A 288,358-nucleotide genomic window follows, 5' to 3' on the forward strand; every position below is an offset into this window, starting at 1 on the left:
TACCTAGACCTATATATGAGACATCAGGAATATGAATAGTGAAAAGCAATTTTATAAGCCGACTTTGGGGGTTGTTCTCCTAGTATATTGTGTGGAGGGGAAAAAGTGAGACTAGGTTAACATGCCCTAATCCTACCTTTTGAAACACATTACAGAATACGAAAGAGCCTAGAGGTATCACACAATTGGCTACTTCTTCTTGTGAAAGAGAGAGCCATGGGCTACCTATTAGGATTTATATTCCTTTGTTGAAATTGGAAGATCAAATGATGCAAGTTCAAACCCTAATCCCAAAATGCAAGTATGAACTAATAACAAGATTGCAGAATTGAGATTAAACAATAAACAGCTGTAAACACAAGGACAAAATGAGAATGCAGATGCGTACCCGAAGTCAAAATCTGATTGAAAATGTTCGGGACGGGGGCGCGGGCGCCACTGTCCTGATTCTGTCCCGAAAACTGCACCTGAAACTGCTGTTTTGCACTCTGGAAAACTGTCAGAAATGTCGAAAAACACTGTCTGTCAGGAGGACCAGGGCGCCCAGCGCCTCTGTCCTGGCAGGACCAGGATGCCTAGCACCCCTATCCTGGCAGGACCAGGGCGCCCAGCACTCCTGTCCAGGTCTTTTTCTCTGCAGTTTGATGTGGAGTGTTGTCTCGACCTGCTCTTCCCGGATCTGTCACCTGCGGCGTCGTCCGAGTCCCGAAACCTGTACTTATATCTAAAAGTGGTATGGGTGGCTATATAGGGTTTTGCCTTAGTCAAACCCCCGCTTCGGTGATTTCCACCTCCATGAATAGCCAAGTTGTTTTGTAAAATGTATTGTGTGTGCAAGGTCCTAAAATGCAAGAAAGCAAACTAGAGCAACCTAGAAAGTAAACCCTAATTGCTTGTAAATGATAATGTAAATGCTCTAAATCAAGATGCAAAGTGATCTAAAGCATGATTAAAGGATATATTGAAGCTTATGCAAAGACATGAAAACAACATGAAATCATACCCAACCCTCAAGGGAGGAGTACAAGCCAATCTTCAGTCGGTAATCTCCTATTGTTCTTCAATGTCTTCCAAGCCCTAAATGGATGAATGAAATTGATGAATGCTTGATAGAAGGATGTTGAATGTTGTTGAAGTCTTCAAAGATCTGCTCTTTCGCTGCATATGAAGTTCCTGAAAACAAAAAATCGGATCCCTTCAAATGAAGAAAGAGAGCTCTTATGTAGGAAACCCTAGATCGTAATTTCATCTTTTGGCAGACCTAGAGATTGAATTTCCCGCCAATTTCTTGGGGTTAAGCTTTATTTTGTGATTGGATTGTGCTCCTAAAATTTCAGGAAAAATGTCTGGGACCATGTGCACTCCGGGCGCCACGGTCCCGACAACTTTTCACCAAATTTTCAGGGCCATCGGATATGATGATTTTAGAGAGAATCCCGAAGTTACAGGTGATTTCGAGATGTTTTGACCCCCGAAACCAAGCCCCCAAGCTCAAAATAGGACTTAATTAGGGTTTTTGATTGAGTGATGTATTGGAGGAATAAAATGAAAAGGGCACGCTTTAACGAAAGGGCCCAACTTTATGATGTAGAGGATGATGAAATAGGACCTTAGACCTAATTAATTTGATTAATTAAGTGCTAAAGGAGCAATGCAATGCAAAATGTAAAATGCACTAAGGCGGGTGCTAAACTAGGTGTGAAATTGTACCACCCTAGCAAGTGCGTACAATTTACGATGCTACATTTAGCCCCCACTTTAGCGGTCATATGAGTACTACGTGCATATGCAAGCTAAAGTACAGAAAAGTAAACATCATTTGAAAAAGGATATATCCATAAGTTGTCAGACGAAGCCCCCAGCGGTATCTGCAGTACACAGTTAGGAACCGCACCCTACAAAACACATCTTAGATCACAAAATCACCTAATGCTTACTAAGGAAAAAGATGAAATTTGTGAGTAGCTATATGCCCCCCCTGTTTCGATTTGCTTATTAGGGAGGTGAAACAGGGTAGCATGTTTACTGACGACAAATTGTGTAAGAGAGTATTGATGAGGGGTGTTCACTGAATAGGCTTCAACAGAGCACTTTTTGGAACATCCTGAGAGTAGGGAATGAAAATACGATTCCTACGCAACAAACGGCTCGAAAATCGCATCTCCCAAACTCAAGTTATGATGAAATGAGTGATAAAGGAAAATTAGGGTTTCGAAAGTAAAGATAAAGAAATGAAAGTATATACTTTGAAAGTGACATCTGCATTTGTCACTTTGTTGATTTCGAAATACTGTTCATTGCAGCGGAGCCCACATAGCCATCATCATGCCTTCACGACGACTGGAGCGTCCCACGAGGATTGAGATCCTGCGCTAGGCCGTGATCGACGATGAGCCACTGGACGAGGTGAGTTGACTGAGTGTTGACTTTTGATTTTTCGCATTTTGACTTTCTATGATCGTTTGCGGGCCCTGAAGTCTAACCCGGGGCCCACCCAGGGCACCATGGTCCCTGTGGGGCGCCCTGGTCCCCTCAGGGCACCATGGTCCCTGTGGGGCGCCCTGGTCCCCTCAGGGCACCATGGTCCCTGACAGGGTGCCATGGTCCTAATCAGGGCACCATGGTCCCTGACAGGGCGCCATGGTCCCTGACAGGGTGCCATGGTCCCAATCAAGGCTTGGCGAGGGGTTTCAGGGTTAGCATACGATGTTCGACAGTTTGCATGAGTAATTTTGATGATTGAGTACTGATTACGGTTATGTTTTTGTGTTGCAGGGTCTCCCATACATGAGAGAGCATACGGCGGGACATATTCTTCGAAGTTTGCGAGATCAGATTCCACGGCTGACTCAGGCAGAGAGAGACACATTGTCAATCGTGGGCTTATGGTATGTGATCCTCATGCCAGCCATTCGATTCCATCCTGCGATGCTGATGGCATTGATGGAGCGATGGAATCCTGACAGATGCACATTTCATCTTCTAGTAGGGGAGTTGACGGTTACACTTGAGGATGTGTACCGTATACTTCATCTTCCTATCAGAGGAGCTACTGTTACATACGCGACTGATTGGTCAGCGGAGGACCATCAGAGAGAGCAGGTATATTGCATAGGGAGAGTCATGCCGAGCGAGATGAGAGGTCGCATCATGGTCAGCTGGCTCTTACATCCTACAGGAGAGGTGCCCCTTGTGAGACGCCTTATGATCGCCATCATAGCACTAGCCGTCTGCCCTAATGGGCGGGGTACGCATATGCATGGGGGTCTCACATGGTGCATCAGAGCGATGGAGAGACACAGGAGAGTGTATGCTTGGGGTCAGAGTATGCTTGCACATCTCTATCATGACCTTGAGGAGTATGTGTTTGGACAGGGTTGCAGCTTGATGACATGCACACTTCTGCAGGTGTGGGTATTTGAGCACTTCACATTCACCAGACCTGTCGGCTTTCCGTTGAGTACGGCGAGTGAGCGACCTAGCTTGTTTGCTTATCCACTTACCAGTGAGTGGAGATTTGGAGATCTGTTATATTGGAGAGTGATTTTTGATAGACTGACAGCCGAGGTGACCATATGGAGACCCTATCTGCGGATGCACAGATGGGATGGGATGGAGAGACAGTTAGCATGCCTACAGAGGAACCGCCTACTGCAGGGACGATATTCACACATCATAGTCCCATTCTACTTCGACCGAGTACGGAGGCAGTTTGGGCTAGAGCAATGTGTTCCAACTGATGTGCCCATCTATACTCGACACTCACAGGTCCTTCCCAGACCTAGAGCAGTAGCGAGACCGACGATAGATGACATCGAGACTATAGATATAGAGGAATCTGATCAGGATGTAGTCACTGATTATTCTGCAGAGCCTGAAGCACAGCGCAGTTATGTTTCATGGTTTATGAGATCATACCCAGGGCCTATCTTTCCACCAGATCACTCGACAGGCCATCCCGGCCCATGGAGACATGGAGACCGAGATGAGGACCAGGGATCCAGGTCAGAGGAGCCAGAGGAGGGAGAGGGTCATGAGGAGGCAGGAGATCCTGATCCACCCATAGGAGATCAGCCTAGTGCCGAGGAGGAGGAGGAGGAGGAGGACACGGATAGAGATGAGGATGAGGAGGATGCAGGTGAGGATACAGACGAGGACGAGGATGAGGATGACGAGGAGGACGAGGAGGATGAGGAGGATAGAGATGATGAGGAGGGGTCAGATGCAGCTCCCCACCATTCAGGAGATGATACCATAGCTCTGGATCCTCCTCTTATTCCCCAAAAGGGGGAACACGAGGCGATACAGAGACCTATTCCTAGTACCACCCAGCCTACACCCATCGTGCACAGATTAGTCGAGCAAGGGGATCCTAGTAGATCTCAGTCACAGATGCCACCGTATCATGATCCCTACTGGCGTGAGGGAGACCCAGGTATAGTAGGTTTATATTGATTGATTAATGTTTTGATGATATAGAATGGTACTAACAAAAATCTATTCTACCACTACAGCTAATGTGCAGGAGTGGCGTTCCCTGATTCAGCAAGCAGTGACAGACATTTCCACGATGGCACAGATCCCTTTGTTCCTCACAGATTGCTTATAGGCCTCAGGGGAACGCGGGTTGGCATGAGGACTTGTTCTCCCCATTCCGAGTACAGGTTGACATATGGAGGGAGAGAGAGAGAGAGTCCTATCAGAGGACCTTCAGCGGGCACGGCGAGATCTAGTAGCTACTCAGACCGAGGCTTCCTCCTATCGCGCTATCCTTATGGATAGGGATCGTAGGAGTTCCTCTCGAAGTCACTCGCGGTCTATATCACACTACACACCTATGGGTCCACCTGCACGGCCGGATCAGGAGGGAGCATCTAGTCGACACTCTCCAGCCACCAGCCCTAGGGATAGGAGATGATTTTATGATGTAGGATAGGTCACATTTTGGATGTATAGTGACCTATATTTGTATACGATCCACATATATATATATATATATACATATATACATGCTTCTCTTTTGTCTCAAATGTGTTATCTTTAATGCTTAAAACAATGTATATTTTGTTTTGATTAAATCTAATACATTTGGTAGATGTACATGTATGTTCAGGATTTAATTTCCATGTGATTGATTTCTCAATGCTCCATGATTAAATTGATACATGTGTGACTTAATTAAAATATTTAATCAAGTACTACATTGATGATAGGGAAGAAATATGCATTAAGTCTAAGAATCATATAACTAGTGTGATTTAATTAAATACAACATGATACAATTCTACTTAACACATAAGACATTGTATAATATGCTAGCATAATGGAAACGTAAATCTTTTACAATTTACATAAATGAATTCAAGACAAACTATAAAGTAAAGAAACATGCTTGTCAAGAATGAAGCAATATAGATTAAACACCATAACATTTAATTCTATTTTGCTCTAATTAGGAGATACTAACATATTACCCAATGTTTGAAGAACTGAAAAGAAGAAAAATAAGGAATGAAGAATTAAGCATAATATCTACGCAAGTGCATAGCATTGATAGGTTCTTTAAGAGGTGTACCGTCTACATCCGCTATTTTGTAAGCACCTGATCCATAATCTTCAATAACGATGTATGGTCCAAGCCAATTAGGACTAAATTTTCCCTTTTCTGCAGGTAAGGCATTCACATTGCGCTGATTCTCATAGAGGACTAAGTCACCTACTGAGAAGGAACGTTGAATAACCTTATCATTATAGCTTCGTTGTAGAGTTTTGTGATACGCTTGAATATGCTCAAGAGTGTTTATACGCTGTTCATCAAGCATCTCAAGCTGTTGAAGTCGTTGTTCTCTATAAGAGTCATCATCTACTATACCCTTGAGAGAAACCCTAAGTGATGGAATCTCTAACTCTAAAGGCATAATAGCATCAGCACCATAAACAAGATTATAAGGAGTAGTTCCTGTAGCAATTCGTACACTCGTTCGGTAGGCCCAAAGAGCATAGATTAGCTGATTACTCCAATCCTTACCATTCTTATTCACGGTTTTGCGAAGGATTTGTTCAATCATCTTATTGGATGATTCGGCTTGACCATTTGATTGAGGATAGTATGGTGTAGAAAATCGATGTTTGATATGATACTTCTCAAGGAATTTCTTCACGTCCTTGTTCTTAAATGATGTCCCATTATCTGAGATTATAGTGGAAGGTATCCCAAATCGAGAAATGATGTTATCTAGAAGAAATTGACAAATTACTTCAGCAGTGGTAGAGCGAAAGGGAATAGCTTCTACCCACTTCGTAAAGTAATTTGTTGCGGTTATAATGAAGGTGTGTCCTTGAGATGAAGGAGGAGAGATTTTACCAATGAGATCCAAACCCCATGCGGAGAAGGGCCAAGAAGCTACTTGAGAATGAAGTTCTTGGGCAAGAGAATGAATCAAATTATTATGTTGTTGACATTGATGACATTTCTTAACAAATGAAAAAGAATCCTTCTGCATAGTTTGCCAATAGTATCCCATACGAAGTAATCTTTGAACCAAGGATTTGCCTCCGAAATGCCCCCCACAAGCACCTGAATGCGCCTCTTCAAGAGCAACGGGGATCTCCAATTTGTTAAGACAGTGAAGGAGAAGGCCATCATAACCCCTTCGGTAAAGGACATTAGAAAGGATGATATACCTAGCAGACAGCTTGCGGATTCTAGCCCTAGTGTTCCTATTAGCGGAATCAGGAAAGGTACCATCAGTCAAATATCTTACGATATGCGAATACCATTCGTCTGAATCTACAAAGTCACAACATGTTACCAAGCTAGAATCGTCTACAATAGCTGGAGAAATAAGGTTGTGAATAACAAATTTAAGATCAACCACAGGGTCCTCTAAAGATACAAGAGAAGCCACACATGCCATTGCATCCGCATGTCGATTATCTTTTCGAGGAACAGGGTCCATGGTATAAGAATCAAATTTTTGTAATAAAGAGATGGCAAGGTCTTTATATTGTGATAATTTGTCTTGTTTTGCTTGATACAGTCCTGTCACTTGTCTTATAATCAATTGAGAATCTCCATAAATATGTATGTGTTTTATGTTCAGAGCTAAGGCTGCTTTTATTCCCGCTATAAGAGCCTCATACTCAGCAATGTTATTGGTACACAGGAAATTTAGACGATAGGATAAGGGAATAGATTTCCTTGTAGGAGAAACCAGGACAACACCTGCCCCCGATCTCGTACGACACTTAGAACCTTCAAAGTATAATTCCCAAGTTTCATCTTTCTCTATAGAAAGAATGAAGTCATCGGGAAAAGACTCAAAATTGGGGAAGGAGAAAGGTGAAGGGGCCTCAACTAAGTGATCGGTAAATGCTTGCCCTTTAACTGCTCTTTGTGAAACAAATTTAAGGTCAAATTCAGTTAACATCATAACCCACTTAGCTAGGCATCCTGATAAATCAGTTTTAGAGAAAAGATGCTTTAAAGGATCAAACTTTACCATGACGTGGACTTCTGAATTTAAAAGATAATGTCTCAATTTCTGAGTCGCAAACACCAAGGCCAAGCATTGTCTTTCTATCGCAGAATAGCGGGTCTCATAATCGAGTAAGGCATGACTTATGTAATAAACCGGACATTCCTTACCATCTTTATCATGTTGTGCCAACAATGCTGCGAGAGCATGAGAGGAAGCAGCTGTATACAGAAGGAAAGGTTTAGAAGGTTCGACGGGTTGAAGAATAGGAGGACTAGCCAAATACACTTTTAAATCTTCAAATGCTTGCTGACAATCTTCGTTCCATTGAAAAGTGATATCCTTTTTAAGAAGTTGGGTAAAAGGAAAGGTACGATCCACAAGTTGAGATACGAACCTACAAATGGCTTGAATCTTTCCTTGTAAGCTTTTAAGTTGAGACACATTTCTAGGAGGTGGCATGTTGACAATAGCATCTATTTTCTTAGTGTCCACCTCAATCCCACGATGCGAAACTATGAATCCTAATAGTTTTCCACTATCCACACCGAAAACACATTTTCGGGGATTCAAGCGCATGTGATATTTACGAACTCTTTTAAAGATTTGACGAAGGATTTTAATATGATATATGCGAAGAATAGATTTGGCTAAAATATCATCAACATAATCCTCTAAAATCTTATGCATATAATCATGAAAGATAAGGGTCATCGCTCATTGATAAGTTGCACCGGCATTTTTAAGTCCAAAAGGCATCATTATCCAACAAAACGTACCCCAAGGAGTGGTGAAAGCGGTTTTAAATTGATCTTGAGGGTTAATGATAATTTGATTGTATCCTGAAAAACCATCTTTCAAGGAAGCCTTATTCAAATCTCGAAAGTCGGTACACATCCTTATTTTGTTGTCTAGTTTAGCCACAGCGACAATATTTGAAATCCATGGGGAATAGTCAACAGGGCGGATAAATCCAGCCTCCAATAACTTTTCAATCTCAGCCTTAACAAGCAGAGCCACCTTAGGATTCATTTTTTGAATCTTTTGTTTCACGGGCTTAGCATCGGGAACTAAGACAATGTTATGAGTGACAATCTTAGGATCTATACCAGGCATATCAGAGTATGTCCAAGCAAAGATCTCAGGGAACTCGTGCAATAAATCTTCATATTGTTTTTGTTCCTCTTCATCCAAACATTTTCCAATTTTAATAACTTTCTCTTTATTGCAAGGGTCCATCTTAACATCAGTGGTGTCACTTATGAAAAGATTACTTTGTTGAGGAGTATCCTTTAACTGAGGGAATTCTTTCACAATCTCATCATTATCGATCTCTTTTCCAAAATAGGCTTCAGTGTTCAAACAATAAGGGAGTCCCCTATTGTGATGATAGCGAGGAAGAGTGTCAAAGGCTCCCAAAAATTCAGCTAAAGCGTCATCAGTAGGGAAGACATCCAAAGCACAGTCACTTGAAGGATCCCCATCAATATACTCAGGGTGTTGCATTGATAGAGATGTAGAAATAGTATTAACACTAATGCATGGTCTTTTAGAAGCTTTAGTACGTTTGCAGGGATTATAGCCAAGTCCAAAGGCATAATTGTGACAATTAGTCTCTAGAGGAACTTTTATCCCTTGTTCATGAGCACCACAACCTTTTCCATGATACCCATGCTTAGCAAAAATGCGAAAACCACGACCATAATGATCAGCCATTTCAGAAAGAGGAGGTGGTTTTTCATAAGACAAAGAATCAAACTCTTCATAATCTGAGGTATGAGGAGAAGAAGTTTGAGAAGCGGCCACAAAATTATTACTCATAGGTTCAGGTAAGATTGATTGATTTTTAGCTTCTTCCTTCTTTTCAACTTTAAGCTCTCTAGAAGGAACCTTATATTCACCCACAAAGGTGGGATTGAAATCAAGAGATCCCCAATCGTCTTCTGCGAGAACCTTCTCAGGATCAAAATCCTTCTTATGTGTAGATTCAAGTTGAGAAGAATCTTCTTCAGGAGCTCCAGACTTATCCAAAGAATTTTGATCATCAAAGAGCGAACACTCATCAATAGGTATCTTGTTTAAAGAGTGATCACTAGATGAGGATGGCTTAGAAGAACCCCCTTTAGAAGTAGATGTTTGTAGACAAGCTTGGAAATTAGTGTCACCTATCAAGGTATATGTCTTATTGTTATAGATAAATTTAACTTGTCTATGCAATGTAGAGGGGACAGCTTGCATACTGTGAATCCAAGGCCTCCCTAATAACAAGTTGTATGTTAAATTTCCCGACATAACATGGATAGGAGTAGGCAAAGTAACAGGTCCCACTGTGAGAGGTAGGGTGATAATACCTAATGAAGTCTTAGCCACATTGTCAAAGCCTCGAATGGGACGAGAATCAGGCTCAATGAGAGATGTATCCACATTCATTTTATGCAATAGATTGATGCTACACACATTAAAGCCAGAGCCATTATCTACTAGTGTTTGTCTTATAGCAGTATCTTTCATGATAACCACAATCATCAAGGGATCATATTGTTGTTGAATTTCACTAGTAGGCAACTCATCTTGGGTAAACACAATTTGAGCTTTAGGATTCATCACAGAGTTAACCAAAGATGCTATATTACTAGATGTATTCGGTGGAGGAACATTCAAATCTTTCAAGGCATCTTGTAACATTCCATGATGAGCGGAAGAAGTTTGAATCAAATCCCAAAGGGATATCTTAGCAGGGGTAGCTTTAAGTTGTTCTATGAGATCATATTCCTTACCCATAATTTGTGAAATACGGGGAGCTTGCGGAAGAATTGGTTGAGGATTAGGAAGAGAAACTGGAATAACAGGAGGAGGATTAGGCTGCCTATTATTTCTGGTGTGATAAGTATGGGCAACCGCATGATAACTCTCTCTAGTTATTTGCTTGGCATAACTATAAGGACTTATAGGTTTTCTTCCTTGCACGGTGATAATTGGTTTATTCGGGGTACGAAAGGAATCATGATCATACCCTCCTTGGACAGTAAGGAGAGGTGATTTAGGAACTTGAAAGGTGGGAGAAGGATAAGCACCTTGGACTTCAAAGAGAGGCTTATTATGCTCATTCAAGTTTATCATGTTAACCAATTTAGAAGTCTTGTTCTTGTTTAAAGATTTCAATAAAGCCACAAAGTCATCAAGAGCATCATCCAACAAAGCATGATCATGTCGACTAAAAGGTTTATCTTTTGATTCAAAAGGAGACATCTCCTCATAGAGGGGATTATTGAACACAACCATGTTACTAGATTCAGTGGAAGAGTTGATAGGAATGTACCCTTGAGAGGAACCATTCGACTTATCTTTCTCATCACATCTAAATGGCATAGTAACAAGGTTTATGAGTTTTTGGTAAAATGAAGGTTTGGCATCTTTAGGGTTTAAGAACTCATCTAAAGCTTCATCTAATTCATCTTGGCTATACTCATAATAATCATCAAAAGCATGAACATTTTGCAAATAAAAATCTGACATTTTGAAATAAAGGTTGCATAAAACTGAAACACACAATGTAAAGAAACACACTTTTTTTTTTTTTTTTAATGAAACATGAAATGAAAACACACTAAATCTAGATCTAGATCTAACAAATGCAATGCAAGAGGAAGCAATGATAGGTTCACGTCGGGTTCACCAAAATGTGGAGGGGAAAAAGTGAGACTAGGTTAACATGCCCTAATCCTACCTTTTGACACACATTACGGAATACGAAAGAGCCTAGAGGTATCACACAATTGGTTACTTCTTCTTGTGAAAGAGAGAGCCACGAGCTACCTATTAGGATTTCTATTCCTTTGTTGAAATTGGAAGATCAAATGATGCAAGTTCAAACCCTAATCCCAAAATGCAAGTATGAACTAATAACAAGATTGCAGAATTGAGATTAAACAATGAACAGCTGTAAACACAAGGACAAAATGAGAATGCAGATGCGTACCCAGAGTCAAAATCTGATTGAAAATGTTCGGGACGGGGGCGCGGGCGCCACTGTCCTGATTCTGTCCCGAAAACTGCACCTAAAACTGCTGTTTTGCACTCTAGAAAACTGTCGGAAATGTCAAAAAACACTGTCTGTCAGGAGGACCAGGGCGCCCAGCGCCCCTGTCCTGGCAGGACCAGGGCGCCCAGCGCTTCTGTCCAGGTCTTTTTCTCTGCAGTTTGATGTGGAGTGCTGTCTCGACCTGCTCTTCCCGGATCTGTCACCTGCAGCGTCGTCTGAGTCCCGAAACCTGCACTTATATCTGAAAATGGTATGGGCGGCTATATAGGGTTTTGCCTTAGTCAAACCCCCGCTTCAGTGATTTCCACCTCCACAAATAGCCAAGTTGTTTTGTAAAATGTATTGTGTGTGCAAGGTCCTAAAATGCAAGAAAGCAAACTAGAGCAACCTAGAAAGTAAACCCTAATTGCTTGTAAATGATAATGTAAATGCTCTAAATCAAGATGCAAAGTGATCTAAAGCATGAATAAAGGATATATTGAAGCTTATGCAAAGACATGAAAAAGACATGAAATCATACCCAACCCTCAAGGGAGGAGTACAAGCCAATCTTCAGTCGGTAATCTCATATTGTTCTTCAATGTCTTCCAAGCCCTAAATGGATGAATGAAATTGATGAATGCTTGATAGAAGGATGTTGAATGTTGTTGAAGTCTTCAAAGATCTGCTCTTTCGCTGCATATGAAGTTTCTGAAAACAAAAAATCGGATCCCTTCAAATGAAGAAAGAGAGCTCTTATGTAGGAAACCCTAGATCGTAATTTTGTCTTTTGGCCGACCTAGAGATTGAATTTCCCGCCAATTTCTTGGGGTTAAGCTTTATTTTGTGATTGGATTGTGCTCCTAAAATTTTGGGAAAAATGTCCGGGACCATGTGCACTTCGGGCGCCACGGTCCCGACAACTTTTCACCAAATTTTCAGGGCCGTCGGATATGATGATTTTAGAGAGAATCCCGAAGTTACAGGTGATTTCGAGATGTTTTGACCCCCGAAACCAAGCCCCCAAGCTCAAAATAGGACTTAATTAGGGTTTTTGATTGAGTGATGTATTGGAGGAATAAAATGAAAAGGGCACGCTTTAACGAAAGGGCCCAACTTTATGATGTAGAGGATGATGAAATAGGACCTTAGACCTAATTAATTTGATTAATTAAGTGCTAAAGGAGCAATGCAATGCAAAATGTAAAATGCACTAAGGCGGGTGCTAAACTAGGTGTGAAATTGTACCACCCTAGCAAGTGTGTACAATTTACGACGCTACATATTGATCAGAAGCAAAATTACAAAAATGCATCAACCCATAAATGAGGGTGCCTCAACTTTGCACATTTCTTCATTTTTCCTATTTTGTTGATGACCTTCAAATTATTTGTTGATTGATTTTTGATAGTGATGGTTTTTTCCTCTTTACTTTTATCCATCCTTGATCTGTCTAAGAGTTTTTAGAGAAAGCAACCTTTAGGGAAACTAGTGGTTCTTTCGACTTCATGATTGATGAAGCAACAGGGTCACCCTCATCTAATTTAGCTCCAGGTGTTTCCCCATAGGTAGAATCCAGAGCACCAATTACTAAAGTGGGTACTGGTTTTGAGTTATTTCTCGAGAAGCACAAGATAAAACTATAACATTATTAGTGTTGGGAGGAATAACATAGTGTTGAGGTTCAACCCTAATCCACCAAGTGGGCTTACCACTTGATTCCAAATTACCGGATTCGTAGATAGACAACTTTTAATGTTTGGGAACAAAATGATTAATTGAGAAGCATTTTCAATACCAATTTTTTTTTTTTCATAATCTACTGACTGCTTTCAACAGTGTTCGCCCACCTTTAGCGTACCTTTAGCAAAATTTCTATAAAGAACCCTTTGGATAGATCCATTTCCAGACATATACACATACAAATGGAACTTTGATAATTAATTATTTATTTTGAACTGCAATGATACGTCCCTATCTTACAAACCCAAAATAGGATAAGCAGACCCAAAATATTGTAGAGAAGAAAGTCTCAATTAATCATGGACAAGAAGTCTTTTTTGGAGAAGACAAAGCAAAATTTTCCAACACTCATTCCTTTCCTGTAGGAGACTCAAATTCAAGAATGAAAAGCCTCTTGGCACAGGGAAATATACAAATTTCTTCCTCCATGAATTCTTTTAAATTTTCTGAAACCCAAGCATGCAAATCAAATCTACAAATTATGGTGTGCTTTTGTAAAAACTCCTCCATATCACTAGCCAGATCATCCCAATATTTTTTTTGGAAAAATGGTGGTGATAGCTTTGAAAATTGATTGCATGAAATTTTTAATTTTGAGCTCAAATATTAATTTTCTGATTTTATTTGTATCCTTTATAAATGATCCAAGGTCTAGGGTTTAGGGTTTATCAAGATTTCTTATGTTTTGTGAAGAAAACCCTAGCAATAATATATTTTGTCGTTACCTTTTTCCCACTTAAAGCCAAGGGTTGTTTACCATGGGCGGGACCATTTTACTCCCTAAGTATTAAGTGGTGGTCAACCGGTTTATGAAATATGATTTTTCCTAAGTCATGCACATAAAATTTTCCCTATGACCGGTCTCCCTTTAAATATTTGTGCCTGTGCTTATATTTTTCTAAGTCTGAAAGTCCTATGAATTTCGATGAGTTGCTAAAGATAGAATGAATCCAACCGTCTGCGCTTCTCCGTGGTCAAAAGTGCAAGGATGATAAAGACCGCGACATTGCAAGATTGTGCCACGTGTTTTTAATGAAAAACAACAAGGTTGGCAGTATAACCAGTTGAAGCATTGTGTTACCGATTCTCAGGTGGTAAAAGTCGGTTTACTAACAGTCCTATCAATTGGCACATGTTCAAAATGAACGACGATCTTATGTCCTGAGGTAAAAGGTGCTCAATTTTTAAATTTGGAGGATTTAATAGGTATTGTGGGAAGCAATAAAGTTCGAACAGAGCTGACGACCCCCGTATCCCCACGATGGAAGTTGCAAAGAAGTTACGAACCGCGACATCACGAGATGATGCCATGTGTCCCAAGCTGACCAAGAAGACCTACGTTGAAGCCGTTGACGGAGTCTGGTCGAAAGATGATGTGGTGTTGATTAGTCATGATTTTGTGGGTCCACGGATACAAATGGAAGGTCAAATGTCGCGTCGACAAGCAATGATCGTTAGATTTGCCAAGCTGGGTAAGGTTTGTGGTTGAGTTTCAAATGTGAAATTAGGAGGGATTATAGAAGGCATTGATCGTAGCTTGTGCGGGAGAGGCAGAATGAATAGGATACAAACTTGTCCACTCGGGATGATTAGTGACTAGTTGGGAGATTTTGATGTCGAACCAGTCTAGGAGGATTATTTTCAAATTTTCTATTGAGCAAAGGACTGATTCGACAAGGCAAGGATGATATCTTTGAGATGTGAAAGGATCAAGATAAGCTTTCAGTTCAAGGGTGATGGATCACGAGTTCATTGATGAATTCAAAGATTTACTTGTTTATAAAGATCCTAAAGCAGAAGAATGTACACCCATGGAAGAATAAAATCAGGATAAAATCACTCGCATCAGATGAACCTTGAAAGAAGAATACAGTGGATGTGATATGCATAAATTCTAGTGTCCATAGCTAGTAGATTTAATTAAGAGCACTAGAGTGATGATGTTTCACAAACATGAACTACTTGATGAAGTATTGTTCAACTATAAATACAACAAGGTGGTGATTAAATTGGTAGGAGAATATGAAGCCTTTTCATTTTCTGAATGCAGATTTTCTTTCTGCAAAGGGAATGATGTTTGATCAAGCTTGTAGATGGACTTTCAATATACTTTGTGATACTGGATGGATTTTTTTCTCTCATGTGTGAGTATGTCTATTGTCAGAGGGGATGTGAAAGTGGGGAGGATTTCCAGAGGGGGCGTGAAAGCCTTTTCTTATGAAGAAAGGCCATGCATGGCACAACCTTTGTGTCTACTCTGGCACTAGATGATAGGGGGTTCTAAGAGAGAACCCATAGAGAAATGAAAAAGGAACATGTATGGGTAGGGAGTGGTAGCAATCTATCCATGTAGCTGCATGGAAGCTGCGACCCCTCCCCAACATATTATGTTTCCCCCCCTAACTCCCCCTCCCACTGCCTCTGATCCTGGGCATGAAGGTTGAAGCTCCTCCTCTAGTTTAGAGGTGACTTTTCTTCTTGTCAGGGCCCCATTTCCTTTCCTAGAGGGGAAATGCTCAATAGGACAAAAACACAACATCTCACGATCCACCTAAAGGTGTCAAGGCGATAACGACATGGCTCAAATGGTTTTGCCCTTACCAATTTTTTTAGTTAAGAACAATGATTCACAGGTGCCAACACATGGACATGTAAACATTTTGTAATAGAATTGCATACGACCTTTTAGGGCTAATTGTTAAGAATGAATTTGTTGTTAACATGTGTCTTCTGGCCGGAAGCTTGTTGCTCCCTTTATTCTATAAAAAGGGAAATCATGGCCAAAAGAAGGGTTCAGATTTGTGGGAAATGTCTTGTAGGTTCAGTTTTCTTGTTCCTTCGGGTTTTCCTATTCTATTTCCAGTAGCGAGTCAAGGTGAAGCAAACAAGCTGTAGAATATTTTACAGAGCAAATAAAGAATATTTTTAGTGTCAAATTTTGTATAGGTTCTTGAAGGAGTTATATGTAAATTTTATCTTGTGACAGAGATAACATTTTGTTTAAAGAAAAACAAAATTCTGACCTTTTTCTCTCCATTGCATGATTCTATCATTTTTAAACGAAATTAATCAAGGGTTTATTTCATTTAGTGCATTGTTATGATGTATGTAGCTTTCTATTTATGCTTCGGCCCAAGGGGTCAATTAAATCGCTTAAATGGAGTTGCAGAATGATAGGGCTTATGCAAGGATTTTAGATAAGTAGTTTTGGGTTAGGGTTACAAATGGGATACATTGTAAGGCAATATCATCTCATATTTTATGTTATTAGATCAAATTCTATCACATTTTCAGGTTTATGTTTTATATCTTTCAGGTGCCCAATGGAGTAAGGCACTAATCAGCACTTGTAACCGATTTTGTTTATCAGCCTTCATTTGCTTTCAACTGATGAATCTCTACAAATCTTCTAAAATATCATAATATCATTTGTTAATTTTTATGCATTTTCTGAAAGTCATCCCACCCTTCTCATACTCTAGCTTAAGGTTGAGGATCAGGGAAGGATTTTCCATCCTTGAGTATTCTCCCTTTCTGTTGAGTCTTTTTATGAGATAATCTACTTTGTTTTCAGTAAATTCTTGAGTATCATTGTAGAGAGCAGGGGATTTACTGAAGGGATCACCCTCTCGGGTCCTGCAGAGCCTGAAGTGTAGAAGGATTTTATGTCCTTGTTAAAGTTGGTCCAAGTCTGATGGATATTGATAGTTGGAGGTGGCTCTCCATAGATATTTGGAGGAATCAGCTTGGTCTCTGCCTAGTGGCAATGTAAACCCATCCATTTTTGGGAACCAACAAAAATGGCGACTCTGCTGGGGAAAATATGAATTGCAAAGAATCTCTGGTAAAAAAGATTTGCCTAAATATATAGTCGAGTTTATCCCATCTGAGTCACCAACAAAAATGACGACTCTGTTGGGGACTGTTGCATAAAGTTGTCGGGGTCTTTTGTGATTTGATGGTTGAGCGTTGCTCCCGCATCATAGGACTAACACTTTTTCCCATAGAGTGGAGTTTCTTAACCTGTCCCTTGTCGGTTTGAGTCAATTCTCATAAATGTTGCTGGAGAATTTGGTGTAGTTCATCTTCTATAAAGAGTTTGGTCCAGATCTGTCTATCTTTCAAGATTATTTGTAATACCTCACAAGTTGAGAGTGGCGACTCTGAGACTCTGAGATCTATGCACCAGTGTGTGTTTTCTTGAAGAAGAACCAAGAAATTTACAGAAAAGATAAAGCAGATTTGAGCTCTTATGATGAAGTACCCTGACAAGTTGAGGATGGAATCTATATAATGTCGTTTTATGATAAGGAAGCATTGCAATGTTGTGTTCAAACAAATCTGACCTGTGAAGGAATTCCTGTTGTTTGAGTATTTATCCTTTGCAAGGAGGTGGCAACTCTATCAAAAGATCAGTGTTAAAGATTTGAAGGATTGAAGGTGATTTTGAAAGCCCTAGGTTAAAGAAGGTAGCAACATCTTTAACATTTCCAGGTATTTATATTTTCATGAGTCAAGTGTATTTTCATGAAAATTGTGCATGAAAAAATATTCCCTAAAGAGTGAAAGAAGCACTAAGGAAGGGAATGGTAGTGATTATTTTACATACTCCTGTGATTCAGTTTTTATTTTCTATATGAGATTAGATGGAGTATGTTTTGAGCCTTTGCAATGTGATAATTAAAGATTTATGGAAAAAGGAAAGAAATAGGGAAATGAATGAAAATATGTATCATGTGCCTGTGCTTCCCTATGAAATGTCAAATATAAATGTGCAACCTCTGTCGAATTACCATAAAGCTTTCTTTATGGAAAGATATAAGCCATTGAACTTTAATGGTATCCAAGGTTTCCTACATCTTGTTCCTATAAGGGTTAGGGAACAATTACCAGGATTTAGTGGGAAAAGGTCACAGTTAACACGCCAACATTTGTAGGAGTTTTCTAAGTTAATGGAGGATTTTGAGATAAATCAAGAAGATGTTTTCATGAAGTTGTTTGTTCAGTCTTTGAAGGAAAATGTCAGAGACTAGTTTTCTTACATGCCAATATGTTCTATCTCATTATGGAATGAGTTGAAGGTAGCATTCATGGAATAGTTTGGTGAAACAATTGATCCAAGCTCAGTTATGAAAACATTCATGGGTATCCAGAAAGAAGAATATGAGTTAGTACCCGCTTTTAATCTTAGGTTTTCTAGGGCATTGGATGACATTCCTAGCAACTATAGACCAAATGATGCAGTGTGCTTAGTTGTTTACTTGGTTGCATTTGACGAGGAAGAGAGTTATTTACTAAGAGATAAGGATCCTAAAACCTTGCATCAGGCTTATAGGATAGCAATGGATATTGAAAATAAATTGAGATATGGAATCCCTAAGGGTTATCTATTTGCAAGGGTATGTTATCCTAAGATATTAGAGATTAAAGAAAGACATGGATCAGAAGATAAAAATTTGTATCAAGCTCTTTACATCCCCATTGATCACATTAGCCTTGTTATTGATTATGATTTGAAAAAAAATATGAGTGAAGAGAACTTGTCCCAGGCAGTGGTTATTCCTCATACTGATGAAGAAAAGGTTAATGAGAAATTATCTAACATATTAGATGTAGAAATGGATATGATGTCAATTATTTTACTAAATGACAACAACAATGGTTCTTCCAAGAATGAGATTCGATGGGAGATTTGTCTACAGCCTTGTGTTTCAGATAAATCCAACAATGAGTATAAAGAATTGGAAAGTGTTATGTCTGATATTGATGCAAGTATGCAAGATTTTGATGATATGAATTCAGTCTCTCAGGAATCAATCATATATGATGATGAAAACTTAGATGATAAGATCCCACCAATTTTAGTTAATAATATTATTGGGATAGAAAGATGCATGATGTGTACAAATGAGGAAGTTGTCTTAATACAAGCCATTTCTAGCATTAAGGACCAGACTGTTCTAAACTGCTCTCATTTCCAAAATGTCCTAGAGTTGACCTCTATGTTTGAGAGGAATCTAGTTCAAAATAATCAGAATGATCATGGCAAATTTGCTTTGTTGGGGCTTATGAATGTCTTAACATGGAACATTCATACTATGGGGATCATATTGTTTGGTGTTGTTCCAGTTTAGGTTATGATTCCTAATGAACTCGAAGATAAGATAAGAAATGATTTTAGTGAAAATATCAATGCATTATTTGATGAAGATGCAGATGAAGATCAGTTGGTGCTTTGTTATAATGTTTTTGAGAAGGGTTTTCATATTGTTCTTAACCCTTTGTATGAAGAAACAATTGAGAATCTGGACACTATTGTATCAACTTTTGAAATGGAATATTATAAAGATAAAGGTGTAATACCTGAATTAATGATAAGTAACAATGATTAGTTTTCTCCTATTGCTGATATTGTCGACATTAAATTAGATACAGAGAAAGGGGGTGAAATATTTGTCCGATTTAATGAATTGCAATTACATGAAGGGGTCATCTATGATCCTTTTCCTTCTCTTGATAACAATTTTCCAGTTATGATCAGTAAGAAGGTGGATATTTCAAAGAGTCCCTATTTCAGTAGGCACGTTGATATTGCAAGTGAGGCATGTTTTCTCAGTTATGTGCCAGAATACGAGATTTTCCTTTTTTCAACAAGATGATGTTTTTACAGAATGGGATATTGGTTGTAGTCAGGATGTGTGTTATTTTCAATACAACGCATATATGTCACAAAATAAAAAATATTCTATATTATTGCACAAAGTTTAGATTTTCAGCAGTAATTGCAGTGATAAATGTAAGCATAGTGGTTCGATGAAAGTATCCAACATGTTTGAGAAATGGTTTTTCATTTATGTTATTAAATTACATTTGATGCTTTCAAAAGAAAATCATGTTTATGACAGAGGAAAGTACTGGTTAACATTTGCATATGGCATTGGGTCATCATATGTGGTTTGACCCTACAGGCCACAAATATTTTGGGGTAGAGTAAGTTCTTCTGACTCTATGCCTAATGGAGTTATTAATAAATCCCTCTTGAATTGCCTGTTCATGGAAATTTTTTGAGGTTCTACTTTTCTTAAAGTAGTTGTTATCCATGAGCATTACTTAGGTTTGCTTTGGTAGTGTAGTATCATTTCTATTGAAGTTACCTTGTCTAGGTAATTTCTTTTTGGTTTGTCCCTGCAATTGGTCTGCTTCACCCAAAGATTCGAGTTTCTCATCTCACTCCTATGAAATGAGCGTCCCCAACTAGAGCCACTAATAGCTCTGAAAATTGATTTCATGAAATTTTCAATTTTGAGCTCAAATATTGATTTTATGCTTTTCTTTGTATCCTCTATAAATGATCCAGGTCTAGGATTAAGGGTTTATCAAGATTTCTTATGTTTTGTGAAGAAAACCCTAGCAATAATATATTTTATCGTTACCTTTTTCCCACTTAAAGCCAAGGGTTGTTTACCATGGGCGGGGCCATTTTACTTCCTAAGTATTAAGTGGTGGTCAACCAGTTTATGAAATATGATTTTTCCTAAGTCATGCACATAAAATTTTCCCTATGATAGGTCTCCCTTTAAATATTTGTGCCCACGCTTATATTTTCCTAAGTCCGAAAGTCCTAAGTATTTCAGGGAGTTGCTAAAGACAGAATGAATCCAACAGTTCGCGCTTCCCCATGGTCAAAAGTGCAAGGATGATAAAGATCGTGACATTGCAAGATTGTGCCACGTGTTTTCAATGAAAACTGACAAGGTTGGCAGTATAATCGATCAAAGCATTGTGTTATCAATTCTCAGGCAGTAAAAGTCGGTTTACTAATAGTCCTATCAATTGGCACATGTTCAAAATGAATGGCGATCTTATGTCCTAAGGTAAAAGGTGCTCCATTTTTAAATCTAGAGGAGTTAACAGGTATTGTGCAAAGCAGTAAAGTTTGAACAAATATGATGACCCCCGTATCCCCGCGATGGAAGTTGCAAGGAAGTTATGGACCGCGACATCACGAGATGATGCCACATGTCCCAGGCTGACCAAGAAGACCTACAGTGAAGCCGCTGACGAAGTCTGGTCAAAAGATGATGTGGTGCTGATCAGTCATGATTTTGTGGGTCCACAGATACAGATGGAAGGTCAAATGTCGTGTCGACAAACAATGATCGTTAGATTTGTCAAGCTGGGTAAGATTTGTGGTTGAGTTTCAAATGTGAAATTAGGAGGGATTATAGAAGGCATTGGGCATAGCTTGCGGGGGAGAGGCAGAATGAATAGGATATAGACTTGTCCACTCAGGATGATTAGTGACCAGTTGGGAGATTTTGATGTCGACCCAGTCTAGGAGGATTATTTTCAAATTTTCTATTGAGCAAAGGACTGATTCAACAAGGCAAGGACGATATCTCTGAGATGTGAAAGGATCAGGATAAGCTTCCAGTTCAAGTGTGATGGAGCACGAGTTCTCTGATGAATTCAGAGATTTTCTTGTTGACAAAGATCCTAAAGTAGAAGAATGTACACCCATGGAAGAATAGCATCAGGATAAAATCACTCGCATCAGATGAACCTTGATATAAGAATACAGTGGATGTGATAAGCATAAATTCTAGTGTCCATAGCTGGCAGATTGAATTAAGAGCACCAGAGTGATGATGTTTCACAAATAGGCACTACTTGATGAAGTATTGTTCAACTATAAATACAACAAGGTGGTGATTAAATTGGTAGGAGAATATGAAGCCTTTTCATTTTCTGAATGCAGTTTTTCTTTTTGCAAAGGGAATGACGTTTGAGCAAGCTTGTAGATGGAGTTGCAATATACTCTGTGATACTGGATGGATTTTTTCTCTCATGTGTGAGTATGTCTATTGCCAGAGGGGATGTGAAAGTGGGGAGGATTCCCAAAGGGGGTGTGAAAGCCTTTTCTTATGAAGAAAGGCCACACATGGCACAACCTTTGTGTCTACTCTGCCACTAGATGGCAGGGGGTTCTAAGAGAGAGCCTGCAGAGAAATGAAAAAGGAACATGTCTGGGTAGGGAGTGGAAGAAATCCATCCATGTAGCTGCATGGAAGCTGTGACCCCTCCCCCACATATTATGTTTCCCCCCTAACTCCCCCTCCCACTGCCTCTGATCCTGGGCATGAAGGTTGAAGCTCCTCCTCTAGTTTAGAGGTGACTTTTCTTCTTGTCGGGACCCCATTTCCTTTCCTAGAGGGGAAATGATCATTAGGACAAAAGTGCAACATCTCACACTCCATCCAAAGGTGTCTAGGTGATAACGACATGGCTCAAATGGGTTTGCCCTTACCAATTTTTCAGTTAAGAAGAATGATTCACAGGTGCTAGCACATGGACATGTAAACATTTTTGTAATAGAATTGCATGCGGCCTTTTAGGGCTAATTGTTAAGAATGAATATACTATTAACATGTGTTTTCTCACTAGAAGCTTACTGCTTCCCTTATTCTATAAAAAGGGAAATCATGGCCAGAAGAAGGGTTCAGATTTGTGGGAAATGTCTTGTAGGTTCAGTTTTCTTGTTCCTTGGATGTTTCCTAGTATGTTTCCAGTAGCGATTCAAGGTGAAGCAAACAAGCTGTAAAATCTTTTACAGAGCAAATAAAGAAATGTTTTAGTGTCAAATTTTGTATAGGTTCTTGAAGGAGTTATATGTAAATTTTATCTTGTGACAAAGATAACATTTTATTTAAAGAAAAATAGAATTCCGACCTTTTTCTCTCCATTGCATGATTCTATCATTTTTAAACGAAATTAATCAAGGGTTTATTTCATTAGTGCATTGTTATAATGTATGTAGCTTTTTGTTTATGCTTCGGCCCAAGGGGTCAATTAAATCTCTTAAATGGAGTTGCAGAATGATAGGGCTTATGCAGGGATTTTAGATAAGTAGTTTTGGGTCAGGGTTACAAATGGGATACATTGTAAGGTAGTATCATCTCAGATTTTATGTTATCAGATCAAATTCTTTCACATTTTTCAGGTTTATGTTTTATATCTTTCAAGTGCCCAATGGAGTAAGGCACTAATCAGTGCTTGTAACCAATTTTGTTTATCAGCCTTGCTTTACTTTCAGCTGATGAATCTCTACAAATCTTCTAAAATATCAGAATATCATTTGTTAAGTTTTATGCATTTTCTGAAAGTCATCCCACCCTTCTCATACTCCAGCTTAAGGTTGAGGATCACTGAAGGATTTTCCATCCTTGAGCATTCTCCCTTTCTGTTGAGTCCTTTTATGAGATAATCGGCCTTGTTTTCAGTAAATTCCTGAGTATCGTTGTAGAGAGCAGGAGATTTACTGAAGGAATCACCCTCCCGGGTTCTACAGAGCCCAAAGTGTTAAATTTGGTCCAAGCTTGAGGGATATTGATAGTTGGAGGTGGCTCTCCATAGATATTTGGAGGAATTAGCTTGGTCTCTACCTAGTGGTAGTGTAAACCTGTCCATTTTTGGGAACCAACAGGTGGAATGACTTACAAGAGTGATAGAACCATGCAACATAGAGTCATTAGTCCCAGTGTAGGGTTTTGTTGGAAAAGAAGATGATGGTCATGCATCCATCTGCCCTTGAATAAATCTCATATATCCATTGTGTAGTGCCTTTCCGTTTGGTGTCACGAGCGAGGGTTTAGTCATGGAGAAGGAGGTGGATGGATGTTGGCATGAGCCCTAGCAATGGAACATAGGACATCCTTAAAGGTAAGCCTGCCACCAAAGACTGGATAAAATGGCAAGTGACTGGAGGCATTAATGCCAAATTCCCCTTCACCATTAGAAAGATTACCCGAGCCAAGGCAACCATCACTCATAGAGAGAGCTGAGTGAGGAGTCTCGAGTACATTTTGTGAAAGGGCTACTTTGTCATGAGGGTTTTAGTTTAGAACTTTTTTTTTCATGTGGGGGAAAGGATATAATAAATGAGTGTGTTTCAATGGTTGTGATAACATTTATTGACTTAATGTCCAATATTTTCCACAACATTGCATCAATGGTTGTGACTTTAAAGTTGTTATTGTGATGATGACTACCCATAATTGAATGAAATGTATCTCTAAGCACTAAAAAGAAATGAATCATATGATACCACACCAATGCACAAGTATTGGTCTCACCTTTGCACAAGTATCAAATTCACTTTTTGGGGGGGCTATTTTGGACACCTTAGCAAAAACATGTTGATGTGACCCTGAAACCTTAGTTATAAGCAATGGAATTTCCATGTAAGCTATTGTAAAAAATTGGGAGTGATTTGAAATTTCCATATAGGATTTTAAGAAGTGCAAAGTTAGGGTGCTTGACTACTGGGTCTTCTCCCCTAGAAGTCTTCAATTCTATAACCTACTTGATGGCTTCTTGTAGGGTAGGTGGTCCAATTAAATTAACTAGCCCCTTGAGAGATTTAATTAATGCTTCGATGAAGAGCATAGTCAATCCTCTCTCAATGATTTCTAACATGATCACTGACAACTTTTAAAACTATGTTGTACATATTTCCCCATTGAACAACACTATTTGAGCTAAGTCAAATATTTGAAATAAAATTCAAGATCCTTTCATGAGATGATGAAAATATTACCTTAAGTGATTAGATTGTGCTACTACCACTTATGTGTGCAATATCCTACAAATACAAGGTGGATAACTCGATTGCTTTATATTTTGCCATTGTTTCAAGGGACATTTATGAGTCTATCTTCTATACCCATGCATGAATTGAACATCTATTAGATCCATCATAGAGAGAGTGTCAACTTCCCTAAAGTTTGATGCACATATCTCTAAGATACTTGAAACCTAGCCTTAATTCTAAATCACTCGTGTGCTTCTTATAGCTCATATAATTAGTGAGAGACATTTCATTTCAAAACTCCTCGAGAAGATCTTTGAATTTTGCATGATAAGCCCTAATATCATCAAATAGTAATTTCTAGGACTTAGGTTCTAGGGCCTCTACCTCCTTATTTAGAAATGTAGGTTGAAATGGTCTTGTAGCTAAAACAAGAATAATATTTTCTATGTGGCTTTGAGTGGCATCTAGATTATCACCCTTAGAAGCAATTGTTTCAGTTGTCAATTGTTTACTCATATTGATATTATTATCTATCTTTTGAAGTAGTCATGTGAAAATATCAATCATCATATCAAATGCTCTTTCATCCCACCATCCAAGTTGGTATTTGTGTTTGTTCTTCTCTCTCATTTTTTCTATATTATTATTCTCTACAATTAATTGTGTAGGAGATAATTGAGTATGCACTCTCTATAGATCAACCTTGCTTCATGATCTCCCTCAAGTGATATTGAATTGCTCTATCACTATACTATATAAACTAAAACATGCAAAGTTAAATTCCAAACACACAAGCTATCAAGATCACTAGCTTTGATACTACTATAGTTACTTCGGCCAAAATAATAGTGCAAATATAAATCTTAACATTTCAAATACACTTATTATTTGAATAACATTATCAACCCTAACACTTAATCATGTCTTAGACAACTCAAATTAAAAGGACTATGTATGCATTAGCAATGCCGTCACATTTCAAAGAAAACAAATGATAAAAATAATTCTCAATCTTCTTATTAAATAATGAACAACAAATTATAAGTGTCTCAATCTCTAACTTAGTAAATTACTAGTTTTATTACATTCAAATAGTTCTATAATTTGTGTCCAATGAAGCTCAAATACTAAATTTGTATAAGACTATCCTAGGAAATTTTCAATGTTTTCATCCTGGAATTCTCTTGCTTGAACACAATTGCTCAAAATGGATTCAAAAGGGATTTTTGATTAATATAGATGATGATCATGGATGAAAACATTTGGCCTATTATATCCTCCACAAATAAAACAAGTTGGCCAATGTCAAGTGCACCTATGACTTCAAATTTAAAATAGTGACCATGGATAGAAGAGATTCCACTTTGAAATAAAATGGTACCAAAGAAAACTATTGAGAACAATACAAAATGTGTTGGAGAGTTAAGAGAGGAACAAAACCATAGAAATAAATTATTGGAGATTGAGGATTGGTCATATCATAAAACTCAAAATAAAGACAAGGCATTGGGGGTTGAGCAATGAGCATGATAGGATGGGAAAGGATGACACATGCAACATTGAGACAAATGACAAAAAAAAAAGAATGGTACAATGAAACAATTGAAAGGCACACAATATACTAAAACGGGGGTGGGGGTGGGGGGGATCAGTACATAGAAATTTGAATTAGATTGAATATTAATTACCATTGATAACTTCTCCATACATCACATCCATATTTATCATTAAGCTCAATTTCTAGCATCATAACAAGTAAAGATCATAAACACGCATTCACACATATGAACACCAGATTTACGTGGAAACCCAAATGAGAAAAACCATGGTGAGAATAGCTACTTGTATCTACTACCCAAATCCAGCCTCACAAAATAATAGATCACTTTCAATATCAAGTAGGCACCAACCTACTAGAGACAACAATCCCCAATTATGTTTGTAGGCACCAACATATAGGAGACACTAATCTCCTAATACAAAATATGAGCACCAACTCAACATCTCACAAGAATAGAAAGAATATGAATTGCACACCTTCAACTCTAAACATGCAACTTGCTATTGTTTTTATCAAACTTTAGAGCTTTCTCCATTATTGCATATAATCTTTTGATGAAACCGCAAAATAATTGGAATGCAACTCATATTGCATTACCCTCAAATTCACATATCAAACACCTATCAAATAATTACATTGAAGCCCAATTGCATAGCTTTTTTCCAACTTTCTAGGACAAATCCTAGAACACTATATATGAATTACAATGACAATTACAATGATATGTTGGCCTAAAAATAAAGATTATTGCATTTACAAGTCAACCACAAACATAACCCTTAATTAAAAGTGTAGTAGGCTAGGTCCAATAACCCACATGGTATTCCATAAAAAAGAACACGCTATGCAGTTCACAATATAACCTTATTTGGTCCCAACAATCATCCACATGCTACCTCCTGTGAACACATGCTACAAACCTTTAGCACATCAATCCAGAATAACAACCTAGTTGGTCAACTCGCACGGTGACCATTATGTCACTTCAAATTTTGCGTCCGTAGAAGATCCACTTTGAAAACTCTACAATATGATGAAACATGTTTAGACATAATCTCCTTCCAAACCACATATCTTAACTCTTAACTATAAATAAATGCATATCATAACAAGTTACCCAAACAAGCTCACTGTTTGGGTAACTTACCTCATACACTTCTAAATCACCTCCACTGACTAGAATAGATGCAAGATGATACTACAAATATACCTCAATTGATTCCACCATCATATCTGGCCACTATACTTTCGCAACTCAAAATGCTTTGATATGATATGACATTATTATGTACTCTTCATTCTTTCAGATGCCTTGACATCAATGACAAGTTGATTAATATCCACAACCTACTAACTCCTAGTTGACACTCCTTTGACATTAATGATAACACATGTTCAACAATAGTATGAATTTATGATATGTAGAAGGGAAAAGTAGAGTTGGAAGAAGAGACATACTCAAGAAAGGAAAACACATAACATACAAAAATAAGAAAGACACAAGTGCAGACCTAATATGTATGGACTTAAAGATTGATTAGAATAGAACTTGATAATATCATTATCCTAACAATTTCCTTGAATAACTTTCAAGTTGGTTGCATATAGAGTAATGGAACAACTAGAAGGTTGATGACGTGTAAACTATAATACATTTTACTTATTTATCATTTAAGTAAATACATAACTTGCTTTCTAATTTTTATTTCTTGTAGAATTGACTACAATACATAAATATATTTAAAAACAACCTCATCTCCATTACTTCTTAAATATTGAGATTTACCAAATAATTTAAATTTTAGTTTTATCAAATAAAATGTTTTTTTCCTTTTAAAAAAGAAGTGTTTGGTAAAAAATTTAGCATGATCGATGACGCGGATTAGATAACCCTGTGATCATAATGACCTAATGAGAGTTTGAACCTTGGTGGTCACAACAACACCACCACTATTGGAAGAACACTATTGAAAGAACACTATTGGAAGAACCCAAATAATTTAAATGTTTAGAAAATAAATAAAAATGACATGTTTTGAGATGAACTTTCTTCAATTAGACAGAAAGTTAAAAAAGTTAATGGTTGATTAAAATCTTTTAAGTGTTATAACTTAAAAGGATAAGATAGACAGACCAGTCAAAGTTATAACACTCTTTCTGGCTTATCACATTGTGATCCTTTCGTCTGGATTGTCCTTTCAGAACTTAAGTGGAAAGCTCTGGGATAAAAGGGATGCTTTCAGTGAAGCCACGCAACCGACAAGACCGTCCATTGAATTTCATGGGGGTTTCCATTTTCAAAGAGAAATCAATTAGTTACTCCCCCGCCAAAGAAAACAGCCAAAACATTTATTCACTCTGCACAAATATGAATTAATTACAAGTTGCTATGATATGACATTTGAAATTTCTCCGCATCTTCCTTGCCTACCCAACCCTGACTTTTCTTCCCATGGAATTTCTGAGAAGTTGCGCAATGCCTTTTGTATAATACCCCTTCTCTTATCAGCTAAAAGTCCATTGCTCTATAAATTTCCACAAGTCTGAAGCAACACAAGCAGCAGGTTGCGAATTATGGATTTCGATTATGCCATCCCTCCAAAGTAAGTGTGAGCTTGTGAATTCTTGTCTGGATTATAAGTTACAGATGTTTCTGTGCTATAAATTTGTTTTTCTTGTTATGTGTGAAGGGTTTAAGAGATCTCATGAAACAGGTTGTGATGGAAATTAGAGATTAGCTGGATAGAAAAGTAATTTAAATTTTTTGTTCAGTGTTAAATCTGAATTTTCTTTCAGAACACATATGTGGGTTCAACCGGAAAATCATTGATTTTTACAATATTCGAACTTCCTTTCAAATTTAGGGATTTTAACCTGAGAAGACTCGATTTTTGTAATGTTCACATGGCCACATGGTGCTGATTTGTAGAATTGTTGTTGCAGATTCACTGCTGGTCATGTGAATGCGGCTTTTCTTACTTCGTCTGGAGTCCTGCACCAGGCATGGAAAGAGATATGTAGTATTTCTACAAATAATATAGATACTTCTATTGTAAATGAGTATGAAAGCGTTGTATATGTGACCTTCCGTTCGCTTTATGGAGAAGATTTCAATGTCAGTGATGGCAGATATGGAGAGTGTAATATCCAGAATGACAACGGAGTGTTCTCTGCCAACCTCAAGGTTGATGATGGCAAGCCTGCCCTTGTTTTCAAGGGGGCTCTCAACCGATTCTTGCATACCATGCAAAGTTCAAATTTAGAAGCCCAGGTAAAATGATCCTACATATTTCATAGTTGCTCTGCCATTTATGCCATTTTTATGGAGATCCAAGTTCTTGAATTTAAATGTAATGAAAGTTATTTGTTTGTTCCAACAGATGCAGAGATTTGCTAATCAAAAAAAGGAACAAGCCATTATATTTGTGGGTCATTCCATGGGAGGTGCAGTAGCAACCCTGGCCACCATCTGGTTTCTGGAAAAGAGATTAAGAAACATCTCCCCTTTTTGCATTACATTTGGTTCTCCTTTGGTAGGAGATGCTAGTCTTGGGGAAGCAATTGGGCGTGAAGATTGGTCTGGCAAATTCTGTCATGTGGTTTCCCAATATGATATTGTTCCCAGGATGCTTCTTGCACCATTTGAATCGATTTCTGAGCCTTTGAATACAATTATGCCCCATTAGGGGAGCATAATTGGTATTGACTCCATTGCTGCCTCAAATCTTTCTATTGAAGAGGCTTGCATGAGTCTTTGTGACAGTGTCTTGAAGTTCACATCTACCATAGCTAAAAATTACCCAGGTGAATCTGTTCTCAGAAGCCCATATAGACCCTTTGGTAGTTATATGTTCTGTTCAACCCAAGGTGCAGCTTGTATTGAGGACCGTGAAGTTGTGTTGAAGATGTTATATTTCATCATGCAAAGCACAGAAGAGAATTGTGTTGATAGAGTTGCAGGCTCCTGCATTTCTTATCACACAGGCTATGGCCAAATGTTGGAAAATATCACTGAATGCTTATTTAATGAAACAAATATTGCAAACCCCATCTCAAACTCATCCTTTGAGATGGGAATAGCATTGCAAATGGAAGCAATTGGCGTTGGGGCTCAGGTAATCTCATTAAATCTACCCTTTCTATAATAAGATGACCATCTGAAACATAGATTCAGAAATTGATTTTTTTTATAGGATTTCTTTTCCAATTTTAGTATTTTTTTTTTTTTGTCAAGATTTAGTTTCGTCCCGGTAAATTATTGTGGTATTTGATTTTGTGTCAATTGAATAGAATAGAAGACTTTTTAAGACTACAATACAAAAAAAATCTCTCATACGACAGCAGACTCTGCTCTTTTTACTTTCTGAAATTATTTTTATATTTAATTTTTTGTCAATTGAATAGAATAGAAGACTTCTAATGTCCACAATATCAAAAATAACTCATAATACAGTAGACCTTGCTCTTTTTACTTTCTGAAATGCTGATCTTCACAAATGAATACTTGAAATTATTTATAGATTCAGTCTTTAGAAATTGAATTTTTCATAGGATTTCTTCCTTTTATCAAAATTTTGTCAAAATTTTGTCAAGTCTTTGTAAATTATTTTCGTATTTGATTTTGTGTCAATTTAATAGAATAAAAGATTTTTAATGTCCATAAATACCAAAAATAGCTCATAAGACAGCAGACCCTGCTCTTTTTATTTTCTGAAATGAATACTTAAAAATATTTATAGACCAACCATTCTATTTAACCAAGAGACTTATTTGCAAGCCATGATTAGAATGTTAGTACTGGTAAGTGTGGGTTGCATTCAAAATCAAAATGATACCTCTATATGCCTCATAGAGATCACCAGATTGAAATTCAGCCTAGCTACAGATCATTTTGGTTGAGTTGCATTCAATACTTTGTTTCCATTTGCCACTTTTTTGACAGATAAAATGGGTTCTTAGCTCCCCTCATCCTTTCTTCTTATTGTCATTTCCTTCGTTTAGATACACAGAATGGTGACTTTTCTCTAATTCTTTTAAGCAGAATGAGCATGCCCTTTTGGCTACCAGAACAGCTGGGGAGGTGAAAAACAAGCAAGACATGAACATTGCTGAACTAAATTACAAATTGAGCAACCACCAAAGTAATATGGCAGAGCTGGAATGGTACAAATTGTGTTGCAAGGACCATGGCTACTATGATTCTTTCAAAGAGCATAACAACAAGAAAGATATTCATGCAGATGGGTGCAGAATAAAGTTGGCAAATTTTTGGGATGAGATAGTTAAGATGGTGGAGAACCATGAATTGCCCGGTGACTTCCAATGCCAAAACAAATGGATTAATTCTGGCAATACATATAGGAAACTTGTGGAGCCTCTGGACATTGCACATCACTACAGACACAAAGGAGATGAAAGCTATCTTTCACCAGGTGTAAGACCCCATCGTCATGTGGTTCTGGAGAAATGGATGAAGGACAAAGAACAAACTCGCATTGGTAGAAGTGACAGAACTAAGAAGCCTCGCACAAAGTTTTCATCCTTAACAGAAGATTCCTGTTTTTGGGCTCATCTGGAAGAGGCTTGTAAAACCCTAGCAAGTCTCCAACAAGAGCAACAGCAACTTCTAGTCATTAACTCTGAACTGAAAGGAGGCCTTGAAAAGTTTGAAGATTATGTGTGGAACAGGATCAAAGTTCGTAGTATTTCTGCTGAGGTTTTCTTGGAGGAGAGTAGCTTCATGAAATGGTGGCATCAGTACAGACAGCTTCAACTTCAATCTCCTCCTTGGCAGTCAAATTCTCCTTTGTTCAATTTCATGGAAGGAGAGAGTTGGAAGTTGGAAATTTAGAGGAAAGAGTTTTTGCCATCAGTGACTAAGATCGTTGGGGTTGATATGTTGTTGCCCATTTCTGCTGTTTCTTTCTGATATTTGTTTCTTTCAGATACATCAAATTTCTATTATGTTTAATGAGTGTAGTTTTTGGATTCAATTGTATGGGATTTTTTTGCATTATCGTTTCGGATCACATTGGTAATCCATCATCAGAATGAAATAAGAGAGCTCCCATTTCTGCTGTTTCTTTCTGATATTTGTTTCTTTCAGATACATCAAATTTTTATTATGTTTAATGAGTGTAGTTTTTGGATTCAATTGTATGGGATCTTGTTGCATTATCATTTCAGATCACATTGGTAATCCATCATCAGAATGAAATAAGAGAGCTGAATGAAATAAGAGAGCTGAAGCTGAAAGAGAAAAAATATATTTATAATATTGATAAAAGGATTCCAATATGTATGTGAAGTTATTTGAGTTCAGATTTGTAATGAATCAAACCATAGCAGCATTAATCTTTTGGGGAAAAAATAGTCTAACCAAAAGTATAAGGTTTTTTAAAAAAATGGAGAAAAAATGGGCAAAAAATTCGGATTTATAAAAAAAGGTAAAAAATTATAGAAACATAATCAAAAACTACTTTTTTTATATATTTAAGGGCATTTCCATAGCATACAGAGTTCAACCCATGAATTGTAGAAAATAGATATTTGTAGTTTATATTCATATCATGATTACATTGCACAAAACATAACACAACAACATAAATAATAACTACATAGTGATAGTTGTCAAAATGTCAATTATAATATAGTTTGTGATTTTATAAGTCAGCCTATAAACTAAGTATGAAGCTTGTGCTTTTTCTCTATGCATGCCCTTTATGTTACGAACATTTGTAGACTAGAATAGATGATTTTAAGAGATGGCATACTATCTAGTTTGAGGTTACATTTATTGATTTAGTGCTATGTCAATCAGTTAATCAACAGAAGTATTATAAAATAGCTAAGTTGCTAGTACAAGTATAGGTATGAGATCCCACTAACTAATTGGTGGATTGGGAGTGGAGACCTTATGGGTTTGAGAAGCGAGAATGATAAGTTCACTAGGTGTTAGATGTGAGAAAAAACCTAACGATAGAAGAAGTGTGGGGAAACATTCCCTTTCCTCGTGGGCTGGAAGCAAGGGTTCGAGGGCTATGCCACCAAATTTTTTTTTAGAGAAAATGAGAAAAGAGAGAGTGAAGAGAGCAAATTGATCTTTGTATTGGGCGAAATGATGCTTTTAGAGGCATTTTAGAGTTACTGGCCCCTCTTGGACCAGTCCATCGTCGGTCCGGGTGTGGCTTATTTCCAACACCAACACCCCCCCTTAAGCTACATCTCTCGTGTGCTAGGACTCGAACCTAGGACCTTCCATACACTGCTGGAGTGCTCTACCACTGAGCTATTGGCCCCTCTTGGACCAGTCCATCGTCGGTCCGGGTGTGGCTTATTTCCAAAACCAACGGTCAAAATGATAAAAAATCGGACAACAAAAGGGAGATGGCAGGTAAAATAATATCTAATATTACAAACTTATGAGTTTTGCTATGAATATTTATGCCGAGAGGCATCTACAATGACATCAAAATGTCCGCAAACAAAAACAATTTTTGAAAATAATTGACATGCAAATGACAGGTAAGTGCATGAAATATGCCATGTTTCAACTTTTGTGGAGGTGTTGTTTTATTACTCCAAATAAAATAGAACCCTCACCACTTGTCTCCAGCTAGATTCACAACTTTTTGCATGCACGACTTTAATGGATTTGTATTATTGATGTTTAGTATTTTAGAAGAACATTTATTTTACAGACGATTCTCTTCTATTATAAGATATCTCTCGAAATATTTTACATATATTTTTTAAATATAGGTATACTATTATCACGTACAAGCATAAAAAAGAATCACATAAGTTGTCGAAACCAATCTCCATTTTCAACTAAAAATGTTCATAATGTCTAGCCCATGTTAGGCTTTAATACGAACACTTGGAATGTTATCGTGTTTTTTGGAGAGAAGAACATGCGGGTATTTGTTGGCCAATTGAAAAATAACAGAGCACAAAATAGAAAAACAAGGGGTCCTTCAACTGAATAACTAAATCATAGTAAAATGCAACAAAGAAACAACATTGATAAAGATGAATACTTAGAGTTTCCACCTATCATGCTGCTGAAAAACCATCTAATTTCTATCGATTCTTTGCCCTTATGCGACCAAGAACGCACTAAAGACATCGTGTGACATCATTATAAGACATTTGCGGGGATTTTCACTATTTTGAGGGTTTTTATGTGGGTTTTGCACTGATTTTAGGGTTTCTTCTATATCACGTTTTTTGCAGCCAATTATACCCACAATTGGCATCTATTGCTTCTTTCGTATTAATTATAAAGCATAATAATATTAATTTTAAAGTGAGTGTACAATATTAACTATATACTTGTTCACAACAAAATCCACGGGCTAGGATATGGAGAGAGCTTAAGTCATATTGAAGCCGCAATTTAAAGTAGATTTGTCAACTACTTCAACACTATCTCATATGTTGTGCACGATTTAGGACGATTGAGGCCCTTTCAAATTTGATTGATGACCACCATTTCTCCTCCCACTCCTTTGTTTAGGGATTTTCAAAGCTCAAAAAGAAAACTAAGGGACAAAATAACAAACAGTTACTATGTTGATTTCACATTGATTCCGATTCCATCTCAAATCGGCCCTATTTCTAAGCAACTCAATAATTTCAAGAGTTTTTCAAGGGTTTTGCGAGTTTCTACAATGATTTTTTTTCACTTTTTTTTTTGTCATTTTGGGGATTTTAAAATAATTTTAACACAATTTAAATGCAAAAAATTGTTGAAAATTAGGTCAACCATTGGTCAACAATTTTTTCATGAATTGGGATTTTTCGGAAGAATAAATTAACTGACACCAAAATTCAAGATTAATCGGATATAATTAGATTTTTTTGTAAACTATTGCTTTTTTGAATCAAACACCCCTTCTATGTTTGTTTTTTTAAAACCCATTTAATGAATGCCTACTTCTTAGAGATTGCACTTCTATTTTGAAAATAATCATACTTTAATGCTATTCAATTCAAAATTTAACTTTTAACTATTTATTTATTTTAATTATTTTTAGTTGAGATGAGGTGTAAAACACTAAAACTATGTTCCACTAGATGAAGAGACCAAGGAATATTATTTATTAAATGGTAATTAGAATATTAATAATAATTATGTTTCAAGAAATGTCAACTCTAATGTATCGTTTTTTAAATATCATTGTAGGGTTGTAGGGACAACTCGTCTTATTTTGTCTTTACATAGAGTTGACAAATCTAATATATTATTGTTTAAGTATTATTGTTGAGGTAGCTCATCCTATTTTGTATATTTATACTTAATAGGAATAAAAAATGAAATATTAAACATTACTTATTTATTCAAAGGTTTTGTTTTTACATAGAGTTGACAAATCTAATATATTGTTATTTAAGTATTATTACTGAGGTAGTTCATCCTATTTTTAATATAAGAATTAAAAATGAAATATTAAACATTAATTATTTATCAAAAGGTCTAGAATAAAGGAATAATATTGAACATTTTCACATTAATGTTGATTGCAAATATAAATAAAGGTATTGCTTTTTTAGATATAATATAATATTTTATTACTTCAAATGAATAGAGATCTTATTTGGATTTTCTTAAGATAGTAATATAAATAATAAAATACAATTAATATAGGTGAATTTGAATGAGTTATAAACTAATAAATTGAATAGTTGTTTTACAAACAAAAAAAAAAAAAAAAAAGGTGAATGGATGTGGTACTTAGTTTAGGATATGATTTGATGAAGAATAATATTTTAGTTGTACATAATTGGTTCACCAATATCTAAAAATTTATGTTCTTGAGATGCATAGTTTTAGAATTCAAACTTTTCAAAATTTTATGTAAGACAAATCCAAACCCCTTGAAGTGATTTTATGCATGGAATTGTCTTATAACCCATTAAAATCATTTTGTCAAACTATAGACTCTTGAAATGAGATTTGCATCGATCTCTAATATATGAATTTGCACAAAGATACACAATATTTAGAAATACCTTAGTGAAAGTCTAATTGCAAAAGTTAAATTTTAATGTTATATTTTAATTGTGTTTGTTGATTTCAATTTATTGTTAAAAGTATTTCTCCATGTTACATTTTATATTTGATGCTTAATCCTATGTTTGTCTTTTAAAATAATTAGATTTGTACACTTTATGCATATATTCTCATTGTAATAATTCACTAGTTTGTCAATATTTGTATCAAAGCAAATGAATTGGTTCGAAGAGGGGTGCATTTCTAGAAGTGTTGCGAGAATTTTAAGTGGGAGTATTTAATTTAATGGGACTTGTAACAACCACTCCTTGGTCACTATTAATTTTATTTATTTATTTAATTTTCAACGAGTACCAACTTAATCAAACTAGCATCTTTGTTCTAGCTTAGCAGTGTTGACTTCATAATTTCTTGAATCACCATGGTGGTGAAAACTCTACACCATCATGTATGCTTACACTTGAAGGTGATAAGCCCCTGATATCAGGGTGATCCATAGACCCAGACCTAAACCTCGAGGGTTCATTCTTGATGACCCTACCTATGTATCCCCTTATGGGAAATAAGAGGTTGTGTAGGTCATGCTCGAATGTTAGAGGGAGTTCATTCTCTCCTATTATATGAAATCTTTGATCTCTCTTTAAACCATGACTATTCATTAAGTGTAATCTATTAACATAATGCAAATATAATAAATAAAAAACTATTTGCCATCAAGTATTGTACAAATATACACAAATACACAAGTGTCATATCATTCCATAATCCCTCAATTTTCATAGAACGTCTCAAGTATACGTCAAATATAAAAAAGGTGACTAGCTCTTACACATCACATATACACAATGACTAGCTCCAACATACATGACAAATACATAGTGACTAGCTCCAACATATTGTTGGCAATATGTGTTGTCATTAATGTCAACTTGATGTCTGGCAATATGTATTGTACTTGATGGTGAGTTGTTGTTGTGTGGTCATTGATGTTGTTGTGTTGTCATGGTTTGTTGAGGGAGATGTTATACACACTAATGTGTTGATGGAAATGATAATAGTATAATGATGATTAGTTGTGGATTTCTAGCATCATGATGATGTGTTTTCTTTGGCCCTGACACTCTTGTCTAGGCTAATGTTGTTTTTGGAATGTTTGTAGTATGATGAGATGTGATATACAGGAAAGAGTATCTAAAGTATAGCTAGAAGAATGCTTTGCATTTATCTGCAGTTGAGGATTTGGTCTTGTGAATTTGAATATGATGTTTATGCTCTGTGGACATTGCACTACTATCTTTTTAGGTTCCTAGTGTTGCAGATGAAGTGGCTAGTGATTGTTATTTATTGACAGTCTAATTGTTTGTTAGAAGTGGATTTGATTGGTTCGAAAAATGCTCTACATTGATGTTTCAGGTGTTGTGACTTGGAGGACATGCTTGTAATGTTTGTGCATTATCTTGGTTTTAGTTTCAGTTTGTGAGGTGTTCTAGAAGAAGATCAATTGATGTTTTGTCCAAGACTATGTTTCTTGGCGTTTTGGCAATGAAGTGTTTTGTATCTATTTGTGTTGCGCTAGCACGTATAGAAGTGATGGTGAGAAATAATTATTTGGGAATACTATTGGATGTTATATGAATGTCCTCATGTTCTCTACATGGTGTTGAATGGTCAATTTGGTATTGCGTTGTCTTTGATGTTGTCTTTTTGGGTAATTGTTGTGGTATAGTCGACAGGGTTTTGTTTTCCAGCTTGTGTTATTATCTGAATGATATGTGCTGATTTTGGAGAGTGTGCTAAGTTGTATTTGGGTCCTACCTTTGGGGTGTGACAATGTGCATTAAGCTAGTTCATTTGGATGATATGTTTTGGGCCAACTAGTTATGTGCTACATTGTTTATCTACATTTTACCTTGTTGCCAACCTTGGATGTTGTGCACCAACATGTATATTGGGTGGAGCCACTTAGAAGAAGTATAATATAATATTTTAGGTCCTCTCTATCTCTTAGATTGGACCATATTCACCACAATTATGTTTGATGGTCAACTTGATAGGACTTATGCTTTTCTCTTGTTCTAGCCGACCTAATTGATGCTTTTAGATGTAAAGGTTCATATATGTAGAAGATCAATTTAGTATGGATCATGTGATGTTGTGACATATAATTGTGAGGTGAGTGTGTGAATTAGAATATGTGCGATTGTTCTTTCATGATCATATCATTTATAGAGTTTTGTGATGCAAAGATAGTGAAAATGTGGTGGTGATTGTTGTTGGAGTTGGTTGCTTATAACAATGGTTCAAATGCAAGTTCATATTTGGAGAAGAATTTATCTTATATCGAATGTTTATCTACCTTGCTCGAAGATAGTGGATATTCTCAACAAGTCCTCATGTATCTTGCCCTAGAGTAGTGAGCTTCAGCCTATAAGTCCTTATGTATCTTGCCCTAGAGTAGTGAGCTTCAGCATACAAGTCCTTATGTATCTTGCCCTAGAGCAATGAGCTTCAGCCTGCAAGTCCTTATGTATATTACCATGGGATAGTGCATCTCAGCCTAGAAGTCATGTTTAGGTGTCAATGTGTTTCTTTGGTAGTGAGCCTAAATTAGATATGTAATTATTTCATATATTGTGAGTTGACTCTCACCGTGGTTTTTCCCTACTTAGATTTTTCATGTAAATCTAGTATTCCCTTGTGCATTGTGACTCATTGTATTTTTAATTTATGTTGATAAGGTTAAAGATAAGTTGACAGTGTTTTGGGAAAATAAAGTTTAACCTTAGTTTTTTGAGTTATGGACTCACCCCCCATTCTCAGTCCTATGGTGTGTTTAGTATCAAAGCCGAGTTCCCCAGAAGAAGCTTAATCACTTGAGGTAGATCTGAAATGGTACATGATATATCTTACAAGATTCCCAATTTTGATGTCACAAACTACTCCTTCTAGAAGATGAGGATGGAATCGTATCTCAATTCTATGGAATATGGAATTTGGAACTCTGTTGTAGATGGTTATACTACTCCATCTACTCCACTTACTACTCCGGATGAGATTAGGGAACATGTGAACATTGGAAAGACAAGGAATGCAATTAAGTGGACTATCTAATACTGAATTCTTGAAGTTGATGAATTGCAAATCCGCTAAGGATGTTTGCAAGAAACTTAGCAACATCTATGAAGGAGATAAGAAGATAAAGCAAGTCAACTTGTAGACTCTCAAAAGCATATTTGAGAGCTTAAAGTTGTAAGAAGATGAAAGTATTGATAGCTACATGCACTAGATAATAGAAAGTTACTGGAATCATAGGTGTTGGTGGAAAATTAGAAAAAGATGAAGTTGCGAGGAAGGTACTTAGGACTATTCCTAAGTCTTTTGTTCCTAAGGTGTCTACCATTGGAGAAATTAGAGATTTAGTTACTTCCACTATGGACCAACTCTATGGAGACCCCTCTGCCTTTGAGATGAGAAAATTTGAACTAGATAAACCAAAGAAGGAAGTTGCATTCAAAGCAAGTAAGAAAGAAGATGATGATGTTGACCTAGATGGCAACCTTAATGAAGCAAAAGAAAACTTTGTGAGAAGACTAAAGAATGGCCATTCATCTAAAGATGAGGATTGTGATGATTCTAGTGATAAAACTCTGTTTATGGCTATGAAAGTTGATGATGATGAGGAAATCAATATTCGACAGTTTAATGAGAAGCATGAAAGATCATTAGTTGTGTGGTTTGCTTTGCATGTAAAAAAGGATCCAAATGTATGGGTGACTGGCAATGGTTGCTCAAACCACATGACAAGTGATAGAAAAAAATTTATCAGCTTTGATAATAAAAATAGTGGATCAATCAAGTTTGGTGGTGTATAATTTGCTCAGGTCTGTGGCAAATGGACAATATCTATTGACGAGAAAATAAAAATAGAGGATTCTATGTATGTTAAGGGTTTGAGGTATAATTTCTTAGTGAGTCAGAAGTGCAATAAAGGATAAAGACCTATGTTTCATGATAAGGGTTGTGAGATTAGAAAAGGTAACTCTGGAAGACTAATTGTAGAAGGAACAAGAACTGATGAAAATATATATTACTTGAAGGAAGTTATAGATGAAAACTATTTAATTGCTCATAGTAGTGAATGTTGGCTTTGGCACAAGAGGATGGAACACACTTGGTGAAGATTAGTTCTAAACATGCAGTTAGAAATTTTTCAAAGATTACCAAGCCTCCAAACACATTATGCAAGGAATCCTAGATGAGAAAACAAACAAAGACAAGATTCAAGAACAAGGAGTTTTCTACTTCAAAACCTTTGAAGCTAATACAAACTGATCTATGTGGACCCACAAGGACAAGGGCACTTAATGGTGAAAGATACTTTATGATGTTTGTTGATGATTATTCTAGAATGACATGGGTTACTTTTCTAAGAGAGAAATCAAATGCTTAAGGTCTATGATTTTGTGAAAAACATGGTATTAGGAGACATTTGTTTGCTCCTAGGACACCACACAAGAATGAGAATATTGAAAGGAAAAATGGAATGTTCAACAAATGGCTAGAACAATGTTGAAAGATGTTAATCTACCATATGTTTATTGGAAGGAAGTTGTGCATACTACGGTATATATTCTTAACAAAGTGAAGGTGAGAGTTAATCATTCTAAGATCCCTTATGAGATTTGGTATGAAAGGCCTGCTGCTAACAAGTATTTAAGATTCTTTGGAAGCAATTGTTATATTAGAAGAGATGAAGATGATCTTGGAAAGTTTTATTCAAGAGTTGATGAAGGAGTCTTTCTTGGCTACTCATCATGAAGCAAGGCCTATAGATATTTTAACAAAAGATACAAGAAGATAGTTGAAAGTGCCAATGTTAGAGTAGATAAACATTGGGATCAGATTGCACCAATACCTAAGAATTGCAAACCTGATACTATTCCTCGCTTTGAAGAGGAAGAAGAAGAAAAGAAAATAGAGGAAAAAGAATCAGAAAAGACCCCCAAGACTCTGACAAAATATGTTCAAAAGAATCACTCTAAATCAGAGAATTCGTTGGATTATCACAAGTACAAACAATGGATCACACTTTTTTTTTTAAAAGAATAAACTATCAAACCATTTTATGGGAATATTAGATTATTGGTATAAAATTAGGGTTTTCACAATTAGATGTAGCAGAAACCACTAATTTTAGGCTTAGGGACCAATACATTAAAGAGGGGTAAACCCAATAGATATAGCTACAAACCAGCAAGGATAGGGTTGAGAGTTCTATCAGATTTACTGGATTTGAATTGACTGCCCTCTTTTAAGTTGAATTGTGAAAATGCTGAAATTAGGGTAAATGTGTTGGAATTGAAGTAAAAACACATGACCAGTAAACTCCAGTCATCGGATCAAGCCACAAACCTGGATCTGAGCAATGAAGCATATTTGGATCTGTTCCCAAGAGGAGCTCTAGAAATGTCAAGACTGGTATGCCCGTCGCACTAGTCCTCTGCACTTTTCATCGTCAAAAGAGGAATCTATTCGTCACTATAAATAAAGTCAATTATGAAGATCGCAACTTCGTACTTGTTCTTGCACACACTAGAGAAGGGAAATAGGTTGGGAATAGGGGCTTGCCTTAGGTCAAACCTTGATTTTGGAATTAATCATGAAATAGAAATGAAATGTAATTGAATTGCAATAATGAGAATGTTCTCCTTTTGAGCGAGATGATAAATAATGACTGAAACACTAAACATATACCTTTTAATGGATTTTTGTTTGTCTCCACAAGGAATTAGGGTTTCATGAAGTCTTCATAAATATAGAACATGAATGTCAACTCCAATGCTTGAAACTTGACCTTACTTCTGCTTCAATGCTTAAAAGAAGACTAATTGCTTGCTCACTTGAATTTGCATGCTTAATTGTTTGATAGATGCGTGATTTCTTTTTTGAATATATCAAAATGAGAGGGTTGGACCTCCTTTTATACTCGTCCATTGAAAAACAACTTAATTTTCCAACATGAGCCAACACAGGTTCTAGGTCCCAACTAAAATGATGTGACCATTAAGGGGCCCAAAATGGGTCCTTATTGGGAGGACTAGGGCATTGGGCACTCTGGTCCCTAAGGGCCAAGGCCCCAGCACCATGGTCCTGACAAATCAAGAACCCAGAAACAAAGGGCAAATGAAATTCAAGTTGAGAATAATGGAGAATTTGCATGGTGTGAGTAGAATCAAGGCTCCAAGAAAGCCCGAGGACACGAACGCCAAGGTGAGGGCCCAAATGAGGACAAAATTGTAAGGGAGTACAATTTAGGAAGCTACATTTAGCCCCCTCTTTAGTGGGAGTATGAGACTATGCATACTCTCGGTAAAGTACAAAGGTTCACATTGAAAAGCTTTCATCAAGATGTTAAAGAGGCATGACACACCAAGCCCCTAGTGGACTTTAGGCATCTTACAACTTCAAAATCAAGATAAAAGGGACATCATAAGAAAGAGAGAGAAAGAGAACCATGACTACTATCCTAGTAAGGTCCACTTACCATGAATCATGAAAACAAAAATACCAATATTACAAAGCAAAAGACTAAGTTTACAAAGTAAATTGAGTATCACGATATGCAAAAAAGTGAAGCATTGATTGAAGTGTATGCCCCCACGTTAAAGCAATTGTATATGCCTCAACGGGAGCAATGGCTTTAAGGTAGTATACATGCATCCAAAAGACAAAAAACGTTATCACAATGGCATGCCCCCAAGAAGGACAATTCAAAAGATAATGATCACAAAACACAAAACACATAAGGGTTCTATTTAACTCTGAGGTCAGTATGCTATTATGATAAATAATGTATATTATGTATATATATTTGTATTGAATTGTCCTCATCCCCCAAAGAAAGCGGAACCACAATGGAAGAAGGGCACATGTGTCTTTTGAGCCAACATGGGAGAAACGAAAAGAGATCTCAACGCTTTGCATCGTCCTCAAGTAGACAACACTAAGGACAACAAATAGAAGAATCGAGAAATAAATAGAGGAAATTTATGAACAAGCAAGAGCGGAGAGAGAGAGAGAGAGAGTATGGCATGAATGAAGCTAATCAAGCAAATCATTTGTCTCCCAATCTTGCTTAACATTGTTTTGGGAAGGTGGGCAAGATGCAAGAGGAGCAACTTCAAGCGTGTTAGATGGAGCTACCACAATTTCCAAACAAGGACCATGCTCTAACGATGGATCAATTTGTCTGTTACTAGGAGCTAGAATTAATGCTTATGAAAATTGTTTAGAGATAAATCATTGTCAACATCAACATATTCATATCCATCACTTGAATCAACATTGTTAGCATGAACATCATTTTCATCCATCTCTTCATCAAGATTAATAGAAATAGGATCTTTAATAGGAATAACACATGAATCATCATTTTTCTTAAGCATTTTTAATCTTGGAGATTTAGGTTGAACTTCCTCCCTAGGGTTAGGTGAAAGCTAGACAAATGGGATCATATCAACATTTGGAGTCTTCGGGGAGGACATGGGTTGAGAAGCAAGTTCATGAGCCTTAGCACGACATCTCCTTCGGCGATCTCTCGCACAATGATTACTTTTAGTTTTAGCCGACAATTGTGAAGGTTTAGAATCAATAGACATAGGATTCTTCTCTTCCTTTAAGGAAGTCCTTTAAGGAAGGAGGAATGGGAGAGAGCCTACCAGGTTGAAAGATAGGAGATGGTAGGCAATTTCCTTTGTAAAATGTAGGAGGTAGAACCGCAACATATAAAGGAGGAATAGAAGGTGTAGGAAGGAGAATGGGTCCATCATGAGGAGGAGGAATAGGTCTAGGATCTCTAAGCTTACTCAAGGATAGGATCATATCATTCTTCCATTTTTTATAAGATTGAAAAAGAGCATCACTTCTAGGTTTAAGAGGTTCAAATTGTTTAGACCAAAAGTAATCAAAATTAACATCTCCACGTCTCACCATGGGTTGGTAGATGCTATGATTAATTGTTATGATTTTGTCATTATGAGGACATTTAAGACATTTATGAATAGTAGAAGGAATTGCTTTCATGGAAGAGAGAAAAGGATATCCCAACTTCACATGAAATTGATCTGATGTAGGAATGATAGCAAAAATGACATCTAAGCACTTAGTACCAACCTCAATGGGAAGAGTAATAGAACCAATAGCGGGACAAGAGAAACCATCAAAGATCTTAATCACAACATCAAATCTATCATATGATACTTGATGTAATTGTAAAGTATAAAGATATTATTCAGTTATCACATTCACCATACATGTTGGATCAATGAGCACCTCTTGTGAGAGTGTATCTTTGATCTTCACAATGATATATAGTGGGTCATTAGGTGCTTCAATAGTCTCACTAGGATCAAAGGTAATGCATAGGTCCTTAGAAGGTATAGGTTTATCAATAAGATTCACCAGATTATTAGACTCAAGGCCAAGGTCATCAAGAGAAAATGCAAGATGCTCACACTCAACCACATTAGTAGAATGGGAAGGCAAAAGATTAGTAAAGATTTGGAGGTTTTGATTAGGAAGAGCTACGGATTTATTTCCCTTGTTATTCACACTAGCTACAAATATGGTATTGTTATCAATAATGCCTTGAATTCTACTCGTTAAGGAATAACACTTTTTAGTGTCATGACCGGGTTGACAATGATATTGGCAAAAAGATTTGGAATCATGATAAGGTGGAAAAGGTTTGGACGAGTCAATTGGTTTGATGGGAGGAAGTTTCAACACATTTTTATTCAACAATTGTGTCATAATGCTATGCAAAGATTCAGAAAGTGGAGTAAATTCTTTTTTTAAATACTTGGATAAAGAAGGCACACCTGTTGTTGCAATTGCTACCTAGGTATTGTTGTTGTTATTGAACTTGATGAATCCCTTGTTCGGTTTAAACATAGCAAAAGGTTGTTGAGAACTTTCATTCTTATCAACCGGAGCCATTGAAGGAGATTGTTCAAATTGACTCACTTGAAGCTGATAGTTATGAAGTACTGCGTAAAGGAAGTAAACTCAGAAAAAAGAAGCTTATCCCTAATGTTTTTTTCCAAATTAGAAATAAAAATTCTTTGAACATCATGATCAAGCATAGGATAAGAAATTTGAGAATATATCACTTTCCCACCTTTACCACAGAGAATTGTAGGGGCCACCCACCCTTAAATAATAGCGGCGGGAAGGTGGCCTTCAACCTTCTAGTTGGTGGGTGGGAGGTCTAACTGCCTGATTGTTTTTCTCGAGCAGCTCGTACTGCTCAAGAAACATTTTGAGTTTCTTGAACCCCCGGTGCCAAACTCTAGAAGGTAACTATCCTAATCGTAGATAATCGGAGCTATAAGGTAACATGAACCCCAGCTATAAGGTCACTGAGCTGCTAATCCGAGCTATTAATTGAACTGCTATTTCCGGTAAGCACATCACACAGGTGTGATGTATTGAGAATACAAATGTTTATATCTACCAATAAAATTAGTCACTTTTTCTTTAACACCTTGCTTACAATGAATCAAATTCGTCAGAGTAATCTTAGGACCAATATTATTGTGAAATTGTTGAATGAAAGCATTAACCAATTGTTGAAATGATGTAATAGAATAAGGAGACAAAGAACAATACCATTGCAAAGCTTTATTCCTAAATGTTCTAGTAAACAATTTAGCCAAAAGTCTTTGATCATGAGCAAAATCACTACACAAAGTTTGAAATGTTTTCACATGAGTCAAGGGATCACCTGTTCCATTATAAAGCTCCAATTGAGAGACTTCCACATGTTTAGGGGGGACAACACAGACAATATCATTAGGTAATGGGCTCGCTACATCAAATGTGGGCACATTAAACTTTCACTGGTTCATGGAAGCTATTTGTTGTTGCAAGGATGACACAGTTTGAGCTAGGCTAATAATGGTTGTTTCAATTGATGGGTTTATGGGATGACACAGTTTGAGTACAATTTAGTACGCTATAATTGGCAACAAGAACGAAGGAGTGTAGACTAGGATGAGACTTGCCAAGGAAAGTGAACAGGTAAATATTTTTCTTCTAGTGAAAGTTGAGCTTAATTTTTTTTTTGATGCATGCAAGGATGAACGATGGATGAAAACTATGTAAGAAGAACTTGATCAAATTGAGAAGAATCGGATATGGGAACTTGTTTCCAGATATGCTAACAAGAATGTTATTGGAACCAAGTGGGTGTTCTGGAACAAATTGAATGGAGAAGGAAAAGTGACAAGGATAAGGTTAGATCGATGTGTAAGGGATATTTTCAAGTAAAAGGCATTAATTTTGAGGAGACTTTCTTTGGTGGCTAGAATGGAGGCAATCAAAATGTTCTTAGATTTTGTTACTCACAAAAGCCTCAAGATATATTAGATGGATGTCAAGTCATATTTTCTGAATGGAGTTCTAGAAGAAGTCTACATAGAACAATTTGTTGGATTTTAGTTGGCAAAAGATCCAAACACGATATGCAAATTGAAAAAGGCACTATATGATCTCAAGCAAACCCCTCGGACTTGGTATGTTAGGTTGGACAGGTTTCTACTATGGCAAGGCTTCAAGAAAGGTATAACTGATAACAATCTTATTTCAAAATTGAGGATGGAAAATTGTTGATAGTAGTTTTATATGTTGATGATATCACTTTGGAGGAGAAGATAAGGCATGCAAAATATTTGCAAAGGAAATGTAGAAGGAATTTGATATGTCAACGATTGGTGAGTTATCCTTCTTTCTTGGTCTTCAAGTTGCTCAATTAGATAATTTTATTTCTTAAGAAAAGTATGTTAAAGAGATATTAAAGAAGTTTCGTATGGAGAATGCTAAACCAATGAGTACCCCCATGGCTATTGGTTGTCACTTGAGTAAGGATGATGCATCTCCGAAAGTTGATTGGACTTAATATAGATCTATGATTGGTGGTTTGTCGTACTTAATTGCTTCTAGACTTGATATTATACATGTAGTATGTATCGTTGCTAGATATCAAGTAAATCCTAAGAAATCTCATGATGTGACAGTCAAAAGGAGATTCAAATATTTGAAAGGGACTCCAAATTATGGTTTATGGTATGAGGACAGTGATTTCTCTCTCATGGCTTACATAGATGCTAATTGGATTGGTTGTGTTGATGACAAAATAAGCACCAATGGTAGTGCATTTTTCTTAGGAGGCAGATTGGTATTCTAGTTCATCGAGAAGCGAGATTTAGTCTCCTTCTCCACTATAGAAGCATAATACATTGTTGCAACATCCTGTTGCACTCAAGTGATGTGGACAAAACAAACTTTGAAAGATGTCAAAGTGATTAATGATGAGCTCATTCATATTATGTGTGATAATACTAGTGCAATAAATATTTCAAATTTCAAGAATACAAGGGTTACACCTATCTATATCATGATGATTTTATAATCATGGTAATGGTGATGTTTTATTTTGTTGATTTAAGTTGAACAAAGTGGTGAAATTGATTCTTTGATGTGCTTACCTAGGGTTTTGTCTCAAATTTGTGCATGTTTTGGCATTGTGTTGATTTGATTTGATAAACTTGAGAAAATCATATGTTCATGTTTCCCTTTGTGATTGCAGCAATGTCATGTTTGATTGTGGGCTGATTAATGTGATATAGGTTTATAATATTTTTCCCAACTGATAAATTGAAATCTTTCATATTTCCCCATCCATTTGCTATAGATACATTATCATATTTTATGGATTGCATTTATTATATAATATACCCTTGATAAAAAAAGGAATAACCATTAATTACAATAAACTATCTAGTCTTGTAGAACATAAAAGCAATCTCATGTAATCTATTTTTGCATCCCAGAAATTGTATTACTTATTGTCCTTGTTATTCAGAGTCATTTTTTATATACTGTATACCACCATATAAGTGACCAAATCAAATTATGTGCATCTTATAGTTTTTCATGTTTCTCTTCATGCAAAGGGTGGAATATTGTCACCCGGATCTGTCTTTGCAATAAACAAATGATAAATCTTTGCTTTATACTGATGCAATCTTGCTTCTGTTGCTTTGATTATAACCCTTAATCCCAAAATATGCAGATCTACAAATTTTTATAAGCATTTGCTCCGAGATATGGAGGTCTGCAGATGTTCACACACATCTACTAAGTCGTAATAAATTTCAAATACTGTCACATCCATAAAGTCATCTTGGGGCAAAAATGTTTCAAAAATGATTATATGATGTCCTTTCTTACCAAGAAAATCCCTTACCGATAGACTCTGTTACAAAACATTAATGAGTTTTTTATGGGCAAAGTTAATTTACAGCTCTAACAATAAGAGGGCACGCAATCAAATTAAAAACAAATAGTTTGTACAAGTCAATTCCTAACAATGATTAGAACAGATGGATAACTGAAGAGGGAAAATTTTGGTAACTCTACTTAGTGAATGTTTTCTCTAGTCTATCAATAGTATCAGCAACTCCTCCTTTCTTGACTTCTGTCTCCTCCAAACTTGTTTGTTGCATGGATGCGATCCTCTCTTTTGCACTCTCAACAAGTGAAATCTGAATCCAACCTGATCAGCATAATTCGCAGGCAGACACAGAATAAGGGTAGAGATCAGAAAAACAAATCAAATTTAAATATGAAAACATAAGAAAGAAGGGAATTGCAACTAATAAGCTTATTTCCCCTATTAGAACTGTATTTAAGGTTACAGTTTTTGAACATCATCATCATCATGACAACTAATTTTAACATCCTTTATAAAAAAATGATCTGTGTGAACTTTGAAATACAATATTCAGTTATGCAGTTGAACATGTCTTTTGAATTCATTGTAGGAAGTATCATTGTCATCCCTCCAATCATCGATGTCCTAAAACTGCCTAAGTCAATGTCATTTGCAGAATATAAATTATTTACCAAGTGGCAAGCCCACTGCTGCACCTAGAACTGAACCCACCACTACATTTCTCGCACGCCAACGGAAGGATCCTGGTACTGTCCAATAAATATTTGTCGTAGTTAATATAACTTACCCAGACAAAAAACAAAAGAGATCATTTGCTCGAATGAAAAATTGTGAATGGCAGGCATGAAGCTTCTTAAAACAAGTAATTCTCTATTTTAAAAATTATAAAATTACAAATTGACAAATTCTTTCTAAACAGAGCAAAATATTTTACACAAGAGTCCAAATATTGCAGCAGTTGCAGATCCTGCTCCAGCAACATTATAAGCATCATAAACACCGCGATGTTGTGCAAGAAGTTGTTGTAAGCCACTAAAACATGCTGTAAATAAACCAAGTTTTGCTCCACCCAAAATTGAGCCACGTGCCACTCTTATGAATCGCTTCTCCATTGCATCTCTCATTACTCTATACTGCTCTCTCTTGTCAGCTGTGCTTCCAAGTTTTAACATTACCTCTGCATCCTTACTCTGCCACACAAATCAGCCAGATGACAGAAATTACCATGACTGAATAATACGTTTCCCATAGTTTTCTCAAGAATTAGATGGAATAAAGATTCAAATAAGTGATTTTCCAAAAAATTCTTTTAGCAAGGCTAGGAATGTCAACTGGACAAGACAGAAAGCAATAGAAGATTGATGTCCCAACAGCATTCATTACATATCGAACCCATCTAGCACCAACTTGACAACAAGGGCTCATTCTAAACCCAACTATTATTTTTACTTTTAGAGATTAAAATAGCATAACCCATTATCCGTTTGCCATATCTAATATAGATTGTGTTTTCTACCCTGTTGGTAACACAACTTGCAGCAAACGGCTAGCAGACCCAATACCAATGACATTACATGAATGATACACTACATTGCTCCTCTACGATCTTAGGATGTATATTATAATATTGAGTCGAGGTGGATGTGCTAACTACTTTAAAGAAGAACACCTAATATTAGAGAAATATGAGAGCATTTCAACCAGCATGTTATCTCTGTATTTAAATAATGATTCACTACCATAATCATCCATATCCACAATACCATCTAAAAAAGATATAGATGGCTACGACTACCAAACCAGTACCATAAAAATATGAAACAATAGGTACATAAATTTTCTTAACCTCCACTGCTAAAGAACACAAGTAGAAATTACAATCACAAACAGCACTAGCACCACCTCGTCATATTTTTGTCATGAAATGAGAAAGAGTATACCAGCTTACAACAGATGTTTCCCACATCTACAGGATATCAAGAGGATCTACATGTTCCAGTTATATGCAACAGCATTGAAACCTAGGTTATATTAATCCACTATCTAAGGCTAGAAAAGCTTCCTATAATCAGCATCTCCCTATTCAATATTACAGTACCTACCATTTCGGAGATTGAAGCATTCAAGGATGAAAAACCTTGTTGCTAGAAATCTGGAGAATGAAAAGCCTTGGTGTTAGAGATCTAGAGGATACAAACTCTCTTGGCTTTCCATGGTTGAACTTGGGGACAAAAAGCCTCATCTCCATTTCAGGCAATTCTATTCAAGGATCGCAGTTGGGCTTATAGATTGAAGTCAATTTCAGCTTTTTCAGCATTGCTACAAGCCTAAAATGATATATTGAAGATTTCAACTTGTGGAGGTTTAGATTGATTCATATTTGCAAACAAATCAGTTAAATATATTTTATTTTCTGATTGAGAAGCATTTCAGATCATTTGCAAACCTAGTATGGGTAATTTATGAAGGTTTGTTGCTATTGTTGCATACATTATTTTTTATTGTGTTGGCCATCATAAATAAAAATCAGATCTAGGATTTCTATATTGGTGTTTCCATGTTTATTGCTGCTGTCATAATTTTTCCAGCAACTCAGTATCCAATTCTAATTTCATATTTGGTTAATTTCAATGTATAGGGGTTTCATATAAACATAAGAAATCATCATAGTCAACAATGATATTTGATAAATTTGACATATACAATTCAAATCTTGTGTTTATGTTGCTTTTGAGGATGTATACCAGCATTATGAGGGTTTGAATTTGTTGTTTGGAAGTGTAAGTTTAATTTACAAGGGCTTGCAATATTGCATTATTAGTAATCGGCCAGTGTTTGGCATCTACATTGGTCATTTGATTATTGATAAATTTTCCATTTCCTACAGCTGTATGGTTAGGGACATCACAAATGATTACAACTGGCAAAATCAAAAAAGACTCAAACAAATCAATGATTCCAAGTCATGCGAATTTTCTCTTGCGAAAAGTGATGACTAATGTGATAGGCCTAAAAAAATAGTTTCAATAGAATGGTTCAACTCAATAGTACCAATGTCATCCACAAAAATGCTGGTCCTTTCAAACACTAGATTACCTCCACGTGAAATGCTTGCCTTAGAGGCACCTGGTAGAGACAACTTGAATAACCTGTATTCCTTCCATGCAATGGGAGATCGTAGTGCTAGGATTTGTCATAACATGCTTCGTATCTCCTTTCAATCAAACCATCAAAGGTTTTCAGGTAACATTCTACATCTTCAAGATGAGCCCAATGGCAACTTTATGATGGGATATTTTTAATATGACCCATTGTCTTGATCAAGTAAATGCATTCAATGACTATGCATGCTTGAGAAGTCAAAAAATTGTGTAAGGACATGTGGTCAAAAAGTATCTTGAAAAAAATCCATGGAAGGACCTACCATGGGTGTCTTGTTTTCAAGAATCCATCTTTGTCTCCACAGTGAAAAATCATGATGATGAGTTGCAAAAAAGCACATGACCTAAGTACATGACTTAAAGAAATACAAAAAAGCACATGACCTAAGTAAAGTAGCTAAAGTGAAAAGGGACCTAAGTAATTAAACAGGTAATGGTAAATACCCCTTAGGGAGTGGCTAAAACCTCTAAATGACAAATGCATAAAATGCAAAAGACGGGTCTCGGCAATTAATGCCTAATAAGGTACCAATGGACAAATGAAAATGTCCTATAATTAGAAAAAAGGAGAAAAACTCGTGAGAAAAAATTCCTCTCCAAAAGAGAGAAACACGTGAAGAACTAAGATGTCTTCAAGAGAATGTCCCAAAAAGAATAGGAACATGAAGAACACCATTGAAGCACAAATAAGTTGTGGACAGCTATCAAAAGATGACTGCTATAGTGCTAGAACTAAAAACCTCCTCTGAAATCAAGATATGGTCAAGACCAAGAAGGCACAAAACTGCATGAGTGCCTGCAACAACACTATTCGAACAATGATCAAATGGAAAACAAAGGCAACAATATGATAGTCAAAGATACAGATAGTACATGAATCTACACAAGTGGCCCCAACAACACTAGTCAACCAATGTAAGAGTAAACTACAAGTCAAATATGCATAAGCCGATAGTCTCAAGAAATTGATCATCTAAGAATGGAAGGTTGCTTTCACAAAATAGGAATGCAAGAGTGTCTATATGGTAAGTGATCCATCTAATTGAAATGCATTGGTAACCAGCCGCTGCATCCACCTAGTACATAGAAACAAAAACTAGATACATACCTCACTCCAAATTGAAACCAAGGAAGCATTAGTACCAATAGTATGACCCCCCCATAATGCTAACAAAGGAGAGGGATGATAGGTCCATTGAAACTATGTGCTACCATGTCATGCATGAAGGAGACGAAACAACATCTGAATGTGCACAAGAAAGTACCTATGATTGGAAAAAGGTGTGCAAACCAAGGCACACACGCATGAAGGTAGACAAGGTCATGATTACAAACAAAAAGGGGCACACAACAAACCTCCCATAGCATTTTATAATACAATACAAAGTATATATGGTACAACATGATGTGTGAAATCCCCAAAATGCATGCACAATAGTGACACTTTATCTCAACGTGTCTGCAAATGAAAAAGTGTATTCAAAAGATGCCTAATATTGGTTCCCAAATCAACAAATTATTGAATCCTAAAGGTATGCCAGTTCTTATACTCAAGTTTAGCAAAGGATGTGGCCAACAAACAGGAGATGGATATCAAATACATCTCCCCTACACTTCAAGCTCTGCAAGACCTAGGTGGGTACCCCTTATTTCAAATCATTTCAAGTATTCAAAACACTAAACAATGATGCAACAAAAGATAAAACTCCACCCAAAGAACAAAGGTTTGTATGACTAGTTCTTGATTGACTTATCCCTTTTTTTCAATTTCACCTTTGGCTTGAAGTAAAACAGAAAACAAAAGCCTAAACTACAAACAGGAAATAGAAATGACTTTCAAAATTAGATTTGATGATTCCTTCCAGGGCTTGCACAAAGGAAACCCACTAGGCCAGTGCCTTGTCCATAACAGAGTCAACATGAAACAACCTATTTGGTAACAACATAAACACAAAACTAGTTACCATTAAACCATTATTGCCTGACAATAACAACGCCTCTCATACACATACATATAATCTCCTTTGAAATCTTGAACATAACACAATATCCCTAACATTTGATTGAAAGCAAATTTAACCTGCTCCTTGAACAGTAGCTATCAACCAAACATTTATTGCAGCAAATGTGCAACGAACACCACAAAATTCCTTGATTTATCTGATTGAAAAGAAACTGCACACATCGAAGAGACATTATAGTATGATTTTGCTTTTCCCAAATTGCAAACTGACTTGTTTGCCATCACCAAAAATCTAATTACAACTTTGAAACTGAAATTTAAAGAACAGCCTGAAACCTAGAGAGTGCCCAGTACAAAAATTACACAAAATCAAAACCTGGAATCTGGAACCCCCACAATAGAGAAGAAGAAGAAAATAAAGAAGCAGAAGCCCTAAAAATTGATCTGCACTTGACAACTGGCATCTTCCTCTCCCTTTGATCAGCAACACCTGGCAAAAAGAATATTCTCTCTTTACATTATTCAGCTCTTTTGATTTGCACTCACTTTGCAACTGTATATTTGTCTTCATCCCATTTGCCTTACTCTTTCTGTGAACATTTTCACTTGGGTGAAAAACTAAATTCATAATGCTGCACTATGCCTCTTTGAGTGAAAATAATCACCTATTAAACCCACTGGTAATTTAAAATGTCCCTTTGCTTGCACATTTATCACATATTTAGATTCTTTGGGCATTTGAAATTTTCAGATCTGCATACTTGTATTTTGCAGCTGAAACAACTATTCCCTGTCCAAACTCAACCATAGACAACTTAAAATCACAACTAAAACTGCAGATGAAGACAAAACTTTGATCAACTGGGAAAAAAAATACTTTGTAATGTTTTTCCTCTGGCATTCTTACCCTTAAGCATTAATCATCATCCCGACATTTTTGGCATTTTACCAAACATTTGGCATGCATTCAATTTTAATGTACACCATATGCTGATCTTCCATATTTTGCAATTTTTCTGTCAAGTCTACTTTCATTGCTTTTCTTGTCATTCCTTTCAATATCTATGTCCATGCTTATGGTGAGATCCTCTGTTTCTTTCACAGCATCTCCCAAACCCCACATGAATGGATCATTATTCTGCCTTCTTTGCTTTTTACAAAACATCCCTATAAATGTTTTTCATTTTCTGCTCTTGAAGTATTTAGAACAGCTTGATACAAACCTGTAAGAAATATATTCAAGCTTCTTCATGATGTCACACCAGAATTTTCTGTTCCTTTGTAAAATTTGTGAAAACTGCTCTTAACAAGAAGCCCATCCTTGAAAGCACTTAATACTAATACTAATACATAAATTGGCAATATCGCATTCCAACAAAGCAGAATTAAAGTGAAACCCGATTTGAACTTACTATTTCAAGCTCTTGCTTGTTTATCAATATCTTCCATACTAAGATTCTCCTTAATTCCAACACAGTGAACGTGTTGGTTTCTCACAGGACCCTTTTCTCAGCATTAAAGTTTTGAGCTCGGGCTCCTACCCATATAAGCATAGGCATTTGTAGCTTCCATACTGTGAATTTTTATTTCAGCATTCACCCTATTGCAATCCCTCTCTCCACCATGCTGGCTGCTCACAGCTATGTGAAGTCTACTTGCACTTGATTCAACTTTCTTCGTTTAAATCCATTCAGCAAAAATGTTTCCCAACTATCACCACACATATCGCAATATTTTGAGCCTTCCATATAAAGTTTGTGAGTAGGTCATTGGCGGCAGTTTTGCTGATAAGAAAAATAATGTTTTGTTTAAATAAATGGCAATGTAATGGTTTGCAGTTCTTGGGTAGTTGTTAGTTGCCAACAATTGGCACTCTTAACCAGCCGCTGAGTGCTATATAGTTCTGGCTTGTACTGGGAACTGGGACTCTATTATTGTACCCATTACATGTTGACAATAAAGTTATACCTTTCGGCCATCTTGATGTGTTGTTTCTGAATTATTGTGTTGAATATGATAATTGTTATATTTCTATTTACTCTGTAAGTTAAAGCATTCACCGAAGGGAGCAAACATTTTGGCGCCATTGCTGATTCGAACCTGGAGATCAAGGGGCAACGGGCATGGCAGAGTGATGGGCCAACAACAAGTAGTAACGGAAAGTGACAACAAGGAAGAAACACCGAAAGATCGGTTGACACAAGACTTGGTTAACCTATGGGAAGTTTCGGTCGTTTAGTACGTGCAAAGGAAAGCTCGGGAGAGAGCGGTCCCTAAGAGCGTGATAAGCAACAAACTCTCAGTAAACACACCAATCTTCAATCTTATTGGGAGAATTCCTAGGTTGTTGGCACAAAATTTGATTGAATTGCAAGACCAATAGGAGGAAAGCAACCGGGAGCAGCATCGGTAGCAAATACTGCAACGATACAAAGAAAGGACTGGTAGGGAGTAAGAAGAGCAGGATACTGGCAGACGTCGTAACCCCAGCAATTAATGCCCCTATAACCAAATAAGGACCGATGTACCAGAGACACTTGAAAGGAGGGGGAGGGATTGGTAAGGAGATCTCTCTGCTTGAGAGATCAAAGTGAGAGGAGATGACAATTACGAGGAATCGTCGAAGGTGTAGGAGTCAGAGTGCCAGCCGAAGTCGTAGTCGAGAGAGAGACACCGTGTACACAAAGTGAGTTGGAAAAGGTTGCCAGAAACCTGCCACTCCCAAACAACGAAGTGAAGATCTTGCTGACTGGGCAAGTAACCAAACCATACACTCTGCTTCAAGCGAAGACTCCAAATCTATAGATGGTACCTGTACCAGTACCAACAGCCTGTCCATACAATCGGGACATGATGAAGGGGAAGAAAGGAACCTCCAAACGAAGTTGCCAAACTTTTTGAAACAAACTTGCACTGTATTGAGAATCAGTCACTCACAAAGGAACTGAGAATAGGGGGGTTTGAGCCAAAGACTCCGGGGAGGAGAGAGTATAGAGACGAAGAAGGTGACCAAGGTGTAGAAGATGCTAAGAGATGACAATGAAATTGTTGCGGAAATTTACAACACCAGACAAGGGAAGAACGAGAACGTACGAGCATACAATCATAGGCTCAAAGAACTATTAAACAAGATGGACAACGAACCAACTGACAGGTTGAAAGGATGGTGATTCATCAAGGGGTTGATCGTCTCCCTTAGAGGAAGATGAAGGTGGTACCCCCGTCTTTGTACGCTGATGCCTACAATCAAGTGATGGACATCGAAAGCAAGAGTAAGACATAGAGGGGAAAAAAGAAGGCCAATGATGGAGAATCCAAGACTGTGCAGGCCCTACAGAGGGACAAGTTGCGGATGATGGGTGTTGAAGGCGGAAAAGGAAAGTGCCAAGGAGGGTAAAGAGTTGTGGTGCACAACTGCAAGGTGGAAGGACACACAAAGGCCACGTATCCAAAAAAGTCATTTTGCGACATCTGTCAAACACTGGGAGATTCCATCAAGGAATGCCCATACAACTTGAAGACGAGGAGCACGCAAGTGCTCTTCACCCAAGGGGAACAAGCTACCCCGCCAACAACACCGTCAAAACCACTTGCGAACTCCAATGCCTCATCGGGCAGGTGCCGTAACAACCGGCGAGGGAACAACATCAATATGAACAACAGTACACCCAGGAGAAAGATCCAGTACAATGTGAAGGGTAGGTCCATGATTCAGTGCCGAAGGTGCAACGAGTGGGCAGAACAATGAGAGTTTGTTGTGAAAGTGGTGTGGTCCTGGGAACCATGAAGACACTGATTGCCCAAAATAGAAGGGAGTGAACATGTTGAACGTAAAGGAGCCAGATGAGGAAGTACTGGAAATCACCAAACTCCAAACTAAGAAGGCAGTATTTCGGGAAACAAAGGCTGATGTTGAATGGGTTATGGAAGAGGAGAGAAGGGCTTGAAATGAGGCTGCCAATACTCCAATGCAGTCAGAATCGAAGAAAACCATCATGAGATAGATGTTGCAAGCCACCGTACCTATACGAGTATCCAATCTTCTGCAAACCATACCACAACTGAAGATGGCCATTATCAACGTAGTTGACCAGGACCATGGCAAGCCAACAAAGAAGTTAACAGGCAGCCTGGCCACTGATCTGATGTTGCTAATGGTGGGCATTGGAAGGAAGTTGCCATCGTCGAGATGGAGATAATGGGATGTAAGTTGACAAACACCATCGTTGATGGAGGCTTGAGCATGAACGTGCTACTAGAGGAGACATGGAAAGGGCTTGGAAAGCCAACATTTTGGCCACTAACCTTCCATCTAGTAGGTTCCAACCAGCACGGCATCAAACCACTAGAGACACTAATGGCACAGGTCACCATTGGCACTCAACATTTCTTTCTAGACTTTGTTGTCATTCCGCTGGAGAAGAAGGCATATGATGCCCTCCTCAGAAGGGGTTGGCTGATCACAGCAAAGGCAAACCACAATTGGACAAACTACAAAGAATACACCGTCCATCAAGAGTGACAGGAGGAAGTACGTCATCAACCTGCGAATTCAGGTAGTAAGCCAGGAGTTGGCATTGGACTCAGAGTACGAGTATGGAGAGTTTGGGATAGTGGAAGGAAGGACAATGGAACCAAATGATGAAGGGGTGTTGGAATTTGGAAGTTGCTCGAAGGATGGGACAAGCTTTGTCAACAAGTTGTTCCACTGGTAGAGGAGAACTAAAAAGTCTTCCACCCTGAGTGCAACATGTTGCAGATCGGGGAGATTGAAGAAGCTGGTACGAAGAATGCCACCTTTCCCCTGGAATACGGAGAGTACAAGGAAGGAGTAGCGAGAGTAGATGATACGCTTACTCACCGGTTTGAGGGAGATAAAATGATAAAGTATGAGGAATAAAACATATAGAAGGTCAACCTAGGGGAACAAGACAACCCGAAGGTGATACTGATAAGGGATGACTAGAACCCCATACTCAAGGCAACAACATTCAAAATCTTCATGGAATACAAGGATGTCTTCGCATGGATGTACAAGGACCTTAAAGGGGTAACTCTGAAGCTGTGTGTACATAGGATCCCTCTCCTACCAAGTGCACAACCCGTGCAGAATGAACAAAAACTACGCTGCGAAAGTATAGGAAGAGATTGAGAAGATGTTGAAAGCTGGTATCATTTTCAAAGTAGAAACAAGTGAGTGGGTCTCACCGATTGTGATAACCTTGAAAAAGGAAGCAAATCAAATCCGGATCTGTGTGGACTTTTGGTGTCTTAACGTGGTCACAATCAAAGACCCCTTTCGAAACCCGTTTACCGATAGCATACTGGATGAGGTGGCAGGCCATGAGATGTACTTGTTCATGGATGGTTTTTTTAGGTACAACCAGATCAGCATTGCTAAGGAAGACAAACTGAAGACCACGTTTGTGGTGGATGATGGAGTGTACGTGTACAATCGAATGTCGTTCGGTCTATGCAATGCCCCAACCATCTTCCAAAGGATAACATTGCATTTCTTCGACAAAAATGTTTGTGGGCAACTTCAAGGCTTTTTTGGATGACTGGTCTATTTATAGTGGACAGGAGCTCACTGCACTGAGGGAATGTACGGAGAAGTTGTGGAGGGCACGGTTGGCTCTCAACCCGAAGAAATGTCAGTTCATGGTATCGCAAGGCAAGTTGCTTGGTAACATAGTGTAATGTTCCCAGTTGGGGATTGGATTATTTGGCGTTCAAGTCCTGCAAACAAACATTAGTATACAAACAATATGAAAGATAATTAAACATATATATTTATTTGTGCAATTATACAAGAAAGAATGCTAAACGTTATTCTACACATTTAACAAATAATGTTAACTAATTTATTGTTATCTATAAAAAAGGATACAATACTCAGTTGGACCTTTACCTGGATTGACCCAACCCTCTATTGAGAAATATTTCTCAGTTAGGAGCAACCCAGGATGTCGTCCTCCTAAGGTCTCTATTTGGGATCTCTATTAATGAGTGGAATCATTAATGTTCTCAAAGCTTGGCAAAGATCCCACCCCTGCTCAAGCTTCTCTATTTCTAACATATGCATATGGTTAACCTCTACAATATATATATATATATATATATATATATATATATATATATATATATATATATATATATATATATATATATATATTGTCTCTAAGAGATTCCCTATGAATCTCTCTCTGGATTCCTCTTGGATTCTTGGCATTCAATTTTGCCCTCTGGTCTCTCTGGCTCCTTTAAAGGGAGCAATCATCGTAGACATATATATATCAAATGTACCCTACCATTGTTAACATATGCATTACATCTTCTTTAGTCACATCTATATTCCTCAATCATTCTTTAGTGTGTAGATTAGTATGTTAATTAATTGTATCCATTAATGCATACAATAAATAGCCTTAACATATTCCTTACCTATGTTCAATGAGCAATATATATATTAATTAACATTAACATATTAATTAATTATAATACTTAATACTTTACCTCTTACTTGTTGGTTCGTAGTAGAAGTCTCTCTCCCTGAATATTACTCATGCGCTACCTCCCGTTTTCCTCCTCTTTTCAGTCAGCATATACATCAACATATATATCTGAATTATATATTTCTTTATTACTTATCACTTATTCTTTTATTTCACTCACCCTCCTTATTGCACACAACTCACACATATTACGTTCTTCACTCATACTCACCACATACACCAAAGATTACCCTTTTACTGAATTATTATTCCAGCATTGTATTCTGCACTACACTTCTTAAATATATATTTCTTTTTCATGGCATGCACCACCCACGTCTGAGAACTACTTTATTTTCTGAGTTGTAATCTCAGAATTATTCTCACACACTCCATCCCCTTCTCCATCCCCTTTCTAAATCTGTCTTTGAATTATTTATTCTCTTTATAATTTATATACCCATTGGCTGGTGTATGTACGTTAGATCCTCCTCTCCCATACCATAATTATTATATCACTCCTTAACTGATCTTGATGTATACGTAATTGACTGACTGTGTCTGATTCACAATAATGTCTAACACTGAAGAAAATGTTCGATGCCCCTTGCTTGAGAGATTGCGAATGGCTTCTTATATCTTGGAATAGGAATGATAAGTCATGTTACCAAAGGACATGTCTTATGACCATTCATTATCACTGCACCTTTCCATGATTATCGATTAGACTTAATCTGATCTTTTCAATATGAACGATCTTCAACTAGTAATCGCTGTTTGTTTATCATGCCTCTTTAATCATTTTTTCATAACAATTCAGTTCTTTCAATTTAATCGAACCCTTCCTCTAATTAGAGTTTGCTAATAACTAATTAATCTTCTTTATTAAATCTATAGTCAGTGCTAACGTACTTAGTCAATACTCCTTTGCTTTGACTTAGTCATTAACATATCGTTCCTTAATATACAAATCGGTACTGAACACATTGATAATGATTATTTTAATCGCTGTCTCCATTTGCTGCCACTTAATCACGATAATCTTTATTATCGTTATCCACAATTTCTCCAAGTCGCTGTCTAGGGATCGATTCTTGCCAACAATTGGTCTGAGCAATACTAACCTTTCTGTAGGATGCACTGAGCTTATGTCTGGCCTTTGGCAGCGGCGTCAATGAAGAAACTATTCCTTGTCGACTTAATAAGTTTACTATCACTTATCACCAGTTATCGTGGATGTTGTCCATGTCTTATGTCTTAATTATTATGTGTGTCTTATTCGAATTACTAATTTATTAATCTTAATTAATATCATTAATGATTATTTCTTTGATGACCGCTGCCTTATTGCATTATAATTGTTTGGTAGTTATTATATAAATAATAATCATATATAACAATAATAATAAATAATAATCATAACAAATAATAATAAACATTAATAATTATATATTAGAGGAAAATCGGGAAGTCTCATAAATGAGACGATTTTCCAATATTATTAAATGTTAATTAATAAATGTTTTAATTATCGTATTTATTTAATCCAATGTTCAAGGAGAGGTTATGACACATAGTTTGTAAGGAGGGATTGAAGACAAACCTTGACAAAGTAGGGGTCATCATTAAGATGGAGAGTCTAGAGGATGTGACAGGAGTAAAATCCTTCCTCGAACACGTGGGCTATTACCGTAGGTTCATTAAGAGCTTCACACATATTTCATATCCATTGGACACACTAAAAAGGAAGGGTGAACCATTCGTGTGGGGAGCGAAGCAAGAGGAGGCGTTCAAGGAACTTAAGTCTAGGTTGGTAAGTGCACCTATCCTGGCATACCCCAACTGGGACAAGGAGTTTCATGTACATGTAGATGCTTCCTACAACACCACATCGACACAATTAGGCACAAAAGGGCTAGACTACCCCATTTTTTTCGCAAACTACCTACTCTCCAAGGTCGAACAAAACTATAGCACAATAGAGAGGGAGGCATTGGGCATGGTATACTCTATGCAAAAGCTTCAGCACTACCTGTTGGCGACACCGTTCACCTTCTACGTAGACCACTAGGCATTAATGTACCTAGTGAACAAACCAATCATCCAAGGGAGGGTGAGTAGGTGGTTACTCCTGCCGCAGGAGTTCACCTTCACCATCGTGGTATGGCCTAGAAAGAGCCACGTCATAGCAAACCGACTCTTACGGATCAGGTCTGGAGAGCCTTCAAAAGGGGTGAATGAAGACTTTCCTGACATCCACCTATTCCAAATCACTGCATTGCCACCTTGGTATGAAAGCATCGACGAGTGCTTGTCTACCTACACATTTCTAAGGGACATGCCGCCAAGCAAATGAAGGAAGTTGGCCCTCAAAAGCAAGACCTTTCAACTCATCAATGGGTTGTTGTATAAGATGGGGCCCAATTATGTCCTATGGAGATGTGTGATGCAGGAGGAAATCCCGAGAGTGTTAAAGGAATCACACGAAGGGTTAGCTGGAGGCCACATGGGACCGGACAATTAGTGCACTTCCAAAGTTATGGGTACACAAGCCATCCCCCTATATATGGCACTTGAGTTATGGGCACACAGATAGCTCGATAGCTAGATGGAAGCCATCCCCCACACTATGTCGAGTTATGGCCATCAATGGCGCTTCATTATGGGTACAATGCTGCTTGGGGGGAAATAATGTCCCATTCTATGCCTATGTGCCCACCTGGGTATAGTTGGCTATCCTCCTAAGTTCTACCCCTTAAAATAGTAGGGCCCTTAGAACCATAGAATTTTAGGGGGGGGCGGGGAGGGGGGGCGGCAACCCAACTATAGCCACCGCACAAAAGGTACTACTAGTAGGAGTGTAGTAGCCGACCCTACACACAAACACTCGAGAGTGGGTACTCAAATGTGACACATGTCAGAGGACCGGTAAGCCACTGAAAAGGGATTTCATGCCCCTGTTCCCTTTGCAGTCGTAGGAACTCTTCGAGATGGGGTCTCAACTTCATTGGGCCATTGAAAGTGAGTAGTATGCATCAGTGTCGGTACATCATAGTAGTGACATAATACCTTACGAAGTGGGCAGAGGCAAGGGCACAGTCGAACAACACTATAGTCGGCACAACAAGATTCCTCTATGAACAAATTGTTACATGGTTTACATCCCCATCTAGATCACAAGTGATCAAGAGGTACACTTTGTGAATCATGTCATTCGAACAATGATGGCAGACTTCAAGATATTCCATAATCTGTCGAGCTCATATTACCCTCGAGCCAACGAATAGGCGGAGTCTACAAATAAGGTGTTGATGTCAATCATATACAAGTCATGCAGAGTGGAGCAGGAGGATTGGGAAGGGAGACTCCCGACTGTATTGTGGGCATACTGCACCACATACAAGGTGACAATGGGACATACCCTGTTCCAGCTAATGTACGGGCAGGAAGCAGTGGTGCTAGCGGAGTACACTGTACTAAGCCTAAGGATTGTCGTGGAGAACCATTTGGGTGACACAAAGAGCTTGAACGAACGTCTTTTAAACCTCAATAAGCTGGACGAATAGAGGATGACGATGCAATGGGCGACGAAAGTTTTGGCACAACAAACATCTCTGGCAAATGAACTTCCGATCAAGACAATTGGTGCTAAAATATAACGATTGTAACGAACTCTAACCTAGGAAGTTCAGAGTTCGTTGGTTGGGGTTGTATAAAGTTAGGGAAGTTGGCTTGAATGGCGCAATTAAATTATCAACTCTAGATGCCAACCCCATTCGAGATCCTATAAACATATTGAAGTTGACAATCTACAAAGAGAGGGAGAGGCCGACAGTGGCAATAACTATGTTGGGGTATGCAACCCGTGGAGATTGGACAATTGGACGAAGTGACGAGCTTGAAGAAGACCCTGTAATAACCGAAGAGCCGTATAGGCCAAACCTAGACTCGTCCAAACCAATGATGGCGCCAGAGGAAAGACTGGCAAGGAAGAATGTGGATGGTGTCGCAATCCCGAGATTCCACAAACACCTTACCAACACGTTGTTTGGCACACCCACACTATGGAGCGGATGAACAACTACTACAACTGGAAGCCACCATATGAGGGCAGGCGCAAAGGATATATGGCATATGACATTGATGAGGAAGCCGAGAGGAAATGCAAGGAAGAGCAAGTTGAGAAGGGGGAAGTCCAAGAAGAGGAATTGGAAGAGGAGATAGACCTAGATAAGATAAGATAAGATAATTTTATTAATGTCCAACAAGTGACCACAAACAGGTCAAAGGGACTAGAGGTTACAAACAAGGAGGGAAGCCACCAGTAAGGGCACCAAACGGTGCCTGCAAGAAACAAAACAAAAACAAAACAACCACAACACCGAGGCCAAAGACCAACCAAGCAAACCCTAGGGGGCCGTAGCAAAGGAGAAAAACCTCAAGACCGAGGGATAAGCCGTAGGGCGATGCCTCTGAGTGATCCGAGTCTGACTAGAGGAAGGGGACCGATGTATGGTCGCACAGCGGGGCTTCACCGATCTGGAGTGATTGGGGGAGGTAACCAACTGTCGTTTGGTGCCGCGTGGATGGTGAAGCCCGGAGAAGGCCGTGATGAGCTGGCAAGATGGAGGACACGAGGGGCGCTGCAGCGAATGCTCTTGGATTCTAAGAGTCTTCAGCAAGTAGAGAGAAAGGCATCTCTGGTCAGTGAACTTGAAGAAAGTGGAGAGTCCAAGTCTCTCTAAAAAGGCAATAGAACCTCCCTCTGATCTCGTAGTAAATAGGACATCGAAAGATAAAGTGCTCCTTTGTTTCGATCTCACCGATGTCGCAAAGCTGGCAAACTCTCTCAATCCTGTCCAACTGGTGATCGGCCTCGACCCGGAGCCAATGGGACCCCGCTCTGAAACCAAGGGGGATCCGAGGGGAATGAGACCAATAGCGTGAAATGTAAGAGGGACGAACAATGAGTCCGTCCTGCATCACGAGAAAGTGCTCCGCATAGAATGCCATCTTGGGGCAAGGACCCCCATGGGGATTGACCCAAGTGGTAAGAATGTACTATCTGTAAATGTCGTCCCTAATGGATCTGTTCAGTTTTTGTCTGGAAGGGAGGATATGGAGAGGAGCATCAAGAGAATACTGGAAGGGGGGGAGACGATCAATCTCGATCCCGATCCCGATAGAGCCAAGGAGGGCTGAAGCCCCAGCGAACCAACAACGAGCCCTCCCAGAAGGGGCCAAAGAGGCAATAGCCTTTGAGGAGCAGTAGGCGAGGTAGGGATATCTGTGACATCCAGTGCTAGAGTCTGCAAAACCAGAGAGATAGTGAAGAAACCAGATAAGACCGAAGATGGCCTCAAGTTTGAAGGGGCGGACACCGAACTCCACCAAAATGATATTATGGGGGGGAGACTGCTTACACCTGATGATGCACCGAAGGAGGAGGATTTGGACCCCCTCGATACTAACCCAATCAGACTCCAAGAGGGAAGGCCCCCAAACCCTAGAGCCATAAAGGACAGTAGGTCGGATGAGAGTATCCAAAAGAGTCATCTTGGACGAGGCGTCCTAGAAGTGATGGCGGAAGCATTGTCTCTCAAGAAGGGCCAAAGAACCATACCCCTTGTTGATGCGCGGCTGGATGGCAGGTCTCATGCTGAAACAAGGGCCTGAGAGCTTAACCCCCAGGTAGACATATGAGGAGACAATCTCGATCTCAGAACCACCAAAGGAGAAGTGAAGATGAGAGGTCTTGAGACTATTAAAGACCATCACCTTAGTTTTCTCCAAATTAACTGTCAGCTGTCTCAGGTCACAAAAAGAGGCCAAACAATCTAGCTACCTCTGAAGACCCTCAGGAGAGGGGACCAAGAGAACAATGTCATCAGCAAAAAGAAGGATAGAGATCAAAACCTGATGAAGATGGCACCCATCACCCTCCAACAAATGCCCATGAAGGAAATCTCTAGCTCATCAATGTAGATACCAAACAAGGTAGGGGACAGGGGGCAGCCCTAAAAAAACACCGATGGTGCTACTGATAAAGTTGGAAAACCCAGCAGGAGTTTTGAGCCTGCCCAATACCCTCTCATAAAGTCTCATAATAGCAATCAGGAGTGTCTCGGAAACACCAATATCACGCAGTCTCTAAAAGAGGGTCCACCTCAGAACAATATCAAAAGCTTTACGGAAGTCTAGAGGAGTACAAAGCTACTCTCGGGCCTTGTCTCCAAATGGTGGTTAAAACAGAATTTATTTGTAGCAGAAAGAAACAGACACAACGAGCATATCATTCGAAGATAAGTGGACGAAGGGAGAGAGCCCCCAACCTTGCCCACTTCCAATTCATTGTGGAAAATCATTCCAAACCCAGCAAGACCACCAACGATTGACGGGGAAGAAGCAACATGGTACCAAACAGATGGCGGGAGGTACATAGATGGTAGTTACAAAGGGGTGGGGCTAGGAAGGTGCTGCAAGGACGAATGCTATAACTTATAAGACACCACCGAGAATCTGTTTGTGGCGGTATGCGTCAGAGGTCAGGTCCGACCGAATGTCGATCTGAGGGGGCCAAAATAGAAGGTTGTCAAGGAAGATGAACCATAGAAAAAGCAAAAAAGCGATATGGAGAATTTCAAAGCTAGCAAGATCAAAAAAATTATAAGGAAGAATTGTTGTCAAGTGATGAAAAAAAGACAATTCAAAGGGAAATGAACAAAAAAACAAGGAAACATGGAAGTAAGCGCAAGTCACTCAAAAGTGAAAAAATTAAAGGTACGAATTTTTTTAGAGTATTGAAGTTCAAAAAGTTAAAATGAAAAGGACACGAGAAATATTTTTAAGAAAAATTAAAAAATTGGTGGAAAAGAAAATAGAAACCATGAAGTGGAAGGAAAATATGGAGACAGAAAAGATAAAAGATTCTCAAAAAGAAACAATAAATAAAATAAAAAAAGAGTTATTTTATAAACAGTTAATCACATATTTAATTCTAACCCTAACCCTGAAGCAAGGAGACCATTATAAATTAGCACAAACAAGTCACTCAATCATTCAAACCAAGCAAGCAAGAGGAATTTTCAGAAGAGTAGTATTCATCAGAGAAAATAGAGGACGGAATCCATACGGGCTCCAGAGAGGACGAACATATCCATACGTTGTATGGACAAGGAAGAATCTGTCGTACGAACTCGCATACAGACGAAACCACATCGGAACAAGTCTGTACGAGTAGAGAGAAGTCATGCATGAGGTCGCAGTACGAACTTCAATCTGTACATTCGAAACAAGGAGTAATCCCGTATGAAGCTAAGAAAGGAAGTAACTCGTACGAAGCTGAGTAGAAAGGAAGTGGCAACATACAAATTCACTAGTGCGCAGAGGAGGTGTCATACAGAGAAGAGTCGTACCATATGAAGAAGAGGTGCCACCGTACGAACTTGCTTGTACGAAGAAGAGTTGTACATAGGTTATCCACACAAATGGAAGAAACCAATCAAGGTGCATTTTGAGTCCGTATGCTGCCACACAAAATCAGAAATTGCAAACTGTACGACGTTTGTAGAGGAGCCAAAGGTGGACCATATAGCAGAAGGCGAAGTTAACTATACAACATTTGCAGGGAAGATAGAAGTGGACTGTACGGCCGAAGGTGAAATTGGTACACCTAGAGGTGACATCTGTGCAGCCAAAGAAAGAGATCAAGTAGGTGAAGTCACCGTCTTCAAATTCGAATTCGAGTTTGGCAAACATAAATATCGGATGAAATTCGGCGAAGCCAAAAAATTTTTAAAAAAAATCGACATTAAATTCACCTTATATAATTATTTTTTTAAAATATAAGCAATATATCTACTAAATTATCAAAATAGTTTAAGATTGTAAAATAAATTTGAAATCATTATAAACAAATTAAAAATAAATTAAAATAACAATAAATTAAATAGACTAAATATTAAATTTTTAATAAAAATTTAATATAAATTAAAATTACAAAACAATAAATATATCTAAATAAATTAAAATAGTAATAAATTAAATATACTAAATACTAAATTTTTTAATGAAAATTTAATATAAATTAAAATTATAAAACAATAAATAAATCTAAATCTATTTAATATCTATGTTACCCGAGGACGCGTCCCCGGTATTTTTTTCAGCCGTCCCCGTCCCGAGGACGTCTCAGGGACAGGGGACTCCTAGGGGACGTCCCCATAAATTCTGCATATAGACAATGAATTCTATAAGCAATTTGACTTTGACTCTCAATTTAACACAAATTTGCCATAAGAACTCTACTAGTTCTTATATGTTAAAGTTCTATAATGGATATGTGCATGTTTTATCCATGTTTTCATATAATATTTTAAATTTCCCTATTTATTTTAATTTTCCCTACTTTTATATAGCCGCCCCCTAGCCGTCCCCAAAATTGGCAAAAAAAATCACCGTCCCGAAAACGGGTACCCCTGTCCCTTGCCGTCCCCGTCCCGGAAACTTGGGGTAACATAGTTTAATATTAATAACTAAAAGTCATAGTTACCTGGAGACCCGTCTCCTACCCCTGGAGACGCGTACCGAAGACGGAGACGCGTCTCCGGAAACTTCTTGACGCATAGAGTGCTTTTGGCTGTCGTCTCCAAAGTCTCTTGACCAAACATTGACGTCTCCTGCTAAAAAACTTAGGGCAAAATGCAGTAAAAAGGCAAAAAAAAAAAAGTAAATAAATAAGATAAGCTTACAGCAAAGCAAAGTCGTAGGGAAATGACTAATAAGGAAACTATTTCACAAGAAGACAAAAATTCATGCAAGTTATAATGATCGGATCTATTGACAGTGTAGACTTTTTGAGAGGACTGATTTCTTATCATTGTAATAGTCTAAAGAGAAATTGCCTTTTCTATTTAGCCAACAATATTGAGTGTGCTCAACATCTATATTACCTTACTTTCACGAAACAATTTAGACTGGTATGGTATTAGTAGTATAAGCAATTATAATTTCAATTTTTGTTCAATTTTGAAGTTAATGTTAAACTTTACCACTGTTCTTGTTTTCAAAGTTCTCTGTCATGATATTTTTTGGAAATTATTAAATTATATTTTTAAAAAATTGGCGTCTCCAAGTACCCCCGTCTCCTGGTAACCTTGCTAAAAGTATATTAAAAGAACATTAATCTTAACGCAAGGAAACAAAAATCCTAATAACTAAAAGTATATTAAAAGAACATTGATCTTAATGCAAGGAAACAAAAGTCCTAAACGAAAAACAAAAATCCGACAGCTTACTTGGGTGACCCATGGCGGCAGGAAACTGCGAGGGGGAGGGAATACTCGCAACTGGGCACAACAAACAAAAGAGCTTCAATGGTTGACTCAAGCACACGACCACAAAACAACAAACCGTGCCATACGAATTTTCGGCGAATTTTTCCGAATTTAATTTTTTATAGATTAGTCGAATTCCAAACCTGAAGCCGAAAATTCGGCGAATGCGGTGACACAACAAGCAAGTACCTATCACGAGAGTTCCCCACAAAAGGAAATGGTCAAAGTTAGTTACGGGAATCCTAGTAAAGGCAATTATTTGACAAAGGATAAAACTAGAAAAGCCAAAGGAAAGATGTCACATCATGCAACCATGGCAACAAGCAATAGTGGAAAGAAGAAAATAAGGCCGAAGGTGCAGAAGGACGAGAGGGTGATAGCGGACACCTTGGCATTTGAGAGTGTCATTGGCAACGATTGTTGCACATGGTGGGATGGCATTGCAAATGACCGCCCAATGAAAACCTATCTCAGAAAGGCAAGAGTAGACAAAGCCATTTTGATGCTTATGTTTAACATATGGGATTTTGAGCCGGTATTGCGGATGATGGTGGCAGGATACGACTCATGCTTGCACAAGTCCATCATGCAGTTCCAAGGGAATTCAATCGTGATATTGTTCGCACCGAAAGAGTTCACAAGGGTTCTCCGTATCCAATCCAGTGGTGTCAAAGTGGTCAAGCCCTCAACCAGGATGCCCACCAAAGAGAAAGACAGGTTGCTCAGACTAATATGCCGAAGCGACCTCTCGCCGAAACTATGGGATAGTTTATGGAGTAGTAGCAACAATCGAGGGGTGGAAAAAACTTTCATCACAAACCCAAAATGGATGTGCATTCTTGACCTGGTAAAGAGCCGACTCATAGGAGCCAACTGGGGTTCAGATATAGCTATATGGATGTTGAAACTCATGAATGGCATCATGACGGGAAAAGTCTATAACTAGGCGGAGCTGTTATCAGAACACATTGGGGAGTTTCTAACTCTCATACATAAGACTTTTTACATGTGCCACCATGCCACAACACTTTTTCTTGAGGCACTAATAACCCAACTACCAGCTAACCAGTGGGGAAGGTTTCCACCGGCCAATTGAGTGGATCCCAGCAAACCGGCCATGTCCTATTGGACCTATTTTGACACACTTATGGCCAAAGGGGAGCAGGATAGTAAAGGCTGAGCTTAAAGGAATAGCACTAAGGAAGAGGAAATAGTGGAGGAGTCATCTTTTGAGGGTGAGAGCGGTGACGAGTTCAGGATGGAACTCCACGGAGAGCAGGGTGGCAAGGAAGAAGTTGAGGAGGCACGGGTTGCCGAAGGTGAAGGGGAGGAGCCAGCCGCGGAAGTGACGGTAGCCAAGGGGATCATACCATGACTACGGAGTGTAGTGGCCGAGTGGGGAGCGAGGAGAGCTACAAGAGTTGCATTTGCACCACCACAATTGTCCCCTACGACACACCTGGTGACACCACACGGAGTATGGGAGTTGTCCCCTTCAACACACATGCGGGCACCCAGCACACTGCGCATCCCCACATCATAAGGAGTTCAAGAGGAGACCCTGATCGCTATGTTAATAGTCGGTACACCTATGACTGAGGGTACCACACTTGTGGCCGACGATACCACACCCACATTTTGAAAGCCACACCTGCCACAGGGGGGTTCTGCAACTACGAGTGTTGCACCTCCGCTTGGGAGTGTTAGAGGGATGGCAACAGCAGATGATGCAGATAAGAGACTTGACAGTTTCTCGAACAAGTTTGATATGGGTATTGTTGAGACTCCACCACCTTCACCCAACCTACGAGTGGGCACCCACTTCCAGCAAGAAGTAGACACACAACAAGGGCTTGTACTAGCAAAGCCACTAGGAGAGAAAGAGGCGAGGCTTACCAGGAGGGAGGAGATACCACCTGTAGCCATAGAGGTGATTGAGGATGAGGAAGAGAGTGCACATCAGGGAGATGCCTCCCTAGTGATGTTGAAGGATGAGTCGAGCAGGAGAGAGGTACACGACAACCACATTTGAGTCTCAAAACCTGACCCATAGGATGCTCTCGAATCCATACAGAGATTCTTGGAAGAGTTGGAGGGCATGGTTGCAGTCGCACGAGGGGTGGTCGATCTCGCTAGACAGGTGGATATGGGATCTGCCTCAGTAGAAGCGGAGAGACTCCTCGCCTTCATGAGGAATGGCTGCGAGCAGGAGTTCACCCAACACTTTATAGCCCATGGGTGACTGACCACGGAGACACTTGAGATGATGGAGGCATGGTGCAGGCCACACTCACAAGAGAGGCAGGGTAATATGATAGATACCCTCCACAATATGGAGAACTTGTTTCGGAATACATTTTTCCGATTGCAGAAGGCAACCCACTCCATCGATGAGGCCGAGTTAGAGAGAGTGGCTGCAATAGAGCAGGCGACAATCACTCAAGAAGAGTTGGTGTAGCATCAGAGACTGACCACTGCCGAGAGGGAGGAGAGTGGCCTTCGAGGGGCAGCTAGAGCAGGAGAGGGCATTCAGAGCAGGGAAGGAGGTACAACTCAAAGAGATGGAGGAAGGTTTGGCAGCAGTGATGGGAGAGCTCAAGAGTACCAAGGAGGACTTGATGGAGGCCGTACAGACGGTAAGGGTAGCACAGGAGAGGCAGAAGGTAGCAGAGCGGGATCTATGGCTCCTTTGTGGTGCACCCAGGCTAACATCCTCAGCCACTCCAAGGACATCCTCTCACCCTGCTTCTCAATCGTAGATGTTATAGTTCATCAGCTCCATTTTTGTTTTGCCATCTAGAAGATGACTTCTTTTTGGGGGGGGTTGATGTTGGCGATAGTTTTGCTGATAAGAATAAATAATGTTTTGTTTAAATAAATGGCAATGTAATGGTTTGTAGTTCTCGGGTAGTTGTTAGTTGCTTGCGGTTGGCACTCTTAACCAACCACCAAGTGTTATATAATTTTGGCTTGTACTAGGAACTAGGACTCTCTATTATTGTACCCAATATATGTTGATAGTAAAGTTATATCTTTCGGCCATATAGATGTGTTGTTTCTGAATTACTATGTTGAATATGATCATTGTTATATTTCTATCTACTCTGTAAGTAAAAGCATTCACCAAAGGGAGTAAACATAGGTTATATCATGAAGAGACTATCTTTGGTATCTATCTAAATTTGTACATCACAAGAACTCTTACGACCTCCCTTCTCAAGTGATATTATAATAGGTGTGGCCCTCCTTGCAAATCAGTTTCATCCATGATGAGCTCTAGTGTAGCATTTATTTTCTATAATGTCATCTCTCTTTTCATCATGTAAAGCTAATTTCAAATCTGATTTTCATTCACTCACGACTCATGTAAATCAACTGTGGTACCTGGATCAGTTAAACAATGGTCATTGCAAATTGTGAAAACCCAAGGAGCTGAAGCGAAGAAAACACATAAAGCATATTGCATTTGCGCAACAAGGATTAGGGTTTTCCTTTGCGATATGCGCAAACACGCATTATGAGCACGTGAAACTTAAACCAGTGAAATAAAAACTTTATGATAATAAAGTTTATTTTGTAGCTAAAAATATTTAAAACCATAAAAAATATTTTCCAATGTTTAAAACATTACAAATATTTTAAATAAATGCATTTTGGACTTAAGTAATTTGTTAATTTCTCATGCTGGCCAATTGGTGTAATTTCACTGTGGTCAAATAGGGCCCCCTGGAGTTATGAAAACTTGTGTGGGATCATGATTAATTAAATAAAACATGGGTTTGTGGTTGGAATTTGCACAACAATTAATTTCAGGACCTTTGTAAATAGGCCCTACGAAGGGTGGGGCCCAACTAAAAAAAATTAGTTTTTAAACCATTTGAGCTCAGAATGCAAGAAAATTGAAACTGAAGGCTTTGAAGACAAACCAACAACTGGGTCACCCTTAGATTTGCAAAATTTAAGACTTTTTTGAAACACCTTTTGGGCCATGTTGGAGCCGCAAACACATTAGCAAGCATATCAAAACTTATCTTGAGACCACGAAACTTGGTGACCTTACTACCATGTGTCCCAAAATACTTTTTGCCAAACGGATTTGCATGACAACATCTAAGATGCAAACTTTTAATTGTCAAAGTCAGGCACTTAGGTAGATTCAGCAAAGTGCAAACATTGACTTGCTTTGTGTTCTTGGCAACCTCAAGCATTGCAAACATGTCAATTTTGCAGATGCCAACACCTACAATGCCCAAAAAGGACAAAATGCTAGAAATACATTAGAAAACTGCTCCAAATAAGTCATCTCATGAAACAAAACTTTTCCAAGTGCCAAAACATCCAAGTAAACAACCGAAAAGTGAAAACACAACAAATTGAATAAAAAATACCTAGCGAAAAAATTGGAAAAAGTGCATGGACCGCTATGTAGAGCTTTAAAAGACCTTTCCAATACCACAAGAATCATGAAAAAATAGATATAGTCAAAAGTTATGAGTTCAATAGCCAAAAGTTAAAGTTCAACAACCAAAAGTTATGAGCTCAGGAGCCAAAAAAAGACATCGGAATTCAACAGGCAATGAAATAATCCAACTACAAAATCTAAGAAAAATACTCACACCACAAGAAAGTGCTTTAGAACCAACTTTCCAACAATATCTGGTTTGCCAAATTTGGTATTATATGCCCAAGTTATGCTAAAAAGAAAATAACAACTCCTTTAGGGAAAGACTAAGGTTTGGGGTAGGGTGTGGGTCATCCATACAACTGACATCATATTAGCATGTTGATGACATCCGTAGACAAAATATTTTGACATGAACTAAATATTCTCATGTGGATGGAAAATGACCAGGTTGTTGAAAAATTGCAAATAGATAGGAATATTCCCCCAAGAACAAAAATATTATGTCCATTTGATGGTAAAATACACAACGCCAATATATTCCTAAATGGGATGGAATATACTCAACCTATCTCAAAATTGCCAAAAACCACTGGAAAAAAAGTGCCATCGAACAAGGAAAATCAAGCCACCAAGCAAGGAAAAGTCAACACCGATAGGGTTTTTGCAGTAGCCGTGAGGGAAAAGGCTGATGAAAAATGCCAAAAACACTGTCGGCATTGGAAATCAACCAAAGTTGTGAGAAATTACATGGTTATATAAAAATGGCTGCCACTAGGAGTATAAATGTTGTCTAAGATGGCAAATAAAAACCTTGACACCAAAAAGTATTCCAAGGAGCCAGAATCACCAACACCGCTGAAAGGGAAGCCAAGAAACCAACGATGGGAGACCGCAAAAAATAAAGATCACTATCAATGATTAAAATCTACATTAAAACAAAAGCAACCACTGGAAAATGAAAAAGCAATCACCTTAAAAAGATTATTAAAAAAAGACAAAAACCAAATGAACACCTAAAAACCCAATAACACACACAACATGTCAATTGTTTCTTGCACCCAAGAGTACGACTATATGGATCCATACAGATCCATAAATTTGATTGTAGGTCCTCGACAAAGGAGACATTTCGCCCAAGTCCCTACATCCTCCAAACATGTGGCATATCCCCCAAGAACAAGGCTTTGGAACAAAGTTCCCAAACTCGAACTCGACTCGGACTCGGCAAGGCCGACTCAACTCGTGACTCAGTTATGACTCGGCAACAACTCGGCAATGACTCGGCAAAATAAAAAAACCCTTGAAATTTAGAGATTTTTAACGATTTAAAACTTGTTTCATGCACCCATTATTAAATAAAGCTTAAAGACATTATAACATCATCAAATAGAAGCTAATTTGATCACATATATAAACATACATCCATCACATGCGTAGAAATGTAAATTGTAGCTGAAGGAAATAGAAAACATAGATATATAGAGTTATAAATGTTGTCAAATGTATATAAAATTCATGACATCAAATGTTCCCAAACATATATGTAACTGTAAACAAAAACAAGTCTATGGCTTAGGCTCTATCTCATCCTCAGCCTCAGCCTCAGCCTCAGAGTAGTTTGTTTGCCTCCTACAAAGGCGTCTAAGGTAGGTCCTGGATGACTGAGTAGCCATAGTCTCCACCGGTGAGGTGCCACAATGATCAACATCAGTTGTGCCTGTGCCGGATCATGCTCTATCCTCCTCCTCTGCCATAGCCACAACCTCAGCCTCTCTATCTGCCATGTCTGACATGCCGCGGTGTGAGTCCTGGAGCTCAGACTCGGTGAGTTTTACCATAACTTGCCTGACTCGCCCATGTCAGGCGAGTTATGAGCAAAACTCGCAGAGTCCAAGTCACGAGTTGTCAAAACTCGCCGAGCTTGGCTCGACTCGCCAACTCAGCAAACTCCCCTGACTTGCAGCGAGTTTTGATACTCTGCTTTGGAATGACAAGTATTTTAATAGGCATTTGGAAACAAGGAACAACAAAGAAGTTAATGGTGCACCAGCAATTGAGAATCAAACTAGAAAGCAATTCAATAAGAAAGATTACAAATGACACTTAAACCTACTAGTTTAATAAATAATTAGCTTGAGAACCAAACTGGCAACCAATCTAATCTTGGCCCTTTGTGGATTTTCAAATTTTCATATTGCAGCCACATAGTTTTACTTTAGGCCCTTAAATGAAGAGGAGATTTCATTTTGTCATCTTTGATTTTTCAACTGCTTTCTTAAGATGTTGTATGTACAATATAATAGTAGATTTGTGGATTGCTTGATTACAAGCTGCATACACTATCTGGACTAGGTTTACGTGGGGCATGGTACCACCCTGTTCTTTTTGCAAAATGCATCTGAGCACTACAATGTTTTATTAATAGAAAATAAAACCAAATAAATTTATATTGAATGGTACACACATGTCAACCTAATCTTCAGATAGACATGAAAATTCACATTTAAGGTAAATAATATGCTTTCTGGTCATCCCTGCACTTCTACGCATTTCAGAAAATGATCAAAAAGTAATAGAGGAGAATATAGCAATGGCTGTAATTGAATGGTTGGTGCTGCACATGAAGACAGCAAGCAGAATAAAAGAAGAATGTGTATATGGGACAAACACGGATAATTTTGAGGCAAAAGGAAAACATCCCATCTATTGAGCCACTTGAGATTTGAGCACTACATCTGTAACCATACCTTTTTGATGAAATAAACTATAACCTTTAAAAACTATGAGTATTAGAAATAAACTGAATACAAGTTCAAATGTTTACTAAGCTAATGGTGACTGGCAAAGAAAACATATAATCATAACCAATTTGACAAAACAGCTTCTAACTTACAGCTGATGCAACTGCTTCTCTGCTGCCACCATATAGCAACCCAGCAAGAACGCCTATTACTGTTGTGGCACCAAAGTCTATTTTTGCCCTTTTCCGTTCTGCTTCCTGTTTACACAGAGATGGTAATATTTAGTTGTGCCCTTAATTGTAAAACAGAATACAAAACATCCTAAGATGAGTACCAGCATGTCTAATAACAAGATTGTCATGAAAATGATGCCTAAATAGACAAGCCAGCTTAAAAGCATTCTGATGCATATTGAAATTATCATATCACAGTTAAATGCCCAAGAGAAAATCAAACTAGAACTTGATAGAGAATGAAAAATTAATGTGTACAAACTACAAACACAAAAAAGGAAGCCCTGGAGAATAATTAGCTTCAGATTTGAAAGCATCAATTCCAAATTATTTGTTGAGCATCTTAGCAATTGAACCTTTCAGATGTACCTTGCGCAGTACAGGTATAGCTTGCTTCCACAAAATTTGGTACTGGAATTATAGACGGTAAATATCATCTATTTGATTTTGATCAATAACACACTTGAAATATTGACTCTCATATCCCTACTAACAAATGTGAGGATTTATCCACATTGGTTAGAATTATGAAATTAATCCCATATTGGTTAGAATTATGAGAGCAGGATGACAGGAGGCATTACATGCTCCAAAAGCTTTGGTGATGTAGAAAGCTTGAGGATGTAAGCCCAATGAAATGGATTATTTTCATTGTTCCTTCCTCACTAATAAAATGACTACTCATGGAGTTCATCTTGTAATGACTTAAAAATTCCCAGGCCTAATACACAGACATGCATATAGATATCTATATCACTGATTCATAGCTCTGCAAGTCCAGATCCAGGTCAAATTTTGTAAAGTCCTCTGCTAAGTTTCACCTTTCCTATTCTGTTTTAGTTCAAGTTTCCTGTCTAAATGATTGATAATCAGCACCAGTGATTTATTCTGAACTTGGTTCTGACTGATTACTTAATATGACAATTCATTGTGTTTGTTGTTGTGTAGCTAGGTCGGATCCCTTCTAGGCCTGACCTAGTGCACAAAATGCCAAGTGGCCTGTCGGCCTTGGCATTTGGATATCTCAGTTGTATGAGTCTAACTGGGTCAGGCCCTATTTGGGTGAACCATTTGTGTGTAACTTGTGATTAAGTTAAATGTAACTTGCAACTAAGGGAGACTCGTATGTAACTTGTAATATATAGGTTTGACCCTATCCTTGGCGCCAAAAGTATATGGCCGACTTGAGATCTATTAGGAGGTATTGATTCATATATATGCAAGGTTATGATTGCATCAATAGCAATGAATTCAATAACATGAAGGACATGTAGTGTGGTCGGGGGTGACGATAAGAGCTTATCGTCTATGGTTGGGAAGGCAACAAACCTGATGTTTGCCTGTAGTTAACGAGCACCACCATAAAATCAACATGGTATCAGAGTGGATTCCTTCTATAGAGTCTAACCGCTTGAAGGTAGATCCTATTCTTTTGAGGGAGTTCAATCAAAGTAATTTGCAGACTGAGAAATCTAAGTGCAGGCAAAAGTCGATTACCGAGCCTCTCAACTCAGACGTGAGCATCGCATATGTTCTGCATCGAATAATGATTGTTGAGGTGCCGATGATCGCCATAGATCTGTCATTAGTACTCAATGACATATTCAATCCGATGCCTTGGCGTTGAAAGTCACAAAGCCTAGTATCGAAATGCCGACGGTAAGTGGAGTCGCTATGGACATCTTTGTCCGTTTTAACATTCTATATTCGAATTCTTCATTCAGGGAGGAGAACATGTTGTGGAGGGTTCTCTTCGGCGATCGTAACTTTTACTAGCAAATGAAAGTGACGGAGATCGCTCGCTTCACAACGCTCGTGGCTAGAGACATCGACAAGGTGGCAGCAAGCATTCTGAGGATTCAACGAAGCGATGCGAGTCGGTACACATGCTATCGACTGCTCAGTGTAATGGAAGGTTGAGATCAAGCAGCAGCATAGTGGCGAGTTTTGTGATGATCACATTAAGCCGTACACAAATGTGAAATGTGTGCGTATGGGGACGAAAGCGAATGGAGGCACCTAACGATCAAGAATGGTAGAGAAGGCCTCCATGCAATAACGCCTTGCAACAACTCACATCATCCTAGAAGCTTCGAGAGTCACATGAAGCATTCGTTTCACTGAAGCCTGCATAGGCATAATTAGATGGGGTTGCGAATCGGATGATATTGCAACTGAAGGACCAGTTATTTGAGTTCTTACTTATGTCGCTCTTGAAGATCATCTGACGTTTGTCCTAGGATGGGCACTGCAGATTAGCATTCTGGCACACCCTGCTACAGGTGGATTTCTATTGCATTTATGTGGTTGGTCCATCACTTTGTTGTGGATGGTATTAAAGGCAGCTCCTCAGATGATGCTTAAGCTATGCACAGAGCAGATATTGTGGACAGATGATGAGTGATGGTGAGGGCCAAAGGCCACGCAGCCATTAGATCATCACTAGGTGCTTCGGTGTGATCAATCCAAGTAAATGGAAATTCCATTGCTGAGCAAAATTATAAAAGATAAGTTCTCTTTATGTTTGAATGATGTTCATGAATTTTTCATTAAGTCATGCTACATCATTGAACAGTGAATCATGTATTGATATTTCCCCCGACTATCATTATCTCTCTCTGAAATGCTTCTAGGACGAATCAGAGATTGCATTCAAGGAAGGAAGATTGTGTTGCCAGGAATAATCATTATGTTATGTTGTTATATTATGTTTATGTTGTCATCGGTAATAATGAGTTACGACGGTCAGTTAGTTAGCCGACGGGTAGGTAGTTGGAGTCGCGATGGTTGTGTCGCACCCCTTTGGGTATTATATATTGTGTACCTGTTCTTCGAAGTATGATCATGTTAGTCGTGTCAGATGTAATGTTATAAGCACTTATTGTACATGGACTGTGGAATTAATACAGAGGCTGGTTATTTAATATATTTCCATTATGTTCTGTGCATTTACTTTCTGCATTTAACCGTTTACCCGAGAGGGCAAACATTTGGCGCCGTTGCCTAGACGTACTCGGGAACGGAAGACACGGATGGCGCACAGACACAATGGGCCTACCCGTTGGTGAAATAAACCCAGAGGCCGACGACGCGCGAACAGAACTTTACACAGGAGAAGACACGGCAACGTGAGAATTTTCAATTTTGCTCCAGGTAGCCATTCAGACCTACGTCCGACGAGAGGCGGCGGAGGCAGAAATCCCACCAAGTGCCGTGTGGACAGCGCTGGAGGTTAGCCCGGCAGTAAACCGGTTGATGAACCACCTCCCCCGATTGCTTGCACAGGCATCGCTGGCACAACAGGCCCGCTTGGAGGAGATTGCCCAGGAAGAGCGACGACAACAAATCCTACAACGCTACGAAGAGAACAGCCGACGGGAAACGGAACGAGATGGCACCAGGCCAGGAGGGAATTGAACCTTGAACATCTTATTTTCAAATAAAAGTGTCATTGACACGAGTTGTACTTGAGCAAATGAATTAATAAAAGACATATTTTGATTTATGAATTGTGAGTTATGGGAATGTGTGACAATTAATGCCAAACATATTGAATAAAGATAGGAATAAAAAATCAGAAACGAACGAGTGGGAGGCCACGCAGAGGGCCTTGATTCTGGAGCAGCAAGTAGAACGTAGACGGAGGCTGAGGCAACTTGCCGAAGGACGACCTGCCAAAGGGGGGCCTGAGGGGAACCAAGGAGGTGTCACGGAGGGTGCAGAGGCCGACGGAAATTTCTACGCGTCGCTAGATCATCGTAGGATGAGGAGCCACGAAGAATTTTTAGAAGAAACAAGGTTACGGCGAAATCTAGTCGAGGAGACTCGGGATCAGTTTAGAAACTTATCCCTTATGCCACAGAGTGAAGATCACCAACGGGAAGCAGGAGTGGGCACGTGTGAGAGCGAAGGGGAGGGCAACAGTACAAGTGTAGGTGCCACACAGGACAGGCAAAACACCATACCTCCAGTCGTCCACGCAGGACACACCACCCACGCCACCGGAGGAAGCAGCACAGGGCCATAGACACAGACACAACCGCCCCCAGGAAGACGACCAGGGATGGCAAGTAAACAAAAATTGCCAAAGTTCACAGGGGACGGCAAGGAAGACCCCTTACGGCACTGTCGTACATGTGAAACCATTTGGTCTGCCAACGGGGTGACAGACCAGAATGATTGGGTATAGCAGTTCCCAGCCACGTTACGTGGAGTTGCCATAGATTGGTACTCCGATATAGATAAGCAAAAAGTGGCCACGTGGGCCAACCTACAGAAGGAATTCACGAAGGAGTTTCGGTTGCTCCGTGATGACAACGAAATTGTAACAGAGATATATAGTACCAAACAAGGTACCAAGGAGACAATACGGGCATACAGTCGGAGGCTGAAAGAACTCTTGGGTAAAATGGAAAGCCAATCCGCAGATGGATTGAAGAAACGATGGTTCGTTGAAGGGTTGAAATCCTCCCTACGGAGGAAGATGAAAATTGTACCCCCGACGTCATATGACGACGCTTATAATAGGGCGATGGACCTGGAGAGCGAACACAAAACATCAAAGAAGAAGAAAAGTTATAAATCCTCATCCGAGGACGACGACTCTTCACAGGAAAGCAGCAACGACGACGAGGCTGGCAAACGGGTGCAAGCGCTCCAGAAAGACATGGAGCGAATGAGAAAGGAATTCAAAATAATGAGAAGCACTGGTCGGAACGAAGGGGACATATGGTGCACTGAGTGCAAAGAGGAAGGGCACACAAAGGGTACTTGCCAAAAGAAGGCATTCTGCGAGATTTGCCAAGTGATGGGACACTCCACCAAGGAGTGCCCATACAACATGAAAACCCGAAGTACGCAAATGAACCAAGTGCTATTCACGGAGCAAGCCACAACATCCGCACCAGTGGGTACCGGCCAACATATTAACACAACGGCATCATCTGGAGGATACTGGGACAATAGACGCGGCGGCGGAAGGAATAGCAACAATAACAATTACAGAAGCCGTATCTAGTATGACGCCAAGGGCCGGCCAATTATCCAATGTAGGGCCTGTAATCAATGGGGGCACTTCGCCCATGATTGCACGAAGGAAGTCACCCCTCAGCACCTCTGTCGTTGGTGTGGGCCAGGTGACCATGAGGACGCAAATTGCCCGCAGGCAGGGGTTAATCTCCTCAACATTGAGAAGGCTGAGAAGACTCGTGAGAAAGAAGTACTGGCGATCACCCACGCCCAGACGTAAAAAGCCACTTATCCCGACCCCCGTACGGAGAAGGAGAGATTACGGGAGGCAAAGGCCAATATTGAACGTGAGATGATGACCGAACGACGGGACAACGAGGTGGTGAGTACATCATCCCGTACGGAAGCGGAAAATAACATCATTGGGCAAATCTTGCAGATAGAGGTGCCGATAAAGGTAAAAGACCTTCTAGACTCTATGCCACAATTGAGGATTGCTATCCTCACCAATGTGCAAAGCACCGCATTGTCGAGTGCACCACAGGTAGGGGTTCCCGCCACCGCATTATCAAGTGCACCACAAGTAGGGGTTCCCGCCACCGCATCGTCGAGTGCACCACAAGTAGGGGTCCCCACCACCGCTTCGAAGAGTACACCATAAGTGGAGGTTTCCGTCAGCCCTTCGACTGACCCGATGTTACTAGCCTTGAGCAGTGGTAGACACCCAACTGTGGTAGAAATGGGTATCCGTGGGACCATTCTGAAGGACACCATTGTGGACGGGGGATCTGGGGTGAATGTACTACCAGAAGAAACATGGAAGCGGCTGGGGAAGCCCACCCTGTGGCCACCCACATTCAACCTGGTGGGAGCGGACCAACACGACATTAAGCCACTCGGCCTGTTGATGGCCTAGCAAGTGACAATTAGTACGCAACCATTCTTGTTAGATTTTGTGGTTATTCCCTCGAAGAAGAAAGGCTATGATGCCATCCTGGGGAGAGCGTGGTTGATCAACGCGAGGGTAAACCACAACTGGAAGAAAAATACACTTTCCATGGAGAAGGGAGGGCGGAAATATACCATTGACCTACACACCCAAGATGTCGGTGAAGAGCTCGCCTCTTCCGACTCGGACTCAGAGGACTCTAATAAAGGGGAAGGGGGTCCCGATGAAAGCAAGGGCAAGAACGCGATGGAGCCGAACAGTGAAGGGGTGCTCGAATTGGAGGGATGTTCTGAAGATGAGGTATGCTCACTTAACAGGCTATTCCACTGGCAAATGGAGGATTACGAAATGTTCCAAAGCTACAGGCTCGAAGTAGAGGAACCAAAGCAACCAACAGAGGTGTACCTACCGGAATACAAAGAATATTGGAAGGGAGACGCCCCAAACCCTGGCGACGTAGATAATTTGAAGAGTGTTGGCAACGATTGGAACCCTGTGTGGAAGACCGCAATCTTCAAAATCTTTATTATTCTTCTTCTTCTTATGTACAGGAAGGAGACCGTGGTCCCTATAGAATTTGTGGTTCCAGGTCTTCGGATGGACATTGAAAATAGATTGGCCACCAACGGGTACAAATTGAAACCCTACCACGCGAAGCGCGCAGGGGACTCGAGAGGTCGGACGGACACCCGAGAGCCCGAAGGGGGACTCGAGAGGATGGAAGGGGACCTGAGAGGCCGAGTAGGCGACTCAAGAGGCACGAGAGAAAAGCAGGAGACTTTTGGGCGAGGAAAACCGAGAAGGATGAAGGGCGATCCCAGAGACAGGGGACCCGAGCCGAAGACTCTCTAGACAACATAAATAAATTTAAAAAAAAAAAAAAAAACCGTATGGTCGTACAAGACAATTAACTGTACGGCAGGAAAAAATTGTGAAAAAAAACACCACTGCACAGGGCCGTACGGCAGATGACCATACGGCTAGAAGAAAAAAAAAAAGAAGAAGAAGAAAGACGTGAGGCCACCGGCTTCACCAAAGGTGGAACCACCGTAGGTGGGACCACTGTGCGGTGGAACCACCGAAGGTGGTCACACCGGCGGTGGGACCACCGACGGTGGATGCCATCGTGCGGTGGTCAACCGCACACCCAGCATAAACCCCCTCACAACCGCACACAAAGCCGCACAACCGCTCCGTCGTAATGGTCCGCTGTACGGTGGAGGGGTATAGGCCGCACGATTGGGAAGGTGGCCGCACGATCGAAGGTGCCAGTGCTGTTGTTGACCATACAGGGAGGTTGTATGGCCGGGGTGCCATCGGGGACATTACAGTGCCGAAAAGGAAAAAAAAAGATGACCAGATTTAAAATGATTCGCTGGAGTTTGAAGCCAGGACACTGGAAATTCAGAGTGGAAAAGAAGGGTTTTTGGCATCTTAAAATATCACAGAAATATTGTGCGCCATGGACTTTTGTATGGTTTTGAGGGTTGTAAATTGGTGTTGGCGGCAGGGGCGCTGCCCCTCGACCCCGCTGGGGCACTGCCCCAAACCCCGCGAGGGGCGCTGCCCCTCGACCCCACTGGGGGCATTGCCCCCAGACCGCCAGTTTATTTTTGAGCTACAGAATACCACAAGAAGTGTTGTGCTTGTCCATACTGTGAGAAAGAAGCCTGCAGCCAAGCATTGGCAGGGAAGCCATAAGCCGTCGAGGGAGACGGATTTGGAGGTTGCGAACAAACAGAGTTTGAGGGAAGGCATTGCAGGTCCGCACAATTGTATGACACCAGGGAGTTATTCAGTTCAGTTTTTAGCCTTTGGGGAGTGTGATGGAGGATTTGAGGTGTCTCCTAGCATTTGTGCCAGCGGATTGTGGCAACCTCCAGGCATGACTGGTACACTTTGAGGAACTCGGAGTATGTCTCGGCTGGACGTGAGGTTGCCTTGGTGGATGCACAGAGGGCTCGGGAGGAGCTGACCACCAGGTTGGAGGCAATAGTTGCGTGAGACTTAGTTCAACGTACCCAGGAGTTGGATGCTGGGAGAGCACCACAGGTGGCTATCAAGGACAAATTGGCTAGGGAGACAGTATCATTTGAGTAGCAGTTGGTGGAAGCTGAGACTGAAAAACGTGTTTTGCAGACAAGTTTGGGTTAGGCACAAGAGGACTGTGATGGCAAAGGAAGCAATATTGGTGAAATCCGCATTTGAGCATCGGATGGTAGCAGAAAAGGGTTTTCAGGCGAGGACGCAGCAAGTGTATAAGATCCAGGCCTGACTAGAGTCAGTAGTTCTTGCCGTTCATCTCTATTTTGTATTTAGTCGTCAGAGTCTGTAACGTCCCCTACCTGATCTATTTAAATATACTAAAATTAATAGATTTTCTTCAATAAGTTATTAAGAAGTGCTTGTCTATTTTCCGCATTAGCTGATTAATTTCATTATTCATAGTTCTTAATATAGATATCAAACCCTACTACTACTTCAGTTTTAAGGGAGAAGGGTTTACATATGCTACCAAAGCGCTTAGAGACCAAATACAATAGGTTCCCTCAAAGTTTATAGATCCAAGCCCTTACCTATCTTGGGTCTATACCCTCAAGGCTTACGGGTCGTTGATCCCCACCCTATCTTGGGACTTAACCTATTGCTTGGATTTAGACTGCCCCTCTTTGGAACATCTCAATCCCATCTTCTTAAATACGGAAAGTAATAACATGATTTAGACTTTAAGTATATATATTTCTTATGTATTATGAATATATATATGAAATTAAGTATGACTGTCATACATATTGTAGTCCATATTAGTATTACTATTAATTCTGCATAAGAATATTGTTGGGCTTCATATATTAAGCATACTTATTAAACACATCCCCATGCATACCACCAAGAACAAGGATGTTACTACCTGTAACTTAATAACAGTTCTGATCTGATCTGATTCATGGTGATCTTACTAGATGTTTTTAATTCCTTTCCTTTATATCTCTCAATGTGAGGGAGAGGTCACACCTCTTCATCATGTATGCCCTTTAGCAAGAGACACACCCTTTCACCATTAGCACCCTTTGAAAGAGTGCAACTCTTCATTATTTCTGCCCTTTGAAAGGGACACAACCTCTCATAATCAGATCTGCACTTATTATTTAAATCAGATCTGCACTTCTTACTTCCAAATTCTTCCCCCCTCAAATGAGTTTCTCTTCTCCCTTTTATATCTCACGTTTGAGGGAGTCACATCTTATCAATTCATGCCTTTTGACCTTTCATTAGCTTTAATCAAATTTTAATTACATTTAATTATATTTTTTTATATTTTTATTTTTATTTTTATATTTATTCTTTTGTATTTAATTTTTTATTATTTTTTATTATTAGATTATATTTCAAAGTAGGGACATTACAGAGTCGACTTCTTTTCTTGGAGGGGATGATGTTGCCGGGAATAATCATTATGTTATGTTGTTATATTATGTTTATGTTGTCGTCGGTAATAATGAGTTACGGCGGTCAGTTAGTTAGCCGACGGGTAGGTAGTTGGAGTCGCGACGGTTGTGTCGCACCCCTTCGGGTATTATATATTGTGTACCTGTTCTTCGAAGTATGATCATGTTAGTCGTGTCAGATGTAATGTTATAAGCACTTATTGTACATGGACTGTGGAATTAATACAGAGGCTGGTTATTTAATATATTTCCATTATGTTTTGTGCATTTACTTTCTGCATTTAACCGTTTACCCAAGAGGGCAAACAAATTGCTTGCATTTCTTCGCAGAGGAAGAATCAGCATTCAGTGGGAGTTTGACATATCGTCAAAAGTAACCTTGGACGAAGAGATCAGAAGGTTGATATTTGCTTCAGAGGGAGCTTGACATTTCAGCTTCAGAGGAAGCATGACATTTCAGCTTCAAAGGGAGCCTGACATTTCAGCTTCAGAGGAAGCCTGACATTCCAGCTTCAAAGGGAGCCACGTCATCATGAAGATTTGGTTAATGCATTTTTCTCTGTGATGGAGAAATTTGAGGTGAAAGCCCTTGTTAATGAGTTCTTCTCTATGAGGGAGAAGTTCGAGGTGCAGTCCCTTGTTAATGAGTTCTTCTCTGTGAGGGAAAAGTTCGAGGTGCAATCCCTTGTTAATGCATTCTTCTCTGGGAGAAGTTTGAGGTTAAAGCCCTCGTTCCACCCTCTGCGAGTAGGCATGGTGGAGATGCATTCTTCTCTTGGAGAAGTCTGAGGTTAGAGCCCTCGTTCCACCCTTTGCGAGTAGGCATAGTGGTAATGTACCCTTCTCTGGGAGAAGGTTGAGGTGAAAGCCCTCTTTCCACCCTCTGTGAATAGGCATGGTGAGCCCACCCTCTGCGAGTAGGTATGGTGGGTATCATGGAAGAAATTCCATGATGTGCTTGTTCACCCTCTGGGAGTAGCTATGGTGAACGTATTATTCATGGGAGTAGCCATGGTGGTAGTCACTATGTGACTTGGTTATTCAGAAGGAATCCTCCCTAGCTAAGAGGGAGTGTTGTTGTGTAGCTAGATCGGATCCCTTCTAGGGCCGACCTAGTGCCCAAAATGCCAAGTGGCATGTCAGCCTTGGCATTTGGATATCTCAGTTGTATGAGTCTAATTTGGGGCAAACCCTATTTGGGTGAACCATTTGTGTGTAACTTGTGATTAAGTTACATGTAACTTGCAACTAAGGGAGACTCATATGTAGCTTGTAATATATAGGTCTGACCCTATCCTTGGCGCCAAAAGTATATGGCCGACTTGAGATCTATTAGGAGGTATTGATTCATATATATGCAAGGTCATGATTACATCAATAGCAATGAATTCAATAACATGAAGGACATGTAGTGTGCTCAGGGGTGATGATAAGAGCTTATCGTCTATGGTTGGGAAGGCAACAGATCTGATGTTTGCCTGTTGTTAATGAGCACCACCATAAAATCAACAGTGTTCTATGTTTCAGCAGTACTTTTTACTGCTTTTGAACCATTACTTATGCACATAGAAGAAGTGTACAATCTTAAGGACAGATTCATTCTAAATGGCAATGTTTAAACAAGACTTCGAAGATACTGTATGCACCTGATATATATTGAACTCCTCTAGCAAGATTTCCTAGCCTCCGTGTCTGAAGCAACCCGATATCAGGTGTAATTGCAGAAGATTATATAATGAGCATGTTTGCCAAAATTCCAGTCATCAAACAGACTTAACTATCGTTGGGTAGATTGTCTACTGTCAGACCCCCAATAACAGTGCAGGAATGAATCAATCACTAATCCATGTTTTCAGAATCCTGTCAGCATGTTACTCCTGGTTGATCCGTTCACAAATTCTCCACTACCAAGGATGTATCAAACTGGCAATATTTCCATTCCACTATAGGTATTAAAGATGCACTCCCGATACGGGTGTTTCCAACACCATAGATGAGAACAAAATTCCCAGTTCGTGTCAACAAAGCCCAACAATTATACCATACTGAGAGAAATATACTTCTAGTATAAATATGAAGAACTACACACTATTCTCATGCCAAAATATTGAGAAATGTCGTGATTGCTACAATAATTATCTCAGACAACATACAAAATTCTACTAAGCACTTCCTAAAATATTAATCAATAGAGGAAGGCCTTAACCAATAAGAGAGCTCCAATATTCGGTATTATGCCCTAGGACTATAGTTTTGCATCAAAATATTCCAATATATAACTTTATAATTTAAACTTCAACCCAGGTTCCATAGATATTTGTAATGCCCAATGAAAAAAAGTTCTAGCTCATACCTTACAAGTTGTCCACTCTGATAAAATTGTATTCTTTGTAACTTGTAACCTGAATTGTCAATTGACTTCCCAAACTCCAAAGTTCCTCATAAATGCCATTGCTCAGCTCATTGAAGAATCTATCTGATTCTTTCAAAACAAATTAGGACAGGTCTTGCACTGTCAAAACCGGTGTTCCCAGGTTCCAGTTCCCAAGAATGCAATTTGAGAAATATTCCTCAAATCAATGCAAAAGGTTAAAATATTCACTGATGATTATTATAGTGTTGCTTTTCCCGTACAAACAGTTCCGCTCGTCATGAATTAAACTAACTTTATTAATTAAAGCTTAAGTAACTTCATTAACTAATTATTTAATATTTCTTATAATTTTCATTTTAAGAAAAATATTAAATAATTAATATAATATCACCTTTTAAAGTTTAGCTTGGGATAGGGGACATTATAGTCTCCCCTTCCCCAAATTGCTTGCCCACAAGCAATTTCAGATTAGGACGCTGAAGGATTTGCTCACTCTCCCATGTGGCATCTTTGGCAAGTAAATCCTTCCATCTAATGAGATACTCTTTGATTGTTTGGCTTCTCAACTTCCTCTCTTTAATATCCAAAACCTAATCTAGAACCAAAAGCAGCTTACCCTCTTCATCAAGAGGTGGGAGCTCCGCTAAAACTGTAACCTGCTGCCCTAGTGCCTTTTTGAGGCACGATGCATAGAATACATTGTGTATCTTGCTGCCCTCTGGTAGCTCCAACTCATACACTCATCTATTCTAGTAATCACCCTGTAAAGACTATAGAATGTCATGTCCCCTCCCTGATCATTATATATATATAAAACCTAAATAAAATAATTATTAATATAATGTTTATTAATGAAAGATTAATTGAAATTATTGAATACTTGTTTATTTATTAATATTATTCTTTAATATTAATAACAGACAAGGAGTTGATTACAAGAGGTCAACTATCAAAGAAGGAGTTGATTACAAAAGTCAATTAATTAATTGAATTATCAGTAGACAGCAATTGCTAAGCAACCTGAAGTGATCAGCAGGAAATATTTTAGACAAACAATTCCCATACAATTATAATTAATATGATCAAGGGAAAGGAGTCGACCTTATTGTAATGTATAGAAAATTACTTGCAAGGGTGCGACTCACTTGAGATGAGTCAGCATTTGGAGATTGTTTACGCTAAGCTTAAGCAAAGAGGCAGCTAACTAGCAAGTGAGAGGGTGCGAATTATATGCTGGTCAACAATCATAAAAAGGAAGAAAGATTAATTAAATCTGATCTGCAAAGGATATGCGATTCACTTACTCTCAGTATCACGGGTTAAGGAGGATCCGATTGTGGTTTAAGAAATCTACTATCCTTAGTTAATACCAATTAGTAGTTTATAGTCATGCAAAGGATGTAATTAAACATTCATGAAGAGCCGTGATGAACGAAGGGTCATGACTGTCCCAAATCGGAAGGTGCAACCAGTCAATATTACAAGATACTTATCAAGGATCGAATCCATCCTGGGAGGGGGGGAACCTTATTAGGAGGAAAAAATGGAAATAGGAAAAAAGCTGAGATAAGGGGATATTCGGCAGAGAATAGGAGAGATGATTGGTTCAGATCAGAACTGTTATTAAGTTACAGGCAGAACATCCTTATTCCTGGTGGTATGCATGGTGATGTGCTTAATATGTATGCTTAGTATATGAAGCCCGATAATGTCTTTATGCAGAATTTTAATAGTAATATTAACATAGTCTGAAATATGTATTATAGTAATACATAATTGCATGACAGTGGCAGACCAGATCTGTCTGCCATTACCAGCCACTGAATATATTCATAACTAATAATGTTTTAAGCAATGGTAGTATTAAGAATAGGTTATTAGCAAATATATAAATAATTGATAATATTATTTAACTTATTTATTTATAATGTTTTAAACAGACAAATAACAACATTAGATTGTAAATCAAAAAGAGTTCATAAGATAATAAACAGTAAGAAGAATATGTTTATATTTAAATAATTCTTGTTATTACTGTCAGTGCTTAAGAAGTTGGGTGTTGAGATGTTTCCAAAGAGGGGTAGTCCAAATCCAAGCAAGAGGTTAAGTCCCAAGATAGGGTGGGAATCAGCAATCCGAAAACCTTGAGGGAACCTATTGTATGCTGGTATTCAAGCGCTTTATTAACAAAGACCATCCTCTTCGTCTTTAGAGCTGAAGCAATAATAAAGGTTGACATTCGCATTTAGAATTATGAATGATAAAATTAATTACCTAGTATAGTGAATGAGCAATTTAATAATCGATAAATCAATTGAACTATGGAATATCACTGATTTGATTCATGTCAAGATGGAATTGTTACTTAATCATTCTAGTTTAAGTCATAAGTATATTGAAATAGATTAATTGTGGTTAAAATTGGCCTAAACCTAGTAGGGGACATTACATAGAATCATGGCCTCAACTTTTCTGCACCACTCTTCTTAAGAGAAGAGTGAAGGTATGGCTGAAGGTGAAGATAAACCAAGTCTCCAATCTCAAAACTACGCTCAATCCTATGCTTATCCGCATAGGTTTTTTTGTTGATTTTGAGCATGCTACAAATTATCCTTAAGAGACCTAAGGATATCCTAACACTCTTGTATCCAATCCGTACCCTTAAGTGCCCTACTATCCCCAAAAGCCATGTCTAAATATGAAGTGACATCATAACCATACAATGCTCTAAAGGGTGACATTCCAATCGACATATGGTAGATGATATTGTAACATACTCACCCAAGTCAAGCTATCTAATCCATGATTTTTGTTGTCCTGCTACATGATTATGCAAGTAACCCTCAATCCACTTATTTACAATCTCCATATGCCCATCTATCTAAGAGTGGTAACTGGTACTTGAGGTCAACTATGTACCAGCCAATTTAAAATAACTCCATCTAAAACGCACTGAGGAACTGATGTCACTATCACTAACAATGTTCTTTAGTAACCCATGGAGCTTGAACATCTCCCTAAAAAAAATCTACAATCTAAGGTGCCTTGTACCCTATAGAGATGGTGAAAAAGTGTGCAAACTTGATTAACCGGTCAACGACCACAAAGATGCAATCCCTACCCTATACCTTAGGAAGACCAGTGATAAAATCCATCGAGATGCTTTTCTATTTTTGCTTTGGAATGGGTAAAGGCTCTAACAAACCAGCAGGGGTGTGCTCTACCTTATTCTACTGACAGATCATACACTCCTTAACATGTCTCAACACATCACCCTCAAGGCCCTTCCATGAGAACCTCTCTCTAAGCTGCCTATAAGTTTTGAAAATAACCAGGAAGATCTGCTAATGGAGTATCATGGATAGCATTTAGAATTTTCTCCTTCAATTTTGATCCAGGAACTAGATAAATTCTATCGTTGTAGTAGATGATATCATCCACTACCTTAAATCTATCATCTGTAATTTTTTCATCCAGCACATCGCATGCAAAATATTCTTGCCACAAGTCATGAGAATTGTCTAGTATAATCATTGCAACCGTGGCTACACCTAAACCCTTAATAAAAGTGGAAGGTGACACAAATGTAACAATCTAAAGCACATTAGCCTAATGCTCAGTAAGAGTTTGCCAATATGCAACTTTGTTAGCCTACACCTAAATCTATAGAAGAATATTAAAACAAACCATTAATTTAGTATTCGAGGAAAAATGTGAGCCAACAAAAGCCCTCAAAAAAAGAGTTGTTTCTATATTTCCACAGATTAAATAGAATATCCACTCTAAAAAGCATGTCAAAATTGGATTAATAAACTATTAGATGAGTCTTCCAATCAACTGAGACTTTAGTCAAAGAACATATAATGGGCCTCTGAGAAAGGGAGTTAGTAACAACATTTTTCTTACCCTTAACATATTCGATATCAAAGTCATAAGCCTGAATTTTACTAACCCACTTCTATTGTCTCTTGTTAAGATCCTTCTGTTCCAAAAAGTACTTAAGATTTTTCGGGTGCAAGGTGTTTTACAAGGACAGCAAGTGATTGTGATGCTTGACAGTGGGGCTAGCACAATTTTATATATGTTGCTTTGGTTGCTAAGAGGGGATTGCAAATTGTAGAGCATGAGGGTTTTGATGTTAAGGTGGCTAGTGGCCATCAACTACCTTGCCTGCATAAAAGCAGAAATTTCTATGATACATATGTTATATTGGGCATTCAGTGGATGGGATCTCTTGATAAGTTTTCTGAGAGTTTCAAGAGGTTGAAGTATTCATTTAAGGTTGATGACAAGAAGGTGGTATGAGGGGCATGTCCAAAGGTCCACCCAAAGTTGTTTCAACCAAGCAAATGGAGGCTATCTTCAGACACAGAGATGTCGCTTGGGCAGCATAATGTTTGATGACTTCACAATCCTCTAATAGCAGTTCTAAGTATTACCATGATGATATTCAGCGAGTGTTGGATAAGCATAGTGTGGTATTTAGTGACATTCCACCAAGCAGACCTTCACACAGAGGATTTGAGCACACTATTAAATTGGACGAAGGGTCCAAACCAATCATCATAACTCTGTACAAACATCCAAATAAATTCAAAGATGAAATTGAGAAAGCAATCAAGAAGTTGTTGGACATGGGACACATCAGATCTAGTTTGAGTCCTTTCGCTTCATTTGTAGTTTTGGTGAAAAGAAAGATAGGATGATGCGGATGTGTATCGACTACAAAGATCTCAACAAGAAAACTATCAAAAACAAGTATCCTATCCCTATGATTGATGAGCTACTGGATGAGTTACATGGTGCCATATATTTTTCTAAGATTGATCTTCGATTTGGTTATCATCAAATCAGATTGAGATAGCATGACATACACAAGACAACTTTTAGGTGTCACTATGGGCATTACGAGTTCTTAATTATGCCTTTTGGACTTACTAATGCACCCAAAACTTTTCAGTCATGTATGAATCATATTTGTAATAAATAGTTGCAATAGTTTTTGCTGGTATTTTTTGATGATATTCTCATATATAGAAAAACATTAGAAGATCACTTGAAGCATTTGGATGAGGTATTAGGGATTATGGAGGCTCAATCACTATATGCTAAGGCATCTAAATGTGAGTTCGAGATGACATAAATACTTTATTTGGGCCACATGATCAGTGCACAAGGGATTCAGGTTCACAAAGAGAAAATTCAGGCAATTCTCAATTGGCCACCATTGAATAGTCTCACTGAGTTACAAGGTTTCTTTGGTCTGTGCAGTTACTACATAGGGTTTGTTAAAGGGTTTTCATAGCTTGGGGCACCCTTAACAGATCTCACAAAGAGAGGAGCATTCAGATGGACAAATGAGGCTCGACGAATTTTTGATAAAATCAAGGTGATGGTGAGCTCTTGTCCAGTCTTGGCATTACCAGATTTTACCTAACCATTTGTGTTGGAATGTGATTCTTCAAGTGAGTATTCTTTACCTGTAGCAGCATCTTCTTCATGGACGTTCCATGACCCGTGTGCTTCATGACTATCAACTTGTTAAAGGTGCTTCATAGTAGGTTCAACGATCTCATGTAGCTATTTCTCAAAATCAATTCCCAGCAATATTAGATCAGATTTGTTTTGAAACCCTTCATCTGAAAATATGCTTTCGCCATGCTCTTCTTCTCTAGGAACATTATTGAACCCAACATAAGGAATGTCACCTAATAGATCTTAAGTTGTTTCCCAGGCTACCGCCTTGTCCTCTTCATCCTGCACAACCTTAACCACTAATTTTTCTTCTTCTTTTTGAAGGACAAGATCACTCATGATAGGAGCATGCGTGTCATAGGGATCATCATCAAAATCAGCATTGTCATTTGTAGATACTGCATATACTGAATCATCATTTTCCTCTAACTCTTCAAGAAGACTTTCACGGACCTCACTAGAAGTTTTTCTTTCCCCTTCTTGAGCGAATAGACTCAAAGCTATCATATGATATTGATTCTTTGCACACTCAGTTTTGTAGCATTGCCTTGGATGTACGTTTATGAAACTGATGAAAGATAGTTCATTCTTAACAGGTTGAGGAAGTGTATCATATTCCTCAAACATACTGAGAATTTCTTCCCTCGTCTTCTGCTCATATGAACCCATTATTAAATTCTAAAATTTTGCTGAAAGCACAGGTTGGTGGGAAACCGCTCTGATACCACTGTAATGTCCCACCCTAGTGTGGGCCACTGAGCTGCAACTTGCTTGTTTATTTTAGATTATAAATATTATATTTCTTTTGAAGGTGGTCTTTCAGAACTAGACAGAAGTTGCAGAAGATGTGTTTGACTTGTGTTTGTAGTTTTAGAAGAGATATAACAATTATATTCTTTTTGCAATTAATGAAGCAAACTGAAACTTAGTAATTACAGTCAAGCTTGTTATTTCAATCAGACTTCTACTGTAAACAAATACACTAGTTTTCTTATGATAATTGTGCTATTACAAACAAGCAATGTCTTTCAAATCACTTTCTAACATACCCGATGGCTCCTTTGCATAAAGTAGTTAATGAGTTGATCTTTAGGCAAGCAAACAACCAAGGTGCTCACTCAGAAAATGATTCACAGTGATTTAGAAATCTTCTCTTCCCTTCTCCAAACTGCTGTCATACGGAGGTCTAATGTAGGCACTCATATTGGCAGATATATGCTATGATTAACCCTTTAGTTTGGAGATTTTTAGAGACTCCACATCCTACAGCTGGTACGGCCTGTTATAGGTCTGATTTATGTTTATTAAATCTCTTTTGTCTGCTGCAACCCATGTAGACTGAATTATTGTGTTGGAGATGTGATCCTGATGATGGACAGCTACGTAAATGAATTTTGAGGCTGGAATGACCTTCAAATGAGCTGCAAAGCAGGTCAGCCTAGCAAGCAGCCACCTCTCTACAGCCACTACTAGAAGACTCCTTAATCTGGTCCAAAAACTAATACAAATACCATCAAACTGCTGGAAATGGAGTTTCATACAAACCCCAATTTAAAAATGCATCAAAAGACTCTTGTTCACTTCCAACAAGCCAAATACGGGGTAGCTAAACAAGCAAGCTCCTCTTTCAGATTTCTATCAGCAAATACCTCTTCCAAAACTGGTTTCTTTGTAACCCAACTGAGATCCCTGAAGTAGAATCTCCTCGCACACTCTTGGCTGGTCTCTCACAACTGCAAGTGTGTTTACTTATGGAGGTTTTTGTTTCCAATAAGCAGCTCAAACCTGGGCCAGCAAGCTCCTCTAAGGAGGCATGGTAACATAGCAACAATAACATGGCAAATGATTTCCAAATAGCCTTTTTAATAGCCTCCAAGTCATGCACCCTAATTAGGGTTTCTTCCCAACACCCACTTTATGTTTTTAAAATGAGGTTTGTTTTTCTCTTTCATACTCCTTTTAATTTGAGATTATTTAAAACTTTCAATATCTCACTCAATTCCTTTTAATAATCTTTTCTCTCCTCAAGGGCGTCCAAGATAAGTCACTTAATTTCACCCTTTTATCATTTTTAATTACTTTACAATAACTTAATAATTTGGCTTTCCAAAACACCTTTAATATCTTTCATAATATTACAAATAACCATAAAATGAGTGAACTCTATTTTCTCTCTACTGGGACGTCTAGCAAGGAAGCACCTCACTTTCTATCTAGACTCATGTATGCCTTTGAAGGATATATTCTAGGGTTTAATGCAGTTTTAGACTAGCAACTTGGAGATAACAAGCCATGTGTCCACGAGGGGGCTGGCTTAACACTCTAGTGGGACGAAAACCCTACATTTAATGCTATTGGGCACCATTCACCATCACTTTGGGCTTTTGGTATAGTGGTTTCCTTGCTTGGTATTAGAGTTGAGGTCTTGAGGTTGATCCTTGCAGAGCATGGTGGGTTGTGATGTCCCAGCCTAAATGCTACAATTGTGCGGATTCCCAATGGTCGTGTACCGAGAGTTGGGACCCACCCACAATCGGGCAGCCACATGTCCATGTGGGGGTTGGCCTACGCTAGCACTCTAGTGGGATGAAAACCCCACTCTTAACACCAATGGGAGACCTCAACTCTAATACCAAGCAACACAACCATTGTGCCAAAAGCCTGAACTAATGATGAATGGCTCCCACTAGCGTTAAGAGTGAGGTTTTTGTCCCTCTAGAGTGCCATCGTAGGCTAGCCCCCTCGTGGACAAGTGGTCACCCAATTAGGGGTGGGTTCTAGCTCTAGATACATGCCCAATAGGAATCCACACCATTGCAACATTTAGGTTGGGACGTCACAATCTGACTTTTGGATCAAAAGTTATGAATTTTTTTTAAAAAGGGCTGACTTTGGCCTGCAATGACAACCCACTTGGGATAATAAAAATTTGCCAAAAATCAAATTCGTCCAAAATAGACAAATTAATAAGAAATTAGAGATTTTTGGGCCTCCTGAATGCAATGGCAGCATTCATTTAGGCTAAAAGTGCTCCAAAGAAAAGTTGTTCACTAGATTTGAGCTTCAAACTCTAATTTGCAACTATATCATACAATGGCCAAACTGAGTGAAATAAAAGCTAGATCTGACTTACTTGGACACTCTAAACTCAATGGTGAGCTTATATTTCTACTAATATGCTCCAAAATGAACTTGCAATACAAAGCCACGAAAAAACACCCTATGTTGAGGTCCAATTTGCACCAACGTGCACCCAACAAAAGCTCAAGCTTGATTATCTCTCAAATAGAGAAGGGACTTGTAGATTTGAAGCTTTGATGCCATGTTAGAGTCACCAACGGATTCAGTCATCTAGGATAACCTACAAAACCAAAGATGCCTTCCACAAAAGAGCATGAAGAGTAAAATAATGCTTGATTATGGGCACAATGGATTACATTGATATTGGATACTACATCACAAAATATATATATGATGCCTTGCTTATAAAGGCAATGTTGATAGGTAGAATTAGACAAGATTGTGACATGTGTCTTAATCCTATACAATGAGACAACTAACATGATAATTATTAAATGACCTATAAATCAAGAATTAAATGCCAAAAGATTAGATTTATCTAACATCTAAGACATCGACAAAGATTCCTATGACCTAAGTATACATGTGAATAGGACCTACTAGTGAACTAGTTAGGTAAAATACCTTATTCATACCAACATTATTGTCATATTGAGGCTTACCATGATTTATCTATCCATCTTCATAAGAACTTTCTTTTTCTCTCTTTCTAGAAAACTTATTTTCTACCCATTTCTTAAATAATTTTAATGGCTTAAGAAAAATAGTTTAGGCTGAAGTGTGTAATGTCCCCTTCTTAGCTAGAGTCAACAAATCAGGATCAGTCTATTAACAAAGTCCTTGTATATTGATAAGGACGAGCAAAGGACACTGAACTAGTGATTTTCTCCTATTTTAGAGGCTACTTTAGAGTAAACATGGGTGGAATCACATCATAGCCCACCACCCTCAACAGAGCTTGACCTCGACACCTTGGCTCTGATACCAAGCAGGACATCATACAAATTTTACAAATAAGATATCATTGGAGAGCTAATTTTGTCTACTTTCTAGTGGTGCAAGTTTCATTATTAGATCTAACTATTGGTTAAAGTTGTTTCTATTTGAAGTTAGATCTTGCTTTTTAGCTCTCAAGCTCACAACTATTTGCCACAGTCTCCAATTTTCACAATTCTTGCATTGTTGGAAAGGTATTGAGAAGCTCTTTCAAGCCATCCATATACTTTTTCCAGATTTAGCCCCAAGTACATTTTATTTAATTTTTTCTATGTTTGCATTCTAGAGGATGACTTGGACATGTTGGCACTTGGGAAGGTGTTTCTTTGATCAAATCACTTCATTTCAAACAAGTATCACGCATCGATCTCTGATTTAATCATTTAATGAGCATATCATTGTTGTAATCATGGGTTACACAACGCATCCTTCTATAATCATTTTGACTAACAACAATTATGATTCTTGGAAAAAAAGGCATCTTGACACATTGTAGGTGGCTCAATATTTTTCATCATCTTTATGGACTCATTCTTGAGCTAGAGACAAAATGGAAGAAATCAGTTTGGGGTAATAAAAATGATCATATCATAGGATTGATTGCTACAAGTATCAGTCCAAGCATCTTCTGGGAGACCTACAATCGTATCTTAGGAATCAAGTGCCTTCACACAATTTGGACCTACAATTGTATTCCACTTGATGATGTTGATAATATACCCTTTGATGATGATACCTTAGAGGAGCTTGAATATGATGCACAACTTGAGTGTCTTGATGATCAAGAGACCTCTCTTGCATCTCTCATTTCTCCAATTGAGATCACACATCAATCTTTTGTTGCTGATTCATTGAGAGCTTCCAATGATTCCTTGCAGTAGGTAAATCACTATCTTTTAGATACAATCTTGTGGGATGACCACTTGAAACATATTTTAGACTTGTTCATGAAGTCTCACATTTTAGATTTGGAGAACCAAATTGAGGGGTTATCTCTCCTATTTGATGAAAATCATGGCACAATTGTTGTCACATCAAATTTGTCTTTGAATCTACTTCAACATCAGTTAGTACTTGATACTTGTTTGTCACCTATTTTGATTTGGCATGTACCTGATTTGATTGTAGAATCATTGTCTACCAAGGACTTGGTAACAATGAGCAGATTTTAAAGACACAATCTTCATACATATGGATTCTTCTTCCTACCAATTCCTTTCTAGAATGGGAAGCATTCCTACGTTTGTACTTGGTCTATCTTCTTCCCAAAGGAAGAAATGTTGTTTGTAGACATTAGATAATGTTTTTTTCTTCAAGCATTCACCATTTTTGCAGGACATTATACATTATGGGGGGCTACATAGTCTCTATCTTTCCTTCCTATGGATATGGAAGGATAATTGATTGTATATTTGTGATGGTTGTATTTTCTCTATTTTGGAGAGGATTTTTCCCATGTGGATTTTCTCTTTCTCACCGTTTGTGAGAAATTGCAATTGTAAATGGTAACTAGCATGGCCTAGTAGTCAAGATCCATAATCATTTTCATGTTTTGTTTCACTTGCATATGTCTACTACTCTCTAAGTCGCACTTAAGGAGGGGAGTTGGTGTGAATAAAGCATTTTACCCAGCTAGTTCACTAGTAGGTCCTATTCATGTTGTAAGTTTACTTAGGTCCTAGTAATCTTTCTAGAAGTCTTAGGATCTTATCTTATCTTTTGGCATTTAATTCTTGAATCTTAAGTCATTTAATAATAATCATGTTAGTTGTGTCATTGTATAGGATTAAGACATGTCACAATCTTGTCTAATCTTATCTATCAACCTTGCCTTATAAGCAAGGCATCATAGATACATTTTGTGATGTAGTATCCAATATCAATCTAATGCATTGTGCCCATTATCGAGCTTTATTTTGCTCTTGCTGCTCTCTTGACAAAGGCATCTTTTGGTTTTGCAAGTGATCCTAGACGATTGAATTCATTGGTGACTCTAACAAACAATGGCCCCTCTCAAGGACCTTCTATTATCTTGAATAAATATACTATGAAGTTTGATGACAAACATCCATCTGAATCTCCTAAGAGTACTATGAAGATGGAAGCTTCTTTTAAGAACCATTTAATAAAAATTAAAAAACAACAAAAGAAGTTGATGATTTCCCCCTTACAAGAAAGAATTCTACACACAAAACCCTTCACAATGTCTATTGGTCCTATCATCCTTGTCACCTCCATCAACAAATCCAAAGCATGAATAGATTGCAATATTGGTAAACAAAAGGTACACATAATTCATCTCAATGAAAGATAAATGGAAAATATTATGATGCACGTGTTGATACAAGAGCATCTGTATCCTTTTAAGTGTCCTATCTTACTGTTGTGCGAATCGCACACCCATCCCCGTCTTGGACAAGGACCCCCCGGTTTGTACCTTTCTATCTTTGCAGAAGAGGAAGGGGATATGAAAGGTCAAGTTGGTGAGTGATGGAGTCTGGAATGTCATCTTGATCTCCAAATGCCCTGAAATTTGGCTAAGTCTGGAATGTCCTAATCCTGAAATTTGGTGCTGTCTGGAATGTCCTGATCCTGAAATTTGACTAACTCTGAAAAACTGAGTAATCCTCCAAAAACTAGAATTTGCAATATAACTCCTGGAGGTCCGAAACCACTCTCAAACATCCTGAAAGTATATATGGAATATAACTTAAAGTATAAGTGAAAGGAAATGTCACTTATACTTAAATGTTATATTCCATAAAATGATCCTTCGGTGAGATCTTGACAAACTCGCCCAAGTGCCCAAGCTCGCACTTCTTGAGGAAAAAGCTTAAAATGCCCAATTTCGGACCCTGGGGCGAAAACTGAAAAACGTGAAATGTTGGAAAAGGACCCTTTAGGTCCGAATTTCACTTAAGTCCTCCAATTTCGAACCCTGGGGCTAAAATGTGAAAAGGTTCAAAAGTTGCAAAAAGCCCCCAGAGGTCCGAATTTCACTTAAAGTCCCCAATTTCGGACCCTGGGGCCAAATTCAAAATTTCCCAAAAGGTGCTTTAGGTCCGAAAATGCTTGGAAAGTTGCAAAAAGCCCCCAGAGGTCCGAATTTCACTTAAGTCCTCCAATTTCGGACCCTGGGGCTGAAATTCAAAGTTGTGCAAATTTGCAAAAGGTAGGTTTAGGTCCGAAAATGCCTCCAGTTCGCCAAAAGTTCAAAAACTCCGAAATTTACCTTGAGTTTGCGAAAAGGTGGGTAAGGTCCGAAGTTTTTAAATGAATTTGCAACGCATGTTTAATGGTCCGAAGTTTTCTTTAAGTTGCGAAAGGTGTTAAATGGTCCAAAAATTTCCCTTCGACTTGCAAAACTCCCCAGGCTCCGAAATATCTCCAATCGCAAAAGGCGTTCATGGTCCGAAGTTTGTTTTAAATTGGCAAAAATCGTGAGAACTCCAAAGTTCTAGTAAAAACGCCAAAATCGCAAAGGGCGCCCAATGGTCCGAAGTTCGCCCTCAAGATTAGAAAACGCAGTTTAAAGTTTGCAAAACAGCGCCATGGCTCCGAAATCCAGAAAGGGCATGAGTGTTAGGATTTTAAAATTTGCAGAAGCTCTTCAAACCTCCAGAATCGCGCTTAAGAAGTTTTCAAAACGCCATAAACCCATTCAAAACGCCCAAGACTCCAAAGGTAAAATCACGCAGAAGTAAATCGCCCAAACACTATCAAGACCAAGGATCAGATTTCACATTCGAAGAGAAAGGAGAAGCATTTTCAAGATACATCTCACAAAGAGCTTCTCAAGCCAGACGTTGTAATTAAATTTAATGTTTGTTAAATTAAATTATTTAATTTTTCAAATTGATTTAATGAAATGAAATTGGTTGATTGATCACAGGACGTCATTGGAGAACCAGGAGAAAAACCTGAATCGCAAATCGAAGAAGGATGGCAATCAAGGCCAAGCGTTGAAGACTGGAAAAGAAAAGATGCAAGAGCGCGAGAACAACTGAGCATGGGGAACCGTGTCGCTGAACAAAGATGAAGTCCACCGGCGAGATTGAAGGCAAAAAGCAAAAGAACACTCAGTCTATGCATTCTCAAGAAAGTGCACAGCTGGATTTAAGTCCAAAAATTCAGTTTTAAAACTGAAACTGCTTTATTGTAAACTGCCTGTGGGTCCCGTGCAAGATATTTTTGTGGATAACTATTCCCAACCACCAAGAAGATTGGATAGACCTGAATTAAAGCCAAATAGTGGCAGGTAGTTGAGATAGTTGTTGGTTGGATAACTGAGAATTAATTCGGCATGGGTTAAAGCTGCCAGCTTTTGGATGGCAAGTTGCAGCCCTTGGACGCAGTCCATCCTAGCCTTCGATTCAAAATTGTAATATCTATAAAAGGCAGAGGCCTTTCTTTTGTAAAGTTAGATAGTTAGATGGTTAGATAGTAAGAGATTGTTAAATAGTTAGACTCTGGTGAGAGAGTTAGATTTTAGAGTTAGAATAAGTTAGATTTTAAGCAGTAGCATAGAGATGCTGCAGAAATTGTTGTAATAGGCAGCTGAAATCAATATATAGACATTGAATTGGTGTTTATTGTCTTGTTTTCATCCTGTTTGCATGGTTTCTCTCCGCATTTTAGATAGATCTTTCTATTTTGGGTGTGCAGGTATTTGATAGATTCAGGCTCATACCACTGAGGATATACTGATTGTGTATCCTTTTGTGTGGTTAACCTGAGCCTTTGATTGTGCTTAGTTCAATTGCAGGTGTCCGTCTAAGTTGCGCCAGAATTGGGTGCTTAGCCGTGCGTCTCCAGTCTGAAAATCTTCCAAGTCCCTTTGAAGATTGCACCGTTCCTACAAGGTTGTGAGCTATTCTAGCCAAGCAAGAATTGGTTATGTTGAATCCGTCTACCCGCATACCCGTGTTGTTAGTTTTAGATCTCCTAACCCTTTCCTTTTGCTCTTTATTGCGTAATTCGAGAATCACAGCAGACTAGTTTGTTGCAAATCGTAAGTTCCTCTTGTGTTTCCAGCAGAAACACATCAAACCACTGAGTAGTCCCGCAGTCAAGACCTGACGAAAGGAACCTTGAGGTTGTCCCCTTTGATCAAATATAAAAAATAGCATTAGGCACTTCCTTATCTCAAGAGAGGATAGGATACTCAGCTGGTTATTCTATTCTATGTTGGCCGTATGGAGTTTGCAGCGATGCAATTTCAGACACGTCAACACTCACAAGATTGGGAAAATTTAGATTAAAAAAAATGTATATAAGAGTATTGATTTACAAGGTAACCTTTTTGTTTGTAATAAATATAAGCACCAAGAAGTTATGATCATAGAAGGTTAAAATAGCAAAGTGTGATTTCTTTGAAACGAATAAGATGCATGTAGACATACTATTAGAATGAAATTTTATTGATTCTTACTGCCCTTATTGTGATACTCTATAAATTATCCAGCAACCTACAAATAATCCAACACCACTAAGTAGTCCCCTAGGTTAGCCTACACTACTAAGTAGTTCCCTTCTTCAACTATCCAACAACTTATAAATAATCTTAAGATAAAAAAATGCTAGTCTTGGTGGCAGGATATGAAATGAAATTTTCTCTAATGACCCACAAAAATTCTAGGATAAGAAGATGCCAGAGATGGAGATTAAAATAACATAGGTAAAAACCATAAATATTGGGAAGAAAACTCCAATCCTTGTAATTATCCTAACATGGAAAAGGCTATCAAAGAACTTGAAGATGGAGGATTAATAAAGTCCTCTACATCTCCATCTTGTTGTTATAACTTATACCTTTATAGTTAACAAGTGCTCTAAATAAAGAAGGGGCAAAAAGAGAATGGCAATAAATTATAAGCCCCTAAAGACCATAACTGAGTTGTATCCTTATCCTATCTCAGACAAGTCTTATTCATTGCAAAAAATCGCCACTTGTAAGTATTTTTCTCAATTTGATTGTAATTTTAGGTTTTATAAGATCCCTGTTTAAACTGGAAACCAACATAAAACGGCTTTCAGCTATCCATTTGGCCTTATGAACACACTTGTATACTTTTAAGCCCATTTGGACAATATATTTAAAGGTACTTCAAATTTTCTCTCTCTATATATATTGATGCCATTCTTGAAGAGCACATCTCACATCTTTGGAAGTTTTACAAAACCACCAAACTCTTTGCAGATCACACTTTGCAGAACTCTTGAAGAGCACATCTCACATCTTTGGAAGTTTTACAAAACCACCAAAGAAGTGAGTATTGTCCTTTCAGTCTCCAAAACAAAGTTGTGCCAACAAAATTGTGACTGTCTTGTCAGGAAAGTTAACAATGGAATTCTTGAGGCTCTGCCTCATATAAAAGAAAAAATTTATGGTTCCCTGAAACTCTAGATAAAAAGCAACTTATAGCTTTTCTTGGCATACTAAATTATGTAAAGAACTGGAAGAGCTGTTTCTGGTATGTTCAATTGTGTAAAGAACTTTTATCCAAATTCATGCAATGAGCAAGCTCCTTTACAAGATTTATTGAAGAAAAAAGTTTAAATGGGAGCTGAGTCATACAGATACAAGTTAAAAAAAACCAAAAACTTAGTTGTCTTCATGTCCTTTATATTCCTTCGAATAACAAATTTATATGTAAATGCTTCAGATTATGCATGGCAAGGAATTCTATACTTTGAAAAAAATAGTAAGGAATTTGTTTCTGAATATGCCAACAGAATCTTTGCAAAAGATTTTAAGAAATTGATTTCTTCTGATAAAGAAATTTATGGTGGTAAACAATGGCTTGAAAATATTGCTCTTGAAAATATTGCTCTTAAAAATATGCATTTTTTGTATTTTATAATTAGAATTGACTATAGTCAATTCCTTCCAAAAATAAGGACCATGCCAAGAAAGATAGAAGAGGAAATATGTCCCATGGCAAGATTATTTCAACAGATACAATTACATAGTTGACCATATTGCTAAAAAGAATAAACCAGTTGCAAATTAGTTAAACACATATCTTCCTAAAATTCTGATGCATCAACCTGCTCCAAACAAATGGAACTGCTTCAAGATAAAAAATCAAAGTTTCCAAAGACTGAGTTAACATGTACAATTCAAGGTACTAAGAGAACTTCTTGTTCCCAGATATATACTTTTTACAAGAAGCATCATGAGGCTTGCAGAATACAGGAGAAACTGAAACCTCTGCAATAAATTTTCAAAACTGATGTGAAATCATCATCAATCAGCTAAATAATAATTTGCAACTTTATAAGTTTTTTTATTTGGTTAGAAGACCTACTTGGACTTACACCATCAAGATCAAATGTATACAGAATGAATTTTTGTATTGGTCTGTAAAGGAAATGGGTCCTTCCATCATTCATGAGGACAATAACTCTATTAAATTAGTAATAAACATTCTAATAAAGAGTCTATCTTCAGAATCCTTTTTCCATATTGATCTCCAATGTAAGGATAGCAATACCAACAGGAATGTACGGAATAACTATTAGATCACATGTCTGAATTAACCCATAAGTGGAGACGGATCTTTGGAATGAAGCAAAATGCATGTTGGACCCACCTGTACACTACTCTCCATCATCCACTAACAGGAATAATATCTCTTTGTAAAAAAGTAGCTTTTGTAAGGGTATATGTGACTGTCAATGTCAGCATAGATTTCAATACACCTCACATCCCATTTTACCACTTATCTAGTAGAATAGATAATATTCTCTTTTGCTTGTTCTCTTAGTCATTTTGTTATTATAAATAAGACACCCTAAGAGTCACGGTTGATTGAGAGCCTTGGTATCTTGAGTCATTTGAAGCAAGTGTATGCTCTTTCTCTACACTCGCATGATTTAAGAAACCAAAAAATTGTTTTAGAAGTTGTAAAGAAGCCTCGTAATATTAGAAGTTATAACCATTCGGCCTCAAGCCTTCATCATTGTTTGTCTCCACTTCTACCTAGCTGTGTGAACCTCTAAATTATATGGTATCAAAGCCTTGCTTTCTAAGTCAAGTAATTTGAATACTTTTGTCTTGGAAAGGAATAATTATCGTTTTGAGAAAGTTTTAATATATCTTTGTTTTAAGTCATTTCAATCACAAATTTGTCTAGTTCTCTTAGGCATCCCTAGTTTTCCCTCACTCTCCCAATTTCAAAAAAGCATCAACAGAAAATGGTCAAGTTCAAAAATATTCCTCAATCAATATACAGAGGTTTTGTACCCTATGACCAATACCAATCACCCCAAGATTTTTAAAAACTTCCGTATGCCAAAAGATTGAGTGGAATTGCCCAACTACAAAAAGATCTGATAAATTCTATAGAAATTCCAAATGAATGGAAGTTGGATTGGATTTAGCATGTAGCCTCGCAAATGTGAGAAACAAGAGGACCAGTTCAAAGAATTATCATTTCATCTATGCATATTTTGTACAAAAGTTTATCTCGGAATGATGCCTCTACTTCCTGTCCTTTCAAAAGGCCTAGTTCAATGTCTAGCAACACATGTAGGCATAAAGTTTTTGTTGAATTTGACAATCAACAAGTAAATCAAGGTAATCCTAATGCAAATAGCCAAGAAGAAAATCTTCCTATTAGTGTATGTCTATGACATTGCTTGGGGGTTCATCCCTAAAATTTTATTAGGAAAATGATATTTTGTGCTACAAAGGAGGTAGAGGGTCGCCCTTCAAAGGATATTACAAGTTAGGAGAAGGCTGGATCCATACTTTCAGTATGTAATCCACCCTTCCATGTCTGAAGAAAAGGAACCATCCTTTGTGCTTTGAACGATCTTAGAAACCAAAAACTTGTTTCAAAAGTTGTAAAGAAGCCTTGTAATTCATTTTTGTTATAATATTAGAATTTTGTAAAGTCTGAAACTAGAAATTTCTGCTTTTTGCAAATGCACAATGGGCAATGCGTGGAACCTTAACACCTTTTGGTCATCAGTATCTCGATGTGGGCAAAGTGAGAGCATGCAGTGAAAGAGGTTAAACTGATTATTACAAAAAAATGCTTGTTGGTGGCAAGCCACACAACTCAAAATATAGCAACTGATACAGGAATCAAGAAGTAATGAAATACTTTTCTGGCAGCAAGCCTTCCAAATTAAATACAACTAATAACTGGAAATAATTGAAGCTAATTCTAGTGGCATGCCCTCCAAAACAAATTACAAATTCTCAATCTAGTAGTGAACTCACAGATTAAAATTAGAGATATAAATATGGGAAATGAAACTGATTTTTTCATGTTGTGGTGGCATAGTGTTGACGTGTATTTTGTACACAGCCTAACACAGAATAAAATACCCAAGGGTACCTTATCCTCTCTTGAATAAAGTTTCCGAATGCTGAAGATATCGCGAAAAGGATCAATCGGAGAAACTTCAAGGTTCTTATATGTATGTGTGGATAAGCTCTCTGTGGTATGATGTGATTTGCTGGAATCACAAGGGGACTTACATTTGATGATTGAACTTCTAATTTGCCTTTGAATATTGCTGGAACACAGGATCTTACTGCCTTAGATTTGAAAAAATGGAAAAAAGATGAGGGCGAAGAGAGGATCTAATCCTAATACTAAGAATGTAGGAGCAATGATTGATCTTTGATGAAACTCTAACTAGGTCTTGTTTTGACATCGCAGGACCATCTCCACAAGGCTAGTGCGATCTTCGAAGGGAAGCTTTATGATGTTCAAATCATCACTGCAGGCATAGACACCATCAGGTTGATGCATATCAATGAAGAAGCGACAATTGAAGTTAAGCTTAAGCTGAACGATTCCAGTTGACTACACAAGGCAAGTCTGCAATCAACAAACTGCTAGTAGTATGGATATGCGAATTTCGCCATCAATCAAGCATATTTCTTCCACTCATCTAATAACATGAAATCAAATACGAGAAGTATAAAGACCATGCAAATTGTCGAATCGACCCATAAATTTCACCATTTCTTCAATGAAGTTTTACAAGTCTCTTACAACAACATCTTGGCAACAATCTTTGCCTTCTCTCTCTACTCTACTCTAATTGCTATTCTATCAACTTCTAGCTACTCTCTATCTACTAACTGCTTCCAACTATTTCCAACTCTCTAATTGCCTCCAACTATTTCCAACTCTCTAACTGCCTTTACAAAATGAAATGCCAGGGCTTATATAGTGCCCACAATACAATTTGATGGCTTAGATCAATTCGAGATCAATGGCCAAGATTTTACAATGAAAACCCTAATTAGGGTTTGCTACAACCATTACATAACATTTAATGCTCGACCAATGAAATAACTATATTGCTTGGACACATGTCCTCTCTAGAAAATTCCACCAATGGATAGCTGGGGTAGGTACGTCGGAGTTTGTGCCACCTTCCATGAGTTAGGTACATTGAATCTGGACGTGTTGAGGTGGACCACACTGACTGGAGAAGTGATGACTAGGATGCCACCTCGTCCGACACTTGTAACTTGGTAAATATTCAACTTGATGTTGTTGAGAAGCTAGCTTTAATTAATTCATCTGGAACTATTTGCTTCTTCAACGAACCCTTGTTCTAACTCCTTGTGTCCTTCATGTGCAGGATGATTGATGTACCTGGCCTTGGAATACTGGATTGGAAGAGGTCGCCCTTATCTTGATGATGCTGGATCGAAGAAGGTCGTCCTTGTCGATGCTAGGCTGGAGGAGGTCGCCCTTGTCCTTGCTTGATCGTCCTTGATCTGGCTTGATTTTCCTTGAGAAGAGTCCTCCGACTTGTAGATCTTTCGAGCTTGGAGTTGCCATCTTGATACCTACACAACATTTCAAAATTAGTAATATATCTTGAAATCTAAAAAAAAATTAAACTTTAAAAGGAAGATTCAAGATTTTAATTAGGAAATTTCATGATAAATCTTGAGTTATCATTTCCTAATTAACCACGCAACTTGAAATTCAAAATTCAAAATTCAAAATTGAGACAAGGAAAATCTCGCAATACCTCCACTTGAGAACTAAATCTAAGAAAAGATGCAAAATTAAGCAAGTTTGCTAAGCAAAATGTAGATCGAAGTCTTCAAAATGTGCTTCTTCTATCAACTTCACCACCTCTAGCCTTCAACGCCTTGAGGAAAATTCGCTCCACCTCTAGCCTTCAACAAAGATCGCTCCTTCCTAGACCAAATTTCGCACCTTGTTGCTCTTCTCCAAATCGCACTTGAGTGAATGAGTGATTTGCATTTGTGAAAAAAAAAAACACCTCCAATATATAGAGAGCTTACCTTCCACAACCATGAGGCCGACTTAGCAAATAAAAGGTGAAATAATAAATAAAACCTCAAAAGGAGTAGGCCGACCTAGCAAATAAAGGCAAAATAATGCCTTGTGCACTCAACTTTTAATTTTTTATTTCACAAAAATTAATTTTAAATGCCTTTATAATAGAAATTCGATTTTTTGAGGCCCAAAATTAATTTATTAAATGCCAATTTAATTAATTTTTTCAAATATTCCAAAGTTAGCAAATTTTGTTGAATTTCAAGGAATGTCAACGTTCAATTAATGCAAAAAATGAAGGATATCATCAATTTCGCCCCGGACCCTTGGTGAAGGCCAGGAGCGATTTTTCAATCTAGACCTTGCATATCTCCTTTTTTCGTCCAAAACTTCATTTAGGCATTTAAATGGTACTTTTAACTGGAGCTTCGAGTTTAATTTTATTTGATCTCTAGAAGGGAAGTGCCTTAGGACATTTTCGCCCTGGTCCCTTGGTGAGGGACAGGAGCGATTTCATCTTTTGCCCTTGGTTTTTGTCTTTTCCAATCGCCAATTCAAGTTGTGAGGTAGGCAATGGTCATTATTGTTTGTTCTATGCATTCTCAACTTGCTTTCCAAGACAAAAATGTTCCTTCCAAAGATTATCGCCCTGGTCCTCCAGTGAAGGACAGGAGCGATTTTTACATTTGAGCCTAAAATTGTTTGAGTCTTGGGGTCAATTCCTTGTTTATCGTCTTCAAAAAGCATTTCTCACTTTGTACAACCCTTGCCTAGACATGGTTTCGGAAGGAAATGATTGATTTTATAGAAATCGCCCTGGTCCTCCAGTGAAGGACAGGAGCGATTTTTAGTTTATTGCACAATCCTCTAACCACATCGACATCTAATTTCCTTCAAGGCGTAAAACATCATTCTCTATTCCATCTTGAGCCTTGGAAACGAAAGTAGCCTTCCAAAATGTTAGGCAATTAGGCAATTTTGAAGATTTCGCTCTGGTCCCTTGGTGAGGGACAGGAGCAATCTCACCCATTTTCATCAACTTGGTGGTCTTTGTTACTTCATTCCTCCATGAAACCCTTTAAAATATCATTTTAACCTTGCGTCTTGGCTTAGATTTGTCCAAACTTGGCGAGAAGGACTGGATATTAAGTTTTTCGCCTTGGTCCCTTGGAGAGGGACAGGAGCTATTTTGCAAATCCAAGCTTATCCGTCCTTTGTTAGCCTTCCAAATTATATTCAATGGATAAATCATGTTTTCCTTGGTCTCTTCAAATCATAAAATTGTCTTGATCCTGCAAGAACAGTGCAAATTTGAAATTCAAGCTCCGGTCCTTCAGTGAGGGACGGGAGCACTTTTGCAATTACAAGCCAATTCGTCCTTTGCTAGCTTCGAAAATTATCTTCAACGGATCGATTGTGTCTTCCTCCACCCACCTCAAACGCGAAACTTGCTTTCCTTTTGCCAAAAACTTGCCTTGAGGGAAAATCGCTCTGGTCCCTTGGAGAGGGACAGGAGCGCCCTTTGAAAATAGCCCTGGTCCCTTAGTGAGGGACAGGAGCGAACTTGTTACTTAGGCCGATTTTCTTCATTGTGGCATTCTTAAGTTATATTCAACGGGCAAAACATACTTCCCTTGACCTCCTCAAATCGCGAAACCACTTAAATCTTGCAAGGATAATGCGAAATTGGAATTCAAGCTCCGGTCCTTCAGTGAGGGACAGGAGCGAATTTTGCTCTCTAGGCCAAATCGTTACAATTTTCATTAAAAAATGTCTTGGCTAAGGAAGATATCATCTTACTTCATGCTATGAATAAAAGTTAATGTCCAAAAAAGGTCTAAAATTGTGCATATAAAGAAAAGCGCTCTGGTCCTTCAGTGAGGGACAGGAGCGAATTTAACCTTCTAGGCAAAAACTTCATCATTTCATTGTTTTTGATCAAGTATGGATGCTCTATCATGCTCATTTCGTCCTTCACCATGCTTTTGATGTCTCAATTTGTCCAAACAAGGTCAGGAATGACTCCACTAAGCTTTTTCGCTCTGGACCCTTGGTGAGGGACAGGAGCGCTTCGCGTTGGACCCTTGGAGAGGGACAGGAGCGAAATTCGCTCTGGATCCTCAGTGAAGGACATGAGCGAAATTTGACTTTTTGAACTCTCTATCAGGATAATTTTTATGGAATATAACATTTAAGTATAAGAAAGAAGATTCTTATACTTTAAGTTATATTCCATATATACTTTCAGGATGTTTGAGAGTGGTTTCAGACCTCCAGGAGTTATATTGCAAAATCTAGTTTTTGGAGGTTTTTTCAGTTTCCAGACTTAGTCAAATTCAGGATCAGGGCATTCCAGACTTAGCCAAATTTCAGGATCAGGACTTCAGACTTAGCCAAATTTCAAGACATTCCAAACTTAGCCAAATTTCAAGATCAGGACCTCACTCAAGCCAGACTTGCTTATCCATGTGATCCCCCGGGCGACACTCAAAATGCAAAGGCTAACTAACAAAACCCTAGAAAACAAACCCTAAAAAGCAAAAAAGCAAGGGTCCCATTTGCAATGGGGCGATGTGTGAAAACGTCACAACACATAGCCATTCAGACTTACAATATTTAATCCACTTCCAAAACATATTTCTAGTGCTAATCCACACAAAAATTTACAATGTAAAACTATTATATCAATGATCTGAAATACTTATTATTGTAAGCAAAATATTATATCAACTTCTAAAATAAATCATAACAAAATTCATGTAGCTTCCCTAATTGAACAACTACCTGTTGAAATGAATGAGAAGCTGAAGCAAATATTATAACAGCTACCTTTTTAAGGCTGTGATTTCCTTCACCCATACAACAGCTATATTCCAAACCTTCGACATATATTAAATAGGATCCCTAATAGGAATCAAACCAAAAGAAATTGGCGTGGTAGCCTTAATACAAATAAATGCGGCCAAGAAGTTATAAGGCTATGGCCCCTTTGAAACTGGTCAAAGCTGCGGTCGGATATTTGGATGATACAGAAGTCCCCATAACAAGCCTTTCATAATAAAAATTAGAACCTTTATGATAATTAACAGCAAAAAAAGGTATGGCCAGCCAAAGAAATGGCCCACATTGTTGATGAATGATAGCATCGGTCAGACGTTGGAATGACAATTAAAATTAATCCTACATAAACATGTATGTATGTATGTATGTCAGTCCACCATGTGAACTGACATACATACACACATACTTCATTCTTGTGTAAATAAAACATAATCATATTTCATGCCGTCTTTCTATGCCTGAACGAATCTCCATTCTGATCTGTATGTGATCAGATCCTTGTCTTTTCTCCTGCCTTGAATCATGGAAGGATATCCAAGGCTTAATACATCCAACGAGTTCAAGGTTGCATGATCGTATTGATTGATCAAACATTCATTTTCGCATTTATTAATATCGAACTTATAAATAAATCGGCGGTTGTGTTTGTGAATTAGTTAAATGATAGTTAACAAATCTTTAGGCAAACGCATCCCTTAGGACACGTTGTGTGTGGACATGCCTCCACGTTGTGGAGACATGCCCCCACATAACGTGCCCCTATTGAAGATATAAATACAAACCGATTTCAAAGGAGAAAATAATAGAAATCGAAAAATTATGCTCTCTCCATTGAATCAGCAAATACAGTGTTAGAAATTAAACTCCAGCACCATTAACATATTGTTGACTTTCATCTTGAAGGATTAGAATTCTCGATATTAAATCTGCACATTGAACAAATAATATTAGTCTGATATAAATTTAATCCTATTTTAACACACATTAGCATTAAAGATTTATCATTTAAATCTCAATAAATAAACACCTAAAATCTTCTCAAGATATCGACAACTCCACACACATATCACTGAAACTAAAAATCTTCACATCAAACTGAAATAAATTTTGAAATCCCATGCAACCAAATAGATCAAACAAGAAGAATTCTGGATCTCGTTAGCACAATAACAAGTCTTTGGAGAAATTATTCAAATGAATAGGAGGTTTTCATCCTTGAATCCATTCTTTTACTAAAGGGTTTTCATACTTGTGCAGAAAAGAAGAACAATATTCAATCTCAAGAGAAATGAATTTGAAATATGAAATTGGTAACCCTCTCCATTCCTCAACTTCCTCATAAGTAGGCTTTTCAAGGAAATCGAAATATTCCTTTTCTCTCCAAACTTTTTTTTTTAAATTTGGACTCCATTCCTATAAGAAAATTTGGGCAGAGATAAAATAGAAGCTGAAAAATTTCATACACATTTTAATACTATGCTTCTATTCATATTTTCATTCAATACAAATTACATACGTATAGGATTTGTATATCGGATATCCTATATTATAGGAGACCTCCTATAACTCCCTAAATATACAAGTTGTTTAATTTTTAAGTTATAGTGCACCTATGTGATTTTTGTTTCAAAACTATGCCTCTCCATAGCAAGGTATGTTCCTTAAAATGCTGTTCTTTTTTTAGTTTTGACAAATTCTGTTTTCCCATATGAGGGCACATGCCAAATCATATACATGCATATTCTCTTTGTAAAATTGGTGTGTCCACTCTATAGCATGCACCCTAAAGATGTCTTGGACATTTTTCGTCATTTAAAATCTACTCCTGCCTCATATGGCACACGTCCAACTGTGCCTTAGCTGTTTATAATCTTTAAAAGTGTGTATCCATGCAGTATGGAATGTGCCTCTGTTATGGACTTGCCTCTTTAGGTTTTTAAAAAAACATGTTTCTTCTTCAAACAGTGCATGTCCTAACTGAGCATCATAGTCTTTCATTTTTTGAAAACTTGAACCTGTGTATACTGGTGCACACCATCATGTGTAGAGTCAGATTTGTTTGAAACTTGAACATGTTTACCATTTTTGGGCATGCAACTTTATCTCTGTGGGAAAAAAATTTGACTCCTTGGAGCAGCAGTCCAAGTACCCGTGTTCTCATCATCTCTCTTTTCTTAATTTTGACAAATCCCACACCGTAGTGATATAGATAGGGGTGGTGTCCACCATCTAGTCAGCACTATCCCTCAGCTCATCTTCAGGAAAATCTTTCTTAAGGATGTTCTCTATTCGCCCTCTAATGCACTTGGGGATAAAAATTTTAGGGCTCCCTTACCTACACCTCCCCCAGATCAGTGTTAGCAAAGGCTTCACAAACTTCCCTCAACTCCTACAAGACCCATCCAAGACAATGAATGATTTAAGGCTCTTGGGTCTCAATGACAATACCGCAAAACACCTAAGCGTGATCTCCTAGAATGGAACATGAGAAAATCCTTCTTTCTTGCTGTTGTGAACAGGAAGAAGATCCCATTGATCAGATGGACTACGTGATTAGCCAGGGAAGAGTATACATGGTGGTGCTGATCATGATACTGGTGTTGGTCATGGTTATTCAGCAGGATGTGGCCGCAAGGGAAGAGGCTGTGCTAGGGTCATGGATATGGTGGCAGCTAAGGATGTGGCAACAATTGTGGTTGAGGTGGCTTCTACTGATGATGATATGGACAACATGGTGATGAATGTGATCAATGACATGGGGGAACCATCTACAATTGTCTAGGACCATTGCCGGCCTTTGTGGCAGGGTTGGATCTCATAGCCCCCCCTCTCAAGTGCTGATCCATGTTTTCTGCAGTGATTATTCATAAACTTTTGTTTTCAAGAACCTTTTTCTGGTAGTAGCTGAAATAATGCCAAAAAATTCAGCTATGTAAGGATTTTTACTATGAATTTTTTTTGTCTTTTTGACTACATTTAAGTTTTATTTTTTGACTCTTAAGCAAGGGTCCCTAATAAAATTCTCTTACCTATCAAAATAATAAAAAAAAATCAATCCTCATCCTCAAGATTTGGGATTTAGAAGAAGCCACTCTGATTTAAAACTAGACATCAAAAGTGTGCTTAAGATGATTAAAAATCTTGCATTTTGTGTATGTTCAAAAAATCAAAACATGTCCAAATACACTCTCATACATTAAAATCCTAATTGAAAGAGAAGAAGTTGAGTTACAATATTGTGCAACTCAAGAAAACAACTGACATCCTGACAAAACCTTTTTCATCTGATAAAACTCAACATGTTTGGTGATAAGCTTAGTGTAGCCCCTTAGACGACCCTTAAGGGAAGGTATTAGAATATAAGAAAAAATTCATCTATATCTGTTAATTTTGTAACGTCAGTCGTACTATTTCATGCTTCCGATATATATATATATATATATATATATATATATATATATATATATATATATATATATATATATATATATATATATATATATATTTGATTACATATACTAATATGTTAACGTTAACTAATGATAAATAAAACCAAAGTTAACTTATCGCATTTGACCAACGGTTACACCGTTCATGGTATCGGGTGGTAAAGCGATTCTCAAACAAGTCGCACTCATTCCGATCAGGTAAGTAAATGGTGACTAGTTTATATACTGTGGTAAGAGGTATGTAGGGAAGAGATGTGTCTTCCCACATGGGAAGACATATCTCTTCACTACATAACCCCTCATCCACTTATATAGCATGCTTACATTGAGGAGGATGCATACACCGAAATTGATAAGTATGGTGCATCTTTAAAACACGCTATAGCAGATAAAATACAACTTTCAGATCATATCTCCATCTCTTCTATTTTGATCATAGAATTTTGAAAGAACTTAACAATATCATACATAGTTGTGACTAAGCAGTTGACAATTAGGAGCTAATTTGCAATTATCAGTTACAAGTTAATATACTGATGAAGGAGAATATAAGAAATTTAGAAGCATGCCTAAGTGAGAAAATTAGAAAGATGAATGTAATGAATGAATTGTGTACATATTTTTTATGAGCACATTAACAATCAAACTGTGATGAAGATTATGAGTGAAAATATTGAATACAAATCGGGTTGAAATAAAGTAGAGCCAACATATAGCAAGCTTTTGATTTGTAATTAGACAAAGAATAGTTCACATGGCTGGGCAGTTATTATGATTTAACAAAACCGTGCATCATTTTTATTAATAGAAAGAACAGTGGTTATCAACTGTGGGTAAATTGAAAATCACATTAAAACTAAAAAGCAACCAATTAATAACTCCATTTGTAAACCTGCTAATCTTGAGATCTCTTCCTTGTTTTGATATTTAGTAATGGAAAAAAAACATCATTATTGTACCTTCTGAGCAGTATCCCCGGAATCATCTGTTCCTGCCATACTTGATTATTACCTTTGTCAAATACAAACTTCTTCAGAAACTGTACAAAGTAAATACACAATATGAGAAAGTTGCTTTGGCAAAGTAAAAGTCAACAAAATAAATTTATAAGCATAAATATTTCCCAAAAATTTATCTCAATCAAGAATTTTCCATTACTAATTAGCAGTAATTTCATTTCCATTGATAAATGATAACAAGAAACTCAACTTGCTGCATTTCTACATGTCAATGCATTAGCATCCTGCAATGGCTGACCAAAAGGGTTTTGCTTGCAGCTAAGATTGTTGATTACTCCATAGGTTTACTACACTTCAAGAACCTTGTGACAATGCTCTGTCTACTAAATTGAATACCCATCTAAATAACAGGGTTCTTTATCAACAGGAGTCTTGTCTTGGTCAATTACTATAAAATTAAATCCTAAATTTCACATTCATAATTCGCAATGAAATTGAAGTGTAGTTCTTGAACTATCATCTCAAGCAACACATCCAGCCCCTTGCCAATATTAGAATCACTAGATTTTGGTAGAATTCCAAATAATTAGTTTAAGATTCCTTGCAATAAAGGCCTTAAAAAGTGACAAAAAATACAATTTCAAACTAAACAAGTGTAATTAAAGAAAACACTTTTAGCAGAGTATTCAAAGGAGAGTGGCACTTGAAACCAACTCAGCAATTGGTTTGGAGATTAGTTCTGGGAAATTGTTGAGAATCAAAGGCAAACCACATAAAAGAGAAAATATATGCATAAAACCATATTCAAAAAAAGTCATAGAAGTCATCTGAACTTTATACTGAAATGGGCAAAAAAACCAATTTTCTTAATACATGCAAGTGGGATATAATTGCCAAAGTGACAAAATGAAATACAGAAAATATTCTTACAGATTTCAGCACCCAGAATGCACTGATTGAAGTATACAGTAGAATAGAAGGCTGGAAAAGCAGCACTGATATCCCCAAATAGGGACTAAACCCTTACAACCCTCTAGTAGGAATGGGCTACCAACCCTGCTGGGAAAAGGGGAAAATTTTGATTTAAATGAATACAGTGACAACCGAGTTTTTAGTTTAATTTTGCCCTCAAATAGGACATAGATGTCTAGACTGTAGGGAATATAAGTTTGTTGTCCTTAGGTCACTTGAGATTCCTGGAAAAGATGCCTAAAAATGCTCTTCCTCCAATCAATAAACATATCTCTCAAAGGCTAAAGCTCATGTCGTAAGTGTAAATGAACTCTTTGAAGGTTCTTGCAGACCCCCAAATGCTCTTTTCAAGCCCATCTAATTCTGAAATTGGATGAGGTCCTTAAGCCTCTTCAACTCCCAACATTTTTCATGTCCTTTTGGTCCTTTAAAATCACCCAAGGTAGGTGTTGTGACCTAATCACACATCACCCCATTCCAAATGGGGACCCCTTGCATTTTCGGTCCTCTTGGTCTTTTGGTTGTGGTCCTTTGGGTCTTTTGGCAGCAGTCACTTCAGTCTCCCCAGGTCTGCAAATGTTTTGGCAAATTCTGATCAAATCTGCAAGTGTTTTGAGTGAATTTGACTAAGTCTGAAGCTTGTTTTGTCTATTTTAGGGTTTTTGCCCTTCAGACTTAGATTTGAGGTCATTTTATTAGGGTTTTGGAAAATCTAAACATAGCAATTAAGTCAAAACCCTTCAAGGAAGCTACTAGTGAAATTTGAGCGAATTATGAGAACTTACTATTTTTAGTAAGTCTATTTCTAGTAAGTTTTGCTACATCCCGGATTGGCCTAATTTTGCATTTAAACAAACTATTTTTAGCAATGTCTATTTTTAGTGTGGCCTAATTTTGCATTTAAATGACATGGAAATCTATTCTAAGGCAGGAAAGTGTTCCTTCAATGAGAAATCCCCCTCAATCCAAAATTGGCATCCAAGTCCAGATGATGAACGAAAAATGCATAAGGCAAAGAAGAATTTTCAAACTTAGCAAAATTCCTTCACCATTGTCAAAGTAGCACTCAGAGATATGGAGGGCACAGAATCAAGATCATGGAGGAAAAGTTCAAAACTCCAAATTTCCTCCTCCATATGAGAAATGAGCTCCAAGCTAGACTTGGGCGCCAAAATGAAGTCAAGAAGGAAAACTCACTTTTTTCAAAAATTCCTCCATCTTAGTGAAATTGCGCCCAAGGATGAGTTAGAGTGCTAAATGCATGATGAGGAGGAATTTTCCTCCAAGTAGAAATTCCTCCATGGAAATGTGCTCAAGGAAGGGATAGAGCGCCAAAATGAGGTGGGGGAGGATTTTCTTCCTCCAAGCTAAATTCCTTCACACCCTTCAAAATGCGCTCCAGGAAGTGATAGGGCGCCAAAACCAATGCAAGCAAGAATTTTCCTCCCATGCCCAAGTTCCTCCATCAGTGTCAAAATGCGCTTCAGGAAGTGACAAGGCGCCAAAAGCTAGACAAGGAGGAATTTCCTCCCAAACAACAAAATCCTCCTCCACAAGGAAAGTGTGCCCAAGACCAGGATTGGGCACCAAAATGGGGTCAAGAAGGAATTCTCCTCCAAGTCAAAAATCCTTACCTTCATGAAAATATGCCCAAGGAAGATGGAAAACGTGAAATTTGTCTAAGGCATGAATAAATTCCTTCCTTGGGAGAAGAAAGTTCAAAATTCAAAAAATTCCTTCCTCAAGGTGGAATTGTGCCCAAGGCAAAGAATTTCAAGGCACGGAAAAATTTGGCTAAGTGAGAATTTTCTCTCTCCAAGTTTCAGGTTGACAAAATTCTCCAAACATGGAAAAATAGTCAGTTGACAAAAAATCTTCCTTCAGGACAAAGTGTGCAAGAACATCAAGAAAATTTCATTCAAGACAAAAATCTCTCTAGAAGGATTTTCTCTCTCCTAGAATTCCAAACGTATAGGTTTCTTTAGAAGTGGACAAAATTGTTAAAATTCAAGCAGGAAAAATCTTTCAAAAATATCTTTATGCGCTCATAATGGAAAGATTTGCGTAATAAATGAGTTGGCGACATGCAAAGAGAATATTTCGTACTTATGACACAACCCAAAAATTTATAGAAGTTTCCATTTTTGAACTCAAAATGATGGCGGGGTCCACTTGCATGGCGAGTTGTCAAAGGAAATATGACACATTATTAAAACTGCCAATTTTATCCCCTCGCCAACTTAACAACTTAGTGGGAGACTTCTATTTAAACGGTGAATTGGAATTCATTTCTCACAACAGTTATTGGAGAAATTCGAAGCCAGAGAGAAGTGGAGAAAAGTTAGAAGCGAAGTTTTATTATTTTTCAGAAGTTCTCATTCTTGGAGGAATGGCGGAATCTAGCAAGGCTACAAACACCTCCCGGCAGGTGTAGATAAAGAATGAGCAAAGAGGATTTCTTCTGAAATCCGAGATTATTTTGAAGTGGAAAGAGGTCAGCAACACCAACCTAGAAACTTTTAGGTTGGGAGAATTCAAAAGACGAGTTTATGGAACAACTGGACATCCTCCATCAGCCATTGCTTCAAAGTTTGTCAAAAGTGGAATTGTTGCAGTTGTCGACTTCCCTCTAGCCATCCAGTGGCTAGAGCTGATTATGGAGTGTGCAAGACATTACAATGCAGAAAGAAGGGCAATTTTGGCACTGGATAGCAAACTCCTGGCCAAGCTTTCAACTAAAGCAATTGGAGAAACTTTTGGTATTCCAGCATACCAATCCATGACATACAAGAGCAAAGAGAGAGTAATGATGATATACGATGTTGGCTTTGAGAGATGTGCTGGAATAATTAACAAAGTATGGATGCAGAAGCCAAAACCACATATTTTCAAGCTACCTAAGCAAATCACCAACATGGATTTTAAACAAGAGTATGTTGAGCTTGTGTTGATGTTGAGTAGAGTTATGGGATGTCCATAGGCCTTCATGTTTGAACCTTGGATGTTTTACTTCGTGGGTGAAGTGATGGAAGGTGATGGAATGATAAATTGGGCAAAGATGATCAGCCACAATTTGGACCAGAAGCTGAAGAATTTATCCCAATTTTTTTATATGAGTTTGTATATTATTTATCTACTAGCAAGAATGGGCAAGTTCAATGGATTGCCAAGAAAACGACCCATGGGATGTGGACCAAGGCAGCTAAAAGTTCATGAGTGCTATCCACAGTTGCACTTGTATGAAACTACTTTCAAGATGGTACATGATACCTTCACAATGTACATCACCAGATTATTGCAAGGAGAACTTCATACGAGGTTGTCGCAAGAAGCTAGAAAGTTAGCAAAGAAGTATGGAGCTTGGTATATCCAATTTCCGAAATTCACTTATATACGGGTCCAAGGATTCCCCGACCAGCCATATAAGCTGCCAAGATACCCAACAGACAAGATGGTGCTGCTGGAGGTTACCAAACAGTTGACTGCCTATGATAATATTCAGAAGAAGAAGAGGAAGTTGTCACTTGAATTCCCAATTGTCATAGGAGACTACAAGGAGATGTGTCCAACATTGACGGCAGCAAAAAGGTCAGTTGATGAATTATTGTTCTATCACTTAGCACCTCATACTGCAAGGACATTCTTTGATCCATACAATAAAATCAAGATGGTTGTTGGAGTGAAACACAAACACAAGATTCAACTGGAAGATTACTAGGCTAACGCCAGAGATGACTTTGAAGTCAAGAAGAGGATGTTTTCAGATTGCCTCTCAATTTGATAAGAATTTGTGAAGTTATACAGGTGTCGGACCAGGTTGAAGAAGATGAAAATATGGTTCAACTAGAATATGAAAAGGAGAAGGATAGGCCTATTCAGTCTCCAGATTGGTCAGAGCTGGAAGTTGATGATTTAAATATCCTAAGTAGGCCAGTCCTGAAATTCACTAGGCATTGGGTTGAGCGGCACACCACAAAGTTAAAAGCAAAGAATGCTCGCCTAACTTACCAATTGATTGGAGACTTGGACTCTCATAGCGAGGTAATGGAAGGGTCATCAGGAGCGTAGGCCAAGGAAGAGGAAATTTCGCAGGAAAGATCAAAGTGTAAGAAAGAGAAAAGCATTCCTGGGAATTCAAAAGCAAAGAAGAGAGAAATTCAGCAAGAAGAGCCGCAGCGGAAGAGGCCAAGGATAGAGGAAACACAATCAACTACTAGCTCTTCCAGCGTGCACAAGGTAGACATGTTCCCGGAAGGAGTTTCAAGAAACCAACCACGGGAGGATGATCTTGACATGGCGCAAGCACAAGATATTCTCAGCGTTAGTGCCTCCCATAGACCTATTCAGCAGAAAAGTCAAAGGTAGCAACTTCCTCCAATCCCAGAACAATAGGAACAGAATTGTTTCATGGAAACAAATCTTGGAGAATTAGGAACTTTTGAGGAAGTTTCACAGCAACAGGTACAATTGGAAGTTCATGATCAGCCAGCAGTCGTTCCAGATTAGCTGAAGGAAAGAATGAGGAAGGAGCCAGAAGAAGAAGAGATAGATCCTACACAAGAATTGAAAGAACTTCTTAGTAGGATAGACAAGCCAGCGGAGAAGAAAGCAGCTAGGAAGTTTTCAAAGATCACAAGGGATGAGTTAGGATCTAGGACTTTGCACCTAGTTGTGCCCAGAGTTGACAAAGATAGGAATGAGATTTCACCTGATGAATATGAAATCACAAAAGTCAACATAGGGCGTGCGTGCAAGGCACAAGTGGCGGAAGACTTTGATGAATCTTCCTTAGCACTGAAGGAGCAGATGAAAAGAATGGAAGAGAAGAATAAGAAGTTAAAGAGCGAGAACAAAGCCTTGTTCAAATATCTATGGCGCTTGAAACATCTATTGAGAGAAGAAGATCCATCCTTTGTTCCTCCCTCTTCTCTTCCCAAGGAATCAAATGATGGTATTGAAGAAAAAAGGAGAAGGGCTCAGTGCTCTAAGGAGTGGATAGACGATGTCTTCATTTCAACTGGCAAATTCATCGAAGACTTGGCTCACTCCCACTGGAGAATTCTGGCTATCCTGAACAGGCTTGAGACTGTGGATAGCTCATGGGAGGATGTGCATATCTATCAGGACTTAACAATTCCACGCTTGAAGGCACTAATGGGAATTCCCAGGCTGACTTTGATTGATGGGAAGGTTGTCCAAGAAAATGAAATATATGATTTCCCTCGGTGGTTTTATGCAATCTATATAGGGAAGGAGTCATTTTTCTCCTTGTGCTCTCTATCATCCTGATGATGGATCAAGGAGTGTGATCCGAAACGTTGATGCAAAAATTCTCACACAATCGAATCCAAAAGCATATGCCATTAATTGAAAGAATTGTGGAAATCTACTGATGTTGATTCAGTAAGGAGTCAGCATCATTGAAAGAATCAGTCAGAAAGGTTCAAGAAGAAATCTTCAATGCAGTTGAAGCATTGTTTGCAAGAAGGTTGTCTGAGGAGGAGCTAGCGATTGACCATCTGAAGGATAGGTTGCACGAATTCTTCTTCGTGGAATCCTTCTCAAAGGACATTTGGAAAATGTTTCCTTATTTTCTAGCACAATGCGCAGGACTCAAGAAGAGGCATCAAGTTGGGAGAAGTTCTTCTCCAAGTGTGAAGAGGGCATTTCATTGCTTGAATTCAAACCGGAGACTATGCCAAGTGTCTCCGTTGGAGAGTTGGAAGCCGTCATTGCTAGGTTCAACGCATTCGCCATAAATGAACGCGATAATGGTCGTTCGATTTTGGACGAGAATATTTTGATTGCATGATGGCGCATTTATTGCTGGTGGACGTTTTGACCGGATGATGGCTGATTTATTGCATGGCGGCTGCCATATTCAAGTAAGTAGTGGCTCATTGAATGCATGATGAAGTGATGGGCATTCATTGTATTGTTTTTTTTGGAAGCAAAGAGCAATTAATGTGTAGTGGGCGAGATTCCTCATTAATGGCCCTCCCCACTACCTGACGTCATATTTGGGAATCTTTGGTCAAACCCTAATTAGGGTTTTGCATGTTAGATCTTGGCCATTGATTTGATTGTAATCTGGGCCATCCATTTTCCACTTGGAGACCTATAAATGGGGTCACCCCTTCATTTGTAAAGGAGAGAGAATTGTATGAGATTGTTGCGACAAGTTTCTGATGTAATAATAGTGATACATTGGCTTTTGGTGTTCACTTGTGTTGTTTCAAAACTTGCATGGTTTCATCTTCCTCACTTAGAATAGATTTTCTTTGAGTATTTAGATGAATGAGATAGATTACATTGCTTTGTTGTGAGATCATACACTCAAACCTTTTGCCAATAGATGATTTCTATCTGCAGTGTAAGGTTGGACTGAGCTTTTGCATGTGCATTCTTAACTTAGATTATTGGATGAACATTGTTTTCTGATGGTGTCCATTGATGGTCTAAAATCTTATAAACACAACCTCTGAAGATTGCACCTCCTTTATGTAGTTGTCTGATAGTGGCAAAGTAAAGTGTGGTTGATCTCGCCTAAGCTTTGTTGTCTATTAAGTTCTTAGATCTAGATTAGAATTTCTCAACCCTTTCCCATTTTACTTTCTGCATTACCATATTGAAAAGTCCCAAAAAAGAGCTATCCATCACCAAATCATTTGCCAAATCTCCTTGAAGTCTTAAATTTAAGTCTTCTTCAAGTGTGCGTAAGTCCCCTTGGATTACCAGCAACATCAGCCAAACGAGTCTATATCCATCGTAAAGTCGCTAGTATGTAGTTGGAACCTTGGAATCATTGTATGATCTTCCTGCAATCTTAGCATACACATGATTTTGATCAAGAGAGGATAGAGTGACCATTGGAAACTTTATTTTGTGTTGGTGTGGTCACAAAACACCCGTCAACAGTAGGCACCCTCCTATCTGTTTTATTATGTAATTTCTGATCCATATTTGATCATAGTAAATATCATCTAAGTTTTTTGTGGCTCCATTGCTCATTTGCCTTTATTGAAGCACCTTTTTAACTTCTTTTTTAATAGAACCTCGGTCCTCTTTTTGTTCCTTAAATTTTGAGCAATAAGTTTAAATAAACACCATATTAAGTGAGAGTTTAATGCAATAGTCCACAGGTCTGCATCTCTAGGAGTATCAAACATGTCTCTAAGTGTGACAACACTTCCTTTATGTTTTTTGCCTCTTGTGGATGTGAGGGTAAATCTTAGATATCCCAAAGGAAAAAAGGAGAAATTTCACAGGCATCCCCAAAACAAGGGACACATCCCAGACGTTCCAAAGACATCACCCAAATAGTAATCTTATCTTCATGTATAACAGGTATGTTGCTTTACCCATCTATTGCAGACTTTGGCAACACCATGTTTGTTCACTCCAATATCACGCTGTACAAATTAGCAGGTAGAATCTAAAAGGCATCACTAAAGGAACCAATGCCTCACCATTTATCTACAACAAGATGCTTTAAATTAGTCTGAAGTCAGCTTCTTCCATAGTTTTTATTACAATTAGTATTCACTTTTAATAACTATCTTTATATAGGCTTAAATTGACAGGTTTTAATATACAACAACAAACCATAAGTTTTGATTAATTCATATGAATTTCTTGGCACAACTCTTGCTTGACCCATTAAAGAAAATACTAAGCCTAACTTGGCTCAAAAAATATTTACATTGGCTCCATGTTTGTATTTTTATTCGTTCTCTAAAAAACAGTTTACAACATTCTCTCGGTCAGTTCAATCCCCATTACATAATCACCTGTATCCTTGAAATTTATGTCAACTGTGACATGACTGTTACCACATCTCACACAAACAACGATATTCAGTGACATCAAATATCCCACAGCATTGTATGGCAAACCTATGACAGCAATCCAGGTGGCAGCTCTCATTGCTCAGGTTCTGTGTACCATTGTGGTTCAGTGCACACTGGTCCCAAGCAAAGAATTCTTTGTTTCAACTTTTTCTTGTTCTACTTTGAAGGTTAAAGGATTGGAAGCAATAAAGAAATTGATTTCAGCACTACCAAAAAACATCCTACAGCATCTGCCCACTCAATGGTGACCTCCAGCAGAAATTCAGCTTCAGTGCCAAGTCAGTGTGGCACTGATTGTCATGACAACTATTTGGCAGCAATACCGCAACTTTGCGCCATATTTTTTATTATTTCCAGAAGATAAACTGTTCCTTTTACCCCCATCATCTATTGAGTCAGTTCTAACTCATGTATTCATTATGTATTGAATGTCAACAACCCAATAGATATAATTTGCTATGTATCCACAGAGATTTGACATGCAGAAAACTTTCAGATTAATGCAATTCCCTTTTCAGTTCTCATTGCCAACATTGTTTTACATTTTGGCTTTACAAATTCTCTTTTTAATCTCTGATTGTTTTTAATAGTTAATGGTATAGTTTTGCCCCCATCATCTATTGAGTCAATTCTAAGTTTCTAACTCATGTATTCATTATGTATTGAATGTCAACAACCCAATAGATATAATTTGCTATATATCCGCAGAGATTTGGCATGTACAAAACTTTCAGATTAATGCAATTCCCATTTCAGTTCTCATTACCAACATTGTTCTACATTTTGGATTTACAAATTCTCTTTTTAATCTCTGATTGTTGTTTACAGTTAACAGTATAATTTTGCTTCCACCATAACACACCAAATCTCACAATTTTTATGGGCTGTACCCCAGATTAACCTATTGAATAAGAAAATTTGGGGCAATGTACTATTAACTACTAAGTGCTTCGTGTTATTAATAGCATTTCTAACCAGTGGCATGTATTGTTACAGTGTACTGCCGATATGTGGATTGCTGCCAAAACCTTGATTATCATGCTTACATGACCATATTGAGGATCTGTTACAAGTTTTGTTGTAGGGCTGTCTATATGACTATATCTCAAGGCTTTTCACCAGCTTTTATGCCATCCTTTGCCATATTAGCACTATTTTTCTCATGGCACCAGGAAAACAAGTATCATTTATGGACCTGATGTGATGTTGAACATCAAACAAGAATTTATCAGGTGCTATAGGAAGCAAGAGTTAAGGTTTCAGATAAATCCCATTTTCAACCCCATATTGCTAAGTGAGGAAAAGAAATCCCATATAAGCTACTATGAAGAATCAGTGTCCTACTCCAAAGATTGCTGAGTTAATGAATGAGTTAAAACGAGTATCTCTAATCTCTGATATCGATCTTCATTCTATCTACTTCCAAAACAACATAAGGGAGATACATATAAAACAATTTCTGGTAGACTAAGGATCATCATAAATCTGCAGTAAACTTTTTTGTGTAATCAAGTGCCTTTGAGATAATCCAAGAAATGATGAATAAAGAACTCCATTTGTTGATGATTTATAGCTTCAGTCGGATAAAATTAAATGTTAAATTGGCCTTAAGGCCTTCAACATTTAATAATATATATATCATTCTAATCACCAATATGCACATTGCTTTCATTAATTATTTATGTTTAGTTAGCACGTATTATGTCTTGTTTGCCTATCGGTGATTACACATCGCACCCCCTCATTTGGTATGCCACCCCGATTGAGGTCACAACCCCTCACCGAAATTGAATGAGTATTTATCTTCTATCGGAGGCAATTGCTAGGCGTGTGGTTGTGAGAGACCAATACTGATCGGACATATACGTCATAGGAGAGGCTGATGTAAATTTAGTGTATACGATATAGAGGGTTATGCTGTTCTCTTCTAACACATATATATCTATTTGTGGTCTTCAGAAAATATACGTGTGAAGTCAGGATATTACAATTGCTGTGTAATTTATAAAGATCATTTGCTGTGCATCTTCACCCAGCAATTTATATATAAGCAAATTGATTATACTAGAAGGATCGAGTGACTAAAGGAGGAACTAATAACCTCAACACCATTATTTGCCCGAGATGCTTTGTGCTTGGTTTTATTAATGAGTTTTAGCATGTCATTGCAACTGGTAGAAACTCAAGGACCACGTCCAAAAGCTCTAACAGAATTAGAGAGGCTGACAATTGTATGCAAAAATGTTCAAGTGTACTTTTGCAGTCCTATGAAGGACCCATATCCTCCCCATTTGATTTCTTTGGAAATTCTTAACCTGAGGAAATTAAGGAAATCAAACATCTGCCTTTGCCATGGATATTAAAGAAGTAAAAGCATTAATAGAATTCTTTAGTCATTACTGAAAAATTCCCGGTTTATTCAGAAAAACTACTCACACAGCTTTTGAAGAGAGTGTCTCTTTTGGCAGAAATAATGCCTATATTTAGGATATAAAGCACTCTTGATATTTCAAGATATTTTGTGTTAGCATGTGATTCATGTGTTGTGGCACTATGACTCTTGGAGGAGTTGGCTAACATTGGTTGTGTTGGAAAGGCTTCTTCCATGCCTCCATATCATCCTAGTGCGAGTGCTACTCCTACTGCTACTTCTTCTGTTGTTGGTAGTGTCAGTGGTAGTGCAAGTGCAAGCATTGGTCCTAGAATTCGTAAATAGAGGATGGATTCATATTTTGAGCCACGCACTACTCCTGGTGCCCAACCTTCGCTTGAGAGCATGAGTTGGAACAAGGAGGCACACGATAAGGCTAAAGGTGCAATTGGGAGATTTTGGTACTATTGCAATATTCCATTCTTCGCAGCCAGGTAATTCCTTTCAGTTTTTATTTGATTGTTTTAAGTTTTTAACTTTTTAATATTTACAGTTTGTTTTGTCTAATGATTTTTTATTGGGCATAGAGTTAGACATACTTATCTTATTTAATTTATTTGTGATAGGTCTCCTTATTGGCAAAGCATGGTTGATGCCATCGCTATTTGTGGGGTGGGGTTCAAAGGCCCTTCTGATTTTGAGTTAAGTGGCCAAACTTTGACATACGGTGGCTGATGTGAAAGCCACATTAAAGGACCAGCAAGAGGTATGGAAAAAGGGTTGCACCATCATGACCGATGGTTGGACCGATAGGAGAAACCAAATGCTCCTAAATTTTCTTGTTTCTTCTGCAGGTGATTGAATAGCTTGAATTTGATTTAATGACTAGTATTTTATTTTTAATTTAAGATTTATTGAATGATCATTCATCATTGATTTTTCTTTGTTTTCAAATTTCAGGTGGCACCATGTTCCTGAAGTCCATTGTGTTGAAATAGTAGCTAGCTCGGATACCGGTCTATTGTATTTTAATGTTGTCAATGACAATTAAAATACACATGTATTGCCTCTCATGCAGTTCGAACTATTTTGGGCTGGGCCTAAACACATGTAACGTGAAGGCAAATGATGTAACTCAGGGCTGGGATCAAATACATGTAACTTGTAATTATATCTTGCTATGGATAGGACAAGACCTATGTATAATGTAACTTGTAGATAGGGTAGGCCCAATTTGGGCGGTAAAATCAAATATGTATTTTGAGTGATTATGTAATGGGCTGGGCCCAAACTCATGTAGCATGTGGTAAAGGAAATCAAGCAATAACGTCTTAATAGGTCAAGACCTATTTAAACGATATACATAATATTATTATTAAATTAACAAGGCAGGCCGACTTGAGACTTGACCCACAAGTCAAGTATATAAGCAAGTCATTTGCATGACATAATCAATCAACATATACACTTAGCGAATACACTCTTCATTCAGCAGCAACCTTCTCCTAAGGTGAGCAAACATCATTTCAAGGTCAGCAAAGATTATATTCCTATCAGCAGCAACCTTCTCCTAAGGTCAGCAAACACCATCCCAAGGTCAGCGAAGATTATATTCCTATCAGCAGCAACCTTCTCCTAAGGTCAGCAAACACCACCCCAAGGTCAGCGAAGATATACTTAAGGGCAGCAAAGATACTATCAAGAACAGCGAAGTCATTCCTAATGACAGCGACTTCATTCTAGAGTCAGCAAACTTGAAAGACAACGAATATTCTCCTTGATCTGCAAGTTGTGTTCCAGATAAGTTCTTATTGTGTTATGCTACTGTGCTTACCCTGCTGTTCTAAATACTTCAAGTGTTGAACTACAGTTGTAAAGTCTCATACTGATTTGTCTAATAAAGATCAAGATTTAGTTGGCTGTGTTTTTCATCTCCAAGAGGGAGGTTTTCCCAGGGTATTTTGGTGTTCTTTGTGTTCAATGATTTGACTCTCTGATTTTGCTATCTATATTTATCAGTCTGATCCTAAAATTAACACATTGATGCTTCTACGCATTGCAAAAATGCCACTTACCTATGTGAGGCTATAGAGGAGGTCATTTATGAAGTGGGTGAGGAGAATGTAGTACAAGTGGTGACCAATAAATGATAATGCAGCAAATTATGTTGCTACAGGTAAACTTTTAATGGAGAGGCACCCATCCATATTTTGGTCTCCATGTGCTACCCATTGCACTGACCTCATGTTGGAGGACATTGGTAAGATTGCATGGATCAAGACATGTGTAGAAAAGGCAACAAAAATTTGCAAATTTGTATACAATCATGCATGGGTCCTTAACCTAATGAGGCAATACATGGGGTAGAAGGAGTTGGCTCGTCCTAGAATCACTAGATTTGCCACCAACTTCATCTCATTGCAATCCTTGATTCGGAATAAGGCAGCTTTGAGACGTATGTTTGTTGGTGAGGAGTGGACTTCCTCATCCTATGCTACGACTATTGTAGGGGTTGATGTGGTAGATTGCTTTTTTTATGAGCCAGGCTTTTGGACCCCGTGTGTTGAGATTGTAAAGGTAAAATTTTTAAGTATTCTACGTTATGTTAATTTGTATTCGTATTTTTCTTTTATTTGATTTTTTTCATTCAAAATTTCACACTTAAGTTAATTGATATTAGATAACGTTTCACAATATTTGCAGTTCATTGAGCCCTTGGTAGTTATCCTACGAGTTGCTGATGGGGAGAAGCCCGCAATGGGCTACATATACGAGGGCATTGATAGGGCCAAGGAGGGCATCAGAACTGCCTATGGAGTGGATGAGAGTAAGTATCGTCCCACTTAGGATATCATTGATAGGAGATGTCAGGTCCAGCTTCACAAGCCCCTCCATGCAACTGCTTATTACCTCAATCCGGCATTCCTTTTCCGCCCTAATTTCAAGGCGAATGAGGAGGTTCTTAGTGGGCTCTACTCAGTGATAGAGCGAATGTCGCCTGATCATAGCAGCACTATAATCCAAGAGCTAGAGGCCTTTTCTAATGCAGAAGGGGAGGTCTTCTCTCGTCAGCTATGCAAAGAAAATAGGACAAAAATGCAGCTAGGTAAAAATATATATTTTAACTTTTACAAGCATAATTTTAATTATATATTATTCAATTTATTATTAATTATTAAATGAGGCTGATTTTTTTTCCTTTTTCTCATCTCTGATAGTTGATGGCAGATGTTTGGTCCTAAAACACCAAATCTTCAATGGATAGCCATTCATATTTTGAGCCAACCATGCAGTGCTTCTAGTTGTGAGCACAATTGGAGTATGTTTGAGCATATACACTCCAAGAGGTGCAATAGACTGTCTGTAGAGAGGTTGAATGATCTAGTCTTTGTTCATTACAACCTCCGTCTTAGACAGAGACAGGTTATGGAACATGACACCTCCCCGATCACGTTAAAGGAGGTCGATCCAGAATCTGAGTGGATCAGTGAGGCTACAGATCTTGTCTTTAGTGATGAGGACTTAGATTGGATCGACCAGGAAAATAGAGAGGCTAAGGTTGTAGCCATGGTAAAGGAGGAGGTTGGAGCACGAGCAGAGTCAAAGTCAAGCCAAAGTCGAACACAAACACAGTTGATGTTGGTGAGGGTGGAATAGAGTCACGAGCAGAGAGTATGGCTATTGAATCATCCAGGACCTACCTTAGACGCCTTCGTAGGAAGGATCCGGGCTCCTCTAAATCATAGACTTGTAGTTGTTTTGATATTTGTGTGGATCATTTGATGTCATGGATTTCATATTCCATGAGTTTTGTAATATTTTTACATTTGACACTATTTATATATCTATGTTTGCTATTTCCTTTAGCTACAATTTGCGTTTATACTAATGTGATCGATGTATACTTGTGTATGTGATCAAATTAGCTTCTATTTGATGATGTTATTGTGTATTTAAGGTTTATATAATAAAGGGTGCATGATACAAGTTCTAAATCCTTAAAAATCTCTAAATTTCTTGGGTTTTTCACTTTGCCAAGTCTTGCTGAGTCCTGGCCGAGTTTTTCTGCCAAGTCCAGAGTTCCAAGTCGGGTCACTCTTGCCGAGTCTGCGCCGAGTCCGAGTCTCGTTTCTATGGTTTGACCGCTTTATTTATTTGTCCATTCTATTTTGGTGTGGTGATGTTAAATGCTTCTATCGTATGAAAGTGGGACGGCTTCATTAATTTGTAACGTTTTCCTTTTCTAAGCAAGGCGACTTCTGATGTTATAACCATTTTCTATTCGATTGTCAATCCCACGTCTTTCTTAGCAGACTTCGTGGAGTCTAACTTTGGGAACTAACTGAGTGGTGCGTAATATTTTTTTCACGTCTCATGCTTTTGACTATTCTTAGAGCTCTTTGTTTGAAATCGATTGATAGAAGGGAGGTTGTTGTTGAAGAGTGACTTGACCGTGTAGAAGTTATAATCTGTATTCTTCATTGAACTGGTCAATTTGTTTTCACTTCTCATAAGTATGATTATTGCTCAGTAACTGTCGATTCTGTAAAAGCAATATGTGGACTCCCCAAAGTCCGAAATATATGATGGGTGCATAGAGAGATTATGATATATGCATGAAACTGCTGGCAATCCCGAAGCAACTATTACTGTTTGAAGGAATTGTTTTCTGGTTAAATATGAACTTCTACGGCTGGGTCATTGTGTTAGAAGCAACAACATGGTGGACAATTTGATATCAAATTGTATTTGTTGGGCTTATGGTGAAGACTGTTATCCTATCTACTATATTTTTGTTGTAAGCAAAGAGAGTTTTGTAATTGAAGAATATTGGAACTAGAGCATTTTATTTGCCTAAATCAGAACTGAAATCGTGTATGCAACAGATGAGTCTGATAAAAAAGTTTGGGCAAGTAACAATTAAAAATTGAAATGGAAAAACATTGACTGAAGTATTAAAGCCTCATGTGATCAATCAAGTTGGGTCGCTGGAAATTCTATGCATTTTGAATATTATCAGATTGGCAACAGAAGGCATATGAAAATATCATTTTGGAATTCATTGGCAGATTTGTAAAGATGTGATGTCCCTTACTAAATATATACACAGAGATATGTATCCTGAATTAACAAACAAAAAGGTAAATCAGAAAACAGAGAGATATCTTACTAAAGGAAACTTTTCTGTCAATTCCTATAAGACACCTGTAATCATAAATCACTTCTCACACTGCGGAATATTTGAAGTTCACAATTAAATGTTAAAAGATTGTAGGGATGATTCATTTATTATATGATTTGGAAACAAATGTATGCACAGGTTTGCCCAACCGTCCCATTCTGAGCCCAAAACCGGTCATTCAGCCCTTTTGGCCCTGGCAGCAGATTAATCACCCACCAGGGTGGCCTACCCATTATGGCATGGGTCTTATCCCCTTGATTATACCTTATTTCACAAATAATTAATTACCTTATGCCAGGGGGGCAGTGGATGGTAGTGGTGGCTTAATTATGTCAAACCCAAGCCCAACAGCTGTCACCTGCCCTCCTGGCCTACTAATTTATTAAGATTTAGTAGGTGGCCTACCTGGGTGGACAATATTCCCCTCTACAAATCCCTTTACCTCCCTGGGATTAAGTGTAGATTAATAAATTTATTGTAAATGTAGATTTATTATTACTATTTACTGTTATTGAAATAGAACTGTACAATATGTTTCAGTCCAGATTTATATAAAGTATCTGTTAGTCTTTCATCAGTTCACATTATCCTTTATATATAACTTTATGATTATTATGCCAGAAAGACAGAATAGGAAACCATTAGAAAGCTTGTTGTTCTGTCATGTGATTTATTTCGTTATTAATCTATATACATACCACCGAGTTTTAGACATACTGTATATTACATAGCAGAACATTATCAGATTTATTAACTGTGTATCATATTGTGACTGTTTCTAGTCACTGATACACGTATTACTCTTCATGTACTGTTATACAATATTTACCATACATTCTTTGGAATGGTAGAGACATACCTGAAACGGCTCCTTTCTCTAGAAAATCCGAAATTCTTTGTGGCAATTCCCCCTTCTTCCTCTAACCGATCTCCCTTCTTATGGATGCCAAGGGTGGCGTCTTTGAAGGAAGAGTCGCCTTGCTCCCTCTCTAAGGAAACGATTCCCTCAAACAATAATCAACACATTATGCCACGAATTATTTAACTTGTGATAATTAAACAATAAATAGCTATTATGGTTAATGTTGGTATGAACGATATCGTTTGTGCATTAGTAATCCACATCGTATCTCTAATTCCAATCGCCTCCTTAACAATGATAATCATGGTTCTTGCTAATTGCATCATATAGAACATTTCGCTGTAATTCCTTTCAACGACTATGATATTATTTAGTGGCTCAATGCTACGATCGCTAGTATTGATTACTTGTTGTTGGATCGGCAGCATTATGATATTAATTCATGATGCTTGTAATCGATTCCATCGAAAGTGTGTAGCCTCCACGTGGATTATCCTTGCCAGTGGTGACCTCAATCATTACCTCCTACGTGCTTACGTTCGAACAAGATCACGTATGAATGCTTGCTCACTTCCTTTGTTTATCAAGGGAATAACGTATTCATCCTTGGTCATTGCTGATAATTATAAATCTTGTCACCTTCAACTATATCGAGTTTGGCTACTTAACATATCCAAGTTCTTCATGTTCTTCTAGTTCATAATTGCGATACTATATCGATTGTATCTTATTTCCAAATTCGTCTCCATAAGAGACTTCTGAATTTGAGTGGTCTCCCCAAGCTAACCTTTGGATGGGAATTTCAATTTCAATTGGGGGTCATGACAAAAGAAGAGTATTTTTGAGTTGGTGGTCAAATTGAGGTTGGTGTCTTTGCTGATCAAAGTTGGTGCTCACTTATGTAATCTAGGTTGGTGTTTTTGTGACGTTTTCACACATCGCACCATTGCAAATGAAGACCCCCACTTTTTCTACCTTCTAGCTTAGTTGAGGAGTCTTTAGCTATTAGCCTTTCATTTGTAAGAGGTGTAGGTGACAAGGGGTAATTAAGTCAAGTCTCTTTTTTTGAGTTGGAGCGAGGTCGGTTAGTTCTCAAGGCTTAGGAAATGAATGACTCGCATCTTTTGTTTCCAAAATTGGAAATGAAATGCAAATTTGGCTAAGGCAAGTTGGTTTTAGAGGTCAATATTCTAAGGGTAAGAAAGCTGAAGTTCAAATTGTCATGAGGCTGGAAGCAAAGTGATCAAGACAGCGAGAATTAGCATAGTGAGATGACTTCCTTTGCCCCCTCCAATCAGCGACCTAAGTTTAATTAATTTCCTTTGACCCCTTTGAATCAGCGAACTAAGGCATTGCATTGCTTTGAATGAGGTCATTGTTTTTATTGCCAAGAACGTTGCTAAGAGGCTCAAACAATAACAAGCATGAATGACATCAATCACTTACAATAGAAGGTCAGGTCCACGAACTAGCATTTTGGTCATTTCCTTTGATTTCTTGGAAGGGCAACTTAAGACATTTTCATTACTTCCTTCCATTGCTTAGGACACCTCTGCAGGACGGTTCATTGCCTTTGATGGTCAACATCAACGAATTAACAGATTTTAATTTTTAATCAGATTTCAAGCAAGTCTGATTTCATTTCCTTGGAATGTGGAGGTGCGATTTAATCATCTTGAGTGATCTCCTTTCATTCAGCAACATAAGGCATTTACATCCTTTGATTGCGGACCTTCCTTGGCAATGACCGATTGCATCCCTTGACAAGGCATCCTTAGGTAAACAACATTAGCGACATAAGGATTTCAAGGCATCCTTAGGCAAAGGACAAGTGCGACTTAAGAAATGAATCCATCCCTAGGCAAAGGACAAGTGCGCCTTAAGAAATGAATCCGTCCCTAGGCAAAGGACATGTGCGACTTAGGAAATGAAGCCGTCCCTAGGAAATGACAAAGTGCGACTTAGGGAATTGCTTCCTTCCTTTGCCAATGACAATCAGCGAACTTTTATCTCATGTTTCCCTTGCTTGGTGATGATCATGACCATGCTAGAGCACTTCCAAGGGAAAGTCTGATCCACGACAAGAGAATGGAATGCCAAGTCAATCAGCAAGTGATGAATCACTTCCTTTGACCCTTGCAAACCAATGCAAATCAGGCCTGAGACACAAAATCAGACTTAAAATCAGATGTTTCCATGATCAGAAAATTCACTTCCAGATTTGGAGAAAATAGTAGGAAGTTTGATTAAGTACTTTTGCAATGTTTTGATTCAAGTTATGTTTGTTTCCAGGTTTGATGCAAGTATAATGAACACGTAAAGCAAGTGATGAAAATCAGCTCCAAGATGAAGGCTTATCAGCTCACATACAACCTCAAGATTTCACCACATGAGCAAAGACAAGGGCCCAAGGGAGACATTGCACTTCAAGTCTCAAGCACTACAAAGCAAAGAACATGATCAGCATGATGATACGTTAGCACACTTCAATTGCAATAGATGACTAGACATAAATGGAAGGCTTTACTAGCAGGTAGAAGGATACAACGAAGCTGCTCGAAGGAAAGGATTTCACAAAAGGAAAAATGGAAGTCAAGCACTACAAGGCAAAGAGTGGAGATCAACATCAATCACTCAAGGAAGAAATTTACACAATCTTGAATTTCCTCCGGAAATCCAAGAAGCATTGCTAGTACAAAGGATTGATCAAGAATTGCAAAGAAGATCAAAGACAATCAAGATAAAAGAGTTTTCAAACAAGACAAGGAGAATGCAAGTGACCAAGATGGAAGTTAGTTTCAGAAGAGTTAATCAAACTTAGAAGATGTTGCAATCTGGGAACATCTCCTACCTTTGTCTCATTCATCGATTGAGGTTGGAAATGTTTTGTATCAAGAGATATGCCTCATTCATTCACACACCTGTGATGAGTTACAAAGATCAATCAAGTTGAGGTGGCACCCAGTCATCACTTATCCAATCACTTCTAATCAAGATAAGGCATCCAAATTCAATATTCCTGACTCATCCAACAGGAGATAACTACCACATGGGCACAAAGTTCGATGCACCTACCGTCGGCATCTATTGATCAATTATTCAAGGAAGGACATGTGTCCCATCAAATGTAATTTTATCATTGGTAAAACATTAAATTCTTTGTAATAGGTGCAACAAACCCTAATTAGGGTTTTATCTTTCAATCTTGGCCATTGATTGTGAATCAATCTGGACCACTCAATTGTAATGAGAGCACTATATAAGGCTCCATTCTTTCATTTCTAAAGGTTAATAGAAAATAGATAGATAGAAAATAGTTAGATAGCAAGCAAATAGTTAGAGTAGGAAGAGAACGGAAAGATTGTTTCCAAGACATTGTTGCAAAAGGCATGTAAACTTCATTGAAGATATGGTGAACTCTATGTGTTGATTCAACAACCTGCATGGTCTCTACTTGTTTATTTTCATGTTGTTTAGATGAATAGAAGAACTTTGTGTATGATCAATGGTGAAATTCGTAAATCCATACTACTAACACCCCGCTGATTGTAAAGTGTCTTGCGTAGTCAACTGGATCCATCTTAGCCAAGCTTAACTTCAATTGCTACTTCCTCATTGATATGCATCAACTTGATGGTATGTATGCTTGTGGTGGTGATTTGAAAAATCACAAGCTATCCCCAGAAGATCGCACTAGCCTTGTGGAGATGTTCGCTACATGTCAAAGCAAAGCTTAGTTGAATTTCATCAAAGAATGTCCATCGCTCTTACATTCCTACGATTAGATTAGCTTTTTCAACCCTCATCCATTTTCCTTTTTTCAATCAAGTTAATTTCCTCATTCCAGCGATATTCAAAGCATTCAAGCATTCAACGTAAGTCCACCTTATGATTCCAACAATATCACATCAAACAACTGAGTCTATCCAAGAGCACGTCAAGACCTGACATTCGAGAACCTTGGAGTCATCCCATTTGATCACGCAAATTAGCATTTGGAGAGTCTCGGTTCAAGAGAGGATAGAACACTTAGTATTTTATTCTATGTTGCATAGTGCGTAAAAACACCATCAACAGAATTGACAATAGAAGGAGGGCATGATCATTGTGAATGCCTGAACAGCTGAACTCCAAATCTTATCAATTCATATTTGTGGAAGTTATCTCAAGCCTTTTACTCTCTTCCGCGCTCCACAGAATTAGCTAACAGCAAATGCATGAATGCGAACTCTTGAATAGGTGAATTTAGTAGAAGAAAAGAACGTTGGACTATAAAATGAACTTGCAAAACAAAAACGAAACAATTCACGCTACTGGAATCAGTTGAGGTTTCCAAGCTACAATTGAGATTTGCAAGATCTCTTTTATTCTGAAAAAATCAAAAAAAGTAGAAAAAATTCAAAATTCAAAAAAGTGAAAAATTCAAAAAATCAAAAAATCTGAAAATTCCAAAAAGAAAGATTTCTCAATGGAGCGGCTGCATCGCCAAGATGAGCAGGAAGTTGATATCCTTCAATTTTGGTGGAGATTGAATGTGCAGCTACACTCACGGAGTTTGTCAGATTTTGCATCGCCAAGACAATGTAGAATTGATGAAACTAATGAACATGATGAAATGCATTGCTTGACATTCTTGTCCAGGATGGAATCGACAATACAAGGAAAGATCTTCTTTTGGGATGTCCCCAAGCCAGAGGAAGAATCAAGCAATTTCAGTGCCCTGATGATCAATGATCCTCTTTCACGATTCATAGGAATGATCAAGAGTCGGCTAGCTCTCAAAGGTAGACTGCGCTTAGAGAAAATATTGCTATTGTCATGGTGTAGAATTCACAATGCACCCCCCACCCCGAATTCACATGACTCCTATGCCAAGAGGTTATCCATGCAATTAGATTTCAGTTTGAATTGCCGATCCTATTTGGGACGAGTATATCAAGGATAGGGCTTGGAATGCCTACCATGCAGCGGTTGATTGTAGATTAGACAAGAACAAGGTGTTGCGACATCACCTGACAGTGAAGGAAGCCAGTTGCAAGTCGATGGCATATGTCTACCTAATGATCAATGTATTGCAGACCCTGCACCTAAAGAGGAGTACAAAACTTCATCCCAAGAGGAAGAATCACAAGAAGATAGTGTAGTTGACCTGGTTGAAATAAAAGCAATGATAGGTGATGATCAAGATGTCAGTCCAGCAGTTAAAGAAGAAAATGATTCACATCTATTGCAAGAGGAAGAATTCCTTGATAATTCCTCACTCATGTTACAAAAGGAAATCCTTGAGAATGAATTACAAGAAGTTTCAAGTAGCAGCCTTGAAGGAGAGGAAGACAATCAAATGGAGATGTTGAATGAAGAAGTACAAGTTATCACAGGTGAGCCCAAGGATGACCAAGAAGTTGAGGGGGTGTTGAAGGACCTCATGGAAGAAGCACAAGAAGAGTCATTGTTGATGTTGTTCCAAGACAAGCGAGTCATTGCGAATGGCATGATTCATCATCAACTTCGACCTCCTGAAGCATTATTGGAAGAGTGGTCAGTTGACAACATGGTTCGACTTGATGATCAATGTGTTAAAATGAGTAATAGCTTTGCATCCAAGAAAGTGGAAGAGACAGTTGAAGACGTTCAAGCCACCAAGATGATAGTAAGTGAAGATCGATGTGTGGAGACACTAAGGCATGGCGTTCTACAAACCATAGATACTTTTGAAGATCACCAGGAGATTGAAAACGAAAAAATATAACAGAAGGCACAAATGACTTGGAGGATCATCATGATCTACTACCGCTTGATACTTCACCATTCAAAGAAGAAAAAGAGCATTCACTACCCATTCAAGAGGAAATTGTCCTTGGTGAACATCCATCCTTGCTACAAGGAGGAGAATCAAATGAGGAGTTTCAAGCCCTCATAAAGGAAGAACTGTTGAACACCCTTTAAGATGAACAAATGGAACTACAGAGTGAAGAACACTTGGAGGTGGTGTTACTATCAATGTCAGCATTTGAGCAACCACTAGAAGAAATCTTTGAAGATCAATCACTCAAGGAGACTCTAATTTTTGAAGATATGCTTATGGAATTTCACAAGGATGCTTGGTTTATGCAAGATATTCAACCTGTTGCCACCACAAAAGCAAAGGATAAAGAGCAATTTGAGGTTGCGCTAGCTCCAGTCCAAAGGATACAAGAAGACCTTACAAGTGGGAATTTGAATATCAAAGATGCGAGTGGGATGATTCATCACCAATGGCGACCTCCAGAGGCAGTTGATGATCTCTCTTTCGACAATGCGCTGGTGGACGGCGAGCAAGCATTTTCATTCGAGCAAGAGTTTCTATTTGAACACGAACAACGTCAGGTTGTCTCTTTCCTTAATCCCGACTTTAAAAGTTATTATAATTTTGACTATGGAGGTTTTGGGAAAACAACTTGCATTTGGATTGATCATGGACTTGATGAATTGCCCCAATTGATCGTTTTGAGTGAATTTTTTATTGAATATGAGAAATGCATTGAGAGATCCAACCTTCCCGAGTTTAAGGATGAGTTTGCCTATCTTCGAACCATCATTGTTGCCATACTCCTACTACATATATTGCAAAATTTTGCGAGATCGTGTATATATTTTGCCTTTTTGAATCATGTCCGTCTTAAGAGAGTTGTATATGTTTAGACTAGGTTTTCTTTCTGCATGCTTTAGTTTAGTGATTTTGGTTGAGCAAGGTTGTTAGTTTGCCATGGGTCATTTGACTCATGATTCCAAGGTGGCTCAAGTAGTTTAGTTATTTGCTTTCTTTAGCTTAGTTTGTTTTAGTTTTAGTTTGCTTTAGAGACAGTCGTTTTGCTTAGTTTAAGTGTCCTAAGTGGGAGCCTTCAGTTGTGAAGTCAGGCGTTTGTGTTGTTTTCCCACACGCTAGCACATTTTGAATCTTGTGTTCGGTCCATTTCGTAGATATCTATTCATGAAGTACTTTTGAATCCGAGGTTGTTCCTCTCCAGCTTTATCATTTGGTTAGGACTTGTACTTGACTCGGAAGAAAATCACTTATTGTGTCTTGATACCGACATCTTTCAATTACCATATTTTACACGCTTAATCTATTGCTCTAAGTCATTGTGGTTTCTTAGGTGAAGTCATGGCTAGTGAAAAATCTAAAATCCTGCTTCAGCAACACCGTAATTCTTGAACCCAGGTGAGCTTCATTGCTTACGAGCCAAAGTGTAAAAATATGTGAAAAGAAAGGCAGTATCAAAAGAAAGAAAAATCAAGAGAAAAAAATAAATGAAGTAAAAAATGAAATATCAAAGTGTTTGGCTTTGGGAACATGCAAGTAACTCCATCGGGGCAATGGACGCCCGGCAGGCAATGGAGCAATATTCATGAGATTACAGCGATAACCTCATCGAGGCTATAGACGCTCGCTGGCAACGAGGCTCAATCCAGGATGCTTATGAAGTTTGGATAATTGTGTAGCTATTCACAGTGGATCCTAGTAGTTACATTGTTCTTGTGAGCCGGAATAAACACATTTGCACGCACATGGGTAGTCAAAGACTAAGTGCCTGGATCCGGTGTGGGATTCTTCTTCCATCTTGAGTATGTTTCCTAGTCTCTTGATAGGTTGGGTTGAATTTTCTGGAGAATCAAAGTGTAGATTAAGTCTGTCTTCGAAATGTTCATGAACATTTATTCGAGGTGACGCTAGATGTTGTGACATTTTCACACATCACCCCATTACAAATGGGGACCCCCACTTTTTCTGCTTTCTAGGTTAGTTGTGGAGTCTTTAGCTATTAGCCTTTCATTTGTAAGAGGTGTAGGTGGCAAGGGGTAATTAAGTCAAGTCTCTTTCTTTGAGTTGGAGTGAGATCAATTAGATCTCAAGGCTTAGGAAATGAATGACTCGCATCTTTTGCTTGCAAAATTGGAAATGAAATGCAAATTTGGCTAAGGCAAGTTGGTTTTAGAGGTCAATATTCTAAAGGTAAGAGAGCTGAAGTTCAAATTATCAGGAGGCTGGAAGCAAATTGATCAACATGGTGAGAATTGCCATAGTGAGATGACTTCCTTTGACCCCTTTGAATCAGCGAACTAAGGCATGGCATTGCTTTGAATGAGCTCGTTGTTTTTTTTGCCAAGAACGTTGCTAAGAGGCTCAAACAATAACAAGCGTGAATGAGATCAATCACTTCCAATAGAAGGTCAGGTCCAACAACTAGCATTTTGGTTTTTTCCTTCGATTGCTTGGAAGGGCGATTTAAGACATTTTCATCACTTCCTTCCATTGCTTGGCACACCTCTTTGGGATGGTTTATTGCCTTTGATAGTCAAGATAAATAAATTAAGGGATTTGAATTTTCAATCAAATTTCAAGAAAGTCTGATTTCATTTCCTTGGAATGTGGAGGTGCAATTTAATCATCTTGAGCGATCTCCTTTCATTCAGTAACATAAGGCATTTACATCCTTTGACAGAGGATATCAACAACATTACCCTTGGCGGACCTTCCTTGGCAATGACCGATCGCATCCCTTGACAAGGCGTACTTAGGAAAAGGACATTGGCGACATAAGGATTTCAAGGCATTCTTAGGCAAAGGACATTGGCAACATAAGGATTTCAAGGCGTCCTTAGGCAAAGGACAAGTGCGACTTAAGAAATGAATCCGTCCCTAGGCAAAGGACAAGTGCAACTGAAGAAGTGAATCCATCCCTAGGCAAAGGACATGTGCGACTTAAGAAATGAAGTCGTCCCTAGCCAATGACAATGTGCGACTTAAGGAATTGCTTCCTTCCTTTGCCAACGACAATCAGCGAACTTTTACCTCACATTTCCCTTGCTTGGTGATGATCATGACCATGCTAGAGCACTTTCAAGGTAAAGTCTAATCCACGACAAGAGAATGGAATGCCAAGTCAATCAGCAAGTGACAAATGACATCTTTTGACCCTTGCAAACCAATGCAAATCAGGCCTAAGACACAAAATCAGACTTAAAATCAGATGTTTCCATGCTCAGAAAATTCATTTTCAAATTTTGAGAAAATAATAGGAAGTTTGATTACGTACTTTTGCAATGTTTTGATTCAAGTTATGTTTGTTTCCAAGTTTGATGCAAGTATGATGAACACATAAAGCAAGTGATGAAAATCAGCTCCAAGATGAAGGCTTATCAGCTCACATACAACCTCAAGATTTCACCACATGAGCAAAGACAAGGGCCCAAGGGAGACATTGCACTTCAAGGCTCAAGCACTACAAGGCAAAGAACATGATCAGCATGATGATACGTTAGCACACTTCAATTGCAATAGATGACTAGACATAAATGGAATGCTTTACTAGCAGGTAGAAGGATACAAGGAAGCTACTCGAAGGAAAGGATTTCACATAAGGAATAATGGAAGTCGAGCACTACAAGGCAAAGAGTGGCGATCAACATCAATCACTCAAGGAAGAAATTTACACAATCTTGAATTTCCTCTAGAAATCCAAGAATCATTGCTAGTACAAAGGAGTGATCAAGAATTGCAAAGAAGATCAAAGACAATCAAGACGAAAGAGTTTCCACACAAGACAAGGAGAATGCAAGTGATCAAGATGGAAGTTAGTTTCAAAAGAGTTAATCAAAGTTAGAAGATGATGCAATTTGGGAAGATCTCCTACCTTTGTCTCATTCATTGATTGAGCTTGGAAATGTTGAGTATCAAGAGATATGCCTCATTCATTCACACACCTGTGATGAATTACAAAGATCAATCAAGCTGAGGTGGCACCTAGTCATCACATATCCAATCACATCTAATCAAGATAAGGTGTAATTCATCCAATAAGAGATAAGTATCACATGGGCACAAAGTTCGAGGTACCTGCTGTCGTCATCTATTGATCAATTATTCAAGGAAGGACATGTGTCCCATCAAATGTAATTTTATCATTGGTCAAACATTAAATGCTTTGTAATAGGTGTAACAAACCCAAATTAGGGTTTTATCTTTCAATTTTGGCCATTGATTGTGAATCAATCTGGGCCACTCAATTGTAATGAGAGCGCTATATAAGGCTCCATTCTTTCATTTGTAAAGGTTAATAGAAAATAGATAGATAGAAAATATTTAGATAGAAAGCAAATAGTTAGAGTAGGAAGAGAAGGCAAAGATTGTTGTCAAGACATTGTTGCAGAAGGCATGTAAACTTCATTGAAGATATGGTGAACTCTATGTGTTGATTCAACAACCTGCATGGTCTCTACTTACTTCTCGTTTATTTTCATGTTGTTTAGATGAATGGAAGAACTTTGTGTATGATCAATGGTGAATTCGCACATCCATACTACTAACACCTTGCTGATTGTAAAGTGTCTTGCGTAGTCAACTAGATCCATCTTAGTCAAGCTTAACTTCAATTTCTACTTCCTCATTGGTATGCATCAACTTGAAGGTATCTATGCGTGTGGTAGTGATTTGAAAAATCACAAGCTATCCCTAGAAGATCGCACTAACCTTGTGGAGATGTTAGTTGCATGTCAAAGCAAAGCTTAGTTGAATTTCATCAAAGATTGTCCATCACTCTTACATTCCTAGGATTAGATTAGCTCTCTCAACCCTCATCTTTTTTCCTTTTTTTTCAATCAAGTTAATTTCCTCATTCCAGCAATATTCAAAGCATTCAAGCATTCAATGTAAGTCCACCTTGTGATTCCAGCAATATCACATCACACAACTGAGTCTATCCAAGAGCACATCAAGACCTAACATTCGAGAACCTTGGAGTCATCCCATTTCATCACGCGGCTTAGCATTTGGGGAGTCTTTGTTCAAGAGAGTATAGAATACTTAGTATTGTATTCTATGTTGCATAATGCATAAAAACACCATCAACGGGTGCCCATTTTGTTGATAAAACTTTTAGTCTGCTGTGGTTTTTTACCCGAAAGGGTTTCCCACGAGAAATTTGGATATTGTATCTTGATGTTTGCTCTCTCTATGTTTTATTTGGTTTCATATTTATAAAAGTTTAAAATACTAATTCACCCCCCCCCCTTCTCAGTATTTTCTATGTGCTTTTCAATTGGTATCAGAGCAAGTTACCTTCTGAAATAGAGCTTAAAATCTTGTTGGAGATTGATCTTGCTAGCACACATTAGTGCTCTTGAAGGTCTTGCTACAAATAGAGCACCCTTATTTTGATAAACTTATAAGGCACTGAGAGGGGGGGGTGAATCAATGCAAACAAAACCAATATAAATCTGATCACCACTTTAATCAACATGAAGCTTATCAAACATGCAAGGAAAATAAACACATAAGCTAACACCCAATAACATATGCACCACATAACACAATGTTTTTCACGTGGAAACCCAAATGGGAAAAACCACGGTGGAAATTGGTACCCACAAGATCAACTGCCTACAGAATAGGGATCTGACCGGTTAAAGTCTTACAACTGCTATGTTAGGAGCACACCCGGTTAAGAGTGTCTTACCCTGGTTAAGAGCTATTACAATAAGGCCCGTTAGGACCAGCCCTGTTAGGAGCTACCCAGCTATGGGATTTACACAACACAAGTTAATGTGTGACCTGGCTAGAGGATTTAAACCTTCGGACCTGTTAGGATCCTACCGCACCCTGTTAGGAGTGACCTTGTTAGAGGATTTTATCTTGCTGCAACTATTAGGGAACAAGAAGTGACTGATCTACTGTTAGCACCTTGTTAATGCATGATAGCTTCGATAAGATAAATGATTGAATGAGAGATAAATGAAGTCTCTCATTCAATCATTTATCATATCGATAATTATGATGAAAACCTTCAAGCAATTAATTCTTCATTTGATAGCCATTCTACATTTGCATATAATTAACCTATTCAATTCGATCAAATCCTTAACATCGATAATCATACTATATCATTGTTTATGTTTATCGATTACTAAATCATGCTAATGCATTCCGATTTGTATCGATTAACATAATTGATAATAAACAAATGATTAATCGAACACCGATTGATATCGGGTTATATGTGCACCGATTAATATCGGGTGGCATGATAAAGTTACACCGATAGTTATCGGTTGTTAAGCATACGCCGATAGTTATCGGCTGTTAAGGTTAAGCATGCGCCGATAGTTATCGGCTGTTAAGATTATGCATACACCGATAGTCATCGGGTGTTAAAGTATAAACATATACCGGTTGGCATTGGTAATTAATATGCATTGTTTGTTATTAACAAAGAGGCACGATCAAGTAATGTCTTGATCGATCATGACCAATCAAGGCATTGCTTGATCGTACCCCTCTTGTTATATATATATATATATATCAAATGGCATTCGTGAGAAAGGACATAGAAAATAACAAATGCTCCTCTCACCTGCCACACAAAAGAAGATAGTCAGATTCATATGTTAATTCAGTAATATATAGAACAAGATAATATTAAATAGAATATAACTTGCATATTGAATGTAAATTGAACATCATTTACACACCTTTGTGCCTGATTAGATCCGCTTCAGATCTGCTTCTAACATCGACTAAACATCAATACAAAGCTTCTTCTTTCACCGCACGATCAAATTCGCACTACTGATCTCATGTCTAATACATCATCACACAATATACTCCTTTTTATAAACAACTCTGCTAAGTCGGCTAAGATTGGAACAATTTCCTAGGTTCAATGAATCTAGTCAATCTTGCTCATCACGCTTTCTTTATGTCGGCAAAACATAACACAACACAAAAAAATAACATTATGTCTACCGGTTTACCGATCTAAGTAACTCTGCTCTACCGGTTCTGTGTTCTTCATGACTGACTGCTCAGAACATCATAACTCACTCATTCCATCGAATCTGTTGGTGTGGTTTCGGTCATAGACTCCTGCCAATGTCATGAATATACATTCCAAACCGCAACACTTAACTCTTCACCGATCTTCCGTACCGATCGCATGAACATAGCATTGTTCCTGTTTGCCGGTTTGTTGTCCTGTTTACCGGTTCATTGTTTAACTGCTTCCACTACCGGTTAGGCTTTACCGGTTGGACTAAAAGACTTAGATGACTGACAAAACATGGTTGCCATCAATGACAACACAATACAAGTCATCAATCAACCTATTACAACAAAATCATCATCAAGCCAACAATCTCCCCCTTTGGCATTGATGGCAACACTTAGGAAAAATTGTCAACTAAGTGTCACATTACAAAAATTATGACTCATTACTCAAATACAAACAAAACTCCCCCTTATTAATTACAAGCTATTACAAAATTTTAACTGACCAATATACTACTCCCCCTATGACAGCAATGACAAAGATAAGCAAATACATGTGAAACAAAATGAATACAATAGACCAAAATTTGTATTACCAGTGCAAAGTGTATAAGAGTCAACAGGTTACATATTACATTTTGAAAAAAAGTCATCAAAATTAATCTTCAAAGCCTGCAAGTCATTATCCCATGTTGCCAAAAGAGTGGATGTGATCTCAATGTGTGTCCAGATCTGGTATGCAAGATCTTCCATGGCATCTAGAGTGCTCATCTCCGGTGTCAGCAATATTGCCTCTATTTCCTTGTAGCCTCTCTGCAAAATTTGTAACTTGGGAACTATATGTGTCTGTAACTCCTGTAGAGTTGCAGTCCTCTTGACCTTTTCTGCCTCATATGACTTCAACTTATGTTGTACACTTACAATAGAACGGCCAAAAATTGTAGCTGAATCACTAATAACCTTTATTGCCTGTTGTTCTACCTTGATCTTCTTCTCTATATCATCAAGAAATAATGAAAAATTACAAATTGTAGACAGTATTTTTCCTCCGATCTTTAGTGCATCTTTTATATGTTCCATATTATCACTAAGACCTACCCTATCTTTGTCAATTTCCTTGATCAAAATTGCAATCCTTCTCTTCTCATATTCCTTCTCAGCATTCTTGGTAGCAGCTTCTTCCAGGCTCTTCATCTGCTCTCCTGTTGATGTAACCAAATGTTCCAGTTTGTCAATAGGTGTAGGAAGACTATCAATATCAGTCTCTGGTAGTATACTGGAAAGTATATCTATTGCACTTTGAATAGTTTGAGCTTCTTTTCTCTGTGCTTTCATAATCTTTTTATGTGCCCTGGATTGCATAGCAAATGCAATCTCCATCAGCTCAGTAGGACTCTAACATATCCATATTGATTGGTCCTTGAATACTCACAATGTCATCTTCCTCATGATCATCAATTATCTTCTTTGATGTAAGTGACAGGGAGGTCACTTTCTGCTCATGCTCTTCTTCTTGCTTCTCTTCATCTTTTTGCTTCTCATCTGTCTTTACCGGTGGCTCTTTAGTTTGCTCAGCATTTGTATTCACTGGTTGCTCAACATTAATCTGTTCACTTTCCTTCTGCATTTCTTCTGTATTCACCGAGGGGCTCAGTAATTTGTACATCATATGTTTGTACATTTTCTTTAGTCTCAATCTCTTCTACATCTTTGTCTTTATCTTCTTCACCTTTATCTTTATCCTTACCGGTAGAGATGTCTTCCAATAACACTGTCTCTTCATCAGTGATAATGATTGTTTCTTGCTCAGTGTGTGTATCAACTATTGTGTCATCAAACACAATTTCATCTGGTATGATATCATCAATATTCAAATTGTCAAGGAGATCTTCTCCCTTAGTTCTCTTTGGTTCCTCTTCTTCTTCTTCAGGTACTAATCCTAAAAACTTCTTCAAAATCTCCTCAGTCTCATCTTGTACTGACTGAGATTCTCCAACAAGTAATCTTGTAAGCCTTTTCTTTGATCTAAAGAATTGTTTTGAATTCAAAAAGATATTTTGCAATTCCTCCTTGGAGGCTTCTGGTTGTAAACTTATAAGAACAAATTCAATAATTTCCTTGTCTTGTTTTATTGCAGCTTGCCATCTTGCATCTAATTTACTGTACAAAGAATTTGGTATTTGCCCTTGCAATTCAATCAAAGCTTTACTAAACTTATTCATTAACAAAACTACTGCATCTTCAATTTGCCTTTGCTCTTCTTCACTAAATTTGTCATAAAGTTTATTCAAACCAGCTAATATACCATACTCCTTAATGTGTAACAATAATTTTTCAAAGGGAGTAAATTTAGTTACCAGTTTCTTAACTGATTTTACGGTAGATGCTCCAACAACCTTTGATTTCTTACCACTGGCTCTCATCTCTTTCTTCTCTCCTTCAGACTCTGTTTCTTCTTCATCTACAGCTCTCTTTGCTTGCTCCTTCTTAATTGACTCAAGGTTCAATATCAACTAGGTTCTCAAGGCTTCTGAAAGATCATAGTCTGCATTCTCCTTCAACATCCGGTAGGCTGTGTGGATTGCAGCTCCAGGAATGCTATTTGTTTTGCTAGAATGATAGACCATGTAACCGATGACCATAGAAGCATACTTTACCTCAAGGTCCTTGGTTTCATTTATAGTCATAGCGCGACCATCCCATTTAGATTTTGTCAATCAGTTGACTTCATCCTTCGAGATTGTCCTCAGCACAGGAACTTTACCGGTTGCCCACAATTCGGTGACCGCATGAATAGCTTCCTTTGTTATCTTATGCGAGCAATCTAACCACATGAACTGATCATGTATCCTGCTCAAAACATATCTGATATGATCTCCTTCGAATTCATCAAGAAAGTTCACGGCATGGTGAAAACCCTTGTCGGTAACCCTTCTGAATTGATCCTTTATAACTCCTTGCTTATCATACAAAGTCTGATACTGATTAAAGATAGCAAAGGTTCCCAAATCTAGTTTGCAATGAATATAGGATCTAACGTCTTCAACATGCAACACACCATAAGGTACGCTGGATAGGGCTCCAGCAGGATCGGTTTCAATCAACTTATGTGGATGCCTCTTGAATTCCAGTCAAGGCCTTTTAGTAACATCTACAAAATGTGGCGTATCCATTGCAAAGTATCAAACACAAAATCAGATCACAAAAGAATACCTTTCAACTCCTTTGCAGCTAGGGTTTTTAAACCAAATGCACTTTCACCGATTCACTTATCCACAGATCTCTTCAATTCGCCAAAGCAATAATCAACAGCTCTTCTCTGCTTCAGTCAATCTCCAATGTGCTCTCGAGAATGCAAGGTAACAAATGAAACTCTAAAACACCTTTTATTTACCTTTTACAAACTGCATTAAATGCAAAACCGGTTGAACTTACCCTAATCGCCATTCAACCCTAAAACTTGTTACCGGTTCTCATAACACATCCAATATACCGGTTAGATCGCAAAAACTCTTCATAACATCATAATGCATCAAGATATGCCGATTTGACTTACCGCACACCATATAGGGGGTCTGGAAATGGATCTGACAATAAGTTCCCCCTAAGCTTTATACATAGCTTAGTTTACCGGTGAGGGATTCTCCACACTGGGTGAAGAATTAGAATCTTTCGATGATTTCTCCTCACTCTCCTTTCTCTAGATCTTGTTCATCTCTTCTATGGTTTCCTCCACATCAACCTTCTTCTTACCTTTTCAGTCAGCAGACTAATTTACCGGTTGATTCATTCTTGCTCTACAAAACTTTGCACGGTGTCCCGGTTTGTGACAATGAAAACAAGCCATTCCAAATGCTCTCCAGGGTCCAGCATTGCCTCTACCAGATCTTCTTCTGCAATTCATAGCTACATGTCCATAGTTATGACAAATAGAACAAATCACATTCTGTCTATACTCCATTTCATAAGGACTAGACCGGTTTACATAAGGTCTCTGCCACTTAGGGTTTCTCCAATCATTAAAAGATCTCTACCATTCACCATTAGGTCTCTGATTCATGTAAGATCTCTGATTGTTCATTCCAAACCTGCACTCAACAGCTCTATGCCCATACTTGTTGCAATTGTAGCAATAACCATTAAAAGTGCTAGGCATATATCCATCATATGTATTAGGTCTATAACCATTAACAGCACTGGATCTACTCCTACAAACATTAGCAGTATGACCTACCTTATAACAGTTAAAGCATACTAGTTTGTAGGATTTCTTACCGGTGATCTTCTTTGTCTTAGATGCAGATTTGTCTTCATGCATGATGTCCTTGGTACCAGAAGGCTCTCCTTGCTCAAAGAATGTGTATCCCAAGCCATGTGTATCTCCATTCTGCCTCTGTGACTGGATCTACTCATCAAGCATAGTAGAGCTCTTGTTGTATTTAGCTAGTATCTCATTAGCATCAACCAGCTCCTTAGTAAGATCTTCATTCTTTTTCATAAGACTTTCTCTAAGAGACATAACCATGTCTGGATCAGCCTGTATTTCTTCCTTTTCTTCTTTTTCCTCATGAAGATGTGCATGCAGAGTACCAATCTCTCGGTTCAGCTTTAAGATCTCATCATCCTTCTCTCTGATTTTGTCTTCAACAGCCTTCCTAGCTTCCAGCTCTTGACTCATCCTGATGGTAAGCGCTTCCAGCTCTCTCCTCAGATTTGACTTATCATCATTCAGCTTTTCCACCTCATTCGCCAATGCATCAATGTTAGCTTCTTCAAATGAACTATTTTCACTAATTTCATACAACTATTCAGCCAGCTCTCTCCTCTTAGCCAATGAAGCTTTATACTTGACCCTTAATTCACCCAGGGCTTCTTCAAATTCTGCAAGCCAGTTAGAAAACTCTCTATAACTCATATCCCCCATGATAGCCTTAAGGATCCTTCCCAAGCGGTTAAACCTTAAAGGAATTAGGCTCTGATACCAATTGATAAACTTATAAGGCACTGAGAGGGGGGGGGGTGAATCAGTGCAAGCAAAAACAATATAAATATGATCACCACTTTAATCAACATGAAGCTTATCAAACATGCAAGGAAAATAAACACATAAGCTAACACCCAATAACATGTGCACCACATAACACAATGTATTTCACGTGGAAACCCAAATGGGAAAAACCACGATGGGAATTGGTACCCACAAGATCAACCATCTGCAAAATAGAGATCTGACCGGTTAAGGTCTTACAACTACTCTGTTAGGAGCACACCCGGTTAAGAGTGTCTTAGCTTGGTTAAGAGCTATTACAATAAGGCCTATTAGGACCAATCCTGTTAAGAGCTACCCAGCTATGGGATTTACACAACACAAGTTAATGTGTGACCTGGTTAGAGGATTTAGACCTTCGGACCTGTTAGGATCCTACCGCACCCTGTTAGGAGTGACCTTGTTAGAGGATTTTATCTTGCTGCAACTGTTAGGGAACAACAAGTGACTGATCTATTGTTAGCACCTTTGTGCCTGATTAGATCCGCTTCAGATCTGCTTCTAACATCGACTAAACATCAATACAGAGCTTCTTCTTTCACAACATAATCAAATTCGCACTACTAATCTCATGTCTAATACATCATCACACAATAAACTCCTTTTTATAAACAACTCTGCTAAGTCGGCTAAGAACCTTTGGAACAATTTCCTAGGATCAATGAATCTAGTCAATCTTGCTCATCACGTTTTTCTTATGTTGGCAAAACATAACACAACATAAAAACATAACATTATGTCTACCGGTTTACCAATCTAAGTAACTCTGCTCTACCGGTTTTGTGTTCTTCATGACTGACTACTCAGAACATCATAACTCGCTCATTCCATCGAATCTGTTGATGTGGTTCCGGTCATAGACTCCTGTCAATGTCATGAACATACATTCCAAACCGCAACACAACTCTTCAATGATCTTCCGTACTAGTCGCATGATCATAGCATTGTCCCTGTTTGCCGGTTTGCTGTCATGTTTACCGGTTCACTGTTTAACTGCTTCCACTACCGGTTAGGCTTTACCAGTTGGACTAAAAGACTTAGATGACTAACAAAACATGGTTGCCATCAATGACAACACAATACAAGTCATCAATCAACCTATTACAACAAAATCATCATCAAGCCAACATATTTGATGGCTCCAACTATGCATTTTGGAGTGTGTGAATGCAAGCTTATTGGATGTCTCTTGGTTTTGATGTTTGGAATAGTGTGGTGACTAGTTGCATAATTCTTTCAAATACTCCAATGGATATTGATGGGAAGAAGGCTTTTGAAAACAATGCAAAAGCCATGAATGCAATCTTATGTGGTTTGTTTGAGACAAAATTTGTAAAAGTTATGCATTGTCATACAGCTTATGACATTTGGGAGAAACTTCAAAAAACATAGGAAGGAGATGACAAGGTTTAGAAAGCAAAACTTCAGACTCAGAAAAGATTTTTTTAAAGTCTCAAGATGCAAGAAGAAGAAAACGTTGCTTCTTATTTTCTGCGAATAGATGAAGTTGCTAACTCTATTAAGGGTTTAGGAGAAAAGGTTGAGAAGTCCATTGTAGTCCAGAAAATTTTAAGGTCTCTCCGACTCTCTCCATTTGCAATTTGATGCAAAGGTTTCAGCGATTGAAGAGATGAGAGAACTTGATAAGTTGGCTGTTGATAAGCTTCGTGGTATTCTAACAGCCTATGAGATGAGAACAAAATCTAATTCTTCATTCAAAGGGGAGGCAGCCACCAAAGCTTCGAAGAAAGGAAAAGACAAAGAATATGTATCAAGTGAAAGTTTTGATGAAGAATTTGATTCTGATGAAGCACATTTTATGAGAAACTTGAAGAAAGGGTTTGATAAATATAAAGGCAAGTTGCCTTTCAAGTGTTTTAACTATGGCAAGGTAGGACATTTTGCAGCTAAATGTCCACATGCAAAAAGTGAGGACAGCAACTATGAAAAGAAGCCCAAATTCAACAATAAGAAATATAAGGGAAAATAGGATAAGTCTCAAAAATACAAAAAGAGTCTCTATTCAAAAGAAGAAAGTTGTTCATCCAATGTTAGTGATGAAGAGTCTTCAAATGAAGAAATATTGTTTGTGGCCATAGAAGAAGCACGTGCTGAAAACCAAGAAGATGAAGATCATATTGATGAAGAAGAAGGAGAAGTGGATCTTAAACAAGAGCTAATAAGCGCTCTAAGTGAAATCAAGAAACTTAGAAAGAAAAATCAAAAGCACTTGAGAATTTTAAAGCATTCAAAGCCTTAGTGGAGAATGAGAAGGGTCTTGTTGTGAGGTATTCACACATCGCCCCATTGCAAATGGGGACCCCCACTTTTTTCCTGCTTTCTAGGATAGCATTGAGGTCCTTAGCTATTAGCCTTTGCATTAGAAGGAGATAGGTGGTCAAAAGTCAAGAGTCAGGTGAAGAGCCTTGTCTGAGCATGAAGTAAGTGAGTTTGTTAGCCTTTAGTAATGTCTTGATACCATGGAAGTGAATCCCATCAGGAGTTCAATCATGAGTGAAGAAGGATTGATAATTAGAGGGACACTTCAAATGCTTCTCTTGAGGAGCGAGCTTCATTTCATGTACATGCCTTATGTAGAGAACTTCTTGCACTTCTCCCACAAGAGCAAAACCTCATCCTAAGACCTCAAGTTGAGCATGTCATCATGTTGGGAGTGAAGAGAGCGAATTTCCCTTGAGTGCCTTGTTTGAGTATGAGCGTTTGAGTGAGATAGTCTAAGGATTGAATTCATATGCAACGAAATGATTGACAAGCTCGTTTGTAATCTACTTCATCTTCAAGTCTTCGATAGGTTTGAACTTCATGACTTGAGGAAGTGGAGCAAACTTCATGACTTAAGGCACGGGAGCGAACTTCACCTTCAAGCCTACATGAGCGAAATTGGAAGTAGAGGAGCGAAGAGTACTTGATAGCATTTAACTTGAATGGATTCGATTTGAAACGAATTCACAAACTCACCTAGTGGAGCGAACTTCATGAGTTGGGCAAATGGAGCGAACTTCATGAGTTTGGCAAATGGAGCGAACTTCATGACTTAAGGTGGGTGAGCAAAATTCAAGATGGAACAACAAAGGAGATTTGCCTTGAGTCGATTCAATCTAAAACAAACTTCACAAACTCAGTGATATCAGCAAACTTCAAGAAATGATACACATGAGCGAACTTCATGTCTTGGCATACATGAGCGAATCTCATGACGGACTTCATAAAATGAGCGAACTTCATGAGTCGTAGGAAAAGAGCAAAGTTGTCTTATTTATCCACAATAAGATACAAAACTACCAATAGATCATTTCCTAGAGCTTATTTGATGCCTTAACATGCCTAAGAGAAAATAATTTTGAATGAAAGGCATGTAAGAGGTTAACTTCATGTTGAGAGCAAGATGAGCGAATTTCACAGATCAAGCTACATAATCGAACTTCAAGAATCAACTTAGATGAGCGAACTTCAAAATTTGAAGGATATAAGCGAATTTCACAAATTGAGCTTCAAGAACGAATTTCAAGTGAGTGAACTCTACTCCATGTATTCTTAATAGAAGGCAAAGTTGCAAGATTGATTTGATGTTTGGAAGAGTCATTTTGAGTAGAAGTTCAAAGATCACTTCATGTGAAGCAAAGTCAAGGCAAACTTCATGAGCAGCACTCCTAGAGCGAAATTCCTATAGAGGCCTATCCTAAAGGTAGTTCGTCATGTTGTCATCAATTAATGACTAAAAACTTTAAAGTTGAGCTCATATAATGAAAGAAAATGAAGAAGAGCAAGTTCAAAGACAAGGGTAACTTCATAAACATCAAGGGTGGAGTTAACTTCAGGAGCTCCTCTCTAGGAGCGAAAATCAACTTTAAGTGCTCCTTCATGAAGGCGAATTCCTCTAAATCATCTTATCAAGTCTGCAAAACACAAAATCAAGGGATATATCAAGTTAGAAGAACTATCAAGGTTATATATTATGTATTTGATATCATGTTTGTTTTGTTTTGCAGATGAGAGAGGATGGTGATTGTAAAGCAAAAGGGGAGAGATTGTAAGATCTACATCACCATGCAAGGAAGAAAACTTCATCTACAAGCATAGAATGCCCAAGAGGAATCTCAATTCTCACAACACCAGGGAGTCACAGAGAAGGAATTTCAAAGCAGAGAAGTAGTTGTGCTATCAAGAGTTCATTCAAGGGCACATCAATACTTCAAAACCAAAATCTATACCTTGCACTTTCATGATTGAAGCATTCACGAGGATACTTTCAGAAGAGTTAATCAAAGTTAGAAGATCATCATCATCATCACAGAAGCTGGACAATGTTGGGTATCAAAAAATCAAGCCTACAAAGTGCAAGTTAAAGGTGGCATCCTAATCATCTTCCCAGTCACTATCTCTACCAATTAGAGAAGTTCCACATCAGTGCGTCCTGATTCAATGTACCTAACTCACCCGTGATGGCACAAACTTCGAGGCACCTACCCTTATCAGCTATTGGTTATGTTAAAATGTTGTTATTATTTCATTGGCCAAGTTGAGTTTGTTGTAACAAACCCTAATAAGGGTTTTCATTGTAAAATCTCGGCCATTGATCTCAAATTTGTTGTTTGTAACTAGGTAAGATGGGTTCGGATTGCCTTAAGGCAACATCCGAACCCATATAGGACCGGGTCCTATCCTAAAGGGGTAACGTGCCCCCAAGTTAAGCTCAGCCCCATACCCTCACGCCACCCTAAAATACACCACGCCTCAATAAATAAATTGGCGCCAAAAGGAGGATGGCCGACTTGGATTTAATAAAGGTTAAAGACTCATATAAATAAAGATCAAATGCAAACTCAAATAAATCAATCATTTCCTCATGCAATCAGCAAATTAGCTCTGCTAATAAAAGTGCGAATTTATCCAAGGATTGTGCGAATTTGTCAAGGATTGTGCGAACTTGTCCAAGAGAATATAGGCCTCTTTTGGTGCAGACTTGAAGTGCTTAGAAGTGCAGATCTGACATACAAAAGGGATCAGATCTGGAGAAGCAAGCTAAGTATTGTATTTATGGTTTACTTGTTTCATTTCTGAGTTTACTGAATTATGGTTTACTAAAATATTACAAATCTGATTAACAAACTAGGGCATAATTAAAAGACATAAATCTAATTACTGATCTAGGGCACAAAATTAACAAAATTAATCTAAGCCATTGAATTGTATTGAGAGCACTATAAAAGACTCAAATCTCTCATTTGTAAAGGTTAAGAGTTAAGAGTGCTAAAATAGTGAATAGAGTAGTGAATAAAGAAGAATCGAATAGCAATTAGCTCAGTTACCGATTCTTGCCAAAAATGGCCGGGTCCTGGTCCTAGTCCGTGCCCGGTCTTGGTCCGAGTCTGGTTCGACCTGGGTCCCACCCGGGTCTTGCCCAAGAGGACCCGGGTGAACCCAAGCCCATGGGTTCCCAAAAACGGGGCCCACGGGTTAGAAAACAAATAAAAACAATTAAAAAACAAATTTTTTAATCTTATTTTAACATCTAAACCCTAATCCGCCCCTTTATGATGCATTTCATGCATCAAAACATGCATTCAACCCGTTCTACTTGCATTTTTGAAGATTTTTTCTCTACAATCGGGTTTCTTAGTTTTTGTATTTTTCTTCGAAGGTGACGACTACGAAGGTGTGAGACACGCATCAAAGGCATAGGAATCACTGGAGAAGGAAGATTTAGCCATTAAAGGTAAGTGAATCTGAATTTTTTTCAAGTTTTTTTCAAATTTTTAAATTCTTTTTTAAAGTTTTTTTAAGTTTTTTAAAGAAGTCTTGGATTTTTTTTTACACTTTGTTGTATATTTTTTTACACTTTGTATGCATAGTATGGGGTTATAATGCCGAAATTTTAATTAGTTTTTTCAATGAAGTTGTGCTTTCTCTTTTCATTTTAGGTGCATTATTCATATAATCATACATAATGGCTGGAACTAGAAGTGCAAGTGCAAGCTCTAGTTCAGTTGCAAATGTCCGAACTGGAAATAACCCCCTTTAAAATTGATCAAGATTCACCACTTTGGCATTATACAACAATGATCAAGCCAGTGTCTGGTGGTGGGGGTTTTGTTTGGCAGTGCAACCATTGTGGCACTGAGTATACCAGCTCATACTTTCGAGTGAAAGGCCACCTTTGTTTCATCCCTAGGCGTGGAATAAAATTTTGTAAGGGATCAGATGGCAGGGGGCTGTCAAAAGCTCTAGTTTTGGGATATATTAGAGAACAAGAGGAAGCTGATAGGAGAAATAGCAAAGCAAAGACTGATCATCCTCTTGTCCATCCAAGCTCAATGTCTAAGACGCCTTCTATTAGCATTGGCTCCACAAGACCAACTGGTTCCCATCCTTTCATACAAAACCCACCAGTTGATGCAATAGAGAATCAGAATGTTACGGCTTCACAGAAAAGAGGCCCATTGGATTTTGCCTTCAAAAATGAATTGAGAGAGATTGCAGATTCCAAAATTGGACGTTGCCTTTATGGCAATGGGCTTCCTTTCAACCTTGTTAGATCACCTTACTTTCGGGACATGGTGCATACTCTTTGCAATACACCTTCTGATTATGTTTGTCCAGGGTATGAAAAGGTGAGAACCACCTTATTGGCAAAGGAGAAAGCATTCGTAGAGTCACAGTTGAAGGTCATCAAAGATACATGGCAGGAAACAGGTGTGACCATTGTTTCTGATGGATGGAAAGATTGTAAAAATAGGCCATTGATCAATGTTATAGCAGTGTGTCCTAAAGGGGCAATGTTTTTGAAAGCAGTGGATTGTGAGGGGCAAGTGAAAGATGCAAGTTTCATTGCCAATATCTTGATAGAATGCATTGACATGGTGAGGCCTCAAAATGTTGTCCAAGTTGTAACTGACAATGCTAAAAATTGTAGGGCAGCAGGGACTATAGTGGAGGCTACATATGGTCACATCTTTTGGACACCATGCGCAGTACACTCACTCAATTTAATCATGCAAAAGCTTGGCACACAAATTGATTGGATGAAAAAACTATATGCGGAGGGCGAGGAGATTCAAATGTTTGTGACTAATCATCATATGTCACAAGCCATTTTCAGGAGCTTCTCCAAGTTGGAGTTGTTGAAGGTAATTTATAATTACTAATTTTAAATTTTATTTTTTAATTTTTTAGTTTTAAATTTGTATTTTTTTTAGACTTACATTTGATATATGTTGTGTATTTTGTTATGTCATGTTAGGTTGCTGAAACACAATTTGCATCTCACACACTCGTCTTAAGACGACTTCTGAAGGTGCAAGACGCCTTGAGTTCTATGGTCATCAACAGCTTGTGGAGTGTATGGAAGCAGTCCCACACAGAAAGAGCTCTAAAAGTAAGAGCATTGATCCTTAGTGAGAAATGGTGGGATGATGTGGAATATGTTTTGAATTTCACTGAACCCATCATGAGCATGATCAGGTATGCTGATACCGATCGCCCATGTTTGGGTGAGATTTATGATGGCATGGATTGCATGGTGGAAAAAATAAAAGAAGTAATAAATAGAAAAGAAAATGAGCCAACGGAAACATTTTTCAAAGTTGTGCAGAAAATTGTTGTTGACCGTTGGAACAAGATTACCACCCCATTACATCTCTTAGCATTTGCTTTGACGCCAAAATTTTATAGTGCAGAGATGCTTGCAACACCAAGGAGGGTGCCACCATATAGAGATGCAGAGGTTGCTTCTGGCTATAGGGCTGCCTTTAAAAAGATATATCAAGATGAGGAGACAAGAAATATTGTCTTGAGGGAGTTTGGCCAATTTGTATCTGCAAAAAATCATGATGTTGTAGCTCTTAATGCTAGATATGGGATGGATGCTGATGAGTGGTGGTATGTACATGGTCAAGGCTCCGTCTACTTGCAGCCTCTTGCAATTAAAATTAACTCCCAAGTATGTATCTTTTTATTTTTTATTTTTATAGTTTTCCAATTCCATTTGATGCTATCATATTTTTATTTTATAATTTTAATTTATAAATTTCGAGTTATGTTTTAACTTTTAACAGGTTGCAAGTTGTTCTTCAGCTGAGCGAAATTGGAGTACATACTCCTTCATCCACTCAGTCAAACATAATCGTTTGGGTGCAAAGAAAGCTGAGGATTTGGTCTACGTACACTCCAACCTTCGTTTGTTGTCACATAAGGACCCTGGATATAGTGAGGGTGTAACAAGGAATTGGGATCTAGCCCTTGAGTGTGCTGATTTAGATGCTGCAGTTGCACAACTTTGCCAAGTCTCTATAGACGAGGCAGTTATGGAATTTGAGAGAGACATAGCTAGTGGGAGTGGCATTCCATTTGATATTGGTTCAATTGATGTTGAATTTGAACCACTTGATGACCTTGGGCTTGGGTTGGATGCTTCAAATGAAGATGAATATGGAATTTAAATCCCATAGATGGCTTGTAATTTGAATGTTTAACTTTATACTTTATTGTGTCATGACATTTTCACATTTTGAAACTTGAATCAATTGAAACTTGAAACTTGAATATTATCTTTTTTGCAAATTATGAATATGATATTACATTTATGATTTACGATATATCAATATCAAAATATTTATTGGCATTGGCAATTATGGATTTATGATTTATGATTTATCTGTTATCATTTATGTATCATTGTATGGGAAAGTTACATTGTATGTTTCATATTTGTATGTTTGAACTGTGAACATATATAATTTTGATGTTTGAAGTTTGAACATACATATGTGTGTGTGTGTGTGTGTGTGTGTACGGACGAACCTGTACCCGTACCCAAAAAAAAAAAAAAATTGCCGAATCCGAACTTGAATCCGAACCGGAACCGGTAACTTAGGCAATTAGAGTAGAAGTTAGATTAGGAGAAGGCAAAGATTGTTGCCAAAGCCTTGTTGTAAAGAACAATTGATTTCATTGAAGTTATGGTAAATTTGATTTGTTGCTTCAACAACTTGCATGATCTTTACTTCTCAATTAATTTTTTTATGTTGATTAGATTGAATGGAGGAATTTGTTGAATATATTTTTGTGGAATCCATTTAGTCCATACCACTAGCCTCTTGTTGATTGTAAGTGTGCCTTGTGTGGTCAACTCGAATGATATGAGCTTAACTAAGAATTGTTATGTGTCCATTGTTTATGCGTTAACTTGAATGGTGAGCAATGTTTGATGATAATGATTTGAACATCTTTGGATTATCCCTTAGAAGATTGCACTGAGCTTGTGTCAAATTGTTCTGTTTGATGGTGAGACCTCGCCCAGTAGGATTCTATCTAATCATTCACCTATTTTCTTACATTCTAGGTCTTAAAATAGACTCTCTCAACCCTTTCCTTTTGCCCTTTTTTCAATTCAAGTTAATCTAGGATCAAAAAGCATCACAAGATTGCAACATCAAATGATCAAGTTCCAGCAATTCAAGCATTCGACAATTCAACATAAGTCCTCTTGTGATACCAGCAATCACATCAACCAACTATGCATATCCACACGTCGTGACCCAACATACCAAAACCTTGGAGTTGTTTCAAATGATCCTTAAGCCAATCTTCAGCACTTGAGTAACTTTGTTCAAGAGAGGATAAGATACTTTTGGGCATTTTATTCTATGTTCGCATGTGCATAAAAAACACATCAACGGGTCTAAAAATTAAATGCTTACGTTAAGACAATGGAGAGTTCACATCAAATGAGTTTGTAAATTTCTGTGAAAAACATGGTATAAAAAGGCAGTACTCAGCTACTAGGACACCACAACAAAATGGTGTTGTTGAGAGAAAGAACATATCAGTTCAAGAAATGGCTCAAAGTATGATGAATAAGTCTAAGGTGGATGATTCTTTTTGGAAAGAAACAATTCATACTACTGTTTACATTCAAAATAGAGGACTGATTAGAGAAAAGCACAACAAAACTCCATATAAACTGTGAAAAGGTAAGGCTACTTCTGTTAACTAATTTTAAAAATTTGGTAATACTTGTTATATTAAGAGGGATGAAGACAATCTTGGAAGTTTGATTCCAACGCTAATGAAGGGATTTTCTTAGGATACTCTTCTAAGAGTAAGGCTTATAGATGTTTTAACAAAAGATTACGCAAGATTGTTAAAAGTTCTAATGTGAAGGTTCATGAAGATGCTAAGATGGTAGCCGTCAAGTAGATGAAGAAGAAAGTGTAGTTCAACTAATACCCTCAAATGTTCAACATGGAACAGTAGATGCAAATTCTGGGACAGCAAATTTAAATTCTGAAAATGCATCTTCAAGTGCTCAACATAACATGAGGCAGCAGAAGTAACTACTGAAAATACACCTATAAATGATCAAAGTAAGAGCACATTCACAACCTCCTTAAAGACTTCACCAAAGTTTGTTCAAAGAAATCATCCTATTGATCAGATTTTGCTAGAGGATAGACCAAGAGCCACAAGAAGAAATGTCAACTACTCTAAAGATGAAGATATCTCCTTGCCCTCCATGATTGAGCCAAAAAGTTTTGAGGAGGCAACAAAAGATATACATTGGGTGGCAGCCATGAAAGAAGAACTTGATCAGATTCAAAAAAGTGAGATTTGGAAACTTGTCCCAAGGCCCAAAGACAAGAACGTGATTGGTACAAAGTGGGTTTACAGAAATAAGTTGAATGAAGATGGTAAGGTGGTGAGGAACAAGGCAAGACTTGTGTGCAAAGGCTATGCACAGGTTGAAGGTATTGACTTCAAAGAAACTTTTGCTTTTGTTGCACGTTTAGAGGCTATTAGAATGTTCTTAGCCTTTGCTTCTTTCAAAGGTTTTAAAGTGTTTCAAATGGATGTTAAATTTGTTTCTTAAATGGTAATCTTAATGATGAAGTTTATGTAGAGCAGCCATATGGGTTTATTTTATTAAAAAAAACAGAACTATGTATGCAAGTTAAAAAAGGCTCTCTATGGTCTTAAACAAGCCCCACGTACTTGGTGTGCTAGACTTGACAATTATTGCAGCAGCATGGTTTCTGAAAAGGGATAGCAAACAGCAATCGATATGTTAAAGAAGGTAATCATATGCTGATTATTGTAGTTTATGTTAAAGATCTGATTTTTGGTAGTGATTGTGAAGAGATGTGTCAAACTTTTTCCACTAATATGAAGGAGTTTAAAATGTCCATGTACGGTGAGTTGTCTTTCTTCCTTGGTTTGCAAATTCATCAATCAGTTAAAAGGCATTTTCATTTCTCAAACAAAGTATATAAGAGAGATGTTGAAAAGATTTAGAATGGAGGATTGCAATCCTGTAAGCACTCCAATGGTAGGATGCAAGTTAAGTAAAGATGATGCTAATCAAACTTTGTACAGGTCTATGATAGGAAGTTCATTATATGTTGCAGCTACTAAACCTAACATTATGCAAGTTGTTGGTTATGTTGTTAATTTTCAGGCTACTCCTAAGGATACTCATGTTCATGCAGTTAAAAGGATCAAGTATCTTAAGTGTACTGTGGATTATGAGTTATGGTATCCTAAAGGTAATGATTTTACACACACAGCTTATATAGATGTAGATTGGGGTGGTTCATTGATGATACAAAGAGCACAAGTGGAGGTGCATTCTTTCTAGGTGACTGTCTTGTTTCATGGTTGAGTAAAAAGCAGGCTTCTACTTCATTTTCTACAACTGAAGCGGAATGCATTGCAACAGTGTCTTGTTGTACACAAGTTCTATGGATGAAGCAAACACTCAAGGATATTAAGGTAGAGGATGATCATCCTATATCTATCTTTTGTGACAACATGAGTGTTATTAATATTTCTAAGAATCCAGTTATGTGCTCAAGGACTAAACACATTCCTATTAAGTATCATTTTTTGAGAGAACAAGCTAGTAATCAGCAAGTTAAGCTGGAATATGCTTCTACTACAGAGCAGATTGCAAATTTATTTATTAAGCCTCTACCAAAAGAAACTTTTGAATGCTTGAGGAAGAAGTTAGGAGTGATTTCACTCCAATTGTTGTTTTGACTCGGGGGGAGTTTTCATTGTCACATTCTTTCAGCCCCATTTCAATTTTGCAAGTTGGTTTCAGTCATTGATGTCAAAGGGGAAGCAATCTTTTTTTAGAGCTTCTTTGTTTCAGATTGGTTGCAGATGGAGTTACCATCAATGACAAAGGGGGAGATTATTGGATATTTTGTCATTGATGTCAAAGAATGATGATCAAGGTTGTGTAAATTTTGGAGGATTACTCAAAGTAATAGGGAACTATGTTTGGCATTCTTGAAACGAATTGGAATGAGATGTTTCTCAAGCTATTGATTATTCATTAGATCTTCTTCAATTTTGTGTTTGAGCTACTTGGTTGCTTGGTTGAGCTGCCTGGTTGTCTGTTTGAGCTACTTGGGTGTCAGCTTGAGCTAGGTGCTTGTCCACATCACCTACTAGCATGTCTACTTCAGATTGATTATTATTGGTTTCATGGTTTCAAACAAAGACACCATGTTAGAAACATTGGTCCTGGGCCTTTATGCAATACTTATTATGGTTTCAGAGATTTAAGTTTGACTGCTTTATCTATTTGTCCATTCTATTTTGGTGCGGTGATCTCAGATGCTTCTATCGTATGAAAGTAGGATGGCTTCTTTAATTTGTAACATTTTCTTTTTCTAAACAAGGCAACTGTCATGTCCCAAAATTTCTAAAATTGCAACTTACTGAAAATCGTAAGTGAGCAATCCCAAAATAGCAAATCAAGATTAATTGACAGTTTGAGAAATAATGATAAATTTGGTAATTTGGTTGAGATTTGAATATTATTCAAATACCAAATACATTTAAACTTAAATATTTCCCTCATTTTGGCAATGAGCATTTGGGAAACTTCACTTGACTTATCTTTTTGGAAACTAATGGTTTTTTTTTTGGCAGTTTTGAGAAATGGAAAATTTCTTGGAAGTTGTAGAGGTTTTGGGAGATGGAAGTTTCTTTGGAATTTGTGCAAATTTGGAGAATAGAAGGAAAGTTTCCTTGGGAGTGGAATTTTGGTGCCAAAACATGGATTTTGAAAGTGCTTTAATTTATATAGGATATTGGCTTCATTTCTCATGATTCATATAGGAGATTTTATCAAAGCTTATGCTTGTTTCTTTAGTGATTGATAAACCAGTGGAGAAGGAGACTGTAGAACAGGATGTTTGAAGGTTTCCAGGTGATCTAAGGACGGGAGTCAGAGGATTACCAGGTGGTCTAAGATGGGAGTCATGGATTACCATAGAATAATCTCACTCAAAGATTATCATTGTGCATATTTGATATCAGCTTCATAGTTTATTTCAGTTTTTGTAGGGGTTCTGGTTGAGGGTTTGTATGATTTGTATTTCTGAGTGTGTTTAAACCTTTTGTAGCATTGAGGTTGTGGGTATTACTGTAATTTGAGCATTTTCATGTGTTTTGTTGTTAAGAACATTTATTAAGAAATTGGGGAGTTTATCTGGTAATTGCAGTGATTTATCTCAATGTTTGAGCTCCAGATTTGGGGTTCTATTTGATGTAATTTGCAGCAAAAATATATTATTGATATTTGATGTATTTAGCAGAAAATGTGATGTTAAAACCATGGAAAAAACAGTAATATGCATTCTACATTGGTTTCATTGAGTTATAGTTTTGTTTGGTTGTATTATGGAGGGGTTTCCAGTATACCCTATTGCACCATTTATGTGTATTTTGCAAATCTGAGTTGTAAAGAAGTTTTAGCTTTAAATCTGATATAAAATTGCAGCAAGGGGCATTACAGCAACTTCAGATGTTGTGACCATTTTCTATTCAATTGTCAGCTCCACGTCTTTCTTAGCAAACCTCGTGGAGTATAACTTTGGGAACTAACTGAGTGGTGCGTAATATTTTTTTTCACGTCTCATGCTTTTGACTATTCTTAGAGCTCTTTGTTTGGAATCGATCGATAGAAGGGAGGTCGTGGTTGAAGAGTGACTTGACCGTGTAGAAGTTATAATCTGTATTCTTCATTGAACTGGTCGATTTGTTTTCACTTCTCATATGTATGATTATTGTTGAGTAACTGCCAATTCTGTAAAAGCAATATGTGGACTCCCCAAAGTCCAAAATATATGATGGGTGCGTAAAGAGATTATGATAAATGTGTGAAACAACAGGCAATCCCCAAGCAGCTCATATTGTTCGAAGGAATTTTTTTCTGGTTAAATATGAACTTCTACAGCTAGGTCATTGTGTTATAAGCAACAGCATGGTGGACAATTTGATATCAAATTGTATTTGGTGGGCTTATGGTGAAGACTGTTATCCTATCTACTATATTTTTGTTGTGAGCAAAGAGAGTTTTGTAATTGAAGAATATTGGAACAAGAGCATTTTGATTGTGTCTAAATTGGAACTAAAATCGTGTGTATGCAACAAATGAGTCAGATATAAAAGTTTGGGGAAATAGCAATTAAAAATTGAAATGGAAAAACATTGAGTGAAGTTTTAAAGCCTCATGTGATCAATCAAGTTGAGTCGTTGGAAATTGTATGCATTTTGAATATTATCACATTGACAGTAGAAGGTATATGAAAATATCATGTCAAAATTCATTGGTAGATTTGTAAAGAAGAGTATTTCTGAGTTGGTGCTCAAATTGAGGTTGGTGCCATAGCTGATCGGAGTTGGTGCTTCAAGGAGAGTTGGTGCTCTCTGGGAGTTGATGCTATCTGTGAGTTGGTGCTCACTTATGTAATCTAGTTTGGTGCCCATTTTGTAAATAAAACTTTTGGTGTGCCGTGGTTTTTAAACCAAAAGGGTTTTCCACGAGAAATCTGGAGTTTGTGTCTTGATGTTTTCTCTCTCTATGTTGTATTTGGTTTCATGTTTATAAAAGTTTAAAATATTAATTCACCCCCCCCTCCCCCCAAAGTATTTTCTGTGTGCTTCTCACTTATTAACTGGAAAGAGAGGTAAAAGAGAAGTTAATGCATGGATTTCAAATGCAAATTTATGGAAAGCTTGAGGACGAACAAATGAAGATTTAATCATGTGAAAGATCAACTTTAGTTGTCTTTTCAAAATTCTTTACAGCTAGACAGGAAAAAATGAACTTGATTGCTCAAGTCAAGGCTCCCATCATAATGAAACTCCAAGTAATTTTAGATGTCCATATTGAAGTAGTCAATCTGACTAAAGAGACGTGAAATTTCCACTATCCATTGTAAATAAATCAAGTAAAAATTGTGTACGATTTTTTGAATCAACATTTCAGATCAATCTAAACAACCAATCATGAATATGACGCAAGCATCTCAGATCAAATCCCATGATCCCTCATCAGGATTAATGGATAACATAAATTTCCCTCACCTGATATGATACAAAACATTGATTCAAAAAATCTTACACAGTTTTACCAAAAGCATATTAGTTCAGTCAATATGACTATTAAAGGAATAATGATTGACGTCAAGCAAATGCAAACAGAGATAACCAAGGACATCAAATCTCTAGAAAAGTACATGGAGAAAGTCAACACTGTAGTCATTCAGGCCAGATTTACTCAAGTTACCAATATACAGGGCAATTTATTAACACAAGTTGAGTTTGACAACTTAGCGCTAATCTTCATAGCTCTGTTATCTAAGGAGATGAAGGAGGTGAAGCAGAAGACTTCTTCTACATGGAACTTTATCATTATTTCTGCCCAAAGGGTAGAGAGGATCACCATGTCATTATAGTGAGTACATATAAAGGTCCAGGAAATTAAAAATAGTTTAAAACATGCTAAGGAGAAAATGAAAAGGAACCTGATCATTTACTGGATGCAAATCGATTTAAATTATCAGCAGTACAAAGACAGTGAGAAAAGTACCATGATTTCAATTATTCTCTTGTTTATCATTATTTCAAGTCATATGTGGTCTTTTTCACTCCATTTCCCAGTAGTTATATAGCTGATGGTGAGGCTCTTTTGCCCATTAAAAGAGTGTCTATATGGCTCTTCTGCTCAATAAAGGGTTGGAACTAGGTTACTAGTTCTTCCCTACAAAACTCCAAAACAGGATAAAACATGCTCTAGGGTCAAATATTGGACTGGTGCGAGTGGGGATATGTCTAGGAACTAGTTTGCAGCCTTTGGATTTGTCCAGGATGAACCCACATCAAACCTAACTGCATTTTTGAGAACCCGCAGCAAACCTGACTTCAGTTTTACATTTTTAATATTTTTTTTGTTTTTTCAAATTGTTTTAGCCATTTGACACTGACTTGGATGCATAAAAACCTAAGTTACCGGTTCGGGCATGTGAACCCGGTTCGTGGGTTTGGGTAAATTTTTTTTGGCCCTTTGGGTTCGTGGATCGGGTTCGTCCGTACATGTATATATATATATATACAAAAATTTAAAGAAATATACAAAATTAAAAAACTAAATACATTCGATAGCATGATACTTCATTATTGATCAATGCCGAATGCCAATTGATAGTTCAAAATTGAACTAGAAGATGGAACAATGCAAAATGGTAGAAGAAAAACATTTAATAGTATGCTACTCCATCATTGATCAATGCATGAGGAAAACCCAATAATAGAAGGGGTGCTTTTAGGGACATTTTAGAGTTTTTGGATGCTAAAAAGGGTCAAAAATGTCTGTTTTGGTTATGTTTTGGTGCTCAGTGCCTTTGGATACGCCTGGGTTCATACATGGCGAACCCAAACCCTTGGGTACGTACCCAGGGCAAACCCAAACAAACCCCTAGGCAAACCCGAACCCAAGTGAACCCAGTTTGGGTGCATGGACCAAAACAGGCGAACCCGGTAACTTAGATAAAAACAAATCCCTAACCCTAAAAACTGCATTCTAAATGCATTTAAAAGACTAAACAAACTAGTTTACCTCATAGTGAATGCAAAACAGAAACCATTAATTTTTGCACGACTTTCATTCTTGCTTCCCATCACATGAATAAAGTATAAAATTGATCAATGAAGGTTCCAAAGTGGTTGGTTTGTTATTCCTACACATATGCAAGAGCCCATTCACTACCAAGGAGATTGTATAGGAAGATTTTCGCAAAAGAGGTAGGATTTTTTGGTTTTTTTCTACAATATTGTTTACAAACAAACTCACTTGTTTTGTTTTGAAATTGTTCTTCTGTTTTCATTCTTATATGAATCTATGACATGTCCTTAGAATTTTTAAATTAGTTAGGTTCTATATTTTTTTATTTTTTTTTCATTTGTTAATTGTTCCAAATGTGTTGTTTTTTGAACTTGTTGCCACAGGGATCATAATGGCAGCCAATTGCAGCTCTAGAAACTTCAAAACAGACCCAAACTCTCCCTTTGGAAATATTATGAAAAGGTACAATCGGCTCCAAGTGGTGGGAAATATATTTGGATTTGAAGTGTCTATGGTATCAAAGATTCATCTCATACACTCAAGTGAAACCTTTGAAAATATTATGAAAAGGTACAATCGGCTCCCAGTGGTGGGAATTATATTTGGATTTGAAGTGTCTGTGTTATCGAATACTCATCTCATACACTCAAGTGAAAGCCCATTTGCATCTCCTTGACCAGGCATCAAAGCTTGTCCAAGAAAGAATGGTGTATCCATTCCATCAAAGCAAGCCACAGCATATATTAGTGAGCAAGAGAAAACATATTAAGTAGCAAGTCATAGATCTAATCATCATTTGGTAAAGAAAGGATCTCAAACAATGAGGCCTCCTCCTCTCCCATCTAATCCTCAACCTATAAAGAGCCACCCATTTTTGGCCACTCCTGAAGAACAACATGTGGCCATTACACATAAGAAATCAGAGGGACAGCTGGGAATGACATTTCACAATGAGTCTGTATTGACTCATTATATGCTTGGGAATAAACAAACAACATATGCTTTTTCTGTGTCGATTCAATATATTGGTATTAGTGCATTATATGCAGTATTGTGATTTGAAATAGATAGGTTAACATATGTCAATAAAAGTTGCAGATAGTATATTGAGAATCAATATTATGTTCATTGTTTGAATACATTAGCTGTCTAATAGGGTTGATTTAGTATCATACTAATTTGTATCATCATTAACATATCTAGGCTGTGCCACATATGATAATGGTGATTGTGTCGAATCTGAAAATGAAATTTGTTGTTTGGAATGGGTTTAATCTGTTAATCTAGATTGAAATCTTTTTATCTCTTTTACTCTTTATCTCCTTTCATTTTTTATTAATAAAATCAAGAACTACTATGCAAGATATCAGTGTAATAGTGTTTGGTGTTTCGTTGCTGTTAGTTTGTTTCTTTTTCTTCTTTTTGTGTTTTATAATAAGTTCTCGGCGAGTGCCTGGGAACTCGTGCATTGGCTACCTAAACAAGAGGAACTATGTTCTTTTAACTGTCATGTACATAGTGACACACAAACAATTTTATATATAAGTTGATATGCGAATATACATGGAAACAGAAAGTGACGCATAATTTAGAATTGGATGAAGTTATAAAACAAATCTGTTTCACACTTGTGGATGTCTGATTTGCCGGAGTAGATGATTTTGTTTTATTAGTTATTAGCAATTGAAAAGTGTGAAATGTGGATGCTGCTTCTTTCATTGCGGATATCCATGTCCTTCACAATCCTTCTGTTTTTCTCTTTAGATGATCTGAATTATGCCTCATTAATCCCAGGCCCCTCACTGTCTTTCTCTCGGTGCCATGGTGAATATATATGATTTAGGTTTTGCAGTACACAAACGAAGCAAAAAGTACCATCCCAAACAAACATGACTTCGGGTCTATCTTATATGAAAATAACCAGGTGAATAATTTTATAAAGTTAACTCTTATAATCTTGACAACAGAAAATTCCCATTCTTCAACTACCATATCTTATTAGGTATAACAAATTAGCTGAAAACAAATGGCAAATATCGATCCCAATTTTTTTAGTAAATGAGGTACTAAATAACCTGGAATAATGCTCAACGGTAGAATAAAGTGAGTCTGGTTCTGTGAAATTGTGTTATCGATTCTGAAAACTTGTAAATGGGCGGTATTTATTAATAAAACAAATATTCCTGATAGTTGAGTGCCTGGTAGAAACCACCCATCTGCCATATGAAAAAAATAGATAAATAAATATACGGAAGCTCCAAAGATATACAAGATCCCCAACAACATAAAATACAGATTGAAAAACCATTGCATTAATGTTGGTAATTTGAATTTTCAAAAAACTACAATGATTACCTCTCTCTTTGAAGACTGCGCTCTATTCTCTTAAGCTTGTCCTCCAGAACTGATGAACTAGAAGAAAGAAGTCACACGACATTGGAACCAATTTGTTTTTCTTCTGTTTCAGTACCTAGCATTTGCACGCTAAAGTGGAAAGGGTGCGCCCATAAGAGATTGCTTTAATGGCAGCAATATGTGTAATGGGCATGTTGATTATGGTTTATAAGTGAAAAGTAATTTTCAATTAGTTTGATATATACAAGTCAATTTTGTAAGAAAAGTAGTTATTTTAAATTAATAGAAAAATCAATTTAGTGAGGAGTGTAAATATAGTTTGAAGGAAAGGGTCTTGAAGTCATTTAGTACAATGGTAAAGATTGTAATGCCCACCAAAATACCTTAGAGAAATATAACTACTAACATGCAAATAGAGATAATTAAATTTTTTTTTAAATATTTTAATTCAACACATAAGAATAACTTAGATAACACATAACATTATTCTAACATCATAAGAACATAATACGCAAGAGGAAGTAAATATCATCTCATCTACTACTTTTCCTAGGGTATCTCAACGTCATCACTTAACTAAAGTAACAACATCATAACTAATCTACATTTATCCTATAATCATTCCATCTAAGATCATAGTAAGATACTCATTTACATTGCCTTAGCACAACCCCATTCATTCCTTATTCTAGGTTCATTTTTAAATGCACCAAATCCAAATGTTCCTAATTCTCATTTCCTTAATCATCTAACTATGATCATTATCCCATTACCAACATCATTCACATTAGAAAATACATCATCCATTTCCTTTATTAAGAAATAATCTTTACACATCATCATAATTCCATTCATATGATCTCAAGAGACAAGTACAATAAGGGAAATAACATTATCTACAAAATGACCATTCTTTTTCTCTAAATTGAAGATCCATACAACCCAATATATCACCATATACATATGTTATAACAAAAAATGAGTATGATTAAGATTAACTTCTTTCCAAGTAAGAACATGCATTCTAACCCATTCAACCAATCCCATAACATAACCTCGTTAACCAAGAATCCAATCCCTTACTTTTACAATGAACAATATCCCAATGTACGGCATACAAACAACAATAATTACAGCCATATGTTCAATTACATTAACCATGATTACAACTACATCATCTCCCGTTACATGAAAATACAATATCAAGGTACATAGTATTCAATCTATGAATACAGCTATCTCATGAAACTTCCTAAATAAATAGTACATAAATCATATTTCATCATTCTGCTCCAAGAATCCATTCACGAACTGAAGAGCTAGAGAATCCACATCCACGCGCAAGAGCATCCAATGGAAGAAAGCATCAAACCACCCGACCATGTGGAACCAATAAGGAACCACCCCCCGTTCTAGGAGATGGCACAAGCTCCCACACACACTTTAGACCTAGGCTAACACCTAACAACCAAAGGAACTCAACAAGATAACCATAACTGAAAAACAACCAAAAAGAATTCCATCTATATGAAAGGAACACACAATGGTCTACAATCTTGCATGTTAAACCTTTATAAAACTAAGTTAACATACTTACTCTAGTGAAGCCATGGTTTTTTATTCATTCTATCTCATCTAATTTTCATCCCAAGAATGTCTTTAGTTGCACCAAGATCTTTCATTTCAATTTTAGCTACAAGTTGAGACTTTAGTTCTAACATCATGCATTAACCTATACCAATAACTAACATATAATTAACACGTAGCACAATAAATAGGAAATGGTCACCATCCATTTTATAATAAACACAGTGATTTGATTTGGAACACTCAAATCTTAAAATCAAAACATATGTATCATTTTTTTGGTACCACACCCTAAGACTTTGTTTGAGGCCATACAAAGATTTTTTCAATTTATAAAGCAAATTGTTTTTACCTTTCACCAATTATTGCTCTAGTTGTGTCACATAAATATAATCCTTTAAATCATCATGAAGGAAATTCATTTTGACATCTATTTTCTCAACCTCTAAATCATAAACAATAGTAATAGAAAGCAAGAATCTAATGGATGTCGTTTTTGCAATAGGAGAAATATCTTACTATAATCAACACCCTAAACTTGAGAGTTAGCTTTCACAACCAAACTTGCTTCACGCTTCTCAATACCTCTATCTAAATCAATCTTTATTTTGAACACCCATTTGTGGTCAATAGGCTTTTGTCCTTCAAGAAATGGTACTAGATCTTATGTATCATCTTTTTCAAATCTATCAGTTCTTCATCCATAGCAATCTTTTAGGATTCTACATAATTCATACATAGTGCCTCTTCTACAAACCTAGGTTCATCCATGTGAGTATTCAAACCAAATATACATATTCAATCATCGAGTGAATACATTTCAAGTGGTTGTTTATGCCTTGTAGACCTTTGAACAAGTTGAGTTGGAGGTTCTCCCTCCTCTTTTGAAGGTCTAGAGCTAAATGAGCTCTCTTCGACTTCCTGTCTATCTAGGTGCCTCAAATAAAGTCTCTCAGGAATAGAAGGAATTTGAATCACATCTTATTATTCATTTTTCTTTAGTTGCAATATAATAGAAGAATTCTTAGTTTCTTTAAATATTTAATATTGTTGGTATAAATTATTTCTCATAATTTCACCTTACTTAAGTTGACTTAGTGTAGTGTATTTCATAGTAGTTTGGATATGAGACAATTGGGGAAGTATGCACATAGGGATGATGTGTGTAGGAGAAATTTCACCTTTTGTGGTCTTATCTTGTTGTTACATTCCACCTTCGGTGGGTGATCCACCTCAAGTGGAATATTATATTATTTCTCCTACCTATCTCTACCTATTCTTACCTACCTCCACATGTCATGGTTGTGTGCTCACATATCCATATGGCCTTGCCTTTCTAAGCAGGCTCATCTACATTGTATAAAACAACTTTTGATGATCTAGTTGATCAATATTTTGCATCTTGATAGGAATACAATTTATTCTTGTCATATTTTATTCTCTCTTGTTTGTGCTTTCCATTGCCTCTAGATCTTGGCAAATTATCACATGGTATCAGAGCCATTTGAGTGCCATTGGTTTGCCAATTGAGAGAAATTTGATGATATTAGGGGTTTTGCATTTTGGAGCTTTCTATTGCAAGTTATTTTTGGAGCTTCTTGGGTCAGATCTGAGGTCACCATTTGATTGAGGAGGTTCAAGAAAGTTAGAATCACCTTTTGTTTCGTCCAAATCCAACATCCAAGGCCAAATCTAGTGTCGTTTGAAGATGAAGGGTGGTGACTTGTCCTATAAGCGATCTGCAATTTTGGAGCATTTTTGGCAAATTTCATCATCGCCGTCGTGTTAAGAACGCCCAAAAACCTTAAGATCATCTGTCCATTCATCGAAATCGGCCATCAACACCTCAAGCTGAAAAAATCTCCTCCCTGACTATCATATGAACATGAAAGTATAGGTCTGAAAAAAATTTAAATAATTTTTTATTTTCTTTTTTCTAATATTTTTTCAAAAAAGTTATTAAAATCCGAATTTAATTATGGGGGGGGGGGGGGGGGCGTTCTTTTTTAAAGTTTTCTTGATATTTTTTTTGGGTGGTTTGTTTGCCCGCATGCATTGTGGGTACTGTTGTGTACTTGCAGGTACACCGCAGGCCCTACAGTGACCGCAAGTGGTCCCTGTGGCCCGCAAGCCATCTGCGATGGCAGGGGTACCTGCAAGTATGCAAGCCACCTACACCCATAAGTGGTCCCTGTGGAACCCCCGCAGGGGTTTAATTTTTTTTTTAATATTTTTAGATAAAAATTATTTTTTTTAAATAAAGTTTTTTAATCAAATTTTTTTTAAAATATGGGGTTTTTTCTTTGTTATTATTTTAATAAAGTCGTCTTTGGACATGTAGTGTTGCAGTTAAAGCACTTCGTTGGTGAAGCGGCCACCAAGGTTCAAATCCCTGTTGGGCTATTGTGCTCGCAAGGCCTTGTGCCTTCACTGGGTCATTGTGCTCACGGGTTTGAACGAGTGAAGTGTGGGGATGAGGTCCCCCATTTGTGGCCTCATTGGTTCATAGCTCCAGGTCAAAAGTGTTCACGTGGACTCGGAGGGCGTGTCGTGCCAGCATCACCGGTCACGTTAAAAAGTTTACAAAGCATAGTAAAAAAAAAAAATTAATAAAGTTTTTTTTAAATGTCAAAAAAAAAATTAAAAATCACTTACGTCCTTTTAATAAATTTTTTATTAAAGTCTTTTTTTAAATTGAAAAATTCAAAAAAAAACATGTTGTTTTTTTCTTTTTAATAAAGTTTTTTGTCATGGGTATTTAATAAATGTTTTTCTTAAACTTTTGATAAGTTTTTTATAAAAACAACATTGTTAATAATTAAGCAAAATTGGGAACAAAATTTTTTCATCCACCTTTCATACATGTCATGCAGTGCTTCCAATCGACAGTCAGGGGGGGGGGGGGGGGGGGGGGTCAGTTTGCTCTTTTACATCACTAGACACTAAACCAATCAGAGGCATCTTCATCTGTGTATTCTACAGGGCATCTTTTTGGTGGCATCATCTTCATGTTTCCAGATTTGCACTATATCATGATGTATGCTCTTGCATAAGCGATGTTGTACTCGCACTATCACAAAGTACCACACCTCATTGTACTTTCTCATTGATGACATATTTGATGTAATCCTCTTGCATTGTAGATTAGGAAATATCTTGTGAGACATGGTGCATGGCTCCAGTTGAGACTTAGATTGTACACATTTGTGCATAGCTCCTATGAGACTTTGATTGTACTAGTATTTCTGCCATTTACAAATATCCAGTTGATGCTCAAAGCAGGTTGTCTCCATGCCTAATCTTTATCATGTTGCAGTCAGTGATTCATCGTCATCGATATTGGTACCCGGTTTTGTCAAACTTTGACATTATTGGTCCAACATTGGCTCTCTTTCTTCCTATTGGGGAGGTATTTTGGTCAACATTTTTTGACCATCTTTGCAAGAGATTCTACATTGAGGGCAGCCTTCATGGTTGTTACCCTTGTCTTCTACATTTGATACCCCTTTGTAAATTTTATTTTTGTGGGCTTTATATCGCTCTGAAAATCTCTCGCGATCGTAGTCAAAATTATCTTAGTCTTTTGGCCCCATTTTGGTAAGTCATGAAAATTGATAGTTGAATCTTTCCTTCGTCGAACCAATCTGTTAAGTTCAAAGGTTCATAGGTACATTGGTTTAGTGAGGTCATCAGTCGACCAAGTCTGTTTTGGGTCTGCTTGCCTTCGTCCCTTGTTTTGTCCAATTGAACCTTGAACTAGTGAACCTTTATGGTTCAACGGTTGCATGGTTCAATGTTTTCATCCGATAAGCTTAAAGATCAAAGCAGGCATGATGTAAGAAGGCAAGCATAATTGGTCAGCAAAGGAATATTCTGGGCAATTGAAGCACTTTTTCGGGCAGGTTGTAATTTTTAAAATAGAAACTAATCATTACTTTGATAGGTAATATTACAATGTGATGTGTAACTAATGCATGTGTTGGGGATTGTCTTTTCAAAAGTTATCTCACACGCATGAGAAGTATGGAGATTGTGTCACCAAATTTCATGCTAATCATATCAAAGTATTTAAAATCTTGATTGAGATTCCAAATTAGTAAAGAAATAGCTCAGCGAAAGAAAGGTAATTCTTTGCTTCTCAAGCTCGGAAGCGGCGCAATGTATGGCAGGTGATTCGCAGGTTAAGCTAGAGGCTGGTAGTGTCAAGATCTCATCGGAAGAGCAACTGTCACCAAGGGTTACAAGATCCAAAACCAAGGGAAAAATCAAGAAGGATCCTGAGGTGATTGTGGACTTGGACTCGTCTCCTGAACCTGAGAGCATTATAGAAGAAAAGGAGCCCGTAAGAATTGACATGGAAACAGGTGATATTGAGGGCCTTGGAATAGGGGAAGTTGGCATGTCTGGCTACATGATGATATCCACTTCTGATACAACAAGAGATCGGATTGAAAAAGATACTAGTAATGAACATCCTCATTGGTTAGATACCACTTTGACTAGCAAAAAGAGAAACATAGCTCCTGTTTCAGTGACAATAGATGATATGGTCAACAAGATTCTGGGGAGGACTCCAAAGGTTAAAATATTGAAGACGGTGTCTAAAATAGACTTTGATGAAGATACAGGGAATTGGACAGTAGAAATTGCTCATCCTAATGTAGATGCAGTTGCAGCAAGTCCTTCATCAAAGGACTTTTCTATTGAAAAAGTGAACCTTGAAGCTAGTACGAGGGCATCAGATGTCTACCATCTTGAGGCATCAACTAAAATAATTGTCACTCAAACTTGAAAGGATGAGAAGGATAAGCAAAAGCTAAAGAAGACACTGAGATATATGACAGACTACATAGAGGCAATCAATAATTCAAACCCACAACCTCTTTCCCAAATACCATCTTGATTCAACCCTAAGTCACTGGAAAACCAGAGAGTCCTTGAACAGATTCAGAAATGCAGGATGGTTGCTGAAGTTTTCATGGATTGGTTTGAGGGAATTCGAAAGTCAGGAACAAATTATTTCATCAACCTAAGCAAGGTGTATGAAAATGCTCGGTCAGTTATGAATGAACTAGAAACATAAATCAGAAATTGGAAGATGGAAGAAGCTAAGTGGGTAGCAGTAGCGGTGCAGATGCAGGAGGTACAGACATATGGAGTAGTGAAATTCTTAAGTGAGAAGCCTGTGCCAGATCTTGATGATAACATTCTTTATGTCTGTAAAAAGAATATACAATGGAGGAATTTAGTGGTGCGACAGGCATATGGTGAATTGGCAAAATTAATGAACCAGCTTGCTAAATTGATCACATCGATGCAAAATGATCTTAAATACATAGGGATTAAGTGTATAAAAGAAGATGGAAAAACTGTCAAAAGCCTTGAAGTCATAACAGAGTCATTCGAGGGTAAGATAAATTATATGAAGGAGGCTAAGGCATTAGTTTCAAATGATCTGTCAACTACTGCTAAAACAGAATCCCTATTATTCCTCTACATAGAAATCTTACACAACCATGTTGATCAAGTGGAGTAGGTCCACAAAGAGAAAGAGGTGTGGAAGCAAACAATTATTCACATCGGTCTCCCACATTTCGTGCTTATCCAGAATTTCTCCGCGACTCAAGTGGATTGGAAGAATGCTATTGCCGCCATGTATTCTGAAACTGATAAATATGCATCTTAGCTCGACCACATGTCTTCTTAGTATTAGTTCTTGGCTATTTCGTTGGGAAGGTTATGTTTTACTTTTTCTGTTTTAAAACTACTCTGAAATTGTGGGGCGAAAAAGTTAAAATTTTGTGTTTCCCATGTTAACTGTTGGCCAGGTTGTGGCTATATATACATTTTTCATTAGACTTTGGAAAGGCCCATGAAATTTTGGTTTTTGATCCTAGTACTTTGGATGCATGTTGTTTGAAAAGACTTTATTTTCATCTATGAATGAAAGGAGTTATTTGCCAGACTGTGATTTGTGTACTTAGTCTTTGAAAATCAACCTTTGTGTGGATTATTTTTATGCATTTTCTTTTAGATAGTCTTGAAATTCCTTATGCATCTTTTAGTTCATTGGTTTGAAAATCATTTATTAATTTTGATCTAAAGCAAAGACAAAGTCTATGTGCTTTGTTGATTCATAAATTTAAAAAAAAAAAAAAAAAAATAGCAATGTTTGTGGCATAGTGATGTACAAATGTTGAAAATTCCTTTAAGCACCTTCAGGTTAATTTATTTTCCTACATTCATTGAAAAACAAGTGGGGAGTTGTACCTGATACAATTCAGAGTGAAACTTAATTAAAGTTTACCCAGCTGATTGGCTATAGATTAAGTCCTTTAAAAGGGGCCAGAGAATTTTTTTTTTACTAATTTCATCCAAAGGACAAATATGTTAACCAATAGATTTTTGGCGACTCTGTTGGGGAAAGATGAGTCAAGACTAGTTGCCTAATCATAGGGTAAATAGGGCTGCCCTATGAGATTCTTATTCTTGTGTGATTTATTTTGTTTTATTTATGTGAAGTAGCACAAGAACATTTTGTATTGTCAATTGAGAGCATGCTGGAGTCAAGGCATTATACCAGATCTTTGAGACAAGAAAGACTGGTAGATCATGTTTTTCAAAATTTACTAGATACCATTTTTCTTATAATCATACTCATCCAAGACAAGCAAGAAGTAGACCCCCTTCTCCTCCTTCTCCTGCTTCTTCCCCATCTCCTACCTGCCAAGCCCTCATCTTACACAGGACTACCTTGCCTATTGTCGTTAATCTTGTACCTTTCACTGTTGTAATGGCTCAACCATGGGGAGTTGCTATAGGTCCCTTGAACTTAGGAGCAAATTTAAATGCCCTGTCTAAAGGAGTGAAAGATAATTTACCCAAGTTCAACGGAGATGGCAAAACACTAATTTATGAACATTTAAATGTTTTTAATGCAGCATGTGGTGTATTGAGAGTTCAACATGAAGATGTGGCTGTGAGACTTTTTGTACAAACTTTAACTGATGTTGCAACATAATGGTTTTACCATTTACCCAATGGTTTGATCACTACTTGGGATGATATGAAAACAAGAATAGAAGCTAGATTCAAAAGTGCAGAGGATGAGAATTCTCTTCTTACTTAGCTGACGTAGCTGAAGAAGGAAATTCTTGAACCTATGAGAGAGTTTGTAGTGAAGTTTAATAAGATTGTGAATAAAATTCCTCCAAATAAAAGGCCTTTTGCTGATATTAAAAAATGCTTCTTTCTTAATTCAATGCCCCTTGATATAGGCTTCCACCTCATGAGAACAAGGGTAGCTGATCTGAAAGCAACCCAAACACTAGCTATTGAGTTAGAGGATGATTTAATCACTGCTGGTAAATGGAAGAAAGAGGTTTGGACACCAAACGCCCATCCTTCAACCTCTTTCGATCCAATGATACAAAGATTGGTTAATGATGTTATTGCATTAAAGAGACAATTTACAAAAGATAGTACTTCTCCTCAACAACCTTAACAAGATATTCCTACAAGGAATTATAATCAACCAACAAATTCTAGCAATAAGGCATTACAACTCCCACCTACACAACAGAAGCTTGCTATTGAAACTCCTCCTGGTAAAAGTAATATGTGTATCTTCCATCTGATAGATGAACATGATGGGGGTTCTTGATTGGAAATGGTACGTTATATGCAAATGACTAATACGAGGGAACCTATAGAAGAGCTTACAGATGAAGGAAGGAATTCTAAGCAGCCTGGCGACTCTGGGATCCACTCCCTAGAATATGAATCAGATTTAGAAAGAGGAGGTGATATATTGGTTACTCTAGAAGATCCTTCATGTGGTGTATTGGCTAGGAACTAGCGTAATTTCAAATCCACAAGTGAAGTGGCCTCTCCGGAAACATCAACCAAGGGTAACGAACTCCAAACTCGAACCCCTACTAGTAGTTCAAAGGTTCAAGAAGTTCAATTGTTGAAGAGACCCAATACCAAATATTTGTTTGATATTGTCGAGTTTTGTAAATCCTCAAAAATTCAAATTTCCCCTGCTGAATATGTTAGATTGAATCCGAAGGAGCTTGAAAAATTAATAAAGTATGTCAAAGGTGAAGATTTACGGTATGAGCCTGTCATTCAGTTTTCTATTAATGTCGAGTCTTTTGATGTTGACTTGATTACAAATGAACCTAATGACTCTTCTCCTTCATTTGACCCAAAGCCTGATCCTTTTTATGTATCTTTGTTTATCAATGGTCATAAGCTTAGTAATTGTATTATAGACTCTGGTGCATCAGATAATATCATGCCCTCCACAGTAGCTAGAGCTCTACGTTTATCCCTTACAAAGACATTTGGTAGGTGCTATTCCATGGATTCAAAGAAAATTCCCCTGCTCGGGTAGATTAAAGACGCACAAGTAGCTATAGCAGCTCATCCTAGTAAAAGAGTAAAATTGACTATTCTTATTGTTGATATCCCTACTAGTTATGGCATGTTCTTGAGCATAACTTTTTGTAAAGATTTAGGTGGGGAGATTAAAATAGATTGGTCGTAGGCAACTATTCTAATAGGAAAACAAAAGGTGGTGTTACAGCCTGAAACAAAGGTGAAATTTACTATCTTCCCTTTTGATGATCCTAAGTCCTAGATATTGTACCAAGAATGTGATTTCGGTAATTATATAATTTTTTCTAGCAGTCAAGATAAAAACTCTACACTAGAACCAGATTGTTCTAATGATATTTGGGTGTTGTTCTACTAATAGCTCTAAAGTAGGAGTCGTTCTAATATCTCCTAGTGATGAGAAATTCCCTTTTGCTTTCAAATTGGAGTTCAAAAACATAAATAATATAGCAGAGTACGAATCTTTATTATTGGGTTTAGAGGAGCCTAAAAGGAAAGGAATAAAGATGCTTCGGGTCAAAGGAGATGTCGAGTTAATTGTTAAACAAGTGAGGAGTATCTTTACTGTGAAGAATGAAAGGTCGAAACATTATAGAAACATGGTTTGGGACCAAATTGAAGGTTTTGATGCATTTCAATTGAGGCTAGTCCTAGAGAACATAATACCCGAGTTGATTCGCTTGTTGTATTAGCTTCTCTTATGCTCCCTCATCTTGATTTTAAAGAGGAAACATATATAATTGAAGTAGTTTATCACCCTAATGTGCCTGATAATTCTGAATCTTGGCAGGTGTTTGAGAGTGATAAGCAGATTCATAATTTTCTATAGAGCACAAGTATGTTCATGACAACTTTCTTTGAGGGTTCTAGATAATTTTGTCCTGATCCAGGAGATAATTTGGATGGAAATATAATTCAGCTCAAAGGAAACAAGATTCCTAAGGGGTTAGTCTCTCTTGAAAAAATATTTGATAGGCATGACGGATATAAAGGAAATAAAAATGTATCTAGTTTTGATGAATTGGGAGATTATGAAAAGGTGAACATAGGAGATGAAGTTGATACAAAAAAATTTAATTTGGGAAAGTGTTGCACACCTAAGGACAAGCATAGGTTTGTTAATCTCTTGTTGATCCATGAATATGTTTTTGCCTGGTCATATGATGATTTGAAGAATTTATGGGATGGCCAATTTCAGCATCATATTCCTTTGAAACCAAGAGCAACACCATTTAGACAGAAGCTGAGAAATTTTAATCCCAAGGTTGTTGATGTCATTTTTAGAGAGGTGGACAAAATGTTAAAAGGTAGGATTATATACCCAATTCATCATTCGACTCGGGTTGCTAATATTGTTCCAATACGCAAGAAAAATGGGGAGATCAGAATTTGTGTAGACTTCATAAATTTAAATCAGGCCAGCCTCAAAGATAATTATCCTTTACCAGTTATAGATCATATCCTGCAGACAGTCGCTAATCTTGAAATGATGTCAATGTTAGACAAGTTCTCTGGCTATAATCAGATAAGTGTTGCAAAAGAAGACCAACACAAGACCACCTTTACCACCACATGGGGAACATTCCCATACAACCGCATGCCCTTTGGTTTGATAAATGTTGGGGCGACCTTTCAAAGGGAAATGAACCTCTCTTTTGGTCACTTAATTAATAAGATAATTGTTATCTATTTCGACGACCTCACTATCTTTTCCAGGTGGAGGAAGAATCACTTAAGGGATTTACAAACTGTCATACAAAGGTGTAGGGATCATGGTGTTTCCTTGAACCCGAAAAAGTTTGTCTTATGTGCTACAGAAGGAAAGTTGTTAGGACATATTGTCTCGAAGGAGGGTATAAATATTGACCCAGATAAGGTCATCCAACAATTGACTCTTCAATCCAATAGAAGCAGTGTTAAATCTTTCTTTGGTCAAGTTAACTTTCTCAGGAGATTCGTACTGGATTTTGCAGAGATCACTAAACATATCGTGGGAATGATGGGAGAAAAACTGGCGTTCAAGTGGAATGAAGAAGCCAAAAAAGCTTTTGAAATTGTAAAAGAGGCTATTGCTCAAGCACCTACTTTAATAAATCCAGACTTACAAAAGGAATTTATTATTTACTGTTATGCTTCTGAACATACTACGTCTAACATTTTGCTACAAAAGAATGAACAAAATGAGGAAGTTCCTATAGCCTTTATGAGCGTCCCACTTTAAAAACACGAGCTTAAATATTCATTAATTGAAAAACAGGCATTTCCAATGGTTAAAGTTGTTAAACACTTCATATATTATATCATACATTCTCATGCAACTGTGTTTGTACCTCATTCTGACATAAAGAGTATCCTAACTAAACAAGAGGTAAGTCTGAATAATCATGCTACCTGGGTCTTTAAAATACAGGAGTTTGATCTAGATATTAAACCAAAAAATCTTGTTTGGGGACAAGGCTTGGGTCCTTTAACTGCTAAAAATAAGGAGGACAAGGAAGAGGGATCTCCTAGAGTCCTATTTGTTGTACTACGAGATCTGTGGTTTATTGATGTAGCACATTATTTGACATATGGAGAATGCCCAGAACACTTATCCCCTAGGGAGATAAAGAATTAGAGGTTGAAGGCAACAAAGTATGTGATTTTTTATTATATTCTATATAAGAAAGGCTTGGATGGAACATTTTTAAGGTGTGTAGATGTTGATCAACAGGAGAAAATTTTAAAGGCTTTTCATGATGAGGCATGTGGCGATCATTTCTCATCTACAATAACAACTTTCAAAATCCTTAGGAATTGTTATTATTGGCCCAGAATGTTCAAAGATGCATATAAGTGGGTAGCCAATTGTGAAAAGTCTAAGTTGTTTTATGGAAAACCATAGTTAGCAGCACTCCCACTGAGGCCTATTGTCATTGAGAAACTGTTTAAGCAATGGGGTTTAATCTTCATTGGTCCCCTTTCCCCCCTTCAAGTGCAAGGAATACTCATATACTGACTGCAACTGATTATTTTACTAAGTGGGTAGAGACCATTCCTGTTTAAAAAACTACTTCTGAGATTTTGTGTAATTTTCTGAAGGAAAACATATTAATACACTTTGGTGTTTCCCATAAAATTGTGATTGATAATTCTCCCAATTTCTCCTCAACTAAATTGCCTATGTTTTGCTATGATCATAGTATCTCACTTTCTCATTCATCGGATTATTATCCGCAAGGAAACAGACAAGATGAGTCCAATAATAAAAACCTAATTGCCATTAAGAGAAAGCTAGTGAACAACAACCCTAAAGATTGGCACAAAAAGTTGTATGAAGCATTGTGGGCTGATCGAAATTCACCTAAGTGCATAATAGGGATGGCACCTTTTGAACTAGTGTACAAATTGAGGGCACAGTCATTAGTTCCATTGGAGTTAGCAGCAGCTAAGTTACAAATAGTGATTGAGGAAAAATATTTTCAGAACTCATTGGAGAAAACAATAATGTACCTAACCAAAATACAGGAGGAAAGAAACGAGTTGGTTGATCGTATCACAAATCATCAGGCTAGAGTTAAAAGGATATTTGATTAGAAAGCCATACCCATGAAATTTATGCAAGGTGATCAAGTTCTGCTATGGGATAAGAGAAGAGAACCAAAAGGAGCTCATGGAAAGCTCGATCCTCTTTGAAAAGGACCATTCAAAATCCATTGGGTATTGAGTCCTAACTCTTTCAAGTTAGCATATCAAGATGGAACCATCTTGCCTCTGTCCTATAATGGGCAGGATCTAAAACTCTATCAATTGTAAAACATGAGTCCCCTGTCTTTGTACATAGCTTAGTTTAGTTGTTTTGTTTTGGTGTGTCAGTGTGTGTGTTCTATTTCTTTTTGGTCTTCTGTTTCATGTTTGTTGTTTGTGCATAACCAAAGATTCTAGGTTCATATACTAGTCCCTCACGGTCATGGTCCCCAGTCAGAGCCAATCATTACCCTCGTATTTTACATTTGATTCCCCTTTGTAAACTTTATTTTTGTGGGCTTTATATCACTTTGAAAATCTCTCGTGGTCATAGTCAAAATCATCTTACTCTTCTGGCCCCTTTTTGGTAAGTCATGAAAATTGATAGTTGAACATTTCCTTCATCTAACTAATCTGCTAAGTTCACAGGTTCATAGGTACATTGGTTCAGTGAGGTCATCAATCAATCAAGTCTGTTTTGGGTCTGATTGCCTTAGTCCTTTGTGTTGTCCAATTGAACCCTGAACTAGTGAACCTTTATGGTTCAACGGTTCAACAGTTCCATGGTTCGATGTTTTCAGTCAATAAGATCAAATATCAAGGAAGGCGTGATCTAAGAAGGCAGACATAATTGGTCAGCAAAGGAATATTCTGAGCAATTGAAGCACTTTTCTGGGTAGGTTGTAATTTTTAAAATAGAAAGTAATCATTACTCTAATAGGTAATATTATGAGGTGATGTGTAATAAATGCATGTGTCAGGGATTATCTTTTCAAAAGTTATCTCACACGCATGAGAAGTATGGAGATTGTGTCACAGAATTTCATGCTAATCATATCAAAGTAATTTAAATCTTTATTGAGAAGCCAAATTAGTAAACAAATAGCTCAATGAAAGAAAGGTAATTCTCTGCTTCTCAAGCTCGGAAACGGTGCAGTCTATGGCAGGTGATTCGCAAGTTAAGCTAGAGGTTGGTATTGTCAAGATCTCATCAGAAGAGAAACCGTCACCAAGGGTTACAAGATCGAGAACCAAGGGAAAAAGAAAGAAGGAGCTTGAGGTGATTGTGAAATTGGATTCATCTCCTGAACCTGAGAGCATTATGGCAGAAAAGGAGCCCATAAGAATTGACATGGAAAGAGGTGATATTGAGGGCCTTGGAACAGGGAAAGTTGATATGTCTGGTTACGTGATGATATCCACTTCTGATAAAACAAGAGATAAGGTTGAAAAAGATGCTAGTAATGATAATCCTCATTGGTTAGATACCACTTTGACTAGAAAAAAGAGAATCATAGTTTCTATTTCAATGCCAATAGACGATATGATAAGCAAGATTCTAGGGAGAACTCCAAAGGCTAAAAGATTGAAGACCATGTCTAAAATACAATTTGATGAAGATACAGAGAATTGGACAGGAAAAATTGCTCATCCTAATCTAGATGCAGTTGGGGCAAGTCCTTCATCAAAGGACTTTTCTATTGAAAAAGTGAACTTTGGAGTTGGTACGAGGGCAGTAGATGTCTACCATCTGGAGGCATCAACTAAAAGAATTGCCACTCGACCCTAGAAGGATGACAAGGATAAGAAAGAGCTAAAGGAGACACTGAGACATATGGCAGAATACATAGAGGCAATCAATAATTCAAACCCACAACCTCTTTCCCAAATACCATCTTCCTTTGACCCTAAGTCACCGGCAAACCAGAGAATCCTTGAATAGATTCATAAATGCAGGATGGTTGCCGAAGTTTTCATGGATTGTCTTGAGGGAATCCAAAAGTCAGGAACAAATTATTTCATCAACCTAAGCAAGGTGTGTGAAAATGCTCAGTCAGTTATGAATGAACTAGAAACATAAATCATAAATTGCAAGAAGGAAGAAGCTAAGTGCGCAGCATTAGCGATGCAGATGCAGGAGGTACATAGATATGGAGTAATGAAATTCTTAAGTGAGAAGCTTGTGCCAGATCTTGATGATAACGTTCTTTATGTCCTCAAAAAGAATATAGAATGGAGGAATTTGGTGGTGCAACAGGCATATGGTGAATTGGCGAAATTAATGAACCATCTTGTTGAATTGATCACACCGATGCAAAATGATCTTAAATGCATAGAGATTAAGTGTATAAAGAAGATAGAAAAACCACCAAAAGCCTTGAAGTCATAACAGAGTCATTCGAGGGTAAGATAAATTATATGAAGGAGGCTAAGGCATTAGTTTCAAATGATCTGTCGACTACTGCTAAAATTGAATCCCTATTATTCCTCTACATTGAAAGCTTGGACAACCATGTTGATCAGGTGGAGCAGGTCCATAGAGAGAAAGAGGTATGGAAGCAGAGAATTGTTCACGTCGACCTCCCACATTTTGCGCTTATCAAGAATTTCTCCGCAACTCACTTGGAGTGGAAGAATGCTACTGTCATCATGTGTTCTGAAACTGACAAAGATGCATCTTAGCTCGACCAGATGTATTCTTAGTATTAGTTCTTGGCTATTTCATTGGGAAGGTTATGTTTTAGTTTTTTTGTTTTAAAACTACTTTGAAGCTACGGTGTAGAAAATCTAAAATTTCCTGTTTCCCATGTTAACTGTTGGCTAGGTTGTGGCTATATATACATTTTTCATTAGACTTTGGAAAGGCGGGCATGAAATTTTGGTTTTTGAACTTAGTACTTTGGATGCATGCTGTTTGAAAACACTTTATTTTCATTTGTGAATGAAAGGAGTTATTCCCCACACTGTGATCTGTGTACTTAGTCTTTGAAAATCAACCTTTGTGTGGATTATTTTTATGCATTTTCTCTGTGATAGTCTTGAAATTGCTTATGCATCTTTTAGTTCATTGGTTTGAAAATCATTTGTTAAATTTGATCTAGAGCAATGTTGATTCATAAAAAAAATTAAAAATAAAAATTCAGCAATGTTTGTGGCATAGTAATGTACAAATTTTGAAAATGCCTTTAAGCACTTTCAGTTTAAAAGTGTACATTGTTAATTCATTTTCCTACATTCATTGAAAATCAAGTGTGGAGCTGTAATTGATACAATTCAGAGGGAAACTTAATTAAAGTTTACCCAACTGATTGGTTACAGATTAAGTCCTTTAAAAGGGGGCCAGAGTTAAAAAAAATTATTGAATTCATCCAAAGGACAAATCTGTTAACCAACAGAATTTTGGCGACTCTACTAGGGAAAGACGAGTCAAGACTAGTTGTCTGATCATAGGGTAAATAGGACTACCCTATGAGATTCTTATTCTTGTGTGATCTATTCTATTTTCTATATGTGATGTAGCACAAGAACATTTTTTATTGTTAATTAAGAGTAGGCTGAAGTCAAGGCATTAAACCAGATCTTTGAGAAGAGAAGGAATGTGATGCAAAGGTTCTTGGAGTAGATCCAAATCACCTAGTTGTCTTTGTTGCTTTCAGTAACCCTCTAACTCCTCAAGCCCATCCAATGGTACTTGGTAAGGGTTCTACTAGTTAGACCTTCAAGGAATAATCCACTTTGGCTTTCCTCCAAGGTATAGCCACTGATCTTTAACAATCAAACTTCCTATTGAGGATTCCCCCTCAATATCTACACCACTTCTAAGGGCTCCAACAACCTCTGCAAAGGATCTTAATTATCCAACTTGTTCTATGTGTGTAAAATGAAATTAAATAGTTTCTTTGATGTCTTTTAGGGATTTTTTCACCTTCAATCCCATCACCAATCTTTATCAACCTCACTTTGTCTCTACCGGGCTCCAAATAGGCCTAATACAATTAGCCCTCCTATTACGGTTTTCAGGGCTTAGTTTCAAATCTTCCCACACAAGGCCACAAATAAATTTCATATTTGAGTACCCTTTTCAGAGTTACAAACAATATTGCAAAATGGCATTTGGGTTCTCCGTACACATGGGATATCCAAAACTGTCCTATTTTCAAGGGTTTTAGGCCTACCCGAGTGACTTGCAAAGATGGATTTGGAAAGATTCACCAGTCCAAGTCTCTGCAAAAACCAATCAAGGATTATTTAAGGGAATTCAAACAGGTCTCCAAATATGTTCCAACTTTGGCTCTATCAATCCATATGTGCTCTGAAAACGCACATCTTCTGCTGACCTAGTCTCACCAACTCCTAGTTGTGAGCCTAAGGTATCATTGTATATTCACCTCAAAGGTCTACAAAGCCACAAAACCTACTCTAAACATATTTAAAGATCCTAACCTAGCATTCCACTTGATTTCAACTGGTTCCATCAGTGGATGCTCAGGTTAGAGCCATTTTTGCTTAAACCCTAGTTTACAAGGGTTTTGCACCTAGTCACAGAGAATGGTTCTAATCTATGCAACCAGACACAACCAAACCTGGAAATCTACCTTTTTGGAAAGTAGATTAAACAATCCTTCATCCCCTACAAGTAAATTCCTTTTACAAGTCCGTACTGGACCGTACAGTACAACAAAACAAAAGAAAAATAGTCAAAACGGTGTAAAAACAAGATTTTTCTCTTATATCCAAAACTTGCTTTGCATTCCAAATCCTCCAACCTGTACAATGATGTTGTCTTAGGCTTATATCATCATGATTCAGTTGGTTAGAACCAACTTCTTCACCGCCAACAACAAAAAGTGCAACTTTTGCAATATTACAAATGTTGCTTCGCACTTTTTACATCTTTTGGTTCTTAGGATACAAAATTCCACTCAAGTGCACTCCAAGGCTCAAAAAGGCCCTCAATGCATCCTAGGAGACCTAAGACAATACATTACACCCTATCACATGATGACTCTATTCTTAGAGTAGTGCACCTGGGAACAACATCAACATTACATCTTCTAGGATATCAACATCCTAAACACAACAAAAGCTTGGACAACTCAACCATGGCTTCATGGAGTCCCAAATGGTTGGTCCATTTATTACAACATAAAAAGACAACATAAAAGACTTAGAAAAAACCAAAAATTGCATGGAGTGTTAGGTGCCCTGCACCAGAGTGGTAGATCTTGTTTTTCAATATTTACTAGATACCAATTTTTCTTATAATCTTACTCGTGCAAGATGGGCAAGAAGTAGATCCCATTCTCCTCCTTCTCCCACTTCTTCCCCATATCCTACCTGCCAAGCTCTCATCTTACACAAGACTACCTTGCCTATTGTCATTAATCTTATACCTTTCATCGTTGTAATGGATCAACCATGGGTAGCCGCTATAGGTCCCTTGAACTTAGGAGCAAATTTAAATACTCTACCCAAAGGAGCGAAAGATAATTTACCCAAGTTCAATGGAGATGTCAAAACAATAATTGATGAACATTTGAATGCTTTTAATGTAACATGTGGTGTATTGGAAGTTCAATCCGTTCGATCACTACTTGGGATCATATGAAAACAAGATTTGAAGCTAGATTTAAAAGTGCAAAGGGTGTGAATTCTCTTCTTGCTTAGTTGACATAGCTGAAGAAGGAACTTCATAAACCTATGAGAAAGTTTGTAGCCAAGTTTAATAAGATTGTGAATAAAATTCCTGCAAATAAAAGGCCTTCTACTGATAATAAAAAATGTTTATTTCTTAATTCAATGCCCCCTGATATAGGCTTCCATCTCAGGAGACAAAGGGTAGCTGATCTGGCAGCAACCCAAACACTAGATATTGAGTTAGAGGATGATTTAATCACTACTAGTAAATGGAAGAAAGAGGTTCAGACACCAAACAACCATCCTTCAACCTCTTTTGATCCAATGATACAAAGATTGGTTAATGATGTTATTGCATTAAAGAGACAGTTGCCAAAAGATAGTACTTCTCCTCAACAACCTTATCCAGATATTCCTAAAAGGAATTAAAGTCAGCCAACAAATGCTAGTAATAAGACATTACAATTCCCACCTACACAACAAAGGCTTGCTATTGAAGCTCCTCATGGTAAAAGTAATATGTGTATCTTCCATTTGACATATGAACATGATGGGGGTTCTTGCCTGAAAATGGTACGTTATATGCAAATGACTAATATGAGGGAGACTATGGAAGAGGTTATAGATGAGGGAAGGAATTCTGAGCAGTCTGGCGACTCTGGGATCCACTCCCAGGAATATGAATCAGATTCAGAAAGAGGAGGTGATATACTGGTTACTCTATAATATCCTTTATGTGTTGTAATGAATAGGAACTAGTGTAATTTCAGATCCACAAGTGAAGCGACCACTCCGGAAATGTCAACCAAGGGTAAGGAACTCTGAACTCGAACCCCTACTAGTAGTTTAAAGGTTCAAGAGGTTCAATTGTTGAAGAGATCCAATACCAAATCTTTGTTTCTTATTGTTGAGTTTTGTAAATCCTCAAAAATTCAAATTTCCCCTGCTGAATACCTTAGATTGAATTCTAAGGAGTTTGAAAAATTAATAAAGTATGTCAAAGGTGAAGATTTATAGTATGAGTCTGTCAATCAATTTTCTATTAATGTCGAGTCTTCTGATGTTGACCTAATTGTAAATGAACCTAATGACTCTTCTCCTTCATTTGACCCAAAGCCTGATCCTTTTTATGTGTCTTTGTTTATCAATGGTTATAAGTTTAGTAATTGTATTATAGACTCTAGTGCATCAAATAATATCATGCCCTCCGTAGTAGCCAGAGCTCTAGGTTTATCCCTTTTAAAGACATTTGGTAGGTGTTATTCCATGGATTCAAAGAAAATTCCCCTGCTCGAGTAGATTAAAGATGCATAGGTAGCTCTAGCGGCTCATCTTAGTAAAAGGGTAAAATTGACTATTCTTGTTGATGATATCCCTGCTAGTTATGGCATGTTGTTGAGAAGAACCTTTTGTAAAGATTTAGGTGGGGAGATTAAATTGGATTTGTCATGGATAACTATTCCAATTTACAGCCTGAAACAAAGGCAAAATTTATTATCTTCCCTTCTGATGATCCTAAGTCCAAGATATTGTACCAAGAATGTGATTTTGGTAATTATATGTTTTTTTCTAACAGTCAAGATAAAAAATCTACACTAGAACCAGAATGTTCTGATGATATTTGGGTCATGGAATTCGATGGTAGTTGTTCTACTACTAGCTCTAGAGCAGTAGTCGTTCTAATATCTCCTAGTGATGAGAAATTCCCTTTTTCATTCAAATTGGAGTTCAAAAACACAAATAATACAACAGAGTGTGAAGCTTTATTACTAAGTTTAGAGGAGGCTAAAAGGAAAGGAATAAAGATACTATGGGTCAAAGGAGATGCCGAGTTAATTGTTAAACGGGTGAGGAGTATCTTTACTGTGAAGAATAAAAGTTTGAAACATTATAGTAACATGGCCTGGGACCAAATTTAAGGTTTTGATACATTTTCAATTGAGGCTATTTCTAGAAAACATAATGCCTGAGCTGATTCGCTTGTTGTATAAGCTTCTATTATGCTCCCTCATCCTGATTTTAAAGAGGAAACATACAAAATTGTAGTTTATCGCCCTAATGTGCCTGATAAATATGAATCTTGGCAGGTGTTTGAGAGTGATAAGTAGATTGATAATTTTCTGCAGAGCGCAGGTATGTTCATGACAACTTTCTTTGAGGGTTTTGGATCCAAATGTAGATAATTTGGATGGAAATATAATTCAGCTCAAAGGAAACAAGATTCCTAAGGGGTCAGTCTCTCTTGAAAAAATATTTGATAGGCATGACGGATATAAAGAAATAAAAATGTATCCAGTTTTGATGAATCGAGAGATTATGAAAAGGTGACATAGGAGATGAAGTTGATCCTAAATTTGTTAATTTGGGAAAGTGTTGCACACCTGAGGAGAAGCATAGATTTGTTAATCTCTTGCTGAGAAATGAATATGTTTTTGCCTGGTCATATGATGGTTTGAAGAATTTCTGGGATGCCCAAATTCAGCATCATATTCCTTTGAAACCAGGAGCAACATCATTAAGATAGAAGCTGAGAAATTTCAATCCCAAGGTTGTTGATGCCATTTTTAGAGAGGTGGACAAAATGTTAAAAGCTAGGATTATATAGCCAATTCATCATTCGACTTGGGTTGCTAATAATTTTCCAATGCGCAAGAAAAATGGGGAGATCAGAATTTGTGTGGACTTTAGAAATTTAAATAAGGCTAGCCTCAAAGATAATTATCCTTTACCAACTATGGATCATATCCTGCAGACAATCGTTGGTTCTGAAATGATGTCAAAGTTAGATAGGTTCTCTGGCTATAATCAGATAAGTTTTACAGAAGCAGACCAACACAAAACCGCCTTTACCACCCCATGGGGAACCTTCACATACAACCGCATGCCCTTCGGTTTGATAAATTTTGGGGTGACCTTTCAAAGGGTAATGAACCTCTCTTTTGGTCACTTAATTAATAAGATAGTTTTTATCTATTTGGATGACCTCACTTTTGGTCACTTAATTAATAAGATAATTGTTATCTATTTGGATGACCTCACTGTCTTTTCCAGGTGAAGGAAGAATCACTTAAGGGATTTACAGACAATTTGGAAAATGTGGAGGGATCATGGTGTTTCCTTGAACCTGAAAAAGTCTATCTTTTGTGTTACAAAAGGAAAGTTGTTAGGACATATTGTCTCGAAGGAGGGTATAAAGATTGACCCAAATAGGGTCAAAGCCATCCAGCAGTTGACTCTTCCATCCAATAGAAGCGGTGTTAAATCTTTCTTCGGACAAGTTAACTTTCTCAGGAGATTCATACTGGATTTTGTAGAGATCACTAAACATATCGTGGGAATGATGGGAGAAAAACTGGCGTTCAAGTGGAATGAAGAAGCCAAAAAAGCTTTTGAAAAGGTAAAAGAGGCTATTGCTCAAGCACCTACTTTAATAAATCCAAACTTTCAAAAGGAGTTTATTATTTATTGTTATGCTTCTAAACATACTATGTTCGACATTTTGCTACAAAAGAATGAATAGAATGAGGAAGTTCCTATAGCCTTTATGAGTGTCCCACTTAGAAAACATGAGCTCAAATATTCATTAATTGAAAAACAGGCATTTGGAGTGGTTAAAGTTGTTAACACTTCAGATATTATATCTTGCTTTCTCATGCAACTGTGTTTGTACCTCATTCTGTCGTAAAGAGTATCCTAACTCAACAAGAGGTAATTCTGAATAATTGTGCTACTTGGGTCTCTAAAATATAGGAGTTTCATATAGATATTAAACCAATAAATCTTGTTCAGGGACAAGGCTTGTGTCATTTAATTGCTGAAAATAAGGAGGACAAGGAAGAAGGATATCCCATAGTCCTATTTGTTGGACTACGATATCATTGGTTTATTGATGTAGCTCATTATTTGACATATGGAGAATGCCCAGAACACTTATCCCCTAGGGGGAGAAGGAATTTGAGGTTGAAGGTGGCAAAGTATCTGATTTTTAATGATATTCTATATAAGAAAGGCTTCAATGGAACATTTTTAAGGTGTGTAGATGTTGATCAGCAGGAGAAAATTTTAAAGGTTTTTCATGATCAGGCATGTGGCGGTCATTTCTCATCTACAATAACAACTTTCAAAATCCTTAGGAATTGTTATTACTAGCCTGGAATGTTCAAAGATGCATATAAGTGGGTAGCCAATTGTGAAAAGTGAAAGTTGTTTTCTGGAAAACCATAGTTAGCAGCACTCCCATTGAGGTCTATTGTCATTGAGAAATCGTTTAAGCAATGGGGTTTAGATTTCATTGGTCCCCTTTCCCCCCTTCAAGTGCAAGGCATACTCATATCCTGACTACAACTGATTATTTTACTAAGTGGGTAGAGGCTATTCTTGTTAAAAAAACTACTTCTGAGATTGTGTGTAATTTTTTGAAGGAAAACATACTAGTACGCTTTGGTGTGCCCCAGAAAATTGTGATTGATAATGCTCCCAATTTCACCTCCATTGAATTGGATATGTTTTTCTATGATCATAGTATCTCACTTTCTCATTCATCGAATTATTATCTGTAAGGAAACGGACAGGCAGAGTCTTGCAATAAAAACCCGATTACCATTATGAGAAAGCTAGTGAATGACAACCCTAAAGATTGGCACAAAAAGTTATACGAAGCATTGTGGGCTGATCGAACTTCACCTAAGCAATCAATAGGGATGATGCCTTTTGATTTGGTGTATGGAATGGGGGCACAATTATCACTTCCATTGGAGTTAGCAGCAACTAAGTTACAAACAGTGATTGAGGACCAATATTTCTAGAACTCATTGGAGAAAAGAATAATGTACCTAACCAAAATAGAGGAGGAAAGGAATGATCTGGTTGATCGTATCACAAATCATTGGGCTAGAGTTAAAAGGATATTTGATCAGAAAGCCAAACCTAGGAAATTTATGCAAGGTGATCAAGTTCTGTTATGGGATAAGAGAAGATAACCAAAAGGAACTCATTGAAAGTTCGATTCTCTTTGGAAAGGACCATTCAAGATCCATCAGGTATTGAGTCCTAACTCTTTCAAGTTAGCATATCAAGATGGAACAATCTTGCCTCTGTCCTACAATGGGTAGGATTTGAAACTATCAATTGTAAAACAGGAGTCCCCTGTCTTTGTACATAGATTAGTTTAGTTGTTTTGTTCTGGTGTGTTGGTGTGTGTGTTTCGTTTCTTTTCGGTCTTCCTTTCTGTGTTTGTTGTTTGTGCGTAACCAAAGATTATAGGTTCATATACTAGTCCCTCATGGTCCTAGACCCCAGTCAGAGCCAATTGTTACCCTCGTATTCTACATTCGATTCCCCTTTGTAAATTTTATTTTTGTGGGCTTTATATCACTTTGAAAATCTCTCGCGGTCGTAGTCAAAATCATCTTAGTCTTTTGGCCCCATTTTGGTAAGTCATGAAAATTGATAGTTGAATCTTTCCTTCGTCGAACCAATCTGTTAAGTTCAAAGGTTCATAGGTACATTGGTTTAGTGAGGTCATCAGTCGACCAAGTCTGTTTTGGGTCTGCTTGCCTTCGTCCCTTGTTTTGTCCAATTGAACCTTGAACTAGTGAACCTTTATGGTTCAACGGTTGCATGGTTCAATGTTTTCATCCGATAAGCTTAAAGATCAAAGCAGGCATGATGTAAGAAGGCAAGCATAATTGGTCAGCAAAGGAATATTTTGGGCAATTGAAGCACTTTTTCGGGCAGGTTGTAATTTTTAAAATAGAAACTAATCATTACTTTGATAGGTAATATTACAATGTGATGTGTAATTAATGCATGCGTCAAGGATTGTCTTTTCAAAAGTTATCTCACACGCATGAGAAGTATGGAGATTGTGTCACCGAATTTCATACTAATCATATCAAATTACTTTAAATCTTCATTGAGAAGACAAATTAGTAAACAAACAACTCAATGAAAGAAAGGTAATTCTTTGCTTCACAAGCTCGAAAACGACATAGTGTATGACAGGTGATTCGCAGGTTAAGCTAGAGGTTGGTAGTTTCAAGATCTCATCGGAAGAGTAACCATCACCAAGGGTTACAAGATCCATAACCAAGGGAAAAAGAAAGAAGGAGCCTAAGGTGATTGTGGACTTGGACTCGTCTCCTGAACCTGAGAGTGTTATGGCAAAAAAGGAGCCCGTAAGAATTAACATGGAAATAGGTGATATGGAAGGCCTTGGAATAGGGGAATTTGACATGTCTGGCTACATGATGATATCCACTTCTAATACAACAAGAGATCAGATTGAAAAAGATGCTAGTAATGAACATCCTCATTGGTTAGATACCACTTTGACTAGCAAAAAGAGAAACATAGTTCCTATTTCAGTGCCAATAGATGATATGGTCAACAAGATTCTGGGGAGGACTCCAAAGGATAAAATATTGAAGACCATGTCTAAAATAGACTTTGATGAAGATACAGTGAATTGGACAGCAGAAATTACTCATCCTAATGTAGATGCAGCTGCGACAAGTCCTTCATCAAATGACTTTTTTAGTGAAAAATTGAACCTTGGAGCTGGTACAAGGGCAACATATGTCTACCATCTGGAGGGATCAACTAAAAGAATTCTCACTCGAACCTAGAAGGATGAGAAGGATAAGAAATCTCTAAAGGAGACACAGAGACATATGACAGAATACATAGAGGCAATCAATAATTCAAACCCACCGCCTCTTTCCCAAATACCATCTTCCTTCGACCCTAAGTCACCGACAAACTAGAGAGTCCTTGAACAAATTCAGAAATGCAGGATGGTTGCCAAAGTTTTCATGGATTGGCTCGAGGGAATCCGGAAGTCAGGAACTAAGTATTTCATCAACCTAAGCAAGGTGTATGAAAAAGCTCAATCAGTAATGAATGAATTAGAAACCGAAATCATAAATTGGAAGAAGGAAGAAGCTAAGTGGGCAGTAGTAGCGGTGCAGATGCAGGAGGTACAAACATATGGAGTAACGAAATTCTTAAGTGAGAAGTGTAGACACCTAAAATTGTCCAGTCTAATTAAATAAATATTTTATTTATTTAATTATCTAAGCCTAATTCTTCTATTAATTAAATAAATCTTTATTTATTTAATTAATTCATTTATCCTCTTCTAGCCTTATTTCTCATTTAAATAAATACATTTATTTATTTAAATTATCCTTTTCCTAAATTAAATAAATATTTTATTTATTTAAATATCCTACTTCTTCTATTAATTAAATAAATCTTTATTTATTTAATTAATTCATTATCTTTTTCTACACATGACACATGTCATTCATCTCTTAATTCCTACACTACCTACCTCTTTCATTATTTTGGTATTTCTTTTACCTACCCTCTAATCCTAGCCGACCTCTCTTTTTACACCTCTCAATCTTATCCCTCCATTTCATATTGTGTCTTCTATTTAAGGAGATGCTTTCTTCATTATCAAACCCTAATGACTAATCTTGAAGACTTGGCTACACTACGATTCTACTTGCAACCACATTCTGTTCTTTGTTGAGCTCTTGCACGCATATAAAAATCTGAGAGCAAATATATCAAGCAAGATCAATGGAGATAGGAAGGATGGAGATCAAAACCCTATTGGACATGTGATGGTATAATCTTTGTGATTTCATGTGATTTGCATTGTCTTAGGTAATCTTCATATGTTATGGTGGATCTTTGTTGATTCTTAGGCTAGGGTTTTGTGGTTGGATTCATTTAGCCTTTCAATATTGTTATTATTGTTATCCATTTTCACCATATACATTTTGGCACGCCCGGTGGGACTCTTGTCCCTTTGCATTTAACCTTTTTATTGCAGATCTTGTGTTTTTGAAGTTGCAGATCGGACATTTTTCGATGACATTTTAGGTTTTTCCGCGTCTGTGAACTTTCGAATCGCGTCTCTGAGCTTCAGGAGCATCTGCGAAATCTGGAATCGCGTCTGTGTTTTCAACAAATTTTTTTTTGCAGGTCTCAGACAGGGGCGTCTGTGTTACATAACCGCGTCTGCGTTGTTTCTGCCCGCGTCTGTGTCCGATAAAGGCATCTGTGATTTTTGGCCATGTCTGTGAATCACAGAATCGCGTCTGTGTCATACAGACGCGTCTGTGTCTGGGGTAACAACGTCTATGTTTTTAACTATTTCAAAATTTTCAAATTTTCTTTGATTCGATTTTCGGATTTCGCACCTAGGGTTTCAGATCTGGTTTATTTTTGGACTAACCCTTTCAGATCTAGCTAACTAAGTTTGTGTAGCTTGTTTTGGAAGCAAAAACATTTTTGTTGAAGGCCCCTTTTTCACAAAGTCTTTTGGGTTTCTAAAATTTACCTAACTTGTGTGCTTGCAGGAAGGGGTGATCATTTGAAACAACCCAAACTACTAACAAATTTTGTTGCAGGGCCTTGTATAGGGTTTTTGAAATTTTGTTGTGTGCCTTATTTTCATAGATTAGCAAACACTTCCATTGGTGCACTAAAATTGAATCATTGTCTTTTGTGTCTTGAGCGATAGGCTCTTTTTGTTTAATCTTTAGAGGGCCTGTCTTCCCGTGTGGTCATTAGGACTACTAGTGAGAAGAGAACGACCCAAGTGGTAGCGAGGAAAACCCACCTCTTCTGAACCACTATAATCAAATGTATTCATGGTGAAAACTATGAATAACGTGTGCTGATTAGTTCATACTGACACTGTGTCTCCCCATAAACCCGTTTGATCAAATTTATTTGATCATTTGTAGGGCGTAACCCCTACCGGCTGGGAGCCTTCTGTATTTACAGAGCTGAAAGTGCCGCATGTATGGCCACACGAGCGGATGCCCTTACTAGCACCTTTTTGTTTTAGAAGCCCAAATCCTTCTAGTTGTTGAGGCAGGAGGTCGGACCTTTGGTAGCGGCCCACACACATACGGTTCTTAGTAGAGATACAAAGTTCGCCATGGGGAGTTTTCATGGGGACTGATGCTTGGCTGACCCGAGAAGTGAGTGCCGAGGGTGGAGCCAATGAGGTCAAGCATCTAAGTATCCGCTCTGAATAGCGTAGCCTCGGGGGTAAAACCCTATGTGGGATCAACAACTATTGTCTTGGCTAGCCATAAGAATTGTGCTTGTCTTATGTTAAACATTCAAACATTCAAGACCAAACAACAAAACATTGTGTCTTTTGTGTCTTCAAGTGTATGCAAAACATTTTACATCAAACAACACACTTTTGGAGTCTAAACATTTGCAAACATTGAGTCCTCATCAACATTGTGTCCTCTTGTCACGAAAAACAGTCAAATAGTCAGATTTGGTCACAACAAAACAACTCCACAGACTGGAAAAATTGCACAAAATTTACAGAAACGCGTCTGTGTCTGTTTTAACCGCGTCTGAGTCATCTAAGCGCGTCTGTGAAGGGCATAATAGCGTTTGTGTGTCTAGCAGCGTCTGTGTCGAACAGAGACACGTCTGTGTCTGGGAATCGCGTCTGTGAAGTATACAGAAGCGTCTGTGTCCAGAATTGAAAATCTTTACAGTCCAGCAAACAAAGGAAATCAGTTTCGGAATACTTGAGCTTCCTAGGTCGTTTCTTCAGGTTTCATCTAGCATTCAACCTGTCCTTGGGTCTCATACAGTCCATCATTGCTTCACATCTCATTTTACATTCATACTTGTCTAAACTTGGGTCAAAAGGTCACTTGCTTGTCCTCATCATACTTTTTACATACTACATACAACTACACTTTGCTAAGTGGTCCCTCATCAAGGTTTCTTACCTTTGGGTCTCATTTGGTCTTACTTAGAGTCAAGGTCAGCTTACCTCATCAAGAGAAACAATCATCTCTTTGGAAGTCACACCTACTCTACTACATACATACTTGGTCTTACACTTTGGACATTGCAAGTACACCTCAAGATTCATTTACACTCCATACAACTCTTGGTCTTCCATACTCTTGCCATTTTTTTCATCTAGTCTCTCACATCTTGGTCAAACACCTAGTTCATGGTTGAAACCCGCCTTCAAAAATCTAGGAGAAAAGCTAAAGAAGCTCAAGAATCCGCAAACATGAGTTCTTATGAGTATGACAATGATTTATTTTTCAATCCTGAGCACACTACATTGCCTGACATGGATGTTTATAGACACAATCCCAATGTGGAAAACGCAGACACTACAAACAACAATGCTACACACAATGACAATGTGGACAACTTTTCAATACAATCAGTAGATATAGAAGAATCCATAATGAATCCTCATTTCAATAGATTGGTTGAGAGATAATGAAGAGGGATAGACAGTACTTTTTACACATGATGGCACAAAGTGGAGCTAAAATACCCCATGACTTTGACATGTCTCAACTTATGGAAAACCGACCCTTGCAACAAACTCACCCCAACATGGATCAAAGGAGACCCAATAGTGGAGGAAATAAAGGACCGCATATGGTACCTGAATCACCATCAGCTTTGCTTCAAAAACCAGAAATCCCACATACACAGGATCAAACATATGATACTTACCTTCGAAGACCATTATGGAAGCCTTATGCAGATAGATATGCTCAATCACATGCTCAAGCTATGGATCAATCAAAACAAGTGGACATTAAAAGGCATGCTCCAAATTTGGACATAAGGAAACCTCATGTCAAATTTGGGGGCAACACAATAGAAAATGAAATGCCTATAGAATATGGTATACATGCACAAAATAGATATGGGGTTCCTCAACATGAAGCTATGCCAAGTGCTCCCTATATGCCACATCAATATAGACCTCCTCCATATGAACATGTCTATGATCAGTATCATCCATACATGCAACAAGCTCCTCCTCAAATTGGTGTCTCAAACACGGGGTATGCTACAAGAAATCGCTCTCCACCTAAGAACAATTTGGAGCAACAAATTAGAGATTTACAAAAGAAAATGGAGGACATGAGTACACCAAAACCAACATACACTATGAGAGACATATGTCCTTATCCCTTTGATAAGAGCATTCCAATGCCTCCATTTCCTGCACACTTTGTGACGCCAAAATTTGACAAGTATAGAGGAAAAGGAGACCCCAAGGCACACATACGACAATTTTTCATAGCCTGCATTGAGGTAGCGGCAGAAGAAACATATTTGATGAGGTTGTTCCCGCAAAGCTTAGGCGATCAAGCTATGGAATGGTTTTCTCAATTACCTCCTAGTATTAAGTCATGGGGTGACTTAACAGAGGCATTTATTCAGCATTTCTCCTACAATATAGAAACAGATATCTCAGTCACTACTTTATGCAATACTAAGCAAAAGGAGGGAGAATCTTTTGCGTCATTTTTACAAAGATGGAGAAATCTAGCTAGCAGATGGTCTTGTGAAATCCCACAGAAACAAATGGTAGAAATGTTCACTCAAAACATTAACAAGGACATTGGCTATGATCTAAGGAAAGCTTGTTTGTCCACCTTCAAGGATGTTATTGAAAAAGGCTTAGCTACAAAAAAGGTCTTAATTGAACAAGGAGTCATTAAGATATTCAAGGAAAACAAAGATGATTTCAAAGGAAAAGACAAGCCAAAATTTTGGAATAAGAACAAGAACACAGTCAATGATGGTGTTGTTGATGCCAATACAGTGAGACCCAAATTCATCTTTTCGGGATCAAGTTCTACAAACAATCAAGTGAATACTCAAACAACTTCTAGACCACGAAGGAAGTATACCCCATTGGGAGAACCACTTGAGTTAGTCTTTAAAAATCTTGTGGCAAGCAAAGTGATCACAGTTCCAGATTTTCCTCCATATGAACCAAAAGTCAAACCAAATTGGTGGAATGATGATGAATATTGTGAATTTCATAAGAGCAAGGGTCATAAGACAGGTAATTGTCATCGACTGAAGAATATTGACATTGAGATTGAGGGACACTCATCCAATCAAGAACATGAGATGTTTAAGGAACCATTCCCAAAGCATGACAAGGGAAAAGCCAAAGTCACAGATGATCAGGCCAACTATACTAGAGCACCTTACAACTATGACTCAACTATCAATCACATCTCAATGGACAATCATATCTCTACTATTACCATCAAGAACAAAAATCTTGAGAATCCTCCTCAGAGACCCAAGATTGTCCTAAGAGGTGTTGGATCTTCTTCCGAACATACCTCTGAATGTCATGTTACAACCCGTCGAGGTAAGATTACGTTGCCAGGTGCCTCTACTAAAAATGCCAATCCTTCATCAACCAAACCTGAGTATGACCTTGTAGAACAGTTAGGGAAGACACCCGCGCTCATCTCCATCCTTGAGCTCTTACGTATATCCCTTGCTCATAAAGCTATTCTAGACAAAATCTTGAGAGACACTGCCGTTCCTATTGATCTGAACATGGACCAGTTTCAAGCTATGGTGGGATACCTTTCCATTCCACACTCCCTCACATTCACAGAAGCCGATGACGCCTCTATAAGTTAGCCACATAATGCACCTTTACATGTTGAAGCCTTCATACACAAACATCGAATAAAGCGAGTCCTGATAGATGGAGGAGCTGGTCTAAACATTTGTACATTGAGCACCATTAAACAATTGGGATATTCTGATAAAGCTGTGAATTCTACAAATCAAATCACCATCAAGGCATATGATGATGAAGAGCGCTCATCCAAGGGCACAGTCACCTTACCTCTAAGAATTGGGCCAGTCACAAAGGATGTGGTTTGTCAGGTCCTAGATCTAGATCTTACATACAACATATTGCTAGGGCGTCCTTGGATTCATGAAATGAGGGCAGTCCCATCAACATATCATCAATGCATCAAGTTTCCTCATAATGGAGTCGAGGTAACAGTTAACGGTGATCCTAATCCGTTCGTATATTGCAATAACCTGAGATCACATACTGAGACCATCATTCCCAGTAATCATGAGGCTGCTCCTTCTTCGGCATACATTGACCCTGAGTCACTGAAACCTTCAACATCAAAACAAGGTGAACTTAAAGGCAAATTTCAGGACAAAGGCATGGGAGAATACACTTTAAATCAGACAATGTATTTACGACAAGTCATGAGCTCTCCAAAAGAATATGGAAGACCACATCCCAACAAGCAAATATCCATTATGATACTCAAATGGGATCCTACTACCTTTCAAAGATGGGGTGAACTAGAAGAGGAAAATTTATACAAAATGCTTTATAAAGACATTGAAGAGGACACACAAGATCAAATCAATATACCCTGTGAGAAATATGGCAAAGGCTTCAAGATTCTACAAAAATTTGGGTATGATGGAAAAACCCCTCTTGGGTTACGCAAAGAAGGCGTCATGGAGCCCTTACAACCTGAATTGACTGTAAAAAGGGAACGCTCAAAGGGACTTGGTTTTCTGACTTCCAAGATCCACACTAAAAGGACAGAAGAGGCATCACAAATCAAAATTGCCAAAGTTCAACAAGAAGATTACTATTCCACAGATTCCAACGAATGGGAATGGGGTTCAGACAAATCCTCCAGTGACTATGAGCTCACCGAGACATTCAGAGAGCCAGATGAACCCACAGAAGAAGAGGAATTTTATAAAAAGTTCAAAGTTGGTCAAGAAACAACCCATAAGGAGTGCACACAGTCTTCGTCTCAAGGTTCTAGGTCGAAATCACATAGGATGAGGACACCTGTCCCGGAAGGCGCTACTAGTGATGACAATTTAGATTCGCTTGCGATCGAAACTGATGAGGAGAGTGCCATCGATGACCTCGATGATTGCCTCGATATACCCGAATATAACCACATCTTCACTCTTAGCCCTGCAAACTCCGAAAACATTAAAGGCCTTCCCCTTGTTCACCACCAACTCATTGACTGGGGTTATGAAGGACCAGCACAATTTGACACATTTCAAAATGATGAAGCTATTATTGACTATCTTGGCATACGAGATGATCTTCCCCCTGGGGACCACAAAGCAGGATACATCATAGAACTCAACAACATGGCATATTTTGGTGAGGGTGTCGGACCTTCCAGTCGCAAAAATGTGAAAATAAGAACAAATCAAGGGTCTTATGGCGAAAACCACGCTGTGGCTCTATCTGACTCTAAAAAAGTAAAAAGAAAGGACGTATCTGAGGGCGAAAACCTCTTTGAGGCACCCGAAGATGGAAGGCTCGACATTCTCCCAGCATCATATGAGGAAAAGTCATCCATGTTGGTAGAGGAGACTATCAAGACAAACATTGGTACAGAAGAGGTTCCACACAACATATTCCTGGCTCAATCATTAACAGAGTTCGAAAGGTCAAATTTCATAAGCTTCTTCAAAGAACGACAAATCAACTTTGCATGGTCATACGCTGATATGCCTGGACTAGATCCGGATTTGGTAATGCATCATTTGACAGTCAAACCAGGGGCAAAGCCAGTGAAACAGAAATTAAGGAAAATGCATCCACAAGTGGCATTACTAGTCAAAGCAGAGCTAGAGAAATTATTGGATATCGGATTCATACGCCCAATTGATTATCCCGAATGGATCTCCAATTTAGTACCTGTCAGTAAACCAGATCGCAGCATCAGAATATGTACAGATTTCAGAGATATCAACAAAGCTTGTCCAAAAGATGACTTCCCATTACCAAATATCGACTTGATCGTTGATCTCACAGTAGGTCATGAAATGTTATCTTTAATGGATGGATTTTCTGGTTATAATCAAATCAGGATTGCACCCGAGGATCAACACAAAACATCATTCACTTGTCCGTGGGGAACTTTCTGTTGGAATGTCATGCCCTTTGGGCTGAAAAATGCAGGCGCTACATATCAAAGAGCAATGACCACTATCTTTCATGATCTCATGCACATAACCGTGGAAGATTATGTTGATGATCTCTTGGGTAAATCAATAGACAGAGATACACATTTGGACATACTTTCAGTCGTCTTTGATCGGTTGGAAAAATACAAAGTAAGATTAAACCCCAAGAAATGTGTCTTTGGAGTAACCTCCGGGAAGCTCCTAGGATTCATTGTGTCCAAAAGAGAAATCGAAGCCGATCCAGCAAAAGTCAAGGCTATCTTGGACATGCCGCCACCCAGAAATATCAGTCAACTTCGATCCTTACAAGGGAGACTCCAGTCTATACGAAGATTCATAGCACAACTTGCAGATAAGTGTAATCCTTTTCAGCACCTGCTACATAAAAATATCAAGTTCAAATGGGACGATAACTGTCAACAAGCCTTTTAGATGCTCAAAGATTATCTTTTGAATCCGCCAGTTTTGATGCCACCAATTTCAGATCAGCCTTTGTTACTATACATATCAGCTACTCCAACAGCACTGGGGGCACTCCTAGCACAACAAATTGCTGACAGCAAAGAAAAAGCAGTATACTATATCAGTCGCACATTGGTGGGATATGAGCTAAACTACACACCAATCGAGCGTGCATGCCTCGCTGTGGTCTTTGCTTCACAGAAATTACGACATTATATGCTCACTCACAAGACTAAGTTGATTGCAAGAATTGATCCATTAAAATATCTTCTCAACAAAGCTACACTTACTGGGCGACTGGCCAAGTGGGTAATGATCCTGAGTGAATTCGACATCGAGTATGTAGACAGAAAAGCAATAAAAGGACAAGCAATCGTAGATCAATTAGCAGATGCTCCCATGATAGATGATGTTCCTCTAAATTCAGAATTTCCATATGAATCCATTTTAACAATATCACAGGCAAAGCCATGGCAAGTATACTTTGACGGTTCATACACACAGCATGGGGCAGGAGCTGGTATTCTCTTTATAACTCCTCAAGGCGATTCTATACCAAAATCATACCACTTATCATTTCCTTGCACTAACAATATAGCGGAATATGAGGCATTAACAACTGGATTACGAATTGCAGTTTAGTGGAAGATCCAAGAACTTCGTGTTTTTGAGGATTCTCAACTTGTCATCCGTCAAGCAACTGATGATTACCAAACAAAAGATGAAAAATTAATGCCTTACAAGCAACTGGTAGATGATTTGAAACAACACTTCACAAAGATAGATTTTGAGCAGATACCAAGAGAGCAGAATCGTGCTGCAGATGCCATGGCTACAATTGCTTCACTAATTGATCTACCTCAAAATGAAACCTGCTATGAGTTCCTGGTAGACAACCTGTTGGTTCCTTCATATGAGATCACTCCTACTGAAATGATATGCGTTGTTGGTCCCGAATCCCAGTTATATGGTTCCATATTCACATATCTTCGTGACAATATCCTACCTCCTGATCTATCAAATAACCAACACCGCACTTTCATTTGACAATCCTCTCGATATGTCATTCTAGCTGATATCCTATACCGACAAGGTCTAGATGGCACTCTTCTTAGATGTTTAGAAAGCGATGAAGCTCAGATTGCGTTACGTGAAGTGCATGAAGGGGTATGTGGTCCGCATACTAGTGGTCCTACCTTGGCCAAGAAACTCATCAGGACTGGATACTACTGGCCCAATATGGAAAAAGACTCATATCAGTTTGTCAAGAAATGTAAGCAATGTCAAATTCATGGAGATCTCATACATGCACCAGCACAAGAACTAGAACCACTTGCGTCTCCTTGGCCCTTTTGTCAGTGGGGACTTGATCTCATAGGCAAGATTCACCCTCCTTCTTCCAATGGTCATAAATTCATTATCACAGCCACAAAGTATTTCACAAAGTGGATTGAAGCCGTGCCTCTCACACAAGTCACTGGAAAACAAATTGCTATTTTCATTCTTAACTACATCATTTGCTGATATGGTATTCCTAATACCATTATTACTGATAACGGGCGTCCCTTCAAAAATCAGGATGTTCGTGAACTCTATGACCGCTTCCATATTTCCCATCGTTTCTCCACACCATATTATCCCCAGGGTAATGACCAAGCTGAGGCGTCTAATAAAACAATTCTTAAAATCCTCAAAAAGACAATCGACGATGCTGGCCGTAACTGGCATATCCAACTCAATCCTGCACTTTGGGCCTACCGCACAAGTGTCCGCACACCTACAGGAGCTACACCCTACTCACTTGTCTACGGCGTTGAAGTCATCTTGCCTATTGAGGTCGAGTTACCTTCTTTACGGGTCTCTTTGTAAAACATCATCAACGATGAAGATTACAGGGTCTCTCGCTTACAAGAACTAGAACTGCTGGATGAACGAAGACAAACTGCTTATAATCATCTCAAAGATTACCAACAACGAATGAGTCGCAGCTACAATCACAAAGTCAAGCCTCGCACATTTGAGGTAGGTGACTTGGTTCTCAGAGAAAATCCTAAAAATCAACAAGACAGAGAGAAGAAGGGCAAGTTCGAACCAAACTGGCTTGGTCCTTACATTATCACAACAGCCTATGGATCTGGGGGATATCAGCTCTCAACTACAGAAGGTGAACCTTTGGAGGATCCTATCAACAACATGCATCTTCGCAGGTTTTACACATAGCTCTTTGGAATATCCTAATTCAAAAATACAAAAAAAAAAAAAAATACAAAAAAATACAAAAAAATTATAAAACAAAAAAAATCGTTACTTGGTGAAAACCTGGCAAACAGGCGCCTTGTGACACAAAAAAAAATCAAAAAATCAAAAAAAGTAAAGAGAAATAATTTCGTCCAACGGTGAAAACCACTTCGATGGCGCCCTGGGCAAGTACCATGGTGAAAACTGGGTCACCAGCGCCATGCGTAGAGACTTTGCTCCTCCCTCCTTCAGGATTCTCTTTCATCCTTTCACATTGCACACACTTACGACCTATTCGCTCACAATAAACTTACCCATTCCCATCATGGCTTGTTATTGATCTACCCAAGATTGGTTAGCCATTCATAATAAACCCCCCTTTTTCACTCCTTTTCTGTCCATAATAAATCAGATCCTATCTGTGGCTAAGGCAAATCCTATGTCTAGTGATGGGTGTGGAACTGAGAACATCACATGTTTCGAAGAGTACAGTTTCTTCCAGCTTTCTTCAGTCTATTCGCGCACAATCTGCAATAAAGCAACATTTGCATCACAGATCAGCAATAAAATTTCATCTTCTTCGCAATAAAGTATCAGCTTCATGGATTCAGTCAGTTTCAGATGAGACACAGCAGCAACAATGGGCTTCAACAAATCAAATCTTTCAATAGACTCAGACAACATATGGTTCAATGCTATCTATCCTTTTTGTGAAAGTAAACATTGTGACCACAATCAAAATTCGACTTATACAAGTGACAAGAGACACTAAACTTGAGGACTACAGTGGATGTTGGTGTCGAGTCTTGGTTTTCTTTTGATTTCATCTTTTTGGTGACATGTCTTTTAGCTTTTCCAGGATGTCTTTGACTAGAGATTCTATCTCCAGGATGCCTTTGACTAGAAAGGCGAGGATGGGGTATCGTCACCTATTTGCATTTGCTGTCTGTGGATTGTCTTTTAGTAATGCTATGACTTGTCCAAGGATATGAGGACACTGTGAGTCTAGTATGAACTGGGGCATTCCTTGTTTGTGACTGTCTTATCTCCATGCAAACAGGTACAATGACTTTCTGGGTCAAACATATGCCTCGATTGTCATAACCTACTTGCCATAATAAAGCTCAATGATGATAACGCACAAGAAGCTCTTTCACTTTCATATCTTCTGTCTTCCATCCCCCTTTCTTGATTGACTTCCATCGTCCTTCTTGAGTCCGCGTAGCATGCTATCACATGACTGAGTATAGTGACACACCAAAAACATTTGCATTTCATGTAGTTGCACCTACATTACCACATATAAGCATTTCATACATACATATAGATATCACAACTGCATCACATCCTGCACACAACACCTATTAGCACAATTTACATTTGCATTATCATATTCATCTGCATCACATACAGTCACATTTACATCATGCATCACATATACAACATAAAAGAACAAAAAAATATATTGCATTGCATCATATACATATTTGCATCGATATCATAAGCATCACATAAAACATGCATCATAAGAACATCTCATCACATAGGTACACATGCATATAGCTGCCGCAAAAATGAATCATCTCATATATAATCATAAGGTGTCATGATACAATGATGTCAAAAAAAATAAAATCACATGGCTACAATCACCTGCAGGTGTCTACAATACAAAAAAATGGTACAAATACTGATAAAAGGGAGCCCTCTATGGCTATGATGAACTCCCTCCCTCAGAGCCGCCTGGCCTCGACGGAGTCTGAGCTCTAGAAGGACCCGCTCCAGGATCACCCTGCCTATCTGGTGGTGGTGGAGGACCCATGACCCCACCACTCGATGCCTGTCTCCTCCGGCTCCCTCCCGTAGCTGTCGCTGTCCGCGATGGTTTATTGAAGCTCCTCGCCCACTGATCTGCTGGCACGGCACCATAATACAGGTCCCTCCAGTAGGCAATATCCTCTCCGGCTCGCAAGACATATGCGTAGCCTGCTCCTGCATCCTCCACCACCTGCCTCCCTGCCCTCAGCGCTGTCTCAACCTTAGTATAACGCTGAATTGCTTGATCCCTCTCCCGCTCAATATCCCTGAGCCTGGTCCTGAGTCGGTCCCTCTCCCTCTCCAGATCCTGGATCTCATCTGCCTGGCCCTGGCAGATCTCCCTGAGCTCAATCAGCTCATCCTCCTCTGGATCCCCACCCTCTGCCTCTGCCTGTGGCTCTCCCTCTGCGGGTGCCTGCCCCTGTACCTCTCCCTGTACCTGTACCGGTGCCTGAATGGGTACCTGTCTCTGTGCATGCCTAGGTACCTGTACCTGTCTCTGTCCCTGCACCTGTGCCTGTACTGACACATGTCCCTGTACCTGTCCTTATCTCTGTCCCTGTGCTCTAGGACCCTGTGCTGCTGGTACCTGCAGGGGCAATCCATCGCGACCCCTCACCACCTGGGCCTGTCCCTCCTGTCCACCCTCCCTCTGAGGTGCCACCCTCCTCTCCCCGACTACTCCCCTCCACCTCTGTCGGCCTCGGCCTCCATCACCCCCACCATCATCATCATCATCTCCTCCTCCATCTCCCTCCAGCAACTCTCCTGAATCTGTCAATCGCGGGAATGGATGCTCGGCCCAATATGCTGAATACTCTGCATCCATCCCGGCGTCCTCAATCTCTGGCCACATATCCCAGGGTAGGGGCACCATCTCTGCCAGCTGTGTAAGCACCTGATCATATGACAGTAGCGGTCCAAACTGCGCCTGATCCCTCATTGTATGGGCATACATACCCGAGCCTCGTGGCATCCTCTGGATCCTGCCATACTGTCTGCATACCCTGTCCACCAGCTGTCTCTCCAGTATATAGGGCGTCTGCCCAATCAGATACCTGCTCCGGAAGGTGTAAGGCAGCTCCACTGCGTCATCCTCCCACTCCTCACATCCCAGGTACGGCCTCCAGATGACTACATCAATGTCATCTATCACTCACCGCCAATGCTCTAGCCTGCCAATCCGAGGCTGTGAAGTGATCATATCATACAGATGAACAAAGCTCCGTCCATGACCTCTCCCTCTGAAATGTATCGACCGTGTGATAGGCAGATGCTCATATGCCCAAACCTGCAGTAGTGTCACTCCACAGCGCAATCCCACTGATCCATGATAGACAAACTGGTGCAGCTCATAATATAGGTGGGCCAACACACATGGACCCCACGCATATCTGGTGTGATGCGTCACCAATGTCTCCAGTGCTCCTCCCCAGCCCACTGCCAACCCCAGCGTCGCTCTGTCCGGACGTAGGAACCCACTGATAGCTCCTCCGATCACAGCTGGCAAAGCTAACCCTGTCGCAGTCATGGTATCCCATGCCACATGTCCTGCTCTCATCTCTAGCCCGGGATCCTGAAACACCCGTCTCAAAGCCTCTTTATCTCCGTCATGATCGTATGGAATCAGATCTCCATCAATCGGTATCCTCAATATCCTGTAGACATCCTCAAGGGTGACTGTCATCTCACCCATCGGGAAATGAAATGTGCATGTCTCTGAATGCCATCTCTCGGCCAGCGCAGTCAGCAAACCCATGTTTGCCCGAAACTCAGGCACATATAGCACGTGTCTCAATCCCACTCCTCAATGGCAGCTCTATCCTGAAAAGACAACTCCGGTCGCAACCTCTGTGTCGACGGAAATCTCTCCCGTGACTATAGCATAGGCAAATACTCCTGCAGTCAAACAAATCAATCATGTCAAGTCATTGTGGCATTCACTGTTCATCACAAAATGCTACTTTTTTATCTAAATGCATATGGTTATCTATTCTAGTGACACTCACTGTTCATCACAAAGTGTTGCTATTTATCCTAGTAGTGCTCCCTGTTCATCACTAAGTACTACGTGTGTGACATTTCCTGTTCATCACAAAATGTTACTCACATCTTGCACTCCCTGTTCATCACAAAGTGCTGCTCATACTTTGGGTACTCCCTGTTCATCACAAAGTACTCTATCTTGGTGCTCCCTGTTCATCACAAAGTGCCTTGACCTATCCTAGTCTTCCCTAGAGGACCTGCTTGAGTGTATCCTCTCAGCAGCTTATCCAATCGACAGCGTATGTTCATCACAGAACTGCCGATTTGACCTAGAAGACAAAACCTTGCATTTTTTGAACATAAACACGTTTCTAACTCACAAACGTGCCTATTGACTGCACAAACGCGCCTAAACAACATAGACGCGCCTGTTTGACATAAACGTGCCTACATTATCCACAAACGCGACTTTGCAACATAAACGCGCCTGAAAGGCACAGACGCGGCCGCATTCGACACAAACGCGGTTCCAGACACAGACGCGCCTGTTCGACAAAGACGTGCCTGGCACTGACACAGACGCGATTTCCCGGTTTTTGCATTTTTTGCATCCTACTACTAAGCGCATTTATTGCCCTATCTACCATGCATTAATGACAAAATTGAATGCGTCAAAGTACGAGGAGGTTTGGTGGTACTTACCGGCTCTCCTACCTCTGCTGGTCTCTGAAATCGGCGAACACGGTCGAATCTATGCATGAAAGCCATCGCTGCTGACTGCTGCTGCTTTTTTCTCGCTCTGCACTGTGATCTCGTGAAGGTGTAGATGACAATGAGGATGTCTTTTGCCCGTGGTCTATCTTATAGCCTACCCTAGCCTTGGCCTTCATTTCCCGAGTCAGTCTTCTTTGTCCCGTGACTTTGTCACTTCATCCGGTCAATCCATTCTAGCCTTTCTTTCTTATCGAGAGATTGTCTGCAATCTTTTCAGACTTTTTCATCCAATCTCTTGAGGGGGCATATTATTCCTATTTTGGGGCAACTCTGTATCAGTTCATCTTATCTTCTTTGAAACAACGCGACAGGCCGCATTGTCTCAAAGAGGGGCAAAATGTAGACACCTAAAATTGTCCAGTCTAAATAAATAAATATTTTATTTATTTAATTATCTAAGCCTAATTCTTCTATTAATTAAATAAATCTTTATTTATTTAATTAATTCATTTATCCTCTTCTAGCCTTATTTCTCATTTAAATAAATACATTTATTTATTTAAATTATCCTTTTCCTAAATTAAATAAATATTTTATTTATTTAATTATCCTACTTCTTCTATTAATTAAATAAATCTTTATTTATTTAATTAATTCATTATCTTTTTCTACACATGACACATGTCATTCATCTCTTAATTCCTACGCTACCTACCTCTTTCATTATTTTGGTATTTCTTTTACCTACCCTCTAATCCTAGCTGACCTCTCTTTTTACACCTCTCAATCTTATCCCTCCATTTCATATTGTGTCTTCTATTTAAGGAGATGCTTTCTTCATTATCAAACCCTAATGACTAATCTTGAAGACTTGGCTACACTACGATCCTACTTGCAACCACATTCCGTTCTTTGTTGAGCTCTTGTGCATATAAAAATCTGAGAGCAAATATATCAAGCAAGATCAATGGAGATAGGAAGGATGGAGATCAAAACCCTATTGGACATGTGATGGTATAATCTTTGTGATTTCATGTGATTTGCATTGTCTTAGGTAATCTTCATATGTTATGGTGGATCTTTGTTGATTGTTAGGCTAAGGTTTTGTGGTTGGATTCATTTAGCCTTTCAATATTGTTATTATTGTTATCCATTTTCACCATATACAAGAAGCTTGTGCTAGATCTTGATGATAACGTTCTTTATGTCTAGAAAAAGAATATAGAATGAAGGAATTCGATGGTGCAATTGGCATATGGTGAATTGGCAAAATTAATGAACCATCTTGCTGAATTGATCACATCAATGCAAAATGATCTTAAATGCATAGGGATTAAGTGTATAAAATAAGATGGAAAAACCAGCAAAAGCCTTGAAGTCGCAACTGAGTCATTCAAGGGTAAGATAAATTATATGAAGGAGGCTAAGGTGTTAGTTTCAAATGATCTATCAACTACAGCTAAAATTGAATCCCTATTATTCCTCTGCATCGAAATCTCAGACAACCACGCTGATTAGGTGGAGAAGGTCTGTAAAGAGAAAGAGGTGTGGAAGCAAAGAATTCTTCACATTGGCCTCCCACATTCCGCGCTTATCCAGAATTTCTCCGCGACTCACGTGGATTGGAAGAATGCTACTGCCGCCATGTGTTATGAAACCGATAAAGATGAAACTTAGCTCGGGTGGATGTCTTCTTAGTATGAGTTCTTGGCTATTTCATTGGGAAGGTTATGTTTTAGTTTTTCTATTTTAAAACTATTATGAAACTGTGGGGCGGAAAAGTTAAAATTTTGTGTTTCCCATGTTAATTGTTGGCTAGGTTGTGGCTATATATACATTTTTCATTAGACTTTGGAAAGGCCCGTGAAATTTTAGTTTTGAACCTAGTACATTGGATGCATGCTATTTGAAAAGACTTTATTTTCATATGTGGATGAAAGGATTTATTTGCTAGAATGTGATCTGTGTACTTAGTCTTTGAAAATCAACCTCTGTGTGGATTATTTTTATGTGTTCACTCTGTGATAGTCTTGAAATTCATTATTCATCTTTTAGTTCATTGGTTTGAAAATCAATTGTTAAATTTTATCTCAAGCAAAGACAAAGTCTGTGTGCTTTGTTGATTCATTGTTTTTTAAAAAAAAAAATTCAACAATGTTTGTGGCATAGTGATGTACAAATGTTGAAAATGCCTTTAAGCACTTTTAGGTTAAAAGTGTACATTGTTAATTAATTTTCCTACATTCATTGAAATTGAAGTGGGGAGTTGTACCTGATACATTTAAGAGGGAAACTTAATTAAAGTTGACCCAACTGATTGGTTGCAAATTAAGTCCTTTAAAAGGGGGCCAAAGTTAAAAACAATTACTAATTTCATCCAAAGGACAAATCTGTTAACCAACAGCGGTCTCTTCTTCTCTCTTATGGGGGGGAATTTTTCCTCACATGAGGTTTTGATCTTCTCATTCATCATTGAGAGCATTGTGTGCTTTCATCTCTCTTTTGGGGGGGAGTTTTTTCCCATTGGGTTTTTTCTCTCTTTCTTCATTTGTGAGAGATTGTATTTGTACATGGGTACCTAACATGGCCTAGTAGCTGGGACCCATCTTGCATTGTTAGTTTAAGTGCATTCCCCTAAGTTGCACTTAAGGGGGGTATTGGTGTAAATTATTTCTCATAATTTCACCTTACTTAAGTTGCCTTAATGTAATGCATTTCATATTAATTTGGATATGAGACAATTGGGGAAGTGTGCACATAGGGATGATGTATGTAGGAGAAATTCCACCTTTTGTGGTCTTATCTTGTGTTACATTCCACCTTCGGTGGGTGATCCACCTCATGTAGAATATTATATTATTTCTCCTACCTACCACTACCTATCCTTACCTACCCCCACATGTCATGATTGTGTGCTCACATATCCATATGGCCTTTCCTTTTTAAGCGAGCTCATCTACATTGTATAATTTAACTTTGGATGATCTAGTTGATCAGTATTTTGCATATTGGTAGGAGTACAATTTATTCTTGTAATATTTTAGTCTCTCTTGTTTGTGCTTTCCATTTCCCCTAGATCTTGGCAAATTATCACAAATACTTATACTATGCATTACCTTTTTGTGCAACTAGACCCCAAAGTTTGTATCCTTTCACATCATAATTGTATCCAATGAAGATATGTTAAATATAGCCTTTTTCTCTGAATACATTCACTTATCCTTTTGTGTATGTACATATACCTTGCAACAAAAAAATTGAAAATGTCTTGGTGAAGGCTTGTGACTTGACCACACCTCCATGGTCATTTTATCAACAAGAGTTGATGTAAGGGAATTGCTAATCAGGTAGCAAGCAATAGTAATATCTTCAACCCAAAACATTTTTTCTTGATGAGAATTGCTCAACATACTCCTAGCCCTTTCTATAAGTGTCTTGTTCATTCTTTTTACAACTCCATTCTATTGTGGAGATTTACAAAGCTGTCTTTTGACTTAGAATATTGTAATCTTTATAGAATCTATCAAAATTGTTAAAGAAAAATTTACCACCATTTTTAGTCCTTACACATTTTATTTTCTTTCCAATCTACAACTCAACCATTGTTTTAAATCATGTAAATTGATTAAAGTCTAGAAAATATAATAATGCCTTTCTACTATAATCACCAATAAATGAAACATAATATGTATGTTTTACAATCGAAGGAACATCTACAATATCAAACACATGAAAAGGAATAAGATCCATCACGCCACAAGATTTATGAGAATTCAAGTAAAATTGAACTCAATATTATTTTTATAAATGCAATGCTTGCAAAAATCAAAATCAAGATTACAATTAGTCAAGACTTAAAAAAGTTTTTTTTAAAATTTTTCAAGGTCCTTAGACCCTTTTCTCCATTGTGGTCAACTTTCTTGTGTTAGAGTGAATAATATCTTGTACCTAGTAAAATGTATGCAAGATTTAGTGTAATCATTCAATCAATTTGAAAACTAGAAACTAACATACCAATGCAACTTTTGGATATAAAGACTAACTAAGCTAAACTAGTTGAACAAGCTAATCTTCCAAAGTGTGTCTCATTGTTCTCTGGCTCATAGGATTCCTCAAGTCAATGGTTGCTCTCAGATCATCGAGCAACTTACCTTTGGAATGACAACTCCAAGAACGAGTGATAATGGATGAAAATGATCTATATGCAAGATGCACCTAAGATCTATATGAAAATGGTAAGCTTATTAAGATTAAGATTAGTTATGATGAAAATGATGCTATGATAAAGAAACTAACAAGATATGGTAACATGATATATGCTAAACATGATAAAATGCTATACTAATATGCTTCTAAATGATTAAGATGATGATTAACAAAGAGAGACAATGCTTGATAAACTAAACTATAATCTGGATGCATGAAACTTGGATATGAATAGCAAGAGAAATGAGGCCCATTTATAGAAGAAATGAGCAATTGGATGGTTAAGATTGAGTAATCTTAACAAGGGTTAGGATTTAAGGATACTCAATCCATGTTTATAATTTTCACCAATGAAATGGTGATAATTGTCAACATGAGATGTCTTGAGAGGAGAGAGGAGAGGCATTAAATGATTGAGAAGACATGGTAGTCGCGATAGGGGGTAAGGTTAAGGTTGAGTTATTGGATAATCCTTTTGTCCAAAGGATAAACTCTTGTGCGAGAGTTAATGGATAACCATGGTCAAAGAAATGAATGCTTGAAGAGACCCATGGGTTAAAGAAGGGTTAAGTTAGAGAGACAGTCTCTAACCCAGGGTTGAGCTTGAGTTAACCATTAATGGTTATGTAAGAGCCTTTAATGGTTTTGAAGACGTTGGAGGTTAACCATTTGAAGACATAAAGCCTTTAATGGTTATTGAAGACTTTGGAGGCTTTTGAGAAGTGACCTTTTTCTTAAGGATTGTGCAAATGCTTAGGAGGGGATTGTGCTTTAATTAGAAAGGATTAGAAGAATCTAGAAGGGGGATGAGACGTGCAAGTGGATTTATTAGGAGAATGCAAGTGGGAGGATTTTTAAATAAATATTGATTTATTTAAATGGGAGAGAGATTTTAATTAAATATAAATTTAATTAAATGGAAAGAGGGGATTTTAATTAAATAAATGCGATTTATTTAATAAAAGGTTAGAATGTGTTCAAATCAAATAAATTGAATAATCTATTTATTTTATAAAGAAATTGGGGTGAATTAATTAAACATGATTTAAATAATATAAGAATTATTTTAATGGATTCAATAATCAATAAATATTTATTTAATTAGATGGTCAGATTCATACGTCTACAAAAGTGAATAATATCTTGTACCTAGTAAAGGTTTGTTAGGAAAAATTTATCTCAAACTTGCAATTACATAAGGTTACTAGTTATAGTAAGTTTAAGTTTGAGCACGAATTGGTCCAAATTTTTGGCTAAAGCTATAGATTGGCTAAATAAGCATGTTGGTAAATTTTTCGTTGCAAGATCATTTTTGAAAGTTTCAAAGTCAATTTTGAAGGCCTTAGAGGCATTTTTAGACCTAAAGTGGTCATAAATAGTGAACATAGTTATAACTTGATAGAGCACTTCACGATCTTTTTGATGCTTCAAACGATTTGTTAATCATACTCCTAGATTAAAAGTTATGGGCTCTAGAAGATGGCTCTCCTAAAATAGAAAATATAAAAATGTGTTGGACACATAAATGAGCTGTAAAGAGGAGTTATATATGTGTTGGTGTGTGTTTTGACACATCATAGGACATCTTTGATTAGAGATAAGTTGGGAACCACTTTTATGGTGGTTTTAACTCATGGTATTATAATATTGTTTGACAATTTCATGTATTGCATCTCCTAAATATAAGGTGTGTGAAATAGAGTTTGTGTGTAAGAGTCTTATATCTATTGAGTTACCTTTGGATCTATGGTTGGTGATACTTATGTGAGAAGCTTTCTTTGCAAGTATATTACATAATTTTGTTGTTGAATTTTGAATAATATGTTGGAAGACTTTTGGAGTGTGGGGTTTTTCTCCCGAAAAGGTTTTTTGCATGTAAATCACTATTTTATGGTATGAATATTATTTTTGTTTAATTTTTTGTAACTATTGTAAAGATAAAAAAAAATTGCATAACCATCCTCTCAATATTAGTGTAAGAAGTTGTTTTGCTACCTTATCTTCCTTTTAAGTGGTATTAGAGTTTTATAACCTTTGGTTTCAGTTGTGGATTGTTGGATTTTTTAAACTAATCCATATTTGAGTGGGAGCTTGTGCAAAAGATAATTTGTGATCTTGTTGCAAATTTTTTTTAGATGTCAAGTTCATCAGGGAGAATAGAGGCAGATAAAATTTTTAATATAATTTTGAGACATGGAAGTTGAAGATAGAGGATATGTTAATGTAATGAGATCTATGGGATGCTATTGATGAGAATGTCTTCAAACCTACAAATCCTCCTTTGGCTTCTTAATGTGATGTTATGGACTGTAAATCCAAGGGTCTAATCAAATTATGCTTGGAAGACTCTATGTTAATTAATTTCCATGAAGAGTCCTCTACAAAGAAGTTATGGAGGAAACTTGGTGAGATGTATCAAGCCAAACCTTTAGTGAGCAATATTGTCTTGAGGAAGAAATTGTATTCCTTGAGAATGGAGGAGGATGGATGAATTGCAAATTACCTAGAAGCATTCAATGTGTTGGTGGCTCAATTCACATCTATTGGTGTCAAGATGGATGAGGAGGAGAAATGTCAGATCTTGCTTTGTTCTTTGCCTAATTCGATGGATTCTCTTGTTATGGTTATCGGTAGTACCTCTGTTAATTTGAAGAGTGAAGATGTGGTGGATTGTTTTCTTTTTGAAGAGATGAGGAGGAAGGTATCCATCAATGCTAAAGAGGCCCTAAACGTTCATGGAAGACCCAAGGAAAAGGACAAGAATAATGAGAAGAATAATAAATCCAAGTCCAAGGGGAGATCCAAATCTCATGAAAAGTCCAAAGTTAATTGTTGGAACTCTAGTAAGCCTGGACACTTCCATAAGTAGTGCAAATAAGAAAAGAATAAGAAAAAGAAGAAATTTGATTTTGATTATGAGTTCAAGAAGGAAGATAGTGACGTGTTCATTGTAGCTTTGGTCACTCATGTAGATAATGATGCATGGTTAATTGAATCAGGCACATCCTTTTATATGACCTCTAATAGAGATTGGTTTTATGAGTATTAAAAATTTAATGGAGGTAAGGTTTATTTGGGTGATGATTCTCATTTAAATATTATTGGTTGCGATAAATTTAAAATTAGGTTTCCTGATGGTAGAATAAAAAGAATTAATAGAGTGTTCCATATCCCAAGACTAGCACAAAATTTGTTATCTGTGAGCAAACTAATAGATGTGGGTGTGCAGTTAGTCTTTTTTGATGCAATATGCAAAATGGTTTGAGGTTCTATGGTGATTGCTAAAGGTGTCAGATTTGACACATTGTATAAGCTTGATGCATACACTGTTGAGTGTAATATTATTTTTGTGAAAATTAAATCTATGAATACTTCGTTGGAAGAGGTGATGGTTTCACCTTCAAAAGATGGTAATTGCTTTTGGGTACCTAAGGATGTTTTTTCTTTTGAATCAAAGTTACTTGCAGATAAGACTGTTTTATGACACCAAAGACTTGGCCAGATTGGACAAAAAGGTTTGAGGACCTTGAAACATAAAAACCTTGTTGAAGGTTTGAATGATAGTCATCTTGATTTTGATTTATGGAAAATAAAACTGTATTTAGTTTACGTGAGTTCTCATAAATCTTATGGTGTGCTGGATCTTATTCATTCTAACATGTTTGATCATATAGATGTTCTTTCCATTGGAAAATCCACATATTACGTTTCACTTATTAATGATTATATCAAAAGGACATAAGTATATATTTTTTAAAGAGTAAATCTAAGTCAATTCAAAAAATTAAAAGCAATGGTTGAATTGTAGAATAGAATGAAAATAATATAATTTACAAATTCATTATTCACAAGTTATTTCTCTTTGTCTATTTTTTTTGTAAGGACTTATTCAATGCTTGCATGAAACTCTACCTAAGAGTTTAGGTGAATTAAAGTACTCCTAGATGCCTTTATGGATATCATCAATTCTAAACAATCCAAAAATTCACTTTACACATGATCTTTAAGATAGGTTAACCTTAGGTTTCAACACACGTACAATTCCAATTTCCACTTATGTAATTTTATTTCACTTACTATATTCTATTCTATAAAAGAAAACACATACACGAATATTCAAATTTGAAATTTAAAATTGTCATTTAAAAAAAAACTATGTAATGACTAGAACTACTATTAACAAGCCTTCAATTTCTTTAAAAAGAAAAAATCAATTCAAAATTTAAAGATACCTTTTGCAAGGGTTACACTTTTCCACTAATATAATTTTTTTAAAAATTTTGTAGGGTATTGAGTACCGATTTGTGTTTTTATCAAACATCATTTCTCAATCAAAAGAAATAACACAAACCCTCTTCTTTTGAAATGTAATTTTATAATTAAATTCTCTTCATTGCACCCAACACACATAGTAATCTTTTCTCATGTACCAAGTATATAAGAATTCTATTTTTTCCATGATAAAATGCATGCTAATTTGAAAAATATAAAAAATTGCCTCTATTTATAAGATTTAAATGCACCCAAAAGAAGATCCTCTTTCAACAACAAGCTGAAATTTAATCCTTCAATTCAATTTGAAAGCTTTTCGATTTAAATCATCTCAATTCTTTAAATCAAAAGTATGATTTTAAGAAAGCACACATTTCTTCTTTTACTCTCTAATATTCCAATATAAAATTGCTTAGAATGCATATCATTAAGCTCTAAAATAAATCTCTTATTTTCTTTTTTCATTCAAATGAATTTTTTTTTATTATATATCGAAAGAATGTGATTACATAGAGCACGATTAGATTCTTTCAACATAGAGATTTTTACAACTTAAAATACAATATTTCCTCAAAGCTAATATATATATATATATATAATATTTCTACTACCCAAAAAACTATAAATAAAATAAAATAAAATATTTCACTACTTTTCCTAAAGCATAACATAATTAAAAACTTATTTAATATTTTCACATATCAAACAAATATGTAAAAATTGAATTAATTAAAAAAAAACACACATTTTTAATTTAGCACCTCCGCATGATGAATTTAATCAAATAAAAATAGATGTGAATCTTTCCAAGGTTAATGAAGATGAATATATTGTTCATATAACTTTCAAAGGATTCTCTTACATCGATGTTACACATTTCTAATTGATTTCACACAAGCCACGTCGTGTACTCCAATGAGTAAGACATATTAAAATTATTAGACAAACAATGTGTTCACTTTTGAATTAATTAATTTTGGTTTTAACCATATACTTACACACTTAATTCATACATTAGACCATCTACATAATATAAATAGTAGAAAAATCAAATGAAATGTAAATCAAATAATACATGTCCATCTTGAAATCATGTCATATACATTTTATAATTAATCTTTTAATTTATCATGTAATGTAAGGACACATAATTAAATATAATTTAATCATAATCAAGATGGGTAAAAGTTATCATAGGCACATCATACTTTTAAAAGACCTTCATTTAATTATACTAATGGATATATGATGTTGTGAATATGACACTTTTTTTTTTTGGCAATTAAAGAGAGATTTTCATCTAATTGGGTATATTGAAGTCTAAGATATATCAATATAGACCATAATAAAAGTGTATTTTTTTGTTATGCCAAGGGTATCCTTGTGGCCTAGCCCAATGCCCAACCCACCTTGCTGTAGTACTACTTATTGACAAGTTAGGGTCAGGAAGGGGCGAGTCTAATCCCCGAGGGTACACACAATTGCCTGCAAACCATGTACATCGAGTAAGTTTGAGCCTCAGAGTCAAACTAAAGATTAGTGGGGAGCAAACCCACAATCCTAACAAACTTTGCTACTCATGTGGGCTAGTAAAATCATATTTATAAAAAAAAAACATTATTGTGAAGATCTCAATCTTGTACTTCAATGAGAAACTAGACATTGATCTCATTATTATCATATTGAAATAATTTATCTATAATTGAAAGCCATTATATGTTGTGGTAGAGAGTAAGGGAGACTTTGCAACATGCTACCAAATTGAAAGCCATTATATGTTGTGGTGATCAACAAAATTAGTAAAATGGACCACAATTGTGATTATATTATTCCCATATTAATCCAAGATGCATTTAATCTATAAGTTTATAATTTTTATAATCGAACACGAATTTATTAGATTTCTATAAATTAGTTCAATTTGTAATTGTCGCCTAAACAAATATAGCTATGCATAAAACCAAGCTATTAATTTTTAAAAAATATTTTAATAATTTTTATTGCAATATTACTATGACAAGCATATTTATTACAACAAAATGAAATGTTTGAATAAGATTAACATATGTTGAGTTACTCATCAAACTTGATTTGACGTTAGATCTAGTGAAATTATATTTCTTAATTAAAAAAGATAATCATTTTTTTACTAAAAAGAGAAGGGAAGGAAAGATGTACTTGTTAAACATTAATTTGATCAAACAATTAAAAAGATTGAGTGAGCTCATTTTTTTTTTTAGTTTCTCTTGGCAAAATTAACCTTGTAAGTGAACCATGACAAACTCATCGAGAGTATATATATTATTGAAATGAATTCCAGGTGATAAATCCTACTAAATTTTATAAGGGTGGATATAAATGTCAATCAATTATGACTACACTTCAAAAGAAGAGTTATAATTTCAAGACAAATATGCTCCAACAAGAAGTGTGGATTTGATAGTAATGGTGATTATGACCTAGGACTATAATATGTATTACAATTTTTAGGTAATTAAAGCACTAATTATACATAGTTTATTGCAATATAATGGTTAATGTGAGACTTAAATTAAATCATATTGGAACAATTTAATTAGTATTTAATTAAATTTTAATGAAATTATGATAATATAGTGTCCCTTATGGTCTACCCTTCACTACAAGTTGAGGTTTAAATAAAAAATATTTATCGACTGGTGAAGATTCACCACTATAATAATCTCTAATATATAAATATACATTTGACTTAATGTTATAATGCAATTCACAAAGTATGTTACCATTAACTACAATTTTTTGTATATTTAATTGGTCTAAGTTGAACTTAAGAATGGCTAAACAACAATTATGGTTTCAAACAATCTTCCCTCCCATGAAGGGTATCAATTAGAGAGATTAGATTTCTATAGTCTATTGTGATTCATTTCATTCACTTCTGGTTACAACTATGTTGAACTTTTTTGCATCAAAGTTCAACACAATTGAAGCCAAAAGCAAATGACATGAATAACAATTATGGTGTCAAATTTAATGCTACAACTAAATTCAAATATAACATAAAATTTTGGTAAAAAATAAAGTTGTTATTAAATTCAAATCTCAATATTCCAAGTAAAACCAAACATTATTGGAGAACATATGAAAGTGGAAAATAGGCCAACACAAAAAATTGAGGAATGCAACATCCATTTAACAAATGTAGGTATAATAATTATAACGAGTAAGGGCATGAAATAAACAATCTCTTGAAAATCCACTCACAAAATTCTTTGAGGGGAGAGCATCCATAGTTAGCACCCTAACATTGCGCCTCTCAAAATCATACATACGATTTCAAATTGCTCCCAATTCTTTTCAATGGCTTATTTGGTAGGGCACATTTATAACTAAGGTTTCAAGTCTACATCATCAAATATGATGCCACATCAACACACATTTTGTTGTGATATTCAAAAAGGCCATCGATATAGAAAGATCAATAGTTATGCATCAAGTTGCGTTTTTATTGAAATGTCCAAATGTCATCACATGATTTATTACTTTTTTTAAAATTATTTATTGAAACAATGCAAATACAAGAATGAAGCTACTACTTAGCTCAAGGATAAATAAAGCTAAACAATATATAATATAGCCAAACATAGGTTAGAGGAAGATACAATCCATTTCATAACTTGTCAAATTCCTTAGTTCTGATCCAAATCATACACATTTTGAAACTGGATAACTTGCTCTTTGATTTATTGAAACTTTGCTTTACTACTTTTTAGATCTAATGAATACATTTCATTCAATTATTATTATCGACTATCAATAAAAACAACTTTGAAATCACAACTAATAATACTATAGTATTAAAAAAATTGAACAAACTAATAATTACTTTCAGGTCATGATAAACAGCGTCTGGATTTTATTGTGTGCAAGTTTTTGATCATCAACGTTTGAGATCACACTCCCTAATCCATCATCATAATGAATGAGTGAGAGATCAAGATGATGTAAAATGACGATTTCGAACCAATAATGACTATCGTGACTATTTCAAGCCAATGAATACTATCACAACTATTGAAATATCTGCCATTATAGAGGCTCCACAACTATTCCAACTAGGGACTGACATATAGGTATATAAAATAGATGTAGTTAAACATAATTTACAGTGGAGCAGGGGCTGTATCCACAAATGACAGCTAATGCCATATGAAATTCCCTGTGCATATATGACAATTTGAATCCGTTTCCCAAAAATTTACCGGCACTCTTACTGGGTAAGAACGGAGGAAGATGAAAGCTAATTCAGGAAGGAGCAGGGGCTGGTGGGCTGCTGAGGTAACTAGAAATGGGTGGAGGAGGTGGTGAAGGGTCTAATGGGGGATTGATAGGGACGTCAGGAAGAGGAGGCCAAAACGGAATGGGGGGCAGATCCCCAAATGGAGGAAGCAGGGGCGGAAAGCTTATGGGTGGTAGAAATGGAATGGGAGGGAGATCCCCAAATGGAGGAATCAGGGGCGGAAAGCCTATGGGTGGTAGAAATGGAATGGGAGGGAGATCCCCAAATGGAGGAATCAGGGGCGGGAACGGAAAATCAAATTTAGAAGATGTAGGGTTGGTCTGAGAAGACAGGATTCTGCTGGGCTTCTTGCAAAATGGGGGACGGAAGCTGAGAGGAGCTGCTCTGTAAACGAAATGGCCATTCAGCCTGGATTTGATGGACAGTCTTGAACTGGAATTGAGAAAGGGCACGTTGCACGACTGGAGGGAGCTGCCCAGCAAATGCACAGTGCAATTGTCGATTTTGAAGTCTGAGGGAAGCCCGATTCGAAACATTCCGCGGCTATCAGTTTCCCCTGTTTTCCGTCCGAGACTGCATGCCACACCCACCTGTGCTCCTGCAATGGTTTGTATGTTAATGGCTTGAAGCAGAAATAGTGGGTGTGTGGAGAAATTGATTGTAGTTTATATGTTAATTGCTTGAAACAGAAATAATGGTTTATATGTAAATTGCTGGGAACAGAATGGTGGGTGTGGGGAGAAATTGATTGTAGTTTACATGTAAATTGCTTGAAACTGAATGGTGGGTGTGTGCAGAAATGGAAACAGAAATGGTGGGTGTGTGCAGAAATTGATTGTATTTTATATGTAAATTGCTTGAAACAGAATGGTGGGTGTGTGCAGAAATGGGAGAAATTGATTGTATTTTATATGTAAATTGCATGAAACAGAATGGTGGGTGTGTGCAGAAATGGAAACAGAAATGATGGGTGTGCAGAAATTGAAACAGAAGTGGTGGGTGTGTGGAGAAATTGATTGTAGTTTTTATTTAAATCGTTTGAAACAGAAATACTAATTTGTATGCAAATTGCTTGAAACAGAAATGGTGGTTTTTAGGTAAATTGCTTGAAACAGAAATAGTGATTGATTGTAATTTGTTTATATGTAATTTGCTTGAAACAGAAATACTGGTTTATATACAAACTGTTGGAAACAGAAATATTGGTTTATATTTAAATTGCTTAAAACAGAAATGGTAGTTTATGTATAGATTGTTTGAAACAAAACACTGTAAGGAGTTATGTTGTTCAATCATACAAGTTCATAAATCATCTTGAAGCAAACATCTTATATATGAACATAAAAGATCATTTTTTATCATGATTAATGTTATACAATCTTAAGAGAGATTGATTCATGACCAGTTGAGTTGAACAAATAACTTCAATAAATAATAAGTGCGTGAAGAAATTGACTGTAACTCAAACCTGGAATGAAGTAGCTCTGTGGGGCAGAACATGTTTTACAGAAAACTCTTCCAACCACTGTAATGGATGAGGACGGGCTCTTCTTCTGCTGCGGTGCACCATTGATCTGAGGCTTCAACAATGCAAGAGAAAATAATAATATCAAGGTACTTTCAAGCCAGAGCTTTTTTGGATTCATGGAGCTCAGTGGATTCTTTCTGTAGAGTATCGTTGTTAGAGATTATGAAAGGATTTGTCGTTACTAATATAGACAGGTGAGAGAAGGAATGCCATGCTGGTCACGGGTGCGGTTTCAAGAACAGCATTTTTTAGATTAGATTAGTTTTTTAGTGGGACATGGGCGTCCTTTCTGAGGAATCTGTGACAGGAAGGTTCACGGATGGAAAAGGAATGCTTCCATCTACTATATACTTTTATCCTGGTCAGTCATGTTCAATGAGTAAATTGAAATCCCTTGCCAATGGCTTTAATCACATCATCACATATAGTAAACATTATTTCTTTTAGATTAAGTCATTTGTATCATAAAATGATTCATATCTATTTTTATTTTTAAACGACTTTAATCACATTATTACATATATATAGATAGTAAACATTAATCACATCATCACATAACCTTCTAGATAGTATACATTATTACTTCTTTTCATATGATTTTAATCACAAAATTTTGCAAGAGTAAATATTTTAAAATTTGATGTTAGTTAAAATAATATTGATCAAAAGTTGTTAATAATCACGTGTGTGAATTAAAGGAGAGGTAAAGTTGATGTAATTGAAAAATTGAGGTCACAAGATCAAATTCTTTTGGACAATCGACATGAAACCACATTGGTTCTTTATGTGAGAGCATAATAAACACACTATTAGCCCATGCTTAGATATGGGCTGGCTTAAAGAGCACACACTAAGCTTTGACCGCTTAGGTGTCGCATGTGGGCCTTCTTAACATTCCGTTTGTCTTTCTGTTTACTGTAACACTCCCTCGACTGTCCTCCGACTCTCCACCATGACAGTTATTGCGATAGTTAGGTTTCAAATGCAATTTTGAAACTGCACTCCCGCCCAATCAAATAAAATGTGGGAATAAGTGCCCAACGCTTCCGCTCATGCATTTCTTATCTGCCTCCAACTATAAACACACGCTTCTACTGATCTTCATTGAAATATCATCACCGTTTGACACAGAAAAGCTTCACATCCAGAATCAGATAATTTGGAGATGTCGATGCCATCTCAACTATGAATACTGTCTCGATTTATTTCTTCGCCACATAGTACACTATATTTTTATTGCGGATGACATTAATAGTTGTAGAGTATGGGCAAGAGCACATATATTTTTGTGACGTTCTTATTCATTACATCTCCTTCTAAATTTGGTTCAGGTAATATTTATTATTCTTTTCTATAAACCAATAGGTGGGTTTTTATTTGTTTCAATGAAAATAGAAGTATTGTTTATTGTAGTAAGTTTAAAAGGAAATTCACTAATAATTAATTTTCTTTTATAACTTATTTGCTAGAGTGTCCATCGATGAGGGAATGCGTGAAAGAAGGAGCACTAGATTTAAAGGGCAATACTTGAATGAACATTCATGTACCACAACTTTCCATTGGAGTATAAGGGGATTGTTTTGTTTATGCCCACAAGAAGCCATCCCAATGAATGAATGCGGTTGTGAGATTCTTCTTTGATTGATCCATGATCATAACTCACCAAACTAATCCAATATTTTTATATTTTTTTTAATAAATAACTAGTTATATAGGTTTATGACACATTTATATTCTTGGTTATGTAAGATTTAAAAAAAATAAAATCATTTGAATATTATGAAAGCATTTCCATTATTTTATTTTTCCTGTTAGAAAGTGTTAGTCCTCATAATCAAATAGAAAACAAGTATAGTAGTGATAAATATTTAATATAAATGTTATTTTTTAATTTTTTATATTCAAATGAAATTGTAATATTTTTTTTATATAATTTTTTCTTTTACAAAAGTAAATAATAGTATTATTGGATGGTTGATAAGAATGAACAAATAGTTGTCCCTTCTTATTATTTGTGTTGAAGTTTCGATTATACACATTAAAAATATATTAAGAGTTTAAAAAACAAGATTATCACAATAATATTAAACAATTAGGGGAAAGGACCCAATAGTTGAGCGCGTTCCAATTCTTGTGATAGGAGTTGTTGATTTATAACCCCCATACTTGTTGATTTAATGTCCAACTTTTATACAACATTGCACCAATAGTTGTATGACAAGTACCAATAATTTAATGAAATATACCATTTGTTGTGAAAAGTAACCAATCATGTCATCCACATCAGCTGCACAAGTATTGGGGCCCTTTTGCACACCTATTGCTCTCACTTTTTTTTAGGGTTGTTTTGGACACCTTGACAAAAGGCATGCTGATGTGGCCCTGAAACCTTAGTTATAAGCAGGGGACTTGCCAAGTAAGTTACTGTAAAAAATTCGAAGTGATTTGAAATTTCCACGTAGGATTTTGAGAAGCGCGAAGTTAGGGTGCACAACTATTGGGTCCTCTACCCTATGTTTCATATGAAATAAGACAATATGTGGTGACTGTATATTCCTATTTAAAAATATTTAGATGAACTTGTAAAAGTTCTCATATTTTTCATATTATATATTAACATTTTTCTAAAATATATTAATAACATTTTCTTATGAAAACATTTGAATCACACAAATATTTCATTTTAATGAAACAATTGCAATATTTTAATGCATCATATAGTATTAAGTTATTTAAAAAAATGAAATAGTCTTGATGATAACATTTTCTATATTAAAAATACATTTTATAATTGCATGCCCTTGGTGTCCTTTTCATTGATCTTGATCTCTTATATAATATCCCTCTTGCATAAGCACGGATCTATGTTATGGATGGTGTTGACCTACCTTTCGTTGATGCATCAAGTTCCTTCATTCAGGCATAGAAGTAACCATTCCTAATGATCCTCAACCTTTCCAATATTGCAAAATGTTGAAGGAACAATAATACCATAAATGTGATTGTTGTTCCATCACTATATGTACCTTTGAAGTTGACAAGTCTACAAAATTTATAATTACAAAAATATTCAACCAACATAAATGTATGATCTTCCATCCACATCTAAAAAATGACTTTCTAGATATCATTTCAAAATCCTTGAATTTTTTTGGAGGTGAGTATGAAATTTGATATACATTATGTATGGGTAAAATCCTCCTTTCACCTCAAATACATGGCATGCTTATAATGGACAAGAAGAACCAAGTATCTCATTAGTGTGGCACAATTTCTTTTGTCAGATCAAGTTTTCCTACTAACAAAAGCATGAAAATATCAAATTATCATAGATGTATGAGGATGATCTTCTATTGTGTTTCAAAAATAATAAATATCCCATCACACATAGGATGTGTTGATTTATGAACAATAAAGGATGGGGATTAGGTGTTCATGAACTTGCAAAATTTATATAAACTATTATAAAATTTACCAACCTAAGCATTTATAGTCTTGAATCATATCCTTAATCAAATAGTTTATCATCATATAGAATTCAAATATATACCCTTTATTTTCTATTTTAAAATGGAGAATAAATTTATTTCTAATTTTGGATCCAAACTTAAAATATTTATAAACATTCTATTTTTAACTTTAGTGTCTCTAATTCCTTTTACTTGTAGAACCTGATTATCACCCAAATGACATATTTTTGGATCAACTTGAGTTTCTAAATAAACTTATATGTAGCCTTATTCTGGTTTTTTACTCTATGTGGTTTTTCTTGCTCTACTTCTAAATGGCTTAGCGCCCACTAAACTAGCAGATTAAAATCCCTATTAGGAAATTGGAATTTCTAAATTTAGGCCCCTTTTAAGAAGTGCATATATGCACAAAGTTTTTAAATGGGATTGCGACAAAGTGGAAAGATCCATTAAGGTGATCGTTGGGGTGGAGCTACTGGATGTCACTGCACCTCAAAGTCTCTATCCCTTTCACGTGGTCTCCATTCCCCTTTCAAGCTACTATTATCTTCTATAGAGATATGGTTATTTAAGTCAAATTGTATTTCAATTTGTTAACCCATAGTATATTAGTGGGGACATTTTAGACAAGGCAATCTAGAACTATAATTTGCATGAAGGGAAGGCTTGTGTTTGTGGGTTGTTCCAACATAAATATCTAGAGAAGAAGGTCTAATTTACAAGAATGTGCATGAAGCTATAAAGAAAGGGCCTAACTCAAATGATTGAGATTTATTGAGCATGAATCAGTTGTTTATGGTAATATGTTAACCCAACCAATGTCATCACATTTTATAGAAGTATTTAGTACCCTTCACTATCTTAGGGTTCGCAAGTTGCATAGGTTGTTGCTAGAACTGATACAACCAAAACCTCAAGCCTAGTTAGTTGTCATAGCTAAGGCTCCAAATCGTGGACAAGTAGTAGGAGAAGGTGGTTCCTCTAAATACAATTTGCTAACATGGAGGTTGATGGAGTTGGGAAAAGAAAACCCATGATATGATATGGTCCCTCTAGGATTATAATTTTTTGGCTATACTATATTTTTTGTCGCATAATGTCCATGCTTATGCTATATAGGATTCCTTCTAGTTGGGACATGGTGGCATTTTGCTATGTTTGCATATTTCTAGTTTTATCTTTAAGAAACTTTGTCCTTATTTTATATATTAAGGCCCTACAACTTTTACCAACAAATCAAAGAATACCTTTCTATGCCACCTCTATTGGTGGAACCCATGACAAACAAGTCAAATTATTATTTTACATCTCCACTAGACTCTAGTTGTCTTGGGAGCACTTATACCACATCAATGAATAGGGTTATAAATGAGAAAATAACTATATTAATCAAATATTAGTCATTTATTGATTCCACTACATAGTTATAAAAAAATAATGGTTCAACGTTATCTTCACCTCACAAAATCTCTAATATTCCATGCTTAGACACCACATGCAACTTATTTCCCAGATTGGACTCACTTTAGTTTCTTATAGGAAGGAATTCCCAACAAGGTCCATGACCAAATGACTCATGATGTTTAGTGATTTTGGCATTGACTGTGTAGATTGTAAATGAATTAAAGACTATATTTTAACTAATTAACTAACCGGAGTATGATTACAACACTCATCCATTGATCCTAGACTTTCCTAATGAGCCCATATTAACTCTTAACAATTCTTCACCTAAATTCTATACTTTTTTTTTACATTCCCCTTATCCACTATTTTCCCCTTTCTTTGCCCTTCATTCCTTTTGTCTCATAGCATACTTCTACTCCCTTGACGTAACCATCTTCCACATCCCATTCTTTATCTGAACCCAAACATAGAGTGTCATCCTATTCATGCTAACCTTTTATGTAATACTAATATCGTCCCATTTTCCTAGCTTCCTCTACTCTCTCAACTTTATTACTTACCCATAAACTTCAATCTCTATCCCACCATCTATTTTTCTTGCTATCATAGAAATCCCATCCATTATTCTTAGCACACCTTTTGAGGATTACTTCCTACATTGCATGGATTCAATCTATCATGAAAATAGAAAATAGAGAACAAAAGGGAGGATAAAACCAAATGAAATAAGTAATAGAAATAACAAGAATAGCTCAATTGCCAAAAGGAAAATAATTAATAATGATATAAAAGGGAAACAAAAATTGTATATATTATCATTATGCAAGGCTCAAGAGAAAAATAGATACAATAGCCCATAGGATCAAAACTTTAAAATATAAGGGCTTCACACTTAAATCTTCTCACACCAACTCATATGAGCTCAATACATTTATATGTAGATTAGAAGAAGGAAGTGTAAAGAAAAGAAAGAAAGAAAATGTCATTCTCAACATCACGAGTTGCACCAAATGGGCATTCATTCCAATGAAAAAAAATCCTCATACCAAGATGCCATCTATCACAATCTTGGTCGCCCTTCATGGCACTTGATTCTCTTTTGAAAGTTGTTGCATGCTACTATATTTTATTGTTATGTTGGTGTGGTAAAATCATATTTAAATTTAATTTGGGAAGTTCCATCTTGACTTATGTTGACTATCACGTACAACAACTACCTTTTTCAACTCGGAAGGGTTAGAGACTTAATGGTGGCATGACCACTTGTGTCATTAAGGTTAGATTTAGCTTTATTGTTGTCCCTACTTCATTAGGCACTCAACTATGAGTAGTAAAAATTACCTACAAATCCCCTATCAAGATATTTACCTTCCATTGATTGTAAATAAAATACTTGATTGAGCTTACTTATACTTTAGAGCTTGTTGGCATTTGTAGTCCTTGCTTAGTATTTATTTTAGAAAATTAAGGCTAGTTTGAATGCATGTCTACCAAACCATTTCCAACGCTCTCATTTTTGCAAAGGTTGTGATTACGCTAGCAAAAATGCAAATTGATTAGCTTGGGAAGCTATGAAACAGTGTGACTACCTCATGAGGACAATTTACGACACCCACTAAACTTCTGGGGTAGCGCGGGAACAACGTTTGAATATGAGTTTGATTTTCTCACGCGTGGGAACTACTGACTGCTGACTGCTACTACTGACTGTGAAGGGAACCAACGACCTAAACGGTCAAAGCTTAGTGTGTGCTGGTTAAGGCTGGCCCTTAGATATAACAACCAAGGTTCTAAGAGTCTTCTAGAATTAAATATATTGTTAATTTAAAGTTTTGAGATGGATAACATTCAAGGTTTTAAGTAGAATTAAATGTATCGTTAATTTAAAGTATTGAGATGGATAATGTTTAAGGTTTCAAGTGTCTTTCGATGTTTGATGTAGTAGTACAAGCTATTGTGAGTCTAAGAGTATATACTCAATTCAAGTCATGCCTAACTTTATATTTAAGAAATAACACATTCCTAAAATTAATAAGAATTTTAAAATTTGAGTCATATTTCTACAAATAATTGAAATATATATTAAAAATAAAATCAATAAGTACCAATTCAAAAGATATAATTGTAGGTGTCTAAAAATGGTCAACGCTTGCGGTGTCATACTTTAACATGTTCGTGTGATCTTCTTTTAGGGTTTTTGCATCTTATTAACATTTCTTCTATGTCGCATTCGATCTTTATTGTTTGTCGGCATTGTGTTTTTCCTCTGCATTTCTTTCCTATTTGATTCTAATCTCTCGCATTTTGAATTAGGTCTTGTCAATGTCATTTTTGAATTGCAATTAGTGGTCGTGATCAACTTGTCATGTTAATTGGACATCGCCAATCCTAATCGGTGTTGAATTAGGGTTTTGTCCTTGATCTCTATCATTTTTAATCAATTTTCAATCATCTTTGGTCAATTATCAATCAATTTCCATCAATTTGGATCTCTTTTCAATCGTTAATTATCAATTTGTGATCGATTTGTCATCGATCTTTTGTCATTCAACCTTCATCAAGTTGACCTTTTATCAATATTTGATCGATTCATCATTGATCTCAATCAATCATTAATTCTTCGTCAATTTTGGGTCAATTAGTCATTGATCCTTTATCAATTATCGTCTATCAAGTCAATCCCTTTTGTCAATTTTGATCAATTTGTCATTGATCTTCGTCAATCATTATTGGCTTCGTATCAATTATCAAATCACTGTCATTTATCCCTTTTCATCATGATCAATATCATACATTTATTGCTTCAATTGTGTCTTGGCCTAATTCATTTTCTAAGTCTCCTAGGGTTTTATGATTTATTCATTCAATCCTATTAACATTTCCCTCTAGGTTAAATAAATTTATTTGTTTATTCTAAGTCTCTCATGTCACAATTAAATAAATCATTTGATTGACTAATTTTGTTGTGAACTAATTAATAAATTTATTAATTAGGTGTCATCTTTTTCCCTAATTCCTAATCTTTCTAGTTTCCCTTTTTCCACCTAATTTGTTAATTTTCAAATTTCAAACTCCCTCCTAATTTTTTTCCCACTAATTTCTCCTCTTTTTATGCATCCCTTTAATCATAATTTTTGGAGCTATTTTCATGGTCAATTTGTCATATTTTTGAAAGCTATTTTGTTATCAATCATGAAGCCAAATTTGTGGCCAATTTGTCATAAATTTATGATCACAATTTTCTCTCATTTTGTCATATTTTGACATAGCAACTTGTCATGAAAAATTGTCATAATCTGGTCACGGCCATGCCAAAATTTGATTGTGTTGCCTTTTTCAAATCCTTGTCAATTTGCCTATAAAATTTAGCTCATTTCTTCATCAATCCGAACCATGCTTCGAGTAACCTTATGCTGTGATTCTCATCCCATAATCCACTTGCTTTTCACTTGCATTTATGCTTGTAGGTGAGATCCATATCCAATTTGAAGGTGAAAGAAGAACAATGGAGAACCATGGAGGAGACATCTCTATTGGTTTGCATTTAATTTGATTGTCTTGTCATCATAGCTCTCATTGATTGAATTAGGAGTTTTTATCATAATTTATTAGGTTTGTGGTTGCCTAATCTTTATGCTTTTGATGCCTTATCCTAAATTCCTAGTTACAATAATTAAACACAATATTCGTTTTTAGAACAAGTTCTTTAAACCCCTTCCAAGTTTCAAGTTATTTTTTTTAACAATTTCATAAAATTAAAAGCTTAATTAGGAACTCCTTGTTTTATTTCAGAGTTGCATAATTGTTATGCCTTTTGGCTCAAACACTTTCATTCTTCATTTATATAAAGTATTATGTTTGTAAGAGTTGCCACTTTCTTTAGATGTTGGGGGATATCCCATGTATAGGTCCTTTTAGCAACATTAACTTGAATCTTGTATGGTTGCATCAAAGTTGCTTTTTTCTCACTCAATGGATATGTTAAATTGTCTTCCACGCTTCTCAACAAACAAACAACATATTTTCACTTCGAATTAATGCTTTATAACATGCTAGTTTGATTTTTGTTTTATCATGTACGTGATCATTATTTCCAAGTTCTTCAAATGTCTTAGTATGATTGGTTCTCCTTTAATTTATTTACTCTTGTAAGGGCTCCATGCCTCTAAACTATCTAATCTATAAATGATGAAAGTTCATATTCAAATTATAACTAACAGTTTAATAGGTAATCATCTTAATATATTTTAAAACCAACTTTCATATTTTGTTCATGATTCAATAGCATAGATTTAAAGTTTAATTGCTTTGAACCTAATGAAATCAACATACATGTATAGGGAACAATAGTTGTTTATTATAATTATGGGATGCTATTTCCATCTTTTTTCAATTTATATTTTATACATTCTATATACATGTCGATAATGCTAAAATATATTTCACATCCCTTTTATGTTGCTACTAATATGAGATTTCCAATGCTTAAAATGCAATGACAATAACCATAATTTTATTAACTCTCAAATTCTTTTATGATGTATAATAAAAATATACTTCTACATTAGTTGCAAACAAGAACTATGTTTGATACTAATGGAACATGCAATTTATGTATTTTCAAGTTCTTGAAATTGTGAAACAATTCCATAAGAGTGAAATTAAGCATGTAAAATAAATAGACCAAAATGACCAATGTGAATTAATGTTAGGTCTATCTAAAAATTAGTGTCCTGAAGTTAAGGAGCATGCTTCTCTTTGTGAGACAAATCCTCCTTTGTAGGTCTACATTAGGTTAGTTTAAAGCTTAGTTATTCAAATGTAGCTTAGTTATTCAAATGTTGCTTTGTTAATTCTAGTCATAATTAGGTTTGTAATAAATATTCTTACCCATGCAACCAACTTAATTAGTTAAACTATCAACTCTTCAACTATTTAGTTGAGTTTGTGTCCAAAGAGGGGACAATAGATAATAGACATCACTATTTGTAACTTTTTTAAATTAATAAAGTAGCTTACCTACTTGACAACCAAGGGAGATCTCTATCGAACCAATCATTAACACACAAATTTACCTCAATGCTAAAACCTAATGTGGTCGAAATCCAAAAGATTGGGGTTGTGCTTCCTTATCTCTTCCACCATAACACAATTTAGTTACAATATAATTATTTAATTTGACACTCAACAAATACATGCCTTCTCTATTTTTTTTATCATTTAAGTGAGGGATTAGGGCACCCTTCCATTATATTAAATAGTAAAATAAAAAAGGTTTTAGCAAGAAACCTTCCCCAAATAGTAGGAAGGGGGCAATTCAGTAAGACTCATGTATGGTCCCTTGTAATAACTAATGACTTAGGCTATATGGTTCAACTTTGCAACTTAGGAATGAGACCATCTTATACTAAGTAACCAACGACTAATATGAGGTACATTGAACTATCAACCACAATCATAAACTCAAGATGGGATTGGGACTATGTTTACACTATGAGATTATTAGGTTCTACTACGGTCTAAGATTTAAGTAACTTACAAACTACTAAAAGGAATATATAGTTCTACTAAATTGCAACTTTATAGTCATAAGTAAGAATCACAACTAAGTACAATTAACAAGTACAATAAGAATTAAATAACGTATTTATGCTAAAACTACTCACACAATACAATTCTAAATAGTTGTTATAGGAATAATAATGTATGAAATTGCATGAACTAATTAACAAATTTAACCACAAAAATTATAAGGAATGAACTATTGAGTGCTACCTTACCTCAAGTAGGCTCTTACCTGGCTAGGTGTACTCACTACATTAATAGTTTAACAAAGTTACTACTCGAAGAACACTCACACATGTTTATTCATAAAGATGATCAACTACACAAATTCATTACCATAAAAATAGAGAGATTACAAAATGGTTGATCCTCTGATAATCTTTACATTACATTTATAGGCTACCCTATTTAATAAATTGAACTTGATATGTCACTCATTCTTATTATGTGGGAAGAGGATTATTTAACTAAAAGACACATTTCAAAGCAAAGTCCTAACATAACTCCATATTCATCATAAAGAAAGACTTGATGACTAAGATTAAAATGTAACATAAATCATTAATACTGGTTATGATAAAAGAATTCTAAATGTTGAAGAAATATGCTAGTGCTAGGAGTCTCATGTTGCTGCTTATGTGGACACCTCAGTGCTTCAATTCCTACTATTGCAACTCATGCTACTTGGTTGCAGGAAATCCACATGATGCCCTTGATCATTATTGTTGCAACATGTTAATCTCCATAAATATAGAATCATAATGAAAATCACATTATTTCATCACATTTTCATCAATAATCATGCATATGTATTATATTTAACACCACATGAGTAAATATGACCAATGCTTAACAAATAGTCTTAAACTTAAGAAAGTATTGTAATTTTTGTATAAAAGTTTAACAATTTAAGAAAAATAGAACATCAACAAGTAATAAAAAAGAAAATTAAAAAGATCCACAACTTAAACATTCTTGAACCACCAAGAAAAACCTAAAGCACCACCTAATAAATGCTATTATCATATAATTGAAACTACTACATTAGACATGCAAAATGAAAGTTCCCCAACTAATAACGAGGGCATACAATTGTAATATTACAAAATAGTAAGGACAAGAAACTGGAATAAACCACTACAATTTATACCATAAGAGCATCTTTGTTGTTTATGAGGGCATTTAATGCTCATTTTAAAAATAATTCAATTGGAGTTTTCAATAGCCTAGATTTCTTTAGTTCTTATAGGCTAAAGGAAGGAGCAAGAGAATTTTTTTTTTTAATATTTAATATTTTGGATCCATGAACTAACTTATTCTTACAAGCTATTTATTTTGGGGTCAAATTGAATATTGAATATATTGTAATAATTGTTTGTGTTGGAAACTCAAATTGGGGTATGGGATTTCTTATGGAGTGATTGGTAACCTCGAGGATCATGTGATAACCTATTAATAATAGATTCTAGGGGAAAGGACCCAGTAGTTGAGCATGTACCAATTGTTGTGAGGGTTGTTGATACCTTTTGTTCCAAAAATTGAACAAATAAAACCTATTGTTTGAAACAAAAAATATCAATTTTTGTTAGAAAATGTACCAACAATTGTTAGGAAATGTACCAATAGTTGTTAAGAAATGTACTAATATTGTAAAAAGTAACCAATCAGGGGATGCCATGTCAGCTGCACAACTATTGGGGTCTCTTTTGCACGCCTATTGGTCTCACTTTTTTTGGGGGTTGTTTTGGACACCGTGGCAAAAAGCATGCTGATGTGGGACCATATTTGATGATGTGGCCCTGAAACCTTAGTTATAAGCAGGGGACTTGCCAAGTAAGCTGCTATAAAAAAATTGGAGTGATTTGAAATTTCCAAGTAGGATTTTGAGAAGCGCGAAGTTAGGGTTCACAACTACTGGGTCGTTTCCCCTATAATAGTTTTATGAGAACGTGCAAAAGGCGATTTGCTATCTTATTTTAGCCATGAGGGGTGAGCATCTTTGGAGGGAGGTTTTTAAAAATATTGTTTTATTTTATTTTCTAGAAGAGTGGCATTGGACTTTGTGTGCCCAAGTTGCGCTTTCATTATTTTTTTTTTGGGAGGGAATTTCTCTTTGCGGGTATCCATTTTCTATTTACAAAAAAATCGAGTAAAATTGCTTGAGCCTTTGTGTTCAATCCATTCAAATATAAGGACGGAAACTCTTGGATTTCTTAGAAATTGGATTATGAAAAGCTTTTGATATCCTAAGGGTGATTTCAATCAAAAGTTCCATCTGTGCTAAAAAAGTACAGTTTTTTTTTTGGTAAGGTTGTGAAGAAGAAAGGTTTAGTTTGCATAGTTTTCTTTTAAGTTTTATTATTTCTTATGACTACCTATATTATATGACTAATAAAAAAGTTTCTATACATTTTATTATTATATTTTTGAGCAACATCAACATTGAATTGATTTTTGAGTTTCATATTTGTGAGTATGGTTTAGTTTGGAGAAATTGTGTGCAAATCTCTACTATAAAAATTAATATTTAACACCATTTGCTCTCACCTCGGTCTTACGAGATCTTGATAATGAGAATTTTTCAATTTTGATTTAATTTTTGTATAAAATATTTCACAAGCGTTTTAAATCACATTCCATAGAAATTGAATGCTTAGATTATAACAACAAATTGTTAGTTGATAGTAATTATCATTGAAGGTAGTTCTATCTCAAAAATTATATAAAATTTGGATTATGTAGCATCCTAAAATTGCACCCTTTGCAATTTTGACCACATTTGGGACCCTCACCTTACCGGCCTCCTCCCCATGCTTGATCAGGACTTGTTTATGCCTCCTTAATGCAACCAAGCTTTATCTTTTCACTTTACACCTTGCATAGCCCTTTGTTCCTGGCCCAAATTGGGGTAGGACTAGGGCACCACGCCTTGGTCCTCCTTAATTGGGAACCATTTTGGCCCCTAGGCCCTATCCCAAATATGAGCGGGAAAACAATTCTTCATGTCAGCCTATGTCAAAAAATTGATAAGTTTGACAATAGGCAAGTATATAAGGAGGTCTTCCCCTCTCATTTTGATGTACAAGCATAAGAAGACATTCACATACAATCATAAGATGAAAATAGGAGAAAGCAAGGAGACTACATTCAAGCATTCTTCATCAAGCATTCCTCAAGGTTGCACATTCTTCATTCATTAATTGTGGAGCATTATTACACCATTCATTTGCAAGCATGCGTGTGTTAGGGTTTTGCCATGTTCATGTCATTTCATACAACATATGTGATTACATCTAAGAAGCAAAGCATCATCATCATCATCTATTGCAGATATGAAGGTATACCTTTCCATCATTTATTTCAAGCATTTGCAGTATTTCATCCAACGTTGATTCCAAAATGGGGTTTGACTTAGGCAAACCCCTATTCCCAACCCCTTTCTTCTTCTTTCTAGGTGCACAACTGTACCTCTGGAATTAAGCATTATTTGCAAAGACAGAAAAACCCTTTTTGACGTGCGAAAAGTTCAAAGGACCAAGAGGGTGGGCGTCATGGTCTGAACACACGGTCCCTGCTACTTTTGGTAGATTTCGCAGAGCAAGTCCGAATCATTTCATACTTCTCAGATCCATGTGCACGACGAAATCCCAAATTTGTAACTCACTGTTTCCTCTTATTTTGTCTTCAATATCATCACTTTACTTATTCAACTTACAAAAGAGGGTCAAACACATTCCAAACACAATCAATCTACTTAGTATTCAGTCCTTGTATCATTTAGGATTGGATCTAGTGGATTCATCCCCTCTTTTGAATGTAAAGTCCTCCAAGAGAAAATTGACTTAGTGATTTCTCCTTTCCATGTGGTGAATTTACTAAGCTCAAATTTTTCACTTTATAGATAAAAGAATATTTAATATTTCCATAAGAATATTTAAATTTTCAATTGGTTGGAAAAATTAAATATTTTATATTTGAATGCATTTCATGCAAATATTGTGTTGAATACATTATCGCGGTATTAGATCTTTAATCCTACCAGCTTGTAGGGTAAATAAATTTATTGATGTGATTTAATAAAATCATATTTCTCTATTATTTGTGATTGATTATGTGAATCATAGAAGGATCTTGGAGATTCACAACAAATGAAAACATTAAGGATCTTATTGAAGATAATAAGTTGGAAATAAGAGTAACCAAGTCAAAATGACCAAGCTTATGAAATAATGTTACCATTTTGATATAGCATGCAAAATTTAGATTTGGCAAAAACATCACAAAAAAATAGTCTCGTTACAAATCCTACCAAACCCATGTTATTACTAGAAATAGAAGAAAATGTAGAGACCATAAGTCCTCTAGAGATTGTTAGATTGTATGAAAAATATAGGTTTCAATTCAAAGACTTTAACTCATCCTTGTCATTTTAGTTTTTGGAAGTGACAAGAAGAATTAAAACTAGAAGTTGAAGGTAAAAATCCCCCATCATATTTCAATAATTTCTAGTGAACTCTCACATTGGGAAAATGTTCTTTTTTATGAAGTTATCAAGAAAGAAGCATTGCATGTTGAAGATAAACTAAATGAAGAAAATGTTCTAATGATTTGTAATGGTGTCCAAATACAACTTTGAATTTCAAACCTTGAAAACATTGAGGCACTATCATATGAATATGATTTATAAAGTAGTTGTGTTGATGAACATAAAGTTGTGAAGGGTGTTGATTTTGTTTCACTAGTCTTCATTTTAGAAAAATAAATTTCAAAACATTAAAAGTAACTAAACACTTTGAATTTCTCTATGATTACAAATCAAGAAAAATGGATGATAGTAGTAGAAAGGATTTATTACATCATCCTCATATTATGTTATTACAATGTTAATGAGAAGCATTCTAACATTAATGAAATGATGAAGGGTACAGAAAGCAAAGGGGGTCTTTTCTCTCAATTTTAAAACTATTCATGTATGATGGGAATAATAAAGTTTTGTTTTTGATAGATTTATCATTTCATGCACATAGATGAGAAAGAAACTCAATGTTGTCACGAGAGAGCATAAGGTATGTAATGAACTCTATGCTATGAAAACTTAAAACGATAATGGTTGTACAATGATTATATTCTATTGTTGTTTCCATAGGTTCATCAAAATAGAGAGAAAAAAGTTTACATTTGAAAGAACAGATGTGGTGCTTGGAGGTGTCTTTGATAGATCTCTAGGAGTACTCATAGATAAGAGGAATTCTTGCAAGGAACACGTTTCTTGGACAACAAGATGTTTGGTGATGGAGATTTGGGTTTTTGATTTCTTGCTCCGAGAAAACCAAAAATACTGTAATCATCTATCCACTAGAGAATTTTTTCTTACTCCTCCACCCCCTTATTTTTCAAAGAGGCCTTCTTAATCACCTCTATAGGATTACAAGACTTTCCACATTGAGCCTTGGAAGTAAATGCTATCTAGCAACTAGAGAACCTACCACCTAGAAAAAAGACTAAATGAAATGAACAAAACACCTACCTTAAATTATAGCATCACAAACACACACTTAATGTTCATAATTGTATCTACCATAGATGTGAAAGTCTCATTCCATTCATCTTACATGGGCAAAAAGTCTCATCCCATTCATCTCACATGGGCTATGACAATCCTGACAAAACCTTTCCTTCTCTACCTTTTATTTGGTCAAAGTAATTTTTTTAATTAAATATTATGATATATAATATTTGTGATGTTTTATGGAATTCAATTATAAAAATTTGAGTTAAATTTATAATTCTATATTTTTTGAGTAATGGTTCATATAAATTTATTCCTCATGAATATGAATGGTTTATTTAACACTCATTATATTTAGGTAATTTTTACAATGGTAAAGCATCAAGATTTTTTGGGGGAGATAACCCATCGTAGTATTGCTCTGACTTAAACATATTTTCCACAGATTTTTCACAAAATCAAGCCCATTTGGCTTGTTACCTCATTTGCAAAGCCTTCAACAAATATTATGCCTTATGAACCATTTATTATAGAACCCCTTAGCTCATCTAATTTGATAAGTAAGAGGTAATTTTCACAATATATCAATTTATGATATTTTATCAAGATTTATATGCATAGTTCTTGAGTTAAACTTATAGATCTATATTTCATGAGTAAGAGATTCACATGACTCACGAGCACAAATGATCCATTTACCAATCATTACATCTAATTGATGTTCACGAGGGTAAAGCATCAAGACTTCCTAGGAGGTTATCCATCCCAATTAAACATGCTTGAGTTAGAGTTGAGTTGTATTGGGATGTTGACCTCCTTAGAATCCTAATGCTTCAACCTTGTGAGCATTAACTAGAAGTAATGAGTGCTAAGTTGACCATTTATACTTAAGAAAGATGAATTCCTGCGATCCATATGGGTTTAAAAGCTATAGTAGTACTAGGATGGGTGCCCTTCCAAGAAATGCTCATGCTTCATCCCTATGAACATCACCTAGATGCAATAAAGGCTAAGTAGATCATTCATAGATCTGAAAGATGGGGATTTGTGTGTACACCTACTCGTGAAATACTGATCAATAAGTTTAACTTAAACACAATGCATAATGAAGGATCTTTGTTCCTAAACAATAAAAAAATAACAATATATTACTCTATTTAGTAATCGTCTCACAAAATGGCATATATTTATTTTCAATCATTAGATATTCTTGCATACATATAATGATTGAGATCCGACAAAACATATATTGATAATTCCAAATACAAATCATTAGATATTCTTGCATACATATAATGATTGAGATCTGACAAAACATATATTGATAATTCCAAATAAAAAAAAATATTTTATTTTATAAATGATTGCCATTGACACTAGTACATACATTTGCAATTTCTTCACCATAGTTGAAGGTTAAAATGCCAATCTTATATCTAATTACAAAATACATATAAAGTAACTTTGTGCCACCGAGAGCTCATTGCTTTTGTAAATGAGCTTGACTCAATTATTTATTGAAATCAATAATACATCCTTAACTATCTATTTATGATAAAGATGATCATATATAGTATACATTTTTTTTGTTTATACAATTGAAGATCTACTAGTACACTTCATAATCTATTATTACTTAAGTGCACTCTACTTAATATCACATTCTTCAATAGTTAAATAGTCAATAGTAATTTTATCCCATCCTTTCTTAGCTTTGACTATTTTGTGATTTATTATATGAAAAGTGGTTTAAAAATAGCTAGTAAGTACACATCATACAAATATCCAACTCTTTTCAATAGAAAGCTTCGAACCACCATATAATGCATATTTTGATTTCTTAGAAAGTTGAAGATTATAAAAGGCCTCTACACCCTGAGGGTATGTGGGTAATGGAATAAACATGGTTTAAGGGGTACAAGAAGAGTAAAAATGGAGGTAGAAGGTGTTACTTATGGGTTGGAGAGAGAATGTTGTGTAGGAGGAACGAGAGGTGGTGGTCCAAATGGAGGCAAGGGAGGCAACGGAACGAGAGGTGGTGGTCCAAATGGAGGCAAGGGAGGCAAAGGAACGAGAGGTGGTGGTCCAAATGGAGGCAAGGGAGGCAACGGAACGAGAGGTGGTGGTCCAATTGGAGGCAAGGGAGGCAAAGGAACGAGAGGTGGTGGTCCAATTGGAGGCAATGGAGGCAACGGAACGAGAGATGGTGTTTCAAATCGATGTGAAATTAGAGGTGGTGGATTAAATGGGTTGGGAATGAGAGGCGGTGGATTAAATGGGTTGGGAATGAGAGGCGGCGGTTGAAATGGATTGGGAATGAGAGGCGGTGGATTAAATGGGTTGGGAATGAGAGGCGGCGGTTGAAATGGATTGGGAATGAGAGGCGGTGGATTAAATGGGTTTGGAATGAGAGGCGGTGGTTGAAATGGATTTGGAGGCAAGGGAAGGAATGGAGGTGGAGGTGTTAAAAATGGCAATGGAGGGATAGAAAACAAGGGAGGAGGAGGTGGAGGCGTCAAGAATGGCAATGGAGGGAGATTAAACCAGGGAGGAGGTGGAGGTGGTGATAGAAAAGGTAATGGAATTGGGGGGAAATTAAATGGAGGTAGCAGGGAAGGAGGAGGTGGTGGAGGAGAAGGTGGCGGTGTTAGAAAAGGAATTGGAGGTAAATTGAAAGGAGGCAGTGGGGGAATTTGAGGAAAGGGCAGAGAAGGAGGAGGTGGTGGAGGAGGAGGTGGTGGTGGGGGAGAAGGAAAGAATGGTGATAGAAATGGTGGCAACCCAAATGCCTTAGAGGATTGTAATAGGGCCTTCAGGTCAGATTTAGGGTCATTAGCAGCATCTTGGGAGCAAAAGGGAGGTGGAGATTGAGGTCTGTAGGTGAAGAAACCTGCAGAATATGTGTGGATACTGCCCTGCTTTGACTTCAAAGTGAATGAGGAGGAGTTGGCAATGGAAACTAGTTTGCAAGGGCCTTTTTGCTCTTCATTTTGGAGCAACGTTGCAGAGCATCTCTTGAGTTGTTTATCTGAATGGAAGATGGATGGAGGAAGCTCCATCTTGAACTGTCCATAATCATTTGTCTTTGCTTCAATCCGAAAATCAGGCGTCTGCTTATTGTTTCTGCATTCCACAGCAACTGAAGCACCTGGTTTGCTCAATTCAGAAAGAAAATATAAAATCAGAGGCAACCCCATATAAATACTTACTGCTCCACAGCAAGGGTTTTCCCAATGCTCAAACAGAGCATAAGAAGTAACTTCTGAATAAGAAATTACTGCACCACATCTAGTTTGTGCACACAACAAATTAAGGTTAATTCATAAGCACTGCCAAATCTAGAGCAATTCATGCAAGTTATCAATGGTAGGTGAATCTGATTTATGAGTTTCAGGTCGCAGTTAAAAGGGCATCTTTCCTCAATGCCCTAAATTTCATTTCAGTCCTAAATGATTCTACTAGTTGAGGTGTCCCTTGAAGCAAATCAGTCAAACAAAAAACTCGGGGAAAACAAAGAAATACGCAAAAGAATTGCTTAACAAGAAAAGAAAACGGAATTAATAACAAGTTATACCTGATATGAAGTAGCTGTTTTTGGAGAAGTGTTGCTTATAACATGCATCACAAAAGACACTGCCCACAATTCTGACAGACAACAAATGCCCATCATCATCAAGTGCATCAGCAGCAGCAAAGCATGTGGTTACGGCCAACAATACAGCACCATAAATCTTCCAGCTCATGGTGGCAGCTGAAGAAGAGTTCTTAGCAGAATGAGAGAACTTTTCCTCTATTTAAAGACTCTGGCAGCTGGCATATGCTAATTACATTGTCTTATTATCTGTTCATTTTGTGCAAAACTTTTTCTGGGTTGTTTGTGAGATGAGACGAAGGAGACAACCATGGAAAGCCCATGAGTGCTCACGGGTTTCTTATACTGTTTCTTTGAAAAACAAAGCTTTTTCACTATGCAGAGGACCCACTGAGATGTCCCAAGTCAGACCCAGTGGCCGTGCAGTATAGAAAATGGGGGAATAGAAGGCTTCAGGGCATATTGCAATTAGGTACCCTTTGCCCCTTCTTGAATTTACTTAGGAGACCTAAACTCTTATAAATATATGCAAAACCTCTGAATTTCTTCAGTTCATTTGTTTTGTAGTAAACATTGTTGTCTTATACACGATGCCATGGTGAGCGGCGTTGTCCTCTGGTAGTGACGGGAGTCACGGGTGAAGAAATGCAATCTGTATTTTGGTAATATTCGTTGTATTGAAAATTGTAAGAAAACCCTAATTTTCTTGCCGACCTCACGAAGTTCCATTGCAGCTGCTGGTTTTACACACCAGCAGTTTCTTTTGTCAGACCCGGGAAAGAGACTGATGTTCATGATAAGTATAAACTATTAACATTATTATCCCATGCTCGGAAACTGTGTAACTATTTGCGTGTTTCGACAGTGGGCATCCATTAAAAGAGTAATCAACAGACCTGTCCTGCTCTCCTCCATCTGTCAAAATAAAATCATGGATGGTAATTGCTGTTCATTCTGCATTGACAGGAATGGTTTTTCTTACCGATTGTCAGAACGAGGAACAGAGTTACTCCGGTTGATTTTTAATTGCTCAATGTGGGTCGTCAAGACAGGAGGTAGAAAGGAGAATGTCAGAGTTGTAAATGTACCGGACAGACCACCGGGAGCAAAGTGAGTTGAGTCAATCGATCCTGTCGATTTTGTTGGTCCCGCAATGGTGAAAGTTATTCATAAAACTTCATATCTGTAACTTGATAGAATTGAGGTGAAGCATTTTCAAACTACACGAATCTGGGCTTCGGCCCTAGCTCACCCGGTCGTGGTCCGCAACTTAAGGCGTGGGTATGCTCCCCATGGTCTTGAGTTCGAGTCCCTGGCTGTGTTAACTCTGTATGTGTTGCATTCCACGATAGTGAATATAAAAAAACACTACATGAATCAATTTTGAGAAGTGTACAAATGTTACTTGTCAAGACTTTATGTCACATTTTTCCAAAGTACTTTGTTTAACATGCCATATAGATAGATTCATTGAATCCCAAAGTGTAATAGGATCAAGGTCATTTTTAGTTCAATTGGAAATAAGGGCCACCTCCGAGTCTAATTGTTGTACATTGACTTGTGTTATGATATCTAGTTGTTTTACAGTATTGATCAATGCAAAAAGAGATTACAAGGAAAACACGTGCGATGTAATGGAGATGGCTATCCAGCTGGAAAAATGGCACTTCTATACAAAAAATGCATGCATAGCCATGAAATCGAATGGCATGGCATCTGCACGGCTCTCGCCAGCAAGTTGGCATTAAGTCACTGGAAAAGTGGTCTTGCAAACGGTCACCATAATTGTGGTACAACAAACTGCGTGAGGTTAACTTGTCAAAGATGGCAAACGAACTTCGTCGGACATAAAGAGTTGTGGGCACAACAACATGAAGGCGCGCAAAAAAAAAAGAGGTGACCATGAAGTGAAACCAATAGAGTGCATAACATGATGCTTGGGATAAGGAACATGTGTGTTACATTGAAAGAGTGTAGGAGGAGACTGAAGAAGAATATCAAAGGCAAACGTTGAGGTAACCTAAAATAGAGAAGTGGGAAATTTAAGGGGAATATGAAAGGCGGCCAAATAAGTAGGTGTGTATGAAATGGAGATCATTGGCATTTGTTTTGGTGGTTTAAAAGTTACATAGGGTTTATCAGATTTCTAGGGTTTAAAGTGCAAAAGAGGGAAGGATTTTAGTAGGTTTTTAAAGTATATATTGGGTTAAAATTGACAGATTTGGGGATGCAATTTTTTTTTGTGAGGTGGGTAAAGGTGGTGTGAGAAAACAATAGGAGAGACAACACAATGCGTAGGGAAAAGAGTGTATAACACGACATCTGTGAAGTAGTGGTTGACTAACAAACACGTCGGGTTAACATGAAACAATGCAGGACGGGACCGAAGGGGGAATAGGAAAGGCAAATGTTGCGGTTGATTTTTTATTGCTCAATGTGGGTCAAGACATGAGATAAAAAATAAAATGTCAGAGTTGTAAATGTACCAGACAATCCACCGGTAGCAAAGTGGGTTGAGTCAATTGATCCTGTCGATTTTGTTAGTCCCCCAATGATGAAAATTATTCATAAAACTTTATATCTGTAACTTGATAGAATTGAGGTGAAGCATTTTCAAACTACACAAATCAATTTTGAGAAGTATACAAATGTTACTTGTCAAGACTTTATGTCACATTTTTTCAAAGTACTTATGTTTAACATGCCATATAGATAGATTGATTGATTCATTGAATCCCAAAGTGTAATAGGATGAAGGTTTTTTAAAGTTCAATTGGAAAACAAAGCTACGTCGAGGAGAGGGGATGGTATAGGGTCTAATTGTTGTACATTCACTTGTGCTTATGATATCTAGTTGTTTTACATTTTTTTTTGTATTGATGAATATCCCATATTCGGATTTTGCTTCAAATCTAATACAGGTTTTTGTTTTTGCTCATGTTTTGTTTCATCACAATATAATATTGCGACATGCAAACATGCAGATTGAACATGTAAGATGAACAATATAGATTTTCAAGGAAATCAATTAATGTAATATAGAGAATCCAAATAAGCCCATGGTATTCTTTGATATAGAAATGTATTGCTGTTTACAAACACATGCTGCTATTACAAATCAGAAGATGTCTAATGCCATCAAGTAACACATACCTGGAATGCCTCCATACATAAAATAACAAACCCTCTGAAAATATGCAACATAGATCATTGAATCTCCATGAAAACTAATCAATGATGTGCAACTATGAATCATGAAATGAATCCACCAAGTGGGCTAATCTAGGTTTCCATCCAAATAGCCTATCCTCCAGGGTTTCCATCCTAGGGTTTACTGAACCTGCAAGATAAATCTCTCAAGCTCGCAAGGAAAAGTTTCTTTGAAAATAACAACTCAAGAATGAATCCTCATTGCACTTTTTCCTCTTTTTATAATACTTTTCCTTTTCGAAAATAACTTTATTTTATTTCTCTTTTAATTTACTTTTCCCCTCAAAAGTGACTGTAACTAGGAAAATGGGAATAAGAATCAAAGTATACAAATTAGGCAACCACAAACCTAAAATACAATGAAATCAAGTCCTAATACACTCAATAAAGGAATGAAGATAAGATATTCAAACTAAAATGCAAACCATATGCAGAAATATCCTTCATTGACCTCCATTGTCCTTCTTTCTCCTTCAAATTATGGGTGTCACCTACAAATGTAAGTGATTGAAAGCAAGTTGGATTGCAAAAAGTGATTCAAAAGTGACAGTGTAAGGATACTCAAATTGTGGTTAGGATTGATTGAAAATAGAGCTTAATTTATAGGACAATAATCTCCAAAATTGATGAGTAATTGAAAAGGGCAACACATTCGAAAATTGGCATGATTATGACATGATTGAATGACAAATTGCTATGTCAAAATAATGGCAAATTGAGAGCAAATTATGCTCACCAATTATGACATCATTGAGAGGAAAAATAACCACTTGATTATGACAAATTATCCACAAAATTTGCTCATGAAATAATGACAAATTGAGCATGAAAATATATTTCAAAAATATGACAAATTAGCCTCAAAAAGTGGAGACAAATTAGAGGAGAAATTAGGGGAAAATGTTAGGAGAAAATTAGGTGGCAAAAGAAATTTGAAAATTAAGAAAATTAGGTGGAACTAATTAATAAATTTCATTTATTGATTAGCTCACAAAAAGGAGGGAAACTAATTAGCCAATTAAATGATTCAATTTAATTGTGACATAGGACACTTAGGATAAATGAATAAATTCATTTAACCTAAAGAGAAATGTTAGTAAAGGATTAAATGAATAAATCATTAAAACCTAGGAGAAGAACTAAAAATGGAATAGATGACAATTAGGTCATGATGCAAGATAAATGACATTGATCATGATCAAAATAATAAATGACAAAGACTTGATATTGATATGACATTGATTGACAAAGATATCAAATTGATAGAGGATAATTGGTGAAGACTTGATAATGATATGAAATTGATATTGATTGACAAATTGGTCAAGTATGACAAAAGATTGACTTGATAGATGACAATTGAGGAGGATCAATGACTAATCAACCCAAAGTTGACGAGGATTGATGATTGATTGAGATCGACGATGAATCGATCAAAGATTGATAAAAGGTTGATTTGATGAAGGTTGACATGATAAAGACTGACAAGGACTGATGACGAATCGATCGCAAATTGATAAAGGATTGATGATGATGATAATTGAAGATTGAAAGGGATCCAAAAATGATCCAAATTGATTGATAATTGATCAAGGATGATTGATAATTGATTGAAAATGATAAAGATCTAGGACAAAACCCTAAATTGACACCAATTAGGATTGGTGATGCCCAATTGACATGATAAAATGATCATAACCATTGATTTCAATTTGAAAATGATATCAACAAGACCTAATTGAAATGCGAGAGAATTGGAATCAAGTAGGGAAGAAATGCACAAGAATGACAAGATGTCAACAAAAGATAAATATCAAATGTATGACATAGAAGAAATGCTAATAAGATGTGAAAACCCTAAAATATGGTCACACGAACATGTTAAAGTATGACACCGCAAGCGTTGACCATTTTTAGACGCCTACAATGACTTTACTTTATAATTTGTCATTGACATTATTATAAAGTCACTTTATAAAATAAAGTATGTCTAGCTACTAATTAATTAAATTTAAATAATCCTATAGGACTTAGGACTATTTAACATTTAATTAATTAATTATCACTCGAAGAAAAGGGGACATTACAATCCTCCCACCCCAAGATTGCTTGTCCTCAAGCAATCACATGTATCAAATTTGCATTAAGCTCAAATGTTCCAGCTAATACCTGGATCCCAAATTAATCTAGGACCTTGGTATGTATTCCCATGTGTATCTCCTTCAAGCTTTGGTTGCTCCACTTTGATATAAACATCATTATGCCCAAAGCTATGAAGCAACTCATCATGATCCCAATGAAGTAGTGCACCAAACATGCCAATGCTAGGATCCCAATTCAGCACGCTCTCACACCAATGAAAAGTGGAGGAATAGATGCCTCTTATCATACCACCAATGCCAAATGTCCATCTAAATCTAAATGAGTTCCCATGGATGTGAGAAATTATCATTACAAGTGCACAATCAATCATTTCAATCCACCATATGTTGTTGGAAATCCCACTCAAAATGATGCAACAAGTACCTCAAATGACAAAGGATGATGGAATCTCATCACTATACCAACCTCCGAAAAAGAAAGAATGATCCCAATCTTTCCAAATCCTCCAACTAGTTGCTGTTCTAAAGGACCAAACTGAAATCTCAATGATCAATAGTGGGAAACAACCATCTATCACCATTGTGAGAACTCTAACCCAATGAACCATGGCTGAAAATTCCATGCTTAGAAATGTATAACAACCCTCTATCCTTGTGATGTAACTCAAAACCCAAAGGTTCGAACATGAAGTGCTATTGTCCTCTACATGCTCCATGATGTCTTCTTCATTTACCAAATATAATCTCCAAGTGTGATCAAGGAATGATATTGCTATAAAACAAAGGCATAATGTCAAACCTTGCATGCAATGTGGTTCTTCAATTCTTATCACATGTTCTTGCATAACAACAAGATGAATGAAACCATGTAAAGATGGGAGATGGCTGCTCATTAGCACGAGACTCACCTTTATTTTGTATCTTCCAAGTTTGCCTTCATAGATGCTATCATAGGTTGTTGTCCCAAGGTGTCTGACATACTGAGAACTCCTCTCAAGAGTTGTCAGACTTCCCACCTTGAGGAATCGGACCAACAACTAGAGTGAAGGAAATGATGTTTGTATACCCATGCATGAGAAAGAAACCCATCGCATATGCCTTACCTATTGAGTGAATGTATCTCCATAGAATCCAATCCAACCCAAAAATTGATGTAGATCCAGATAAATCTGAAAAATGCAATGTACGACCATGTAGGACAGCCATGTGTCAACCATGAATCCATGAAAATTATGTCACAACCCAACCAATATATAACTGCATAAGCATATGAAATAGGTGACAAATCCATAGTTGTATTGTAGTTGTCTTCATCAATACCCAAAAAAAATTCATGAGTGGTTGATCCACTAAGAGTAACACCCCAAAAGTCACCATGCTCATGAAATTACAAGAAATTGTTGTCCCATCTTTTAACCCATACCATCACCTCCATAACCAATATGTTTTCCATTATTAGCAAACTCCCAGGTGTATAATGCAAAACAAACCAAACATTATCAAAATGCAATATCTTCTTAGTAAGAAACCTTTTAGTCTCCCTAATTAGCTCTTTAATACAAAATGCTTCATATGATCTTAACAATTGTTCTTTCGTTGTAGATGATGTATGACTAACCAAATCAAAATCAATAATGTTCCATTCCACACAAATGAAAATAAAACTTGTGGCTGGTTTATCAAGTGTGTATCTAATATCATCATTGTTTTGAACCTTCAAGGGGTTGTCTAAGAGAGGAATGCCATAAACTTCGTGATGCAAACTAGACCAAAATGAATTTTCTAAATCATACCTCGGTGTCCTACTTTCAACATCTATAATGGGTTGATTCATGATTGTAATCTCTTCTACTTTGTGATCAACTTGATGGATCAATGGTGTGTTATGTGTCTCCTCTTGATCCAAAGTTATTTCTTCTTTAGGACTCCCACATGATGACTGATTTTTATATTCATCGTGTTCGCTTGTGGGCTACAAATCACAAACAAGTGATTCCTCTTTCTTTCCATGTTCTTGTACCTTAAGCTCTTCTTCCTTCCCAATGCTTTCTTTGCTATCTTTTGATTCTTCATCCTTCCTTTGCTGCTAATATGGACTTGTAAATACCAAATCATCATCATCCTCTTCTAGTATACCCATAAATTGTGTGAAGGAAAGGAGGTCACGTATCTCCTTAGGAAGGAAGAAATACTTATGGTAACTTCTTATAATTGCATCATTTGTTGTCATGGGATTAGGTCTCTTACTTGTACATGTAGATGGAGATGAAACCTTAGAGTGCCTAAAACTCCTTGAAAGTGAATCTTCAAAATGTTGCAAATTCTGAACTATCTTCCGTTGTGGGTCCTTCATTATTTTCTCCAGGCTAGGTGCCTTTTCCTTCTTCAGTGGAGTAGGAAGGAAGGTGGGTAACAATATTCCATCCTTAATTCTAGCCATGGAACTAATCTTCAGTAACATGCAACCATTTGGGTGTTCACCAAACTAATCAAAAGTAGCATGCAACTATTTGTGTATCCACCAAACTGACATGCAACACAAATACACTAATTAGGATTGCTTAGAAATAACATGCAATGGTAACCCTCTTCATAAACTACTCCTAAATTGACATGCAATCATCTAGGTTTTCACCAAATTGCCATGCAATAGCATCCAACACAAATGCAATTGCAAAATCTGACATGCATTGTTGAAACCCTAACAGGTTGGCAAGATCAACAACGCTAATACCATTGAAATATCCTAGACTCGGATATTGCTTCAAATCTAATATGGGTTTTCATTTTTGCTCATATTTTGTTTCATTACAATGCAATATTGCGACATGAAAACATGCAGATTGAACACACAAGATGGACAATATAGATTTTCAAGGAAATTAATCAATGTAATATAGAGAATCCAAATAAGCCATTGGTATTATTTGATATAGAAATGTATTGTTGTTTTCAAACACATGCCGATGTTACAAATCAAAAGATGCCTAATGCCATCAAGTAACACATACCCGAAATGCCCCCATACATAAAATAACAAACCCTCTAAAAATTTGCAACATAGATCATCGAATCTCCATGAAAAATGATCAATGATGTGCAACTATGAATCCTGAGATGAATTCACCAAGTGGGTCGATCTGGGTTTCCATCCGAATAGCCTATCCTCTAGGGTTTTCGTCTTAGGGTTTACTGAACTTGCAAGCTAAAACTCTCAAGCTCTTAAGAAAAAGTTTCTTTGAAAATAACAACTCAAGAATGAATCCTCATTGTAATTTTTCCTCCTTTTATAATACTTTTCCTTTTCGAAACTAATACTTCATTTTATTTCTCTTTTAATTTACTTTTCCCCTCAAAAGTGACTTTACTTTATAATTTGTCATTGACATTATTATAAAGTCGCTTTATAAAATAAAGTATGTCTAGCTGCTAATTAATTAAATTTAAATAGTCCTATAGGACTATTTAAAATTTAATTAATTAATTATCACTCGAAGAAAAGGGGACATTACAATTGATCAAAGCAAAAAGAGATTACAAGGAAAAAAAATAATAGTCCATGATTACAGAATCAAGCCATATGAAACAGATCCATATGGTATAGCTAGAAACACAAGCTACGAAACAAGGTTCAAAATACATGAAAGTATAAATTCAGCTAGTCCAAACAATTCCCAGCAAATATAAACAAGCCACAATGTACATTAAAAAATTGTTGTATATGTTCAACAAGAAAGTTATTGATAAGGGTATTACAAAATAGCTTACACTTAAAACTTAAGGAGCTTATGTAGTTGACTAGCACATTTAATCTTTCCTTCATGAAGTTGTAAAGATTGGTATTTGATCTCATACACTTGCTTGTTAAGTCTGCCACCATTTCTTTGACCAATATTCAGCTATGAGCATAAGAAGATGAGTTGGAACATGATTTTCGAGTTAAACACTAAAATATCTACATCCTGATGCATAATATGATTTAAAAACATTGCTTGGCATCTACTTTTACATATGTGTAGCAAAATGCCTTGTCTCATAGAATCTACAATTATGTTCTTACGAAGGCTAGTACCAAAAATGACTTCCTTCCATCTCAGAGCATGATGAAAAATAGACGTCGAGAAATCATTAAATATGAACTTCAATTTATTTCTAACACATTCCCCAAAAACATGTTTTAAATTTTCACTATGTTGACAAAATGGGCATTTAGCTTAATGCAATGTAAGGAATTTTAAGTTATCTCCTATTGGCAACCTATTATGTATAACTTTCCATGACAAAATTTGGGCATTTGCTTAAGCCTTTGAACGCCAAATTTGAGTGCTCAAACTCCTCCATATCCTCTCTTTAAATTTGCAATTCCACTTACTGTTAAATCTTGGGTTTAATCTTACTGAAGGTAAAATCTAAAGGTAAATCTTTTTTAGCGAAATATAGGAAAAATTAAAAATTTCCAGCCATAATCAATCCTTGAAAACACTACATTGTAAAAGAGTACATAACGTCATCAAGAGCACCATAGGAACCAAAGACTCAACAAAAAATCATAAAACCCATGGACTTGTTTTTTAGATTAAAATATTTTTTAGCACAATGCCAACTGATCTGATCCAACATCCTGAAATCTCAAAGATTATTAAAGTGTTTCACTCCTTGCTTAAATAAATAATTAGTTTGTTTAGGAAATATTATAGCTAGTGGTTGTCCATGATATTGCACAAGCCGATTCCACCAAATAGAAGAATCGGAAAAGCTGAAACCATGTTGTAATGATTCTTTCTCTAGTTCAAGCAAATGCATACAAGTTTCCAAGCCTTCTAGATGGATTGCAAAGGAAAGGATTCTTTAATACAAAAAAAATGAGCAAATAAAATTTTGTCCAACCAATCCATTGATATTCATATCAACAAGGGCCCTATACCACACCAAGATCTTCCATTGTTAATCTCCCAAGACAACTTTGGTTATCTACCTGGTAGATAAACAAACCCCTTGAGTCCTAGGATCCAAAAGCCCCAACCCCCCTCTATGTTTTGTCTGGATACAATGAAGCCAAAAAGTATATCTATAACCCATCTTACCATCCTAATTAGTCCATAAAACATGTCAAATAATTTTATTATGGTCTTCATAACCTTTTTGGAAAGGCATCCAACAAGAAGAATAATAAACATGGGGGGCCAAAAAGATTCGATTAACCACTTGAATTTTGTCAGCTAATGAAAGGTACTTATTGCCCTAATTAAAGATTTAGTTCTTAATTTGACGAGGAACTAATTCCATGTATCTTGGAGAGAAACACCAAATCCAAAAGTAATACTTAAGTACCATGTAATTTGTCCATGTTGGACTTGTTTCCATAGTTTTGGAATCTACGATGGTGCTAAATCAGATTGAATCATAATAAACCTAGTTTTATGATGTGCTAGCTTAGCTCTTGAAATTGAGCAATACAACTCCAATGCTTCCAAAACATTATTAATTTATGATTAGGATTTTGAATAAACAACAAGTTGTCATCAACAAAATGTGATTTTATAACAATTGAATCATTAGGAATAGAGATGCCCTTAATTAAGCCCATTTGATTGTATTTTTGCAAAATGTAACCAAGAATGTCAACAACTAAAACATAAAGGAATGGAGTTAAGGGGTAGCCTTGTCTTATTGACTGCTATAAAGGAAATGGACCAGACGTTGAATTATTGATCCTCAAAAGGGCATTAACATCATTGAATAACATCTGAACATGCTTACATATATTGGGACCAAAACCTAGCCACTATGACATCTTTAAGATAAAACTCCATCGCATACTGTCATATGCTTTATCAAAATCTATTTTTACCAACAAAGCATTTTGACATAATTGTTGGTCCCCTATTCACTTGTTTCCTAAGTCAATATCAAATTATCCAAAATGAATCTTCCACCAAGAAATCCAATCTGCTCGGTCCTAACCATCATTTTAGTTCTTGGTTAAGGCTTTAACAATAATTTTATAGGAATTATTGAGTAATGTAATAGGCCATCATCTAGAGATATAATTTGTATTTTTCCCTTTAGGAAGGAACTTTTAATTAAACCTATATTAATGTTTGGACCTAAGGAACCTTCATTTATTGCTTCCAAATACACTAAATGAAAATCATCCTTGATATGTTGCCATTAAGTTTGATAAAACTCAATGGAAAACCCAGATCAATTATTGGAATTTTATTAGGAGCCATACAAAAACAACATGTTCTAAATCTTCAATAAAAAGGTTGCAATCAATAAAATGAGTATAATCTTGATCCACCTTCCTAGGAATAATATCTTCAAAGATATCTTCTAAAAACTATTTGCCCATCTTGCCAATGTTGTTCTCCTTTAAAAAGTTTTTAAAAAATTATTGAAATAGATTTATAACTCCTTCTTTGTTGGTATGGAAATGCCCATTCTCATCATAAATGGGTCAGATAAATTCCTTCTTATGCTTATAGTTTAAGAATTGAAAGAAATATTTAAATCCTTTGTTGCCTTCGTTTAAGCCAATGTAATCTAGGACAAATTTTAACACCTTTCCCCCTTGTAATAATCCAATCTACAAAGTTGGGTTTTCATAGAGGTGATGGAAGACTGAATAATTGCATTGTCTGGATCATCATTAAGCCTTTTTCTCTGCTATTCAAGTTTCCCCTAAAAGGTTTTTTCCTTCCTTTTTTTGCTGTCAGGCTAGTCTTTTGCCAAAGGAATATTAAAACTCAACACATTTTGAGTTAGCAAGTTGCCACCAAACCCTAGATAAAACTCTCCTTTCTTGGGTTTGGGTAAAAACTTCCAAATACCAACCAAAGCATACACACAAAAATGGTATTTTCAAATGTGAGGTATTAAGCTTGAAGGACACTTGTGAACCTATAGTCTTAGAGCTTTCCTTTGCAATAATACAAAAGATAGGAAAGTGATCTAAAAGAGTAGTGGTATAATCCACCTTTATATAGTTCCCAAATAAGTCTTTGACCATGTGTAGGCTAGGAGAAACCTATCAATTCTATTAAGTTTCCTATTCACTCTTATCCTACAATTAGTCTAAGTAAACCAATTATGCTTGTGGCAATCTCTCTTTTTATGTAATGGATCTACAACCCCAATGGAGTTACGACAAAGCAACCATTTGTCAAATTCCTCATTGTTGAGTTTTATATGATTAGGCCAACTATGATTGGTATGGTTTTCTACCATATTAAAGTCCCTTCCAATAATCCAATCAACACAAGGTGAGTGATTAGACATCCAATCCCATAACTCATATCTTTCTTTTGCAATGTTAGGGGCATAGACATAACATAAACCAATAGGTTTTCCATTGATAAAGGCGAGAACCCATACACAATTGTGTGACGGGTCCTTCCCTTTATGACTAACAAACTTACTGAACCATGGAGAAAGCCTAATTATAGCCCCCTCTACCGTCATTATGCAATGTGTGGAAGAATGTAGTATCTTCCCATACACTGAATAATGATGCAACAAGACGAGGAACATTAATTTTAACTTCTTGTAAAAAAATATTAGGTTTCCATTTGATAATAGATTTCTTAGCCTCAAATTTGCGGTGAGGGAGTGATAATCCTTTAACATTCCAAGACAAATTTTTATAATTCACAATTGAAACTTTTAGCAGAGTCTTCCTCATGTGGCAAAACATAAAAATGATTAGCAAGCATAATTGAGTTCTCAACATGCTCAAGCTTCTTAACACTAGAAGTGGGAGATCTTGATCTTTGTCTTTCAGGATGAACTAGTGAACCATTCTTTATTGAAGGAGATGAAGATCAATGCCTTTCAGGATAACTTGGAGAGGTTGTTTCCTTATTCCTTATATTAGACCTAGTAGGAGGAGAAACATGATTTTGGACAGTTGACACCCTATGTTGTGGATTTATTGATCGTGCAGGATCCTTTCATTTCCTCACCGCCCTCCAACTTGTGTCTTTATATCATCCTTATATGAATTAGTTTTAACATTGTCACTTTCATTTATAGTATCCTTGGTTAATTGTTTCAATTGAGGGGTAGAATTAGGCATTGTAGTAGGTTGAGTTGATTATGGCCATGAACTGGGGGCATTTATAAACTAGGTTTGACTATATGTGTTTTTCCTAGCCTTGCAATCTCTTATTAAATACCCATCTTATTTGTAGAAGAATAAAGCATTAGGCTTATTGAGATAAACCATTGCTTGGAAGAATTAGAACCCTAGTCCAATTAACTTAATATTATTAGGTAGTTGGTTATTTAGATCCATCTCAGCACAAGTTATTAGATGAACCCTATGGCTTGAAAAATTATCAGAACTATCTTTGCACTAGATGACCCTCCCAAGTTGTGCAACTATTTCTATCAAAAAAGGTCTAAATGCCATATTTATAAAATATAACTCAATCCACATTGGATATTTAGACCTAGAGGGACCCTCACAATGAAGATCCAAAGTCCAAGCCTACAAGTAACAAATTTTGTCCACATATAACCCAAGCTTCATATTGAAGGTCTTCTTGAGCATGATAAACAAATTTAAACTTGTAGGACACATACTCTTTGCCCAACCCTCTTAAAGCTTCAATTTCCCATCCTTTAAAATTTCCCAATTTAGTTTATATCATTTATAAAAATCAGTATTAGATGGCATGCCCTTCAAAAAGAACAAAATTATAGACCTACATTGACATTCTACAATGGTATCAATCACATAATTTGGAAGGAGATATTTTTTTATGTCTTACCTTCATTCAACTACTCTTATATTTTTATATTTTCAATGGCCTGTGTTTTCACTTCTTTATCAAGATCATTTTCTACACCTTCTTTGTCTGTTACAAGTGTGCTCCCTCTCTTATCTCCCTCTATATCTTTCATTTATAGGTCAAATGTTGCATTATCACCATCATTTTGAGAAAGGGTTTCAATCTTTTAATTGTCCCCCACATCTTCAATTATCTCCCTCATCACCTTCCTTGCCTTTTCTTTTGCCTTTTCTTTCAGCCACATTGCCCCAAAATTATTGTATGTCTTATGCAAAATGCATTGAGTCCTTGCTGCACCTTTCAACAAGAACCAAGGTGAGTGGAAACGCCAATTTTTGAAAATTTATTCACTGTTAAATCTGCTATAACCCAAACAAGGGTTTTTGACTAGCTATGTTTCCTTATCTATTTCTTTTGGGCACTTTTGGCCGCTTTTCCCCTTCCACACTCCCATTTTTGTTGTGTCACATATTTATACTATATGTCATAAATAAACAGTCCACATGTTAATAAAAAATAACCAAATGTTGGTCAAAATGGACCCATACTTGTACACATGAGAACCTAGGAATGTTTTAGAGGAAAATATAAATACATTCATTAGCAAGTGAAATAGATAATTTTTTATTTCAAATAAAATATCATAACTATCCAATATAAGTGTGTCATTTGTAAAATAAGATGCTCATTTAAACAAGTATTTTTTTTTTTGATCGGTAAAAGGCCGAAGCCGAAAATTTTATTAATCATTATTAAAGTTTACATCACTCCACTCGTGTGGGCACTGGTAGGAAAGAGTGAAGGCGAGAAAACCTTCGGCCTTGCCCGGGACCAGAGTCTAGAAAATTCTACAACTATTACATATAAAAACATATTGTTGAAAATTACAATAGCACCCCGGGCTAAGGGTGATCAGTTGGGAAGATATTTTCTTTCCCTTACAAGTCCCTTTTAACATATTACAATTATCACTGTTCTCCTTGTGCCCTGTCTTGAGTTTGAGCTTTGATTGAATGTTGTTTATAGGCCTTTTAGCACAACTGTCTTCCTTTCTTTTGTTAAAGATGGCCTTGCTCCCCCTGCATTGTTAGTTTTCATACCACTTGCCAAGATTGTTAGTAAAATTTAATTTCCGATTTCAAATACTATATTCTATATTCCAGTCTAGGATTATTCCTCAGCCATTTATCTGATTGGAATTGCCATTCCAAGATTTAAACAGAGAAATGTAAACAGAAAAATATAAACAAAGTGTTTCGATTTCCTTCTTTAGTGTTTCTAAATCCTTAACCTCATTTATCTACAAGTAAAAAGTAGTAGATATGATATAATCATAAACAAAGTTCTTGGATGATTCCCTTTTTGAACAATGCTCATTCATAGTTATGAATCACCTATTTACTTCCTTTTGTTTTTGTATCAGGATGCTATCCCTGATAATGGATGATATCCAGGATACAATAATAAAAGAGGATAAAGGGGATTCTGTCATGCCTGTATCCGTGTCCAACTAACTCACTTAGCCATGTAAAATTTATACTAAGAGGGTAATAGAAATGGATGAGTGTCATGGCAGAATTTATCTTTAATTCTCACCCAGAATATTCTGCATGCATGCCACTTATTACTCGTAGTCTGTAGAATGTCAGATAAGATTTCATGTATAGATAGCACAACAACAAGTGACATACGAGTATATTTTAACAACTTGCAGGACTAATAGAAGTTGCAATTGATGCTCTTAGTTCATATAAGTCTACACATATAGATGTTGAAGGCCTTCATTGCAGTGTTAACAAATCCCTCCCTGATTATGTATCCACCTATATGAGTATATATCTATATTTGAGTATATCCTAATGCTTATAATCATATATAATCATATATATTCATATATATGAATATCAAAATAGTGTCAGAATGTATCAGCCAATCCTTAATATATGTAGGAATATATGAGCAGGAGCAACAATAGTAACTAAAATGAAAGGTCCAAGCTATTCTCATGAAGTGGATATGAGTAAAACCATAAAATTAACAGTTAATTCATACTATTTAATTGCATTTAAACTAGCTATGTTTATCCTTAAAATATGGCGAGATTATTATCTCTTTCGAAGTCTGTATTGATCATAAGCTAACATTGTTCTTCTTAATATAGTAATAAGCTAGAGTACCAAACTAAGCCGAATATATGGTGACAAGGAAGGAACAAAAATGTCACATCTTTTGTCCAGGAACTGTAGCCTCCTTATTTCGAGCTTGAAGGGGAAAGGGTCACCTCTTCCCCCTCATCCAGTTCCAGGCCCTCTTCCTGTAAGAAGTCCTTGAACCAAGTAGTCTTTGGCGGGTTCCTCACATGAAATAAGTGAAACAGGAAATTAACATTCCTATTTACTGCATCAGTCCTCTCCTTGGTAAATGCTTCCTCATCCATAGTGATAATGGGGTATCTAGGCACCGACCTATTGTTTCTTATGAAAACATCATAGTCTCTTGGCCTCGGTATGGTCTAGTCATTGTCAATATTGACAAGAACCCTCTCCATATCGCCCAAGATCGAGGCTATGAAGAACTCCTTGCATAGAGCGCCAGTGTCATCTCTGTTCTTGGTGGAGATCATAGTAATAGCCAAGAACATGGCTGCCACATCAGAGTTTGCCCTAGTTTGGTCAGTGTTTGTGAGATAGTCTGGGCCGAGGATGTTCTCTACAACATCTAGTACTAAGACATGAGGAAAGCGAATAATGCATTTGAGGCGATTCCTGGTGATAACCCCATCGAAGGCCATTTGCCTCTTTGAGCTGCTCAGTTTGATAGGGGTATCCATTTCTCGTTTAACTTAGGTCGAGGAGGAATCAATGACACAGAACTATACAGGCCTAAATTGGTCTTAAAGCTTCTTAATTTTACCATGAAGGCTTGGCTTAATAGTCGCCCTTGGTAATTATGTTAATGACTGAAATGTCACATCCTCTCTTAAATCTCGAGTACTTTCATCCCCTTCGGACATCTCTCTTTAATTTAGTATAATTGCCAAATCTTCAGATGAAGATCCGCATGTGAAGATATCATTTTGAGTTACCACACTCATATTTTGGCTAATGATCTTTCGAGTTTCCAACTAAGACAACCAACTAATGCCCTATTCGTTGGGACTCTAACCTATCATAATGGCCCGGATCTCTCTGAGATCAGATGTGTAATGATGATCGAGCACTTTGATTAAGAGTCTTGATTTTTCATCCGATTGTAAATATTTGAATTTGAGTATACCCATCATAAGGAGCTAATGATTATCCAAAACCAAGTCCTTAAATGTAAAGAATAAATATTTTATCATGTGATAAGTGATGTATAAATAATAAACAGAGTGCTAATGATTATCCAAAACCAAGTCCTTAAATGTAAAGAATAAATATTTTATCATGTGATAAGTGATGTATAAATAATAAACAGAGTGAGTATAAATATGTATAAATATATGAGATAACACACACACACACACACACACACACACACACATATCCAATAGATAGTATGGATTTATATGTTAGGCCCAATATGGAAAGCTAATGTACTGAGAGGGGAGGGGTGAATCAGTACTCCAAAACTTTCCTTCAATAATAACTTTACTGCTATGCATAAACCGAATAGTGCAAAAACATAATATAAAGCTAAAACAAATAGATAACAATCATACATGATTCACTCCATAACACATATATTTTGGTTACGCAGAAACTCTTGGTTAGAGAGAAAAACTACGGTGGGGATGGCACCCACAACTTCACTACTGCAATAATAAAGAGTGCTCGGTTAGAGCTACATGTTTAGCTATTTCTGATAGCTTACCCTGTTAGGAGTAACAAGATCTGTTAGATCTACCTTGCTAAAAGATTTCACAACACTTCATCTAAATGTTGCACCTGGTTAGAGGCTTTACAATTTATAGACTTGATTAGATTCTTTTACCCTGTTAAAGGTTTCTCTTATAACTTCAAAATATTACAAATATCTGCAACTTTACATCTGGAATGTTATAGCAGATTCTATGTGCTCAGAATAAGATTACCTTGCTTATAGCATACCTCGGTAACCCATATAGTAACTTGGTAAACCCTTCTGTTTACTCTGTTCTTTGACTGTTCTCTGAAAACCTTCTCGGTGACCTTTGTGTCTCTGTAACAGTCTTCTTACACTCATGCACACACCTCTTTAACTCTTAACTCATGTTGTATAAATAAATCTCTTATGATGGTGATCCTTTTTTTGCTTCGATCTTACAAACACGATTTATTGAATGAATAACCATGCAAATTATTTCATTGGTTAAATGACCTCAAAATCATACACAATCTTTAAGTGCAATTTCCAATGTGATAACGGTTAGATGTGCCTCGATCTTGTAACACGTTTTCATATGCATGTCCAGGTTCAATGAATCTGGTAACACGTTTCACTTGGTGTATATCAACTCGGTGTGTCATCTTTGCTGCTCGGTAGACATGAAATGATACTCGGTAGACAACTCGATGTATACTGCGTTTTGTGACTGCTTTCTTCTGTAACCGACTAGACTGTGCATACCGACTGAATATTTCGGTAGAGATAACCGACTAGAGTATATAGTATAACTTTGACATAAAACTAATGGCAATCTGATAAGTAGTAACAATCTCCCCTTTTGACATTAGTTGAGATGTTTGACAAAAACTACTTTCAAAGTTATAACTCAAAACTCTATATACTTGCAAAATTTGACTATACTGATAGTATATACAATAGTAAATAATATAATACATCAGATATACTCTCCTTATCGATATACTATACAAAACTCTGATTTTGCATGCTCGGTGATCTGTTCTATACTTTGCTTACTGTCTTGTACACTGCGCGGTTTACTGCTCTTGGATACTCTTCTTACTCTGCTCGGTATACTCCCCCTGTATACTATACTCTGAATAGTATACCATTCTCTCAATACTGTATCACTTCGTATTACTCCCCCAAGACTGTATCATATTACTTAGTACTGTAACATATTACTCCCCCTTTTTGACAAACATCAAAACTTAATTACCATTCGGGGGTGGTAACTGATCAAAAATGGATTTGTACTTGGTCCGGGCATCGGTGAGAGCGACAAAGAGTGCATCCTTTACACTATCCATTAAAGAATTTTGCGCTTGAATATCAGCCAATAGTGATATTAAGCCTTCTAGAGTGCTTCCCTCTTGAGCAGTAGATAAGTATGTGGCTCGGTTGATCTGTTCTTGGACGGATGAAAGATGTGGAAGGAATAATGTCTGAAGGGTCATTATGTCCATCCTAATCTTGTGTTCTTCATTTCTTAAGTCCAATTGTTGAGCCATGAGTTGTTGTAACCTTGTATAAAAATTCTGAACTGAATTTGGCTCTATGGTCAACTTGCTTGAGAGATCGGTGATCTCTTTCTCAATTGCCTCTGTTTTATTCTTAATGTCTTGAATGAATAAAGAAAATGTGCAGAGTTTCTGAAATAAATAAAGAATGTGCTTGAGTTGAGGGGTCAACTCAACAATAAATTTGACAAGTTTGACTTTGCCAATAGCTATAGCTTTTTGTGCCTCTTCTATCATTTTTGTAGTGAGCTCTTTGTCTTTCAGCTTGCTCAAATACTCCGATGCATCTACTCCGGATGTCTCTATCTTTGTTAAGAGTTCATCCAGTTGAATGTGGATGGCTGCATCAGTTGATACTGTAGCTTTAGGTAGCATATCTATTAGGAGTGCTTTTACCTTATGAAGTACTTTATTTTTCTTTTGAATGGCCATTTGCTTTTCTTGTTCGGCCTTTGCTTTGCACGGTTCATCGAAATCAATGAGTGCTTGCCCTTTCAATTTTGATATGTCTACATTGGGCAACACTATTGGTTTTGACAAATCAGCTTTAAAACTATGCTTTTTCATTTTCTTTTCTTTACCTTTCACTGATGGAACTAAGGCAAGGGCTTGTGAGGCTTGATGACCCTCGGTAGGTTGCTCGGTAGAGGCAACACTTTGATCGGTTCCTTTAGCCTTTGTAGAGTCCTTCGATGTCTTGATACTTGGTGACTCAGTTGCAATAGTCTCAATGTTAGAAGGTGCTTGAGATGTCCGTTCTTGAGTAGTACCTTCTCTTGTTGTAGACTTGTGACCTTCAGTGCCTTGATCTGTATCCTGAGGAGTTTCGGTTGAGATAGGTTGCTTGACCGGTGGATAAGGCTGAACTTGTTCCAAGACTGATTCACTAGATACAAGTTTTGCATATGCAGTGCCTTCTATCATTTCCTGTTCCGGTGCCTTTGAATCCATGACATCTTCATCTATTTGAATGGTGTCAGCAGGGTCTTGTTCGGTAGCATCAGGACCTTGCTCGGTGACATCAGGATCATGCTTAGTGACATCAACGATTTCAACTGTAGCTTGCTCACCGACATCCTTGATTTTGAAGATTTCCTGCCACTTTGCTTTTGTCTCATTTTCCACTTCAATATATAGCCCATTCATCAGTTTTAAGGCTCTCTATTTGACAAGAAACTTTGAGTTGTAGGTTGTCAGATGTTCCTTTATTTCAGCTACTGACATGTCAGGAAAGAGATGAACTGGACTTCTCTCTTTGATCTATTTCTCCAAGTCCATTGCATACTTCCACCTATTATCAATATGCAGATACAGTTCATTTGGAAGTGACTTAGCTAGTTCCAATGGAGCTAACCAGAACTTTAGAAGTGTGCAGATGACAGCTTCTTCAATTTGTCTCTTTTCATCATTGTTCCTGGTTTCATACTTGACATATCTAAATCCTCCAAATCCACCATATTCTTTCAGATTAGCACAGAAGTTTTCAACACTATGTATATTTACCTTCTTGCTCTTGACAATCTGGAATTTGCTTGCATCCTCTGATTTAGTATCACTAGACTCTTTTGCCAAAATGAGTGTTCGAGTAGATTTCTTGTATGTCTTTGTTACCTTGGGAGCAGTAACACTTTTTGTTTTCTTACTTGGTGAGGCTGCAGATGCTCTTGTGTTAGGTTGCTTTACTGGAGGTGGAGTCGGTGAGGCCTTTGATGTGTCTTGTTTCTTTCTCTTCAATACTTTTCCCTTAGGCAATTCGGTGCTCAGTGTTATAGCTGCCTCTTGGGCTTCAGATTCCTCTTCGGTAATGGCAATGGTGCCTTTGATAGGTGTAGAGGAAGAGTCTTCTCCGAATTTCTCTAACAATGCCTTTATCATTTTTGTTGCCTTTCTTGTAGCTTTGGGTACTACAATGTTCATCTTTACCTTTTCCTTTACTTCCTCATAGGTACCATACCTTAGCTTGGTAGTATGTCTAGGCAATGTAAGAAATGCATCAATTTGCTATTTTGTGATGTCAAAATCAATCTCGTAACCCATTGGTGACAAAGATTGAGTCCTTGGCTCCACAACATTCACATAATAGTAATCGGTGTCAACTTCAAAACATATATCATTTTTGTATTTCTCTACTAGCTGGGGTGGAATCCTATATATGTTATGCATTTTCTCTTGAAATTTACTAAAGTAATCATCCATAATATCATTGAAATTGTCTCCTAACTTCTTAATGAAGTCATTAATCTGATGGGTGATTGGTCGGTGTAATTCCCAAACAACTTTATCGATTGATGGAAAGAATTTTTCAAAATAGAAAAACATGCATACCAGTAATGATCCAAACTTTAGAGTATTAGCTGAGTTGTTCTTCTTCGGCTTTTGGATGGTGTTTAGATTTTCAAACAGGTTCTTCAGCAACACCTCACATAGGTCAATTTTCATTCCCTTTTTCACAATTTTGTAGGCCAGGTCTACTGTTGCACAGGGAACACTGTTTTCCCTTGCCGATTGGAAGAAACAGTAACCCATTACTCTAATGGCAAATTTTAATTCTTCATCTATGACATTGGTTAGTTTCAATCCTTTGCAATCAGATTCTACTCTGGTTAAATTGATCAATTCCTTCTGTGATATCATCTTCTGGGCTCGGGCATGATCATAGATAGAGTAACCGGTAATCAGATGAATGATTTCCTTAGTAATCTTAAATGGTTGCTCTTCTAGCCACATGAAATCATTGTGAACTCTGCTCAGAACAAACTTGACCCACTGGGGTTTGAACACACGGGGATAGGTTAGAGCTTCAGTTAATCCTTTGATTTTGATGTGCTTATACTTGCTATTCAATTTACCATCAGTACACAACTCATCATAGGTGTCTTTGATTTCAACATGATCGAGTTCTTCAACACGATATTTGGTGAAGAATCTCACATCCTCGACTAGTAACACTCTGTCCGGGATGAGTGAAAAGGCGGTTTTGTCATCCGGTTCAGAAGTGACTTTGGGAGTCAAAGAGTATTTTAGTGAGGGCTTTTCTACATTCTTGACAACTATGGGATCTTGGATCTTGGGCGCCATTGAAGATTTCAGATAAAAGCTAACAAAAGATCCTTAGGGTTTCAGGATTTCAAACGACAGACGCTTTATACTTAGTAAATAATGGCAACTAGATAAGATTTGTAAACTAGCTTAACAATGTGTTGAGATTGATGTAAATACCTTGAATTTGCTTTGTAGGAGGTTTGATTGCCTTAGATTCGCTTGCTCTACTTTCTCAAAAACTTGGTAAGTGAAAATGGCTGCGAAAATGCTTTTAAGTACACAAATACCTTATCGGGCTCCATGCGGGTTAGGTGAAAAACATTAAATGCACTCGGTTCCTCTTTAACCGATTTATTCACCTTTTTCCATTTTGACCGAGTAACCAAACTTCTTTCATTCACCGACCAGACAGGTTTCCTGTATTCACCGACTTGACAGACTTCTTGTAAAGTGCTTCAAAAGACTTTGATAGAATTTCAAACTTACTAATACATCTTAATTATGTAGATTTTGAATTAAGTACATAAATAGAATAGGAACTGTTAAGATTTTAACCTTCAAAGAATGCAGTCCCTTCATACCTTTACCGATTAATTTAAAATAGGTGCACCTAACTCGGTAGGTAAGGTGCTTTCTTCATTTGACATAATTTCCTTCCTTTTCCAAATCATCTTTAATTTTTCTTTTATTTCTTCAGTGTCTTTTCTAGGTTGATCTCTGCAATCTCCAGCTAAGTGTCCAACTTTATGACAATGAAAACATGCCATACCAAGATTTCTCCATGATCTTCGGTTGTACATCCCAAACCTTATAAAATAGTTGGCACTTATATGTCCATATCTTCCACAACATTCACACCATATCCTTGTATTGTAATCCCATGGTACTGCAGAATACTGTTGGTAAGGATCTATGTGAGTTCGGTAACCTCTAGCATTTGCTTGGTGTGCATACCACATATAGTTCTTTTGCTTAAGCCAGCACTTCTCGGTACTATGTCCATATCTATTGCAGTTTTTACAAAACCCTTTGAATTTTGCCTTCTGATAATTGTTAACAGACTTTGTCCTACATTGATTAGATGCATGACCATATTTATTGCAATTGTAACAATAACCATTGGACTTAGTGACATTCAGTTGCTTACCTTTTCTGATTTGGCATATGTTGGTAGTGTGACCTTGATTTCCACAATAGTTGCAAATAGGCTTCTTTCTTTTGATGTTATTCTTGTTTCCAGCTTGCTTTGATGATTCTCCTCTCTCGGTAGTATGAATTCCTTTCTCGGTAGAGACTTTTCCTTTGTAACCTAGTCCTACATCTTTGTTGGGTTGTCTTGTATTCAGTTGCTCATCCAACATCTTTGATGCTTCATAAATCTTCTTCAGTGTTTCTTTGGATTTCTTCTTTGTTTCAAGTTCATCGGTTAACTTTGATACTTCAAGTTTCAATGCTTGATTCTCATCATTCTTCAGAATTGCTTCATGATGTGCATAACCTAGTTGATCTAATAGGTTTTGTTGAATTCCAGTCAACCTTGTGATTTCATCATTCTTATCAGATACTAAGACTTCAAGTTGTTGTTTCTCTCTCTGTAGATCTCTTGCTTTATCCTTAGCTGTCCTCAATGCATCAAGATTTTCAGTCATTTGTGTGTTGAAATGTTCATGTTCTCTTTTCATTGCTTTTGGTTGATCAGCCAGTGCTTTGTTCTTTTCTTTCAATACTCTAATAATTTCTTTAGTTTCTTCAGATATACTGTTCTCGGATGATGTCTCAATTTGTTCCACTAACTCTTGAGAGTCCTGCAAATCATCAGATAATCTTCTTCTCACTTTCAGAGATTTTTGCATTTGCCTTTGCATGTCTGCAATCACTTGATTAGCATGATCCAGCTCTTCTTGCAGATACACAATCCTCCGAGATTGTTTATAGCCATCCATTGATAAGATCTTTCTCTTTAGGTAGTTAAACCCTTTTCCAAGATTCAAGCTCTGATACCAATTGTTAGGCCCAATATGGAAAGCTAATGTACTGAGAGGGGAGGGGTGAATCAGTACTCCAAAACTTTCCTTCAATAATAACTTTACTATTATGCATAAACCGAATAGTGCAAAAACATAATATAAAGCTAAAACAAATAGATAACAATCATACATGATTCACTCCATAACACACATATTTTGGTTACGCAGAAACTCTTGGTTAGAGAGAAAAACTGCGGTGGGGATGGCACCCACAACTTCACTACTGCAATAATAAAGAGTGCTCGGTTAGAGCTACATGTTTAGCTATTTCTGATAGCTTACCCTGTTAGGAGTAACAAGATCTGTTAGATCTACCTTGCTAAAGGATTTCACAACACTTCATCTAAATGTTGCACCTGGTTAGAGGCTTTACAATTTATAAACTCGATTAGAGTCTTTTACCATGTTAAAGGTTTCTCTTACAACTTCAAAATATTACAAATATCTGCAACTTTACATCTGGAATGTTATAGCAGATTCTATGTGCTTAGAATAAGATTACCTTGCTTATAGCATACCTCGGTAACCCATATAGTAACTCGGTAAACCCTTCTGTTTACTCTGTTCTTTGACTGTTCTCTGAAAATCTTCTCGGTGACCTCTGTGTCTCTGTAACAGTCTTCTTACACTCATGCACACACCTCTTTAACTCTTAACTCATGCTGTATAAATAGATCTCTTATGACGGTGATCCTTTCATTGCTTCGATCTTACAAACACGATTTATTGAATGAATAACCATGCAAATTATTTCATTGGTTAAATGACCTCAAAATCATACACAATCTTTAAGTGCAATTTCCAATGTGATAATGGTTAGATGTGCCTCGATCTTGTAACACGTTTTCATATGCATGTCCAGGTTCAATGAATCTGGTAACACGTTTCACTCGGTGTATATCAACTCGGTGTGTCATCTTTGCTGCTCGGTAGACATGAAATGATACTCGGTAGACAGCTCGGTGTATATTGCGTTTTGTGACTGCTTTCTTCTGTAACCGACTAGACTGTGCATACCGACTGAATATTTCGGTAGAGATAACCGACTAGAGTATATAGTATAACTTTGACATAAAACTAATGGCAATCTGATAAGTAGTAACATATATATATATATATATATATATATATATATATATATATATATATATATATATATATATATATATATATATATATATATATATATATATAATGTATATTTATATATATATGATAGACAATAAATTAAATTTAACATGCAGATTGGTGTACTGCATATTTTATAACCGAGTTTAATGCCAGTGTTAAGTCAATAAACTCATCTAATCTGTATATATATGCATATTTATAAACAAAACATTATATATATATATATATATATATATATATATATATATATATATATATATATATATATATATGAGTGATTATAAATGGTTTATATATATAGAATGATCTAAGCAACAAGTGTAAAAGGTTGTGTTAGATATATAATCCTCATCCCCTTCCCCTAATATTAGACTTAGGCAATCTCTATGTATATAATGGGATGATGTATTTGGTCAATTTGTGGATAAATTTGTGTAAATGCTGTTATTTTTATAGGTTGTGTGTTGTTGTAAAATTTTGTTAAGGATAGATGCCAGGGGCCACATGGATCATTGTTTTACCATCTGCCCCCATGTTAACTAGGTAGTTGGCCCTTTTGTTGCCCTCTCTGTAGATGTGGTTATAGATGACCCTGTCAAATGTTTTGATGTCCATCAGTATCTTAGTTAGGGAAGCATTTAGCTTCTAATCAGGCATTGCCCCTTTTCTAAGGGCATTAATGATTATTGTTGAGTCCCCTTCAATGTTAATCCTCTTTACATTCCGTATTTTGCATAGATTGATACCTTCAGCTAATGCTTTCAGCTCTGCTTCATTGTTTGTGCTTTTGCCCATGGGAATGGCCATGTGAGCCAATTCTTCTCCTTTTGAATTGTGAAGGCAACAACCAAGTCCAACATCACCCGGGTTGCCCCTAGATGCCCCATCAAAGTTAAGCTTAATCCATCCAGCTTTAGGGGGTAGCCACTTACATTCTGCACATTTTGTGTTGTTGGATGGTGGACCTTTCCCTATGAAAGGTGGAATCTTTAGGCCCTTCCACCTTAGTCTCATTTTCTCAACCCAATAGGACATATTGGCATCCCTCTGACTGTTAGAGGTCTGGTTATTTACCATTTCTACTATGGTAGCTTTTATTTTATTGGTTAGTTGGGCCCAATGCATTTTACTATCTTTGAAAATCATCCTGTTTCTCTCCTTCCAGATTTCCGAGATCACAAGGGAGGGGGATATGACCCATAGATTTTCATACATACATCCTATGTTCCAAATGGGCCATGCATGGAATAAGTCAAAGAGAGTACTAGGAATAGGGGTATACCAGTTTAGTTGTTTTTTCAACCAACCCCAACAATTGTGTGCATATTCACAAGTTAACAGTATATGATTAGTATTTTCTTCCTCCTTTTCACATAATGGGCATCTGATGGGCCCCTCAAATCCTAGTTTCCTGAAGGTTTCATTAGTGAGGAGCTGGTTTTGTATTGCTAACCATGCAAACAAGCCTGCCTTTGGTAGGCACCTTTTATCCCAACAAAGTGTTAGGGGCAGGTTAGTGCTTGGGTTATTCTTATTGATTAACAGGTGTTTATATCCCTCCTTAGTTTCATACTTCCCCTTCTTGGATCCTGCCCACATCAGTTTCTCTTTTTCAGAATTTAATGTAGGGTTTCTTGAGGCTAGGATCCGTGTTAAGGGGGATCTCTCCTGGTCCAGTAGGTCTAAATTATTCAGTGATTTCCATCTCTATTGTTTGAGGCCTTCAATGCTGTATTCTTCCACATCATCTTTAGGCATGCATATCTTTTCCCATGCTACCAATGGGAGTATGAATTTATCTTCAGAACTTTGGCAGAAGAATGTCCTGATATGTTTTGTAATTTCCTTTCTTTTGGTTGAGGGTAGATCCATGCATGAGAATTGGTATATTGGCATCGCTGAGAGAACTGACTTAATCATGGTGGCCTTTCTAGCAGAGGATAACCATTTCCCTTTCCAAGAGGAGATCTTGTTTGTAATTTTGGAGACCACTTGATCCCATAATTTGGATGATCTATTCCCTTTGTCTAAGGGAAGTCCTACGTATTTACATGGTAATTCCCCTATATTGTATTTAAGAATGTTTATGATTTTCCTTTGGAGTTCTTTACTTATGTTGAAAAAGATAATGTTGGATTTAGAAGTGTTGATTTCCTGTCCAGAAATCATAGTATAGTTGTTTAAGATTTTTTTAAGTGTTTTTGCTTCTATTGTATTGCTCCGTCCAAATAACATGGTGTCATCAACAAATTGTTGATGGGTAATTGGTTCCATGTCTGATGTAATTTTAATACCCTTCAACTGTTGTGTTTCTCTTTCCATATTGATCATCCTTCCCAATGATTCTGCCATGATGATAAAAAGAAAGGGGGAAAGGGGGTCCCCCTGTCTGAGTCCTCTTGAAATTTCAAAAAAACCTTATGAGGCCCCATTGACTAAGATTGATACTCTAGGTGTTGCTATGCATTCATATATCAGATTGATCCATTGCTTATTGAACCCGAATGATTCAAGACATTTGCATAGAAAGTGCCAGTCTACTTTGTCATATGCCTTTTTAATATCTAATTTTATCATCATGCTCGGTTCCTTATTATTTTGTACTGAATGGATTGCTTCTTGAGCAATGATTATGCCATCATAAATAGATCTGCCTGACACAAAGCCAGTATGTTCCTCACTAATGATTATGGGGAGGAGTTTGTAAATTCTATTTGCAATTGTTTTTGTGAGTAATTTATAAAGGGTATTGCATAATGCTATTGGTCAGAAATCCTCAAAACAATCCACTATTTCCTTTTTTGGAATCAAAGCTATGAATGTGTTATTTAGTTCTTTTAGAATCTTTCCTGAATTTCTCATCCACTCTAGTGCTTCTGTAATTTCTTCCCCCATGAAGTTCTAGCATTTTTGAAAAAAGTGTGCTGGGAAACCATCAGGGCCAGGAGCCTTATTCGGTCCCATTTGGAATAAAGTTGTTTCTACTTCTTCCGTAGATAGTTTTTTATTAAGCATCAGGTTGTGTTCCTTAGATATTAATTTGGGAATGCATTTTAAGAATTCACTCTCTTTTGTCCACCTAGAACCCTCTTTATTATTAAGGATATTTTCAAAATACCCTACTGCTTCCCTTGCTATACTATCAGGGTCCTCACTGAAGTCTCCTGAATTTAATTTTATTCTATTGATTCTATTTATAGCTCTCCGCTGTTTTGTGCTGTTGTGGAAGAAGCTTGTATTTCTATCCCCAACTTCCAACCAGTGTTCCCTAGATTTTTGTTTCCAACATATTTCTTCTCTTGCAAGGATTTCCTCGTATTGGGCCAAATTGATTTTTTCCTTTTGATAAAGCACGTTATCCATCCCATGCTTAATTACCTCTTCATTAGTTTTTTCCATTTCTATCTCAATTTCCTTTTTTTTTGTGAAGATGTTTCCAAAGTGCATTTTGTTCCATATTGTTAATTGCTGCTTTATCTTTTTTAATTTGGTAACTACTTTGAAAGTTTTGGAGCCTATAACTTCTGTTTCTTTCCACCATTTTTCTATTAGTTGTATTAAATTTTCATCCCTTAGCCACATTATTTCAAAGCGAAAGGGGGTTTTGTTTGGCTTTAGTTCCTCTAATATGGTCAATTGGACCGGAAAATGGTTCAATCCTGAGAACAGGAGAACTAAGGACTCATAAGACTGTGTGAGATTCCCACATAGGAAGAATTTGTCCAGTTTTTCTGCAATGTTGCAGAATCCTTGTCTTCTATTAGTCCAAGTAAAGGTTTCATTTTTTGTCTTTAATTCCATCAAGTTACACTTATGTGTCCATTCTTTGAAGTCTTGAATTGTTTGGGAAATTTTTTTATTACCCCCCCATTTTTCCTTGGGATCTAAGATGGCGTTGAAATCCCCACCTATTATGTATGTTTGATCCATGTCAATTGAAAGAAATTCCTCAATTTCATTCCACACTTGTCTTTTTGCTTGTGTTTGGATAGGTCCATAGACATTAATTATAATAAATTTTAAGTTGCTTTTAATGCTTATAGCCCACCCACACATCCAGTTTGGGCTCTTGCTAATTAGTTTAAAGGATATTAGCCTAGGATCCCATATGATGGCCAATCCACCCGAGGCTCCAGAAGCAGTTTGACCTTCTATTTCTCTGATACCTAATTTTTTGTTGAAGTTTGTCATCTCATTGTTACTTAATTTAGTTTCCTGTATTAAGAATATTTTTGGATTGAATTTAGCTATGCAACGTTTAAAGATACGTTGCTTGTTAGGGGCATTCAGGCCCCTAACATTCAAAGTAAGAAGTTTCATAACTCCATGGGAAGGTCCTTCCCCTTCCCTGCCTCAAAAAGGTTTGTGATTTTAATCTGGCCAACAACACATCCTGCTTTGATTAGTAATTCCACAATTGATTTTCTCCCTCTCTTTTTTAGTTCAGTAGCATAATCCGGGGGTGAGCAGGTTTCTATGGTTTTAGCTATCCCCAGGTTGTCCATCTTCTCCATTACTACATCATATTTATGGTCCTGTAATTCTTCCTTGGTTACATTAAGTTTGCATAATTTTCTTACTAACAATACTTTTTGTAATTCCAGTTCTTCCTCATATGCTATTTCATTTATGAATAGCTCAATGAGGTCATTTGTAACTTCATTGCCAACATACTCAAGGATACATTTGTTTTCTCTTTCAGTCCTTTCTTCCCTTTCCACGTCCTTTTCATTGTTGTTATTACTGGAGTTCTTTTTCTTTTTACCTTTTTCTTTTTTATTTTTTTTCCCTTTTTTGTTCATGTTCTTTTTCTTTTTTTTAGAGCATCTTGCCTTCTCTATTGTGTGTGGTGTGGGATGGTTTTTTGATTCCTCATTGTTAGCATCCTTATTCTCGATATCTCCTATTGTTTCCTCCTGGTTATCAACATTTACTCCATTCATCAGGGAGCTGTATTCTTTTTCATTATCTTTTGCTCTGTTCCTTTGAATCATTGTTTATTAATGGAATTGCTTCTTGCTTAGAGATTTCTTTGTTCTCTATATCTTTCCCTCTTTGTTCAATCACTGGTTCTTTAGGGATGTTATTGCTATTTTCTATCACTGTTTTATCTTTTTCATATTCTACCATTTTTTGATTGTCTACTAGTTCCTTAGCCCTAGGGTTTTGTTTATGGAGCACAAATCCTCCTTTTGGGTTGAATTTTATGTTTATACCCTTATCAGCTCCAAGATCTTTTTTTGTCTTAATACTTTTTCTCTCAATATTCTTAATAGGGAAGATAACTTCCTTGGCTGTGATATTACCCGTAAAGATCTCTGGTTGAATCTGGTATATCGAGTGGTTTGTAATGATTTTGATGGGTTCTAATTTCTGTTTGTCTATCTCAACGTTGGCTAATATTTTTATGTCAGAGGAAACCATGTATTTTTCCTCCATACCCTCAAATCCTCCTAAAAAATCCCCTAATTTTTTTAGGGTATGATTGTGGATCAATTCTACCAACATTTTAGGGAGCCGAATCCATTTAGGCACTCTAAGCTTTTCAAAATCTTTGGGCGAGAAATTAGGTTTCCAATTAAAAAATTTGCAACAAGAACCTTTAAAGAATCTGTGATTATTCCTAAGTAAATGATTTTTAAGTTCACATGAATTGCATTGAATAAACAAAAAATCATCTTCCAAACAAGTAGTACTTATTTGGTTTTTTGTGGCGGTCTTCAACCAATGGAGGACATCAGAGGTCGACGCTCCAAATCCAAACCATTTGCCAAAGAGCCCAAGTTCATTGTAGCGATCCCACAATTCATCTATGTGTTCATTGCTTATTATCACTATGTTATCCACTCTATTGCACAATGACTTCTGAGTGTTGTTTGAGCTTTGTTTAGGGTTATATCCTTCCTTGCACCGAGTTTGGACCATTGACTTTGAGCTTGTCATGGTGGGTATTCTTAACCCTAATTTTATTCTGTTAGCCCCTAAAGCAACATCGTTTTGGGATTGAGAGAATCTCTCCGCACGGATATGTGGTAAATATGAAACATTGCCTTAGTTAGGGTAACCTTTATCTCAAGAATCCTTCGAGATGGTAAGAAATTCCTCTCTTTTCTGTGTTAAAGGATTTTCCTGTTTTTTTAATGGTGCCCTAGGGTTCCGTTGAGTCCTAATCCAAATAGGATTAACTATCATAATTGAGGAAGATGCCAATTCACCTGTGTTTCTCTGGCCCGATGGGGGACCCCTTGGAACCCCGACAACCCTTTTGCATATATCATTAAGCTGTAAATTAATCAAATTTGCTCCTGTGGCGCATGATTGAGAGGCATTTAGAGCTGCAAATCTATTTGAGGCGCCCACAACATTTTTATGGACCTTCTGTAAATTAATTCCACTTTGCCATTCACCATTATTCTTCCCCTTCTTTCGAGGATGTTTCGAGGGTTTTGCAAAAATGAATCTGCTTTTCGCATATACATTTGCTATTTGCATTTTTGCTTGGTATGCATATGTCTCATTTAAACAAGTATTGTTGCCATAGTAAAAAACTATTATTGCTATGCATACAACTATTGGGGTAGCAATGTAGATGCATTAGAATTTCATATTAATTATTTGTCCTATCACAAATATAAAAGGTGAACACAATAAATACCTTGTATTTTTCTATGATGTGAATGATTATCAAAAGATTTTAGTGTTCAACTATTGGTCCATTTGTGTTGGATGTAAGCTGTATTTTTACGTTGAAGGCGAACAATCAATATTGCGTAAGAATAATTCAAGATGATTGAAAGAATTTGGACTATCAAATTTTTTATTCATCAAATTTCTTTTTGCTAATTTTTCCTTTTCAATGACGTTGACAACATAACACAATGCATACTTATTTATTTTTGTAGTCTGTTGGAGGGCATTGGTATTTGTTATCATTACTTTTATTATTTCAAGTGAAATAAATAAATCATAACTATCCACAATAAGTGTGTCATTTATAAAATAAGATGCTCATTTAAACAAGTATTGTTGTCATATTAAAAAACTATTCCTATGTATACAACTATTGGGGTAGAAATATATATGCATTAGACTATTTCATATTGATTATTTGTCCTATCACAAATATAAAATGTGAGCATTATAAATACCTTGTATTTTTCCATGAAATGTGAAGGATTGTCAAAAGGTTTTAGTGTTCAACTAGTGGTCCATTTGTGTTGGATATAAGTTGTATTTTATATCATAATGTGTTGTATTTATAACAACAATAAGTTTTTGTGTTCAACTATTGGTCCATTTGTGTTCAGTATATAAAAGTTAGAGATACAAATATTTATGTTACCAATAGGTATTGATCCATTTAGGTTGCATATAAGTTATATTTTTAGATTAAGTTTCGATTGAATCTTTAAACTCATTTTTTGGGAACTTCACACTAGACATGCTATTTTGACGAATTGCATGATAAGTCACACCTACAAACCTTAGTTGTAGATGGATGAGTGTCTATTTTACACATCTAAAAAAATGGAGGTCTTACGATATTCCATGTAATGACTACGTGTTGATGAAATTACCCGCATGACTACTTGTCCCTCTCCCTTATTAGGAGTACTTGCCTCAATAGCTATTATGTAATAATAGCAACAATAATATGTATCTATATTATATATTGTCAAAATAAGTGCCTTTGGCAATTAAATCTCATATATACTTACACCTAATATTTTGGGGGCTCCGAGAGAGTATTAAAGATGCATTTAATGTTTGTGCATGTGAGCTTTCTTTTGATATTAAGTACCTCTTTTTAAAATGTCAAATATAGATACGTTGATTTATTGAATTACAAAGCTTAAAAGGATGAATATTTTTAAGTTTGATTGGATAAGTATACATCAACTCTGCGAGTTAGTGGTAGAATAAGGGTGTATGTAAGTGTCAGTTATAAAATAATATCTTAAAATAATAATTATTATAATAATCTAAATTTCAATCAATATTTCCTAATAAATTCATAATATTGAATTCATATTATAAAATAAAATGAAATAAATATATATACATGATGTATATGTTTACATAAAATATTACTATTCATTTTTAGAGGTTCTATAAAAATAATATAAAAGAGTTAATTATCTTAAAAACACAAGTCAGATACATTGAATGAGATTGTGTATGCCCTCCAAATTTGGTAGCATGAATATGCACCCTACGTGTACGGGAAATCTCAGCACACACTAGTGACCAAAGATTGCAACTAGCTCAACTACACCATTGCCAATTTTTCTAATACCTATCTTCCCCTATTGGTTTGAAGGAATTAAGAAATAGGTAATAAATACATAAGGATTTTTACTAGTTTTTGTCGTTGACTATAAATTTAAAAATGATAGCTATATGTGATTTGAGTAGGTTTCATGTCATATTTATTAGTCAGTTGAAATATAAATAGTATCAAGGTAATTTGTTAAATAGTTCATATGCCTCATGTAGGCTTGGAGTCTTTAAGATGTTTTTCAAATAGTTTAGGATCCTTGTGATAGCTTCTACATTTCATTGAGGCCTTTTGTCAAACCATTTGCGTACCTTATCTATGTTTTATCTTTATGTTTGCATGTTTGCAAAAGTTGCTACATTATCCTTTATTATTTAATGGATGCCCATACTTTCCCTAAAACTTGGGTCTAAGAATATTTGACTAGTGATTTGACTTAAAAATTGGATGATCTTATAATTTACTCTCTTTCACTAATAAATGTTAAGAATACTTTATATTTATGGTCAAAGGGGTTTATATAATGTTATTATTTATGAGTAGACCTATGGGAATTATAGTTTTTTTTGATTCATAGTAATGAGGCATGATCATAAACTTTTGAGTTTGATTTGAGCTCTTACCATATTGATCACATGTGCAAGGATACATGTCCTTCTTGTTAGGTTGAATGGGGCTATCCTTGTTCAATGTATCATGGTGCCTAGGATACTAGGTAAATTGGACATAAATAATATTGAACTTCTTTCTTTTATTTTAGTAAAGTGTAGAGATTTTTTAGTTGCATGTATGAAATTTGATTTGCAATATTGTTAGAGTTGGACATAATCAATAGTATGAGTCCTATTAAGTGACAAGAATAATGCTTTCTCCTCAACATAGGTATATTACCTATTAATGTTGCAATATGTGACAGACAATTAACTACAAGGTCAATTCAACTAAAATATGAGTATGCGTTGAGTTGCAAGATATATTGTTTCTTTATTATTTTTGACTATTAGGATCCTATTTAGTCATAAGTGACAAGTGAAAATATTGTCGAGCCATTGAGATATGCTATTATAAGGATATTGGGTTGTATAATGAGACAATAGAAATTAGAAGGTTAAGAATATTATTATTAGTGAGTGTACATTTTCATACGATGATCTAATTGATATAGTTTTGGCAACTTCCTTGGTATGACTTAGGTATTGTTTATATATGAAGAAAGATTATGATTGTTGGTGTAAGCCTTTCAAAATGCTAGACAATTTTAGTGGCCTTGTTGATGCATGTGGGATTTCTAATTTAAAAATTGGATCTCATAATATAATTTCATTATATCATTGATACCATTTGTTAGTGTAGGTTATTTATTTTCCTTATGTTAGTGGGTACTTCTTTTTTCCTCCACATTATTTAAGCCTGCTTAGGTTTATTAGGAGTAGTTAATATGAGGACATGTTGTGAAATACATCAACTATTGTAAGGACCAACATAATATCAAATTAACATATTTCATAAATTACATATCAACAAAAATACATTAATGCCATGTGTACAAATATACAAAATTAGAGATACATAATTAAATGATTTTTTAATATAAATTTAGAGTAAGCAAACAATAACAAGACTAAACATAGGGAAGCATATACCTTTACAATAGACCACATGGTATAATACACATGAAACACAATATGACAACCACCCTAACAGGAACTCCCAACATCTATCTACTTCGACCACATCACAAGCAAGGACATTGACGGAGCACATTTCCACCCTACCATTAAGTAGTTACACTTCCCCATAATCTTTCATGAGATGAAAGATACCCAACCCATCATGAGGAAGACTAACAATGTGATACTATCAAGAGTAATGGAATTTGTGCAACATGATATATACACATTCTAGCACTAATGTAATGATATCATGGGCACACAAGATGCATATAACACACATATGAAGACATAAGAAACAATCCTTACTTATGTATCAAAAGTCATTCCCAAATCTTAGTTCCATCTCAAGCACATTTGTTCCAACATGAATTCATCTCATTCACATAGAAAACACAAGATTGCACCCATGCATGCATAACCGTTTAAAAGCTACATGGGTGAGAAGAGTAGATTAGAACACATATGATCACACAATGCATTGGACTATGCATATCCACATGTTTGCAAAAACACTCTTAGGCTTATAGGAGCATTTTTCTATGCATCATCATTTGATAATAATTTCATGCATGAAAACTAATTTAAGCATATTGTTGCATAAGAAACTAATCAAAATGTTTTCCAACCTTGCACAAAAATGCATAAAAGCTTACAAATGCATGAATACGAATACAAAAGCTTGATAAGCATTAGTCTATTAAAATTAACTCGATATCATGCAATACTTAAATAATCATTCAATTTTTAATTCTAATATAGAATATACTTAACAATTGATTCACAAGTTATTATATGGTACATCATACATAATTAAATTTATCTCGTTCCCTATTTCACCCTAGGTAGGTGAGTAAATACCAAGGTCTTTAGATCATTATCACCTAATGATCTAATGACCACTATGTCCCATATAAGGTCTAAATAAAGTCATGTGAAAACAAATATACTCCATAACATTTTTTAATAAGACATTATTTATGCTTCGTTATCACAAGAAATTTCTTTCCAATTGTATATAGTAAAAGACATTTTTTAATATAGAATGTTGTGCTACCTTCTACACCACTCTGGAATTATTTTCCTTCACATGCAATTCCAAAAGCAAGTGCTCCATTTATATTATTGGACAATCCCCATATTCAAGACATTGATGATCTCTCCCAAGGCATTGTGCTCAAGATCATATCTTAAGCACACACAAGTGGGAGGGAAAATAGGATGGAAATATGTTACTTAGGATTCTGTTTGTCAAATAAGAATTTTGAATGAGTGCATATAAAGAGGAAACTAGGTTTTTTTAACCTTTGGAGATTTTGCTATATTGTATATAGTAATAGTGTTACTTCATAAGTGATTTATTCTTCGAATTATCTTGTTAAAGGAAAACAATCTCTTTTATGCACAGTGCTTTTGGGTTTGTACAGAATGATATATATGTGTAACCTGCTTATGTGAATTGTACACAATTATGTTGGATTTGTCTCTTTGGGTTTTATTTTTGTTGGTTATTAAACAAACTATAAGCCATTGCAGAAATTTAAAATTGTTTGTGATATTATATATTTAATCTGTGCTATATCATTATCTGGCATCCCATTCATAGTGATAAAAATGATAGAGATTTCGGTTTTTTATTTTAACTTTACTTTTGTAAGTGAAAATAATGTTAATATTTTAGGAAAGAAATGATTTACTTCCGAATGATTTATGACATCGAAAACTTCCTAAAATCTCTAAACTATGTTGGGAGATTAGTGCATTTAAATTTTTTTTTTTGATCCCAATTCAAAACAACTTTCATCTCTTCAAATAGATATTTTTCAAGAATTCTATTTGAGAGCGATTTGTACACCAGAGGAGAATCACGATTTCAATGGCAACATCCCATAAACTTAGCAAGATGATAGTTTATAATCACCTTTGATACATACTCTTTCTTACCTTGGCTACCTGTTGGAGATATTGTTTTCACCACCACAACCTTTTTTATGTACACCTCGTTTGTAGTGCAGTTAGGTACCTCCCGCAAGGAGTACAAGGTAGTCCCATAGGGCTCTAACCCATCTATAGAACCATACATAGATGGATGGCATCGTGGACTATAAAAGACACTTTACTTTTTACTTTATTCTCTTCAATCTTCTCGTCCTCGCTAAAGTTGTGGGTAGAAATGCTAATGTTGGCATATGTGAACTAGATAGTGAGCAAAACAACTAGGTGAAGTGATCCATTCAGCTCCTTGTTGAACTTCTTTCCATCAACTATATAATTATTATTGATCCAATAGTTCATTCAGCTAGGTGAAGGAAAAACCTAGGACGTAGTTGAGCGAAGTGATAGAGGTAGCTTTTAGAGACAATACACATAGTTATGTATTATAATATGCAACAAATTCTTGTAGGTAATAAGAATATAACACATATTACCCAATCTGGATCAATGATATGTCACATTCCATCTTTCCTTGAACACTCCTATAGAAGAATACAAAGCTATTGCATAACCTAAAGATTCACTAAAAGTGTTACATTGCATCAATTAGAATAAGTAGATGGAAATCTATATTACCTAACATTACCCTATGAAATTATAATTTCATGTACTGTTTTAAGTATTATATTCATCGTTCGGTATGATTAAAATACACAGACTTACTATGTCAACTAATGCTCCTTTACTTGTGTCTTTGTTTTTAACACATCCTAATCAAGGTTCTTAGGTTCTCTTATTTACTATTTCATCTTAATATTATTGATTCGATTATTCAATTTTGATAATTATAGCTTAAATTTAACTAATTGACAATTTGAAGCATTCCTAAATTTGATTAAAAAGGGCTTTGAACAACCAACTAATTGTTATTACATGTTAAATTTTTTAGCTAATTGTTCGTAGTGATAGAAAAAGAGGCTTCTTTAAAGATCTATAATACAGTTTTTTTGAACCATTGATTGTTTGGATCACTCACTTTATCAATCTATCATCAAGATTTAAGTACTATAAAAAAAATAATGATGTGAAACTTCAGAGGTTCAAAAAATCTAGAGGGGAGCACACCAGTCACGTTCATGTTTCAATAATTAATTCCTTGCACACCTAACCTCTCTATTAGGGGAAAGGATCCAGTAGTTGAGCGCGTTCCAATTCTTGTGATAAAAGTTGTTGATTTAATACCCCAATACTTGCTGATTTAATGTCCAACCTTTGTATAACATTGCACCAATAGTTGTATGAAATATACCATTTGTTGTGAAAAGTAACCAATCATGTAATGCCACATCAGCTGCACAAGTATTGGGGCCCTTTTGCACACCTATTGGTCTCACTTTTTTTGGGGGTTGTTTTGGACACCTTGGAAAAAAGCATGCTGATGTGGCCCTGAAACCTTAATTATAAGCAGGGGACTTGCCAAGTAAGCTGTTGTAAAAAAATCAGAGTGATTTGAAATTTCCACGTAGGATTTTGAGAAGCGTGAAGTTAGGGTGCACAAGTACTGGGTCCTTTCCCCTACTAACTTAAAAAAAATCAAAATACAAATAACTAAAAGTTCATTAATAAATTTCACATGTACCAATAGTCGCTCATTTTTTAGCATTTTTGAACCATAATTGGCCCATTTGTGCATCTTCATTGGTACCCATAGTGCATGACTACTGGAGCATTTGTGTGCAAGTATTGACAATTTTTAGTGCACAATTATTGGGGCATCTTTGAGCAAGTATCAGGTGACACTTTAAAATGTGTACTACAATTGCCAAAGCTCTTATGGTTAACCTAGACTAGTAATAGAGTAAGGAGAAAAGGTCAAAGAAAACAATGTGTTGGGTTTAGAATGAAAATAATTGACATATTGTTTAGTTTATTTTTTGTTTTAGTGTTGAATTTTTTATTTTTATTTTGAAGTATTGAAAATATTTTCAATAATTCAAGCTCATGACCATCAACTATAAAATATTTACAATTGAAAATGTTACAAATATTTCTTTCAATTAACAGTAAGCATTAAATTTTCTATTAGAATTTGGACCAAACATGCTATTTATATTTGCTACTATTATGTTCTCTTATTATACTCAAATCAATACGTCTGCCAAAGATTTTATGCATATTTATTCAATTCAATCTTCCTTTGAGACACAAGACATGACACCATTATAGTTATAGACAAAAAATTCTCTTGAGACTTGGATTCCATACAAGCAAAGAGAATCATCAACTACAAAATATTCATAATTGATAATGTTGTAAATATTTAAATAAAGAATATACCTCCAATTGAATATTAATTTACAAATAATTTACTATCGACATAACCGTTGCACCTCTTTTTGATACAAATACTAGTTAATATTATCTTTCTTCACTAATGTTTTTCGTAAATTCTCAAAGACAAACCGCTTCTAACATACAAAATGAAAAAATAAGCTTAAGATTTATCCATAGAAAATGGGTTAAAATAAAAGTCTCAAAAGTGTGATGGAAGAAACTAGTGATGGTAGTGCATGCAAATTAAGAAAGGTCACGCAGGTTTAAGATATGCAATGATTTTTGGATAAGAATATGAAAATGGATATGATAAAAGGCTTTCAAACTCTTAAAAAAAATACAAATCAGTAGATATAAAGGTCAAATTATTTGCGGGTGTTTCCCTTGCCCGTGCCAAAAATGGGGTTTAGAATGGCTTGGAATGTAATTGTGAGATGGGACTGCATAGAATGTGTAGAAGTAATTTGAATTCCTCTAGAAGGGGAGAGATCTAAAGTTTGTGTTACAAAATATAAAATTAGTATATCTATATTTTAAAAAATATAGGAAAATTATGTCGAGAGATATCTTATAATAGAAAGGGAATAATGATTAATAGTATACAAGAGTTTCAAAAATATGGATAATAATAGAGTTGCTTTAAGTATGTACCAACATTATTTAAGACGACAATATGAACCTGGAATTTTAGAATGGTTAGATACTCACAATGTCAAGTTCATTCTAATTGATATTATTGATTGTTCCCTTTTAAATATTATGGCACTCTTCCACTATCATTTGAATGTAACGACTTCATATAGTTGGAGACAAGTGGTGAGGGTTATATTTTATTTAGAGTAATAAAATAACACCTCCACAAAAACCAAAAGATGGGATATTTCATGCATTTACCCGTCATTTGCATGTCAAATTGTTTCAAAATTGAATTTTTGTTTACGGACATTTTGATGTTATTGTAGATGCCTCTCGGCATAATGAAGACTATCCTGATTTCAAAAATGTTTATGCAATGACATACATGGATATGGACATGCATGATGAGCTAGAACTTAAGGACACATTCCAATTTATTAGATTTAAACGTTATTTAATATAATTTTAATTTAATAGAACTTCACAGACTATATATTTGCTAGTATGAAGTATATTCTCGAGTCACAACACATTTAACACTTAACTATGACTCACTCACATCATGAATGAAGATAAGAGGATAAGTGTAAATGCTGCAAGGTTGTGGTGGAGATTGGTCATATCTTTGTTTTTTGTTTTTTTAATAAAACAACAATTTAGAAACTACTAGGATAAACTTCGATTTGGTTTTTTTTTTTATGTCTTCTTACGACTGTTGTCTATGGAATGCAAAGATCTATATTAGTTTGTTTTAATTGTTTTTAGGTTTGTTTTTTTGATTTATTCTGATCGCAATAGAAGATCAACTCTCTATATAAACCATTATATGGTTATTGTAATAGTTAAGATTTTGTAAACAAATTGGTTATAATAGGTATAATTTTAACCTCCAATTCACATGCCTTGATTGCAAATCAAGGCACAAAAAAATAGAAAGGGTTTTGTAAGAAAGATAATAAAAAGAACTAGGGAGAGTATAATAAAGATAAGAAATATATTGCTTCAAAAGTAGTTAATGAAACCTCTTCATCAAAAGTTGAACAACCTAAGAAGGAGAAGGTCAGGTGATCTTACTATAAGAGGCCTGACCATGATGAACATATGTGTTTAAAGAAACAAATTGATCACCTTTCACATCTTGGTAGAAAAGAACAATATCCAGGTGTTTGATTCAATCAAACAAAAATTCATCACAAGGGTCTTCTAAGAACACAAACAAAAGTAAAGGAAAAGGAAAGGGTAAGGGCCTAATTGTTATTGATTCAAAACTAAATTCTTTGATAATTGACTTGGGTGCTTCACATCACATGACTTCTTCATAAGATGATTTCACTTCTTTAGAGCCATGTTCTATGCTTCTTCAATATAGTTGTGATTTTCATATGAAATGCTACATTCATATTTACAAGAGAACCACATATTTTCTACCTTTATTTATGCCTTTGGGAACCATATTCATAGTTGAGGCAATCCTTCATGCAACAACTCAATAGAAAATACAAATGTACTATAAGGAAAGCACAGTGCGGAAAATGCTCTCCTAACACCAATTCTAAGGGGAATC

The 288,358-nt window shown here is 36.8% G+C and overlaps 4 protein-coding genes across 4 annotated transcripts; 1 reads left to right on the forward strand and 3 right to left on the reverse strand.

The window, feature by feature from the left end:
* The first annotated feature begins 28,559 nt into the window (after positions 1-28,559).
* Positions 28,560-32,483, forward strand: LOC131066915 (lipase-like PAD4). Its single transcript, XM_058001813.2, has 4 exons — positions 28,560-28,996; positions 29,337-29,664; positions 29,774-30,508; positions 31,435-32,483. The coding sequence occupies exons 3-4, from the start codon at positions 30,140-30,142 to the stop codon at positions 32,242-32,244; spliced, it is 1,179 nt and encodes a 392-aa protein (XP_057857796.2). The 5' UTR covers positions 28,560-28,996; positions 29,337-29,664; positions 29,774-30,139; the 3' UTR covers positions 32,245-32,483.
* Positions 32,484-48,462: 15,979 nt separating this feature from the next.
* On the reverse strand, positions 48,463-171,430 carry LOC131066914 (uncharacterized). Its single transcript, XM_058001812.2, has 7 exons — positions 171,242-171,430; positions 170,962-171,102; positions 116,865-116,944; positions 76,955-77,059; positions 49,638-49,893; positions 49,375-49,452; positions 48,463-49,024 (listed from the first exon to the last, which is right to left on the reverse strand). The coding sequence occupies exons 3-7, from the start codon at positions 116,901-116,903 to the stop codon at positions 48,885-48,887; spliced, it is 618 nt and encodes a 205-aa protein (XP_057857795.1). The 5' UTR covers positions 116,904-116,944; positions 170,962-171,102; positions 171,242-171,430; the 3' UTR covers positions 48,463-48,884.
* A 53,342-nt stretch (positions 171,431-224,772) lies between these two features.
* LOC131066912 (uncharacterized) lies at positions 224,773-226,943 on the reverse strand. The gene is made up of 2 exons (XM_058001811.2): positions 226,645-226,943; positions 224,773-225,774 (listed from the first exon to the last, which is right to left on the reverse strand). Exons 1-2 carry the CDS (start codon positions 226,820-226,822, stop codon positions 225,182-225,184), a joined length of 771 nt encoding a protein of 256 aa, XP_057857794.2. The 5' UTR covers positions 226,823-226,943; the 3' UTR covers positions 224,773-225,181.
* A 17,098-nt stretch (positions 226,944-244,041) lies between these two features.
* Positions 244,042-246,968, reverse strand: LOC131066911 (extensin). The gene is made up of 2 exons (XM_058001810.2): positions 246,230-246,968; positions 244,042-245,803 (listed from the first exon to the last, which is right to left on the reverse strand). The coding sequence occupies exons 1-2, from the start codon at positions 246,396-246,398 to the stop codon at positions 244,608-244,610; spliced, it is 1,365 nt and encodes a 454-aa protein (XP_057857793.2). The 5' UTR covers positions 246,399-246,968; the 3' UTR covers positions 244,042-244,607.
* Between the last annotated feature and the right edge of the window lie 41,390 nt (positions 246,969-288,358).

The sequence above is a fragment of the Cryptomeria japonica genome, chromosome 9 (genome assembly GCF_030272615.1).
Source record: "Cryptomeria japonica chromosome 9, Sugi_1.0, whole genome shotgun sequence".
Lineage (NCBI taxonomy): Eukaryota > Viridiplantae > Streptophyta > Pinopsida > Cupressales > Cupressaceae > Cryptomeria > Cryptomeria japonica.

Coding starts and splice junctions, on each gene's coding strand:
- LOC131066915 (XM_058001813.2), top strand. CDS start 30,140: ATGAGTCTTTGTGACAGTGTCTTGAAGTTCACATCTACCATAGCTAAA. Junction 30,509..31,434: donor CAATTGGCGTTGGGGCTCAG/GTAATCTCATTA, acceptor TCTTTTAAGCAG/AATGAGCATGCCCTTTTGGC.
- LOC131066914 (XM_058001812.2), bottom strand. CDS start 116,903: ATGGCAGGAACAGATGATTCCGGGGATACTGCTCAGAAG. Junction 77,060..116,864: donor CCGGGGATACTGCTCAGAAG/GTACAATAATGA, acceptor CTGTGTAAACAG/GAAGCAGAACGGAAAAGGGC. Junction 49,894..76,954: donor GAGAAGCAGTTGCATCAGCT/GTAAGTTAGAAG, acceptor TTTGTGTGGCAG/AGTAAGGATGCAGAGGTAAT.
- LOC131066912 (XM_058001811.2), bottom strand. CDS start 226,822: ATGAATCCAAAAAAGCTCTGGCTTGAAAGTACCTTGATATTATTATTT. Junction 225,775..226,644: donor ACAGAGCTACTTCATTCCAG/GTTTGAGTTACA, acceptor AAACCATTGCAG/GAGCACAGGTGGGTGTGGCA.
- LOC131066911 (XM_058001810.2), bottom strand. CDS start 246,398: ATGAGCTGGAAGATTTATGGTGCTGTATTGTTGGCCGTAACCACATGC. Junction 245,804..246,229: donor AAACAGCTACTTCATATCAG/GTATAACTTGTT, acceptor TGAGCAAACCAG/GTGCTTCAGTTGCTGTGGAA.